The 242,328-nt window shown below is 43.6% G+C and overlaps 18 protein-coding genes, 1 long non-coding RNA gene and 1 pseudogene across 37 annotated transcripts; 9 read left to right on the top strand and 11 right to left on the bottom strand.

The window, feature by feature from the left end:
* Nucleotides 1-29,982: 29,982 nt before the first annotated feature.
* On the bottom strand, nucleotides 29,983-50,811 carry shisa9b (shisa family member 9b). The gene is made up of 4 exons (XM_047039199.1): nucleotides 50,025-50,811; nucleotides 49,100-49,215; nucleotides 36,317-36,472; nucleotides 29,983-33,833 (listed from the first exon to the last, which is right to left on the bottom strand). The coding sequence occupies exons 1-4, from the start codon at nucleotides 50,582-50,584 to the stop codon at nucleotides 33,436-33,438; spliced, it is 1,230 nt and encodes a 409-aa protein (XP_046895155.1). The 5' UTR covers nucleotides 50,585-50,811; the 3' UTR covers nucleotides 29,983-33,435.
* A 15,192-nt stretch (nucleotides 50,812-66,003) lies between these two features.
* mrtfbb (myocardin related transcription factor Bb) lies at nucleotides 66,004-90,044 on the top strand. Of its 4 annotated transcripts, none has more exons than XM_047039166.1 (15): nucleotides 66,004-66,115; nucleotides 74,541-74,763; nucleotides 80,319-80,384; nucleotides 81,689-81,744; nucleotides 81,871-81,946; nucleotides 82,187-82,348; nucleotides 82,582-82,766; nucleotides 83,142-83,282; nucleotides 84,255-84,502; nucleotides 85,282-85,447; nucleotides 85,603-86,520; nucleotides 87,159-87,344; nucleotides 87,438-87,569; nucleotides 87,646-87,706; nucleotides 87,795-90,044. In XM_047039166.1, exons 2-15 carry the CDS (start codon nucleotides 74,622-74,624, stop codon nucleotides 88,292-88,294), a joined length of 3,039 nt encoding a protein of 1,012 aa, XP_046895122.1. In that variant the 5' UTR covers nucleotides 66,004-66,115; nucleotides 74,541-74,621; the 3' UTR covers nucleotides 88,295-90,044. The 4 variants fall into 4 exon arrangements, with proteins under 4 accessions (XP_046895122.1, XP_046895123.1, XP_046895125.1 ...); XM_047039167.1 differs by lacking the exon at nucleotides 66,004-66,115 and adding an exon at nucleotides 69,682-69,703; XM_047039169.1 differs by lacking the exons at nucleotides 66,004-66,115; nucleotides 74,541-74,763 and adding an exon at nucleotides 75,667-77,445.
* Nucleotides 90,045-90,099: 55 nt separating this feature from the next.
* On the bottom strand, nucleotides 90,100-94,154 carry snrnp25 (small nuclear ribonucleoprotein 25). Of its 2 annotated transcripts, XM_047039173.1 has the most exons (10): nucleotides 93,637-94,154; nucleotides 92,725-92,830; nucleotides 92,541-92,615; nucleotides 91,888-92,381; nucleotides 91,581-91,669; nucleotides 91,291-91,446; nucleotides 90,922-91,041; nucleotides 90,745-90,831; nucleotides 90,467-90,614; nucleotides 90,100-90,327 (listed from the first exon to the last, which is right to left on the bottom strand). In XM_047039173.1, exons 6-10 carry the CDS (start codon nucleotides 91,436-91,438, stop codon nucleotides 90,219-90,221), a joined length of 612 nt encoding a protein of 203 aa, XP_046895129.1. In that variant the 5' UTR covers nucleotides 91,439-91,446; nucleotides 91,581-91,669; nucleotides 91,888-92,381; nucleotides 92,541-92,615; nucleotides 92,725-92,830; nucleotides 93,637-94,154; the 3' UTR covers nucleotides 90,100-90,218. The 2 variants fall into 2 exon arrangements, with proteins under 2 accessions (XP_046895129.1, XP_046895130.1); XM_047039174.1 differs by lacking the exons at nucleotides 90,100-90,327; nucleotides 90,467-90,614; nucleotides 90,745-90,831; ... (1 more) ...; nucleotides 91,291-91,446; nucleotides 91,581-91,669 and adding an exon at nucleotides 93,398-93,488 and having other exon boundaries at nucleotides 91,707-92,381; nucleotides 93,637-94,130.
* A 58-nt stretch (nucleotides 94,155-94,212) lies between these two features.
* On the top strand, nucleotides 94,213-95,222 carry polr3k (polymerase (RNA) III (DNA directed) polypeptide K). Its single transcript, XM_047039176.1, has 3 exons — nucleotides 94,213-94,392; nucleotides 94,511-94,598; nucleotides 94,780-95,222. Exons 1-3 carry the CDS (start codon nucleotides 94,282-94,284, stop codon nucleotides 94,905-94,907), a joined length of 327 nt encoding a protein of 108 aa, XP_046895132.1. The 5' UTR covers nucleotides 94,213-94,281; the 3' UTR covers nucleotides 94,908-95,222.
* A 1,442-nt stretch (nucleotides 95,223-96,664) lies between these two features.
* Nucleotides 96,665-104,037, bottom strand: cdip1 (cell death-inducing p53 target 1). Of its 2 annotated transcripts, none has more exons than XM_047039171.1 (5): nucleotides 103,887-104,037; nucleotides 101,097-101,269; nucleotides 100,391-100,543; nucleotides 99,253-99,637; nucleotides 96,665-97,417 (listed from the first exon to the last, which is right to left on the bottom strand). In XM_047039171.1, exons 2-5 carry the CDS (start codon nucleotides 101,191-101,193, stop codon nucleotides 97,306-97,308), a joined length of 747 nt encoding a protein of 248 aa, XP_046895127.1. In that variant the 5' UTR covers nucleotides 101,194-101,269; nucleotides 103,887-104,037; the 3' UTR covers nucleotides 96,665-97,305. The 2 variants fall into 2 exon arrangements, with proteins under 2 accessions (XP_046895127.1, XP_046895128.1); XM_047039172.1 differs by having other exon boundaries at nucleotides 101,097-101,264.
* A 1,354-nt stretch (nucleotides 104,038-105,391) lies between these two features.
* ubald1b (UBA-like domain containing 1b) lies at nucleotides 105,392-108,451 on the bottom strand. Its single transcript, XM_047039175.1, has 3 exons — nucleotides 108,136-108,451; nucleotides 107,751-107,810; nucleotides 105,392-106,320 (listed from the first exon to the last, which is right to left on the bottom strand). The coding sequence occupies exons 1-3, from the start codon at nucleotides 108,241-108,243 to the stop codon at nucleotides 106,042-106,044; spliced, it is 447 nt and encodes a 148-aa protein (XP_046895131.1). The 5' UTR covers nucleotides 108,244-108,451; the 3' UTR covers nucleotides 105,392-106,041.
* A 300-nt stretch (nucleotides 108,452-108,751) lies between these two features.
* Nucleotides 108,752-115,732, top strand: mgrn1b (mahogunin, ring finger 1b). 4 transcript variants are annotated; one of them, XM_047038680.1, is made up of 17 exons: nucleotides 108,752-109,094; nucleotides 109,406-109,524; nucleotides 109,672-109,760; nucleotides 109,874-110,020; nucleotides 110,296-110,413; nucleotides 110,529-110,595; nucleotides 110,740-110,783; nucleotides 110,910-110,957; nucleotides 111,059-111,127; nucleotides 111,336-111,495; nucleotides 111,692-111,801; nucleotides 111,925-112,139; nucleotides 112,756-112,870; nucleotides 112,973-113,018; nucleotides 113,179-113,283; nucleotides 113,558-113,603; nucleotides 113,885-114,013. In XM_047038680.1, the coding sequence occupies exons 1-16, from the start codon at nucleotides 109,007-109,009 to the stop codon at nucleotides 113,596-113,598; spliced, it is 1,581 nt and encodes a 526-aa protein (XP_046894636.1). In that variant the 5' UTR covers nucleotides 108,752-109,006; the 3' UTR covers nucleotides 113,599-113,603; nucleotides 113,885-114,013. The 4 variants fall into 4 exon arrangements, with proteins under 4 accessions (XP_046894636.1, XP_046894637.1, XP_046894635.1 ...); XM_047038681.1 differs by having other exon boundaries at nucleotides 108,753-109,094; nucleotides 112,759-112,870; XM_047038679.1 differs by lacking the exon at nucleotides 113,558-113,603 and having other exon boundaries at nucleotides 108,753-109,094; nucleotides 112,759-112,870; nucleotides 113,885-115,732.
* Nucleotides 115,733-116,282: 550 nt separating this feature from the next.
* On the top strand, nucleotides 116,283-117,740 carry LOC124479452 (annotated as a pseudogene).
* A 3,646-nt stretch (nucleotides 117,741-121,386) lies between these two features.
* aanat2 (arylalkylamine N-acetyltransferase 2) lies at nucleotides 121,387-122,475 on the top strand. The gene is made up of 3 exons (XM_047038694.1): nucleotides 121,387-121,555; nucleotides 121,919-122,073; nucleotides 122,170-122,475. Exons 1-3 carry the CDS (start codon nucleotides 121,390-121,392, stop codon nucleotides 122,473-122,475), a joined length of 627 nt encoding a protein of 208 aa, XP_046894650.1. The 5' UTR covers nucleotides 121,387-121,389.
* Nucleotides 122,476-123,159: 684 nt separating this feature from the next.
* Nucleotides 123,160-150,976, bottom strand: rhbdf1a (rhomboid 5 homolog 1a (Drosophila)). 3 transcript variants are annotated; one of them, XM_047038136.1, is made up of 19 exons: nucleotides 150,595-150,976; nucleotides 133,882-134,026; nucleotides 133,416-133,540; nucleotides 132,609-132,716; nucleotides 130,824-131,037; nucleotides 130,332-130,538; nucleotides 129,234-129,356; nucleotides 128,892-129,055; nucleotides 128,523-128,774; nucleotides 128,253-128,364; nucleotides 128,074-128,148; nucleotides 127,736-127,897; nucleotides 127,252-127,352; nucleotides 127,072-127,135; nucleotides 126,880-126,974; nucleotides 126,627-126,702; nucleotides 125,980-126,080; nucleotides 124,430-124,583; nucleotides 123,160-124,255 (listed from the first exon to the last, which is right to left on the bottom strand). In XM_047038136.1, the coding sequence occupies exons 2-19, from the start codon at nucleotides 133,996-133,998 to the stop codon at nucleotides 123,836-123,838; spliced, it is 2,670 nt and encodes an 889-aa protein (XP_046894092.1). In that variant the 5' UTR covers nucleotides 133,999-134,026; nucleotides 150,595-150,976; the 3' UTR covers nucleotides 123,160-123,835. The 3 variants fall into 3 exon arrangements, with proteins under 3 accessions (XP_046894092.1, XP_046894091.1, XP_046894093.1); XM_047038135.1 differs by having other exon boundaries at nucleotides 133,416-133,549; nucleotides 150,595-150,974; XM_047038137.1 differs by lacking the exon at nucleotides 132,609-132,716 and having other exon boundaries at nucleotides 133,416-133,549; nucleotides 150,595-150,971.
* Nucleotides 150,977-153,240: 2,264 nt separating this feature from the next.
* mpg (N-methylpurine DNA glycosylase) lies at nucleotides 153,241-160,764 on the top strand. Its single transcript, XM_047037488.1, has 3 exons — nucleotides 153,241-158,979; nucleotides 159,571-159,775; nucleotides 160,036-160,764. Exons 1-3 carry the CDS (start codon nucleotides 158,773-158,775, stop codon nucleotides 160,467-160,469), a joined length of 846 nt encoding a protein of 281 aa, XP_046893444.1. The 5' UTR covers nucleotides 153,241-158,772; the 3' UTR covers nucleotides 160,470-160,764.
* A 532-nt stretch (nucleotides 160,765-161,296) lies between these two features.
* On the bottom strand, nucleotides 161,297-171,466 carry nprl3 (NPR3-like, GATOR1 complex subunit). Of its 3 annotated transcripts, none has more exons than XM_047037485.1 (14): nucleotides 170,973-171,466; nucleotides 170,697-170,766; nucleotides 169,382-169,420; nucleotides 168,483-168,615; nucleotides 166,879-166,953; nucleotides 165,503-165,656; nucleotides 165,267-165,348; nucleotides 165,011-165,148; nucleotides 164,419-164,575; nucleotides 163,920-164,026; nucleotides 163,380-163,509; nucleotides 162,564-162,753; nucleotides 162,128-162,320; nucleotides 161,297-161,715 (listed from the first exon to the last, which is right to left on the bottom strand). In XM_047037485.1, the coding sequence occupies exons 1-14, from the start codon at nucleotides 171,169-171,171 to the stop codon at nucleotides 161,550-161,552; spliced, it is 1,833 nt and encodes a 610-aa protein (XP_046893441.1). In that variant the 5' UTR covers nucleotides 171,172-171,466; the 3' UTR covers nucleotides 161,297-161,549. The 3 variants fall into 3 exon arrangements, with proteins under 3 accessions (XP_046893441.1, XP_046893442.1, XP_046893443.1); XM_047037486.1 differs by having other exon boundaries at nucleotides 165,267-165,345; nucleotides 170,973-171,464; XM_047037487.1 differs by lacking the exon at nucleotides 169,382-169,420 and having other exon boundaries at nucleotides 170,973-171,465.
* Nucleotides 171,467-172,147: 681 nt separating this feature from the next.
* Nucleotides 172,148-172,950, bottom strand: LOC124478943 (hemoglobin subunit alpha-2-like). The gene is made up of 3 exons (XM_047037360.1): nucleotides 172,794-172,950; nucleotides 172,451-172,658; nucleotides 172,148-172,369 (listed from the first exon to the last, which is right to left on the bottom strand). Exons 1-3 carry the CDS (start codon nucleotides 172,886-172,888, stop codon nucleotides 172,241-172,243), a joined length of 432 nt encoding a protein of 143 aa, XP_046893316.1. The 5' UTR covers nucleotides 172,889-172,950; the 3' UTR covers nucleotides 172,148-172,240.
* Nucleotides 172,951-175,601: 2,651 nt separating this feature from the next.
* On the top strand, nucleotides 175,602-176,703 carry LOC124478942 (hemoglobin subunit beta-2-like). The gene is made up of 3 exons (XM_047037359.1): nucleotides 175,602-175,786; nucleotides 175,890-176,112; nucleotides 176,454-176,703. Exons 1-3 carry the CDS (start codon nucleotides 175,695-175,697, stop codon nucleotides 176,580-176,582), a joined length of 444 nt encoding a protein of 147 aa, XP_046893315.1. The 5' UTR covers nucleotides 175,602-175,694; the 3' UTR covers nucleotides 176,583-176,703.
* Nucleotides 176,629-186,840, bottom strand: LOC124478945. Its single transcript, XR_006957338.1, has 3 exons — nucleotides 186,345-186,840; nucleotides 186,129-186,223; nucleotides 176,629-177,581 (listed from the first exon to the last, which is right to left on the bottom strand). It is a non-coding gene; the product is annotated as an uncharacterized LOC124478945 (long non-coding RNA).
* LOC124478941 (hemoglobin subunit beta-2-like) lies at nucleotides 184,206-185,516 on the top strand. Its single transcript, XM_047037358.1, has 3 exons — nucleotides 184,206-184,358; nucleotides 184,464-184,686; nucleotides 185,260-185,516. The coding sequence occupies exons 1-3, from the start codon at nucleotides 184,267-184,269 to the stop codon at nucleotides 185,386-185,388; spliced, it is 444 nt and encodes a 147-aa protein (XP_046893314.1). The 5' UTR covers nucleotides 184,206-184,266; the 3' UTR covers nucleotides 185,389-185,516.
* Nucleotides 186,841-189,292: 2,452 nt separating the features above from the next.
* Nucleotides 189,293-190,080, bottom strand: LOC124478944 (hemoglobin subunit alpha-2-like). Its single transcript, XM_047037361.1, has 3 exons — nucleotides 189,934-190,080; nucleotides 189,602-189,809; nucleotides 189,293-189,508 (listed from the first exon to the last, which is right to left on the bottom strand). Exons 1-3 carry the CDS (start codon nucleotides 190,026-190,028, stop codon nucleotides 189,380-189,382), a joined length of 432 nt encoding a protein of 143 aa, XP_046893317.1. The 5' UTR covers nucleotides 190,029-190,080; the 3' UTR covers nucleotides 189,293-189,379.
* Nucleotides 190,081-195,700: 5,620 nt separating this feature from the next.
* On the bottom strand, nucleotides 195,701-213,051 carry kank2 (KN motif and ankyrin repeat domains 2). Of its 2 annotated transcripts, none has more exons than XM_047038770.1 (13): nucleotides 212,953-213,051; nucleotides 207,277-207,380; nucleotides 203,959-204,044; nucleotides 202,218-203,594; nucleotides 201,849-202,061; nucleotides 201,654-201,765; nucleotides 200,872-201,567; nucleotides 200,676-200,763; nucleotides 200,311-200,530; nucleotides 199,989-200,131; nucleotides 199,431-199,631; nucleotides 197,708-197,806; nucleotides 195,701-197,485 (listed from the first exon to the last, which is right to left on the bottom strand). In XM_047038770.1, exons 3-13 carry the CDS (start codon nucleotides 203,993-203,995, stop codon nucleotides 197,429-197,431), a joined length of 3,243 nt encoding a protein of 1,080 aa, XP_046894726.1. In that variant the 5' UTR covers nucleotides 203,996-204,044; nucleotides 207,277-207,380; nucleotides 212,953-213,051; the 3' UTR covers nucleotides 195,701-197,428. The 2 variants fall into 2 exon arrangements, with proteins under 2 accessions (XP_046894726.1, XP_046894727.1); XM_047038771.1 differs by lacking the exon at nucleotides 212,953-213,051 and adding an exon at nucleotides 207,947-208,318.
* Nucleotides 213,052-213,858: 807 nt separating this feature from the next.
* LOC124479839 (dedicator of cytokinesis protein 7-like) lies at nucleotides 213,859-238,986 on the bottom strand. Of its 5 annotated transcripts, none has more exons than XM_047038765.1 (49): nucleotides 238,811-238,986; nucleotides 236,239-236,326; nucleotides 235,471-235,646; nucleotides 235,239-235,307; nucleotides 234,963-235,089; nucleotides 234,478-234,690; nucleotides 234,124-234,209; nucleotides 233,940-234,006; nucleotides 233,518-233,667; nucleotides 232,807-232,887; nucleotides 232,248-232,404; nucleotides 231,775-231,905; nucleotides 231,541-231,634; nucleotides 231,254-231,416; nucleotides 228,102-228,219; nucleotides 227,359-227,429; nucleotides 227,075-227,213; nucleotides 226,864-226,965; nucleotides 226,519-226,605; nucleotides 226,130-226,361; nucleotides 225,873-226,037; nucleotides 225,488-225,663; nucleotides 224,751-224,852; nucleotides 224,310-224,393; nucleotides 223,747-223,842; nucleotides 223,460-223,600; nucleotides 223,074-223,187; nucleotides 222,734-222,904; nucleotides 222,454-222,593; nucleotides 221,883-222,052; nucleotides 221,588-221,739; nucleotides 220,889-221,071; nucleotides 220,570-220,696; nucleotides 220,349-220,433; nucleotides 220,101-220,197; nucleotides 219,803-219,937; nucleotides 219,486-219,638; nucleotides 219,180-219,338; nucleotides 218,759-219,052; nucleotides 218,516-218,659; nucleotides 218,077-218,208; nucleotides 217,885-217,899; nucleotides 217,338-217,463; nucleotides 217,155-217,244; nucleotides 216,820-217,056; nucleotides 216,577-216,720; nucleotides 216,335-216,441; nucleotides 215,852-216,025; nucleotides 213,859-215,298 (listed from the first exon to the last, which is right to left on the bottom strand). In XM_047038765.1, exons 1-49 carry the CDS (start codon nucleotides 238,861-238,863, stop codon nucleotides 215,256-215,258), a joined length of 6,360 nt encoding a protein of 2,119 aa, XP_046894721.1. In that variant the 5' UTR covers nucleotides 238,864-238,986; the 3' UTR covers nucleotides 213,859-215,255. The 5 variants fall into 5 exon arrangements, with proteins under 5 accessions (XP_046894721.1, XP_046894722.1, XP_046894723.1 ...); XM_047038766.1 differs by having other exon boundaries at nucleotides 225,488-225,660; XM_047038767.1 differs by lacking the exon at nucleotides 224,310-224,393.
* On the top strand, nucleotides 228,240-231,240 carry angptl8 (angiopoietin like 8). 2 transcript variants are annotated; one of them, XM_047038773.1, is made up of 4 exons: nucleotides 228,240-229,620; nucleotides 230,383-230,532; nucleotides 230,667-230,789; nucleotides 230,889-231,240. In XM_047038773.1, the coding sequence occupies exons 1-4, from the start codon at nucleotides 229,297-229,299 to the stop codon at nucleotides 230,904-230,906; spliced, it is 615 nt and encodes a 204-aa protein (XP_046894729.1). In that variant the 5' UTR covers nucleotides 228,240-229,296; the 3' UTR covers nucleotides 230,907-231,240. The 2 variants fall into 2 exon arrangements, with proteins under 2 accessions (XP_046894729.1, XP_046894728.1); XM_047038772.1 differs by having other exon boundaries at nucleotides 230,667-231,240.
* Nucleotides 238,987-242,328: the final 3,342 nt, after the last annotated feature.

Raw genomic sequence — 242,328 nt, 5'->3', positions numbered from 1 at the left:
ATCTACACCCATTCTACAATGGAAACCTGTTTTGAAAGTTGTTAGTGTAGCTTATTAGAGCATGTAACTTTTGCTTGTATTAAATCAAAAGTGATATTAACTGGTAATATGTAGCTAGGCCTATATAATCCCTTTGATAGTAATATGCCTGTAATCTTGACCAATGTCAGCAGTCAACTAGCATGGTTAGCGTCGGTCTGTATTCAATTTATGAATTACTGTGCAGGAAAAACAGCACCCTGAAGATACAGATGTAGAGCAGGTTGGTGATGAATCAGCATCAGGGGTTCAGGTGAGAAGTTGAATTGTCCATTTTGGTAAATATTACATTAAATTGCAGTTTTATAAGGGATGTTTAGACAATGTTACCCATGAATGTTATCATTCACACTTATACTTGTAGATAGTAAAAAGGTGCTATAAATTGGTATGCTGTTAAGATAATTTCTTTATCAAGTAATGCACAGAGCCGTCGGATTCAAAGAGAGTACAATGGTTTAATGCTTGCCAGGAAGGAGACAAAGTCTGATCGCAATACAAAGTTTGTCTAACCCCCCAGTCTTCAGGTAAGACCATTTATTGGTGAGAAGTCCCCTTCTCAGCATGTCAGCTGTCAATATGATCGATCCCAGAGTCCGCGTGCACATGGAAACTTACAGAGTTCCCTGACCCTATGCTTGACCATATGATTCACCCAACACAGATAAGGTTAACACATTTATTGCACCTCTAGTATGATAATGATCAACCTAGGTCAGTTTGTCTACTTAAGCCTAGTGTCATCTATAGGTCATGTGAGGAGGGGGTTCTCTGCTGGCAAGGAATTTTAGCACCAGTATTTTCAGAATAAAACATTACATCCTAAATTTCTCCGACAGATGCCCAAATGTATGCATCATATATGATTTCATTGCTCAGAAGTCCAGTACAGATGATGTAGGCATAGTACAGCTCTATAAAACCTGAACCAATTACCTACGTATAAAAAAATTACTTCTGAACAAACAAGTGTCCCTACCAAAGCTGAGACCAAACCTACGCCCTTGCATTACTAGACATATGTTGGTAAGTAAAAGCCGAAATAAGATACTCCGACTCCGTTTACGGATGGGCGGGCGAACGGATACGGACGCAGTAGGAGCTAAATCTTGTTCCCCCTGACGACGGACGTCCCTGCTAATCCATCGCCGTCCAAAATATATGCTCCGTCTATGGACGGCACTCTGAACAGCATCGCCGTCCATATGGACGGCTATGACGTCGTCCAAAGTATATGCTCCCTCTATGGACGGCACTCTGAACAGCATCGCCGTCCATATGGACGGCTATGACGCCGTCCAAAGTATATGCTCCCTCTATGGACGGCACTCTGAACAGCATCGCCGTCCATATGGACGGCTATGACGCCGTCCAAAATATATGCTCCCTCTATGGACGGCACTCTGAACAGCATCGCCGTCCGTCCATCCATGCAAAGATCAGCAGCCATCGCCGTCAGTCTATATGGACGTCCATGACGCAAAAAAAGATTTAGCTGCCTCTCTACGGACGGATACGATAAACTGTTTTTCGTTTATGGTTCTCCGTAGGCTGTGGGTGCTGAAAACAATTCACCGCCAGAAGAGTATTTGGCACTGCACTGCGATGTTAGCTAGCTTATCGAAAAGTCGGAGCAAATTTACAAATGAGCCGTTTCTTCAATAAAATAAGCACATTTTCAGCAACTACACTGCCCATTTCTTGTCACATTTTAATTCAGATACTGATGTACTGTTTAGCTGAAATATGAATGGCCGCTTACAGGTTTAGCATAGTGATGGCGCTCGGGGGCGCATTTATGCAAGTTTATGTAAACAGAAACATTTTTTTAAACGATCTTGTGTGTACAACGTTATTTTTGAAAACGGAGGGGCAGTAAATACCCGGCTATGTGTAAATGTGGCTTAAACGGATAGTTAGGAGGTGCACGTCGACCTCTCCGAGGGCTTAAGGGTCAACATGTGGTGTGGTTGTTCTACAGTTTGGTACAAAGGGAATAGTGCCCTGGCTTCTCCAACTCCTTTTCCTTGCTCACTTCTTACACTTACTCTGATTTACAATAAGCAAGGTCAAGTAGGTAAGATCACTTTAACGTATTTGCCTAATAATCGATTTCATGCATTTGCAATGTTATTAAATATCTATTTAATTTAACCTTACTTTGACCATTATTGCTCTGATTTAACCCATAGAGTCAAATGACTGCAATTCCATTGGTATTGGCATTATTGGTTACTGTCAATACACTTTTCCGTTTAGACTGATGGGCTTCATAGCGGATGTCCAGCCCACCTCTTAATGACTGATGTTCACAGATTCCTGTCCCAAAGCTATGGAAACCTGGTGTCACCCAGATATTTTGAACACAGTGTGACACACGCAAACAGCTCGGGCATCCAAGTTTGAATCCGAAGGGTCGAAGTCCTCTCGTTCGACCTGCATCATGACGACCCCCGTGGTTTGTTTTTATCTTCAGTTTAAACAATTCAAATCAATGCTTTGCAATCACTTTCCATTGATTCCTGAATATTCTTTAAGTTATGTAATTTATCACCAATGTCTTGAAATTCCTATTCCCCACAGACATTATTTAGTCACAATAGAGGAAAGTCAGGAATGTTTTAGATGTGGTTGATGTTTCATTGTTTACATTTTGTAGTCATACTGTAGTGCAGACACATTGGGTACCTAGTAATTGTGAGCCCCATATGGCTCCTTTGGCTTTCTTTTTTTTTCCCCCAACTGTCATCCACATTTCCACACCACACTTTTTGTTGTTCCAGAAATAACCCAGCTGTGAACTATGTCATTTCCTTTTCTTACTTTGACACAATTGTATTGACTTTTATTAACAAGTGTGTTCCTGTGCAGAGGGGGGTTTGCCTTTGTGTTGCCCCTGTCTGTTTTGAACCTGTCGGGAAAAGACAAGCAGTAAAAGGAGAGTAAATGACTCAATGAAAGTAGCTGTATTTTTGGAGTGATAGGTATCAGGTAGTTTGAAGGAAGGAAGTGCTGGGAGGGGACTATTTTGCCCCATGAAGTATGATGTAGTCTGAGCTAGGTAATTGGTCAGAACAAACAAACCTCTCAGATATTCTCAAATACCAGACTGAGGTTGTTAATCAGAACCATGGAGTCTCTGTTCTGCAGCGATCTCTCCTTGCTTTCCTCTGGTTCTGTTCACTGGGGATATCAATGGCCATGTCCTGAAAATGAAAGGGTCATGAAGATCAAACTGTGGTATTTGTGAAGGTTGGGATTTTTACCTGCTTATTTCCCAGAAATTGTTGATGCCTTCCCACACTTTGTTATCTCTACCTCTTCTCTTTTCCACGCTCTAATCTTATTTGCCCTGGGCTCTTTTTACCATCAGTGATGTTGAAATGCATAGGGGAGAGAACCTGTGAAAACGACTCACCTTCAAAGACAGCTTTTTAGAGCATGAAAGTGCTGAAGCAATAATATGGGTGTGGGAGAAATGGTGTGTATGTGGGTATTTGAGTGTATGTGTGTGTCTGTGTATGTCTGTGTGTATAAGTGTGTGTGTATTTGTCCAGAACAGGCCCAAGGGTTTGATGCCACCTGACTTAAGTCTGAACTCTTAGACCATTCATGTGGCTGTTGCAACTGACACATTCGTTTTCACATCATGTGCCAACCACTTCCAGTCCAATCATGTGGTTGCAAGATGATTTAGTATGAGCAGTCAGGAAATTCTTCAGTCAGTAGCAGGCATTGACCATTCATGTGAGATAGAAAAGTGTGAAGCTAAACTGTTAAGTGTTTACTTTTGGCTTGGCTGCTAATACGAGACAATTGGCTGGTTTTGTTACAGCAGGAGATTCCTTCTCTGTGTTTACAGAAGTGTGAACATCTTTTAGAGGTGTGTGAAGACCATGGTGCATGTACTGTAGGTTTACAGTGGGCGGTACGTGTGAGCTGTGTCCTATATAAAGCTCTTTTGGGCTTCACAGATTCATGGGTGTTCTTAACTAGCTGGTGAGTCAGCTCTCTTTCAGGCTTCCACATGATGCAACCGTTCAACACCATCTAAGATTCCAATGTGTCTATTTGTGATCAGTATAGCTCCCTGCTGCTTACAAGGATGATTATATTGACTGAGGAGGAGAGGGCTTACCTACACATCAAGCACTGGATTAAATGGTTGCATGGCTCTTGTTGTTCTTGGCACAGGGCCACAGTCAGTCTTTGTGGTGAGTTTTTGGTTATCAACGGTAAGGATTAGCTTGATGCAGGTTTATTTTAGAAGCACCTAATAAGTATGTGGCCTGAGGCTTAGACATAGCATACTTTGGGTGCTGATGTTGCTGAAAGTAATGACTTTGACATGCAAATGCTTTCAAACATAAAAGCCCTCAGGGCTTGGAAAGAGGAGCATAACGTAGAGAAAAGTGGCTGTGAAGCTCAAACACCTTCAACACAGCTTGGCTGACGACAACAGGTTTCCAACTGATAATGGTTGGGTCTGTAGAGAGTAGCTGTCATGTCACTTTTAATTCTGCTCTCATTCTCTCCCTCACTTTCTCCTTTTTCAAAACTCGTGATGGCCATATCATGGACATAGATCTGACAGCCTTTCCTCAGACAATCTGAAGTCAAGAACGGCACCCCTTTTGCTGTTTGCTCTTGCTTATTTTTATTCTCTCTGAGGAAATGCATTGCCTTTCCGCTAATCACGTACAGTACAATTAAGTATGTGCAGCAACACAATGCACAGGCAGCTCTTAGTTATCTACAGCTTATGTCAGTGTACTTCACATTCACCTTTGCAGTTCAGAAGTTTACTTTCTAGTACTATAGGATCTTGTTGTTATTTTGTGTTTGAAAGGGTTTTATTCTTAGAAGTCGCTTTATGGCGACTGTGTGTTTCCCATAGGTTTTAGCATAACTCATATCACACATTGTCTCAGCTGTTTGACAGGACACTGCTGCTCTGGTTGGCTAGATGAAACTAGAACCAGGATGCCATCGATCCTTGGCCTGCACTCGACTCATTGACATTCCACAGCCACAGCAATTACACACTGAGGACCATATTCATGATCGTTTCAAATGTTGGTCCAGACATCCTGATTATGAATCAAATATTGATTGTGTCACCATACAAAAGTCAGCAGGTCTTTTTTTGTCTCTTGCATTTCTGAGATAGCCAAGAGAATTGCACCTCTTATAAGGTTGAATCCACAGCACATAGCCTTGGCATTGTTGATCATACAAGCATAGGATCCCAGAGTCCCTTTGCAAAAAAAATAATTGTCGCAGCAGTCATACTTTACATTAGAAAATTAGTCATGGATTTCAGCCTCATTCTCTCATCTGTTTTTGTGGTCCACCTGTGAAATCACTGTGACAGCAGCAGGAGGTAGATGAAACTGAAAAACGATCCCACTCAGATGGTCCAACCCCCCCCCCTCTCTTCAGTCACTTTTAATTTCTGTTATATCTGGTGTTTTAAAAATGCATAGATGTGCTACTTGGAACAGGTGTTCTGTGATATAAACAGATTTGCAAAAATGACAAACAAGTAAAAAACAACAAATATTTCATGATATAACTAGTTCTCATCAAGTGAAGTAGGTTGCATGCCGATGGTAATGCTCCGGTTTTTAAATACACCATGGGTTTCGATCAAATGAGGATTAACTTACCACAGTCTACAATAACTTCCCATAAAGTCTAATCATTTTCATGTCCCAGGGTTTGTGTCAGAGCAGCCAGAGATTAGACTGTGAGCAGACTGAGACAAATTTAGTGTATCTAGTGTATTTAGGGTCTTTAAGTTGTTGAGCGGTGTTGGAAGTGAGTGAGCAAAAGAATAGTTGTCAGGTGGTAAAGATGAATGGTAAAGTCATCAAAATTGGTGGTTGGTGGATTGTTTCTGAAGCAAAAGAACATCAGTATGGCTTGTTTTGATTGGCTAGATGAGCACCAATAGGATTAAGTTGCTAACAACGTGGAGTGTTTCTCCACGGTTTAGTTTTATTTCTGGGCCCATGTATAATATCTAAGGTCTGCGTGTTGACCAGTACATTTGTACACCTTAAATGACAGACATAAATTAAGCAACATCTAAATGTGTACCACTTACCCTAAATATGTTTCCATTAAATAGTTTGTAGAAAATAGGCCAACAAGAAAGCAACAGTACTTCATAATAGTGCTAGCTAAAAGATATTACTTTTTATTCTCTCGCTCAAAGATGACTTTTCTGAGTCCTCCATATCAGCTATGTTTTCCCAGAATTCAGGGCATCTTTCCTCTGTCAATGCAGTCTGTCAGTTCCCTGCTTGGTTTTATCCAGGTCAGTTGTGTATCCCCTATCCATTTCACTCAAAGTGCACAGTGAACTCTATCTGATGGAAAAGGACAGTCTTATTTAGTCTACTGACTATAGGGGAAAAGCAATATTTGGATACCTGTATAGCTGAACAGTGACATTGTATTATTTGTCCACATGGCAATCTAAATGTTGTTGTTAAAGTACAATACTGTATGCATTCTAAACAATTCATCATTGGGTTTTCAAGTAAATCTACCACAGTGAGAAGCTGTGACATATTTGAAATTTAAATTGTAAAGACTAAATTCTCCACAGAAATTGAATTTCAGGTATTGCAAAGGATATTAGAGTCTGCAGCTATATTACCAATCTACTAAAGTTTCAAAACAGGAAAAACTATCCACTGAACCTTATTTTACTGGAAAAAAAAACTAATTGGGTTTTCAGTGCATTTTTGCGGTAAATAAACAGATAAAATGCGTGGTAAGGAGAGGTGACGAAAGAGCCTGTGTTATTGCGTTATAGCCTTGGGCTTCAGTTCCATAGATAGGAGAGAAGAGAATCAATGTCAGTAGAAACCTAGGTCAATAAGAAAATAATGATGTGCCATAGGAATGGAAACTGTGGCTGTGAAAAGTTCTCTCTCTTGGACAGATATTTTGGCATCCAGTTACAAGAGTGGTTTTGGGACAATCGTGTCCTCTATCTTTGATGTTTTGTTTGAGGATCTCTCCTGACAGGTCAAGCTCAAATGTGTCCCAGATGTCTGATCGAGCTGTACTACCATAAAGGTCACCAATCCCAAATCCTTCCCAGAGTTGACAATCAATGTACTTTTCTCTCATCTCAGTATAGCATTGGTGTGAATACCCCTGCTGGGCTCCTGCCTGCTTCTCATCCATCTTTGAATTAAATTTATTTTTTCACAGAACTGCACCGCATGAAAATATCAATTCTGACAATCCCTAGGCATAATTAATGTCCGTCCGCTCTAAAGGAAGAAACGTTGGAGTTTTAAGTTGTAACACACGAGACAACACCTACTGTCGGCAGTTGCCCACTCAGCCATAAAAACATGAACTCTCGTCTTCACCTTTCATCCAAGCCTTTTTTTTGGCATAGCTGTCATCATCCCTGACCACACCTTTGGAACATTTTGCACACAATGAATAATTTAGCTCTCCTGCATGTTACGCCAAGCAGGACATTCTGCAATCTAATGCATACGCAATGTAATCTCAAACCTACGGCAAGCAGACTGCATGACTGTTGACACTTGTAGAGTGTGCCCTGTTGGCCTGTCATCTTGATATTAACTCTTCCTTCCATGAATGAAACAGGAGAATAATACGATAATACTGTACATCCGTTGTAGTCAGCCGCTGCGGTAATTCGTTAGTTGTTAACTGTTAGTTGTTAATGGGATTTCAGTCTGCAACATGTCTGATTTGTCTCATATTTTGAAAATGTCTGGTGTGTGTGTGCAGGCTTTTATACACTGGTGTCAGAAACTACAAGTACCAGTATGTGTGTGCAGCATGGGTAGAGAGGGGGATTATATGGTTCCTGTACGCCAAGGAGGTTAATAAGCTTGGCAGTAGCAAAGGCTGGACTGCAGTTTGTGAAATAGACTTGTTAGCAGCAATGAGGAGGGCATGGGAAAGGTAATTCAATCTCACACAGAGTTTAAAGCAAGCCTATTACACCAGGCCTTGCTCCTGGCACTGTGGAAATGACTGGGACACTACCTATGGCCTGTTCACTCTGTACCAGGTGAAAGACCTCGAGGATATAAAAGACCTGTGCTTTGAGTGATATATACATATTTTTTTCTGATGGCAGTCTTTTGAACAAGGCAGTAGATTACGTCCTTATCATCAAGCAGTCCCACTCAGTTTTAGGTCAATCTCAAGGATACTGGCGAGACAAAATGGTTTTGGGTTAGGCATTTTTTGACCTAGTTCTACCTCGGTTGTGTATTCAACAACCACTGAACCCCTAAAGGGTTTTTGAGGGAGTCGTATTTCTAGGCAAGACGCAGATGAATACTCTACCTGTTTTTGATTACATTTGGGTCCAGCTCAGGAGCTTTCTAATGACACTCTGACGCTGGAACACTCGGCCTCCAACCTGGCTTCTCCTACAGTGGGTCCAACTAATGTTTTCATTTTGTTGTTGAAAGTGCACAAAGTACTACTAAAAAAACACTAAAAATAGGAAAGACAATGCAAATATATTATTAAACATTGTTTTTTTAGTCTGAGATTGAGGTGAAATTATCGGTTATGCAAGCCACAGAGCATAACCTCGACAGCTTGGGGAAAGTCTGGGCAGGAGCCCATGATAATGTCATGTTGATAGGGTTGTTAAGTTGCCGGTTGGGTAGACTTAAGAGGAGCAATCAAGTGTTGCCCTGTCACATCCTCAACTGCATGCCAACTGCATGTTGCAAAGAATGTACCGGTAGTCAGGAGTCAAGTTGAGGCCTAAAGACTATCATTACTGACTGCCAGTTTTCAATATGAAAAAGCAACATTTGGGCCTGTCAAATTTGTTTTCCATGGGAGATCAACATGCCATAGCTAATTTAATGGCTTCTATTGACAGCACATTTGAGAACACCAAGTGTGGCAACTGTGCAAATAAGCTTTTAGACTTTGACCCACTCAAACATGATTGCCTCAAAGTAAATGTAAATGTGTGTGCAACTAGTATAACTAGGGCCTACAGTATCTTGATAATAACAGTGATGCTGCATTTGAACAGGGGCCATGGTAAATGAACTAAATTTGTATAGTGGCTTCATCCTGGAGAGAGACAGAAAAAGAGAGAGAAAGACAGAGAGAGAGAGAGAGAGAGTGAGAGAGGGAACAGACACTTATCTCTTCAAATGAAACAATCATTTTGTTCTGCTGCCCTTGTTGCCAAGCCCCAGGCTATCTCCCAGCCTGTAGCTCTAAAATGTGAAGACTAATATTGGTGAGAAAGGCAAAAGCAGGAATGGGGGAGGGTTGGACTTAATAGTGAATGATCTGACTCTCAATTCCTGTCATTGAGTTGGGGATATCAAGCCATAAGAAATGGTCCTTGCTCCCAGGAGTGGGGAGGAGGCTTCATCGCAGATGCTGATATAGTATGTTCACTACCAGACAGAATAACAGAGATTGCAATACAAAAATTAGGATTTATATTATTCTGGGACTACATTCCTATTCATTTTTTGCTGAACACCAAATATTTTTTCATCCCTCAAAGAAGCCTGCTGAAATCCTTTGTCAATTCTCTGGGTGAATGGTAGTGTGCTGCATCACCATTTTATTGTTTGTGTTCAAACTGGAACTCTGTCACCTTTTATTCTCAGAAACGATGCTGCTCTCTTCCAATAGAAAAGAATCCCAGCAGTATTTCTTCAAACCAGACATGTACAACCACAAAATAAGAGAGTGGCTTTACAACCTCAGAACATTGTAAACAATTCTTGGATCTTAAGATTGAACTCTGTGTATGTGCAAGAATAGCTGTGGAGCAAGGCGGAAAAAACATCCACCAGTCTACACTAGTTTTTAGTATTCACCTGTACAGAGCAGCCCCAATATCATTGGCAAATAAACATACAGTACAACTGCACAAAATGTACAGGTAAGAAAACTGAAGTATTTTGAAGTGCCTCTGAGAGCAAACAGATTTTCATGACCTGAAGGAACTGGACCATTTCAAATATTAATCACCCGGACCTTAATTATTTAAAACCATTCTCAACAGAATAGAACATTTTGCAAGAAATGACCACCGTCTGGCCTTCATGTGGGCCTCCAGGTCAAAAGGAGTGGTTTCTCATACATAGAAAATGTGTTTCAGTCTTCAATTGTAAACTTCTGTAGCTGATATTATGAAGAGCAACAGGATATGTAGGCTCTTGATATGGCATGGTAGGCAAACTGTGCACAGTAGCTCAGCTGAGGCTCTATAAACACTGGTCATGAGCCTACTGTCTGAATGTGAATCTATCAAAGAGCCCTTCGTCATCTTTGGATGAAAGCATGTGACATTGTTTAAACACTGTGAGAAATCACCCCATTTGGTGTCCAGAGAGGAACGATTCCACCATTTCAACCTCCCCATGTTTTTTTTTTCAGTGCTGTGACATTTCAAGGAAAATGACAAAGCTGTTCCTCAGCTCCCCAATCAAAGCTAGTTTAGGATTCTTCGTGAGCATTGGCTTGCATCAGTGATCTGTGTCTTCAACCACAGAGACACAGATAGTACCCCCAAAGTCTGCAGGCTTTGTTGTAGCACATGGGGAGGAAGGGCTTGTTAAGGCTGAAAAGACATGTTTACATTGTGAGAGGAACAAATCCATTCTACAAAAGTTTAGAGAACTATGAAACTCAACAACTAAATCCCTCGATCTCTTCATGGTCTATATCTGTATTGGAGGAGTCTAGAGAATGTGCTCTTCTTTGTGATTTTACACTTACATCTCGACACACACCCAAGACAAGCCCTAGAACACAGACAAACACATAGGTACACTCACACTCACATGCTCATGCACATACACAGATACACACACATACACTAGAGATGGAGAAATGAATTATTAAAAAGGCCTACAGTAGTTTTGCTGCAGGAGAAGTCATCCTGGTAAATAAGACTGGGCCCTGTCTCTGCATTTCAAAAGGCCAACTGCAGCCCTGCTCACTGTTGACAATGACTCATTGGTCAGCAGCCTTTGCCTGCCTGCTGTCTCAGGTCACTGTCCATTTACTGAACTCTCAATACTAGTATAAAAAGATGTAATTATCAGATCTTAAGCTCACGCAAATGTAATGTTGTGGTGATAATTAAATGCATGATAATAGTGCATTATTCTGATGTTACAGTATGGCACTTCTGTCCTCGTATTCCCCTGGCATTCAAGATAATCGCACCACTTGAGACTAAACCTCATGCATGGAGCACATCTTCATCACAGTGGAAGCATCCTTCATCAATTAATTGACCAGAAAGGGAAATTACAATCTTCCAATAGAAAGGGAAAATATAACAGAGAAGCTTCCCCAATAGTTGAATCACAGTGTATACAAATTCATTAGTAAATTCCTTTTCTTATGACTGCTGACATGTACTCTTCAGTTGATGTCCTTTAAATGCTCTAGTTTAGCATTGTTTTATGGGCCAGGGGTTAGAGGATGAAGACTTGTCCTAAAAAAACGCTTAATCTGTAATGTAGGTCAGCGTCTGTCTGCTGAAGTGACTTTGGAGAAGAGTGTCCCAGATCCAGGAAGAGGGTGATAGAGGGAAGAAACCACTCAGCCAGGTACTCAAAGTTTCAGGTACTTTAACAAAGCAAAGGTGATAAGCCACTGAATGAGAGAAATTGAAAAAACATCTCCAAAAAAGACCCTCCAACAAGTGTAATAACACAAAGGCATGAAACCTCAAGCTCACTATCCCAGTCCCAGTCTCTTAAATCATTACCGATTAGAAAAAACACACATGGAAATCTAAATGGCATGAAAAATATAGGATGAAGGCATTTTGTCCACATCTTTAATCTGACAAAGTCTTTTTATATTGATATTGATTTGTATTGAAAAGGAAGCTGTGTTACCCTCCAGGCCATGATTAACACGGCAAGGATTAAGTGTATTTTCCCATTCTACTCTAGATAAATAAATGGGTTGGCAATCCTGATACTCCTTCATACAATACATGCTCTCAGAATGGGAAAAAAGGCCATGACTGTGAAAACAAGATATTGGAACACAGACAGGCTGATGGTGTTTGATGATGGTTTAGAATCTGTGCTTAAAAGCAGGATGATTTTTAATTCAATTTGTCAGTCGTTTCAACCAATTGTTTCAAAAACAATTGGTTGCATCTTGTCTGGGTGTTCACCTTGGCTGTAGACTTTCTAGAGGATTCCAATGAAGCTGTCATTGGTAAGACAAATTATAAGTCCAATACACAGTATGCACAGCGTGTGAGCCACTGTTTGTTACATAATTACAGTTATATGTAGAACTAAATTATTTGGTGTCTTTGTCATGATTATTAACATGATTATTTATTACCATGCCACCATGTTTCCACACTTTGGAATGAACAGTGACATAAGTGTTTTCACTCCGACTAGAGTTAACGACTATTTCATTTACCCCCTGTGGATTCCATATTTCACCTTTTGGCCCCCTGCCATCTCACTTGCACTGTCACATTCTGTATGTGCTAGGCCCAACCATATGGCCACTGCAGGTCACAGTTTCTATCTCAAACACCTGTTCTGCATTTGTCTCTCTGACACAATAAATAAATAGACACGATAAATCATCACTACATTCAGTACCAAACCCATTCACAGAAGAGAAAGAATGGTATAACTGGTACTGTCTACAATAGAGCTCTGAGGCTGCATTACACGTAGTATAAACTGTTGATATAAAGTATTGCTTGTCCATTAAGTCAGTTCAAGATGTGCATGAATAAACACCTTTCTATCTCAAACACCTGTTTGGAAGGCCTCCGTACTGCCAGTTCCCTTTGTAAGGTTGGGTTCCTCCCTGTTCAGAGCTTCTGTATATGTGTTGCCAAGTCTCCAAAAGAGCGAGAGACATAAACCAGCTACCAGCTACAGCCTGATTGGGAACTTAATCATGTCTGTTGATAGCTGTTGGTGGGAACCAAAGCCCCACTAGAGGAAAAAATCAGGAAATAAAATGGCCATTCTAGACTGATGGCCTAGATAGCTAATGTATTCTAAGTGCTTTGTAAAATTCCTGCTTATTGTGAAAGGTCAATAGGGGATTTGTGAGATATGTAGGCTATGTCACTCATGCTGATAGGCTAGAATTTGACAAATTAGGCTGACCTAGATGTAAAAAAAGTGTTTTTCACCTTTCGGTTGGTCTGACATGACAATTCCTATTTGTAAAACCATTTTCTTCTTCTTTGTGAATAGAAGTACCGGTAGTACTAATGGTAGGGACTTTTACTGTCTCCAAGGGGATATTGCAGCATTACAGCACTCCAGATCAGAACTTCTTTCATTCAATATAAAATACGGTTCAAAATTATATAAAAAATTAAAATTAACAGGTTACTCAAATTTAAATGAAAAAGTTACCCATACAAGGAGCAAGGTAAAATCCATCAGAACTGTGACCTCACAAAGACTGAAAATACAGTTAACATACCCAAGGCACTGAGCATTGGTTCAGATGTTTCTGAAGACGAAGGGATGCACTGCAACAAAAGCCAATGGAGGGTAAGAGGTAGAACTTCTGGCAGTTTGGGACTCAATAAATCCTCAGTAATGCTGTCAGCTACAGCCAACTTCCTTGCCATCCTTTTCATCTGAGTGCAGAAGGGAGGCTGGCCAGCTGGAGAACACTGGAGCAAGGGCAGCCTTGTACAAGGCTCTCCTTCTTCCAAGGACAATATAAAATTGAAGTTATCAATCTGGACAGATTTAGGTAAACTGTCTTCATCGCTGTTTTTGGAGTACTGCATGCATCATAGATCAGTCACACAGGAGGCTTAGTAGAGGGGCTGCTGGGATGGGGGACAGGAGGCAGAGAGGGATCCTTCTCCTGTCATGCTTTGCGAACTGGCCTCAAAAGAGCCGCTCCACCTCCTCCAGCCTGCACAAACTTTCAGACATTGACATTGAAACCTCCAGTTCCTCCCTACTTATCTCTCTCTAGCTGTCTCTCTCTCTCTCCCTCTCGTATCTGTGTATGTTTAAGAGAGAAAAAAAGCGCTGAAGAAATGGGAGAGGATGGGGTATCCTTCATTCCAGAGCAACTTTTTCTATATAACCAAAGCCTTGGAGCTCGAGGAGAAAGTCCCTGTGGAGCTTTTATATTTTTCTCTGCCCGTGCCAAAAATGTGTCATGTGTTTTCCTCTCTTCTCTGGAGAGATGATAGGGTAAAAAATGTTAAGAAATAGACAAATGATTGAATAGGAGTCTAGCTGGTGAGGTAGGGACTGCGCATATGGTAACAGATTGGCAGGGCAATTAAATATCTCGGTTTAATGTGAAAATAGTATTCCCATAAAGGGTAGTGAAAGCATTGGGGAGTGGAAGTGAACTTTTCTGGACAGTGAAGGGCATTTTGAAGAAACCACATGGGTACAAAAAGAAAATGGCACAGAGCTAAAGTCTTCATTTAATCACCAAGATGACCTTTGCTTGGACTGTGAAGGGCTTTCATGACAGAGAAATAACGTTTGCTCTCTAAATACCCTTGAAAACATGATCTGACCAATTCAACTCACCCATGTCAACAGGTTAATCTGATTATTTTGCCTCTTTCTCATTTGTGTACAGGTGTATATGATAGTAACGGGCTGGGACCTTACTGTATACATGTGTAAATCCACATAAGCTTGTCCGCTCCAAGTATCCTGCAGCTCACTGTTGTTCAGCGGTGTGAGGGACTCTGCAGTTGTAGCCTGTGTTTGTGTTTTCATTTGTTGTTCCCTTCTCGTCAAAAGTGACCTTGGACTCAAAATGTCTCCCTGCCTGGGTAAAGATGAATAGGCTACAGTTTGATTGAGATTTTTACCTCCTCTCAATTGTTTAATTAGCTCTGTGATTCAAGGACAATGGGTTGTACTGGCCCGTTTAAGTGCTTTTGATAACTCTTCCAGAGTGCAAACAGGTCCTAATCCTTATCTGTCTGTTCGTAAAGGGATTTGACCCTCTGAGAGCCTTTGCTGAGAGTAGTGATTACACTGCTATGAAGATCATCATAGAAGAACAGATCGTTAACCAACAAGGCCATCTCCAAAGGACAAAGCAAGACTTGTCTCCCTGCCTCAAGCCTCTTTGATTTTCCGAGCCTTTTTCTGTGTGCTATGATGGGACAATCTGAAGGACTGTGCCGTCATAATCCCTCTGTGCTTCCTCAAAGATCCCTGCAGATTGTGGACCAGGCTGCTGTGCTATCTTTTGTGCCGCTACAATAAGCTGATGTGTGTCTGTGCACTGGGTTGGGGATTTGAAGAATTCAGAGCCTTGGCAGCATCTTCTGGCCCTACCGGTGTTTATATAATGTCAGTTGCTCTCTCTTCCAGTGCATAAGTTGACAGCCATCCACTTGACTGGTCACAGCATGGCCATCTGAAGTCTCTTATGTCGTCTGTCTCAAATGCTAAGCTCTATGCCGACCAAGGAGAAGAAGCCGAGCACCTTGATGACCTAGCAAGTGCATCTTCGCTGCATGCAGCTATGATACGTTGTTACCAAGGCAACCTTTAATCCATAAACTCCACTACAGTATTCAAGTGGTACAATTTTCCTTTCTCCCCCTCAGCTCTTCTCCCAGACATCAAGGATGTATGTTGATAAAACAGCTTCTGTGGATAACTGGATAGGGATTGGGCTTTCTCTTAACCTTTTTCTTTTTACTCGCAAAATGTACATTTATTTATGTCATCCTATAGATCTACATTTTATAACAGATAGAATGTCTGTAAAAAAAAAAAAGCATATTCGGAATCTGTTTTTTAATTACTGCCAACATCAATATCATTAACATCATAAGTTTAGGATTAAAATGATTTCAACATTTCAAAATATAAAGTAGCAAGAAGGTAATTCCCTCTGCCAATACACCATGCATGTTTGAACTTGAGAGAGAAGCAGAGCCCTGGACAGCACCTCTGGAATTTGGAACCACTGCTCTGGTACTTTGTAAAACTACAGCTAGTAACAGTGAAGGTTTTGTTATATGTATGTTGACGTTGAACTGTTGAAGTTACAGTAATAATTCTGGTTGTACAGTAGCTTCTACTATAAGATGTTGGCTATGGCATGTCTGACAAGGTATAATCAGACATAGTGTGATTTATTGCAGCATGGTGCTGACTAAACAACAATTTTGGACTATTCTATAGGGGCTGAAAAGCACAAAATACCAAAATGCTGTGGCTCCACGTGGGAAAACCAATTAACCTTATCTAGCACATGTGTATGTGTGTTCAATCAGAGAAACATTTTTGCGAGCTTATCAGACCAAGACTGAACCTCAACAGAGCTGTGATGTAGCAGATGATAGCAGCTGTATCTGGTTCTATCCTGGTCTGCCCTGTCCACCTCAATGGGATCACTCCTCCAGATTCTACAGCTGAATGATAGGATTGTGCCTCGGCGGCCTCCCTTTCAGATCTCGAGCCAGTAAAATCAGTTCACACAGCTTTAGCCTGGAACTGGGATCCTCTCAAAATGGATGCTGGGAACTCACCAGACAAGGAGAGAGGATTTCACCTGAGGTCACCAGTTCTACAGGGCTTCATGCAACTCAAGTGCTCTAGTATGCATGTGCAGCGAGATAAGTGGAGTACACCTGTACATTAAACCGTACTTTAACTTAAATAAGGGGGATACACAGTAACCAGAAAAAAGAACGTGCCATTAGATATGTGAACAATAGTACAGTGGAAGATATTGTCACCACGACAACATCCATAAGAATGCTCTTAGTGCTGAGTCATTGTAAGTGTTGGGACAGATTGACTAACCCCAGATTGGTGATGGAGGATGTGACAACACAATAAGTATCAGTGGCTGAGAGCGGGAGGACATAATGTTTCAACAGATTATTTCCTCGTCAACTGATTGTTGAAGAGTTGTCTGTTATGCGCTTCAGAAAAAAAAAAATTCCTACTGGATTTTTGCCAGATAGTCCCTTCAGAATCTGAATTCGGTTTATTCGCCATGTATGTCATAGAAACACGGAATTTACTGTGGCAGGGAGGTGCAAAACACTAAACATATACAGATCTTAAATTAAGTGAAAGTACAAAAGTGTAACTATTTCTAAGAACTAAACAATCTAAGAATACAACAATTTAAATATACAATAAAATATATATAAAAATAAGAATAACAATGAGCAGCGTGAGTGTTCAACATAGTGCAATGGGATACTGAGAAGGTGGCTTATGCATACTGTAGTTGCCATTAGATGGATTTATAATAGTTAAATAAGTGAGTGAATGTCAGTGGGACACTGCTTACAACACTGCAGTGAATTTAATAAGGTTAAACTGATTTATCAAGTGTTTGCATAGTTTGTTATAGTTTCTATCCAGTTTATTGTTTTTGCAGCATTGTTATTAACTATTACATTAAAGGAGGATAATTTTATTATTTAATTGTGAAAAGTTTAAGAACTTAACCAGGACCCTGGCCATTCTGCTTTAGAGGGGATCTACCGTAAGTCTGTAGCATACACATTACATTACATTTAGTCATTTAGCAGACGCTCTTATCCAGAGCGACTTACAGTAAGTACAGGGGCATTCTCCCTGAGGCAAGTAGCGTGAAGTGCCTTGCCCAAGGACACAACGTAATTTGTCACGGCCCGAATCAAACCGGCAACCGTCTGATTAATTGCCCGACTCCCCAACCGCTCAGCCATCTCACCCCCCCCATATTACTCACACAGGACATTACACTGCCATATGAATAACTGTTAACACCTGCATGGTATCATCATGCTACCACGGTAAACTGCATGTTACATATATCTTTGGCTGTTATAAGGCATTCTGCGGCCATAGGGTTTTTAAATTAATGCTACTGATATGTAGCAAGTCTGAGAAATACTCTGTCAATAGATACATTAAAAACGATACATGTATTTGTTGTGCAACTAACTAATTAATTTGTTTCCTCACCTGACTTTAGTGCTTTCTACTGTTTGCTGATGCTACATGCTGGCACATGAAAAGACACAATCAAAATACACACATTTGCATTCAGTTAAAATGGTGACAGCTGGGAATTCCCCTTGATGTTTATGCCTTCACACAAGATCTGCACCTTTCATTCCTCAATTACTTTTTCTCCATTGCTTTGGTTCAATTCTTGAAACAGAAATTACATTCTCAAAGCTTTAAGTGCATTTGGCAAAATAGCCTAAAGGGTTCAGCACAACTACATAAATCACCTTCAAAAGGTAATATCTCACCCAAAACAGTTAACTCATCAGTCATAATGTAAACCTTTTCTCATACAAATAGTCAGTGCCCCCAAAATGAAAAGTCCCTTTGGCTTTGTGTAAACACTGCAGGTCAAAATGTTTAGATGTTTTGTCAGTATGGCAGTGGACCTTAGTGGAATATCCCTCATGTGCACTGTGCTACAGTTACTGTAGTAGATGTTTTCTTTCCAGAATACTATGTGTCTTCAATCTATCCAGACGCTCCCATGTTACCCCGCTCCTAGCTCCCCGGACTGCACCCGACTACATCAAGTCTCTCCTCCAGCCTTACACCCCCACCCGCCACCTACAGTCTTTTTCTGACAACCGTCTGGTGGTCCCACCTCTCAAGAGTGCCCGCTCCCAACCCAAGCTCTTCTCCTGTCTGGACCCCCAATGGTGGAATCACCTCCCCACCTCCACCATCAGAGACACTGACTGTCTCCCTACCTTCAAGAAAAGGCTAAAGACGCACTTGTTCCGGGAGTACAACGGTACTTAGGATTGATTTGCTGGACCTGATGTTAGTTTCCTCCAGGAACACAATGACACTTATTGAGGGACTTGTTGCTCTTGTTGGTTAGCTGTAACTGATTTACTGTAACTTATTGTACTCACTGTGAATTCTATTACATATAGTTGCTTGCTTTCCTACTGGTACACTCTTGCACTTGTGAGGTTCATGTTGTTTACATGTAATTGTAACTTGTTTCACTACATGCTCTTATGTTTCTTCCCATTTACACTTATTTGCTTATCACAATGTATGCTTCATGTTTTGACCTGAGCTCTCTCTTGGAAGTCGCTTTGGATAAAAGCATCTGCTAAATAAATAAATATAAAATGTAAATGTGTATCAAACTGAAAAATGATTACAGTAATTCAAGAGTAACCTACAAGGTTTCACATCACACATTGCACTCACAGTGCTATGGAAATTGTTACTGTAATTGCCATACATCGTGGTTACTGTAACAGGAAATGTGTACAGCACAATATACTGTCATACAATAAGCACAACAAAACTAACATTATGTATAACCTACACTAACAACACATACAGTAAGAAAGTAAAGCAAAGCTGGTGTTTCACTAGTTGTCGTCCTCACTCTCCTGCTCATCCTTGCGCTCCTGTCTGTCTGGCCACAGATTTCATCAACATCACATCTGATGTTCTCCCTTGAGATGCAACAGGGGAAGAATCGTTGTGCATGCCGTAACCATCCCCTACGCTGATCTGCTCTGACGTTATCACAAGCAGCATCCATTGCTTGGAGCAGGGACCTCTGGTTTTGAGCCCGATGCTCATAGACCCTCAATCTCCATACAGAAAAAAACTCAATAGGATTGAGGAATGGGGAGTAAGGTGATAAGAGCACCATCAGCATTCTTGGATGGGCAGTGAACCCTGATGAGTGGGCCATGGTGGAAGCTTACATTGTCCCACACAATGACAAATGTAAGCAAGTGAGAGGCCCTACCAAACCCCTCTCATGTAGAGGGTAAGATCAGAGTGCAGGCAGTCCAAGAACTTCTGGGTATTGTATGGGCCAAGACTGGGAATGTGGGTGACTACAGCATTCTCTGACAGCATGGCAGTACACATGGTAAAGTTGCCCCAGGACAAGCTCTATATTTGATGGAAGCATTTATACTCCTGGATAGCTCCTGTCAGCTAACTAAACTTACTGTGTGATTGGTGATCGGATGTGTCCCCTTGTTTAGTTAAGTTCTAGTTGCACCTGACAGTGACAGTATATACAATTATGTTTTTCATGGTACTATGTGCCTGAAAGATTTTGACAGTGGAGTGAACTATTGTGCAGGTGATGATGTACAAGAGGAAATTATGCCAACATGTTTAGCAGAGAATAACCACTTGACTGAGGAGCAACAGTTAGTTTAGAGAGAGAAATTTAGTTTAGAGAGAAATTCCAATCTGTTGTGAACAAATGCCCAGTGGTTTGGAGGTTTGCACGTGTGTTTTGAGAATGTCATTTCTGTTTCGTGAAAAGAGCCAAAGCAATGGATAAAAACTGTAATATAGCCAGTCCCATCATAGAGGACTGTGCTCTCCTCCGTGCCTGAGAGAATGGCTCATCGGAATTCTGTGCTTTTAAACAGCATCAGTCATAAAAACGTTGTTTATTAGCAGACGCTTTTTTTCCACTGCGACATACAAATACAATTTTAAGAAAAAAGTTATGGCTATATTTGGGGCTAACTTTTAGACTAATAGCTTGAGGGCCATTGTGGGAAGTTGGCAACCTCAAATGAAATGATAGATGTCACTCAGGGATGCCAATTACAGGGGAGTGAATCCTCAGAATATGTGCTAAATGGAGCAGAACGTTCATCTTGGTCTGAATCAGACACCGGGGCTGCATGAGTGCACCACAACAGGGGCAATGAGCCGTGTGGGGGCCAGGGTGGCCTGTCACGGGGGGCCCAACCAAAGAGCCTGTATTTTTTCTACCTCTATTCCCCCACACCAATAGTGAGAATAAATGTCAAAATGGTTTTACAGTGCCGCACCACACCAAAACTCAAGCACCTTGAGAATATGACCTGAATCCTGCGAGAGCTTTATCACGGCATCTAAAACAATTTCTCAATCTCAATGTGACACAGGGCTAATGGGTCCCAGGGGCAAACGGTGGTCAGGATGAAACTCTATACTGTACTGAGGCTCTTCACAGGCAAATGCATGTGGAGAGGTTAGGGAGACCAAAGACACATTTTTGGAATGTCCTAGTCATCCAGAGGGATTTGATATGAGCATGACATGAAGTGTTCCCAGCGTCAAATCCCCAGTGGATTCTCAGGGGAGACTTCAAAGAAAACTGAGAAATGTTTCTTCATACATTCTTCAAATGTTTTTTCATCTCTCTAATAATGCCAGGAATCTCTGTCTGTGTACGTATGTGTGTGCAGGGGCGTTTTGGTAAACCTATATGGTCGCCTCGGGCGCCAGACTGCAGGGGGGCGCCAATTAGGCGCACCGTATTTATTTAAATGTTATTGTTGACATTGTGTGAAATGCATGTATTTCTCTGATGAGTTCTTAGTGAAAATTAAATAGTCGCTTTATATGGATTGCTTTATATGACAAAGAGCAGGGGACTCGTGAAAGATTGCAAATGATATGTTCGCCAGGTTAGCAGGGTTTTGTTTTTGAATGAAATGCTGTCTAGCTAATTAAACAACAATATAAAATGGATACTTTATTACTTTAGCTTATAGATCAGTGAATTTTGTTAAATGAATTAATGCATTTACTGATGTCCAAACTCTGCCTCCACATTACAAATGTCCACAAACTCCAATTAAACTGACACCAAATCAACCATGACATTATAATCACCAGCTACATCAGGGGCATGGGCCCCTATATATTTATATTTATAATTATATAATCTATAATTCCAGGAATCTGTGTTTTTGTCTGGGCCACTGAGTCAATGCCCCACAGCACTCCTCATCATGTTGATGTGAATTGTTTAATTTGTAAGAAGAATGCACTATTTTGAATGTGTCATTTCATCAGAAATACTTTTGCACACACAGGGGACATGGCCATGCAATTGAATGATGTTATTGTGCAGGTAGATTTGATTTCCACAGGGTCCCACCCCAATGGTAAGGAACATCATTAGCTAATTATTGACAATCTCTATGGGTGTTTTCAGGAAGATGACAGTAACTTACGGAGGCTTGCTGAGGTTTAATTGAAGCCATGGAGCATGTTCACAATCATGAATAAATTCCATGGAAACAATGGTATGTGCAGCCTAGCGTGCTCATTAGTGTTCCTGTGATTTGTTTGTTTAGCTGTCGGTCTGATGCCGACCTCAGCACTGAGCTCAGGCTTATCAGTGACTGCTGCAATTCTCAATACGTCAGGCATTTAAGAAGAAAAAATAAACAATTTGCTCAAACAAATACAGTTGCTACATGTTTCCTTTGTTATGGTTGTCAACCGAATATTTGTGAAAAAGATGATAAAGATTTTAAACAACTTGCATTATGGGCAATCAGACAGCTCACAGAGTAGCATTAAATCCCAGCAAAAGAGCTCTGCTCTGACAAGTGAAAAAGCAGGATGGTTTCATTTAATCCATGCACGCTTACAAGAAACATCAGTGGTTTCTGTACCACCACCATCAGTAGTGAAATATTAAATATCTGTAGCAATATTAATTATTAAGTACTCAGCATTGTGTTTGCTATTTTGCAATTTAGGGAAACTGATGCCAGATCAATCAGGCAAGCGGAAACTGCCTAATAAAAACGGTTGATAATTACTTTCTAGTTGAAAAAAAACTGCCTAATTGAGGCACTATGCAAAGAGAGTTCATGTTTTTGGGGGATGTCTGCCTCCATTGCAAAGCATTTCATGTTCCCAGCTGTGTGTCAGTGTAGAGTGTCTGCTCTGTTGTACCACTAAGAATTTGGAAATGTAATCTTATTGTGTGTGTATGTGTGTGTTTGTGTGTGTTTGTGCACTGCTGTAAATATTTAGGCTTATGTAGCAGGGATGGTGGTGTTGCACCATGACAATTTGTCAAACCTGCATTTTCACCACATTTACAGGTCTGTACATATGCACACACACACACACACATACGTGCAAACACACACAATAATAACAGATATTATTGTGTGTCTACTAGTTGCATGCAAGTCACTCATTCTCTGTTTCCCAACTTCCTATGTAAGACTAGTCGATAAAAAGCATGCTTAACATATCTTTCAGCAAGTTTACGTTTTCCAATATTTCCTGGCGGTATCACACAAGATTTACACCTGTTATGGCCACAAATTGGTTCACAGGCGTTAATATTTGAACAGCACATTTCAACAAAACAGCAATTACAGATTGTTGTTGATGATTGTATTGCATTGACAAAGGAACTTATTTACATTTAGTCATTTAGCAGACGCTCTTATCCAGAACGACTTACTGTAAGTGCAGGGACATTCCCCGAGGCAAGTAGGGTGAAGTGCCTTGCCCAAGGACACAACGTAATTTGTCACGGCACGGGGAATCGAACCGGCAACCTTCTGATTAATAGCCCGATTCCCTAACCGCTCAACCACCTGACTCCCTATATTATTTTCCTTCTCTGCGAAATTATGTTTACTCTTCTTAATTCCTTCATGTTGGTTATCTTCTTGTCCTTGAGCCATTGAGTTTTTGTCATAGTGGCTGTCAGGAGGCTGAGTGGCTAACAGGTGAGGCCTATATATGTCCCCACTCATTGCAACCTGGCTTTCTCCTTCTGAATTCTAACAACATGACCTGGGGCTGGAGGTCCCCCATGATCCCCTGGGAAATGATCCACACACACTCTGTAGTTGCCCATTTCTGTCACACAATGTATGGAGAAGATATATTTGACATTTGACAGATTTCTCTGACTGGAATGATGATGATGTCATTACATCACTAGTACTGTAACTCTTTCATAGAGTTGTTGGGCAAAGATTTGAGCAAGAAAGTGAACCATGTCCTGAGTGTAAGATTCCTTACAGTTAATTCCCAAACAATCACTTTGTTTCACGGGGCTGCCAAATCTCACGCATTGGATGTGAGACAAACGCATTTCAACCACACCTTGTATTTCTGCTGACTACATGCTGAGAAGGCAACGCCAACCAAGTACCTAGTTCTGCTAAGATTGTAAACAGTAATGGACTACACAATAAGTGTCATTGTTTTCCAAGTGGAAATAAACGAAACTAACATCAGATCCAGCAAATCGTTCTTAAATACCGTTTTAGCCTACTCATGGATTAGGCGCTGGTACACGGAGTGAAGCAACATCACACGCGAGATTCACACCGCGAATCTCGTCTCTGCTTTGTACGCAGCAAAATTTTGGTTGGCTCCACCAAATCTCACTCCAATGTTTTTGGAAAAGTTGGCAGCCCTGGTTTCACTATGTGTTTTGTTTACATTCCGGTGTGCCAGCCTGCAGTGCTCCCATTGGGAAGTCACTGGGATTGGCTCGTAATACATTTACATTTACATTTAGTCATAAACGTTACTCAACAACGTCGTTCCGATGGTCTTTCCTCTACCTGCGCTCTGCTCCGCGCTCAACGAAACTTTTTTTTTAACCCTTGTGCTGCCTTCGGGTCACATGACCTAAAGGTTCATAATGAATCATCGTTGTGTTTACCCAATACAAATACAAATACTAATATTTTTATTTTATCCTTCGCAATGTGGGGGGTCTGAGACAGTCCAACGGTTAAAAGAAAATGCTTCACTTTATTTTTGTAGGCGGTAAAGTTTTCGCAATACACGATGGGTCACAATTAGCCTGGTCCTAACCAGACCCTCGTACATTTCAGTTGTACAGAGGGTCTAGGATCACTCCATTGACAAGCGTTAACTTCCTTGAAGGCGGGTCCTCTGTTGAAGTTTATATAAATATAAAAAAGGAGAAACAATGGTCTTCAGACATGACAGTAATACCAGGCAGTTAAAAAAGATGCCAGTGGGATCAAGTATAGAAATAAAAACAGCCCACATCACTTAATCACACTCTCATTCAAACTATTAAATAGATATAAAGGGGTTAAATTCAAGGAGAGCGCGGCTCTGCCCTATTTACCTCGTGCTGTACATTTGTCAGTCTGTTGTAAGTGAAATGTAGTTCTGCATGGCTAGGTAGTCAGTGGGCCTGAGAAATGAACACGGTTCACACTGATGACGGTATCATTATGAAACTTCCGGGAGACGGATAAAAACATCGTTCTTCATGCTTCCTGTTGCTATATACACTGTTGACATTGTTCTTTGGGGAAAGAGATTTTTTCAAAGAGTGGAAACAATACTTATGTTACTTGAGTGTGATTCAAAGCACAAAGAAAATGGTATTTTACGGTATATGGACCCCATCCATATTAATGGCCCTCAAATCACTGTTAAAATAATAAGTCTGTCAATTTGCAAAGTGATTTAGCACCTCTCTACAGAGTTAGTTATCCCAAAAATTCAAAATATGGAAAGCACAGCAAAATGCTTAACAAAATATTTAGCAATACAAGTTATTTGTATTTATTATTAATGTTGAGGCTTGTTGTATTGTTTAAGACCATTTACATTTAAAGGGCTGTTGTCTTGGTGAAAGAAGAAAATTAACCGATTCAGCATCAAACGCTGCTGCTGTACTTCCATGTGGGGAATCCTGCACGTGTCTCCACTGCAAAACAAAGCAACACACAAGCAGCACAGAATGCACAGTCAACAAGTTTCCAAAATAAATGTAAGCCTAGCAAAACATCGCTAAAGGGCTCCAAGCGCATTTATAATTCATTTAACACAGAAGTAGCAGCTTGTCCTCCCACCCTGCCATCTGCCTGTTGGCCACCAGCCCGCTCTTCAGGCCAGCCAGCAGGACCAGGTCGTCTCATAACCACGTTTTGAATGTTTCATCTCACAGCTCGCTTTTACACTCACGGAGCAGAGAAACACTGCCATTGTGGTGGCACTGCACAAACATAAACAACGCAGTGGTTTTCTCGAAGGATTCCAAAGTATTCCATTAAAATTATTTTGGTTTGCAGTTGAATTTTCAAAATTTAGAAACTGAAGTTTTGAAGAAATACAACTTTTGAGCAATAAAGCTGGAATAGAAACACCTAAGCCAAAAGTGTTGGATTGTAGCTTGAAATTTGTTGTCTTGTGTCTATAATAGCCCATTTTTGCAAATCACGTTCGATCAGAAAAAAAATCTAACAGCTTCAAAATATCTTACCTATGGGAGCATGCTATCCTCAACAATGTAAAACATGTTTCCCTTTCTATGTACTGTACTTTGAATTTATATTCCTTAGTATGATTCTTGCTGCGCTACCATCTTAACCATTCACACGTGGATTCCTATGGTGTAGTTCTCCAGGGAAGTGTTTGTACTTCAATCATTTCCATGCAAGGGAGAGAGACACTTATGTTAGAAATAGCATTAAATAGCTTTTTCTTGACAACCCACTCAGAGACCAGACTGAGACTGTAGCAGTAATGAATGACATTGCCCCATTTAAATGTTCTTTGTGTTGAATCCATCACATGGTCACGTGTTAGAGCGGTTATGGTATCCAAAATAGTCAGTGGCCCACTTCCTGTCTGAAATGTTGTGTTATTCATTGAGAATGACTTCTAGGCTAAAACACATCAGTGACAATGTTTATCTCAAGTGATCACAGCGTCCATGGGTATGATTTGGATCATTAAATGTGGAATGATTACCATAATTAAATAAAGACAGAGTTGCACTCCACTGTAAGAGTACACAAGAAAAGTTAGGGCCAGGTCTTTCTCTACATCAACTCATACCTTTCATCATGCCCTGTGCCCTTGCCTCTCTTCCCCCCTTTGTTGCAAATGTTTTGGAGCGGAGAAAAACAACACATCATGAAGAATCTTTCGTTCCTCCTCTGAAGTGAGGTGTCGTGAGGGTTATCCTGCACCTGCACATCCAGAGATCAGTCAGTGCACTTTGGGGGGTTTTCATGAGCCAAATTATTTTTTAGAATTTGTTATTGAACAGATAGTGCTTTAAGGTTTCTTTTTGACGTAAAATATGAGCAAAATGAGGAATACTCACATGACCTAGCTCAAGGCTGATGAAGTGGTGACATGGGACAGAACCATTGGATAGTGTGCCTGGTAATGCCAATGTCATTGACACAGGGAATTTTAAAAGGGATAGCAGGCTTTCACACTGTTGATATACAATTTCTTTCCTAGGTTTCTGGGTCAATTCTCAAGTGTCTCCAACTGAAAATAGCATTGCTTTGGGACAAAAAGATCCTTTAACAAGTGAAAATTTGAGTCACTTTGTTGAGCTTTAGCCGCAACAAGAGGAGAAAGTCATGCACTTCTGATACATTATTTTAGGTATTTATGATCTGCTTGATGTCGTCCTCAAATAGACTACCTACCCATACCTTTTTGCTTGTACCTTTTAATCACAATGTATGCATGTTTGCGACACCATGATTGGTGCCGCAATTATTAGCTGGGAATTTTTTGCGTCTCAATGTGGGAGGCCAGAAAGTGTAAATTCCTCATTATGACATTGTAAAACTGAATGACAAAATGTCAGGTTCCAGTGTCAACTCTTTGAGTCCACGTGCTTTCATTATACTTAAACCATCTTTGTTCTCTCAATGTTGTTTTAATGATAAAATCATGAAACATGTAGAAACAACCTTGGTAATATGATCCAAACTCACATTAACAGATCCACATAAATATACAAATATAAGTCAAATTGTCAGTTCTCAATTAGAGAGCTCACTATTACTTTACTTAAAGCTCCCGATTTGATCGAACCTTTCTGCCACAGGTTTTGATTAAGGCTGCAACTAACGATTATTTTAGTAATCGATTAATCGGTCTATTCTTTTTTCGATTTATCGATGAATCGGATAAAAAAACAAAAAAGCATTAATTTCCAACCCCTTTATTCAAAAATAGAACTGACAGTGAAAATTCACAATGCAAAAAATCTTCACAATGTGCACAAACAGGCACACAATGTTTTTAAGTTATTAATATTAGAGTGGATTTAATGCTATTTTCAGAGATGAGAAATGTATTTGAGTTCCGTTTAAAAAAAAAAAAAAAATATTGAAAGGTTGTGGAAGTAGGCATATGTAAGATATTTGGACATCATTTTGAAAAAAGTTACGATTTGCAAAGATGACGCTATTTTCAAAGATAAGTGATCTTCTATATTTTTTGGGGAAACTTCATTGAATAAGTGAAGGCTGTGGAAGTATACCAGACATTGTTAAGATACTCTGGTGTGGTCCATTTTTCAAAATGGTATGGGTAGTTTTCACCCGGTCCCTAACGCGACGCTGCAAAGTAGCGTCTTTCGTATGTGAGACAAATGTCGAATATGAAACTGACTTCACTTCGGTCAATTAACACACCTTTTCGACGTATTTAGTGTGGCATGCTCCCACACATTGGATGACTTAAGTGGTACTGATTTCTCTCCCATGTGTTTCAGAACAACGTTACTCAACAACGTCGTTCCGATGGTCTTTCCTCTACCTGCGCTCTGCTCCGCGCTCAACGAAACTTTTTTTTTAACCCTTGTGCTGCCTTCGGGTCACATGACCTAAAGGTTCATAATGAATCATCGTTGTGTTTACCCAATACAAATACTAATATTTTTATTTTAACCTTCGCAATGTGGGGGGTCTGAGACAGTCCAACGGTTAAAAGAAAATGCTTCACTTTATTTTTGTATGCGGTAAAGTTTTCGCAATACACGATGGGTCACAATTAGCCTGGTCCTAACCAGACCCTCGTACATTTCATTTGTACAGAGGGTCTAGGATCACTCCATTGACAAGCGTTAACTTCCTTGAAGGCGGGTCCTCTGTTGAAGTTTAAAACTATTGGATTTGCCCAGAACCACTCTGATCTGCCATAACCAATCGCAAGCGTTCGCCTTAGCCAACTCCTTCACCACTACTATAATGGAGCTAGCTGCCGTAGCTGGAAAATCAAACTTTTCCCGAACCCTGTGGGGAGGAGGGCTACAACATCATGGCCACCAACAAAACTCAGCAAGGAATGTTCTTGCTCCGGCTTTAACTTATGGATATTCGGCAGCGTTGACACAACCGCAGAATCGCTTCGCTCGCATCTTTCTCCGCCGCCATTACTGAACTATTCAAACTAGTGCACAACATTAATGTCATCGTTCTCAGCCACTCCCTCTGTTCGCTGATTGGATCTACAATTTTTTTTTTCTGACAACCGACTTCAAAGTTAAACTCCTAGACCTACTACTGAAGCAAAATCCAAATACTTCAAAGTTAAACTCCTAGACCTACTACTGAAGCAAAATCCAAATTGAGCGGAAGTACGTAGGAGGGCAGGGTCAGGCTAGGTCACAATGACTGATGGGTCACAATAAACCAAAAAGATACTCAAACATCTCTGCGACTTATTGAGTGGCGTAATAATCGCGCGACACAACGAATCGATAATGACATTCGTTGCCAGCACTTTTAATAATCGATTTTAATCGATTCGTTGTTGCATCCCTAGTTTTGATGGAAGATTATATTGCAGGAAGAGAACAGAATCGTTGTTACTGAAAGGTCAGTCGAGTTTCCTGTTAATAAAAGCACTAGGGACATATTGGATTTGAATTAAGAATCCTCCCAACACCAGGACAAAGGCCTCTTCCCCTAAAGATAGATGAGCTGACATGGGTGTTAAATGATTAGTCTGGACAAGCGGATTAACTCCAATAGTAGGAGCAAGGTGTCCAGACAGTGGATTTATTAGCTGTGTGTTGAAACACAATCAGCCTGCAGGCATGTCAGGGACCTGAGATGCTGATCAAAGGGCTATAGAGAAGAAGTTGAAACAATGGTTTCTGTTCTGCAGGCTCAGCACACAGATGGGATCTGTTTCCTGCGTCACGCGGTGGAATGATTGTGAGAGTCTTTTCAGGCTCTTACAATACAGATGTAGGAACAGGGAGTGTTTTCGTTTGGACTATTTGGATTACAGTGTGTTCAATCTAAAACGTTGAAAATGTGTCGAAGTGGAAAACAGAAAGAGAGAAAATAACATATGTTTCGATGCACACATATGTGTTGAAGAGAAATTGATTTATTGGAAATATGTTTGCACTGTAGGTGTGTACTTTACAATGGCGTTTACCTTTTTACAACTTGCACATTTTGACAAGTTTCCATTTATAAAAAATCTGTTTCTGTGTTCAAAATGATCTACTGACCACAGATGTAAATCCTTTCCCATACACATTTATAATCAGGCATCTTCAACCTCAATGTACAGTCCAGGTCACCAGTACAATTGTCCATTTAATAAGAATTGTTGGTGTTACACTCCAACCGTTAAACCCACATGAATACAACAAATGTCAACTACATAGAACTATAGCCTCATACAGGCATATACTAGACACAGTAAAGGGACATTTGAACAGATAATGATTATAACATTTGATTTGAATTTGTCTGGCAGTGAGTCAAACAAATAAACATTAGCATATTGTCATGTATCATGGTGACTAGTCAATAATATTTCCCCCCATTTTTTCCCCCATTTCACAGAGCTTGTACTGCACTTTATTTTACTACATAAAGGACTTTTATTGTTGGGCATCATGGCCTTCATGTTTAACAAAAATACTTGCCTAACAAAACAGTCCATGCAAACTTTTGTCATGTACAAGTGCAATCTACCAGGCACTCCAAAACCCATTTTGCAGCGTTGAATTTGTGCACATAGAATACAGTAACAAAAGGGCCGACTTGTTACAGTTTACATTCTGGTGATTACTGGTTACTGAGTTGATTCCTGTCTCCTGAACAAAAGATGATGATGCTGTCAGTCTGTGTGGCAACTGTGGCTTTTTAAGTAAAAGGTCAGCCCTTGTAGTTCTACTCAACATGACAACCTTGCACTAAACCACAGTTTCAACACAATAACACCTACTGTGTTGTAGAACACTACACTTTTGATACACAATACAAATGTGATACACAGATACTGTATGTATACCTTGTAATATTGTATTTTTGCATCACACAGTTGGTACTCTGACGTGTTTTATTAAATCTTGGGACAATGACGGGTGCAAAAATGTAAAACATATGCCTTGCATATATAGTGAATGAACAATACTGTACATAGTATTATGTACAAATTATTGTTTATAAGACATTTGAATCTGCATTAATAGGTGTGGCAGTTTGTGTGATGGCAACTTACATGCAAAAGTGAAATAAGGTTTTTGACAACTGTATAGTTATATAGAGGCAAGAGCAGGTTATGTGCCTTGGTTACACTGTAGGCATACTGTAGCAATCTATTGTGTAATTACTGTACATCAAACAGAAGAAACAGTATGAATTAAGAGTCAATGCACCCCAAGTATTTTTTTGGTATATGTGTGCCTAATTGATAGTTACTGTATGACTCAAAGTAGGTACTGTACTGTACTCAAATGTAGAGAAACATCTATTAAGTATTTCTAAAGACAATTTTATGTTACATCCACAGGACATTATTGTTTTTATCAAATGTGCCCTGTGATTTATTTGGAGAACTACAGTGTCTTGGCCATATGCATGTACCTTTTACGTTTCTAAAGAAGTGGTGAGTGACGTAGGGTGCTGGACTTCAACGTGGTAAATGTATTTTTAGCAGTCGTCATGTGGAGCAAATGAATGACAAGACGGCTGCCTCTACTTCAGCCATTAGAGCTACTTTGTCACCAGCTGCCTGGCTGAAACGCAGGGAGGAAACCTTTAGAAAGTTGAACCGCAAGTGAAGACATGCAGACAAGGTGTGGGATGTGTCTGCATCACTTGGCAGCAAACGCAACGCAACACATGGCAAATTGCATCAGAAGCCCTTCAGAATGTCTTTTTTTGGTAAGCTAGGCGGGCATCTCAACTGTTAATGCATTATGCTCATGTGGGCTTCCCAGAATGAGGCATTTTATGAAATAGTTTCAGTTTTTATTTGATGACGCACAACTAGCCCACTTAACTCCAAAATGTTCTTCCTAATGAGAGTAAGGGCATTGTTTGTAGAGTGGCAGTCGACTTTGAAGAGATTTGGGACTCAAACATAATCTGACCAATCAGAGACAAGCATGTATCATAAACATTATTCCATTTGTAGTTATCCTTCCTATGTGTAAAAACACAAAAATCATCTTTTCCTTCACTATTATCCGTTAATTTTAACAGTATAATAGTTAACACTTAATATTATTATTTAACACTGAATATTACTAAACTGAATTATATTTAATGATACACCATTTGGGACATTTGTTTCACTATGTATGTTAAAACAAAAGGATTAGAAGGGGACATGAAATGAGATAATTTCTTTCTTCATCCTGAGTTTCATATCATTCTACATCAAATTCTCCTCTCTACGGTTAGCTCTGGTCTCTCAACAGACACAGCTGAATCTCTTGGACATCCTCTACTGTAGGATAATCGAATACTTGATGGCACCGTCAAATGAGAGTCCATTGTACCCTGGTTGAACATTGATCTATGCTACTTTATCTGCTGAAGAATATTTTAAAAAACACATTATTAGCTAAGTTACTGGCAGTGACTTTAGGGAGTTAGGTTTAGTTTCAGGGCAAGGATAATACCAACAATGCATTGCTGAATTAAGAAAAATGCACATTATCCACACCATTACTGATATAAGAAAGTTGAAATTGGACATGCTTGATTAAGATGGAGCATTCATTTATCCTCATGTCCAGAAGGTCTTTTAAGGAATGTTTCTAAGAGCTATTTGATACGAACAGTATTGAATCCTCTTTTAAAAAGGCACAGTCCCTAACTTCAGTGAGAGTGCAGTGTATAAGAACACCACAGAACCAGTTTGGTAAAGACTTGTTTCATTAGCTCTAAATGAACGACTATGCTGTTGGTATAGATATGGAGTTATCACTGTTTTGCAACGTCATCCCTGTCTCTGACATACATGAGCTTGCTTTTAGATGAAGTGCTGAATAACTCTCTCATTACAGTATATACAAAATGTATGAGGAACCTTTCTTCAACAATCGATTAACCCAAAACTCTAAACTGTGTTCAGATATACTGTAGTCCCATTGAATCATTCGATATGGTCAACATAATTCGGACATACAAGCCCGCTGAGATGTCATTAAATAATGACATTTGTAGCCTGAATGGTAATTTGAATGATCAGAGGTTAGACTTCTCTGCTCACTGGTTTAGTCAGACTTGATGTGATTATTGATTGCATTATAATCAGCAGTACAGTGATTATTTAAATAACCCTTTGAGGTGTGAAGCACTGTATGTTTCTGTAGTCACTCTCACCTTTCTGCAGGACTTTCATACATGGCAATCACATGCAGAGTCACGCACAAAGACACAATTGACTCCCTAAAAAGAGGGTCAGAGTCAAACTCTGCAATTCTTCTTCCGCCTCTTGACCAACCCCTCGGTTTTGTGTCTGTTATTTCCCCTGCTCCCTGTCTTGCAGCTGCGATGCTAGTGGTAGGGGTAGTTGGGCCCTATCACACAGTCACTTCTGTCTTGCTGTTGGTGACAAAGTAGGGTTGCGGGGGCAGATAGTGCTGGCTGCGCAGGGTGTGCATCTCGTTCACCTGCTCCACGGTGCAGTGTTTCTTAGGGTCATAGGTCTGCCGCCGCCCCAGGGTCTCTGTGCCGTCCCAGCCCTTAAACATGCCTGAGGCGCCGATGGTGTTGGAGCTGTAGGCCAGGGTGTGGGAGCTGTGGGTCTTGTTGCCTTTGGACTTGTGTCCGTTCTGCTTGAGGGAAGGCTGCGGCGGTGGACTGTAAGGGTTGCTGGGCTCAGGCTCCACTCGGACCGGCTGCATGGGGAGGCTGCCCTTGGCCGTCATCTCCACCATGTGCCGCCGGTTGGTGTAGAAGTTCTCATTTGACTTCTCCGCTGGAAGGCACAAACACCACAAAAGGGAACAGAATGATTAGTAAACCGAGAACGTTAAATATCTTATGCCAGCCTTGCTTTATAGTTAACATATGCAGGTCATGTTGTGGTTATTGTCATGCTGGTGCAGATTAATTCCGCCATGAAAATTGTGGTGGAAATGTTAAAAAAACAAACAATCCCAATATGCCCCCTTTGCAAAATTATTGTCTCAAAATACTTACCTGATAGACATTTTCTCTGATTAGGGACACATAGATTCATCTGACTGGTAAAATGTGGGGTGGCAGTTTTAATGGGTAAAAACAGCCAGGGTTTTGAAATAGTTTGGTGGTGTTAATTATCAAGCACAATAAATGTTGCCAAAACTGTATTGAATGTCATGCCTGAGTATACCCGTAATTATTATTTTTTAAGTTGTATCTACCTATTATCATCTGGGAACATGCTGGTTCTCACTGTCAGAGGATGTGGACAGGCCTGTGTGCACACATCTATTGTATATGCAAATATGGTGTCATTCATGTCTCCAATACAGCCCCGACATGAAAACAAAATAAAGTGCTAATTGGTGGCGAGCACACCATGTTCCAATGTAAATCCCCATAATTTCACTGTGACATTTCCCATTTCTCTTTAATTGAATGTCCAACAGGTGACCTTTGATAGGCTCTGCCCCCAGCTGGTGGGTGCTTGGGTTGCTTTTGTGCACTGGATCAAAGGCCATGATGCAGGAGACACATCTGAGATGAGAGGAGTGGATGAGGGAGCCGTGTCTCCTCAGAACAAGATCCTTTTATACAGCCGATGAAGCAGCCTTACAGACTAAAACACACCAGAGAGACAGGGACATCACAGTGGCTCACCAGGCAGAACCCAAACAGTTTAGTTTAGTTAAGCTTCCTCAGGCTGTCTCCCAGTCCCCAGTCCCACCTCACCTCCATCTCTACCGCTCTCCTTTTCTCTGAGTCTCCATCTCTTAATAGATAAGATTTCCCCTGTCTTTATTTTTGATTTACCCTAATGATCAGTCTACTTGACGTTTCTTGAGTGAATTAGCATCAGCTGCATCTGAATGTCACACAGTGTCTGCTGTTCCACATGCAGAATCCTCTGGTAGATCAGGGCTGCAAATCGCACTCTGACAGCTGTCATCTCTCTGAAGCTTTTTACTGGCTGTGCCTTTAATTGGATGAGACAGAATCCATAAAAGTATATCTGTTTCAGCTCTCTGCTAAAGACTATCAAATGTTTCCATCAATGCTTTTAGACCCATCAAAGACAGTCAGTTTCTGATGCCGCTCTTGAATTCTGTTAATCACACCATATACCATGCCTCTTGAACTATGTTCATGGTGTGTCGGCAAACCAGCTTTGTTTGAAGGTCCATTGGCATCAAACATGGGAATATAAAAAAATGGTATGCTTCTTTTGAAAATGTTATTGAAATATGGACATTTCGGTTTATTATAGGATACTAGGATACTAGTATAGGATACGGCTAGTTCCAGTACAATCTACCATACATCATGCTCAATAACTTCAAGCATTGAATAAAATACCTCACAACCCGTAAGATGGGTCAGAGTGAAGGTAGAACAAAGGTCATAATTTCATTGTACTATTGTCCGTTTTGATTTGATGATACTAAATTGAATTACTTGCTAAAGCGATGTGCCAAATCTGTTGAATATGTCTGTTAAAAATACAGAACAAAGATCTTACTAAATCACCGAGGCACAAAAACATTCATGATGAGATTGTAAGTAGCAATTATAAGATCTAAAAACTTCTTACAGAAATGATTACATAATCACAGTAAAACTACTTCACTAACAGCACCATTATGGATGGCAGTTCATGGCGAATATTTATTTGATGTGAAGGTCCCTGGGTGATAAATTATAAATCAATAGCTATTGTGCAAAAAATGCGAGGTTATTTTCCTTCTTGTCTGACAAGGTAATTTTCCTCTGTTATCAATTCTAATTTTGAATACTTTGTTTACACACAGCTAACATTTCTGTGAAAAGCTCTTTTCCATAGCCATGCTTTAAACAGAAAGTGTCACATAAACACTGTCTTTCAGTAAACAAGCATTTGCATGCTAAGATTGAGATGGAAAGTGGAGATGAGGCAAAATAATAATTATAGCTGGCAGAACATATCTCTAGTGCTTCGTGTGCTTTACTCCAATTCAGATGTGAGAGATGTGCATTGTGTTAATTAGCTCACATTTAATCATGTAATTTGTCTGTGATGACATGGGATTTCCACACTTCAGGAGCACACGTTCTCTCTCCAAACTCTGTTCACAGTACTGTATCACACTACTTGTCTTTGAAATCGTGAGAAAATGGATGCTATTGAATCAGCTATATTCCTCTTCCACAAACCTTTTTTTTTATTTTTCTTTTACATACCGTATCTGGAATAGGACATCTAAACATTCACAAGCCTCAAAATAAGCACCAGTCTCTCACCAACAGCCTTTAGGGAGGCATATTTGTTGATCTCCTTGCCAGGTTGCTGTTGCTCATAGGGGTGGGTGAGCTGTCCAATGGGAGGGTAAGGGTGTGGTGGGGTTAAGCCTGCCATCATAGCTGATCCTGAGCCCATGCTGTTCATCTGGTTGCTCTCTGCAGGAAGACACAAAAAGAAAACATAAGAACCCATGGCCAGCGATACTGTATCGGTATCTCTCGGACAGACTTCATGCACAGCAGTAGAAGCTTGGTACACTTGTACATTCTTTGCAACATTTGCTAGTTTGTGTGCATAAAGTACTGTACCTGTAAGTCATCACCATCATCATGAAACATGTATAGATGTTATACATATATATATATATATATATATATAGATAGATAGATAGATAGATAGATGTAGATATACATATAGATGTAGATCAATCTGATTACAATTACAGACCCAAATCCAACCACCAATGGCAGTGCATATTAGTGAATAAAAACAACAGTTTTTACTCACGCTGTAACAGTACAACACTTTTTGTGAGTCTAGAAAGTCTAGAAACTGGAGAAAGTATCCAATGAAAGCTGGACGAGGTGAGCCCTGACAGTACCCTGTCTGTGTGGGTACTTATTGACCCATCACCCAAACTTTAGTTTTCTCTGCTAAGGGCATCTCTTCATGTCCACCCCAGGATACAAATCATTAACCATGGATCGCTCGGAGTGCTAGCCAGTGCCAACTGCGCTAATCCTTCTCCAATCCAATTTCTTTTGAACTGGTTTCCTCCAAACAAGCTCCTGCTGATATAACGTCCAATATCCCTGATGGAAATTAGCCTGGTGGATGGATGGAAACAGACAATGTTAATTGTTCGAGCTTCTTGGTTGCGTCACTCTCCCAGTGGCTGGATGTCTCTGGGGACCCAGCTGGGGAAAGTCAGGACTGCTCTTTGTAAAACTGTACTAATCCAACAGAAGACATCTGCTTAATTGAGGGGTGCACAGAACCAGGGTAAATTGACTGCCCCCCTGCCTGCTGGCATTACAGAGCAGCCAGATGTCCCAAGCATCATTTTCCACTGCCCTGATAGCACTGGGAGGTCAGAAGAGCACGCCCACACACATGTGGCCATTCGGGGGAAGCTCCGTGCATCGCCACCGTAACAAACAAAGCAGAAATGTCCTTTCCATCATGGCTGTGCTGGTTGGTGAAATCCACACAACCCAAAAGTCACGTTTATGAAGGTAACTCATGTCACAGCACTGACATTTAGCTGACGTTCAGTTTTCTTCACACATAATTACCAGCTTCTGTACCAGCTAAGTGCCTCCAAATGAGAATGGTGACAGATGAGGATATCCCCTCAAGCATGTGATGCTGTACAAGTCAACATCTCTTCCTCCTCTTCTCTCCCTGGTATCCCAAAGCTGCAATGAGCACCAACCATAAGCCCTTAGGAGAGCACATTTGTTATAACACATCATGGGTGCCATAGCTTGGCTTGGCATATTGAGCTGGCATAGTTAACCTCCAAAGTTCCAAATGGTTAGTCGGACAGTGGTATAAATTATCGACTCTGGCAGCAATTGTGTTATACTGGCAGTAAGTTTTGTGAGGATTACTCTTTTTGTAAAAGCAGAGTTTGCTAATGGTAAAACATGATACATGATTGATCTTACGTTATGGTAATTTGTTTAATTGATAACACAGATAATTTCAGAATAATGATGGCAATCATGTGTTTGACAACGAAATGTTTTTGCACATATATTACTCGACAAGCACACTATTTAAAATTCATGTCATAACCACAAGCAGTCTGGGATAATTGTCAACAAGAAGACTAATGAACCACTAATGACTTATTTTTTAAGGCAACAGGTCATCATTTTTTGCAGACACGTTGACTCTTCCACAGCCTAGTAGAGGAGGGGAGAGGGAGAGGAAAAAGGCCCATCCTGTTTACTTCTGCCCCAAATGTTACTGGGCAGTATACCTAATTGGATTGACTCACTTTCAACAAAACTTGTCATCATGCACTTGCTACAGTACAGTTCACACTGACAATACAATGTCAGACAGACAATGCTTTGTCTGTTGACTTACTTCCTAATCTCCATCAAGCGTTACAATTCCAAAATGTTTGGTAACAAAATAAACATCTAATCAGACAGATAGTGTGTGTAGCAGCAAAACCTTAATCATGTCACACTTCACATTGTTAAAGGTCAGTGGAGTGTTTAAAGTTGCAAGTACCTCATCCAGACACTTAGGTATCTAGTCACACAGCTACTGCTGCTGAGGTTGTTTGTTTCGGATTAAGGACAATGGGCTGAGAAGAGAAACAACACTTGATGCATGGGGGGGAGGAACTTTGCATCAAAAACACTCATGCTAAATTGAATGAAACATTCTCAACCTAGTCTAGGTGAGCAGAGACCATGCGTCATGTCATGTCAACTATCAAGGAAATGCCACCTGAGCTTTTAGTTTCCTCATCTTCCCCTGGTAGCCCCCTTTGTGTGGAAGTTAGTCTTCTACTTAATGAATATGTCAGCTCTAGTTATGCCTGTTTCCTGCCAGGTGACACAGCAGGACCTGACTGGTCTCTCCAATCCTGAGGAACATTTTCACCACTGGATCTACCTTTTCCAAAGGCTGGAAAGACTTGTATTGGAAGTCTTATGGACAAATTAAAGACACACATATGGCCCGTATTGCAGCATATTCATTCAAATGGCACCTGGAGGGTTCTACTGTGTCCCAAAACCCCCCACTGATAATGGTTTTCTTGATGTACAAGAAATGGCAATTGGTGTCCCATTCATGCTAATTGAGCAGGGAATCTATGTGAAGAATCATCCATCAGTTTTGGCAGCTATATAGATCATACCAGCAAAAGTGACTGCCATTGCTAATCGGAAAACCCTGCTTCGAAATTCTTGTGAAAAACAGCATTAAAGAAACACATTTCCCAAGGAAACCCACTGGTCCCTGAGGATTCTCTGCTATTGGGAATAATTCAGGATGGAACAAGGGAAGAAGGGAAGCAGAAAGTCAAGCTAGACCCAAAGAGACCCTGACATGAATTAATGATTATTTTTGGACCCTTTATAAAGTTTATTCCTTGAAATTGACAGGGGAAATAGGAGACCATGTCACTGCAACTACAATAGATTTGCCTTTAAAGGGGGGACTGATCTGTTTTGAAAGGGGAAACTGGGCATGTTTATTTTCTTTAGCAGTGTAATTAATGAAAGAGGAGACTATGCACTGAGATGGAAAGTGGGCGGAGGGCAGAGAGAAATCAAGGTCAGGGACAGGAGGTGTGAACCAAACAGAAAACAACTGCCAGAACAACTTCAAAAGGACTCATCTCTTGTGCAGATTTCTTCTATTTTGGGGGGTAAGTTTGCTTTTCTAAAGAATCAACTTTTAGTTGTTGGGAGACCACTATTCCTTGGTGGAGCATCTCCTTGATAAAAACAGATAATTAATACAGAAATTAGGCTAATTAGGACCTCTTTTCCCACTGGTCAAAAGGGAACTTTCAGTTCTGTGCTAATTACTTAAAAAAGGACCATGCAATTTTCTATGTTGTCCCATGAAAAAGGATAGAGGGATTGATGTGGAGGGGCAGAGTGAAAGTTGTAAGGGCCTTTTCATTCCATTGTTCACCTGAATTACCACCTTCCTGGGAATAATGGCCTATCATGGTGAAGTATAATCATGCGGACAGAAAAAGATTAAACAAAAGTCATTCATTCTTGTTCTCTTAGCATGAATACCTTGTTGTGATGAATCAAATCATGTATGTTGCAACCAGGATCAAAAGCTACTTCTGCGATGTATTTCATAAGAACAGAAGCACCGTTCTATCTCTCTCTCATTGAAGGGGTACAGTTTACTAATTTGTGTTTCGTTATCTGCATTTTTCATGTCTGAATATAATGCATTAAACCTGACTCTTAACCTTCACAATAGTGTTTCAAGAATTAGATATATCCCTAATTTTAACCTTCTCAGATTTGCTGGTGAAGAGATATTGTGAAAACTTGTTGTAAGGTTAAATACTTAAAGGTTGTTGCAGAGTATGCAAGTCAACACTACAGACATAGATACCTCCCCAGGACTCATAAAAAATTAACAGGTGTATTTTGGGAGCAGGCTGCCCCAAAGGAACAGTACTATGAGAAGGACACTCTTGTTTACAGGTTACTTTTCAAACGGGGAATGATAATGATCACTTAACTCCTATTCTCCTAGATGCCTGTTAAAATGAAGTTGCTATAGATGCTGATTTTATGTCAAAGTTTTTTGGGATGGTTTTTTTCAGTTGCTCCCACTCTGGGATAGATCCTTTGAGCACAGGTCGGTCAAATAGATGTCATCATCATGTCTGAATGTTAAAGCAAGTGAAAGACATCTAGACACCTTCTTTAGATGTCATACTGACATCCTTAGAGTGTCAGTTCTGGTCTGGTGAAATCCAGTAAAATCCTAAACTCTTAATTCCCACTTGGGTACCAGAATTGTATATCAGGTTATGTGAAATGTTTGATGAGAACAAAGATAATATGTACATAATAGTTACAGGACGCAGTGACCAAAATTGAACCTTAATACATAATCTGAATGACACTGTGTGCCATTTTGGGAGTAGATTAGAATACAGGCGCCTCCATCACCAATATCTCCAATTGTGAATGTAGTTTAATTTGCCAAAGATTGAGTAATCATCCGTAGTTCGCTTTTCAAATCCAATGTTTGATGGCAGGGGTGTCTAAACATACTGTATATGCGTTGAACAGAGCAATGCAGAGGAACAGATCTAGGCCACAGACAGTGGGATCCAATCAGAGAAGTTAAGCTCTTGCTGTGCGATAATAACTCTGATGATATAGCGTGATTTCTGCCTTTGTCCCTCACCTGTGCTCATTACCTCACTCTTTAATGCCCATGTAAATTTATGAGCTTCCCCAAGTGTTATTGAGGACAGCATTTTATTTAGTAAATGCTTATGCTAGTAGCTTGATTGACTAAATGGGTGAGTGGGTTTGACTACAAATGTATTTTCACATCTATTACCTTGTGCTCGGAAAAACGTTGCATGACATCTAGCAAATGTACATCCCAGCACTGCATACTTTATGAATGCATTTACGCTATTACATTTGGTCCTTTGTGATTAGTAATTAACGTTGACATTCACCTATGCTAAGTGTACATTAACAGGATGATACTGCTTTTATGATTTATTCATGGTGACCTCATAGTGTGCACTTTAGGAACTGATAATTTAACATTAGGGGGAAAAGGGAATGCACCACATAACGATTTGCAACAACATTTTAAATATGCATAAAACCATTTACCATTCAATGCATTAAGATCTGTGGACTTTGCGTTGGTGGGAGCTACTTACTGTAATTCCACACAAGTTGGTGGGGTTGTGTAATCAAATGGTGCTCTTAATGTGTCTAGTTGTGTCAGAGGTGCCAGAGCTTGGAGATTCCATGTATTCCATGCATTTTCGGAAGCAAATGTTGCTTGCTCTCTGCAGAAAACGGTGTCTAGGATTATTAAAGCAAACTGCTAATATACTGTATATTTAAGTGTTTTCAAAGTGCTTGAGCTACTTATTAAAGACAAATGCAATTACTTGAGGCAGTGCTTTATTTGTTTCCATGCTGTGGGAGTAATCAATTATAATTTGTTATAAATAGTGCTAATCAGCATCTGATAGAGTTTGACCAATTCATTCACATTGAATATTTTCAGCAAACTGATTTTAGACAACTTGACCCGAGGAGAAGGTGTAACTCAAATATGTTATAGGTAAAAGTATTATAATAATAACTATAATAGGTATCCAAACATATGCATTGATACAATAGACATAAAACAATATACTCCTTCACAGAAATGTGTATAATAATAGTGTTTTTGTGGACTATGTGATATCTTTAGCTTTGTTTCAACATAGTAGGTCACACATATATAGCTCCCCTTGTCACCCAGGGATTGCACGGCTAGCCGTAGCGAGTTGGCAGCCAGTGCAGACTTTGTTCTCGCCCCGGCTGACTGCCTGGAGAGTAAAAGAGCCCAGGCTGCCACAGGTGCCCTTTGCTCAAACAGGGAGGCCTGAAGGAAAGGAACATGACAGTGTGGGTGGCCAAGATAGCCTTGCAGCACACAAGCTTCCCACCACCCTAAGGAGATAGGGAAGCAGAACGCAACCATGTCTGAGGGGAATGTGTCATCTGTGATGGGTAACATGTCAGAGAGAGAGAGAGAGAGAGAGAGAGAGAGAGAGAGAGAGAGAGAGAGAGAGAGAGAGAGAGAGAGAGAGAGAGCTCCGTCTGGACCCTCTCACTCAGTGTCAGCTAGACACCACAACCCCTAGCTCACAGCACCCAGTTCAGCTCTGGCACCTCTCTCTGTTACACCTGATGGTGCCAGAAATGACAAACAGCCACAGCATTGTGCCCTGTGGCCGTGTCCGTCCATCCAAATTCACCCCTGCCAACCTATCCCCGAACCTTGCCACCGAGCCAGCAACATAAAAAACAAGGAAAACCTGCCACAGCGAGAAATGCTGCTTTTGAAGAGTGAATTTCGGAGAATCCCTGCGAACACTACAGTATGAAGGAAATACAAAGCATTGCCTCAAGTACATCTATTCCCAAGGCTTTCTTCTGAAAGGTCCAAACTCTGTACTGTACACCGGTGCATTGCGTACTGTAGGCAGTATAGTTTACTGTACAGACTGCACATCATAATTCAAGCCTGAGAAAATGCCGTTTTTCATTGACAAGCAAAAGAGAGAGACCAAGCCCCAAGCCCACATGTTTCAGTTTGTACTATTTTACCATTTTTACAAACTATTACAAAGCCACCTTTTACCATCTGTTCAAAACCACTGATGTGACCCTCAGAACTACAGCAGCAGGGAATTCATTTTCAGACAGCTCACTAAGACAAGGATGAGTAACATTTGTGCCATTTCTTTAACGTATTGCAACATCTGTTATGTATGGTTAACAGGAATAATGTTACTTAATTGGATGTCTTGTCTCCCTTACCTACATTAGCATGATTAGAGTCAAGTCCATACCATGATGTCTTACAATACAAAAAGGACAGCAACAATGTTAGACCTAATGTGGGCGAAAGCATATGTCAAGCTATTCTGTCGCAACCCAATGCAACACTTGCATGTATAATGTAATAACGGGGAAAGTTCAGTGTTTAAAAGTATCCTCAAACCAGTTTTTTTGTGTTTTGTGTCTTTGATATTGCAGATAATGAACATCACAATACCAATGAAAAAGACATTATGCCACAGTCAACAGTGTACCACCAGTGGTCACTTCTGAAACAAAAACATTGCCACATCCAATGCAACCCAAAACCTCAAAGCTTTCTTAGAAGGTTCTGACCTAGTGGCCAAATACCTTCTTTTGAAGCATGAGTGAAGAAAGCTTCTCTTTCTCTCACTGGTATTATTATGATATTGACAAATCTTCCATGTAACCATTCAATCAATGGCAGTTAGTCTGCCATTGATTTCATTCTTATTCTTACTGTACGGCAATGGAAATTTCATAAGGGATTATTAAGATCTCCTTAATGAGATCTTCAGACATAACCAAACATTTCAACTGGGGAGGTTGAACATGTCATGTTTTCATATTGCACAAGATTGCAGTGGATTTGGAATTCATGACCATGTGGTTAAGCTTCGTATATCACGTGTCAATATATCCGTGGTCAAGAGGGTTGTGCAATATGTCCCCCTTGTACTGTGAAGATGTTGATATGTGATTTTATCTTCTGTGGAACTTCAGGATGGGGTCCAGAACAGATTTCCCTACGGGGACATTAAATGATATCTAATCTTTTCTTATGTGATGATCCAGGGATTCAAGCTCTTACTTTCACCAAGTTAAAGTTTGCTTTGAGTATTGCTTTCTAATAACCAGTATATATGGAGTGGAGGAGGTGCTCTGTAGACAACAGTGCTAGGGCTGCAGAGGCTCAGAGACTCGATTTACACAACCACCTACCTGTCAACATGTCGGCTCAGCTAGTAATGAACTGATAATTATTCCAGGAGGGGGCGCGGTAGAAAAGAGAGGTCTCCGTTTAAAGAATGATTAATTATTCGCCTGTCATGGCAGCGCCAAGACATCACCTAAATTCATTAAACAGAATGATAATTTCAGCAGAAGGAGAAATATTCTAGTCATGAGAGGTGCACTGACAGGGTAACGTAATCATCTGGAATGAACCAAGACAGGCACAGCGTGACACAGCCGTGACCAAAGTTCTTTAAAGATTCACGAGTTCTTCATAGTCTCTACTGCTTTCACACCAGAAAACAGGGTTTGGCTATCTTAATTTAATGTTTAATATGTTTTGTATCTGTATTATGTATGCATTGTATGATGTCTGTGGGTTTTGATGTTGGGTGTTTTTTCAATTTCAACCAATCTGCCAATAAACCTGAACTGGAGCCTTCCCGGTACCATGTAGGCTAAAGCCTTACTGTAGCCAGGCACTTTGCTGCATATCCTCCCCTCTCTCTCCTTGCTTTTCTTGTCATAATTCACCACTAGCTTTCCATTAAAGCATGAAAAATGGCCCAAAATAAGGCTGAACTGAATATTTGGAACCTTAATTTCTTTATACTGAGTCTTCAACACAGTGTTACTTTGTTGTTGGTGTTCCTACAACATGTTGTTCATGTTGTGGTAGAATGTTTATTTGCTTATTTAGCAAGCTAGTGCTGTTGATTAGTGAAAGTCTACTTTAGAATAGATCTTTAGGTTTTTTACCGAGCATCTGGCTTTTCACTCAAGTCTTCTTCACATTGTGTACAAATACATTGCCACTAATAACCAAGAAAGGCATGCGTTTTTGTCAGACTGTAATATCATTACGGAGTATGGTAAATAGACCTGTGTGGTGTTACATTTCATGTATAGAAGCTGAGCAGTGTCTGACCCAAGTTTAATCAACATATGGACCTGCACCGCCTCCACAGGTCAGTTAGGAATTCACTGAAGCAAGCCATTTCATTTGTAACATACAGTAGTTTCCTATGTTGATTCGACAAGAATCATTGCAGGGTTGAAGTTCCTTTTAAAGTAGACATTCCCTCTGTAAAGTGCAATCTAAAGTTGAAGAGGGCTGTGGGGGGAGAACAATTGTCAGCACAATTGTGTGAGATCTCCATGGAAACAGCCATGCAAAGAACACATCCTATAGAGACAGTGTTAGAACTGCAAAATTATGCAGGGTCTTAACTGCCTCAGTTGGGAAATTAATACAGAGTCAAATGTCATGCATTCTGCCACAGCATGTTTAAGAGCCAGTCTGTATCCTACAACCTGGATTGATTACCAGTACCTGTCTTGCCAAGGAGATACCATGCGAATAGGTATTGATCAGTGTAAATTGTATTTAAATGTGCCTTCTCTGAAGCACTAGGGGACTATCAATGTTACAGAGCTCTCAGTGAAAAGTAATGTGAGCTTTGATACAACTTGCTAGTCCTAGATGGTAGAAACAGTTCTTATGTATTTAAAATGGATATCTTGATGTTATTCATGTAATTATGACCATCCTGTGAGCCTCTAAAAACATTTTCTGACTAGATAATGCCATGTTTTCTGTATGTTAAAATGATGAGAACGTGGCAATAAATTAACACAACGCTGTCTCATGTGTAAGTCTTAGTGTATGCGAGGCCATTTACATAATGTACCATTGGAAAGACTGGTCTACCAGAAGCTGAGGAGTTAATGTGCTTGTTTACGTCTTGTTTACGTAATGAGATTTATTTTACAGGTGTAATCGAATAGCCTGACGTTGTCATACTCATAATTCTAGTCGGGAGTCAGATGGCTGAGCGGTGAGGGAGTCGGGCTAGTAATCAGAAGGTTGCTGGATCGTTTCCCCGCCGTGCCACATGATGTTGTGTCCTTGGGCAAGGCACTTCACCCTACTTACCTCGGGGGGAATGTCCCTGTACTTACTGTAAGTCGCTCTGGATAAGAGCATCTGCTAAATGACTAAATGTAATGTAAATGTAAAATGTAATGTAGTCAGAATATGAGTCTGAAAACTCTCCGTTGGGCTGTGACTACGGGGCGTGTTTCAACCGAACTCGTAAAACAAATGCCTCTTCGCCCAATTGGATAGACCTACAACCAATCAGAGCAACGTAACATGTTGTTTGTTGAAAACGGATTCAACCCAAGCGCTCTTTCGTGACGTTGATGATTACGTTACAGTTGATCATCTGTCCATCATCGTATAAAGCCCGCCCTGGCAATTTCATTGGTCCGTCCCGATTCTGGTTTTCTGTGGTTGTCCCCAATACGAGACCCTCCAGACCCGACTTCCCGACCACATTTTTTTGTGGGCGGGGAGAAGTTGGGCTGGCAGCCAGGCTAGTAATCGACTAGCAGAAGACTACTTTTGAGAATCTTTACTGGAGGGCAGAAATTCATTTCTGTTTTATGTAGCATTTTAGGGGTTCAGATGGCTGAGCGGTTAGGGAATCGGGCTACCAATCAGAAGGTTGCCGGTACGATTCTGGCCGTTTAAAATTATGTTGTGTCCCTGGGCAAGGCACTTCACCCACTTGCCTCGGGGGAATGTCCCTGTAATTACTGTAAGTCTCTCTGGATAAGAGCGTCTGCTAAGTGACTAAATGTAAATGTTAAGAACAGCAGTGCTGTTGTTTTTTAAACCTATTTCAATGGCTAATAGGGCACAGAAGTCTGGCTGATGGTGTGCCTCACAACCTCGTGCCAAGCAGCTTCAGTATCGCGTTGACCCTGTGTAAGGGGGTCAGATGGCTGAGCGGTTAGGGAGTTGGGATATTAATCAGAAGGTTGCCGGTTCGATTATGGCCGTGCAAAATGACGTTGTGTCCTTGGGCAAGGTACTTCACCCTACCTGCCTTGGGGAGAATGTCCCTGTATTTACTGTAAGTCGCTCTGGGTAAGGGCGTCTGCTAAATGACTAAATGTAAAATGTGTAACCTGACTCAAAACAATAACACACTACCACACTGTGTTTTACGTAGCTGCCTGTAGTCAGATTTCACTCGCAAAGCACTTTAACTCCTGTGAGGTCAATGCATCCCCCCCCCCCACACACACACACACCATTTTCCATTAAATGGCCCAGCTCCCTACCGTCTCACACTGCACTCTCCCTGTTATTTTTCCTTGGCGTGCAAGGAGACAGCTCTTTAGCAGCCCAACACCTGTGTGTCAACGGCACCCTCTCAAAAACAGTGACTGCACTATCTGTCGCTGTAAACAAAGATTAACCATTCCCTCTCATCTCACCTATTTCTAACTCAACAGTGGGAAATGGCATAACAAAAAATCTGTTCACGCACCATGTAAAAAAATTGTTTTTCCTGTTAAGGTTAACAAACCCTTATTCATCAAGCAGATCAATAGACATGCATTACTTCTCTGACTGGGATTCTGATGCTCAAAGTCTTTACACAATTCTCAGCACAAGCTATATAATTATTGTATGCAAACACTTATGAAGACATCAAGCTTTGATCACGACCAGCGTGGGCATCTGTATAGATCTACTGTGTGTAGTAGCAAACACACACAATCCCAAAAAAGTGAATGCCACAATGGACAATTAAAAAACCTTCAGCACACTGAATAACACATCATTTTGTACACTGGCACATGGGCACATTATGTGTGAAAAGTAGACCACTGACAAGGGCTGAGATTACCTGAAAACTAGCTCCTTGTGCACTCACCCACTGTAATCCACAGGGCTCTTTTGTGCTCAAGTGTGGAAGTTTCCCACCTTTGTGTGGAAACAATAGCCAGTGCGCTCATGCCAACAGCCTTGTAACAGAGGGGGTCAGTCGCCTTTTTAAACACAAAGGTCTTGAGTCGAGCAATTCTCTAACAGTTATATAAAATCTCAATTAAACATGTCACCTTGCAATGCAGAAATATCAATGTCAAACTAGGACAGAGGAAAAAGACCAGTCCTTTGTTTACTGTATATCAACACATGTTGGTAACAAGCAGACATGCAATCCGTTGGAAAACCAACCTCATCAATGTGTGTAGCATGTGGATTTTTTGAGCAGGAAAAAAGAGGGGGGAGAGTCTCAGAGCAAGACAAAGAGATGGGTGAAGCAGAGAGATACTGTAGAAAAAGAGACATAGAGCGGGTGGAGGGGGGATAGTGAAAAATGTTGTAGTGGGAGATAGGGAATGGTGAAATTGTTATGTTAGTATATAGTATGTTAGTCAGAAGCAGTCGATGAGGATAATTATCACAGTATGTTAAGTTATTACTGAGGACATGAGTAATTGCTTCACCAACCCACAGGACTTTTCTTTCACAAGTTTCTCGCTTATCTGAAACACCTAAATCAGGCTAGCAAAGTGATGTTGTGAATTTCAAATCTGCTTTGCTCTAATGACAAAAGCTGATCTGATACAGTGGCGCGTTCTATCGACTGTATGAAAATAAATACAGAGATGTGCCTTACAAGACATGAATTAAAAGGACTGGATACGATTTGATGATGATTTTTTTATTGTGATATGGGACTGTAGACAAGGTTGGGTTGGTTATTCTGATTCACAATGTCAAAACCTTACTTTGGCATTAGATTCCAGTCCTCAACAGATACAAGCTCCCAAACAATTGTATTTTTTTAAATATAGAATTGAATGTTATTCAATATGAATGAAGATAAGAGATAGTTGCACACTTACGTTGATTAGTGATTTGTGGTCTGCTGACTTGCATGGTGTCATAGTGCTGGCCATGTACTCCAATGCCTTCTGAGTGTTCTCCTGGGGCAGGCTGGCGCATCACCTGGGCAAGAGCTCTGAGGAAACATTGCTTTCTCAGTGACATCCTCTCCACACCATGGTCCTCTCCACTACTCCCAATATAAGAACTCAATTAATACTGTATCCATGGGAAGACTGTACTGTGGTTCAAGGATTGTGTTTCCACAAACTCCAGTTCTGATCATTAATGCTTACTCCAAAGAGTAAACCAGAGTGTTTTAAACGTACACTACAGTAACAAATATATGAGCTGCATAAAGTCAGTAGGCTCACCAACTGAAATTCAAACTGCATCAAAATAAATGGAGAAGCAGGGCAAGCTGGGTGTGAGACTGAAAAGAAATGTTGACAAATGTAGACAGCTAATTTCAATGACCAGTTTATAATGAAAACAGGGAAATGTAGGTCAACGAGTTATCAAACACCCAACCTATTTCTTTAAGGAAATGTGGCTGTTACTCGCACTAGTTGGTTGCAACATGGTCGAGAGAGAGTACCAAGACACAATACAACTAGGTTACACTTAATTAAAAACATAAGTAGGCCTACTAATTAAAATAAATAACCTACTGCTTTAAATGTAGAGGGGTGGTCTAGGATTAATCTTATTATTGAATTTAATCTTGGAATTGATTTATTTAAATGATCAAATGAACTCAAATCGGGAAACATATTTAATTGAAAGGCGTTTTGTCATTTTTCTACGTATTTTCAGTGCTGCACCGCATGGTCTTTTTGACTTTACACTAAATATTATTACACTTTTGCATTCCATGTCTTCTGACTGCATCAGCAGTGTGCTCAGAGCTTCTTTGTAATTACTTGTCGCCTAAATGTATAGTACCTGGACATGTTTTCTCTGTGTGGTCGGTGCGCCTTCTCTAGTCCTAATTTCGTGAAGATCCCAACGAGTGCCATAATAGCCACGACACCACACACTATATACACAATCAAATTAGTCTTATCCTTAGTGGGGTCGTGTGTAAGGTCGTTCCTTTTGGACGGGGGTTTGCCGGTCTTCAGCCACTGTGGAGTGTCGTAATTTTTGCAGGTTGTTTGGTCTAGCCGCGAGATTTTGTATTCGCAGCAGAATCTAAAACCACAGGTCCCGCAGCAGTACAGGTAACTGCCCGTGGTGCAGTTGAAGGGAGGGTCCCACTGACCCATAACGTCGTAGTAACCGCTGCACCTGCCTTCTTTGTGTGGGACTTCAGCGATGCTATTCTCGCCATCTTTCGAGTCGTTGACCATAGTAAAGCCGTCAAGTTTCTGCCCTGGCTCCCCCTCCGCGTTGCACACAAGAACTTTCACCAAAAAGTAACCGAGTAACAACCCCGCGCTTTTCATCATGTGCCTCCCTTTTTCTCCACTGTAGTCAAAGGACAGAAGACTACCAAGTCTCATAAAAAGCCTGAGTACATAATCCAAAGAGGTGAGAAACAGCCATCCACAAAACAATCATGACTGTTTAACACAAATTGCGTTATTTCTTCTAAAACAGTCAATTAAGACCTTGAACCTATATCTACAATAGTTTTGATCTCATGGTTCTACGCTGCGCCACTAACATTCTCCGTTGAAAATCGGAACCTATATATTGGTCGTTCACTCAAGGCAGTGGGGAAAGAACCTTACGAGTAGAGTGAGTGAGAGAGTGGGAAAGAGGACGAATAAGACACTTGTGTGGGAGAGAGCGTGTGTGTGTGTGTGTGTGTGTGTGTGCGTGTGTGTGAGAGAGAGAGAGAGAGAGAGAGAGAGAGAGGGGGGGGGGGGGGGGGAGAGACACTGAGAGAAGCCGATTGCCTGGGGACACGTTTTCAAAACATTATTCTCAATTATCCTAGTGAATATTTGCAAGGAATAATGCAATGTAAAAATTGATGTGGCATAGATTGCACTTTTTGATCAAGAACAGATCGCCCATTTCATAGTTTATAGGACTGAGTTACATTAATAATGAGAAACCTCTGAGCCAAATAACAGTTGCTCTGGCAGTCTTAATTGCAATGGTAATCTTGATGTAGCCAGCAGCATATGAATGCAGTGGTTTCTAGGCTATATAGCATACATGTAGCCTATTTTAGGAATATTGTAATTGTACCTAGATGTTACCGCTGATGTGATCTTCAATTATGTTACAACAGTGTTATTTCTCAGGATTTCTGTATGTGGTTATTAAATTACTGGCCTATTTAGTATTTCATTATCAATAAATGATAAAGAAGGTGATTTAAGTCATCATCTCTCAACAAGTACAGATTGCGTAATTCTATTTTTAGAAATACAACGCTTTCATCTTGAGTTATGATGAGCCTTGTTTGAAAGTACCATCTGCCACCTGAGATATCTTACTCATTTGTGTGTGAAGATGGCTCGTCCGAGCCACGGAAAACCTCTTTTATTTACAATTGGCTGCCATGGGAGTTGTGGTTCATCCTGTCAATTGAGGTACCTAAAAGTTCCTGTAAATAGTCTACACACTCTAGAGACATAAATCTTGTTTTATAGGGACAAACTTCAGCTTGTTAAGACCCTGACTTGTTGGCTCCATCAAAACTGCAAAAGAGTCTGTGACTACAAGGTTATCACTAACAAAAAAAAACGTGTTATCTAAACCCATGTCAATTGGTGTCACTTTTTTCAAGCTGTAGTTGACCGATTCCCCCAGTGCACGATCTTCTTGGGAACCATTGGATGATGCAGCCTAGCGCACTAGTGTAGGTATGTAAGGCTCTACTCGACAATTTATTTCATTTACATAAAGCAAATACATGTATTTGGAATTCACAGTTTCCAAATCAAGCTCTCGCTTTGACCTTTCCCTCTGTCTTTCTGTCTGGATTATCATCGTGGTCTTTGTTTGAGTTCACCAAATTCAATTCAATGTGGGGAAGTTGTTTTGCAGAGACATGACAAAAGCTTTCCCTGCGAAGGACAAAGGCCTTGACATAGAATTGAATGTCTATTTCTGTGAGCTTTTACTGCTGTATAAATCATTGGGTGCTTATCAGAACTGATTCTATACAAGCAAATTCAAATCTGAAGCCAATGCAGGCACTGTATTCAAAACACAATTGAGCCTTCCATCTGTAGTCCTATATTAAAGTGCTACTTTCTGTACGGTTCGTTTTCACATGACAGGTTACTATGAGAAATGGCAGAGTAGTCTGTGTTATTCATGGTAGCCACCCATGCCCCCCCCCCCACCCCCACCACACACACACACACCAACACATCTTTCCCACCCTCTGTTGAGTACCATCTTTCCTTTCCATCTCCCAGACATCACCATAACATTTGGGAAGCCATTCAAATGTTTCATCTGGCATGTAACCAGAGTTCCTGTGCTCCCACCGGACTGTGAGTGAGCTGCCAAACCACATCATCAGAGCTGCCCTCCACTCAACAGGCCGGGCCCACCGTCTGCCAGGCTCTTGGTAATTGAAAAAGGAAAGTAAATGTGATTCCTTGTCTGCATGAGTCAACCTGAGAAATTCTATATTGAATAGTTTAAACGGATCAATTTATCTGCCCCCCCCCCCCCCCCTTAGATGCTACATGAGAGAGAACCGTGTGACTCACAATCAAGGGAGACTGAGGTTCTCGTTGGACAACAGGTTCAAGACAGTTAAATGTGTGGCATTTTGTGTGTGTGGGGGGGGGGGGATTTGTAATCATGTTCTAATGTTAATACTTACTTTTACATTCTCCAACATTCTGGAACAGTGACATCTGTCATCGCTTCAAACACACTGGCCTCAAAGCAGGATACACACAAACGTGACCTGCTGATTGGAGTTTGTGCTGAGAAGTGAGATTGTGATTGTAAACGCTTAGGCCAATGGGATCACATCTCCGAGATTAGTTGAAATGAGGTTAATGTTGATCTGAATCTCCTCACTTCAAAGACTATTACTTTTATAGAAGATATAATGGATGCACATTTCTTTGCATGGGTGTTGTGTTTAACACTTTAATAATGCCCACTTCATTAGAGCCTTAGGCATAGGAGCATAGACTGATGGTACCATCATCTTATGACAGAATCAAATATTACGATTTGAATAATAAATAAGGTAATGAGGTCAACTCATGATTGATATTAAACACAAATAATATTTGTTTTTATTAATCTTGCGGTGTGGGTCGGATCGTGTGTGGGGGGGGGGTCAGATGGGGAGTCAGGCTATTAATAAGAAGGATGTTGGTTTGATTCCTGGTCGTGCCAAAAAGACGTTGTGTCCTTGGGCAAGGCACTTCACCATACTTGCCTCGGGGAGAATGTCCCTGTACTTACTGTAAGTCGCTCTGGATAAGAGCGTCTGCTAAATGACTAAATGTAAACGTGTGCGTCATGTGTGTGTACGTTTCATCTGTGTGTGAGTCCATGGCAAATTCATTTTACGGGGTGTGGTCCACTCTATGTAATGAGCATCTGTTTAATTGCGGTAGAAATGGTATAGCCTCATCCCCGTATTTGATATGCACTATGCTGTTCTGTGTTTAACACAAAAATGTTCACATTTATATAAATGTTTTTTTTATTTGCCTCCCAAATTCAAGAATCTCAAGTGGACATTATGGTACATATCTGTGTGGGGGGATTTCTCAGACTCTAAATGACTTCCTATCATGACAGGCACAGGTGCAGCTTAAATTAAGATACATTTGTTGAGTGGTTTAGACAAGGCAATGTCTTTTCTTAGTCAAATGCGGAAATGTAGCCACTCGAGTCTTATATGTTGCCTCAATGGCCCCCTGATGTTTCCCTGCTGAAGAAAAATGTGTCAATTAGCTGTTTTTCTAGGCTGCAAACGCTCAGTGTTGTGGATACCCTTTTTCAGCTAGCAAAAAAGAATGTTGTAGCACTTGTAAAACTGGGCAGGAGTTCAATCCAGCGTAAATTACTTTTTCTTTCTATTGCTTGAAATCCACCTAGACTGCCTTCCCCTCTGTCATGCTTGCTGCCTTTAAGAGGCATGGTATCGGAGTCTGGATATGGCCAATGGTACCTGATCTTCCGTGGAGTCCATGGTGTCACAGCTCCTCATTATCTTACTACAAACAACCGGGCCAACCGCTCCACTCAATCCTCTTTGATCTGATGAGTCAGGTGGCTGAGCAGTTAGGGAATCGGGCAAGTAATCTGAAGGTTGCCAGTTTGATTCCCGGCCGTGCCAAATGACGTTGTGTCCTTGGGCAAGGCGCTTCACCCTACTTGCCTCGGGGGAATGTCCCTGTACTTACTGTAAGTCGCTCTGGATAAGAGCGTCTGCTAAATGACTACATGTAAATGTCTAAATGTGATGAATCGTCCTCGCTCTTCTATTTCTCCTGAGCAGGGGTGAAGAGCTGAGCGTGGAGTGATGGGAGCTTCTGTCCAATTCTGTGTGCTGTTGTTTCATTAACACCTTACAAAGGACTTGATATCCATCAAAGAAGTCATTCAATTAAAGGAAGGAAAGAGAGAAGAGAGGAACACCACAAGGAAAGGGTAGGCACTGAGAGCAGTGAGAGGCCTTGTTTGATGCCTGGGAAAACAAGGCACATCTTCTGAATGCTTTAAGTGAGTTTGCAACCATGATGAGTAAAGATTTAACAAATGACCCTACTTTCAGATGTGACATAGGGGAGAAGTAGGCTGGAACTGCCAACCATCTGTGCAAAGCCACATCTGCCATTTTGGCAAGCACATACTGTACTCAGTACTGCTATTGCCAACGATGCGAACAGAAAAGATGCCTTATTGTACAAATTAAGCTATGTTAGATAAAATGGATTATCAGTATACTGCACTAGTATATAGAAATCACAATCGTCAACCTTGTAAGAGTTCTCTATAAGGAACCTTTACAGCCATTTCACAATGCAGCATTACTGGACAGTGAAGAATATACAGTATATCTGCATAAAAACCCCACATTGCTTTTGAATAAGCTAGGTATTAAACATAAACATTCACTGCATCTAAACACAACCAGTATTATATAAGGTGGTATGCTGGTTTGTATGGTGCAGTCACTTACTAAAACCAAACAGGATATACACACAGCAAAGCACTGTCAGGATATACTGTATAATGTGCCTTAATGATAAGCCTCTCTCAAATATGTCTGTTCACCACTGTGTTGTGTTTCAAGTATCACAACTTGGTCAGTCACAGCCTTCCTCCACATAGAAACTAGAAGACAGGAAATCTTAGGAATTCATGTAACATCTTGTTCAATATTAAATATTCTGCTCCACATGTGAAAACCTGACATTCATCCCAAGGGATTGACCACTCTCCTTTTCTTCTTTTTAGACCTGTCTTGCCAATCTTTGGGGACAGTCCCTGGATGAGGATAGAGTTTAAGATCCCTGGTGCTCATAACTTGTTGCAAAATGAAGTAAGTTGAGCTTCAATTTCCCTGACATTAACTGTCAGGGAAATCTGCTTAACCTTAATTCTCCTTTCAATTATAGTATTCTCATGGAATATCAGAAAGTAATATCAGATAGAACACCTTAGTAGAGGTTGTTCATTGAGATGTTTCATGTCATTTACAGTCACACACTCCAAGGTCTGTCGAGTTAAGTCAAGATTCAATTCAAAGGTGTTACCATATTATGTATGATTTGGCATGTAAAACATGTCCTTTTCTGCGTCCGTGGTTGCATAATTGATGACTCATCATGCATTTACCATCAAAAACTTTCCCCCAAGGACCTCTGATCACAGATCAGATGTGCACCATGAAAGCCAAATGTATTCAGCACCTTTATAGTATGTCCAACATTTCGGCAATGGTATAATGTTGACACAATTATTTAGAATGCACATTTGTTTAGGTTGACATTCTGCCTTTCACTGTTCCTCCTAGTCTCATTCTATCAAATCACTTCAGCACTTCAGCTTGCGGTCAGGTCTTAAAACGTGCACCATATTCTCATTCATCATGAATGTGTGCCAGTAATTTTGACGGATGACTTGTTTTTACAAGCAGGATAGACATTGTCGCACTGTTGATTTATTGTCATGTCAAAAGGTGAAATCTAAACATGATGGAAAGGAGAAGAGCTCCCAGACCCGCACACAGCAGTCAGTGTCTTTGTCACTCTGTATGTGAAGTTATGGCTTCATCCTCCTCTAGTTTGCCAATCTGTCACTTGGTATTACCTAAAGACAACAGACACACCACCTCTCCTACCTGCCCGGCTGCCACCTGCTGCAGCTCGGCTTTGCAAAACAGGACTCGCCAACAGGACTTTGACAGGACTCGCCGATGTAATTACGAATCAACACAGTCCATCAATTGTGAATTTGAATTGTGCCTCCACAGCCACATTGGAGTTGCCTCGGATTCAGAGCTTGAAAGTGTTCCTGTTTTATGACTTGCCACCTCACTGTTGGAGATAAGGTTGACTGAAAATCAATAGCAGTAATCTTATCATTCTAATTAATACTTTGAAGTAATGTATCCATTCCAGATTACACCAACGTAGTCTCAGAATGTCAAATCTATACAACTCCAGCCGCTTAGCTATCAGCTATATTTGTTTATTATGATAGATTAATGGTTATGTTCCCAGACCAGCCAAGTCATCACACCTCTTAATAAATCAAAATGTTCTTACATTATTCTGTTTCACAAGATGAAATCATTGAACAATATATTTTCTAATGACATGTTTATTTATTTGTAAAACAAATGTATCATATGGAAACATAAAACGGTATTGACCTGAATCCAATGATTGGTCTTAGTCGGAATTCATTCCAGCGTTGGTATGACATGATGAAATTGTTTTTGTCAGAAATTAGCGTTGAAGTAATCAGAGTGGCCAGAGAGAACTGAAAAATGTACTGTGTGTTTGTTCATGCATTGCATTCATCACAGCATGCCTCAACACTGTGGGCATCCAGTAGGAGCTACTGAAGGCCTTGAGAGCTAATCCTACCTTATCCTGAGGACACTGCTTCCCAGGTGCCGGGACACCACCCTGACAGGCACATCAATCAAGGATTCTCTTTCTCTCACTTGCTCCCTCGCTCCCTCCCTCATCCCTTCTCTCTCTCTCTCTCTCTCTCTCTCTCTCTCTCTCTCTCTCTCTCTCTCTCTCTCTCTCTCTCTCTCTTTCTCTCTCTCTCGTTCTCCCTGTTTTTCTTTCTCAATAAATTTTTCTCTCTCCTTCTGTCTCGTTCTCTCATCTTCTTCCTTGTTTCCTTTTTCTTTAGCGATAGTACCTTTTTTTCAAAGATTCCCACGGAGTGTCAGGTTGCATGGTCACATGCTGATTTCCTGTCCCGTTCCCCAATGCAGTTCACTGAATGCCTGAAAGAAGGGTGGAGACATGAAATACTCCCATTTCTTCTCTTTGGCTTATGTCCATGGTATTTTCACTTTGAATATTTTTTTTACACAATCTAAAGCTATATGACTTTTTCCTCCTGCTGTTTGCATTAGCTGACCTTTCAGGCTTGGAACACTGGTACAATGGGCCTGTCTTGTCAAGCAGTGTGCTGTATTCAGGAGATGGGACAGGTTGCTGCCTTTACAATTCAGCTTCTGAGACCAGGCTTGGAATTGAAGCTTAGTGACAGATTGTAGTAATGTAGGAGGACATTGATGGATTTGCTTTCCTTTGAGGTAAAGGGGCATTCTTTTTAATAACAGACTAGATGCCAGATAATATGATACATTAATATTCCTAGTGCATATTGTACATAAATGTTACTCTAGTCTTGGTAAGGATAAACATATTTTACTGTAGACAGGAGAGACCATGTCAAAAATACTGTGAGAAATGTACATATATTTTACATTTCTCATCAGGCCATCCAGAATCAGAGTGGTTAGAATGACAACTTTGGGAGTCATTATTCAGATTTTGTGACAAACTGTAAAGAGAATGTACAACACTGGATGTTTTTCATGCTCAATTTGCTGTGATGATTTGAAACTCCTTTTACATGCACACAGAGATACCGGCACCATTGATGCCTTACTTTTTCAAGACTTTCAAGTGGCATTTAAGAAGATTGACCATAAGATGACACAATACATTTCACATAGAACCAAAAGCTTAGTCTCAAACCTGTTTCATTTAATGGATAATAAACATCACATGATCACCAATGACCAGTCATATTCATCCATCACATGCGAAAAGCTACTGCTAAATGACTAAATGCTTATGATTGCTTTACTACCTTAGAAATAATCTGAACTTTTGTGCTTTGAAGTAGTTGACTTTTCACATCCTTTCTGGTTCATTAAATGCCAAAAGATTGCTTAAGATTTCCTCCTCATATTTCTGTCACAAGTGTGTATGAGTGGCAGAATTGATGTTTTAATTAAAAACCATTAAGCAATGAGGCAAACTTGATTGGTGGGAAAATGATTACATTTCGAAACCAACATCCATGCATGTATATGCCAGGAAGGTGTTCATTGTACCCACAGTTCAAACATGGCTCCTGTATGGTCATTGACTTAGTCACTGATCTGCAAATTTGCACTATTGTACTGTACTCCACTTAGGTTAGAATAGGTTATAGGTTTGAAACAGGTTTTATGTGCATTTAGGGTTAGTATAGTGTACTATTTATTGTTATCTGTAAATTAGGAAGTTTTAGTATTAGGGTTAGTATAGTCGATTATTTATTGCTATCTGTATATTTAGGAAGTTTCACTTATTTAAGCTCAGCATAGTTGTAAATTATGTTCCGTGTACTTATATGTTATGTTATGCCAGGTGCTTGCGTTGTCTTGTCTTAAGAATTTCAGTGTCCAGTCTAACCTTGTGTTGTTCTGCGTAGCTGACAAATAAAAGACTTGAACTTGAACTTGAAAATCCTTTGTGATTTTCTTTTTATACAACAAACAGTACTGTAACATCAAACAATGACACATATCTTGACAATGACAATGACATTGACAAAATGTAAGACAATGTCTGACAGTAAGACCACAAAATAGCCGGAACATCATGTGTTCGATGGAACGACATTGTAAGTTGCCAATTACAAGGCTAAGCTTTCCAGCAGCATTACTGTTTGCACCAGGGGTTGTGATTCAACTGTCTACCAGAAACGGAGCACATCCTGTGAATATAAATATGATGAGTGTCCTTTCCTAAAACTTAATAATTTGGCAGAACATTTTACATTGAGAGATGGCTGACAAAGCTGACAAACCAATGTTGTATTTGACATATTTGTTGACACGTTTAACAGGTATTATTTACAGTAATAGCTATACATCTTAATGTATCTGTTATCACATGTATATAAGCCCTCCCCTTGTGATAAGGACTGATGAGCCTGAATACTGTTTCTCACCTCTAGTTTGGGTTATTCAGTGCAAGCAACATCAAGCAACACAACAAATGTAATGTCCATAGTTGTGTTTTGTATGAAATAGCTGCTCACACTTAAACAACCACGACACTGGCATTCACTCTGTAACAGTTGGCTGTTGTGGGGGTAAGGGCTGTGCAGTTCTCCACATGACGCAGGGAGGGCTTGAGTAGGTGTCAGCACTACCCACATTAACAATCAAATTAACAACTCTGTTTCTGTAACAAGGCTCTGTTGCTTTAGTATTGTGTCGCCTGAGTGTTAATGGTAAGCTTCTTGCATCTCTCTTTCCAAATGATTGCTCTGGCAGATTGATTATGAACGAGAACATTTTAATCAGAGTGTGTGTGACAAATGTTAACCTTGGTGATGTAAACATCTGTGCTGGCAAAAGTTTGTATATTTGTTCCATTTATGCTGGCTGACTGTCTGACACATTTTGCCTGCATATACTTGTTCATATTCTGCGCATTCAGGAGTGTAGAGGGGTGTTATCATGGTAACAGATGAAAAACAGCCTGGTTGACCATGAGTGAAGGAGGCCTTGACAGGATGATGTATTGTACAAGATACTTCATGACCTGATTTTACATTGCAGTGTATTATTTTAATAATCTCCACACTCAAACAAAAAGAGTGAGAGAGAGAAAGACATAGAGAGAGAGAGAGAGAGAGAGAGAGAGAGAGAGAGAGAGAGAGAGAGAGAGAGAGAGAGAGAGAGAGAAAGAGAGAGTAATTAAAAGACAGAGACGAATATGTGAGAGAGAAAGTGTGCACTGTACATGTGTGTGCACGGTGTGTGTGTGGGTGTGTACAAAATCAAATTATATTTTATGAAATGTTATTTAATTTGTTAAAGATACGATAGTGAGAAAACCGGCCACCGTTAGTAATGTTTTTCTGTTCCGTTTGTAAACACTGCGTGGGCAAACTGTAAGCACGTTTGTCTTCATAGAGCCGAATTTGCTTGTGACAGAGCACATGTGAACAAGTTCCTTGTCCAAACCCATCTCACAATACTTTCAAATTGAATTACCATGAGAAATGCTCAAGTAAAACATTCTGAACTTAATCACTGCTCACAATGCAAACAGACATTTCAGACTCCGTGCCGCTGGACTTTGTAAGAAAACATCAGAAACCTTGGGATTTCGTGTCATTTGAAGCTTTACAAAATCTCAGGAGTGAAGATTTAAGCCAAATACTCAGCCCCATTGTCTACTCAACAGTTGAGAGGGCTGGGAATATGTGGTGTCTGTCTTGGGTTTGTACAGATCTTATATGACAAAAGAGAATTGGAGAATGCTTTGGGTATACTATACATGTATATGTTAGAACTCCATTCAGGAAAGTACTAACAAGCATGTTGTCTTCAGAGCATGCAAATCCCCTATGTTTCCATTCATCTGGCTCACCATATCAATTCAGCAGCAACAGTACCCTTACATTGCGATTGTTAAGCTGGTGTTACACAGCCTTGAGTGTCAAATGAGGCTGTCGCTCACAGCCTCTACAAGGTAACAAGAGGCTACTCTGTGTGCAACAAAGGGTTGTCTTTAAACTGACTCCAGAGAGCAAGACTGTAAAGGAAGCAAGCCCACAGCCATTGGGCCACCCCACATCAAGCAGGCATAACATACTTTAGTTGTTAAATGTTGAATATATCTAGTATATATGCAGTTTGAAACAGCCAGATTGAGCATCATTTTAGGGGATGTTTGCAAAGTAGATATTAAACTGAACAAATACATAGCAGGGGTCTTTTAGTACAAAGCACCTAACATATGTCGCAGACCGTCAGTTCGTTTGTGAAATACATCAGTCAGCTGACAAAATGAGCAACACCAAAAGAAATGCTGTTGGAATGGCAAGGGGCTTTCTTAAAATTATAGTTTTACTCTCCTGAAGACATTAATGTCAATGTCATCATTATTACATGAATATGCCTCTAGAGAGCAGTGAGGCAATGGCACAGTATACTGTGTAGAAGCAGTCTCTCACCACGGCCCATTCAGAAAGTCACCATGGAACTGGTTCACAGGCTCAGTAAGCTTTTTAACAGCAGGGAGACTCTGACATCCTCTGGGTCGGCCTGCTATGTGCTACTGAGCATATTGCTTTATGGTTGGCTAGCAGGCTGATTTGGATAGGATGAGAGTTCACTTTCGCTTTAATGGTGTGAGCTGTGGAGCAGCTAATGAACCACCTCTGTCAGAGGGAAACAGTTGTCAAGCCAGTTTATCTAGTTGTGAATGTGGCTACCGTGGATCCAATCTGCCTTGTCCCCTGTCTCAACCCCTCAACCCCTTTCACACGTCTACTCTTATTTCTTTCCTCACTCTGTCTCTCTCGTTCTCTGTTAAGATAATTTCTCAAGTAATGCACAGAGTCGTCGGATTCAAAGAAAGTACAATAGTTTAATTCTTGCCAGCAACGAGACAAAGTCTGATCGCAATACAAAGTATGTCTGCTAGCATGTTGTGCTAGCTAGCTATTTAAGCAGCCCCACTCTTTACAGTCATTGGTTAAGACAAAGGCATGCAAATGTTCCATGGTTATTCTTCATCAGCTCCTTGCGTAGACCTGGTGCGCGTGTTGGCGTGCGTGTTCGAGTGTGTGCGTGTGTGTGCCTTTTGACCCCTGTAAGCTTGACCACATGATTCACCCAACACAGATAAGGCCAGACATCTTTTATGGCCTCTCCAGTAAGAGAGAGTGGTCAGCCCAGGTCACCTTGTTTACATATGCCTCGTGTTACCCAAAGTTCAGATTTGGGGGTAGGCTTCTCTATACACACAAGGAATGCTGAACAAAGAATCATTCTTTTACAGGATAAATGTGTTACATCTTCAATTTTTCAAACATTCTCTCTCACTTTTGGTTTATTTCTCTTCTGTCTAATCCTCTGTCTGTGTCTATCTTACTTTGTGGAGGTCTACTGAAGGCTGGGCCAAAATAATTATTTCAGACTTTCTTAACTTAGGCACCTAATTTGTACAATTTCATTTCATTTAGCAAGCCCCCCATCCCCCATGATGTCTTATCTTAGAACAGCTATTTAAGATGTTAATTTTGATTTGATGGTTAGTCTTGGGTTGATACTGTGCAATGACAGACTTCTCCAGACTCTCAGCAAGACTAATAATTGATCTGTACTGTTATTATTTCTCAAACCAGAATATTGGAAATGAATGACACAGACCAGTGTGGCGACATACTATAATCAATACAATTACAGCTCGCAAAATGGCAAAAGTTTTATCTGATTAAAACTCAACTCTCTCAGAAAACCTGACTGTACACCCAAGAAACTTAAGCATGTTTAAATAAAATGTGCCAATCCTTTACATCCCCAAGACGTTTTCAGCTAAGAAGCCCATTTACGGTTCTGATTTATGTGCTTGTTTCTGTCGATAGGCTTTTCCCTTAACAAGAATGACAGCTACAGGTGCTTACTTTGCAAAGCCGTCATTCACGTCTCACCTCAGTTTTAGAAAAACAATCTTTTTGTTGGCAGTGCATTTGCATAACATTACTTTGTGCGAGACCAGGAGATGAGGACAGGTTTAGAGAGTAGAGTTGGGATCTGGGAGTTTTGGCTTCTCTAAGGGAAAGAGAACACCTGACAGAACAGAGATATAAGAAACTGTGCAGCAAACCTTGGCAGGTATCCCAGTCAAATGTGACTCGCCGTGGCAGCAATGTGTGAATGTCCGTCCACTATGCATCCAGGTGAGTCAGCCTGTCGAGGTCTGCTATGCTTATCGGTGATGGTTTTGCCTTTATTTTGTTTGGACCAAAAAGCACTTGCGGTTTTAGACTTTGTTCTCCTCTATTTATCGTCTCTTTTCATGAAAGAAAGAAAAAGGAAGATTGTCAGAACAGCTTCACCACTCAGTAGCTGTTCATGAGTTCAAGATGAGAGAATACTGGAATTTCATTATTTTGGTTTGGTTCTGCACACATCATGTCCATGCTTCACTGAACACTTTAGACAATAAAACCAATAATGACACCTGTGGTGAAATTGGGGCTTTGTTGTAAGCCATGGATTTGACGTTTCCATGGCAGTGAATCTGCCATCAGTAGTGTATACAGAGAGGCAAAAAGACCATTCTGAACAAATCCCACAGAGAAAGGGAAATGTTACCATGAATGTGACATCACACCTATCATGTTAGGTCCTTTTCTTATCCTGAATCAAAATTCAAATCTATCAAAAATATCTACAGTTTATCAGGAATTTTCTCATTTGAACACATCCACTTGATTTGAACAGTTTCTGTTCAAATGATCTTGTGCGGTATGTTAGGAGGAAAAGGTTCCACCCAAGTCTTCATTGTACTGAAGCCATTCAAAATAACCTATTCAGTGGTGGCAATAATATTGTGTACTGTATGTCCTACAAGAAACTATTGCATGTTACTGAGGATGAGACCCTAGATTTCCTAACGAGGGCAACAGCAAAAGCTATGGCTTTATGGCAAGGCTTGGGCCTTTTGTGCAATGTAATACGAAACACAAACTCTTCGATTAGGCCTATTTACGGCCCACACATTTTATTGGAGCAAAACTGATCCCTCTAGTCTGCACTCTGGGAGAATTTGGCAACAGTGCATGCAGACAAACAGCAGACACAGGCTAATTTCTCAGACAGGAAAACCAGGGCTAGATAGATCATTTTTATTTTATTTTAACAGCTGCCTCTGAATGTATGTCACTCATGAGCAGAGGCATAATGGAGCCAAAACTCCTTCAGCTGGAAGAACCAGGACAGGACTACCTACATGTAAAACTGCTTGATCTGGGATGGTTTGGCTGTTGCTCAAGTCTATTAATGTTTTAGTCTTCTCTGTTAACGTGTTGATATAAGACTACATTTTGTTTGTCAGGAATCATCAGAGAAAAGTTTGCTCTCTCTTTAAAAAGTCTACAACCATAAAACACGTATTTATTTTATCTTGTTGGATATGCTAGATTTATTTAATGAGCCGCTGACACTACTACCACATTTCAAAGCACTGCTCCTGTCACTGTTTTGACAGCATGCTTGAACATCCCCCATCTGTCTCAAGATTGGCAGACCTTCCCGTTTACATATCCAACACACTTTTTTCCACCTGCGCGTCATAGCAGTTTGTCACCACAGCAAAGATGTCTATTTGTATACTTTCTCTCTGGACATTTATTTTCCTAAAGTCATATATCTCCTTGCCTAATACTCTACACATTGTTTTTCAGGCTTTATTGCTCAAGTTTTGTTGGTCTGAATTGAATGTGACAACCTTGTTATATTTGCAGCAGCATCAGAAAGTATCACAGCCATAAATTGTGTCTACAAGTACATTTTTTTGTGATGTTATTTTCTTAAGCTTTCTTCAATCATTTTGTGGATAGCCACAAATGTGTCTGGGCTGGTTAACAGACATGTAAAGGCTGTAAGGCTATGAGATGGTTATAAGGCTAAGTGGATGGTCTTATGTTTAGATGCTGTTTGCAATATCTGTTTTCATGATATGTCAAAACATTTCTGTGTATTTCAAAGAAAATATAATAAAATACAATCATCTTGCCTCGTCATTGACCCACTTCTCAAGATGGAAAAAATAGAAATAATGTGGACTAAATAAGGCATTTTTATAGTACCACTGATTATATGGAGCAAACATGTAAAATCTAATTTGGTCATGGCCCACATACATTTTAGCCTTGAAAACGGATAGTCTCACTCATGTACTTTAACAATGCTATACTGCCCCCTTGTGATCTACCTCTGGTCCAGTAGGCTACTATTCATCGGTCCAATTATACCCATTAAGATTTGAATAAAATGTTTTGTGTGTGTAGACAGTTTCAAGATGACAACATAAACAAACGTACTGAGGCCTACTGAATAGGTTGGTGGACGCTAGTGTCTACTAGTTGCACCCAATTGTCTGATGATGGTCCTGTCCTGAAGATGGCTGAAACATTTCCAACGTATTTGAATTTAATATAGGATAATACAATAATATTCATATTTGATCATGGTTCATTTCTCGTCAAAATCTGTGACACGTTGTATTGTAACTGTAGCCTATATCGCAACATTCTTGTTCAGAATCGGAAGACTGAAGTCTCCTAACATTCATGGTCAAAATCTAGAAGGAAACATCACTAGATGGCAGTATAATCTACAATTGACGCTCAGAATTAGAGCGCAGTTGTTTAGCTGACATCAAAAACCTAATTTTCTGACCTAAATTACCTCAAATATGGTCCTGATCTTTCGAGCCAGTGTAATCTTTGTCAAATGTCAGGCTACATTGCCGTCAGTCATTTCTCATTTTTATGTAAAGATAAAAAAGTCGACAATTATTTCACCTCGCAACTGAACCAACATCTTACAGTAGCCTACTGTAGGCTTTATTTCTGTAGCTAGGCTACTCATTAAAGTTGGCTTTTGCTCCATGTTTACATCAAAGGGTTAAGATTATCATTACATCATGAGTCCAGTCCAGTAGGGATCGGCCATCTTTTTCGGAGACCGACAACTTCACTTACAAAGGAGAAAAACAAAACACTTGTTTATCAATTCTTCTCTCCAAACAGACGTGAGTAATTTTGTGTACATTCATAACCAAAGGACGTTAAGGGGTAGCGGTAAGATTTGCTGTTTGTCTCTCTCACTCTTTAAATGCAGCTTTTTCCTACAGTACAAAAGCTTCGAGAAAGATGTAGCAACTTTAATACTAAGTTAGCTGACAAATAGTAACAGTAGCCTTGAAAGTGACATGCCATAAAGACGGTGTCTTGGAGACAGTTCGGCAAATTAAAATAAAACCTTGTCAGGTCATTTGTTTGCTTATGTTCTGAAAAAGTTTAAACATTCTTTGTGAAAATGTATACTTTTTATTAGTATATACTCGTTTGCATGTATTATCAAAATATCAGACAACATGACTGTAAAAAAAAAAAAAAAAATCTAAATTCAAGTCTCATTGAATAGAATGTTACAGAAACCAGTTATGTACTTGCCTTTTTAAATTAATGACTGGTATAGTATCTTGCAATTCAGTAAACAATGAGACAGTAAAAAGATGTAAACATAGATATAAACATATACCTGCCTAAAAATGACCAGTTCTGTTTAATAAAAATGGCACTGTACAGAAACAAATACATTTTGTTCATGAATACCATCAACACTATGATGTGTCTCATTGGGGAAACATAACTGCACAAGATTGCTAACAACCTTTGACACCAGCAGGGTGTACATGCATCCAGCTGTTGGTGGGAACCCATGTCCTGCTAGTGTTCTCTGCTGCAGGCCTGAGTAAATACTGCATCCATCTAAGCCATCCCTGTGAATGATGAAGAAAGGAAATGTCTGTAATCAGGGCATTTTAACTGTTTCCCAGAGTTGAGACAGGAAGTAAATCAGCTCCTAAGGGATGACAGCCATTGAATGGAGCAAAAATATTTTTTTTAATCTCAAGAGACTCAGGGAGTGAGATAAAACAGCTTTTTGATTGGGAGTTGCAAAGTTTTGCTCGTTAGATATTTTGGTTGTTTTTGAAGAGATGGTTTTGCCTGTGTCTACTGTTACTAACAATGATGTATGATGCATCATTTTGAGGGATTCAGTTCTTTTACTTACACATACAAAAAAAAAGTTTGACCCCTATCTTTTTCACACCTCCAAAATGGCCAACACCTCCAACACAAACTGTCACTGTTGAGTTTAAAGGGGTCTGTTTAATGTATGACAACTGTGTTGAGTTTAAAAGGTGTTTAGCGGTTGTGTATCCTAGAATGTTTATTTGCCACCCTGTGTATAGCCTACTTGTCACTGCAACTCAAAGAAACACAATGTTATTACAGTAACGGCAGTGACCATGTATTGTTACATTTTTACACAAAGGTCTGAATGGACAGTTATGATCAAAAGTCCTGTGGAACTTAACTTACTTAACTTACATTCACTATAGTTTCACTTGACTTATTTATGTCCATCAGTGAGTCAACTGTGGGTGTTCTACAGTGAGGGAACGCAGGCCAGCTGTGCTTTGACATAGCAGGGCTTGGAACCCAGAATGTTGCCTGGATATATATATATAGTGAGTGTGAGACTGCATAGGTCCCTGGGGATCTGGACTCTGTGTTCTCAGCCCACTGTGCTGTCTGAAGTTGGGGGCTGTGCTTACACTGTTATTGTTACCTATTATTTCTGTGAACAAATGTTATTCCTAATCTTTTCTGGAGACATTGAAGTGTACACAGCAGAAAAGTATAGCTACTCCATAGGAGTTGAATTAGAGACATGTTTTTTGTGTAAGTATGATTCAGATAGTCATGACATAAACATTTGTCCCCTGTAACTCCTGGCCCAGTGAATTCTGTAAACAACGTTCACACACCTTCTGAGCTGTAATTCTTTTGACACAATTCTTGGAACACCAGGCCTGTGTTTCCATTCAGTGGAATTGCTTGAATGTATTATTACAATTTAGGGTGTGTTGTGACGAACAAAAAGTCCATGCTCTCTCCTGAGACATCAGGACTAGAAGCCTGTGACTGAGTTAAACCACGGAGCAGATCCTCCATTAACTACTTCTTACTGGAGTTAGCCCTGATGTTACTCCATGAGCATTGGTATACTAGATTACAGAGAGGGTGTTTCACTGTTTTTATATTGCCTTCTTGTTACCACCTTGAGTTGATGGTACCATGAAAGCTATTGATTTATAATTGGTGTTCTGGGAAGTAGTCTACTGATATTGTTTGTGTTTCTAAGGTCGTGCTAACATCGCTGCACAATACAGCTGTCCCATGTTTTTCATGGAAAACAGCCACCTGGTGAACAGAGGTCTCGCACTGTCCACCGTGATAGTAGACCAAAACAGATCCTCCCCTGCCCTCAGACCCACACAATGAGTTCCAGCATGCCAGTTGGCCGGCTGGGAGGCTATTTCTGTCTGCGGTCAGGTTGCCCCCTCCTCCATTGACCCCTGATGAGTTCAACGCGGCGAGGCCCAGACCCATAGGGGAAGTGGGAGGGTCACACACCATGTGTGAAGTTGTTAGGAATGGCCACTGGAGAATGTATTAGACTTATGGGAAAGTTACAGTGGTTGGAATTAGGGAATTTGGTGGGGGGAAGTGTAGAGGAATTATCCCTCCCCCTCTCAGCTACAACACTCGGTGTGTTTTCTTTCTTTTTTCTGGGCATTGTGATATGATGAGACATGCTCTGAGACACATATGAAAAGGTCACGTTTTCTTTTTCCCTGGCTGCTTATTCTGGCTAGTACTGTCAGCTATTTTTAGCTCTTCAGCTGACCTCCACTGGCTTACCAGGGATATGTTTAGTTATCCTTTATGGCATCTCTACATCTTATATATTTGTATGATTTCATTTTGTTTCACGATTTCTTTTTTTCTAATACTTTCTCATTTGTTATTGTTGTGTCCTGTGCAACAGAAAGGAAGCGTTGCTTGGTGTGTAGTCTAACCATCAAATATAAACAAAAATATACTGTATGGTGCAGTCAGTGTTGCTTGACTTGTCCGAAATTCAGTTGGGAGCTGCAAGCTGGTTCCTCTGTTCTCTCTCCACTTTCAATTTTAGGCTTATAGGATGAGGCAGAGAGCATTCTATAGGTAATATTTGTGGCTCACTTTATCTCACAAGTGATACATGATACCATTGGATCTCTGTTCACACCTTCAAGATCCAAATGAGCCTGTCTTGTGTCCTGTTTCCTTGGACAGATCTGACAGGTTATAAACAAGGTACCTTTGTCTGTTCAAGATGCGGCATGAAATTGCTCAGGCAAGTTAAAAAAAAGGTTTTGGAAAATCTGATCTTTACTAAGACCCTATTCTCCACCTTTTGTATCCATATCTGAAACTAGGCTGCTGTTGTCATACTGGCAGCTCCAAACATGTTTTGTCTGTCATCTATCATTTGTTGTTCTCCGAGGGGAAATGTAATCACTATGCCATCTGACTCATTCCATCTGCTTGGGGGAGATATGAATATTGCGTTTGCCTGTAAATGATGTCATGCCTAAAGTTCCAGTTAAAGGGTGTGAGAGGGGTACTGGCATCCAGAACATTCTGAGGTGATAGAGGCTATAACAGGTTTTATACCGCCACAGGGCCAGGAGTGGAAGTAGATCATTATTCTCCGACAGGTGAGACTAATCTGGGTCAGGGGAACTGATCCGTACGGTAAAAGACAAGAATTCAGCTACATTGTACACATTAATTCCATAGTGTTTGCTGTTTAATCGCTGGGAAAATTATCTTCACTGGGTAACACGATGTTCCTACTATATTGCTGCCAAATGGGCAATTTTGGGTAATTAATTAGAAGGATGCAGTGTGCCTGTTTTCCATATCTCAGGATGGCCTCTTCAGTGAAGAGACCCTCATCTATAAATACCTGGCCTAGCTAAAGCTGTGCAGGCCAATTACTGTTTCCAGAGCAACCATGATTTGCAATGAGCTTGTCAAGTTTGTAATTTCTTAGCCTGGAACATATTTACATTTAACAAGACATGCGCTATACAGTATGCTGTAAAGGTTACATGTGGATATATGTAATAGTGAATACTTAATTTGTGTTTGTTGCACTTTACTCTCCTCTTAATATCCTTCCGGGGAGCAAATAATATACATCGTTTAGTAGTACAAACATTTAGAGTTGTATTTTGCGTTGGTTCTCTTTTATTTTTTATCCAAGCACATCATGACCTAGTTAGTCCTTACATGGATCCCTCTCCACCAGGTAAGCCCAGATCCAGTACCTGAGGTTAGGCTACAGGCATGGGGCTAAGCTGGTATTGAAATTTGTAAGTTACTTTAAGAAAGTTACGGGTATAAATTGATTTAATGGGCAATATATTTCACTTATTACCCTCCATTCCAATCCAAATATATAAAAGCTGTGTTACAAATAGCTACCCTACATTACGGGAATGGCAATGGTGACACAAGCTCTCTTTTTCTACCATCAGACTTTCTGGAGAAAGTATAGAAAGACCCAGAGGAAGGACAACAACATTCTTGAAAACAAGATAATGGTTTCCAACAGCATCATCAGTGAGGAAGTGACTCCCTTTTGTAAATGCACTGGAGCGCCATCTACTGATGTTGTTCTATTCCCTTAATGAGGTTTTGAAAGAAAACAAAAGAAACAAAAAAACAACAGAAACGGTTATGTTTCATGCAGCTCCATAGTCAATCTTTCTTGAACCTACATTTAATTTAAATGATTCAATAGTCTACACGATTATCCAAATTGGCCATCTCACTTGAAGTTGCATCAAGACACCAGAAACATTAACTCAAGTTTAACATCTGTTTTGGAGTGTTTCGAAGATTGCTGTCAATAATGATATGGCCGACACTACCATAGCCAGGCTTTTTCATTGACTAGTCTTGGCAGCTGGACTGTATGTAGCACTGCTTCAAAGTGAGCTGTGAGTCCTCCAGGGATTTCATCCTGGCTTTCCCACCATCTGCACTGGACTGTGGAGAGCCTAGCAGGGCTCCTTATGAGATGGCTAGCGATGGGAGCTTGGTGGGTGTCAGGGAGACCCTGGGAGTCACTGTTAGCTCCCCTTGGTCATAAGCATCAATAGTTTTACATTTTGAGTGTACCGTTATTCATGATTGTCGTGATTTGCGTCTGTCTTTGTGTCAAATCTACAGAAAGGACTTTCATGTTGTTTTCTTCTACCAGAGCCCTGGCCTGGCTGGATCGTATATCCTTGCGAAAGGTGACACTTTGTCTGCTGGTTGGGTCAAACTGTGCCAAGAAAGCAAACTTCTCAATAATGAAAATAGCACTATAAGCCAGGAGTTTGTAATCTGAAAGTTTTATAACTCTGGAATCAATCACCCAAAACCTCAACACTGACACTCTGACTCTCACTAGTGCCAAATTGAAAATCATCAGTCTTGAGCAGTCAACATTGAATCCAACTTGACATTTATCTTGTTTAGTCCCGTTTGCCAGATAGTTTAATAGCCAAGCTTGTGTCATTTTAGTTCAGTTCAAAATTTTAGGTGAGATCAGACCATAAATGGGTTTAGTGCTGTTGAAGGACCTAACTATATTCACATGTGGGTACAGATTAAATGTAATGTCTGAGCCAGACCTCCCCTGGGATTCATCCAGAATCAGCTCCTATTCAAATCCTCTAGGGATCAAAAAACACCACAGTGAGGTAAAGGTATCTCCCACAGTGCACCTGAATCTGGTTAAAGAGACCAGTACAATTCCAACATGAGGACTCTCAATTGTTTGTTCTCAGTATGAGAGAGAGGGTATCTTCTGCAAGATGTGGTCTTAAAACAGCCCGAGTGGCTCATAACAATTTTCTGCTATGTTATTGCTGGCTACCTGCTCTGTTGATCTTCTTATGACGAAGGAGTTAAACTGATCATATTAGTTACAAAACTGAGTTTGATCTTGATATCGTGCTTTGTGCAAAGTAACCTGAGAAGAGTTCTGTAGTATTCCAGTTCCACTTTTTTTTACAAGCCACACATGCTTTTTAATACTGGAGAGACTTTGATGTGAAAATGGATTCTCTTTGGAACGAAAGTCGGGAAGTTGCCTTGTGAAAGATCAGTTTAGTAGGAGCATAGCACGACAGGAACAACTTGTTACAGTGTGCAAGATGAAAAATACTCTGCTTAAAGGAACATCAACACCAATCAGGATGTAATCGTAGGCAAAACAATGTGCAGAATGGTGTTTGAATGCCAACATCAGCATGTGTGCTTTTTTTGGTCACATAGAAGCTGTAAAAGGATGTACTACAGTGCTAATAATGGAACTGGAGTCTGGAGAACCTGGAGACTTTTATCTCTATACATGCGTCTCTGATAAGACTGGTGTGTTTGGGAGCAGCTCCAGTGATGGGCAGGACTGTATGGTCTGCAGGGCTGTGGTTGTAAACATCCTTAATGCAGTGTACTGGAATTGACGAAGAGTGTAAACTAAGGAACCATCAGATCGCCATTGATTGAAGATAAACAGGACGCTGAGAGTGGACATTAGTCTTGGCTGATATTCAAGGGATCATGTTCGGACTCCCTTTTAACTGCAAAGAACCCTCTGAGTTACCACATAAAGTACACCACGTGGCAGATCAGAGTGTTTTAGTCATGTGCCTTGTGGGTCCGGAATCCCAGCCATGGGCTGTGTTTTACATTGTGTTGCATTCTTATCGGGCACTCCTAATGACTGCAACACAACTATGGGTACTCATAGATAATTTCGGCGATATCATCAGTTCCCATATTGCGCTTTTACTTGGCCCAGAACCATGCAACACAGCTGGTTCTTTGGTGCAGCACAGCTAATGGTCCCATACCACTCTGGTGGGGGGTGGAGCCCATGAGAGAGACTCTGAATGTGGGCTTGGAGGAGGGATAGTCCCTAGTCTGAGAGATGGTTAGCACTGTGACACCAAAGTTATATTTGAGACCGAGATTCAGTTGCCCACTCTAGGTTACTTAAGAACAGACAATTCATTGATTAGTATTACATGAGATGACACAATAATTCGAAGGTGTATAAACATCCAACCTCCCCTGCTCTACAGACTGCACCCCCGTGCCACAGGATTTACGTCGGAAAGATATTTCGTGCCGTGTGGTGAATTAGGGATCAAATAAATCAGCCTGTGTATGTTTAGAAAGGGCTAGAATAAACCAAGGTGATGCGTTTAACAGCTGACTTTGTGCTGACTCATGAGGAGTTGTGCACACGCTGTGAGGACAGGATGATGCTCAGAATATCATTATTGTCTGTGTCCAGCCAAGTCTGCCAGTCCTCCACAGGACGCCCGCCAGTTCAGCAGAAGCAGAAGCAGGAAACAAAGACGGCCTTTTAACACGTTGCTTGGAAATCAGGAGTGTCCTAAGCCTTGTCTCTGGCTCCAAACAACAGGTTTCCGAAGTGATGACTTTAAAGGAGTAAAGCAACAGCCTGAAATCCATTTATTGGGATTTAGACCTCTCTGCTCCCATACTCTCTGTCTATTGGATGTGCAATAGCTAGACTCTGTGCTCTGTCTACACTGCCACCTCAAGCCTGGGATGAGAACCATATAAAGACATGTATACACAATGTACTGTAAGGTTTCACAGTCTGGTTTATGAGATGGGATGTATGGAGGTTTGGTAAACAGCCAGTGTGATTGTGTCATAACTCGCCAGGAAAAACACTGAGGTATTTCAGCTTTTTCCTCCAATGAAATGGAGGAAACAGAGGTGCTTGAACATTATACTTACTTGAGTTAGATGGCGTGCCTTGGAATTCTTGGGTTAGGGTTAAGGTTGAGAGTGGACTGCAGCATGAGGAAAGAACTATAATTTACTGTACAGTGACTGCACCACAGGGTGATTCTAATGAGAAGTCTGACTGCATCAAACAAGAACTGTCTCTGCCAAGACCTTGAGCAGATGGTAGATAGGAAATGTCAGCTCTATGGATAGAAACCTGTCTGTCAATGCACAGATGATTCCTCCTGTTCTCTGAGGAGACTACTGAGGTTCATCTGAGGTAACAAAGCTGCAACCAAAATAGCTGTTTGGTTTTGAAACAGCTACCAGATTTGCTTTGTGTAAATCACATTTTTGGTTTATAGAGAGATTTGGAATATGACTGAAAAAAAAACAAATGGCTCCAACTGAAAACATTGAAGACTGTGCTGGTTTAATCTTTAAACTGTACTGATACTGTATGCCTCAGATTAACTGTTAAAAAGGAAAGTGAATATTAAGCCATATTGTTCAGCTCATCACACTAGTCTCCATGATAATAAGACTTTAATAATAAGACTTTATTTATATAGCACATTTCATACAAGAAATGCAGCTCAATGTACTTTACATACAATCAATAAAAACAATAATACAAGTGATAAAAGTAATAATAAAAATAAGCAGTGTTTGCGGGACTCCAAAACATGATGATGTGTAATAATAAATGCATTTCCCCCCTTTTTGCAGAATCCACGCCAAGTCCTCTGCAAATCAACTATTGTCCCTCGCTGGTTTCCAGGAGACCCTAGCTCCTCCTCCCGAGGACACATGGAGCCCCATGGGATTCTGGGAAGGGATGGGTGTCCCGGCGCCCCTAGTCCACGCAGCGAGGCCGTCACCCACGAGCTGGAGGTGCTGTCGCTGCAGCCCAGCAGCCAGACCCTGCCGCCCCTGGTGGAGCGCAAGAACGGTGAGCAGGACCCACCAGACCGTTGCAGTCCCCTTCATGAACCAGCGTCCAAGAACACTCTGCTCATAGCAGTGTGGCATCTTTTCAACAGCAGGCCTGCCTTGACACTGAGAAAACAAACTCTCTCCAAAGAATTGTTTGTGGAGAGAAGAGGGGAATTACACTGGAATTGCATTTGGGAGCCAGCACATAATCGCTGCTTTAACCGTCCCTAAAGATCCAAAGTCTTGCTCTTGGGCACTAAGTATTTCGTTTGTTGTCTCAGCAGCTGTCGATAAACAGCTTTTACGAGTCCACTTTGAAGCATATCATTAGGATAGGATCCTATGTCATTTGATTTAGGAGACGTCACATATGATGTGATGCCTGCTGTTCAACTTTCAGCCACCATTCATAAAAAGGTATTGTGCGAAATGTTATCTGTGGCATTTAGCCATTCTCTTCCTGATCCTCATCTGCTACCTCAATCACAGAGCCTTTTGGATGTCCCATGCTCACCCCAAAAAACCCAGTCTGGAAATGTCTCCCTGGAATGTGAACTAAGGTGAGGGGGTGTGCCAGGGCATGTCTGGTGGGCATAGCTGGCATTCACCCACATTGAGTGGCACAAGTACATTTTTCCCAGAGTCTCATGAAGTGGCCAGAGAGATGGGGAATGCAGTACTGTTTGTTCCCATAGGTCATCCCTGCCCAAGAGACCGCCATTTACAGCTTGTTAATGTCACGTTTGAGGTTTTATGTTGTATTATCCCAGTCCCAGTCTCTGTGTGATCACATGACATGCCCCTCACAATCCCAACCCACCCTGCTTCCTCCCTGCTACTATTCAGCCCATGACTCAGTCTGCTTTATCATCACAGCCAAACAGGAATCCGGTGTTTGTGTTCTCAGGTTAATGTTTAATAAATCATTTCCAAATTGCTTACATTAGCTAGATGCGATATGCATATTTCAAACATTGTTTACATCGAAGGAGAGCCACTATGGACTTTTTCATTGTTCTTAGGTTGACTCTGTACACGATGTCCGTACGAAGAGACACTTGACGTTTGGAGAACCAGCGAGCCACAGTGGAAAAGATCTGTTGCAGAAGAGTGACCCGAGCACCCTTTTACCACTCGATTGATTGCTTCTTTCTTCCTGCCCTGGTCTGCAGACACATCAATACTCAGCCCCGCTCTCCCATCAGCCCCTCCCGGTGGAGCCTGTCTTTCTCTGCAGTAGTTGACACTCTCAGGCACGTGCACTGCAGCGTCTGGAAGACACGCTACTTCCTGTCTCTCTTAGAGGAAGACCCCTGTGGCTTCACCCTCACAACAGTGGCTAGGCTAGGATCAGTTGTGCTTTTTAAAGCTGCTTGCTCGCCTTGAAGCAGAAGTCCTAATCTATTTGAAAACATGGGTTCTTTTCACTTGTCAACTTTACCCCAGCAGATGGATTGCATGTTGGTGGCCAACCACAGATATTTGTTTTGTTTTATAAAGTTCTTGTGATTTTATTGTGTTTGGATGTTTGGTTAACATGGACGTCGGTTTAGCATGCCAGCAGGATCTGGTTGATCTCTAACCCTGTATTGAGCAGATCTAGACTACTGCTTCTGTTTCTATTTTGACCAGCTGGAAAACTCACATATTTTAGTTCTTAAGTTTGTGTCCTCTGGAAAAGGTTTCTTACCGGTTTGGTTTATTTTGTCAGTGGAACATGATTGTCTAGAAAATACAGTTGACAAGGGTGATTGGGTTAGATACAACCTTATCTTGTATTGAATAGTGATCTAATTTCTTTAGTTTGCACCTCGACTTGTTTGTTATTTCCCCCTAAATCAATATAGGACACAACTGGAAACTCTGACAGCAAAGCTTGCAGCAAACCTGGATAGCTCTATAGATAAAATAATGTTTGCATAATGTTTCTCTGAAAAACATAACTTTTAAATAATAACAAACATAAAATTGCTGAAATGTCAGAAATACATACTTTAAAACTGGAAATAGTGACAGATATAAACATTTACACCCCAGTGGACCCTAGAGTTTGTTTTGGATCATTTTTATCCAGTGACAAAATGTTTTGAAAAACTAAACATGGACTGTTTTCAGACTTAATGTTAGCTATTGTTTGTTTTGGTGGACTTGGTGATAGGAATTTTTACAGTACGTTTTTCGGTGGTCTGTAGACATTTTTGCAAGGCTTAAAAAGAGGTGTTTTAATGAATAGCTATTGTTGTTTGTTTGGGTTGCTCTGGCTGGTTAATGGTACTGTGAAGGGCAAACACCTTATAAAAAGGTTGTGTGTTGTGTGTGTGCGAAAATGATTGCCTGGATCATTGTACGCTGCCTAAAGTGCAGAGAGCAGAGTGGCCCAGCGAGGGTTAACAATAGCAGCCTGTGTTCCCTCCTCCTGACTCTCACTGGCTGAGAAGCAGCGTGAGGAGAACACACACTCTCACTCCACGGAGACCAACTGAGAGACGGACAGAGTGAGCGATTGGAGGGACTGTGGACGCCTGGGAGAATCAGATCTCGTATGCTTCTCGCTGGGGCTTTACCCACCAAACCTCCCTGCTCCTCCTCATTCCTCACTGCCCTCATCAATCCATGGGACTCCAGACTCGGCCGCTCAGCGACCCGTCTCTCACTTCCATGGCCTGCCTTGATGTGGAGACCCCCGTTGTGTGCAGGGGTAAATTCAAATTCAGTTCTCTCTTTCTCTCTCTGTCCTGCTGATAGCTTGTCGAAATATGTTTTGCCACCTTGGTGTAAAGTCTGAATCCGTCAGTCTCTTCGACTGTCTTTTGTGTAGAAATGTGCTGTGCTCTAATGCAGTACTGTTGCCGGTTGAAGCAAAGTGGAGCACAGATCTGCGTGAGGTCAAATATGTTGGTCAGTCCTCACTGAGAAGATTTGCTGCAGGGATGTACTTTTTAGAATAGCATTTTACCAGCCAGAGGGATGTAGGAGTGAACCGAATGAACTGAAGTGTGAAGGGCCGGCACCTTAACAATGGGGCTGTGGTCACTGTGGTGAGATATCAGCAGCTTCCTATACTCTTAATGGTCCACAGTGTCCAAGGAGACCAAAGCAGCGGAAACGGTAGTACTAGTTTGAAAGCTTGTTGTTATCTGATGGATGGAAGTCCCCCTGAGTCTAGCTGCCGGAGGAGTTGTGTGTCACCCAGGATTGTGCTGATTGACGTCTGATAATAAGGTACTGCCATGTCACTTTTTTGCCCTCAGGCTGCCAATCCAAACAGATGTCACCTATGAAGGCTGTCATTGACAAATAGTCTTGGCCATGATTAAATGACGCATAGAGCCAGGCAATGTTGTAGGTTAAGATTCTCTTCATGATCTTCATCTGCGTTTTTTCCCCCCGTCATATCTTGACATCACAGTTCTTGACAGTGCCATGGATTATCAACGATGTGTTGTTCAACAACGAAGGAGAGTTGTCAACTTTATTATGACTGGTGAAGTGATCCGTTCCTCCCAGTCATGTGATGTTTTTAGATGGGCTGAGAAGTGTTTGATGCCGTGCCTCTGCATAATTCCCCACCTGTGTGGAATGTGAATGAAAGCAGACTCAAACAAGTATGTTGGCTTTAGCAGCTCTGCTGCAGAAAAGGAAATCTCATTCTCCTCAATCATGTCGAGCAGAACCTATGTTACAGTCAGACTGTTTATCAAAGAGTGTCCGTTTTGTCGGCACAATCAGGGATCAGGAGGAATAGCAAAACCAACGATTTGTTCTGAGAGAAAGGTCAGAAAGGTTGAGAGAAGAGTTTTATTGGGAGGAGCACGGGTAGGGGATTAGAGGTTGGATCAGGAGACAAGGATTTGAGAAAAACATGCGCTTGGCGTTTCAGAAAGACTTCTGTTTATGCTCTGCTGGAGAGCTGGGGAGTTGGAGTGGGCTTGCATCACGCAAAGGTTAGCCAGGGTTCACCTAGAACAGCAGGATCGACATTGGCTGAATAAATGCGAGGAGGGCCTCAGGAATGGGCTTCCCTGCCACCTGGATGTCTAGGTAAACCCTGGTGTTGTCCCACAGTGGTAGAGCATATGGCATGACGCTGGGCTGTATTCATCTCATAAATCTCCTTGCCTGTAGCATTCTTACGAATGTCAGACTGCATATGAGTATCAAAACCAACCGACAGTCATTCTTCACAATCTTACCGAAGGATCTCTGAGAAGCTCGTCATATCCCTGTGGCACAAATATGTGATGGGAAACATAGCAGTCAAGAACACAGTGTTCTGTTCTGAGCCCTAGAGCAGAGGGCCTGTTAAAGTTTTTGGGATCTTTGAGTGCGGACTCAGCCCCACCCCCCACCCCCTCAGCTTTCTGACTCTGTGTTCGTCTGCCCCGGCAGTGGGACCGAGACCCCTCACCATGCTGTGGATCCCCCCCCCCCTTTCCTCCCCCACAAATACACACCACCCCCAGACTCCATGGTTCCCAGGCCTTGTTCTCACAGCTCCCTCGTTTATTTTTGCTGGAGTGAGTCACAGAGGCCTGGTCAGTCGCAATGCCTGTCCCAAGGGACTGTAGTCAGCCTTGGCGTGTTATTGTGTGTGTGTGTGTGTGTGTGTGCGTGTGTGTGTGTATGTGTGTGTGTGGAGTCCCTCTAGCTGGAGCCAGGGAGCAGGCCTCCCCAAGTAAATTTCAGCAGAAACTCAGCACGTGACAGCACGTCGTTCGTCACGTCACCCATCACCCGTCACCTTTCTCTTCAAATATTTTCTCTGAGGAGCAATGTTATTCTGCTGAAATAACATGTCCACGCTCGCATGTTTATCAATGTTTAAACTGGGCTCGTACTGCCGTGTATTATTATGGAAGAATAACACATAGTGTAGTCCAAGGATTTGAAGCTTGTGCGCAAGACCAAACATCATTTTACTTTTTGACCAAGGCATTTTTGTCTTTTGAAGTTGCAGGGGCTTAATGGATCAGCGCTTTACCCATCCAAAGCAAGACTAAGCATCTCTGTTTTTATGGGGCGGCACTTAGAAGAGACACACGGTTCATCCACTTCTTGGATGACATCATTCCTCCTCTGCGCTGAGCTGACTTGCGCATAAACTTTGGACTACAGCTTTCACAGCCATACGTCAAAGAGACACATCTTCCTTATCCATGTTAGCTCACCAAGTTGAAGTAGCTTTCTGTTATGACCTTTCATATTTGCATTCAGATAAGTCCTGTGCGCTGTCCCAATCCTAACTCGCTCAGCATGTGCACTGGATGTAAAACATCTTGCGAAATGTTCGTGTTCGTTTAGCAAAAGACGGGCCCTATCAGTAAATGGAGAGGTTGTAATCCTGTCATTCGTCAATTTTACAGGAAGCATGTGGGATGTCTGTGGCAGAGACACGGGACTTCCTGGAGGGGGTTCGGCTGTAGTTAGTTGATAGATTCATTAACGGGCCTGTGTGCAGTAATGACAGTTTGGTGGGTTGAAGCAAATTTACAGGCCCTGATGGCAGCACCGTCGTCAGTGGAGGTTATAGCGTGTTTGACCTCTGACCTCTTGTTCTCTGCTCCCTCACAGTCCTCCAGCTCCGCCTGCAGCAGAGACGCACCCGGGAGCAGCTGGTGGAGCAGGGCATCATGCCACGTGAGTACGCTCGCTGTGTTCCTCCAACCACTCAGGGTAGAGCTCTACCCTCTAGTTAAGGGAAGTTTAACTGTCTGACGTATAATCATTAACTTCTAACATGTTACGAAAGCCACTCTTGGAGGAAGGAAGCTGCCTTTCGATTCGAACCGTGATGACAAAAACATTGTTTCAAGGATGCCAAATCTGTCTGGTTTGATTTGCTGTTATTGTAATAACCATGTAGGAGCAGAATTCTTGTGTCACTGACGTCTTAACCGCCCTCTACCACAACCGGCGTACGATGTTTGGAGAATGAATTCTGAGAGTGCCGGAAAACCTAAACTCACAGTGAGGTATAGATCAGTGGTCAGGTTCACGACGAAAGGAATGGCTCTCGTCGAATAACCTTGTGAAAGTCTGAAAGTCGAGTCAAGTAGAGCAGCCTCATTTAACCGTCTTCTGCTGGGTTTGCCTCCAGGGGGTAGGGTGATACTAGAGGCACTTCTAATAAAAGAGAGCTAAACCTGCAGAGGATTCACACTGGGCACAACCAGGACAGGCAAAGAAACAGTGGTTCTCAGTGCCGTGAGGAGAGGCTGGAGCCTAAGGGCTCTCCCGGGACTGGGACTTTCAGGCCTCCGAGATCTCCTCCACTTGGGCTCTTTGCTCTCGTCAGGCTCCTCTGAGCTGCATGACTCAGCGACTGGGCCTTCGCTTGGAGGTCAGTCACCCCGACTGTGAGCTGTCCCAACACGGCCAATGTAGGAACCTACCGAGCCACTCAGAGTGAAGCGTTCCGCTCTCCCACACAGAGGGCTTACGGGGAGGTATGTTGGGTTTGGGTGACGAGCAGGAATGTTTAGCTTTGCTCTTCTGACACACTCCTTAGAGTCACCCCCCCCCCCCACCCTCCTGGTTAGCGTGTGTGTGTGCAAAGCAAACACTGCCTGTGTTGTTAGCAGAGGTGAATAATCGGAGTAAGCAGACCTTGGCAAAGGCAGGATGAATGTGTCACAGCCAAAGTCTCTGTCTGTGTCTCACGACTCACAAAGGGACAACAGCATTTCTGTTCTCTTCATAAGCTGTTGCAGTGTCAAAGAAATCACCCATTCTTCCATATCACACACTCTACCATGTTCTTTCTAGATTTTTCAACCCTTTTTAGTTGATTTGATTATGAAAGATATTTGGTTTTATTCTGCTTCCTAAACTGTACAAAAGGCAACGATAATAATAATAATCAATAATTACCAGTAATCTGTAATCAATTGTCAAGTTGGGTGGGGTCGTTCACTGGGTGACGTTGGTTTTCTTTTCCACAGCCCTGAAAACTCCTGCCGTCTTTCATGAGCAGATCCGCAGCCTGGAGAGGGCAAGGGTGAGACTCTCTCAACTCCTCTCATCTACTGGGCTGTCCACTGGGCTTTACTCAGCTACAGACCCGGCCTGTGGTTATCTGTCATGCAAATACCCGTGAAAACATGAGCGTTTTTCTTTCTTACAGACTGAGAACTTCTTGAAGCACAAAATCCGCAGCAGGCCTCAACGCTCTGAACTGGTCCGCATGCACATCCTGCAAGGTAAGCACACGGCCTGGTGAGCTTTGCGATAAGGGTGCAGATGATACCGGTACTTTCCACAGGGAGATGAGTAAACTCCTTATCTCACCATACGAAAAGGCATTTCAAATGGTTTGTAGTTCGCACAGCTCGGCAGGACTCTCCGCATTGAGTCACCGGGGTGGTAGAGCAGAGAAGCCGCCTGACCACTGTGGCTGGTTAGAGCGCTGAAGATCCCCTGTCTCCCCGCCTGTCCCTCAGAGACCCACGCAGAGCCCTCCCTGCAGGCCACCCAGATGATGCTGAAGAGGGCCAGGTTGGCCGACGACCTGAACGAGAAGATCGCCCAGCGGCCTGGACCCATGGAGCTGGTGGAGAAGAACATCCTGCCCGTTGACTCCAGTGCCAAGGAGGTCATCATCGGTAGAGAACACTCTTAGAACATCCTTTATCTCCAGGGATAGAACCGATTGGCTCCCTTTGACCCACAAAGGTCAACCCGAACCCTTTCAGGATGTTGTAGCCCGGAAAACCGAAACAAAATAAAATGTCTTTGACATGGCGTGAGAAAAAAGAAGAAGAAGCCATTGCTTCCCTATTGTCTTCATCGAACTAATAAGTCATGCTGTGTTGATTTGTCGGTGTCGACCCCACAGATGGTGATGGTGAGGAGAAACACCCCAAGACACCAGATGTGTACAACTTTGAAGAGGACAGCAGTGACACCCTGTCCCCCGAGCAACCTGCCAGTCAGGAGTCCCAGAGCTCCTCCGCCTCCCCCAGGGAGCCCAGGGGGACAGAGGCCCCCTCTACCTCCCCTCCCACCAGCTGCGCTCTGCAGGTGGGTCCCCCTGCCCACGCCTAATCGCCCGGAATATCCTGCTTGCTGAAACAAACCAGTATTTCCACGATCTGTCTTCCGCTTGTACAACACATGGCATGCGTTCTATGATTTTGTGGGGTTCAATGATTTTTTCCCCCAATCCTGTTATATGGCTTTGGATGGATTGACTTGCTGATTTGTTGTTGATGATAGCTCGCCAAAACATGTTTCTTTCATTTGAGGTTTTCTTTTGTGTAAAGAGCCATCCGTCTTTTGTTGTCTGAATGAAGTATTTTTTTCCAGTTGACGGCCCCCTGGATTTGTGTGGGAGGGGGTTTTCTTCCCTCCTCCCCTAACTGAAGTGGCCATGTGGTTTCTATCTTTCTATCTCAGTACTGTCCACCTACATCCCAGTCCACACCAGATGTCCTCAATTTTGCCTCGACCAATGAGCAGCAAAACTATCGACTGACAACTGTGCCTCAACCAATCCCTTCTGTCGCTCCTGCTAAAGCAGGGCCTACCCTCATAAAGGTGAGCTACAATTGTAATGACAAACATTTGGTAAGCCAAGTCAATATGTTGAGGACTGAACGACAGCATTCAAGTCTGGGGAAAGGCTTCTAACAGAATGTGTGTGAAGCTATAAAGATTATATAACACCCGTTCAGTGAGGTGCTTAAGCAAATACTTTTTGAAGTTTATTATCACTAGAGGTTATGACCGAGCAATTTCCAAAGGTTAACGAAAGTCATTATCATTTGAGACGCACATTTTTTAAACAGTAAAGATGCTTTGCCTTTCTGATCCACACTTGCTGAACAAGCTTTCTCTAAAGACTATTTATACCCTGCAAACATGAAAGTCACCCCTGATATTTGACTCTCTCAGATCTGCTGTGGGTTTTAGGCAGCTTCCTTTAGGAATATAATCAGACACACCATGTCAGTAGAGGACACTAGAGCTTTGTTTTGTCATACTGAAAGACTCAGTTCAGGAGTGAGTTAAAAGGCAATGTTCAGCCAAGTCCGACACAGTTCAAAGAACAGCAAGGCCTAAAGGATACAGAGACTTTACTGAACTTGCACCCATCAATTCAGGTCAAATGACGCACTTGTACACTCTCCCCACCATTTCTCAGATGCCGAGCCATTTTCATGTGTATCCTGTCATTTCCAGGTAGTGAAACAATAAGGGTCACATCACATCCCTTTCCACTCTCTATTTCCTCATCCTGTCTTTTTCACTGAGCCTCACAATTCCTCACAATAAAAAGAAAACAAGACTCCACCTCTTTAATTCAAACTGTGAAATGGTTCCACTTCACCGAGTAGTGACACGATACTGGCAAACGGTTACATGTTCATCTTTACTATAGAACCTGACATTAAATTCTTTAAAAAATGGCCCCATTTCCTCCACAATGTCTCCGCTGAGGTCTGAACTGCCCCCTCTGTATCTAACAGATATTATTTATTTTTTTACAATTGTTTTGATTGTGTACAGCAAAGCCAGCCTAAGACTTCGAGCGAAAAGAGCCGCAGCAAAAAGAGCAAAGAGCCCAAGCCTCGCGTGAAGAAGCTCAAGTACCACCAGTACATCCCCCCCGACCAGAAGCAGGAGCCCAGCGAGGCGCCCATGGACTCGGCCTACGCCCGCCTCCTTCACCAGCAGCAGCAGTTCCTCCAGCTGCAGATCCTCAGCCAACAGCAGCAGCACTACAACTACCAAGCCATCCTACCTGCTCTGCTCAAGTAGGCTGCCCCTCCCCCCCCCCCCCCCCCCCCCCCCCCCCCCCCACACACACACACACACACACACAGACTCCTTTCATACCGTACACCCAGAGATAGGAAAGTGTCAGGGCCACATAAAGTACTCAGCCTTTATCTTTATAGACTGATAACTTTGTGCCTGGGCTTAGTTTGTGAAGCGATTGTGTATCGGCCATACCGTGAATGCAAACATCGGCTTTTTCTGAATGATGCAAATGTTTCAACCAACAGCTAACGCCTGTCGCCCGGAGAGATAATCCTCAGAATCCGTTTTCGGTAACACTTTAGATGAGCTTACCAAATTCATAATTTATTAATTAACTTGTTACCTATTAGTTAACGGTTTGTTCACCATTAGTTATTTATTGTTTATACAAAATGTATCATTAGCAAAGCATTTGTTCACACAGTTAGGGTTAGGGTTCGGGTTTAGGGCTAGGGTTTAGGTTTAGGGTTTAAGTTTTGGTTAGGGTTTAGCTTTACTAATGCTTTACTAACGATACATTTTGTATGAACAACAAATAACTAGTGGTGAACAAACCGTTAACTAATAAGTAACAAATTGGTTAATAAATTATGAATTTGGTGAGCTCATCTAAAGTGTTACCCCGTTTTCCTCTGAGCCTCTAATTGTTCAAAGTTATACTTTTGTCTGCATTGTCCTGCACAGAAGCTGTTGATGGTGACAGACCATTATACAGGAAACTGTTTCTAACACATCAAAATACTTCCTTCTTTCCCTTGTCTTGCTGCCACAGGCCCGGAGATGAGGGCCAGAGCAGCTGCTCTAGTGTGGCCCTGAATGATAGTGGTCTGTCCTCTCCCATTGTGGTGTCTGTTCCCAGTGGCGCCACTGTACGGCCAAACCAGACCCTGACCGACCGCAAGCCTGGCCAATTACCTGCCAACCTGGATGAAATGAAGGTAATGCCCCTTTGCCATCCATCACCATCACTGTGTCACACTCATATGCAACACATTTGTATAACAGACCACAAAATATAGAAGTATGGATAGACACGGGTGATAATACTGTGTCACGATATGACTGCGAATATTCATTATTCCGTGACCTTTAGGTTGCAGAGCTGAAAATGGAGCTGAAACTGAGAGGGCTGCCGGTATCTGGCACCAAGACTGATCTGATCGAGAGGCTAAAGCCTTATCAGGAGAACTGGAGCGCCCAGCCAGCCTCTACCATGGAGGTGACAGCCCTCGCAGAGACACCCCAGCCTGCCAACATGAGCTCCACCCCGCCTGTGTCCCCTGTGCCCTCAGAGGTGTCCAGCCTGAGCATGGAGGAGGCCGGGACAGTGGACGGTCGGTTTAGGATGCCAGGGACTCTCTCCCCAGCCTGCCCTGCTTCCTCCGGAACCTCCCCTCACAGAGCCCCTCTGGAGGACAGCTTCATGGAGACCAGGACTTCCGAGAAGGACCAGCGGCTGCACGAGAAGGAGCGCCAGATCGAGGAGCTGATCAGGAAGCTGGAGCGCGAGCAGAAATTGGTGGAGGAGCTGAAGATGCAGCTGGAGGTGGAGAAGAAGATCCAAGGGGCCTTGCAGCCAGAACCTAGCCCACCAGCCCGGGTTAAAGAGGAGAGCAGAGCTTCCCCAAACTGCTCTGCCGTGTGCAGCCTTCCAGCCCTGCCAGCTGTGGTCAAACAAGAGGAGCCTAGAACTCAGCTCCACACGGCTCCAATGCCCCAGTTCTTCCTCAGTCAGCAGCAGGTACCTCAGACAGCCCCCAGACAGCATCAAACCAAGCTGCCGGCCCAGCCTGGAACTCAGGTCCTGCTGCCTGTCTCGCTCCCGGCCTCCTCCACCAACATCCATCTCCCAAACAATGGTATCAAATTGCCAGTCAGACAACCAGCCCTCAAGACCACTATGAGCACTGCATCTCCAGGCCTCATCCAGACTCAGGTGCTTCAGAAAACCGAGGCATCAGTACCTCAACAAAGCACCTCTCAACAGCCTCAGACACAGCCCATGGAGCAGGTGAGAACCTTGAGAAGATTGACTGCATTTCTACACCTGCTGTATTATGTCTCTGTGTCCCATGGCTCTGTTTTCTCCTGAGGATAACTCAGTTATGAAATGATTTCACTTCGTAATACCACAATTTCATGGAATGGTCATGGACTGAATCAAATATCCCCCCCCCCACACTTCTTTCTTATTAACCTTTCTGTCATAATACTCTACGCTTTTTCTTTAAAGTAATAACAGCCAAGGGCTGGGTGATGAATTCCTCCCAATATTCACATCCAAAGCCGGCCTCCCTTAGCTCGGGTTACTAAAGCAGGTGCTGAGTGACGGCTAGGCAGACAGCTCTCTGGCTGCTTTCTCCAAAAGACTTGTCTGCACTCACCATCCATCCAGCCAGCCTGAATTACAACACACGAGTGTGCACTGTGTTGCACACACATGCCACTACGACAACCCACGCCTTTCGTTTAGTCCCTGGAGAGAATGTGCCGTCCACTAAGATACCCTGTTTATTCCTCCCAGAGAGAAGGCAACTAACCACTTCCTAGGCCTTCGGGCAGGAATGTTCCTCAGTGCCACCCGTTGTTGAGTCCTCCCAGAGGGAATGTGAACCACTGCAGCGCTGACCGCTACTCATTTCTTCACAGACAGTCCCACTCTGTACCACCTCAGGCTCAGGTTTCCAGATCAGACCAACACATGGCCAGGGCCAGAACCAGCGTCAATGTCAGGCCATGACGGACATGGCCCAAGGTTTCCTCAATTCCTCTCCAGGGAGCAGGTCCCCTGCCAGGGCCTCGACCAACCAAGCGATCGCTAACGTGCCCACAAAGGTAGTGACGTGATGTTCAGGTATTCATGTCACTTGGCATCATCGTTTTTGATGTGAGCCAGAATATGTTGACAATGCTGTTTCTGTCTTCCAGAGTCCTTCTCCTTGCCAGCCAACCTATATCCTGCAGCAGCCGACCTTCATGAACCATGTTCCAAAGAGTAAGGACCCACCCCGCTATGAGGAGGCGGTCAAACAGACCCGCAGCATGCAGACTGCTGTTCAGGTGGGAAATGAAATCATTTACAAAACTCAGTGACCCACACAGTCTGGTAGTCCCTAACTGGTCTTTGTTCTTCCAGGTTCCCACTGCAACCAGCCAGCACATGGACGACCTGTTTGATGTGTTGATAGAAAGTGGAGGTTAGAAAATAAACCTTATCTTTTTCGTTGCTGACTGGCAGATGATTTTCTGGTTTCTTAACCCTTCTTGTCTACTTCTCTTTGACAGAGATATCCCCCTATAGCAGACAGGATCATCCCTTCCAGGACAAGCTGCTTCCTGTGACAGCCAGTGTCACCACCCTACCCATTAACACAGTGCTGTCCCGTCCCCCACCCCAGATCCATGTGGCCCGGCCACCTGGCCCCACCCGATCCCCCCCACCCAGCCTGGTGGCCCTGGCCACGGACAACCAGCTTGAGGCCTTTTTGGACTGCACACTGGCCGGGGGCGCAGAGCCACGGACTCTGAGGTTGATGGAGGAACTGCATAGCCAGCTGCTCAACAATCCACAGTCCCCCATGGACACCAACGAGCTGGGCTTCAATGACGCCACACCTCCCTCCTCCTACCACCTGCAAGACACCAACCTGGACAACATGGAGTGGCTGGACCTTACCATGCCCGGACCAGCAGGGGGGCTCAACCCTCTGGGCATCTCAACTTCCTCAGGGGTCTTCTCCTCGGATTTTCTGGACTCCCATGACTTGCAGCTGCACTGGGACTGAGAGACACTGGGACTGGTCCCCTTGTGAGATCACCTATGAGCTTTATGTTGCATGAGGTTCTCCATACCTTTTCCCTGTGAAGGTATGGAGACTTCACTTTGCTGTCTTACTGCTAAAGCCAGCTGTTCTCATTCCTCATTAGACTGAGTTTACTTGCCCTCTGACCTTAATACCGCCATTTCCAACAAAAATTACAGTATGTACCTAACAAAGACTCACTCACTTTGAAGATGGGCTCTCAGATGATTACTCTGTAGTGAGGCAGTTAGACCACTGAATTTCCTCAGTTCATCTTTAGGAATAATCAGTCAAAGACAGTCAAATGGTTCTACCACTGTCACTCCAACTACTGTTTCTTTGTGCTAATTAGTCATTCTTTCCATAATCATAACGAGGAATGTAAATACCTGTGTGGACCTGTTTCGCAAAAAAAATCTTTGGAGGGGGAGTAGTCAGAAGTGGCATTAGAGACCACCTTCTGCACACATCCCTATACGGCAGCTGTATAACAATCATTCTTGACATATTTGAATGTGGAATTAGCCAGCATTACTTGAGGATGTGACTGCACCTACACTGTTGCCTTCATAGGGGGCAAGGCAGTACAAATATGGATGAACTGTATGTTTTATTATGCTTTTAACTACAAATTTAACATCATACCTCACTACGGACGACAACCTTAAGTTTAGTTCCAGCACACGTGATCAAACAAGGTTTACTTAGGTTAACCTAGTAACCTACTTACTTTGACCGTCTGCCAGATAGGAAGTCTAATGTTAGGTAAACTTCAAGATGGGGCCAAACTGATTACTTATTAGATTTAGATGAGAATTGAGAATCCGAATGAGACTTTTAAGAGGCGTCAAACCCCTTGAAATGAGTGTAGTCTTCAATTGATGTCCTAGAACACCACATCACTGTTCTGAGCTAACCAGCCATTGTGTTTATGACAATGGGGCTTCTTGACCGTGTCCTATCAGTCCAGAGGATGAATCCCAATGTACAAATTCACTAGATTTTTTTGCGGTGTGAGAGGCGTTTATGTGCATCTCCATGTGGCTCCCAGCCCGCATTGATGTCGAGAAATAGAGGGACCTAATGTCAAAACATTGGATGACCAAATTCAAAATGTCAGTGCTTGAACAGTCCATTTAACTGAACTTAGACCGAGATTATACTGGTAACAGTTCGTTTCAATTATGTTCGCGACTCAAGTTCATGTTGTAAAAATGTGATCATAGTGACATCTACTGGCCAAATGACTTACTTTGCCAAAGACTTCATTTACTGTGTATTGAGACATTTTACACATTGATTGCTAAACTCAAAGTATTTTTTAGAAACCCCAAAGGATAGAAAACATATGTCAATAAATATGACAATCCAAGCACTTAAATATAAATGCAAATAATACTGTGAGTGGATAACCAACAATGTTTTGAAAATGACCTGCTCCTGTCACTGTATTTCTAGCTGAGCGTCAATGCCTAATTTCCCCATTCAAATTATTTTCCATCTGAATGAGACTTTCTCAGTATAGGAAGCATGTGCTGCATTGTAAGTATGTTATATGTTTTGCACATTGTGTAGATATTATGTATATAAAGTATGTTATACATTTTATACAAATGTAGTAGATGTGAGATCCCCTTGTAAATAGCCATCATGTTTGGGTAATGTTTTTTTTTTCCATATTGAAATGTGTATATATCCTTATTGTGTCAATTAAAATGTACCATAGACTGTTGATCTGTTGAATTTCATATATTGACATTTTACATTAAAGTAGCTTAAAGTACAAACAGTATAATACAATGGCACTGTATGGGTATATGGACTGTTACATTCAAGAATGGGTTCTGTGTTCTGGTAGAGCCTGAAAAAGACTTATCTTTCTGAGTTCCAGCACATAACCTATCCATCAAAGCTTTGTGATTTTGTGGATGCAGGTTCGACACTTAGGGCATTTGTGGGTGACGTCCTTAAAGTAATTAGTGCAGAAAGGAAGCAAGCAGCAGCCAGCTAAGCAGCTGTGAACAAAAAACAAATACATATCAAATATTAGCGAGACAAATATTCCATAACATCTTCATAGATGGCTGTATTTCCTGGACATTTCCTGTCCTCTGAAGAACTACAAAGACATGGTAGAACAGGAGGGAAACATACCCTATCATAGCCAACATCATGCACACCAAGCAGCTCACACTTCCAATTGAAGTGACAGTTTCTGTGGTGATGAATTGTCGACACTCTGGGCATTGTGTTTGGCTCGGCCACGGGGGGAGTTTTGTCACGTCCAGGATCACAATGGGAGCTATAGAAAATATAAAAATATTATTCGAAACATTTAAATGTCTGCTTCCTCTGTGTTTAAGGTAACATTCAAATACATTTTAACTGAGATAACATTTCATGTCAAGTCATGCACACTCCATCTGACTAACCTGGTGTCATGGGTGGGGCTTCAATTAGAATAATGTAGGGATCAGGGCTATGAGGTAAAACAGACAAGCCACTCTGATGAATAACGCCTTCAAAAGAAAGGGAAAAATCATTGTTAGAATAAAGATGGAAATTATGCTCTGGTGACAGTACAATACTTTTAAGAAATGTAGATCCACCTTTCTTTCGTTTTTGGCTAAGCTCATCATACAAGTTCTGCATCTCTTTCATCTTTTCAGCCACCTCCCTCAGCTCCGCATCGATGCAATCAATCTCATGCTGCTGCGCTGAGCTGTTTCCTAGCCAACAAAAACAGGACTTTCGTTAGAAAAAACTACTATACTGGGTCACTAGAAACTTCATTACATACCCACTTAACAAATAATCAATACAAAATGATACACTTTCTATAAGCTATTAAGCCAAACAAGGGTCAGAACACTGAAAAATCTACAGAAAGGACATTTATATTAAACTTATGATGATATGTTTTCATCCCCCATCACAACTTCCATAAACAGAACAATGAAAGCATGCTGCCTTTATACCTGCATTGGTATAGTTCACATGGCTCTTGTAATCCTGCAGCACAATAAGCATGTTACGGCGGTCATTAAGCTGATTCTTCTTGAATGACAGGCTGTTTAACTTCATTGATATCTTGTCCAGCTCCTGTTGCTCAGACCGGTCTGCCATTGTGCTGGCTGAAGAGAACCAGGAGTAGCACCAAGTAAACCACTTAAGTGCAGAATTTTTACTATAACAGGATGCTGTGTAGACTGTCACGTCAGGCACATGTTAAAGGCAACTCAAATATTTATTAGGAAATTCAGCTCACCCTTATAACGCAACCAGGCTGCAAGATAACCGTAAAAATGGTGACTTGTTGGTCGTATTCTGGCTGCTCCCCCTTCTAATGTTGTTGTGCTGTAGAAGGAAGATACAAAAGGAAGTAAAACTGCCACAGGGAAATTATAATTTATTCAAACCAAGCTTGTGGGATTACAAAAAAAGATACGATTCATAGACAGTATGATGTAACTCAAATGTATTCAAATTTAAGGGCAACTGTACAGATTTTTACAAAGGAAACACAAACACAGAAAATAGTACTAAAAAGACAAATATCAAAAAATATATATTACATTCGGTGACATTTCCACCTGGCCTTAAAATGTAATCTTTGATTTTCAAGAACTCCAATAGGGCAAAGACAAGCTGACACGGTAAAGGTCTGAAATAAAACACACAAAAGTGTGTTTACACTATTAAGTGTAATTAAAAGTAATAACTTTTTAATAAAAGAGACAAATGGAGGGTGCCACAACTAGCATAAATTCTACTGTAGGTATAGTTTGCATATTATGTAACAGCCAAAAGGCCTTTGAAAACAGATGATTTGCATTGCAAATCAGAAAACTGACATACAATTACCAAGCTTGACAAGTTAACTATGATAAAACATTCTATTTTCAAAAAGATGCTATTGGTTTAGCAATATTTGACATATATCAATTACAGATTACTAATTTGATCAAGAAAATTTGGTTGAAAATAGCAGAAAATGACTGTCCGTCAATGTCATTTCTTCCTCAGCCTCTTCATGAATGTCACTTCATCTCTGTTCCTGATTCCATAGCTAAACAAGTAAAAAACATGTTTTGAGTATATTAGAAAATACATTCCAACATGACAATAATGTCAATAAAACATTTTATCCATTGAAGATATTAATAGTGGTAGTGGTGGTGGTGATGGTCCTCATACACATTGAAATTCATGTTCTATAAATTCTTACTCTTTTAGTTTTGTTTTGTCATCCTCAAGCTTCTCCCCTTGGAACATTAAATGAAATGTTCTCCAAACATACCTCCTACACAAAACAATACAATTGAAATGTTATTTTTTGACAACTTTCTTGTTTTTATTGTTGGAAATTTCCAGTGATTGGCTTGTATGTAACTGGTGTGTGTAAGAAATACCAGCTAATGTATTTCACTCCTCCCTCCCTCTGCTGTTTGAGCTCCATGAATCTGCAGATGGCCTTCTTCAAATCCAGTACTGTTGCATTTTGCACCACAACTATGGCTGAAAAAAGATTACATCAGGTACTTTTTATACATATTGGTTACAACAAGTCTACATCAAAAAGTGTAAGAGACTGAAAAAACTTCAGACCAATTTACAAATGCGTATTAGTTTGGAACCTCTGAGTTAATTATTTTCAGGGCGTTATAAAGGGGCAAAGACCAAAATGCCTCTGGACACAATTGTATGAAATGTGATACAAAACCTCATTTTCGTAGTTTACAAAAATGCCTCAATGTCACTCCTCTGTATAGTTATCGTATTAGTAATCATATTAAACCTGCCCCCAATCAGATAAACAGTTGTGATTGGCCTTGCACTTTTGAATGAGAACTCTGTTTGAAAGGGAGGGTGGCCATGGTTCAAATGGAACAAAGCTTGAACGTGGATTTTATTTCCATAAATATGATTTTGCTGCAAGATGTTTTTTTCCCCAACTACATTTAAGTTCCAAATAATAGGCTAACCTCCAATTCAGTCCCATCTGCCAGGGAAAATAAACCAAGATCTCACATTTTGGTCTGGTTCCCAGGCTACAATACTGATTAAAAGAAGATGTTAACTCACGCATCACTTCACCATCAGCTTTTAATATTCGGACAGTCATGGCCTGACCATACTCCAAAGCTATTTGGGAATTGATCTCTTCTAGTGTTACCTATAAAAAAATGCTATTGGTAAACATTGATACTGGTGATTACTGCAACATAACTGTACCCAAGCAGAGTGGAGACATAGTAGGACATAAGCTACTATCAAATAAGAAATATAAAAATAATCTTTGCCCAATAATTAGCGCAATCAACCTGAATTGGCAGGTCACAAAGCAGAGGGTCCTGCACAAGCCGTGCCAGCCCCTCTTCAAAGATGTCCAGTATTTCCGAGTGTGGCAGTGCCTCTTCATCCTCCTCTTCTGACGGTGTATCCTCTACTATTTGACTGATCTTTTCATCTACCTGTTCAGAATCTTCATTTTCAACAGACGGTCTCTCATCTAGCTGGGAGCACGGGATGTTATCTCCCATAATTACCTGATAATGGTGTGATATATCATGAAAAAAAGTTGTCCTATGGATTTCTTTCTGTTCGACTACAGCATTGCTCTACTACAAAGCATTGTGTACGTCGGCATTTTAGTACCGGGGAGAAAATAAACTTCACAATCACTGTTCCGTGATGAGGTCCAATGGATAAATAAAAATAGCATACATAATGACCAGCAGATATCCCATATAAGTATAAAAATGTATATCAGATGAAAAATATGCTATAAATATCGGGACTGCGGTGCAAGAACGAAGTATAGGAACGAACTCCTTTTCAGACTGGTGTCGAGGCCACACAGGAAGTTGGCTGGCGTCGTGTCTACACTACAGCCAATCGTTTTGCTTGTTCTTTCATAGCCGTAACTACTGAAACTTCCGTACGTGGTTGATGCCCAATACATTAACATGCTGCTGTTTTGTCCGACATGTGGAAATGTGTTGATTGTCGAAGAAGGTCAGAAGTGTTACCGATTCGCCTGTAATACATGTCCCTATGTTCATAACATCACCAGGAAGGTAAATCAACCTAGGTTGCTTAAAACCAAATTGGACAAGTACCTAAGCTAACTACAAAGCTAGTTAACATTGTCGCAGCAATATACATTATACATTGATGTCTCCTTCTCATCCACAGGTAAACAACAGAAAATATCCCAAACTAAAAGAGGTTGACGATGTGCTTGGTGGTGCTAAAGCCTGGGAAAACGTTGACTCCACACCAGGTAAACAAGTTGCTTGCTATATCGTTGATGTCTGCTGGAATTCTTTTTTTTTTTTTTTTTACTTATCCTTAGCATTTTCTATTCAATAGTATTTGGTTTTGATATAAAGTTGTAGTTTTCTTGCTGTTTTGATTCTATATTTGTGTAATCTAGTCCCCTATTTTGTATTTGTGTTACATAGAAAAATGTCCGAAGTGTGAACACCCCCGAGCCTACTTCATGCAAATCCAGACCAGATCAGCTGATGAACCAATGACAACCTTTTATAAATGCTGCAATATCCAGTGTGGACATCGATGGAGAGATTAAACATTTTGATATTCTGGCAATGTATTTTGAGGACACTGACAACACAGTGAAACAACATGTACCTATGGCTAGTCTACAGAATCATCCACATTATACAAACATAACTGGTTTTGTTTTGCCAAATTCACAAACATTTGGACTATGTTGTGAAAAGGTTTCTGTGTTGGTGATGCATTTTGTTTCTGGAAAGTGCTCTAAGCAGACAATACATATTATTTAACCCATTTACTTTAAAAAATTGTTAATTTTATATAGTAATATTGGTTTGATTAATCAATTATCATACTCATTGTTTGAAATAAAAGATCAACTTAATGTACTATTATTTTATTATTAAAGTAGTAACATCACTAGTCACAATGCTGCATGTAGTATTTTCAAATAGCAAGACAGGCGATCAACCTTCTATGCAAACCTTTCATTCTTGGTTTATTATACATCTTGCATGTCAAGCCAGTTTGAATTGTGTGTACTGTCACATTGGATGCATCTCATGTTTTCAGAAAACAACCAGTTAACTGGCTAAATGCATATACATGCAATTGTATTTCACATTTTCTGTATTAATGAAATTTATCATTTGGAATACATTTCATTTTGAATGCAGTTGGAAATCATTCATTTAAGCATCATTAAGCTTTCAAGATGTCAGATCATACATCAGAAGATTGTCAATTAAATCTGTTGAAATTACAGCATCTCAGATAATACAATTAGATAAGTAGCAAACATGCATAAGTTAAATGCAAGCAATCTTAGACATGGAACTCACCAAGAACAGTTGGTAAGTCCAACATCAAGCTTGGACAGATAGTATGACGTGGTACACATTAAAAAAAGACATTATTTCGTTTGAATATAAAATAGTGCATAATTAGAGGACTTAACATCCTATTCTCTCTGTACTGTTTTCCCAGGACAATCAACCTACTGAGTAGCGAGTCTGAACAGTAACAATAACCAGGAAGCCAAACAATAATATTTTTTAAAAGGACAGTGCTAATAATTCTAAATGTAATGTCTTCCAGTGAAAGGATAATATGTTCTGGATTGAGGTGGGAATCACAGCTTGACATACATTGCACTCAGCAAGTTGGACATACAGCACACAATTACTGTGTTGTCATGCAGAGTATCTCATTACTCTAATGAACCTCTCTAGCAGAGCACTCTGACAGTTAGCCTTTGCACTGCTCAGATATCTGAAAATAATTGTTGCAAACCGTAATCCTTGGTGTTGGTTGTATTATCCTTATATAATCCCTATCTATAGACCAAAATATTTAAAAAAAGAATCACTCACTCTCATTCATATTTCCACAAAAAAATTAATCCAGCATTAATTAACCAATTACAAACGCAAAGCAGTTGGGAAAAAAACAATAGGGAAGCAATATAATGGCAACTGTTGTTTTATGGACGTATGAAATTTCACATGGGAACTGGGCATTTGCAATAACATGTTACACACAAACAATCACTTCATTATCAAAACTACGTACATTAATACTAATAAAGGGCATTACTAACAGTTCTGGCAAATTCACTATACAATGACAATCTAAAGCACCGAAAACATAATAAAAGATAGATCTATTTCTATTCTGACCATTCTCAAGCGGGAAAACAAGCAGCCTAAAGTAAATGTAAAATCTGCCATCAACAGTTTGTTAGGACCAATGTCATGAAGTTACTGACTATAGTGACTTTTAGAACACATTATCCAGGACACAGGACAAAGTGAATTGCCACATAAATAATTCTCTGAAAATAATTTGACATAAACGAAACCTTTAGATTCTTCAATATTAACATGATGTTATATATAATATATATATATATATATATATATATACATATATGGATAGTGTTAAAATAAGATAAAATAATTACACTAAAAACTTAAGTACTGACCCTGCAAGTGCTGTCTTAACAAATTTGCCTCAGCAAGATTCACAGCTGATTTTTAGTAAACAACAATTTTCACAGCTTTGCACAATTGCCTTCTCCCATTTTAAAGGACTAAAATCCCACACCTTTTTCCAATAGCACGCATAAAACATGCAACACGTACCATTTTGTCCCCTGGTCCTTCATTTGGAATTCATAAGTGTGCAATATTTACCACGTCTGTCAGTTCTCTCTGTATGTTTCTCCTTTAACCACTAATAAACCGTGTTTGAGGTCTCTACATTGTAACTGGATGCATGTACATAGCAAAGGACGTTAATCTGAAAGTTAGGAACAAGTGCAGGGTAATCAATAAAGGGTAATTCATAAAATGAGACTGTTAAGAGGACAGCTAAATGAAGCACAAAATACTGAGCAAAAAAAGGCTGTCTGAGCTGTGAGCTTCTAAGTGTGCATATCCATGTTTTTATAGTATGTCTGTCGGGGGTTAGCATATACGCTTGTATGTGTAGATGTGGCCTTTGCAGTTGGGGCAGGTGTGCGTCACATCCTTGAGGTCATCAATCAGACAGGGAATCAAGCAGCATCCCAGATCACACCTGTAGTTGAGTGGGAGGAAATGGGAGAAACGTGAATAACCATATCAAAACAACTCCTTTACTACTTTTTTCTTCATGTCTTACAGTGCCCTCCAAAAGTATTGGAACAGTGAGGCGAATTCCTTTATTTTTGCTGTAGACTGAAAACATTTGGGCTTGACATCAAATAATGAACGTGAGACCAGAGATCAACGTTTCAGCTTTTATTTCCAGGTATTTACATCAGGATCTGATGCACAACTAAGAAAATATCACATTTTGTTTGAATCCACCCATTTGTCATGTGAGCAAAAGTATTGGAACAGATATACTTAAAACATATTTAAGTGAATAAGACTTAATATTTAGTTGCAAATCCTTTGCTTTCAATAACTGCAGCAAGTCTGTGACCCATTGACGTCACCAAACTTTTGCATTCTTCCTTTTTGATGCTTTCCCAGGCTTTCACTGCAGCCTCTTTCAGTTGTTGTTTGTTTTGTGGGGTTCCTCCCTTCAGTCTCCTCTTAAGCAGGTAAAATGCATGCTCTATAGGGTTTAAGTCTGGAGATTGACTTGGCCAGTCTAATACCTTCCATTTCTTGCCCCTGAAGAACTCCTTTGTTGTTTTGGCAGTGTGTTTTGGGTCGTTATCTTGCTGCATGATGAAGGCTCTGCCAATCAGTTTGGTTGCATCTTTCCTTAAATTGGCAGACAAAATGTTTCTGTAGACTTCCGAGTTCATTTTGCTGCTGCCATCATGTGTTACATCCTCAATGAAGATTAATGAGCCCGTCCTAGAAGAAGCCATGCAAGCCCAAGCCATGACATTACCTCCACCGTGTTTCACAGATGAGCTTGTGTGTTTGGGATCATGAGCAGTTCCTTTCTTTCTCCAAACTTTAGCCTTTCCATCACTTTGGTAAAAGTTAATCTTTGTCTCATCAGTCCATAAAACTTTGTCCCAGAATTTTTGAGGTTCATCTCTGTACTTTTTGGCAAATTCCAGCCTGGCCTTCCTATTCTTCTTGCTAATGAGTGGTTTGCATCTTCTGGTGTAGCCCTTGTACTTTTGTTCATGAAGTCTTCTGCGAACAGTAGATAGTGATACCTTCACTCCTGCCATCTGGAGGTTGTTGCTGATCTCACTAACAGTTGTTTTAGGGTCTTTCTTTACAGCTCTCACAATGTTTCTGTCATCAACTGCTGATGTTTTCCTTGGTCTACCTGTTCGACGTCTGTTACTTAGTACACCAGTAGTTTTCTTCTTCTTCAGGACATTCCAAATGGTTGTACTGGCTATGGCCAATGTTTCTGCAATGGCTCTGATTGATTTTCCATCTTCTCTAAGACTCACAATTGCTTGTTTTTCACCCAAAGACAGCGCTCCGGTTTTCATGTTGTTTTCACCTCTGAATACAGTCTGCATAGACAAAACCTATCTTACCCAATCTGAACCTGAGTGTAGACATTCAGTGGTATTTATTGATTGAATAATGTATGTAATAGGACACACCTGGGCAACAAAACACACCTGTCAGTCATATGTTCCAATACTTTTGCTCACGTGACAAATGGGTGGGTTCGAACAAAAAGGTGATATTTTCTAATTTGTGCATCAGATCCTGATGTAAATACCTGGAAATAAAAGCTGAAACGTTGATCTCTGGTTTCACATTCATTGTTTGATGTCAAGCCCAAATGTTTTCAGTCTACAGCAAAAATAAAGGAATTGGCCTCACTGTTCCAATACTTTTGGAGGGCACTGTATTCCTAGAGACACCAGTGTGTGTGTGTGTGTGTGTGTGTGTGTGTGTGTGTGTGTGTGTGTGTGTGTATCTTGGCAGTATCCTTCTTACCCCACACAGAAGCAGAAGAGGCAGAAGAGTGTATTCATCAAGCCGACGTCGTAAGAGATGCGGGTGACAATAGCCTGATGGCAGTGTGAACACACAGTCTGCACCGGCAAGGACTGGAAAATCTCCCCATGCAGGACGGTGACTCTGGCGCCTGCAGCCTGAGGTGACAGGACGGTGGTGGCATGTCCTTCATAAAAGTGGCCAGGCCCAGGGCCAAACCCAGGGCCAAACTGACCAGGCCCAGGGCCAAACTGAACCGGCCCAGGGCCAAACTGAACCGGCCCAGGGCCAAACTGACCAGGCCCAGGGCCAAACTGAACCGGCCCAGGGCCAAAATGACCTGGTGGTGGATGGATAAAGTGACCAGGAGGAGCAGGGAAGCCACCTGTAGACAGAGATGACATTTGAATGTTACAAAACTATGCACACAGTAGTCACAGAATGTCATTAATTGTGTCAAATTATGTAAAACTGTACACAGAGAATACTGTTTATAATTGTTTAACTCTGTAGGTGTAATACGTTCACATGCTGAGTAACCTTAATAGCACAAATATTAAAACTTTCCTTTTACAGCATTTACAATACAGGATTTGTCCCTGTTTGCACAACTAAGTTCCTCCATTAAGGCTGGGATACACCAACGCATCTTTTTAGTGTGTGCAGGTTGCTGCCAGCTGGCACCATCTATGGTACTTAGCCAGCAGATTCATCATGTAGAATCTTCCACAGTCTTCCAAAGAGAAAACAGCTTCTAGCTTGGTTAATCTACTTCAATTGTTTCCTAAACTAACTGACATGTTACGTTTAAAGTGACCTATTCTAACTTCAATTTTGAATGTAGGTGATGAAAACAATTAAATGTTCAGTAATATAAACATTTATCAAATTCCAGCTAAGAAAGAATTGTGTCACTTTATATCACTTTTCTAGTGCATTGTACCCAGTTCAACTTGAACAGGCAAACCGGGTTCCTAGTACTATTGGTTTCACCTCAAACCGAGGTTTCAAACACCAAAAGGTGACGTAAAAAAACACAGCAGACCACTGATTGGTCAAACAGAATCAGGCCACTTTTAAAGAGCCAATCTACCATAGCAGTAGCATTGTTTTGGCATTTCCACTTCAGTATACATACCGTGTGGTGACAACATGGGCATTGGCATGGGCCCATCACCTGGGACGTGTGGGGGCAGGAAGCCTGGCTGTAGACTGGCCTCATAGGGTGGAGGACCATAGTCTGGTGGTAGTGGCTGTCCCTGGGGAGGGCCCACAGTTAAAGGAGCTTCGGCTGAAAGACACCAAGCATAAAAACACACAAGTTAAGACCACCCTCACATCACTTTTCCTTATGGACTATGCTACACTCAGGCATGAGTATACAGGTAACCATTTTTCACTGAGAGAAACCTACAAAAGTACAGAAAGAAGCATCAATGCAGCATATGTGAGACATCACCCACATTTGAACCGTTTACAATATTCATTTAATCATTGTAAATTACAAGGATGTTTTATTAATCATCGATATAATTAGGCAAGTACCTATGCGGTTAAACAGTATTTTATTCATGGGAGGAGAGGAGGAAAGGGTCTTGTTTACACATATATAAACTGCTTTAAAAGGTTGCCTTGGTGACATTTCCTTTTAGACTTTCCTTGCATTAGCCCAAAGGCAGAAAGAGGGGGAGGATTTTTTTGACTGCACATATCTTGTAAAACAACATCCAAAAATTACTGATACTTTAATTAGGTAAACGTAGCCTAATGTAATAGACAGCTAACAACAACAAACTAAAAACTAAAGTCCACAGAACAAACATGCAGTTAATCTGTAGATGTACCCGAGGCTGCAGGCTGTCCGACAGGTTGTCCATTCTTCTCCTCCACGAGAGGGGCACTGGGGCCCCCAGAGTAGGGGGGAGGGGGGTCACTTGACATTCTGGCCGGAATTCAGGGGGGGGGAGCCTGGGGAAGGAGCTCCACTCACAACTGGCCTTAGGTGCGCTCTGCTACTCTGGGAGAAAAGCACACACCAGCATGACAGTTGAATACCACACAATGACACATTGGTGTTGAAGTTAGGATGCATGTAGACTACGCTGTAATCATGCTTCAGTTTCTTTCCTTCTTTAAATTAGAATTCTGATCAATAATGGCAGCAAAAAATAACCAGTGATGTGTAGCATTATAAATAAATATCCGTGTCCAGCCTTTATTTTAAAGCTAAACTGCCCCAACCACTCAACAGTGAATCGACTTCACCTGAGGGTTAATGTTTAATATTGATTGTACAGCTGCAAAGTTAAACTCTGAAACTGCTCGTCTGACTGCTCGCCTGGTTCAACTCACTGTAACAAGAAGATGCCAGGCTATCCCTCCCAACTTCATAGCACAACCCCTTCAATCCTACTTGCTGCTAGCTAAAACCTGAAGAGCTAAATTTACACAGATTATCCACTAAACCCTTGTTTCAAATATAGGTAACTTTACGTAATAGCCGTGGCTAATTTAAGTTATTCACAAGTGAAGAACACTGTGGCTTGTTCAATCAATATGCCGAACACGTTTTGGAGGACGGGTTGACCTGTCCTGTTACTCTGCTTAATAAAAGGAAGGCCACTTCAGGGAGAATGCTACATAATCAAGTCAATAAAAATCCTTGTCTCTTGAAGGAAGACAAAAACATTAAACTTCCACGCTTTCCTTTCAAACTGGGCAAAACGGTAATGTTGGCCATTTAGTAAGAGCTACTTTAGCCTGGCAGTCGAAAATTGGTGCCAAGCACGTGAATCATTCCCTTATGACTTTATCTGGAGATTGAACTTTCACTGTTTTTGTCTTGTCTTTCCAATTCATCCCCATCTTTTACCATCCACTTAAGCAATGTTGCCATCAAGCTGTCACAACTATACATTTAGTCATGTCTCTCATATCTCCCACTTCACATCATCTTACATGCATCAACCTCTTTCACTCTTAAATCTGGGAATCCATTTACTCCCATAGGCTACTTAACATTCCATACAATTTAGCTTAGTGCTTTCACCTCTTCTACTAGCACGTCATTTACAGCCCTTTCTCACCATCATTTCTTTCTTTTTCTAACTTTCAATCCATCTGATCAGCTCAAGACTTTTAAACTACACAGCAATTTGACTATTGATATTTAAAATGAGTGAAGTCAATATAATTGTTGATTTTTCCATCTTCATATATTTTTTTTCCTTCACATATTCTAAATTGAAATAGTAACACTAAGATCGTAAGTCAAAGCTAGTCATGAACATGAATGTTGGTATGATTCAAGCCAAGAAGTTTCCATCCCTGCCCAACTCACGATTAACGTTGAATGGTCAAATTCCATGTGGAACTGGTTAAACTGGCAAGTGTTCTCAGCAAAAACCCATGATCCCAATGGCAATAAAACTATAGTATTGTACAGTAGACAATCCTCAAATTTAAGAAAACTAAGCTAATCAAGGATGGATTGTCAGCTGCCTTTAGAGAAATCTAAATGTCTCTTTTTTTTTTAGTTGATTGCATTATGGGATGCTATAGGACTACAGTACATCAGATTTTATTAGAACGGATACCACCCTTTTTCACCAGCAATCTTTTATTTTCTAGCATTTCACAAGGTCCCTAACAGCATTGAACAGAACTATCTCCAATAAATGCTATTGTAACCCAAGTTAAGGAAGACACCCTTAAAATAAATATGAATTGTAATCAACTACATTTCCAAACAATAGATAATAATTTCCACATATTTAATAAGGGCATTCCAGTGTCGTCTTCACCACTGGTGAAGCTGTGTAGTGGAATTAACAATCCTAGTAAAACGTTGTCTTGTGGTTGCAAAGTTTGATATACTTGCTCAATTAACTATTATCAGGACGTCAGAATTTCAAGATAATTGAAGTCAATAATTGTTTATTTAAATTGTCAAAATGCAGGCGTATCAAGGTACATAAAATAGCAAGCCAAGTGTTCAAAATGACTACATGTAGTACTGTACAGTACACTGCATCCATAATAGTTTCAAAGCCAAATTATTTTGACAAGCTTAATTGGATTCTGAAAATGTGGGTCCACGACGCGTTCTCCAACATATGTTATAGGTTTTTTCTTATTCAAAACAGGTTGAATATATGGCATCATAATTACGGTTACTAGGCATCATAAATCCCATTGGTCTCAATGGAAAGGATTCAGCTAGCCACCTAATCGTTTTTATGCTATGTCGCGTTACCAAGATGGCGTCCAGTTGACAATCTGACGTTAAACACTTTCTGCCACACTCCACACACAAACCTGAGCTTGACCCAACAATGTTTCCTGCTGGTGTCAGCAGGCTGCCTTACCCCCCGGTTAGGGACATGCGTGACACACTATCAACAGTTATGTTAACAGCCATGTAGCTTAATTGTTTGCTAGCTACCTGAATAAAAGCCCAGCCAGTGTTTTGCGGCTTCACTGAGTTTATCCAGGCTACAGTAGCTAGCTAGCATGTCTAACATAAGTGCTAACTAGCTAGCATAGGCTAACAACAACAACAACAACCCTTATCTATTTAAAAGCTGACGTGAAGTAGATACACTTTTAGTGTCTACCTTACTAAATGTATTTACCTGATGTGGTGGTATTCCCCTTATTAAAGGAGAGTATTCCGCTCATATCCCAAGCTTACTCGGATGAGGGATGTTGTAATGATGGATCCTAGTAAGTTTCTGGAACGTTAAGCTTCTCTTCTCTCTGGATCAATCTTTGGTTCACAGTGCATACCAGATCGGGAGTTTTCAGTAGTGCTTAGAAATGCCAAAACTCCACCCGTCTGTCTTACCCCGGCTGATGCGTATGTAATAATTTTAAGGGAACCAAATAACCAACATTAACTTCTGCCCAAAAACAAGATGTTTCCTATTTTATTTCTTATATAAAGCAACTGAAATTATGAACGACTTGAAACATTCGTGTTTGCGCCCACCATATATTGCTTCATACACCCATATGCAACATATTTAGTTTATGACTGCTGTGAATAATTTGATATCGTTTAAATAATGTAGGCCTACACAACAATAATCCCCATGACAGTTAGGCTACTATATACGATAAATAATGAAATATGAAATGCAATAACTAGATAGACGTGTTAATGTCTCAGGTCTATTGTTATTAATGTATTGCTGTTATTATAATGTATTTGTATATATTATTATATCAGTAATCGTAATCATGTCAGTAATGTTTATGTAGAATCACACACCAATTTCAGTAAAAAATCTGGTTTTAGAACTGGCAATTAATCAAGCCTCGAAAAAGCCTCTTAATCAAAATGTGATATGAATATTTGTTTTCAAATAATCACTGGAGTGCGCTGTTCTCCAAACAACTATTGTCATGCCCTTTACAAACCACAACATTATAGAATGTAATACTGGTCACTTAATTGCAAGTTTTACAATAATTCAGTAAACTAATAAGTAGATCAATAAGTTTGATGTTAGCACTTCATTATGCTTCATGATGTTTTTTTTTTTTTTCAAGAATAGGTTGAACATGTGAGTTACCAGAACAGCAATAATTGCTAAAGGCAGATAAGTGCACAGTCCACTTTTGCTTTGGTTAATATTTGAACCAGTGTTACTGGCTGTTGGAATTTTACCACTGCAGAAAAACTGATGTTGACGTTGAAATGGTGCTTTTGAAAGAGAGATAGAAACATATATTTCTAATATATAGAAAACATGAACCGTTCACAAGCACAGACAGGGAAGCTTATGAAGGAAAACATAAATGGTATATTATCCAAGATAAGTGATTTCCTAAACAGACAGATGATACAGTGGGTGAAAAGATTTGTCCTAACAAAACAAATCTTTACCCGATGAGAAAAGAAGTGACCATAATACTGTTTCGGTTTGAACCATGGAGATCAATCATACATACGGTAAATAGTATGGGGGTTAATAATTCTCTAAGTGCCATCGCTTTAGTGTTTTCCTAACTCAATGTCCAAAACATCTTTTAGACATAAACTACCATCTGGTAATGCATGTAATATAGGAATAATATGAAATAATATTCAAGTAATATGTCAACAACATGTGTTAGAATTTGTATACACACAAAATAAGATGTAGAATATTTATTTAAATTGAGAAAATACAATGAATTAAAGCCTTTTTGGGCAATCCTTGCCAATAGAAGGAAAAGGAAAGAATGAGTAAACAGATGCTCACTTTGTACTGTTTGTATATTCAAACACATATTGCTGTTCATTCTACCAAAGTGAAACAAATTTCTAAAAACCTGAAGCTGCTGTATAAAAGAATTAATGGTTATTAATCATGATTTAGTAAAACATATTTTTCTGTATTAATTAGAATGATACCACAATAGTACAGCTTAAAATATGAAATAACAGATTCATTCTTGGTTTCATAATTTGGTTAAACCATGTCATTCATGCAGTGCAACCTTAGAAGCAAAGGCATCCAGTCCGTTGACAGATTTGAGACACATATAAAAAGACAAAGGTATGGTAATATTGATGACATACGTAAACCGGTTTGTTGAAGAGGAATTCTAAATACAGGTCTATCATGATATAATAAAAATACATTTGAAAAAGATACGTTTAAATAAATTGGTTGCTTGTGGATTCAAAAAGCACTTTTCAGTGCATGTTCACTTTGATAGTTTGCTTGACATAGCAGTCCATTACTACCAATGTCAAGTAGACTGCCTTTTTCGGTCTCTTGTTAACCTGAGACCCCACTCTCATCTCTCTGCCTCCATGGTAACACTGGCCTGTTGCCTGGTGGCTTGTTGAGTGACGGCTACAGGCCACCCAGGGGGAGGCACCTGAGAAGGCAGCTGAGCAGCAGTCCACATGCCCTGTTGACTCGGACCCCAGTTGACCTGAGGAGGGGGAGATGTTGCCATGGAGGCCAGGGGACTAGTGCTATTGAAGCTTTCTGAAGCCTTCAGATGAAAGAACATTGTAAGTGCATCTGGGAAGTTTGGGGGTGTTGATGGTGTGTTGGCTGGAGTGCACATCTGTGGAGTGCAGAGAAACATGGAAATGGTTAACTTCATATCAGCGTTCAGCTGAGACTACAGAGGATCCCCCAAAGGGGAGCACAGCCAAACACTGGGCTGGTTCAAAACCAACCAACGCTATCTCAGAAAGGATGCGCAAGAGTAAAAAAAAATCCTTTAAAGGCACCGGCAACTAATGTTACCAGTCATCTACCCAGCAAGAGCTTCCAATACTTCTCTTTAATGTAAGAACGGGTTATTCACCACAGATGATAGTTTACGCACTTTGAGCGTCATGTATTAGCTATGTGATGTGTAGTGTAACAGGGAGAAACAGCACAAGCTTGCATTCAGAGGGTAGTAGTTGAGAAGTCAATGTGCCAGTAACATTTTAAAGAGGGACATGCATCTGCAACTTAGTAAGAACCATGAAAAAAAGTTTGAAGGCCTTAGTGTATTTACCACAAACGGTTCCCCAAAATCCAAACTTTTGACAATCGTGGGGGGAGGAATAGTCTGATCGTGCTTCAGCAAGAATTTAAAGAGAGGTTTCACATTAGAAATATATCTGTGGGTATAAATAGCTCAGTCCAGATGCTGCTTTAGAGTTGACCTGCTTCATATGGATTGGGTAGCCTTTATGCATTATATAATTCTCATTAATGATGCACAATTAACCTAAAGCACAAACACTGCCAAGTTCAGCACAAGCTGTCTTTGTTTAAAATGGGTCAGTGGCCATTGTGGCAAATGGCTGACAGCTTTAACAATGACATATTTCATCTTACATGGACAATCACTTCTTGTATGTTTATACTTTATAAATACATACACTTTTACAAAAGTTTCTGATACGGAGCAATACATTAAGAGGGGTTCATTACAGACATGGACAGCTGAAGCATTTGTCTAAAGTCTAAAGCTGCAAATATGCTGCAGAAACAATACTGTTTAATATGGCGTACAAAATAATAGCTAATGTAAACAAGTTAACTGCGCATATAGGGAATCTGTTTTTAGCATAAATGGTATCAATGGTGTCTTGTTTTTGGTGTTCTGATGCAAGTGTAACCATTGTGTATTCCCACATTTGAACAAATGCTCTATTGTACATCAAACATCAGCCATTAATTGGCCAAATGGCACGTTCATGGCAAAGTTTCCTGTCTACCTGTTTTATCCAGAAAGAAATTAAGACATGCAAATACACTCACTGAAATAGGACAGCCAGTATTATCTATTGCAGTCTGTGATTTCTTTCTTTTGTAAAAAATAATAGCCTTGATGTTTTTGTCTAAGCTAAATATATCACGTTGCAGGTTGAGTTATGGCAATAACTGCATAGGACGACAACGTAGCCACTGTTATTATTTTTGTTCTGATCAGGGTGGTGTAAAAGAGGTTTGCACACTAACAGCACCTATAACGATGTATTTAGTACTACTTACCATTTGCTGATGGTGACCATATGGAATATTGGTTTCTTGAAAGAAGGCACTAAGTGCAGTCTTAAAGGTTGACAGCAAAATAAAGAGTTTCAGAGAAACAGCCATTTTACTTGGGTGAAATCAGCACACTGTTTACTATGTTAACAACAAAGCTCTTTGGGCTTCAATAATTTACTGCAAACAACAAAAATACTTGCCTATCCCACCGGACATATTCACATTTAGCAATAGGGACTGAAGAGCTCTAGTGACTGAATTACTGTAGTGAAATTTTCTGTAGCATTCTGTAGCGAAGGCTACTGTCCCAGACAGCCTATATATACTTAATATGTGTGATTAAATTGTTGTGATGTCGTTGTAGTATGTCGGGGACTAGCATGCCTACCTCAAAATGCCAATGTGCCGCTTGCAACAGTTGTTTTGCCTGGTCAGCTGCGCATCCTGCAGTCAGGACAAATTGATTTATCATAACTTGATGCTTTAGATCCTCCATTTTCAGCCGCAGCGAACAGCGAGTGTTTTCTAGGCTCAGTCCTTTAAATATTCATTTTCTTTTACAATTACATAGTTTGTCAGATGTACAAAAAGGCACACCTTTTTGGGTGTCTGCGCTGGATACAGTGCAAACTCCAGCGTTCTAGCACTCCTTGATTGGCAACTTACAATAGCAAATCGTAAACGTAAGATATTATGGGAGGGGGGATGGGGGTTCTATAGATGGTTCCACCCAATCACAATTAATATCAATAAACGTCACCTAGACAAGCAGGGGAACCATCTTCCTACTCATGTCTACGGTTTCAAAATAAAGTGTTCTAGAAAACGTGATTGTAAAGTGTTCCTTACGAGACATTTTCTTTCTATGTGCGACTATTTTGTTCAGCTATGTTAATACTATATAACAGTTAGTTAACTTTCGATCTGAATGGATTGGTATCTAATGCAAATTAAAGCATATTGTGTTTTGTTTTATTGTAAGGACATTTATTGTGAAATACATAATTTGTTGCAATGGTTTCTGCCTCAAAAGCTTCCTGGCTTAGTGTACATTATTTCCTGTTTTCCAGTAAGAGATTGTCCAAAATGTATGACTACACCATTTAATTGAACTTGACAGTAACTGTTTTTGTTTGACAGTTATTTATTTTTCGATAGCCTAGTTTTGCTGTCGCAAGTAGCTCCGTTGCCACTTGCTAGCAAACATTTGTTGTTGAAACTACTCCGGGTGGCTATCGAGCTAGCTAGTCGACGACAAGATGGGCTCCATACTTAGTCGAAGAATCGCTGGTGTTGAGGATATTGATATCCAGGCCAACTCGGCGTATAGATTCCCTCCTAAATCAGGTAAGTGGAAAATGTTTCCTGGCTTGGTGGTTTCGCAGCTATCTAAAAACTGCTACCTTACCATTAGCTGTAGTATCGACTGATGCAGCTATCTTAACACTAGCTAGCTAGACTAGCAATTGTACTAGTTGAGTGGCAAACCAAAAACAACAACAAAAGCTATCGGCCACAATGCAACCCATTACTGTAAATGATCTTTAATCTTTGTTATCCTCCTCCGATAGGAAACGATTATAGTCGTTACTTTTTGGAATTTAGAGAAAATACAATTATTGTCGTACTACATATACCTTCGTAACATTGCCTTTCAGGAAACTATTTTGCCAGCCATTTCTTCATGGGAGGGGAGAAATTTGACACTCCACATCCAGAAGGATACCTGTTTGGAGAGAATATGGATCTCAATTTCCTTGGAAACAGACCAGTACAAGTAAGGACACTCGTTCGCGATCTTTATCACGTTTTGTAAGCATGAATACAACAATTACATGCAGCATTCACTGAGGCAATCCAGCAGTAACTTTGATTGACCCCGTGTATACTGTGCAGCATGGTTGTAATCTCTGTCTTGTCTTAGTTTCCATATGTGACCCCAGCACCCCACGAACCTGTCAAGACCCTCCGTAGTCTGGTCAACATCAGGAAGGACTCGCTCCGCTTGGTCAGGTGAGAAGGGTTCATTTCATTCTATATCATAAAGCAATATGCCTACTTTAGCTTTCTCACGTTGTTTTAGTGTCAACTACTTTATGATTTCAATGGATCTGCTTGCCAAATAGGTACAAAGATGATTCTGACACTCCAACCGAAGAGGGTGGGAAGGCCAAGGTTCTGTATGGTGTGGAGTTCACCTTTGATGCTGATGCTCGTGTGGCTTTCACCCTGTACTGTCAAGCCTTTGAGGAATTCTCCAATGGGATGGCAGTGTAAGAGACACATTTCACACCTCAAGGTCGTTTCATTGAGTTAGCATTAGAATCATTGCTGCCAGATCATTTCACCTAATTGTACTTTTACAGTTTTTTACTCTTGTATTCTTGTTGCACCTCAATCCACCCTAGTATGTAACAGTATTTGTTTCCAATGAGTAATTAAAGTTCATGCAAAAAAACAACTCTTAATATGTTGTTATATAAATAATATCATAATAATATATGAGACTCTTTCTGATCTTGAGTGGTTTGACTCTGTCTGTCTGTAGTTATAACCCAAAAGGCCCAGGGACTGTCTCTGAAACTGTACACTATAAAAGAGGTGTAAGCCAGCAGTTCTCCATGCCATCTTTCAAAATTGATTTCTCAGAGTGGAAAGAGGAAGATGTAAGTGATTTCATATCATATCAATGCTGTTAAAACTAGACTTAACCATACAGATCCATTACATGTGGTCAATTCTGACTATTTTTTTTTATTTTTTTTTTTACATCCTCTATAGCTAAACTTTGACTTAGACAGAGGCGTGTTTCCTATGGTAATCCAAGCTGTGGTTGACGAAGGGGATGGTTGGTTGGCCCAATCTTATAACACTTGCTTCCCATGATTTAATACAATCAAACCACCACACTTAATTAGCAGGTGCCAGATTTGGCATTTTAAATTCAATGTGGGGTATCTTGCTATTCATAAACCTTTTTTTGTTTCTCCAGATTGCCTGGGACATGCTCATGTGCTGTTGGCAGCGTTTGAGAGAGTAAGTAAAAGTTACAATGCCCATGTTATCTTGGGTTATTCAGGATATTGACATAGGTAAAAAGAATTGTAAAAGTTGTAATGGTTTGATGATGAAATATTAAAAACTCGTCTTGTTCTTTTCCAGCATGTCGATGGCAGTTTCTCAGTCAAGCCTCTGAAGCAGAAGCAAATTGTAGGTTCAATATGATTTTGTCAATTGTTGTGCACAGGGTACATAACGTGTTCATGTTATTCAAATTGTAATATTAATCAGCATGTTCCATCATGTTAAAGGTGGACCGTGTCAGCTACCTGCTGCAGGAGATCTATGGGATTGAAAACAAAAACAATCAAGAGACAAAGGTTTGCTACCAAATCCTTACTTAGGAAAGGTTTCCCAACTCATTTGCCACAGGTTTGAAGTCTTCAGCATGAACAATCAAAGTGGCTCCCATCCTAGCAAAGCCTTGTAAAGACTTCCACAACAAAGTCTAGGTGCTTTTATCGGAAGAAAACCTGTATGAATTTAGTGCGGTACATATTTTTCACTTCACGTCTTTCTTCCCTGTAGCCATCTGAGGACGAGAACAGTGACAACAGCAACGAGTGTGTCGTTTGTCTGTCTGACCTCCGAGACACGCTCATCCTGCCGTGTCGACACCTTTGTCTCTGTAACTCCTGTGCTGACACTCTGCGTTACCAAGCCAACAACTGTCCAATCTGCAGACTGCGTAAGGCCCCAGGGGATTTCCAGTCCAGATGCTGGGCGTACAACCAAAGAGGAGTCTTGTCCCCCATGCCTCAGACCTATGGCAGTGCACTACTTAACGAATGCACTTCAAGCAGATCGGAGAGAAATAGTGTGCTTATGATGGTTCCTTCACTTGAACATGGTCATAGATCTCTGCCTGGTTTGTCTGCCCTCAGCCTTCCGAGCTCTGCTGCAGATCCGAGCCGTGAGGAAGAAGCCCGGTGCGCTGTCCCCCGTGTCCTTCAGCCCCGTGCTGGCCCAGAGCATGGACCATGATGAACACTCGGTACGTCCTTAACCGTCGCTTCGGACGTCCACGATCTCCTGGTCATGTCATCCCTTTGGAACTGAACAAGGTCGTTTTTCGCTGTAAAACGTGTGCGATGATGTTTGGTCTTTGTCACTGCAGAGCTCAGACTCCGTCCCTCCAGGTTTCGAGCCCATCTCCCTGCTGGAGGCGCTGAATGGCCTGAGCTCCGTGTCTCCCACCATCCCCTCAGTCCCCCTCTATGATGACATCAACTTCTCAGGGGTGATGGGAGGGGACGGCAGGCAGCCGGGCTCCCCTGAGCACTCCGGGGATGGAGGCCTGCAGAAGGGCAAAGTCAGCAAGTCACCTGACAGGTAATCCTGGGCGAGCATGTAGCCATGGCGACTCCTCCTGTGACTCAAGGTGATTTTGACTCCGCCCCCCCCCGCCCCCCCCCCCCCCCCGCAGATTCAATACTTTTAAGTGTCAGCAAAATTGAGTACACGTAAAAGGTTGAATTCAAGGTTGATGTTTGTTTAGGTTTTGTCATGTCGCTGTGCAGTGTATTCCCCCCTTTTGTTGTAACTTCCTGGGATTGCATCAGTCAAGGAAACTGAGGCTACTAGATTATCAGTGTAAGGAGAGGGTTGGATTCTCAATTTGACATTGCTTCACCTTCAGTGATTTGTTATCACTTTGTATAATGGCTGGCAGGACTCCTCATCTTGGAGAATCTGTGAGCTGCTACATCTGCAGGCCCACCCCCCATGTGTGTATATCACCCTGCTTGTGAGTGATGAGTCAGCCCGTCCTTGGCAATCCGTCTACTTCACTTTGCAAAGCCTGCAGGAGAGACACTCTCCCAGGTCCAACGAGTGAACACCTTCCCCATCCCAAGTTCCGCAGGGAAAGAGAGCACTTTCAGTCCCGGGCTTTGTGCCCAACCTATATGCTTCTGACCCCCACGCCTCGTGCGTTTTGTTCACCCAGCAGCACCCTGAGGTCTCCGTCCTCGCCCATCCAGGAGGAGGACGAGGAGAAGCTGTCGGAGATGTCCGACGGCCAGCCTCACGCCCTGCGCTCCGGCAGCCCCGCTCCCACGGAGGTGAGTCGGCTCTGCGGCCCCTCTGGGGCCGAGCTCCCGTCCGCTGTCCCCCGCCGTCGCCACAGGTCTCACATTGCGCTCTCTCTCCCTCTCCCGCCCCAGGCCACAGCAGCTGAGGACGTAGCAGACTCCCTCTCCCCAGATGACGGTGAGTTCCGGGCTCCGCGTCGACGCACATATGCTACGACTACCAGGCCACGAGTTAGCGTTCACTCCTCACGGTTAGGATTCTCTGGATTAGATAGTGTTGTAAACATACTCTGTCTAATTCTATCGCCCCTCTCCCCGCATCCTCCTGGTTTGTGCAGAGGACAGGCTGCACTCTGGAGGAGAGATCCTGCAGGACAGCATCAGTGAGCACAGCAGCCTGACCAAAACAGAGAGTGACCCCCCAGGTGACCTCTCTCTGCCAGGTAAGAGACATCGCTCAAGGACAGTGTGTGTGTGTGTGTTGTGTGTGTTAGTCTGAACCTATGCATAATTCCCGAATGCGAAATAAACAATGCACAAATGACTTGTCAGTGATTCATCATTTGCGGCAAACAAATTCTTCAGGCTTTACTCTGGTATTCTCACAGGTTTTAACGCTCCCTAGCTTCGCATCTAACCTGTGTGCTGTTGTTCTTCCTTGTTTCCTCACTCCATTCCCTACCATCCTGTCCCCTCCTCTGCCCTTGCTTCGGCCAGCTCTAGGTCCTGATTCCTGCTCTATTGGTATGGAGGAATAACTGTGGTATGTAGGCTGCCCTGTCTGGCCTGCTTCTCTATGTTCTACTACCTAAAACCCATTCCTCAGTAACATACTCGACCCGTCTATCGAAACGACTGTCGGTTTCTATGTTCATATAGTCATTAGGTCTGGATGTTTGGTAAGCTGTCATGCAAAATACAGAAACGCGCAATTCATCTTTTTTTGAAAAAGCGCCAATCCCCCTGATACGTGCGCACCGCCCCAGGGCCGATCGGTCCGTGGAGTCCTCTTAAACCCCCCCCCCCCCCCCCGTGTTTCCACAGGGTCTTCCGAGTCCACAGACAGTCTGAAGAGTCAAAGCACCAACTGCTCCAGTCAGCCTCTCCTGTGTCCCCCCAGCAGTCTCCACATGGAGGATGAGCAGCTCGACCCCTAAGTCATTCCGCCCCCCCCCCCCCCCCCGCCCCTCCTCCCCGTTGAGCCCCTCTACTCAGCCCAGGATCATGTCCTCTCACACTCAAGCATTGCCCTCCTCCCTTGGTCTGCTATGCTATCGGCTAGCACCGTCTGGGTCTTTCACCCCATCGCGATCTCTGTCACAGTCACTGCATTTGGGATAGGAAAGCCAGGTTTTTACTGTGTCCCACTGTACTTTGTGATTTGGGGAAACCCAAATTGGCCTTGGTGGATGTGTGTGAAATGTTTTTTTTTTGTGTTTCTGGCACGAGTTGGGGCTGGCTTTTTTGTGGGAAGTTGCGGTTGGGTTTCAGAGACTATCACTACCCTGATATGGTGGTGCTTCAAGCACACTTACTTTCAATACTTTAACCTGGCTTCATTGTATTCTTATTGCTTGACACTAATATTATAAGAGTTAATGGATAGCATTCCGACTTAACTATATTAATCGATGAAAATGAGCGAGTCCTTGTTAAAATGTAATTGTTTTTAGGCAGTTTAATAGTAAGGAATCGTACCTGGTGTTAACCCTGGTTAACGTCAGACCTTTTCAAAACAGATGACACTATTTGAAGTGATTTCATGCTGTCTTTTTTTAAACACTTTGTCTGTGATCCATTTCATCTGATCATTTTGAACTTTACAATTCCTCGAGAAGTCAATGGGATCAATTTAAGTTGCCTCTAATCTCAAACATCTACACGTATGCTTTTTATACTGAATAGTGTGATATCTATGTATTATACCTGTACTAGAATCCTGTGTAGTCAAACCTGTATATTTGTGTACAATGCAGTAGAAACTCAAGTTATAGATCAAAGGCACAGACACATGTACATCACCATTGACTGATTGATTGAATACTACTGGGCCCATGGAGTATTGACATCCCTACAGCTGAACACAAAGATATTCCCTGCAACAAGTGATTATGCTATGCTAACTTTATTGCCCAGTGTGTTTGTCTTAGATGTGGACGATCTCTGTGCAGTCTTTCAGTGGCTTCAAGTCAATGCCAGCATCTGCTTAATGATGTGCAGTAGCTACAGGATGGGTTAACAGTTGCCTGGCTAAATCTATGCTTGCTAGGAGTTTTTAACTCTTGCACTGTTAGACTTTGGTCCTGTCAGTATCATCCTGTATGCATAGATCCATGTGCCTTGAATAGCTAACTGATTTGGCTGTGTTGCACTGGGCTGTTATTGTGATAACTAGTAGAGGATACACTGCAATGACACCTGTTTTTTTTTTACATTGGCTGAAAAAGTAAATGTAGGATTTTAATCTGTGTAGTTCTTGCCAGAGCTTTATTGGTTCCCTACTATTTTGGATACATGTACCAATAATATGTCAAAACTGAACGGTCTTATGTTGTCAGTGAATATTGTTGAAATTATTTTGGGGTTATGTATATTGTCCAATGCAACATGAAGTAAAACTGTATATTAATAATCAAGACAGCTTTTGCATGTGTTCCTGAATGGAGTGGCGTCTGCATTGGATAGCCTACTGTTAATTTGTCTCTTGCTCTACTCTGACTATGTGCCATTTCAACTTTGATACAGTGTGCCTTGTCCCTGTTCTAACCATTATTGACCTGGTATCCAGGATAACACCAGACTGGGTGATTCATGGCTCTCAGTAAATTCAATCTTTGTCTGTCCCTGTGTGTATATCTGCATGTGTTAAACAATAAAACAAATTAATGTTCACAAAATTGGCATTTCAATGTGCACTTGTTCTTGCCGGATCAAGTGAGCATCTGACGAGACAGTTTGTTATTCGTTTATTCTGATACATGTTTTGCTTGTGCTCCTTGTGCTAAGAGACACTTACCAGTAGGTGATGCTAAAAAGCTGTACTTGCCGTTCAGTCGGGCAATTCAAGAGTGTCAGGAGAGAGGGGCCGAATGGGTTGAGAATTTCATAACCAATCAGCGTGCAGCACATTTGTTCAGACTCAACTGCTGCCTTTCATGTACATCATCCATCAAGTAAAGTCATAGTGGAATTAGCAGAAAACGGCAAGTTTTGAATGCGGATCGCCTCTGTATCAAACCCTGTCCCGGAGCGACACATCGGCTTTTCTTTGACCAAGATAAAGAACAAATGTAATGTAGCCTACGCCTTTTATATTACATTATAAAGTGCAGTTACAAGAAATGTTGAACAACTTAGAAATCTAATGTCAACAAATTCATTTTGACTGTGTTAAAATGACAGTTCTACGACTTCAGACCAATTTTCTCAAAAGCGATGAGAAATGGACGAAGCTCTACCCGACGACAAAGATTACACGTATGGCTCAGCGCATCTTGATGTCAGCCTAACCAGCCTTCATTGGCTTCCAGATTATTCCATACACAATGCAGGCTTAGAAGGCCTCCCAGGCTCCAGATGCTACCAGCAGTGCCACTAACACCTCTGGGCTACAGAGTCTCCCTCCAGCCAGCTTGCTGGAGATACTGCTGCCACATTCATGCCAAGAAGCTTTAGCAGACTCATTACTTGTAGTGCCTCAGCTAACAGGAAGGACAGCAGTGACCTGCCTCAGCAGAAAGGGACTAAACCTACAGCACATGTAGACTACACTGCCAACCCTCAGGTGAAGCCCCCCTATTCAGACGCCACGTTGATTTGCATGGCCATGCAGGCCAGCAAGAAAAACAAGATCACTCTCGGCTATTTATAACTGGATCACAGAAACGTTTGTTTACTACAGACATGCTGAGGCCAGCTGGCAGGTAAGTAGTGCACTGTAATTAGATTGTTCATTAGAGCTCAGAGTTTACCTGACACAGGATGAGAGAGCAGTAGGGGATGTTGCATGAGACCAATTTAGAAACTCATTATTCTCTCTGCAAGTGCACTCACATATTAAAATATTCTGCAACTTGTCATGTCTCTTCATAGAATTCTGTCCGCCACAACCTGTCACTCAACTGGTGTTTTAACAAACATGTCAGAAGGTGCCCGGGTAGAAGGATGAGCCAGGAAAAGGGGGATACTGGCAAATTGATCCCGAGTATGCTGACATGTTTGTTAAGGGAGTGTTCAAGCGCAGACGTACAAAACAGCATCTCGTTTCAGCACACAGAGACAAAGTAAAGCTCTTGCCACTTCCGGATCCCAACATAACCCAGATCCCCAAGCGTACTTGTCTAGTCGTCAGGCCTCCTACAGAATGACCCACCGAGGAAACAAACCGAAGCAGCTGAAAGTCAGATGTGAAACGACGTGGTCACAATCGCCTGTGTTGACAGCCGATCCCGGGGAACCTGAGGCACTGAGGGGAGAGTTAAACCGGGCCTTGGTGTTTGACGATGTGCTGAGTGGCAGTAACTTTAAGGGTCTGGACTTCAACCAAGCTCTGAACTCCCTGGGCTGTGACATGGAGCTGTCTCTGCTGGGATGCTACCTGACAGGAATGGGGCAAGTGTCAGGGCACAGCAGGCTTTAAGGTACATGGAGGTGAGTGACACTGGCTGCAGCGTAGAGAGGATGTTATGTCCTCCGGCGCTCCCACTGGGCCACCCTGAGCACTGTGGGGAGTTTCCTCTGGGGAGGTTCTCAGACCGGCAGAGGCCCCCTTGGAGGAGCTGAAGGAAGGAGGTCCAGGCAGTCCCTACCACTCCGGACGACTGCCTCAGCTTCTGTGAAGGCTATTTCCACGAGATGCAGCTGTAGGAGAGAACAGCCACTTAGATAGGACAGCCTCCCATGTAACAGACTCACGATTTAGCAAGCACTTTAAGTGGAGGTTATCATGTCCGATTTTTGCAACGTTAGCATCATTAATCACTCAGAGAATGCATTTTAGTCTAATTTTAAGGTACAAAGAAATACAGTCCTAGCCTAGGTTGCCTATGCAGAGAAACACCCCTGTACAGATGCTATTATGAACTGTTAGAAGCAGGCCCACATTCAAATGTTTCTTATTTTGCAAATGACAAAGAATTTCAAGAATATCAAACTTCATATTTATTTGTTGTTGTGAATAGAAAATGTATTGACTGAGTTGGTTTGTGTTAGAAAGCCACCGCCATAGAGGTGTTGAGGTGACATAGTGTTTTACATTTAAAGGCAGGAAAGTGTCGGACAATATGCATTCAGACCATTGTATGTACTGTATATTTACTCAATAAATACAATGAATTGCAAAGTACCTCAACTGTGTTTATTTGACAAAAATGTACTTCTGATCAGGAGACACAGGCTCAGTTTCCTAACCATGGATTAAGCCTAGTCATAGACTAAAAACGTTTACCAATGGAGATCTTTATAACAATTTTCTCGTACTTTAGGACTATGTTTAGTCCTAAAGGCTCTCATTAATAGTCCCCAAGGTGCAGGCATTGAGAGGGGTGGTGATAATTCTTCTTTTTTTTTTACTCGGCAGTATTCTACTCATAAAACCGTTCTGAAAGGTTGAAGTGATTTTTTAAAACAGAATTGATTCAGACCTGATTTATCTCCAGATAATGCGTTGCTAAATGAATTTAATACTATGGTTAACAAAGCTTACAATGTTCTTCCTAATGACAAAACATGGCTTTCACAGGGGACCTTTAACCCTAAACAAACGTAACTAACTACAGTTATGTATCTACTGGCAGAGGGTCTTATGTGTGTCTGTAATGACGAGCACTTATCCTGTCTGCTAGGGTCAGGACCTTTCCACTCTCATACCCCCCCCCCCTTGCTTTATACTTATGTCACTGACCAATTAGGCCCACCCCACAGGATCCACTGTTAGTCAGTTGCTACAAAACACCAGGAGACGACTACCAAATACTGGGGAGGCCCTTAAGATGAAGTCAGATTCTTTCTTACTTTGAACTGTTAGTGAGCCATGATTGGTACCTTTACATTGTGCTTTATCAGCTTCAAACAAACGCTGTACTGGGTTGTTGCTGTCTTCTAGCTTCAGTGACCCAATAATTTCAGCAGGGGGTGCCATTCCATTACCTGGTTCCAAAGGCACGGTCAAGTTCATAATATAGCTGGTATAGTGTCACTGTCTTACAGGGTTATATTAAAGAAGAAAGAGAATAAACTGTACTGCTGCTATTACTAGTAGTATTCATATGTGGAATTAGAATAATGCAGGCTTTTTAGAATATTATGTCTGAATTACAAATGAATATCAGTATATTAGCGTAAGGCATATGACATTTCACAGGAAATTTCCCTCATAAAATGCATTCTTATAACAAGCTACATCAGGTGATATTTTCTGTTGAACCTTTTTGCCTCAGAGCATGACTAAATGTTGAATCAAGTCAAGCATGCAGCACAAAGCAAGTTGCACTCTGAATATGTGGATGCTTCACCATCCATTCACTTGCACATATTTTACTTGTATCTCTATTCTTACTAACTTACTTGAGTACACCTCTATGGGCATCTGTGAAGCCCTCTGTGACATTGCTTGTAAAAAGGGCTGACCAAATCAAATCAAATTTGATTTGATAAAGCATGTCACATCCACAGTCATCCTGCCTCAACCTACCTCAACCCCCTACCTCGAATGTGCTCAGTTGGGGAATCATCAGCAATATAGACAATAAGATAAGTTAATGTAGTTTGCTCAGTTCTCATAACAATCCAACTCTCTGTAACCAGAAACCAGCAATGGGTGTGTGTGTGTGTATGTGTGTGTGTATTTCTGAGGTTGTTCAGTTAGTTTGGTGGATGGCACATGGACCCAGACCGTTTAATCTTCTGGCTGCTCTGCTGCCACAAAAACATACTGTGGAGTCACAGTTTCACAATACAAAGCCTCTTAACAGGACACGGGCAGAAGGAAGGCTGTGGGAGTTAATAAAATACATTTTCAACACACTACCTAGCACTGTTGATGTTTGATAAAGCAAAAAGGACATAGGACAAGACGGCACATGATGTTTCTCTCTCTTTGCTTCTGCTGTAATACAATAAACACATTTTGCTCAGAGTGCACCTGAGCTAATCAGCTGTAAACAAGTAAACACCTTCCTGTCTCTCCTGGGTGTTAAAAGCCAGATGGAGCCATTACTGTAAGGTGACAGGTTCTTGCGGAGGTCAAGCCATCACTGAAAACCAATACCCCAGCTTTATCATACAATGGGTACTGTCACAAATTAAGCTTTGTTTTCCTTCTCTGATTGGCCAGTTCTTTAGATAATGCAGCAATCTGCTGGAATTGGAGGAATCACCACCCATTACTTGATTGTGAGCCAAAAAATGAAGAAGTTGTAGTCTTAAAAAACCTAAAGACAAATGCTTGGTTATGACCATTGTCAGTGCCGTTGAGGCTAGTATTATAAATCAAATCATTCACACAGTGTAACTGTTTAATCCCTCTTTACTTGAACTATGGATAGGTGAGCATAAAACAGGTTTAGAAGAAGCCATGGCAAGGTGGTCTTCTCATTAAATTAGCAGTTGAGCTAAACCTCTTTGAGCCATTAAGTCAGTCTGACAGCAATCCACACAAATCTCCCTCTCAGTGGGTTTGGTTCCTTCAAAGCCCACGTGCCCTTGGTGTTCCACAACAGAAGCATGTCACGTCAGCCCCCCAAAAGCACTTCCTTGGGCACGCACATGTCGGGTTGGGTGAGCAGATTGAAGTTGGGCTAATCACGGGATGGATGAGGTCATGCATTCATGTGAGCATGCAGGCAGCCAAGCCTCCAGACTTTACAATCATCCAGTCATCCATTCACCGCACGAGACAAGATTTCTTGATTTTGTTCAGATATAAAACTAATTTCAACAGAAAGAGGGAAATGTGAGGATTCCTTCCTTCCTCTAAGTGCATGTCATCACTTACCTAAACATAACATACAGAGGTTGCAAGCTTGTCAAATATATGAGTAATTGTATTTCTCAGTGTTCCAATGCCCAATAATGACCAATGACATTCAGCAGACAGTGCTTACCTACGCTCATAAGCTCCAGACACAGTCGTGTGACTGGGGGGGTCAAAAAAGAAAGAGGAGGGGTTCGAAATCCAGAAATAGACAAAGAGAGAGGGAGAGACAGAGAGAGAGAGAGAGAGAGAGAGAGAGAGAGAGAGAGAGAGAGAGACAGAGAGAGGAGGGGCGTGAGACAGATCAGGAGCAGAGGAGGAGGTGAGACAAGAGGGCCGGGGCTTATCTACAACACAGAAGAGGAGCCTTCTAGTGAGCGGAGAAGTCAGAGAGAGGTCTACCTTCAGCAGGGCTGGTTCCTTTTGATCACAGGCTATCGCTACCGTCATCTTGCAAAGAAGCTGGCCTCGGTCACTCAAGATCCAACAGGACAAAGCAGTGCGTAAATCAGTGGAAAGTCAGAGGGCAAAGATCTAGGGTCAGTTTTTGCTATCTCCACTGTTCGAGGTAGCCGCAATGACGCAGCAGGTCAGTAGCTCGCCATCCCTAAAGCCCTTCTTTCTGAGGACCCCTGTCCGGGTGGTCAACCCCCGGCATCAACGACGACACACACTTCCTGCCAGTGAGTTCAGGAACCTGACCCCAGAGGATGCCATCAGCGTGTTTGAGATTGAGAGAGAAGGTAAGAGGGAGTCTACAGGTTTTCCACTGATTGTGAAACTGCTTGGGGTAGGCAGTATAAAAGTGTGTCAAGTTTTAAAAGGGTTTAAAAGATGAAACATGAATTAAAATTATTTTCTGAATAAAACTCAAGGAAAGCTTTATGCTTCCATAAATGTTCAAAAGAGAACAAGTGAGCAAATCAGTTTCTGTGCGCCAGATATAGTAGCTCTCAGTCTTTTGCCAGATGTGAACAGCAAAAATATGACACTTTTTTTTTGTTGCCATCTGTTACCTTGCCTGTAATCTGCTTACATGATCTTCAGGATGCATCTTCTGCAGCGCTGTCCATCTTCAGGTCCTAATCTGTCTTTTTGAACCCTAGCGTTTGTCTCTGTGTCGGGTGAGTGTCCACTCACTCTTGACGAGGTGCTGAACTTCCTCAGCCAGTGTCCGGAGCTGTCCCTGGGCTGGTTCGAGGAGGGCCAGCTGGTGGCTTTCATCATTGGCTCGGGATGGGACAAAGAGAGACTGGCACAGGTGAGCTCCCCACTATACCATTCATTCAGTTCTGTGGCACAGTACCTGAGAGAAAACAAACGGGCCCTAACCCTACCCTGTGCTTGCTCTCCACAGGAGGCCATGACCCAGCACGTACCAGAGCCCCATACGGTTCACCTCCACGTGCTGTCAGTACACCGTCACTGTCGACAGCAGGGCAAGGGCTCCATCCTGCTGTGGCGCTACCTGCAGTACCTGCGTTGCGTGCCGGGTCTGCGCCGAGCGCTGCTCGTTTGCGAGGAGTTCCTCGTGCCCTTCTACGGCAAGGCTGGCTTCAAGGAGAAGGGCCCCTCGGCCATCTCCGTGGGCAACCTCTGTTTCCGGGAGATGGAGTATCTGCTGGGGGGGGTGGCCTTCGCGCGGCGAAACAGCGGCTGCTAATCCCTCCCCACCCTCGGCCAACCTCCACACTCCTACCACCCCTGGCACTGGAACCAATACAACCAAGAAACATAGACTGTGGGGAGCATTGATGATCTACCTGACCTGACCAGAGCAGACAGACAGGCAAGATTCAGGCAGGTAGGCAGATAGACAGATACACCCGTAGGGTCTGTGTGCTCCAGTTGCTCCAGTACGGTAAGCCTCACCAGTCTGGGCAGCAGAGGCCTCTGACCCCTAACGTCAGAAGCTCACCGCATTCCTGACCCATGCAGCAATGAGCAAAGTGTATCATATGTGTGTTTGCATAAAAGAGCAGAAAATGACTACCCCTTTACACAAGCAGACAGATCTTGAGATAGGTTGTCTATAAAAGTTGGTTTGTTCCTGTTTCAGCCATTTGTCATTTTCACTCTATATACCAACTGTTCCCTCTGTAATAATAACATCTGTGTTGGAGTAGAATTTGCAATTTAGAAACTCACTGTGACTGCTTTAAATCTAATGCAAATACTACTCTATTTTTGTAAACAATTGAATCATCTGATGAGATGGCTTCTTAAGCTTTGTCTCATCCTTTTGTATGTAACTTGTTGTTTTCTTATAACCACTATAACAATATATCAATAGCTCTGATCATACTCCCTAAACACACACATCTAAAATAAAATCAGACAGACTGGATGGAGTTTAGTATTTTTTACTGTTGTATTCAATTACATGTGAGTGAACAGGTAGCTAAAACGCGACCTTTTTAATTAATCATCACTTCTTAAGAAGCAATAAACAAATAAAAGGATAACTTTCGAGTGCTCAACATGTAACAAAAATATGGCAGTAGTTGGTACATTTATCAACAAGGCACCAAAGGCATTCATGTTTGATTGGTATCCCTGGTTTTCTGAGAGTTGCCTGAATAATAACAAAAACCTTCTCCTGGATGGTGAGTGTTAAAAAGTATGTAAATAAAAAAGAATGACTAATAAAAAAAAATACTGAGTATATTCCTTCTTTATGTTGTACCAGTGCTGGCCCTTCCAATCCCTGACACACAGAAGGATAGAATGAAGGCTTGAAAAGTCAGTACAAGTACCCTTGTTGTCTTAGTCAGATGATGTGGTGTCAAAAGGAAGGTGATTAAAAGAAGAAGTCTTTGTGGTGGGTGAAGTGGCCGTCTACAAAGGAGTATAAAAATACAAGCATAGTTCACAGAGAAATAGAAGGAGAACAAGCCCCTTCTCACACACAGCCACACTAACGTTGGGCCTAACAAAGACGTGGATGAGGTGACACATATCATATTATATCATTACTCTTGACCTGGTGTGCTCCAAATAGGGCTCCGCCGAGGCCACCGGGTTCAGTGGAGGTGTGCGTTGAGGTCGTACTTCTCGCAGAACTTGTCCGTGAAGGGGATGCAGGTGAGCAGTTCGCACCACTCGCACTTGATGGGGTAGACGTAGAATAGCACCACGAGGCCTGCAAACAGCCCCACGAAAACCAGCAAGAACACCATGATCTGGCAGCGCTTGCGGTACATGTCCATGCGGCCGAAACTGATGTAGGGGAGGAAGGCGAAGGACAGGAAGAAACCCGAGACGAAGCCACAGATGTGGGCAAAGTTGTCGATCCAGGGCAGGAGGCCGAAGGCAAAGAGGAAGAGCACCACGCAGAGGAGCTTGGTGAAAGCCCTCCAGGGCTGGGCCAGGATCTGCCAGCTCTGGATGAGCTCCACAAACAGGCAGGCCAGGATCCCAAACTGAGACCCCGCTGGACCCACCTGGCCAGGGAGGATGACCATGGGAACATGTCAGCTTGGTGTTTACTTACAACTGAACCAGTACAAAACATTATTTCTGTCACTAAATGTTCTCAGTAACCATGAATAGCTGTATGACACGGTGTGTGTGTGTGTCAGTTTGTGTGCCTATAAGACAAGATTGGCAGGCATCACCTCTGCCCTGTAGGGCAAGAAGATGGCACTGGCCAGGTTGCCCGTGATGCCACTGAGAATGTAGATGATGGATATGCGCAGCCAGCCGGCCAGTTTCTCCAGGTCCCTCAGAATAGTCATCTGGAAACATACTGACACCATGCAGTGCAAGATCCTGAAACATAACATGAAATACGGGATCACACATTTGTAAGTAATCCCCCAGGTCAATAGTGGCTAACGGAAGTGTGTCCGTGTGCGTGAGTGTGTCAAGGCAAATCTGCGACCGCCCGTGTGGCCTCTGCACGTGCTCCAAGATAATCCCCCTGATTAGAAAAGCAAACATCTCAACAGCCAGCCAAGGATGGATTTCATCCATCCAACATCAATGCTCTCTCAAAGAAGGCACTTTCTTTAATTACCCTTGAGACAGATGAGAGGCAGAACAGACAAGTGCTGCGCCTGATAAATGATCCACTCAGCTCTTTCTGAAAAGAGATAGACTGATCACGGTGGCACAATGTTTTGCACGGCAGCCTCGCAGCCTTAAGGTCCTGAGTTTGATTCCCGCGTGGGGCACTGTTCAAACTGGGGGCATGTTGTCCCAAGGCCTGTTTGTGAGAACGACAGCCAAGTGAACATATTGTGTACCGGTACACACCACAACATCCTGGCGGTCTGTCTATCATAGTTTAGGGGTCATGGGGTCTTAGGGCTCTTAAATGTCATACAGCTATAAAGTCAGGTCATTTGAAAATCCCCCCAAACCATTTGAACCAGTTATCACCCGGGCCTTTCTGTGTGGAGCGCATTCTCCCTGGCCTTGGTTTCCTCCACAAAAATACAACCCCAATGCAGAACCATGCAGAGCAAGAACAGATGGCTCTCCTGCCCTGTCCCCGACCAAGACATGGGCGTGTGCTTTTGGAACTGGTCCTTGGGTGCGGCTGACATAGCTGCCCACTGCTCCTGGTTGTCCTTAGAGGAGGGACAGGGTGGGTGGGGAAAAAGCAGAGAACAGGGGGTTTTTTGTTGGACACTCCGGCCAGGGCCGGCTCTAGGATTTTGGGGGCCCTAAACCAAAATAGTGTAGGGGGCCCATTTGATTGGCAAACTTTTTTATTTTTTCAATTCCTTTTGGGGGGGGGGGGGGGGGGGGGGGGGGGGGCGAACCAATCGCGGAGCCATAAGAAAAAAGGTTACGTTTGTTTATTGGGTGGGGCCGACCATGACTCCGGTATGCGTGCTTGTGTTCTCAGTGTGGTTGCTTTCTGGATGTGGTGTGTGCTGCCATATGTGAGACAAATAAACGTTTCTTCTTCTTCTTACACAGTTAGAATTCTATTCTATGAGTAACACTCTGGCTTTGGTGAACAATTTAAAGTGCAGTGCAGTATTAGATTAGTGAGATAATAGGGATAGTACAATTATATATGCATACATCGTACATCTCCATCCGTTTGACATTTATGTAGTTAATAAAAAGGCACCAAAAGTACAATTCACAACGAAATTGTGTGCAGAAACCCTCGTTTCTGGGGCTTGGTTTGAGTAGAAGGCCCCTAACTCACCCAGCATGGAGGAACAGTGAGAGCCACAGCCTATAGAACTGGTCTGGTATTTCTGGGTTGAGAAAAGGGAGTAGGCCACACACGTCATCCATGCAGTGCACCTGACAGAAAGAGAAGCACGACACACACCACGTATGAAGCAGGAAGTCATGCGTTCCTGCGTCTTTCTGTAGAAGCGCCATGTAAATATGCGTGGACAAGTACACTGAGGATGTCGGTGCTATATAATAGAACGCCAACAAGAATGTAACACGTTCAGTCTGGGCACTCAGATTACATACAGTCTGTGCCCTCTGTTCAGGTCAGAACTGTGCAAAGGGGATTACTGAAAGCAACATGTGCCCAGTCAGTTTAGAATAGCCACGTTGGCACCCTCTATTTTGATTAAACACTTAGTAATCTCCACAGCAGACTCCACAACAGTCAGACTTATTAACCTACTTGGAATAGGTGCTTTTAGGTGAACTGTCTGGACCATGTCAAAGTCTGGACTGGCCAGGTCTGGTTGTTGTGCAGAGGGACTTTGACCAAATTGACATGCATCTGTATTAGTAACCTACTGTTACACAGGTACAATGCAGGTAGTGTTGGTACAATGTTCACCTCATCTGTTGAGGGACATGGGATGGGTAGAGAAAGATGCTTACTTGGGAGCAAAGAGTAGCTTCCTCGTGAAAGTAGCCCTTCATGAAATCACAATATTCCCGGGACGTGATCTCACACCTGAGGAGCAGTGAAACCAGAGTCAGTTCAACCTGGCGATGGTGACACCTTTGCTGTCTGGGTTCAGGGCCACTGCATTGTGGACACCAGTGTGCAAATGAAGAGACCGGTATGGCCTTGAGGGTTTGGTCTTGGTGTTTTTTAGAAGTTCTGGGTTCAGGTGTGGGTTTCTCTCACCTTCCTTTAGTGCCGATGCAGCAGGGCCGGCCTGTGATAGTACAGTCTATGTGAGGCAAGTTGGTGTGGTTCCCTGTGTTGTACCGGGTGCAAATCTGAAGGCACAAAACACAGGCAAAGTAAGATACTTCCGAGCTCCTTTGAACTCTCATCCTCGGGCGAAGAGAGCATGGCGCTTCTGCCAATACTTACTGGCCACTTGGTGATGTCATCGGGCCATTCGTGAGGCGACACGGAGGCCGGCTCGAGACAAATCCTGGGATGAGAACATACGTCATGGAATACAATCCACTGGCTGGAAGTCAGATCTCAATGCTTGACAGTCAGCATGCGAGTGCAGCAGGCTTTGTGCACAGAGTGCCGGTGTCTCACCTGGGATCCTGGTGGCACACAGAGCCATACTGTCTGTTCTTGCCCTCCAGCTGAGGGGTGCTGGAATGCCCGGGCCACTTGACCCACACGGCCAGCGTACTCTGCAGACAAGTAAGTAAGTAAGTAAGACTTTATTTACATAGCACTTTTCAGACAAGAATTGCAGCTCAAGGTGCTTTACATAAAATCAACATAAACAATAATACAAGTGAATAGATCTAAAACACATCACAAACAAGCACAGAGGGGATGTATACACTGCCTCCGATTATCACGAGGGTAGAGAGATGTTAGTAGACCGAGGTGGTGAGATGGTACGTAATGAGGGATCTGAGTTTGAGTGTGTGTGTGTAAGTGTCTGTGTGTGTCTTTGTGTGTCTGTCTGTGTTTGTGTGTGTGTGTGTGTAAGTGCCTGCGTTTCTTTGTGTGTGTGTGTGTGTGTGCGTGTCTGTCTGTGTCTGTGTGTGTGTGGTGAGGGACTCACAGAGCACTCCTCCTCTGAGGTTTGGACACAGCCTGAGCGGTCATTGCGCACGCAGCATGCAGAGTTGCGTTCGATGGCTCTCTTTTCCCTGATCAAGCTGTGCACCTGTTGGTCCTGGCGCATGCAGGGAGAGAACTTGGCCCCCAGGTGGATGAGAGACTCCTGATGGAGATACGACAGCCAAGTGAACATATTGTGTACGGGTACACGACAGAACACAGCATTCTGGCGGTCTGTCTGTCATAGTTTAGGGGCTCTTAAATGACATGCAGCTATACAGTAAGGTCTTTTGAAAATACCCAAAAACCATTTGACAGCCAACGGAGACCTATTCTTACCGAGCTGGGCCCGATCCAGAAGTTCTCTTGTTGAACAAACTTGACATTTTCATATACGCCTTTGTTTCTTAAAACCTGAGGAGCACACGGGAGAAGTATTTTCACTCCACCCCATTTCAACACACACGTCAGTGAAAGTGTCCTGGAGGAGCGCTTCCATGGAGCACGCTACTACTCACAGAATCAACCGTCTCGTGTTGGGAGAACCCCACTGGTGCGATCCCATAGATGCACACGGCCAGGATCGTGATTAACAAGTGGACAAAAGTGATCCAGTATGTAAAAAAAGGCCTGGTGGAGATCGAAAACAAGCCCTTAAATTAGTACAATACAACAGTCAAGATCCTCAACAACAAAAAAGCTTCCTAGTACTGTAACTGATAGATGGGGGAGGGGTGTGTGTGTGGGGGGTGGGGGGGCACTAGAGATGATGTACGGCATGAACACACCTATGGTCGTCCATGTCCTCTATCTGCCTCTTGACGTAGCTGTCGATGCGCTTGCGGTACGTGCGGTTCGTAAGCTTGCCCACCATGCCCAGGCCGTAGGGCCTCTTCTCCCGGGCGAAGAGCTTCTTGACGGGCACAACGATGCGCTGACCCCGCCTCTGGCCGTTCACGCTCACCACCTCCTGCCGCAGGGGCACCTTGGGGGGCCCTGGCGTGCCCTCCTTCGCCTTCCTCCACCCTCGCTCCAGGGGTCTGAGAGAGGAGAGGGAGACGCATCGCTGTCAGTCCGAGTAAGCGGTGGCCTGTGACTGCATGTCTGCCGGGAGGGAAGCTAACAGTGGCCGGTGTTTCCCCTTGAGGGGCACCTACAGCATGAGGTGGCTCCTCTCCAGCTCGGTCTTGTCCAGGGCGCTGCCCGTCAGCTCGGTCTCCTCCAGCTTACTGCTGGGCTCCGCATCCTTGATGGACGCCTCTGACAGCGACTCAAATACCTCGTCGGCGTATGTGGACAACTCCTCATGCATCATACAGTCCTGGAGGGGCCGGGCAGGTCAGTTAGGAGAACAACACTGAACTAATAGGTCCCTCAGAGATCTTTTGTTTCTCTGGCAAATCTGTAAGAGTCCACTAGGTTGTGCTGTGGTTCCATTCTGCGGGCATGATTTAAGAGGTCACACATGCCAAACGTGTGCAGTGTGGAAGTTGCATTACCCTGGCGAAGAACGAGGTGTCCAGCTCATCAGGGAAGTCGACCACATCCTCCTCCATGAAGCTGGCAGGGGTGAAACTTCGCCTCTGTGCCCGCCGCAGGGTATTGTCCCGTAAGGAGCGCCCCTAAAACCACATATGCACACACACACACACACACAGGCACAGGCACATGTACAATACAGGCACACACATAGACACACACACACACAATACAGGTTGTAAAGTTATGTAGGTACATAAAGTACAGTTGGGTTTTTCTCATGCCATGACGATGACAAATACTGTAGTCTACAGTTCCACATTGCTGTACTTTAACAACACAACATGCATATCCACAAATGATCACAAGTCAGGCAGACATGATTGTTATGGAGAACTTTCCTCAATTCACACGCACACACACACACACACACACGCACGCGCACACACACACACACATCTTGTCCATGTCAGGGGGGCTTTCCACTGAACAACATGGCACAGCATGGCACACTAAGAGAGGTCTCCACCACTGGCACCCCACAACACTGTGAGGTTAACCCTTTGTCCGAACAAATATGAAACACGGCGTTGTTCTAGAGGGCGGGGGGGGGGGAGGGGGGGACTGACATCTAATGCTCCACTAGGAGACACGACGGAGCGAGCACGGCTGCTTGCCCAACTCACATGCACCTCACCTGAAGTGTTTGATCATAGGGGCACTGGATGGGAATGGTTTGGATCTGTATGCAACAGACAAGCAATGGTCTAACAACAACACACGCACAGAAAAACCTATGAGTGACAACCAAACCTGGCACAAAGACTAGAGAATGCCTTCCAACATTTGAGAGGGAAGGCAGAGAGGCAGAGAGACAGAGAGGCAGACAGACAGAGAGGCAGAGAGACAGAGAGGCAGAGAGACAGAGAGGCAGACAGAGAGGCAGACAGAGAGGCAGACAGAGAGGCAGAGAGGCAGAGAGGCAGAGAGGCAGAGAGGCAGACAGACAGAGAGGCAGAGAGACAGAGAGACATACAGAGAGGCAAAGAGGCAGAGAGACAGAGAGGCAGTGAGGCAGCCTCCCGTCTCTGGAACTCCCTGAGGCCCTAAAAGCTCACCTTGACAAGCGCTGCCGCGGCCCTGAAGCTCATCTTGGCCACCGACTCCCTCTTGCGTCGCCGTGGCAGCCTGTTGAGGCCCGAGCGGGAGCTGGTGAAGGAGCAGAGCGAGGCGGCGCCGGGGGTGATGGGCGTCTGGGGGACGCTGTAGCCGTCCACCTCCTCCACCATGCGGAAGGCCCGGCCACGCGCCAGCGGGTCCACGATCTGGAGAGACACGGGAGGAGCAGGAGGTCAGGGTTGCAGGGATTCACAAATGAAGGTTTCAAAGGGAGTGGTAGTGGAAAGGTTTCGGTGTTTGTGAGGCTCTGTCAAAACGGGTATATGTGACTGTACTGACGGTGGCAACACATTTCCTGAAAAGGGCAATAAATAATCGAATCGAAAATGCAGAAATCTGAATCGTAAACTGTCCCTTTAGGGTGATGGGTGAAGGTAGGAGGGAGAAACTCAAACATCTTCAAGGTGCTGGCGAGGATGATGATACTGTACCTTCTGCATGCCATATTGGGAGGAGGGGACGTAGAGGGGGGGTGGGGTCTCAGTGCTGGTCAAGGAGATGTTGTCCTGGCTGGGTAGGTCCATCTCTCGGATCACCTGTGGCTTCAGCTTCCCGTAGCGCATGCTGCAGTGACGCAGGCTCTTCCTCTGCCATTTCTGTGTGGCGTCGCCGTCCTTACTGACCCCGAACCAGTCCGCTGTACCCCTGACACCACAAACACTGACCACTCAGACTGGGGGCAGACATCTCACAGACCCACACACACAAGCTCTCACTAATCACCACGACCCCAGCCCTGTCCGCACAGAGAGATTCCCTAACCCAGATAGCTAGCAGGTGAGAAAAGGCTTCTGAGACAGAGAGCCGCAGATATGCTCCACTCTTCAAAGCTGTCTCTGGAAGAGTGGGGTGGGCAAGCATGAAATCAACTGATAGGGTGACACTGTCCAGGGAGTGAAAAAAAAACTAACGGGCGGAGAGAAAGCGAATAAGCCCAGACATGTTCCAGCCCAGACACACACACTCAGACTCACACACATACACAAATCCAGCTCAGATAAGACCTTCAGACTGGCATACTCTCTCAGGCATATGGAATCTAACTTGGCCAGCCACTAATACCACTGACTTCACAGTAAATACCATCCTGTAAAATAGAGATGTGCTACAGATCAGCTGTACGTCTTAAAAGTTGCCAAATTCAAAATTCTCCTGCATTTCAAATGCAGTTTTGTGCTACCAAAGTATACTTTCTACCAAAGCTCTGACATGAAATGTCAAGAGTAGATAAGTAACTGAGCCAGGCGTTATCCACATACCCTGAGGGCAGGAAGAGGAAGTGGAAAGATTTCAGAGGAAGCACTCAAGATCAGGCTCTGTTTAAATAGTTCAATCCTTGCAACAGGGTGTGTTTGTAATTGTCTAACAATCTTACGCCCCTAACAAAAATGATGATCTCTGACCTGCCTATTGTTCTGGGCAGATACGGGACCTAGATATGATGAGTGAACCATGTGGGTGATTAAATAGCGGTCCTGTCAGCTGCTGTGTCATGGTCCACCATGTCACCAGGGTAGCCCTGGCCTGCCCTTCTGGCCTCTGCTGCTATAAATAGAGGCCAGCCTGCCTGAACACCTGGTCTGCCTCTGCATGAGCCAGTCGAATCTAATCTGCGTCCAGCGCGGCCCACGCCTGCCCTTCCGCCGTCAAACCACCACTGCGGAGGATTTCAGCGTCCGCTCGCACCCAGTCTCAATCAATAACGGTCCTCAAACCAATCGTTTGGAAACGCTGTTTGACAGATGTGCTCGAGTTGTGCGCTCTGTCGCATGCCACACAGGCTCCCAGCTGGCTGGCCACAGCTCTAACCACAGTGGAATGCGGTGTAGCTTGTTCATTCCAGGAAAATGGCAGATCTGGGTTTGGCCCTGTGTTCATGACTAATCTAGAATGAATCAGTAGTGATGAGTCATAGCAATACCAGTCATGCCAGTAAGAAACAAATGAACAGTGTGCTGTCAAAGCATCCCTATTTTCGATGCATCCTCCTCACACATAATGCAATAAGTGATGCATGCCTGTGCTTCTGTGAAGGCCATGTACTCAGATAGACAACGACCCGGGCCCAGGCCCAGACCCAGACCCAGACCCAGGCCCAGACCCAGGCCCAGACCCGGACGCGGGCCCAGACCCAGACGCAGGCCCAGACCCAGGCCCAGACCTAGATCCAGACCCAGACCCAGACCCCTTCCTGGGGACCCCTGCACTAGCAGTACCTGAGCAAGGTTCTGGAGAGGGAGTGATGTTTCCTGGGAGCGTGACGCGCAGCCCGCTGGCCCTTAACGGGCACTGTGTTAATCCTTTCAAAGTGCACCCTCCTGCTGCTGTAGACGGCCAGAGCAGGGAGGCAGGAGGAAAGGGAAGACAGGGCAGGAAACAGAAGGAAAGAGAGAAGAAAAGAACAGGAAGTCAGAAGAAAAGAACAGGAAGTCAGAAGAAAAAGCAGCCATAGAGTGTTACAGCCAACGTGCCATTAAGAGTTCAGACGAAATTGTTAGGAAAGACCAGTGTAGGTCATGCTTTTGTTCAAAGTCCCCCAAAACAATACAAATTCCCTCACTAGGGAGAAGTGAAATGAGGGTGTCATACTGAGATAACATTTAGACAGAGGGTCTGATTCGCATGGAAAAGGCAATTATCCCAGCTAATAATATACTGTTAATGCACAGCCACAAACACATGTTCATGGTAAAAGTATATCCAGTTAAATCAATACATGATGAGCAAACAAACTGTGAAGAGTATGTCAGGATCCATGACACACACTCACACTAACACACACCACAGCATCATGCCTGGGGGCCTAGTTTTGCCTTGTAATGTACAGTTCAGTAATGTCACACATAAGGCCACACTGACCATGATCGAACCATACTGACTTACAAATAGAGGTGGTGAACAAAAATATTATGAAACAAATCCATGAATTGAACAAACATTTATGCATGCTCTCAATTGGGCTTACTCATGAGTACAGGCCTTCAAGAGTGGTCACGTGAGTTCACGTGAATGTGTTCCCTCACCTCTTGATGGTCTGAGTGATGGAAGACTGGCGCTGCAGGGCCGGCCGTCTGGAGTCAAAGAGGGGCGGGGACTGGAGGTGGGTGGTCTCCACTGGCATGCTGATGCTGCGGAGGAAACCCTGGCGCTTCACCGGCTGGTCAGACATACAAAGAAACAGACAGACAAACAGACAGACAAAGGAACAGACAGGCAGGCAGGCATGGAGAGACCACCATTAGAACCACAAAATAATGAGACATCTAAAAACAGCAACATGGAGCCTTTGAGAACAAAACCAAAAGATTTTGTCTAGACAAACTGGCATGATTTTTCAAAGAGACATGGAGTTTGAGAGAGAGAGATAGAAAGAGAGAGAGAGATAGAGAGAGAGAGAGAGAGAGAGAGAGAGAGAGAGAGAGAGAGAGAGAGAGAGAGAGAGAGAGAGAGAGAGAGAGAGAGAGAGAGAGAGAGAGAGAGATGAGGTACCTGAACAAAGGTGGCTGGCTCATCTAGGGACACCTGAACCGTGGGAATGTCCAGTTTGAGCCATGGAGGCTTCTTCCTCTGCAAGCTGCTGGTGCTCTCACGCCGAGGTTCAGCCATGCTCCCTGCCCCGCCCCAGACCTGCCAGCTACAGGAGAGAGAGAGAGAGAGAGAGAGAGAGAGAGAGAGAGAGAGAGAGAGAGAGAGAGAGAGAGAGAGAGAGAGAGAGAGAGAGCGAGAGAGAGACAGAGACAGAGACAGAGACAGAGACAGAGGACAAATAAACAGTCCAGTACAGACAGAGAGAAAGGGAGAGGCAGGAGAGAGAGGGAGATGGAGGAGAGAGAGGGAGAGGGAGGAGATGGAGAAAGACTCATTTGTAAATCCAGCAATGTGTAATTGCTTTCACTCTTTCTTGGAGGAATGTAATTTTCCAGGATAATTAACATTCAAATGTTCAATCAGCTGATGATGGCCTCGGGCGCCACAATGACAGCGGGAGTTGCAGACTTCTCTCACAAGAGGGAGCTGATCGTCTCTCCTCGCAGGCAAAGTCTGCCGTCACAGAACCAACTCCTACAGAAGCGACAGCTAAACATAAAGAGACTACACCACATATGTTTACTCTCACCCCCCAATCCACACTGAACCATTTAACAAAGCAATAAATATTTGTGCTGTAGGAGTGGGAATGTTTATAGCCTGAGGACTAATCCTTTAAAGATTAAACCTTAAATGTAATCCCGTTGTGTTGTTTAAACAGCTCTCCCTCCCTGCCAAGAGTCTGTGGGAGTGTCTGAAAGACTGTGTTTTAACCACATTCCCATAAAACGGCGTGGAGACCACAGGTGGTGACTAGGTCACATCCACATCCGCCTCATAATCACCAGCAGGCCCTCATTTCAACTGGTGGCCCCAAATTGTCTCGAAACCTCATCTCGCTTTGTGTCTGTTTAGTAAGACCCTGTCATTTTCTTTATGGTGCTTATATAGTGCTACCCTGCCAGGCAAAGCTAAATGTGTATTGAACTGTATATTTGTTAGGGTGGCACTCATAAAATGCCATTCCCTTCACATGAACCATTCTACTTTAGTGGTGGTAAATGTAAAAATGTGAATAAGAAACTGCCTTCCACTGTGGAACAACCGCCTTCACAAGTTGGTTACTCACTCTTGTCCCTGTAATAGAATCCCTGTGAATGTGAAAAAACTTCACACCCTTGTCACATGTTGTCTTTCTCCTCACAGATTCTCCTTTTGCTAAAACGCTTCCCAGGACAAAGGCCTCATGTGTTCGGTTCTTTCATGAGACAGTGAGCGTGGCAGCCATGCAGGGTCACTCATCTCCCTTCTTCTCTGGTTTCAACCTGGGGTCCCTGGAAGGGCCATGGCAATGGCCAACATCTGCTTCATGTTGCTTCTAAACCACTGCAGACTCCTGTTTTATCTCAAGTGATGGGAGCATTCAAATGAAACATAAATACCGCCACACAGCCAATGGTGGCTGACAATGGAGGTCAGGGGAGGCCAAGCTGAAGCTTCACTAACATGAAGGTCAACAGGACTGTGTTAACGTTTAGCCCGACCGTGACCCCACTGACAGCTGATGCACAATCCATCAGTTCACAGACAGACACTAGAGCAATCCGGCCTGAATCATAGGCTGAAGGAAAGTGGTTTTCAGAATTTGCTCCCAAAATACTTTCACAGACACACACACGCACGCACGCACACCACACACACACAAGAGAGCAGAGGGCACTGAGGGCACGGGCCGGCTACAAACCTCTAGTGCAGTGCGTCGTGTGCTTCTATGAAAGGGGAGTAGGGCAGGTCCGTCATCCATGCCACGCTTGAGGGTTCTGCCCCGCTGCACAGACTAAAGGGGGGCTCTGCTGTGGAATGCTGCCTGACCTCCACAACCTCTCTGTCTGTCTGGACTATGATGACTGGGGTGGATTAGGCTAGGCAGGCAAGAACAAAGCAGATGGTGCACCGTGTGGACAGGGAGAGGGAGACCCCTCGAGGCTCCTTTAGGGAAATGGACTGAGAGCAAATAAGGTGACACATTTTTATAACACATTCAACTCAGTCACAACTTTGGGTGGCAGCTCTGGCCTTCTCTCTTGATTTTCCTTCCAGGGGGAGTCAGGACTCGTGAAAGCATCCCTGCTCTACCACTAAGATGAGTCATAATGGCCCCATCGCAAGCCCCGCTAAACGAGCTAGCAATGCCTGCAGGAGGTAATGTGAACCTGTCTGCGTTGTTGGAAAGCTTGCAGCAACCACCCACGAAACAAACCCACAACCACACAGTGGCTTGGGGGTTTGGGCTCCCGTTATTTGATCAGTAAAGCCAGCAGCTCAAACAGCAGGGCTGCTAATGCTCTCTGATCCAGTCCAGAAGGAGCTCCACATCCCAGGTTTGCAGACGGGATGACTGGATGATGGGGCACTAAGTGCGCTCCGCACTGATCATCATCTGCTTCCTGGAGCCAGCAGCGGACGGAGGGAACCCTGCCTCTCTCTGTGTGTGGGTGGGTGCTGCCGAGGCCATGATCCAGATGCTCCAGGGTTTCTAACCAGCAGACTGGAAAGGGTCCACAGCTAGCTTCTGATCACCTCTGCTAGCCCTCTCACCCTCACTACCTACCTCTCTATTAGGATATCCAGGTCACAACCAACCTCATAGCCTCCCTGCTCTGCTATCTCATTATCTGCTTGCGTACTGGGTGATGTATGTACTGTGTTTATAGTATGTATGTAGACGTGCACTTCAAATGTCAAAATTGTGAGATTTAAGTGAGCTTGGCTGACATGTTTGACTGGTTTCACGTCACACTGAAAACACGGTGAGTCATCAGCCTTCGACAGGTGCCCATGTACATTGAAAGCTAGGGCTTCTTGTCCTCTTCCAAAGTCAACATGGCAGCTGACTTGGCTAAAGGCTGAGACCTGACTAGCTGGCAGACGAAAGCAAGACGCAAAGGTAACCACGGAGACAGAATCCCGGGCTCTTGGCAGAGACCACACACTGCTCTATGCTGGAGTCTGAAAAATGGCAGTCATCTCCTGTCACCAGGATAATTAGAGTCTAGTGGGCCTGGACCAAGGACACGGCTATGCTTGACTTTACAAAGAGGAAGTTGTTGAGTGCAGGAGGTACCCTTGAGAAGAGTTGAGTTGATTGGTTTCTGGTCTTGGATAAAATCCCAAAGTTCTGGATTGTCCTTCTCCTAGGATCGTTTTTCTGCAATGTTTGCAAACCAAGAAAATGTAAGCTAACTTGTTTAATCTTGTTCTTTAAAAATATTTGTTTTTACTTCCAGATTCAGATCTGAGTCATGCTCCAGTACCTGCGATGTTCAAGATACTATAGGCTTCATGAAATTGCTTCTCATCAAGAAACTGTTTCTTTCAACACAATCGCAAGGCACACTTACAACCCTACAAGCCTGTTTGTTCATTCTAGCTTGGAGCTGTTCTGACAAGGCTCCACACAGCAATTTCTCTCTATTATCTGTTAGAAGACAGACAGGCAAACCAAACAGACAGGACAGGTAGTGTTCTCTCTCCAGGTGCAGGCCTAAAGAGGTCCAGGCAATAAACTGACCCTCAAATCACAGCTCTGTCTGACACTGAGTAACTACAGCCTATTGTGGTATATGTGCTCTTTACACTCTTGCTCAATGAGGTTCAGGCCATCTATTCATATTAGGACTTGAGAAAGCCACTGAGTCGTGAGAGGTGATGTTCAAAGGTAGACTTGATGGCTGTCTGTAAGTTTGACTTTCAGCTAGGATCTGCTCCAACTTCCTGTCAGACTGCCTGTGTACAGAGGGTGTTGGGCTTTTTTGGTGTTCATTGTGCAGATTTCAACATCACCCCTTTCTCACATTTCTGACACCCAGCCCATGTCACATGAGAACGGAGAGTCATAAAGCGCATTTCCTTAATTGACACTTCTCGTTTCGCAATCGTCTTACATGAAACTATAAATATAGCCCTTTTCTATTGAAGAAACTAGGTTCGGTAGAAGATAAAACATGATCTGCAACTGTTTTCATATGGGCTTGTAAGATGCAAAACAATAGACGTTGTTAAAAGTGACACCTTGATACATTGTCACAGTAAGGTAATACGCTGTTGCCAGTATGGCTGATCTCATGCTGAATCTCATTAATTGAATTAGGAAAACTGTTGAGGGGAAATAATTTAGATTATTCAAAATACTTTGCATTTCAAACATTCCATACCAATCATCCATGAGATCTCTTACTGAAAAGTAAAGTGAAACTGCTGTACAGGAAACCACATCAAGTCAAACAAGTATGGACAAGGGGCAGCCGATTTCTCAGAAGTGTGTGTACACGCGCGCGTGTGTGTGTGTGTGAACATGCGGTTGTGTATGCTTCTGTGGACAGCGCCCTGTGTCCTTCAGGGTGACACATTCAAAGTCATGTGAAATGGAATGTATTACTCCTGCCATCACTGCTCCTCCTGCCCCTGCTCCTCCACCTGCTTCTCTTCCTCCTCCTCGTGCCTTGCTCTGGTCCCAGCTCATACCCCTGCTCCTCCTTTTCCTCATCCCCCTGCCTCTCCTCCGGCTCCTGCCCCTGCCCCGGGCCCTGCTCCCACCCCTGCCCCTGGTCCTTTCTAGGGGGAAAGATGGGTCTGAGGAGACTGGCAGATCCAGCCTGATGTGCAGGGGCAGTCGCCATGATGGATGACCTCATTAATCTGTTTACTAAGGCGGCCGGACACTTCCTTCCTGAGAACAGCACTTCCTAGCCCCAGGCTCCTGGTCTCTCTCTCCCCTTTCTCTCTCTCTTTCTTAGACTCTTCTTTCTACTTCTCCGTTTCAACAGCACACTGCTTACCATAGCCCTGAATTGTATAAACCTCTTCATTTGTATCTATTTTCTTTAATGTCTCTGCTCAGTTCTTCACTAAGTGTCTCAGTGGAAACTATGTGTATGCATACTATTAAACTACAGTGTTCAAGGTCAACACATTTACCCAGTGTACTATGCACTCAGAACTGAAATGCTGACAGAAAGACTCTGTAACATTGACCTTCATGTTACTAGAGCAGTCATCTGCCATACTGTCCTTCCCCACGGTTGGAATCAAAGGTTGACATACAGTTAAAGAAACAATGGAAGGGAAAAATGCTGTTCAGCAGCTGGCTTGCTTATCCAAACACTGATCTCTCTTTCTCTCTTCTCCTCTCCACCTATAGCAGAGAGCGTACAGTATGTTTGTAAGCAGAGAGTTAATGTTTAACTAAATTCCTACCATGAAATGCAACTCACTTGGGGAATTCCCCAAAGTTGCATGAACCGAGTGTCCCAACAGAAGAGTTTTTATGTAGGCTATTATAAGTAGGTTCAAAACGAAAATTTCACAATAGCCCTCCAAACCCCACCCACAGTAAAAATGCGAAGGAGCTTCAATAGACCCCATTATCATTGAAGTGGATGAAGGCCAGGGGGAATGTTCTAAGCAGTTTGCAGAAGCATCTGATCTGGCAATCGACCCAGTTCGAGGATCTAGAAGTAAATCAATTGCATCTCATAGTCCTTCTCCCTCTGTTGTATAACTCTTACCCATCTGAGGCCCATCTGGGCTTTGACTGTAGCGCTGTGCTTTTGATCTTTATATAGCAAAGCTCACTACCAATGAAGAATCAATTAAGAAGCTGACAAAACCTGCCAAGCCGTTATTGCTTAGTTTGGGACCCATGGAAGGCTTCTGAAACAGAAACAGATTACGAGGCTATAAATAAACTCATCACGTTGGAGCGGAGACAGAAACACCAGGTGACAGCGCTGATTGTGGGAGCTGAGTTGGATGCAGAGTTGCCCTGTGACATAACCATGGGGTGCATTGCAATGACAATTGTCTAACAGGGCGGAGCAGGGTGGTAGCTTCTCTCTATCTCTCTCCTTCGCTGCCTCTCCCTCTCCTTCTCTCTTTGTCCAAACGCCCCTTTGTTCGTCTCTGACGATGTGCAGAGCCGTGTTACTCAGACCCATGGCTTCCACCCACATGGCCCCGACATGAGGCATTTTTTCGCTGGGTTTGAAAGGAAATAAAAGGACGGTCCAAATCTAGGCGAACTTACTGGCAATTTTCTCTACTCACAGGGAAGGAAATACTCCTCATACTGCAGCTGTAGGCCATAGGAGGCCTGGCCTACTAAAGCAGCGTTGGCATTCTGTGTGCCACCGCTTTTAACTGAACTGACACAGTGACATGTGACAGGTTGTCACCCCAAACCAGTCCGTCTGACATTAAAAAGCAAACAGACACAACAGGAATACCCACTGCAGCTGACCCGAGGATCGAGTGTCGGGGCATGGGAGGGAACGGTTGGCAGGTTGGGGAGGAATGGAGGGGAGGGCTGGAGCTGGGCTGGGCTGAGCTTGCGTGGCTGTCACACCAACGAAAACTGTACATCCAACTGAGTGTGATCATCTTGTATTTCGATTTGATCTAATTGGACTTGTTGGATATATGGCTTATCTAGTGACTTAAACAAGCACACAGGTGCCAGAGGCAAAGTCACACATTTGAAGAAACATTTCCAACTAAAATTCTCCTTACTGCACTGGCAGCCAAATGTACCTGTTTTAAGCATAAACAAGCACATATCAAATATGTTTCCACTTGAAACTGATAGGGTATTTTTGCCGTGTAGGATGAGAGAGATAGGGTAGGTTTTTGCAGAAGGACCAGTCTGGCAGAGAGAGTAGGCTCATGACATTCTTTGAGTTTGCTCAGACAGAGCTTTGCCAGCGCACCAGAGAGACTGGTGCAAAGTTAAGACTTACAGTGCTAAGTAAAAACTCAAGACAACAATGGGTGGGAAAGTGAAACTACCCTGCTGTTAATGGTCAAACTCTGCTACTGTCTAAACAGTGTTTGCAAAATGATTTGGTCTTGTGCCAGAGGTATGAATTGTACACAGGAGCACAAATGGCTTTCCAAGAGTGTGGTGTTGTGAGCACCAGGCTATTTATAGACCTGAATGGCAAAAGAAGTTGCTGTGGATGAAACTGTAGACCGTCATGAAAAGGATCCTGAGAGATTTAAAGACAGTATGGTGCACAGTATACAGCGTATACAAATATTTTGTATATTTTACAAATGGCTTTGTATATTTTACGTAATGTGCATTTATCTCACAAATGAGAAATCCACAATGTTAGACAAAACTTCACTAATGGGGAGGAACATTCGGAAATACGGTAAAGCAAACATTTTTAGTAAATCACCAGGGGCAAAAACCAATTAAGACTACCCTCTAAGAATCAACAGGGACAAAAGTTTACAAAAACTTTTTTCTATGTGGATAAAACATTGCTGGGGTGGATAATTCAGTAGTTCAATTATTTAGCCGTTCTATACTACTGAATTATTCAGTGTATTTCCCATTGGTGCTGGTTTGCACACACAGGGATGGGGCGATCCACTTGGCCCACTTCACTGACTGTCTCCTCTCTCTCTCTCTCTCTCTCAGCTCCACTCTGACCCCACAGCACTTAAAATAGTTCATCCCAAATATACAGTATCTTCACTCTCATGGACAAACATGCATGCAGGATATGAGGAGACTCTATGCCATCAAACTTCAGACCAGGCCCCTCTTCCCTGGGAAGACCATCTTATTTAGGCCTGCATAGTACTGACTGTGGTCAAAAGGGGCTAGTTGCACCTTGCCAGATAGTTGAAACTTACAAACTTAGCTGAGCTGATGAACACACACTGTCCCAATGTAACCAGGGGTTAATGACTGGGCTCAGTGTGCTGGCATTGAACACCCTGGGTTCTATCATAGTGGCGTAGAGGAGTAACAACCAGGAGTGGATCTTAAGGAATTCGACATGAGGATGATATTCCTAAGGATATGACCTGACCACGTTTCAGAGGGCAGCAGGGAAATAGGTCAAAGGTTAACCAAATGGGGGTGTCCCGGTGGCTCACCAGGTAAAGTGCAAACTGCACAGCCCAGGGCCCCGGGTTCGATTCCAACCCGGGCCATTTCCTGTATCCCCTTCTCTCTCCCCCTGCCTTTCCTGTTTGTCTCTCTGACTGCCTGACAAATATTTGAAGCAGAAAACGTCAAAAGAATATTAAAAAAGGGTTAACAAGACACTCCACAAGACAGAGCGACAAGTTGAGACAACTACATTTTTGAGTGGATGCCTTAAATAAAGAAATGTTCAAACTAACAATAGAGCTGCTCTAATAACCTGTAATTAATCTGAGAAGGGCAGGTTCACATGAAAGACAAACCACAGTACCACAGAGTGCCATTGTAGGACTTTAGATTGTGGTATACTGTCGGTAGACAGACGACTGATAGACAGACAGATAACACATCTATGACTATGAAAATTATTTGGTTTACATAACCAATTCACAATTCATCCCTGTATTTAATCCAGACCGTCAAACCAGTTTAACAAGATATATTCACAGAGGGCTACGCAACATCTTGAAAACGTCCTCTGCTATTTGACAATCAATAACCTGAGTATTGAACTTTGCTGCAGCATTTCACTGCGAGTCTTTGACCTCTCGAGTCCCTACCTCTATTGTCTTGACACAGAATTTGTTAGGCTTTACAGCTTCTAAAGTGTCTCAGCTTATAAACCAAAAGAGAAATCTTTCTTTCCACTAGCAGAGTGGCTCCCAGATGCATCTCCAAAATTACAGACAAGCACAGTATTGTCTGTAGGAAGTCAGACGCTTTCCTGTTAAGTGAACTAAGGAGGGGACTCTGAGCAGCAGCATGCCCAAACAACATGTGATCCCCATCGAAATAGTTTCCAGCATGATATCAGCCTGAATCAGGCCTACAGAAGGAGGCATTGTCTCTTCCGCATCAGGCTGATACACATAGGCCTGAACGAGGGTCATTGTCTGGGGCCCAATCCAACTCTCCAACATGAGAGAGGGAACCGCGCTGGACGACTCATTCCTTTATTGATTCAAATGGCGGCATCAGCAAATTCTCAGTTTAGCCAATTACTTCCTGCAGGCATAGGTTAACCCTGTGATGCCATAGGATAGCTGTTACTGACCAGGCAACAAAACAATCTATTTATTAAGTCCAAGAAACAGAGTGTTCTAGAACTGTTCTAGGTCTGCGCTACCTTACTCACCGGACTCTTAAAGTAAATACCCACAACTAATCATCACAAGTAAAAATATATTTCACAAAGGGACCCCTGTCACCGCTATAAGTTCACATCCTCCCTGGGAGACCACCAGCACTGAGAGGTCACATTACAGCTTATTTAGGAACGGCTGGAAGGAAGAAGACAACAGAGAGCTCGAATGGAGGCAGGAAATACACTGCTGACTGGGAATCTTGTCACGTCCGCCGTCACGGAAACCACATGCACAAGTATACACTTTCATCCCGTGAGTGGACATGACGAACCCCTCTTCCTCACACGCACCACACGGAGAATAACACCCCTCTTCTTCCTCGGCGTGACACCGCCTCTGGCACTTGTGTGCTGGCAGAATGTGAGTTCCCAATGCGGTGTGAAATCAAAGCTTCTGTCCCTATTGAAGAGAACAGACGAAGCATAGCCTGTTGCACTGGGACAAAGGGAATTAGCCCGATTAAACATGAATTCAGGCGTTGAAGAGAATGGGAGCAGTCAATCCAGCCTCTAATCTCTGATAGAAGCCAATAAGGTCAAACTGCTGACAAAACAATGGCACGGTACAGTAGGACAGTCACGATTGCTCTGTTGAGGGGTGGGATCTAACACCACCATGACTGGTGACCACAGACACACTGCCAGAGAAAACACGAATGCCTCACTGTTTGAGAAATAGTTATACTGTAGCAGCTGAAATCTTAATTTAATCATATGCATAATACCTGAACACATTAATCTCCTAATTTAAGATTAAACATTTCTGTAGTATATTTTAAAACTTAAACTTCTCTATAATTTATTTTATTCTGAGGGGAATTATCCTCTGTGTGAAATATGATTTAAAATGTTTTTAATCCTTTAATACAGATTGGTCTGCCCTTTGTGGTTAATTAGCCAGAGGATTTATCTTGGCTCATCTTCCATGCACTGTAGCAAGGCTTGAGCAATACCACGCTATGTTCTGTTCCCCCACCTACTACATGTATGACAGAAAACCCCACCATCTACGGAATCCTTTTTTTTCAAACAATAAAAAAAATCTTCCTGATTCATTGTGACACCTATTCACCATTGCAGAGGATGAGCCAGTATGCCCTTGAAAGGTCTATACGTGAATGACTCAAAGAATACACAGAGCACCTGCGTGTTTGGAAAGATGGCGGTCTTGGAACCATTTATGAAGGATTGATTGTCATGGAGGTTGTGTGATCGATCGTAATCTCATGACTTCAAGGCTGGTTTTTACCACAAAATGATTCACAACATATTGATAGCATGTGTCACAGATGTACTGAACATAATCTTCCATAGCTACAGCTGCAGGGCTACAGTAGAGACACAACAATTCAATAACGGTGCAATCATTGGATATATATCGTACACACAAGCCACAGACACGGTAGCTCCTGACATACAATGCAGAGGGGGGATTTAATCAGCTGGAAAGACCTATTTAAATTCACAGTAGATCACTCTGGAATTCTGGGAGGGAAAATGATTCAATCACAGACAATATTCAGGGAGATGAGAGGATAAAACATGTTAGGCATATCATGAGAGCCGATGCTGAAGCCACAAATAGGCAGGTATTTTCTTGCTGTGGTTGAGTCGGGCAGAGTCTCACCCAGGATGAAAAACAGCAGGTGCTTACTCACACCTTGAACATCTTCCCCATTTCCCACAGACACTCCTTCTTAACACATTCCCACATGCGTCAACTTCACCAAGCTCACAGTCTGAACCATTACATGTGGAAGAGCACTCTCAAAATTGTTTCACAAAGTGACTGTTCTTGATCGGATCTCTTTATGTTTCCAATCCAAGTAGGGATATATCTGGGTCTGAAGTTCGTAGAAGTTTCTTTTCACAGATCGTGAGGAAACAGGGTGTATTTTGAGATGAATGTGCAAAAACAGAAATGGATTTACAGTAACTAGAATATAAACAAAGTCTTAGGTCACCATTCTACGGAGGGTTTTTGCACGATTCATACAGCAGTAAGAGTGTACAAAAGACTACCTATTAAAATACAGAGGAAGTTTCAATAACCATGAATTTCACCTGGATAAGTCTGCATTTGACATCACTTTGAATTCCATCTGAACACCCTATCAGGATGTTCATAGAAGGCCTAATAGACCTGGAAGGTAACAAAACTATCTTCCCCTCCCACACACATCAACTTTAACACAACAGTATCAAACAAGTCCATCCTGTGTATTTACCTGTGCCTGATAAGAAGACTTTCATCAAGTTATCTGGAAGTAAGTGTGATCCGGTGGAACCCTCAGACATGAGGCCAAGGTCAGCCATGTCGTGGCCCAGCTGTGCAGAAAGAGCAGGGGAACTCCTAAAGCACAAGCACAGGAAGGCTGGGAGGTCTGGGGGGGGCTGGGGGGGGCTGGGGGGGCTGGGGGCAGATCCCCTGGGGCTGCCTCTGGCCCAGTGTGGAGGCCACTCTGCTGCATCCTACAAAGGACAAACACTCCTCCAAAGAGACGAGCTAAGTGTTTTCCACTCTTGTCAAACAGGCAAAAGACCCAGGAAGTCCCAGGACCCCAGTTCTCACACTGTGAAACAATTGACATGAATTATGAATGCAACGTATGGAGTGTGAGGATGAACATGCACTTGTAAACAACTGCCACAGAAATGAATCCTTATTCTCCCCACAGCTGACAATACAAACTGTCTCTTTGAATTAAACTATTATTGTTTGGGGATCCCTCTTTAACATTGAATGTGTTTCCATAAGGGTCAAATTAAAATGTGCTTCAACGATGGCTTTCACCCTGGTGTGGAATGCTGTTGCTGGGCACATTTAACTGGGTGGCATCACTGATAGCATTTACATCATCTTCTCTGGCATAGAGTAACGCCAAGTTCTGAGAACTGGCAAGTGGAAAGGAAAGTTGGAATGAAGATGCAGAGTGGCAGACAAGAACAGGAGGGCAGACTACCGGCAGAGCAAAACAGAAGTATGGGATCAGGTGCTTACTCAAATACAACTACAGTAAAGTAAAGCCATTAGTCCCTCCAACGTATAGAGCTTCAAACCAAATTCAATGGATTGATTGAACTATGTATGTGTACAGCGTTCGTACAACTTTATGACCACAGAACACTCCAGAAGTGAGAGGCTACGTCAACACACTTTAAAATTAAGTCTACGCTACAGTGGTCCGTTCATGCTGGTATTTCAAACCCTCAGTCAAATTTCTGGTGACAGTGTGCTGAGGCCTCCGTAGAATGAGATGTGCACTCTCATTGACCTGCCAAGACCCACTGTCAGATATCATTACACGGTTCTAGATCCCCCCTCTTCCCAACAGGATTGTGAAGGCCAAGGCAGGGACTCATGAGCACACCCTCATTTCTTGGAAAGACCAGTAGAGTGACTGGGGCCCACGGTATGTGATGTCGGTGGCACTGTTAAGACTGTTCAAATATAACTCTTTATGTGCTTCCATTAAGTGAACAGTCGACTTGAGTTTACAACTGATTCACAATGAGGACTCGCAGGCCCAAGGGTCCAACGACTCGCGGCGCCAAAGATAGCATCAGAGAGACAGGCCGCCCTATTTAAAACTGCACCCTCATCCCTACTGTTACAGTACCAGGATATTATATCAGCCAGGACGTTTCTAGACTTGGTGCTATTCTCTTGCTTCACCATTCACTCTTTCAAAGGTCAGAGCAATAAATAACTGTAGAAGTCAGGTTCTCAACACTAATCTAGATGTTTGCTGTGGTCCATAGTGTCAAGTCTTTTTCAGAACACTCTTGCAGTTATATGTTCTGTGGTCTCACAGGAAAACTGTCACTTCCTTACAAATAAGGAGCAGAGAGAATAACAAAAATGTATGTCCTCGCACTGTTAAAGAAAACCCCTATATATCCCGAGTTAAGACAAAGATGTACTCAAAGAAGTACTCATAAACTGCACTGCTTAAATATTGCCAAGTTTTTGAAAATGATGTCAATGATGTGATCTGGGCAGTGTCTAGGATATTCAGAGGTATGCTGTGAACTGTGTGTACTCTATAAGTAAATTCTGGACAGATGTGGACCAAAACACATGAAAATCCTCCTCCCATTTCGTTGCTGAAAAAGACAAGAGTTTATTGGGATATACCTGTGGGGAAAAACATGCTCTCTGAGAGAATCTACAGGCACAAGGAAAAAGATCAAAGCACAAGGAGCGCTTCCTGCTCCTCAAAGTTCCTGTCTGCTGGGAACTCCCACCACCTTCCCACGTTACGGAAAGTTAAGTGAGCCCCAGGCTCAGATGCCATCCCAGCGAGAACACAACCAGGGATTCACACAAACCCAGGCAAAGGCTCAAGCCCCATCTCACATACATTCATCTTCTTTTCAAACGGAAGCCCCCCCCCCCCCCCACCAAACATATTTACAGCTCAAAACCAACAACAATGTGATGGTTTTACTCATCTCTGAGCACGCTACTAAGAAACTCCAATCTGCAGTCATAACAGGAAACGCAGGCATCTGAGTTTCCTGGGGGTCTTGATGATCCCAGTTGAAGTGGGTCTGCATGGGGCCTGATGGATGAGGTGTTGACGGAGAGAGGGGCAGAATGGCTTGCTGGCAGATAGAGCCGTGGAGACCAGAGATAGACCTGAAATAGCCCTGCTGCTGCATTATGGCATTACATCATATCTCAGTTTTCAGTCCTGCTGGCTCCTGCAACGTGCCACCTCCAAGATGTTATGGGAGGGGCAGCATGAGCTGCACAGCCGGGGCTCATATAATCAAGCAGCAAACACTGACAGGAAACACTCAGAGACCCAGCAATGGTGCTTTTCTTTCTACAGCACACAACCAAGCTTGTGAACACCCAGGGGAGGATGATGCAAAGGAACAAACAAATGCCCATTATGATAGAACCTACTCTTCAAATGAAACAAAATGGCAGGGGATAAACATTGAAGAGGCTTATTCCTAACTTCACATTATGTTGCAAAGATTTTGCATTTTGTGGTACGTTACTTGTGATTTTTTTTGTTTTGTTTGCTGATGGTGTAAGAGCATTGCCTGTCATGGCCTTGTACTTGAACTGATAGCCAGAGGGGTGGCCTTGTGGCAACACCTCAAAAGAAAGCATACTGTTGCTGTCTTGAAGCACAGACTGATACCACATCACAGCTAAAGAAGTGACCAGTTAAACAAACCACAGAGAAGCCTTGATCACATGGGGCTTTTTGGCACCTGTGAGTTTCGTTTTTTGTAAAAAAAAATGTTTTATGGTGGGGACAGTCTTAACTTACGTACTGAGCAAGAATAGCTCAACGATTGTTTATAATGCTGTAAAACAAGTTGGTTTACATACGTAACAGCTAGAGGTAGACAAGGGTTGCTTGAATTGTAACATTGCTCGTAAAGAGGGCTATGCAAATACATTTGATTTGAATGGTGACAGATTAATAGCTCTACAGGTTAGAATTTTTTTGATGAAATACCAATGATTTATGACCACTTATTATTATTATGTAATAATGTAAATACTGATGGACTACTTGATTTTAAAGAGAAGCCAAGTTGTGAAGACAATGTTACTGTAAATGAATGGGGATAGCACTGGCATGCTGTGAGCACAGAGATAGTTATTCACGTGGCCAATTGGGAGGTATCATGTGATGCAGATGCTTTTGATGCTGAGACTGCCTTCGTGATTTAGAGGAGTACACACATGGAAGTGTTCAACCCAATGAACTCACCTCAGGGTACAGAGAGAGAAAGAGAGAGAGAGAGAGAGAGAGAGAGAGAGAGAGAGAGAGAGAGAGAGAGAGAGAGAGAGAGAGAGAGAGAGATCATTCTGTACATTTTGGGAAAAACCCAAGGGATGATTCCACAAACACAACATGGTTAGGCACATTTCTGTAGACATTTCAAGGAAATGCACAAAAGTATTGTGCTGGGAAAAGCATCATCATCTCATGGCCTAAGCATAAGGAGGAGGAGTCTTACTATTACTATCAGGATGTGACTTATGTGTCACGCAGGGTCAGAGCAACATCTGAATCCTGAGTCCAGGATTTAAGAAATGAACATGCTCATTACAAGTCACCTTCGAAACATTAGTTTGTATTTCAAGTTCATGTTTTAATGGTTCTATGGTTGTGTTATTATGGATGGAATCTGCCTGTGGGAAACGTTAGTGATTGCATTCATACATTTGAAGACTGCACTCTGGAGGTGTGTTTCATCCTAATTCCAAATTCCAGATGTGGCCTGTGAAGTCATAACATTCACATACAACAAGTAATACTAACTCTAGTGTATATTTATGTTTCCACATTTAACAACAATAACAATACCAATTTAATTCTCAACCAATACATCATATGACAATAAACCTGTCAAAATGAGATGTCTTGCCAACAGGACCAAGGTGGTTCAACACACGCACCCTGGTAGATACAACACCTGTAACAGAGACAGTGATGCACACTTGGCTGGACTGACAGCTAGACAGATACTGCACCATGACTCACCCAGGCATGACTTCAGTGTGCCCCTCAGCAGCCCCCTGCCCCGTAACACACACATACCAGCCCACCAACACATGCCAGCCTGGCTATTCCCTCGGCCTCCTTCAACGCCAGCACCCTCTCTGTTTTTCCAAGAGATCACTGCCCCCCCCCCCCCCATCCCTCTCTCTCGTTCTCTCTTACTCACTCTTTCTCTACCTCACAGATTGACACTTTAAGGGTGGAAATATTCTCTCTCCAGTTTAGTCGAAACCGAGCCAGAGGATGAGTGTGGCTATCGGCATCACACATCATGTCCCTTCTTTAACTGTATGGTTACATCACCCCCCACGATGACACCTCGATATAATGTTTCAGAAAACACTGGGCACACATATTAGAGAGGGCCACGTGCTGCTCCCTTCGGCCAAAATAATATAGCAGATTGAATTTCATAATCTCACAGTGATGAATCGGATTAGCCAATTCAGCAACCTCTATATGGCCAGGTAATGCATTTAAATTTGGAATGTAAGGTAGGCATTTGACTCCTACTTTATGACAGCTTGGACATGGAGCCTAAGACAAGGAGAAATAGCAAGAGAGGGAAGTTGTAAATTCAGCACCTGCGAAAACACCCAAATAAATATGTAGCTGTAAGGGTCTGAACGTTGTGGGTAACTACTGTAGTCTGTAGAAGACTGTGGTTAAGCGATGTGATAAAAAATACCGGTATACGTTATCTTTGTATCCAGTGTTTCAGAAAGGTAAGTGTTCTAAAATTACATTAAGTATGTTGCCTCTGTTTCCAGCTGGGCTGAATGGATTGCAATTGTTACTATTCCAAATAGCGACCGTGCGCGGGTGTCTCTAAACAGTCAGTGGTCTTGGCAAAAGCAACGCGACCGAGGGTTGTTTTGTGAGCGGTCTCCTGTCCTGTTAGGCTTTATTCTCTACCCGGCACGGACGTATAATCATTTCATTGCCGTAGTCTACTACCAGTCTAACCTAAAGACAGTCTACAGTATAAACCAACTCACCCTTATGAAAATGAAGTCAGATGTTTTCCAGTGAGAAACAAAATCCGGATGTAAAGATTTCAGTCCCAAGGTATTTGATGTATGTCACTTCATTCTCAGCAGGGACAGATAATGTGTTAAGGTTGCTGCTGTTTCTGTCTGAGTGGCTACTCTATTCTTGGATAACAACAACAGCTACGACATTCCCAAATTGTGCAATAGAGGTCCGTTTTTCTTATTCCCACGCAGTGTCCAGCGCATTCCCACACTCCATGGATCAGCCGGGGTAAGTTTCTTCTGCCGGTGGTAATTCAGTTTCACCGACTGCGAGCCCCGCCCTTGAGCATGGAGAGACGCTCTCCGACCGCAAAGCCTGTCAAACTCAACAGCCAATCCGTTTACCTAGGGAGGTGCTGCCTCACTCGGCGCTTAACGGGTGTGACTAAGCAATATGATCTTCGGTTTAAAAAAATAAATTAAAGAGGTAGGATTATAACAACAGTGCCATCGTTGGACAGTTAGCAGACGTAGCCTACGGTAGTTTACCGTTTTAAGTCTACAAGTCATTCCTATCGGTGTAACATTGCTTACTTATAAAGTGAATTGACTGAATGTTACCAATGCATCATTATGAATAAAAAATCAAAGCATAACATTATATCCCAGCATTATATATGCCTATCTTGTTAAATCTGCTCTTTGGCCTTTCATTGGGGCACGTTAGTCAGTTCATTTTTAAGGTGCCTGGTCAAAGTTGTGGAAAAGGTTGGGTAAAATGTCAACTAACAGTGTTAAAGCTATTTGTATTGTTATGTCTGCACTATTTAATTGCATACACATAATCCCATGAATCGTTCGTTTTTACAATATGTTACTGCTAAATGAGCTGGTGGTAGGCCTGTAGGTTTATGTTTTTCCACCATCATAAACTGGGAAAGGAAATGATTTATTCTACCAGTTGTGATTGAAAACAAGGAGATATTGACATGTGTGACATTCCAATTTCCTTACAGTGCATAGCAGAAATTCTTCTCATATTAACCTCAGATGCTCCTTGCCATACTTTAATCATTACACACACAAACCTCAGCAGTTGGCCTGTCTAACCTTGACAGGCATTTTTCCTTGACTCCTGATACACCATGAAAAGGGCCATTATCAAGTGTGTCTGTCAAAAGAGGTTGCTATGTTACAGTATCTAGGTATGAAGCACAGTATAGTAACCTCATTTTCAATTTGATCCTATAGTATAGTATATTTGAAATGATTTCACACATGTCAATCCTTCTGTCATGCGCAGACAGTCAAGTTAACAAATTAATATGCAAAGTACACTCTGTTTTCGTCCATGCTGTTTTGTCTAAGAATAGTAGTCTACGGATAAGTACGCCTCAGAGAATAAAATGCTCCTTCTAATGAATAGACCATTCCGGTTCTTTCCATCATGTTTTCAGTGAAAGCCCATATCCACCTGGGAGCTCCAGAGTGGGGAGACTTGGATGCTGAAGGGCAGGGGCTTTCAGAGGTGATGACAGGGCCACAGTCTAGGCAGACATCTGTAGATGAGACTGCTGGGCACCACAGTCCCAGGATCTTCTTCAAGCAGGGCTCTGGGCTGCAGTGTCCTCCCTCATGGCTACATGTCTACGTCCAAGTACATTTCTGGCAGCCAGGGCCCGTAAAATGTAAATGTTCATGCCATGTGCTTGTGGGTTTTTTCCTAAACAGTGAGTAGAGTCAACTGGCAGTGCAACGGAAATAGCAGGGTAACGCAGTTTATGTTTGTTGTGTTACCCAACCATTATAACATCTGAGGGAGGGAGGCAATGTGAGATGTGTATTGGTTTAGATCCACAGCTGAAGCTACAGTACCACTGGCTGAAGGCAACAGTTATTCATGACTAGCAACAGATTGCTAGCGTTACCTCCATTGTACAACAGTGACTCACTGGTCCTCAGGCTTGACTGTAGGACACAGATGGTAGGAGTCGAGTGGGCTTAAAACTGTGTAAAATCTGTAGTAGAGTATACATTTTTTTGTGGAACAAACTTCCCAAGAACTGCAATGAGAACAGTGTCAGGTATTTACTAAAGACATGTAATGTTGAGATGTCTACAGGGAGTTTTTGATTGATATACCATGAGCATGAAGCAGTAGTAATTAACGGTGAGGTCTCCCTCTGGTTTGAAGAGGGAGGAAGAAGGAGGGGTGAAGTCAGGGCGAAAGCAACGATTAGGCCTAAGCTGCGACGCCAGACCTGTAAGAGGACTCAAGCTCCCCTGAAGCCCCATCAATCAGACACAGATAAAAGGGTTGAGCGCAAGGGCCATGTTTGACTAAAGGAGCACCTTAACATGGCCCATAAACTGCTTCCTCTTCTGTCAGCCAACTAGGGAGGTGGTGGGGGTTGGGCGGAGTGAAGGGGTGCATAATTTCTGGGTTAAGCTCAGTGAGAATGATGTTTATGCTTGGGTTGAAAGGATTCTCATTCAAACGGTAGACAGGACTCTAGCCTCTGTGAGAAGGTCTGACTCTATAAAGGTGCACTCTGCATTGAGATTTCATTAGGGCCTAGAAATCAAACGGATATTTCGATCTAAGCTTTACAAATAGGAATGCATAGGGAATGTAACACCATGACAACAGTTCTGAGCATGGGAAGATGTTTTAACAGGTGATTAGAAAAACATTCACACGTTTCACATAAGACATTCACAATAACTACGTGAGTGTGCAAATAATTATTTTACTTTCAGTACAGTAAACACAGAAATATGTGAAGGGAAAGACATAAAGATCGTTTCACGATTTCATGAATTAGGACATGTTACTTTTGTATCAGCAACAAAACAGGAGGTAGGTAAGCCATATCCATAATGTGCAGACAGCTAACCCCAAGAGGAAGGCTGCAAAGTAACTTATTGAGAAACATTTTTGGTTGTGGGGGTCACAGTGTGTGTTTGGTGAGTAGACCTCTTTTCCCTGGATGATAAGACCAACTACAGACTGTAGACAGCCTTGTCTCCCTTTTCTCCTTCTCTCTCCCTGGCTGGCTTAATGGCTGCAGGTGTGACTTTAGACAAGGAAGCTGTTATCAGGGTACACCATGACTCAAAGGGGTTAGGAGGGAGGAGACACAAGAAAACAAAAAAGAATGCCTTCAGCTGTTACTAGGCCAACATCTGTTGGTAGATCACTGCTGAAGTTTCAGCTACTATTTCAAATATTTCCACTATTATTACTTTTGAACCCCTCTTGTTACCATTTTACAGTCTACTAATTTGTGGGTGCATGTATTCAACATTTTAACATTGGTTCAACTACTTTATTTAGAACCTGATGTTTTTGCTAAAGCCCTATGAACAGGTTGGACAGCTGTTTCTCCCCATCTGTGTCTCTGACAGCGAAGTGGAGGCAGGGGCCTGTGAAGTCAGTCCCGGTGGATATAGAATAATCCTGCCTCTGTCTCATGACAAGGAGCCAGCCCACCTGCAGTGCACCTGCCACTTGGCCTCCAAACAAGAAAGGAGTCACGTAAAACATTTATGATCATCCATTAAAAATGAATCCCATCAAACAGTTTAGAGAGAAAGCAGATGGAGATTATACTCTGCCATCCAGAGGCATGCTGTATGGCTCCTCTAATGTCACATGACCACATGACCTCAGTTGACCTTGACCTTTCTCCTCACCAATGGAGAAACCACCAATAAAGATATCAACTCTGATGGATTCATAGAAAGCGGGACTAACCAATAATAAAAGACATTCAAAGCTAATGAGAAAGCATTTTAGGCTGCATTCTGAAGTATAAAATAGAGAGTGAGCTGAAGGGGCTGAGAGAAGAAAGGAAAGAGGAACAGATTGCAGAAGTCAAAGGCTGTGGAGCATCAGACACAAAGCGAGTATCTGTTTGTCAGCTGACAAAGATGTCAGTTAAATATAGCTGAAGTTCAGTTGGGCAAACAGAAGATGCAATATTATACTCTTGGTATTGCATGGCATGAAAATAATATTGGTCTTTATTCCCTGAAAACATTTTAAATATTTTTTTTATTTATGCTCGTGAGTGCTTATTTTCCTTCATCAAAGGCAAACTATTGATATCGATTTCGATCTTCAGATTCCTTTCCCATTTGTTTAATTAACTTAATTAATTGCTAATGTTATTGCATTGACACAAACACATTCAAGCAAATGTTGGGTCCAGCTACCAGAGGGAGATAGAAGCACTGTGTATGTAATGTAGTATGTAAGATGACTTGGCATTAAAAGGGCACATTGAAAATAATGTGTGTTGGATGCTAAGATAGATTAGCAGGTGCTATGTTGACATATGAGCAGGATGCCACCTGTCTGTTTAAACATTTAGTACATAAATCATTACATATCACACCATGTGGAAGTCGTGTTAATGAGGTATTTTCTCCAAATACTGCCTTGGAAACCTTTTCAAACCAGTAATTCTGATACTCCTAATTACAATAAATAGGTTAACCCCAAAAGCTCTCTCAAGGTGTGATGGATTCTTGTTCCTGTTCGGGCATGAACAATAAACACAATAATGTGTGTGTGTGTAAATGACAAAGCAGAACAGCGGTTTGTAAATCATTATACAAACACCTAATTTGCACTGCTCTGCAAGATATGAAGGTGTTCAGATTCCAGACGGAGCGTTTCAACAGCAAATCAAAGTCCCACCACTTTAATTAGGCTTCTGTGAGTCATGGTGTTCAAAGATGTTTTCTAAAGTCTGTGCTTCTAAAGCATTCCGGTTGTGGTATGGGGAACATTCGTCTGTGTTACAAATGAGTCCTTGGCACATTTGCAGAGAAGCATTGTCATTGCTGCATCTGCCAGAGATAAAAAAGAGGCCAGAACACAACAGTACAGCCAGGCTCAGTCGCTCTGAAAGCAGCTGGACCCAGACATCACCAGCACTTCTGACAGACACAGGGAGCATAAGCCAAAGCCTGGCAACAATAGCTTCAACCTGTCTATCACATAGATGTCAGACGCTAAATGAGTCATCCAACCATCTCATTGGCTATTCAAATAATTACCAGACAGCCAGGACCCAGTCACTGACAGAAACTATGGATCACCTGGTTTCACCTTTATGAAAAGAAAGCAACACTATAAGGACCACTTCTTGATTAAAATACTATTATATAAATGAGATAGTATGGCAAAGTCTACCTATGTGTGAGAAGAGGATAGTTTGTAACACAAAACCAATTTGATTCCGAACTGTGTGGCCTAATTCTAGATTGTTATGTAATTTGGTCACGCAAGAGCAAGTGATAAAAGTTACTACAGGACAGCTGCCATGACATCATAAAAATGAGCCATGCAAATATTAGATCTGGGAATGTTTATGCCATTCTTAAGTTACTGAAGCATCTCCGTTTACCCACTGGCCAACTCATGAGTGCCCTTCACCTATTTCTGCTATGTTCACACACACGACCCCCACCCCCCATGGTGCCCTCACTGGCTCTCCTCCAGAGAATACAGCAAGAGTGCAGCTCTCATCTTTTGAATGTTGATTCGGTCATTCTGTCACACTTTTCTATAGATTGATGTATTTTCAGGTCAGATACTAAAGCAGTATAAAAGGTTTGGTTCCTAAATGGACAGTCCGTATGTAAGGCTACGACATGTTCATTCAGTCCATTGGAACACATCAGACCGGGTCTCACAGGAGAGGACAGGTCTGACAGTTGACTGATGATTTAGAAAACAGAGTTGTTTTCTATGAGGTGACAGCTAAGGGATGTCTTCAATGTACTTTAGTCTGGACTTGGTAGGTTGTTGCTTGGTAACAGACTGCAACCACTTCAAAGTCCCTTGTCGGTGCATGAAAAGCTGCTTTGGAGAAGCTTCAGAGGAGACAGCCATTGGACCCTGGGACATGGCTTGCAACATGTTCCCCTCTGTTCCTGTAGGTTCAGAGCCTCCCCTCTGAGGGGATAGTCTCTGGGGAGCAGAAGGCGGTAGGTCTGGCGTCTGGAAACACGTCTGTCTGACTCTGATGGCAGAACCGTACAGAAGGGAAAGGCTGTGCGAGGCAGAGTCATGAGAGGCCAAGTTAGAAACTAAAATCTGTCAACTCCATCAGAGCCACCAACGATCATACTGTCAAGCTGGCCAACATGGAGCCCGGACCCCAGCTAATCAAGCCTGCAAGTACATTTCCAGAGGAAAAAAGACAGTTGAGTGTCCCTGTGTCATAGCGTTTATAAGTTGATGTTTTTAATGTCCGCCATGCTTTTCCTATTCCATTCATTTTAAAATAAAGCTCTTACTTATAACCTAAAAAATCAAGTGTACTTGTATACCAAAAAATAGCCCACAAGGCAGCTAATAATATAAGGACATTTGCATTCTTTTATTTTTAAGAGGCCAAATATTTCGTATACGGAAGTACTTGTACATACACATGGCACCGGTACTAGGATATCGGGAATGCATTTTATGGAAGAGAGTACCTCATACAAAAGTACTTCTTTGTTCCCTGTAGTTGGGCCTACTTAGTGGAATAATACTTTTTCCATTCCCCAAGTCCATTCAGGGAAAGATTATTATAAAATTAAAATACAAAAGAGTATGCCTATAGGAAAGGTCAATTTAAATAAATAATGTTTTTATTGATTCAAATTTTGTGAAATATTTGGTATGCCCATCACACTACTATGTGCATATACAAGGTCCACCACAGGAATAATATTGTATTGTGTGTACTGTCGAGCTGACTGTTTATGTATTTGTAAGATGTCCAATAAATTCGATCAATCAGTCAACAGACTGCTATCCCCACTGTGTGCTATAAAGCACGAACATGTCCCATTCTGTTACTCAGCCAGGCTGGCACATGGGTCATCACTGCCCCCCAGGACAAGTTGGCGGATGCCACTTCCTGGGCATGGGCAAACACAAGGACTTATGCACTATTTATAACCACTTATTAGAGAAGACTGTTTTCTTAACGAAGCTGAGAGAAATGATAAGGCAGGATAAGGAAAAGAGAACATATAGCCTACCAATAACATAACGAAATTAATTTGCTTATTTCAATCCCATGTGATAATGCATCTTTAATTACTCAAATATCTTATGCTACTTGAATAGGCTACATGATCCAAATGTGTGAAACAGGAACTGCATATGAATGCTTATGAAAGCGATGTTGAGAAAATTCTCAGAGCAAGGTCATCCCTAATCAGTTCAAAACAACAGATATGTTCTTATTCAAACAAGGCCAAGACAAACTATTAATAAACAACAGGAAACTGATCTAATCTGATGTCACTGTGACTCCAATACCACTGAGTTACCTTTGCCTGTGACAATAGTCTCTAAATTATCAAAGCTAACACAGACAAAGCTTTGCTAAATGAAAATAGGCTGTGTCACCTATTTAATCAAGTCCATGTTTCAAAGCTTAGCATGTGCAAAATACTTAAATGTATCATACTTTCACTACCATCTCCACATTATACCAATGTTAATGTATGCAAAAGACTACAATTAAAATATGGTGTGACAGCAGCTGTTTAGAAACCATTATTGATTGGCAGGATTATGTCAGCCCATCTGTTATTGATCATACCAAGTCAGTGGAACATAATAGGGTTTTAGTAATGTTTAGGCAGTGGCGGCTGGTGACTCAAAAAATGGGGAAGAAATTAGGAAACGCAGGTTGGTACAGTAACATGCTCAGATTAGTTCTTGTTCAAATGTAACAATTATGCGACTAGCAACATAATGCAAATCTACAACCAAGGAAATGTAATGCACCTGACGATTATCTGTCTTTTCCCACAATTTACTAATATCAAATTATAATCATACTGTCAAATCATACTGTTGGCCTATCGATCGCATTACTTCAAAAAAGTATACAAAAAAATACTGTGGATATGGGTACACTAACCCTGTAACACATTACTATACTGTGCCTTTAAGATGAGCTAGCTGATTTGGAGGCCAATGTCAAACGCCGATTCTATTCATTAACTATTGTAAACCCAAACGTAAAATAAATAAATAACACTTGATCGTATAGCACCTAATCTGTTGATCGTTGCACAGGCTGAAGTTCGAAAACCAGCTCAGACGGGAGTTAATGTTTTTAGCTAGCTAGCTAGCCTGGAGCAGAACACAGGCGAAGTGGATTCCCTTTCGTATGCAGAACTATGTCAGCACGAAAGAGAAAATTGCCTTCAGCACTAGAGTCAGCAGATCAAACAAAACGAGTAAGGCCAGTGCCCCATTGTGAGAGTGGCGATGTCCACGTGAAGGATGTTAGTCCTTATTTTCACAATGAAGGGGATCCCTGCAGACTTGGAGAAGACTTTTTCAACCAGCCATGTGTTTGTTTGGCTAAAGACTTTCTCGGCAAGGTACAGTCTTTTGACTAACGTATTGTACCCACGTCATTCATTGTAGTACCGACCAGGGGTGCTGGTGCTTAAGGTTGATCTATTTCGCAAACGCTTTGATCAAAGCAACGTACAGGGCCCCTTTTTGGATCTTTGGGTATCTTGATCAGCAGTCAAATGCTTTTCCACTGAGCTACTTCCTGCTTTTGTCGGAAACATTAGTAGACATAGTCATTGTTTCCTAGCTCATAAACCTATATAATAATGCATACCTGGACCACTTTCCTGAAGCCTGTAATCAAGTCTGCAGCCCATATTCTGTCAGGCTGCATACAGACAGGGTATACAGGCTGTGGTCTTCATGCTTCTCTACAGTTCATATAATGTTCTCTACATCACTGATTTTACCTACTAAAGTAAGCAAGCAACAACAATCTATTAAATGCAGCTTTCCCTTCTGTGGTTACCTAATCTGCACACCTACGCCGTCTTCCGGGTTTATAAGAACCCCTCCCATGTCGCTTTGTATCCCCCCCATCCCCAATACACTCATACATTTTAAATGGTTGAGGATAGTGTAACACCAGTAGTTAACTGTTGTCTTGGTGCCAGGTATTGGTGCGCCGATGTGCAGACGGTACTGAGCTGAGAGGCATGGTGGTGGAGACTGAGGCCTACCTTGGAGGGGAGGACAAAGCGTCTCACTCAGCTGGGGGGAAGCGCACAGAGAGAAACACGGCAATGTTTATGAAGCCGGGCACAATCTATGTGTATTCAATCTATGGCATTTATCTCTGTATGAATGTATCCAGTCAAGGTAAGAGTACTGTACTAAAGGTGGTCTTAAAAACCCCACCTCATAAAACCGCATGAAGCAGTTGTAATGATGTTACATAGAAAATGAAGTCTTATCTGTTGGAAAACCACCTCGTTAAAGACTGAAATGTTTCTCATTAATGGACTATATGAGGCCTAGCCTAAATGCTGTTGTTTTTTCAGTCAACATTAAGGAAAGGGCAAGAGGAAGGAGACAGAGTGGAGCCTGCTGACTGGTTGTGCATTGTTTTGTTGTTGCAGGGGAGGGGGCTGCAGTTCTACTACGCTCTCTGGAACCCCTTCAGGGCATGCCCTTCATGAGGCAGCTGCGAGTGGCCAGACGGAAGGAAGGAGCGCGACCTCTCAAGGACAAAGAGCTTTGCAACGGGCCCTCCAAACTGTGCCAAGCTCTGGACATACCCCGCTGCTTTGACCGCAGAGACCTGGCCTCTGACCCAGACGTGTGGCTGGAGAGGACCTCCCAGGCAGGGCCCCTGGACGTGGTGACAGCATCCCGCATTGGCATAGAGTCCCATGGAGAGTGGGCCACCAAACCCCTGCGCTTCTATCTGCGAGGACACCCATGTGTGAGCGTGGTGGACCGACAGGCCGAGAGGATGGCTGTGGTCTGCAGCGCTGCTCATGACCTGGTTCCGTCAGTGGAGGAATGCAACGCTGACACAGGACAGAACTGAAACTGTCAAACGTGTGGACGTGAGATTGTCTTGAATTAAGGCCCATGCTTCTGCTACACTGTGTGAGCATACAACTGACAGCATTTAGTTGTTTTTTTCTTAACTCCGATTTGTTTTTCACTTATTCAACACATGGGCATGTTTATCAATTTTCCACAATACTCAGTGATGGAATAGAACCAAGGTACACCCATAACCAGATGTTTTGATAAGCAAATACCACAATTCAAGATGTGCTAAATGAAACATTAACTATGCAGAAATCCTTGCTATGGTTCCATTTTCATGGTTTCCATTATTTTCTGTCTCAACCCCACAGATTAGAATCTATAAATGTAGTCATTTGTTGCACCTTTCTTTACATGGTTCAAAAAAAATTGGGGGTATAAAACTGTACTGTGTTCTTTTCCTTGATCCATAATCCTTGCAATCAATCCAACTGAACTAACTAAATGGCCAACCGACAATTCACATTCTTTACCTTGAAGCATGCACTGGAACGAATGTCCTTCACTTCAAAACTCCCAAATCCTCTTATCAATTTCACAGATGTTTAGAATGTTCCCCTCCTCTCAAAGCAAAAACAGCTTGTCTGATGTTTGGCATCTTTTCATTCTTAGTTTTTCTCTGGCACTCCAGAGACTCAGGAGGGGGAGGAAGGGGGGCTATTCAGGGCAGCCTGTGGTCTGGAATGATCGTTACAGCATGTGCCCACCTCTGCTGTGTTTACTACAACTGACGAGAGTGAACCAACCTCAGTAATTGGAAAGGTTCATCATGCACAGTCGTCAACCTAGACAGTTCCTTGGTATCAGCACAGCAGATTTCTGTAATAATTTAATAACAACACAAAGAGATCTCAAATAGCAAGAAAAAAAATACAGAGCATTTGCTAACACAGGCAAGCACAATCAGTTATCTTAAAGAGCGGTAGATGATTTTTCTGTACAATCGCATACATACACAATCACCCTCCCAGTGATAATGAAAAAACTAACAGTCAGTCAAAGCAGCGTCATTGTCAAATTGTTCACGTGCTCAGGAGCAGGGTAACCGAGACGGTGTCTCCTCCTAGACTCCCTATTCAAGAGGTGACTGGAAGAGGGAGATGACTGGGTCCTCATGGTTGGTGACCACCAGCACGCTGCGGAACTTATCGAAGAGCGTCTTGAGGTGCGAGCGCCTCATGTTCTCGTTGTACATGATCTCCTCCAGGTGGTGGTGGCCTCGGAAGTAGTGCAGCAGCCTGGAGGGGGGAGGGAGGAGGGGAGGGGGTTGTAGTCCAACCAGCACAGAGGAGGAAGTTAATCAGGTTCTCCCACAACCATGAACTAAGCAAACCTACCACGAGGCAGGACTGTAAATGAGTGAATACCGTACAGTTTACTTTGCAGCACATAACTGAATAACTGCTTCCACTTCCTCATGAAAAAAAATTCAGTTAACCCCTTTGCTTTTCAGTCAAAAAACATCTTAATTCCCCAAAACACAAAGCAAACTGATTTATGTTTCCTCTCTTTTCTAGACTTGGTCCATCTGTTAGGCTGGCTGACACACAGCAGAGGGCGACAGAGAGAGAATCTGAGCTCTAGCACACACACCATCATTGTCCCAAACCCATAGGGTTCCCATCAGCGCCAAGGATCAGAGGGGCTTACCTGGCGAACATGCGCAGGTCCTCCGGGTTCTGGGCGGCAGGGATGCTGAGGATGACTTGGCGCTCTTGTTCCGTCAGGCTGGCCAGCAAGGTCTCCGTCATCCTCTTGTTGAGGGGAGAGTCTCCACCAGGCATCAGCTCAGCACTCGAGTTCTCCATGCTGGGGCTGGTCAGGGTCATGTCGTCGCTGCTGGCTACAGACAGGAGACAGCTGATGATCAACCGGGACGAGGAACCCGGGACGGAGTCGATGATTAGCGGCGGCGAATCGGAGATAAAAGTTTCCCTCGGGCTGCCACTACACTGACGCAGCCTGGCACAGAGCTCAGAGGCTCACTGACCACCGTGGGTGTAGCAGCTGGACGAGGGGGGGGGGGGGACTTACTTGGAGATTCGAAGCTCGTGGGTGTAGCAGCTGGACGAGGGGGGGAACTTACTTGGGGATCCGAAGCTGAGGGCACTGGGAGTGCTGAGGCTGCGGCCCCCCACCCTGGCCGTCAGGGGGAACTCCTCCTCCCGCAGTCCCGGCTCCTCCTCACCGGGAGGCACCAGTAGGCACGCGTAGGTGTGCAGCTGGATGAGCAGGCGGTGCTGTAGCATCCACACCACCATCTGGATGAGCTGGGCCTGGACACACAGGGCAGGGGAGAGTAGGGCAGGGGGGAGAGCAGGGCAGGGCAGGGGGGAGAGCAGGGCAGGGCAGGGGGGAGAGCAGGGCAGGGGAGAGAGCAGGGCAGGGCAGGGGGGAGAGCAGGGCAGGGCAGGGGGGAGAGCAGAGCAGGGCAGGGGGGAGAATAGGGCAGGGCAGGGGGGAGAGTAGGGCAGGGCAGGGGGGAGAGCAGGGCAGGGTAGGGCAGGGGAGAGGGCAGGGCAGGGCAGGGGAGAGCAAACCAGGTCACAGGCATCCTTACAGAAAGACAGGGCCAGTGAAAAATATGTTGTGGAACTCAGCTCATCCTTTTGACCACAGGCAGTTTTGGTATGTTTCCAGCCTCCGGAGAGTTCCACCTGAACCCAAAATAGGGCCATAATGTAGCCTGTGTTCTGATCTTGCTTTCATAAATAATGGACATTTTAAAGGATGAAGCCGATGTGACTGACTGCTTTATATAATTGATGACCTACACTTAGGCAATGTCCGACCAGGGCGGAGCAGGAACATCTCTGTATCTGCCTCTCAGACCCCCTCACTTCACTTCTGACGTAAATAACCATACGTTTCAGTTTTATATAGCATTCTTTTGGACACTTACCTCCTGCACAGGAGCATCCAGTGGGTTTCTAAACTCTGCCAGGGAAACAGGCAGGGAGAATTTGGCCAACATAGAGGGCAGCTCGTGACCTGGAAACTGCTGGGCAAACTGCTCAGCCAACAGCGAGTACCTATGAGAGAGGATATTCGCCATAATAAAGACCTGCACTTCAAGTTTGCTCCACACAATTCGTACGCAGCATTTTTGCCAGCTTCATTCAAACTATATTGGGTTTACCAGACGCACGATCTGGATAATATCATTTATCATTACGAGTAATCTTCCTGACAGCTATGATGTGATTTCCAAACAGACAGGCTGTCTAGTACGGTATATCCCTCGTTGGTTGGGCTCCTGTCATCCTTGAGCTCTCCCTGGGTGATGAGGCATGGTAACGCTGCAAGCAGAAATGGAGCAGAATGGAAGAGCGAGGGAGGGAGGGAGGGACAGAGAGAGAGAGAGAGAGAGAGAGAGATAGAGAGAGAGGGAGAGAGAGAGAGGGTGGGGTGGAAGGAGGAAGGACGATGGGACAAGACTCACAGGCTGATGTTGGCGTGTGGGGACAGCATGTAGACGTTGTTCTCACAGAGAGGGTAGACAATGATGGCCTTGCCCCAGTATACCAGGTGAGCTGCAATCTGAAAGATCTGCACGGAAAAATAGCAAGGTGATTCTTCAGTTTAGCTGACTTCAGTTCAGCAAACAAAAAGGACAGCTCCTTATGTGCTTACTGTTAAGTGCCTCAAGACCAGTAAATGGCAGTATGCCATCAGTTGTGCATCATTTAGTACCACTCTGTTTTATATGCTTTTCCGCATTGAGACATTAAATGCCCACATCATTGTTTGCATTGATGCGAATGTTGATTTAAGTCGGTGGCAAACTGCTCGCACCTATTCTACATGGTAACTCGACCCAAATAACATGTTGTAACGCATGTGTTACTGTTCATGACATACAGTTCTCGAAATGAGACTAAGTGACGTGACCGCAGCGTTAGTGTTAGCGTGACTGAAGTTGGATGCTAGCGTCACTGGACCTGTAGTAGGGCCAGATCTGCGTCCTGGGCCAGCTGCTGGAGGTTCTTGACTGCAGAGCAGGTCTTGATGAGGCGCACCAGGGCAGGGGAGCAGTCCAGAGGAAGCTGGGCCAGCAAGGCCTTCTCACTGTCCAGTAGCAGAAGAGCATGGTAGGGCCTGCGGAACAACACAAGTCATTGCCTTTCTCTATGAGAGAGAGAGAGAATCTATTATTTAATATCTGGCGGCAATAAGTGACTACGGTGTGTGGGTCATCCGACAACACACTGACGAAATGACATTCGACTAGTAACATCATCGCATATATTTTCAACCTGTTATTGCACAGAACATGTGCAATATCATTGAAGAGAGCAGGGAATTTGCAATTACGAGACATATGTTGGATGGTGTTTTTTGGGGGGGACACCACTAGGTGGCCCTGTATCACAGCACAGCCACTGTACATATCACATCAACCTGCAGACCACGAGAACCCACAGTAAGACCTTCAACAGCGTTAAGAGGTGGCCGGTGGATCAAGAGAGTAATCCAGCTATACACCCAAACGACAAGCCTCCCTCCCACAGACAAAAACCATCATACACACACCTTATGGCCTTCAGGCTGCGCTCCAGTGCCTCAAGGGGAATGTGGTTGCCCCCCACCCTGTGGATCTTGTGGGGCAGACAGAAGCTCACCTCCAGCCAGTTGTTGATGTGAACTCGAACCACCCCAGTTGTGCAAAGGCTGCAAACCAAGCAGAGACACGGGTCCAGCTGTGTAACGTAAGAGCTTCCATTAAGCAAGAAGGGCACTGAGGAGCAAGGGAATGTGCTGTGATGATGCGTGGTGTGTTGTTACAGACCTATCGTATGCCTCTTTCAGGTCCCTGGCAAGTTTGCATTTGGGAAGGATTTGTCTGAATGGGGACTGGGGGCTGCCATCTGCTAACATGACAAACCCAGAAAACACCATCACAAACCTGCCATTGAGCACACCACCTCACAGGGATTGTTGCGGCACGCAGTCAAGAGTCGTGAGGGCCGGATGGCTCGACTAGGATGAGGTGTGGTTGTGTACATGACAGGGTGGGATACTCACTTTCTGTCAGGGTGGTGACCTCATCCTGAACTGCCAACATGAGCTTGGCCTCTCTGGTGAGGTACTGGCAGCGCCTCTCCTCATGCTGCAGGGCGATGGCGATGCGCCGGGATAGGTTGTGCATGCAGCTGATGACGGAGGGGTCTGCATTGGCCTGGGGGGGTGCCAAGACGAGTTAGGGAGGTGCAGACACAGTAGGGATGGAAGTCGACTGTCACTTGGGCTCGTTCGATCGAAAATAACGGCGTAGTGCTTACACTTGATCATTCATCAGTATTCGACTCGTGAGCAGCCAAATTATGATCAGTGCACTGGTATGACACATATACCGTATATACCGAGAAACCCCAAATATACAACACTCACTTCGAAATCGATAAATTATTCAGTCCCCCATGCTCTTTCTATCCCTTGAGACGTACTCCCTACTATAGTCTATCAAAATTACTACGATAGCCTAACAAAATGCATTCAATATTAGTTACAAATGTTTTCTAACTAATATTACACGTTGTGTAATGTAGAACAAGTTTTGGAATGGGAGGGTTCAAACTCTCTATTTTGTCAAGAGAGCTAAGCATATTGACTGAATAATGTCAGTAATAAGGTGGTTGGAACGTAACGCTGTGCACTATTACACCCATCTCAGCTGTTGGAGGACACAGTGAGTCAGCAGTCAACCAAGCTGAGTCATCCAGCCCCAGATGATCAGGGCAGGATTATGCCATCCTGGAACCCCTGATTACACCCCCCACCCTCTTTCTGTGCCTTTCTGGAATTCATGTGGGTGATAACATTCTTGTCATTCCGGAAAGTTATCACACATATACACCCCACCCTTCCTAAGAACACAGTCCTGACCTTGTCTCAACCCAACACAGCTCATCCAAGTCCCTATCAAACTGCATGCAGAATAGTATTGCCCATATCCCAGAACCTAGTCAAATACTGTACATAGCTATTTATCGATTTGAAATAACAAAAAGATTGCATTTCAGAGAGAAGACACCCTGAAATATCATTTAGGCGTCATAGAACTCGTATACCCTCAAAGCAAACACCACACTGAACTTGTATACCCTCAAAGCAAACACCACACTGAACTTGTATACCCTCAAAGCAAACACCACACTGAACTTGTATACCCTCAAAGCAAACACCACACTGAACTTGTATACCCTGAAAGCAAACACCACACTGAACTTGTATACCCTCAAAGCAAACACCACACTGAACTTGTATACCCTCAAAGCAAACACCACACTGAACTTGTATACCCTCAAAGTAAACACCACACTGAACTCGTATACCCTCAAAGTAAACACCACACTGAACTTGTATACCCTCAAAGCAAACACAACACTGAACTTGTATACCCTCAAAGCAAAGACAACACTGAACAGGATCATCGTCGGCGTCTCCCTCTTGGGTGATGGATCTGTTTTGGACACCTGTAACAAATATATACAAAATGTTTAGCATACATGTCATTGAATCATAAAAGTATGGTCACATGTATGTCTCAAGTGACAATCATTTCAACAAACGGTGGTCACATGATATGATCATGAGGGTCTGTAATATGAATAATCATTCAAATACAATTACAAAATACATGAATCCCAAGGACTAAGTCTATTTATATTTCGATTTCCAAAGGACCAAAGAAACATTGAGGATCATATTTACATAAATGAATACAAGTTGATTGCATCTAAGAACACAGCCATAATGCTGGGGGACTTTTATATAATATACAACAAGGATCTCCAACCCGGTTCATGGACAGCTACCTGCCTGTTGGCTTTTGATCCAGCCAACCTTATTTGAAACTAGTTACCAGATCAACCTACTAATTATTAGAATCTGGTGTGCTATATTGGAGCTGGAGCGAAAACCTACTGGACGTTAGCGTTCTAGGAACAGGGTTTGACACCCCTGATATACAGTATATATTCATACTAAACTAAATTAGATATTCATTTAGATATTCATTCCAACTAAATTAGATGACCACGTGGAATTAGAGTCAACACTTTACATTATAATAATGTAGTAGACCCTTTTTATCGATAAAAGTTTTGTCTTGACTACTCAACATTCGCTGTCTTTCTCAGTTTAACATGCACAAAGTTGTAAATACACTACTATAAATATTCTACAAGACAAGTGTGAAAGCCCTGAAGGGCAAGCAAATGGAAAAAAAGATTGTAAAGAGACAAAACAATTAATTTAGTGCTGCATGTCATACAAACTACATTTAAATAGTTGTTTTAATATAATACTTCAAAGGGTTTCAAATTCGCTTCATGGTTTCAGGAACACTATTTGAATTCCATAAATAGTTACCATTAGTCACAGACTCACCCTAATCTAGCTCCACCACCTGGCCCTGCATATTATATTTTACTTAGAAAATTGATTTGGCATGTCAAAACATCAACTTCTTTTGACGACAAAGTTAAGGCGGCAGGCTTGGGTTGTTTAGGCGGCCGCCTTAACTGAAAAGTGCTGCGGGAAACCCTGCAGAGTGGTCATCAATACTGCCTAGAAAACACAGAAACTAGAAAGGTACTAACGGCACTGGTCCTCTATTAACAGTGGTTAGCTTCAGTAATTAGCTTACTATAGGAAGCCATTCCCTGTTAAAAGGGTACAGCAGCAGGTGTTTAGTACACTGGCATTGGAGGAAGGGGATGCGTGTGATAGTTGGAAAGCTAGCTTTCATTGGTGAATTTCCTTGGTTATTAAAATTCAATTGTTTGTTGCTTGCCTTCCAGCGCTTACGTAGATAAGTGGCTTAAATACCAAAGCGTGTTAAAGGATATTCCTAAAAAACAAGATCCTTGTTTGCCTGTAGGATGTAGTAGTGACAGCCAAAAGTAGTAGCCAAAAGTAGTGACAGCCATTTAGTCTTCTCTTCCACCGCACGCATGGACAAAATGGACAGAGTAAATAAACGTACTCAGTGATTTCTTACCTGGATGGTGTGAGGATGCTGTAGAAGAGTTGGGTGCCCAACGAAACGTACATTGTCTATCTTCAACTCAAACTTCTTTCCACACATGTCAGATTTGGTGGCCAGGATGGTTGCAAGAATGATGTCTGAGAACCTGATTTAAACACAGGAAATACATTTGTGAGAACGCCAGTTAGTCCAAGTAGAGGTGGAAAGGAGGCGGAGGAGAGACAAAGGACGAGTCAGAGGGATCCAATTATTGTTTATTTTATCTTGATTATTTTGGGTTTAAACATGTCTACACATAGCCTTAGATGGATTGGCCTGCAAGGTATTTTACTGATCAGCGTTTGATAGCAGCTTGTGTAAATCTTTGACAGAGAGTAGAAACAGAGAACAGACCCTCTCTGGAAAAGAGGTGAGGGCTTTGTAAAGGGGAGGTGATGTACTCATGCTGGTTTACATAGCTCATGCAGCAGGCCAGATCTACCATCAAAACAAAGGGATGACAACTAATTTCTTATGTTTGCGGCAGCAATATTCTGACTGTATCCTTAAACATGGTAAGCTTACGTACATACAGTATAAGTACGCTAATTATTATGAATTAGATATAAGAATTAGAGAGATAGAAACTGAACACATACTATAATTGCAATTGATACACAACCGTTTCAGACTGCAAAATGAACAGATGTATTTCCGGTTTCACAGGAACAAAACAAGTGATGGTTGAAATGCAGGATATACCTGGACGAGTGGATCATTGAATATTCAGTCATTCAGGTGATTGAGGCATATGCAAAATTGCGAACATAAAGGATAAGCTATAGACACAAAACAGGAAGTAAGAGGAGGGGTAAATAAAGACAGGTGTTTTCTAAACAAAAGGAACGTGGTTTAGAATGGTTTGGTCTTACCCTGCTACCAACTGTTCATCAGTTAGTGGAGATAGTTCTCTGAAATGGGAATGGGGCCATAAAAAGAAAAAAGCAAACAAAAGAAAAAATGCAGCAGACAATTGGACAGTATGCACAACAGAGGGACATGAAACAAAAACAAACATCGAACTAACTCATATTGAATTGAAAGCAGTGATTGATATTGCCTTTTCAGCAAATGAGTGTTTTCATCATTTTGGAATGATGGGTCTGTAAAACTGACATTTTTGATGCTTTGGGAACAGTATTTCTTATTAGACTATTATCAGTAATCCTATGTCCACCTATCCTGACCAGAGGCCTGTTTCATAAAGCAAGTTAACTGAATAAGTCAGGTTTATGCCAGTTAGTCTGAGTCATTTCCAGTTTATACAATTCCATAAAGCCTGCTAAATTTTGTTCAAGCTCAGTTACTAGGACAACGTATGCTGCCGAACTAACTTGGTCATGGGTTTAAGTCAGGCTTAAACCGTGCTGTTGCTCAACCACACGTTCCTGTAACATTGACCTGACGGGGAAGCAATGATTTACCACAGACCTTCTGGGGTGATGCCATATCCGACATTGCTTTTTGCAAGGGTGGATCGATAGGATCCACATTTTACCTCTCTGGCTGCTTAAGAATAGGGTGCACCCGCAAATATCTTGACTACTTGAACTTGACTCAAATTAGTCGGATTGCATGAACTAGAATTGGCCATTATGGAACCGCTTAAGCCTCGATTGAGTTGTTAGGTTAATTCAAGTCAGGTTTTGGACTTTAATCACATCTCTTTTGAGCAGGCTTTATGGAACAGGCCCCAGATGGTATGCTATTTTTTCTATTTTATCTTAGTCAGTGTTTTCTAACTCCCCAACACACTAAGAATCAAACAAAACATTTTAAAAGCACACAAACAAAACATTGAAGCACTGATATGTGCATACACTCATCCTAGGACTAAGTAGCCTTACAGAATATGATAGGTAGAAGAACACCTATCAAGTAATATACTGTCTGAAATTAAGCTCTCTTCAGTTCCTGAAGAAGACAGGATCTATTCATATTAATCTGAAAAGGTGGAATGTCCAATCTATGTTACAGGCATGGTGTGGTAGTATGGTGTACAATATAATATTCTGGCTTCTGAATTGATTTACAGAACACATTTAAGTCATTCATACCACTGCTTCTTGGCATTAGTGTAGTCTAAAATACTGTAAAAGAGGGGGTGCCAACAGACGGTATTGATGAGCCTGGTTAGCTTACAGTACACAGACAACGAACATTTTTACTCGGAAGTCGGAACATTACCTTGAATCCCCATCTTGGTCCTCAAGAACATCTCCTGTTGTGTTCAATGCATATGGACTTCTCTGTTTTGCTTGAGGACAGAAAGCCATCATGTTCAAACACAACGAGTACGGTAAAGCTGTGGTATTGCAAAGTATGATCTGATTATCTCAGTAGGCTACAGCTATATCGTTATAATAATGTTAGCCGGGATTTGGTAAACAAGTGTCCACTGGTTCGTAAGTTGAGTAACATGTTACCTTATAATAATGTTAGACAGTACTGTAGCCTACTTACTCGCAAGAGACGATGGACACTCGGCCACTCTTTGGAATGGGTATCGAAATAGCAATTTGTTACCTCGACTACCCGAACTGACCAGAATAACGCTGATGGGACTTGTCTTTTCACCACTTTTGTTAATATTATTTTGTGAGTGTTTGTACATCGAGTTTCTATCAGCAAATACCTCAACAGAACAAGACTGATTGTACATATTATAGAAATGTCGAACACTGCCTGTGTTGTGTGTTACGTCTATTATCGCTACAGAGAAACTTCGGCTTCAACTATAGTTCCGTTTCTGATTGTACATGAGGCCCCGTCCACATAGACATAATACATTATTATTTATTATGTTTATGCCGGTACACGCTAGCCCGAGTAAATTTAGAAACGCATACATATGTCTGCGTTTGCACCTCCCGTTGATGAAAACGGAGCTTTTCGAATCCGCTCCCCTAGCAGGAGACATTTGAAAACGCCGGGTTTGCGTAGTAGTGGTCCACGGAGCTTTTCAGATACGATGACGTTCAGTTGCCATGGCACTGGGGGTAGCTTGCGCTCTATATACATTTACATTTAGTCATTTAGCAGACGCTCTTATCCAGAGCGACTTACAGTAAGTACAGGGACATTCCCCGAGGCAAGTAGGGTGAAGTACCATGCACAAGGACACAACATCATTTGGCACAGCTGGGAATCGACCCGGCAACCTTCTGATTGACTGAATCCCGATTCCCTAACCGCACAGCCACCTGACTCCCTTCTGCGTAGAAGTAACGCGCACATATTAAGTGATAATAGCCTCCTTGTATCTGAAGTAGGCCCACACAAACTGGTAAATAAATTATAGAGATAGAGCAGCATATTTCTTTCAACTTCATGGTCATCTTGACATGTCAAGTGAGCGTTGTGGTGTGCCTGACAGAGGCGGCCATACGTTTCAATTGAAAGTAATTAGTGAAATAGTGTAGGCTACTACACAACAGCATTGGTTCAACGATGTTTTTTGAAATGTAGCGTTTTTATAAATGTTTCGTTTTTGTTAATGTCGTTGTGTTGTGTGTTAATGTTGTTGTGTTTTCAATTTTGTTTGCTTCGCTAATGTTGCTGTGGTGTGATCCGTGGGGCACCGTAGGCCACTGACTTAAAACAAATGAAAACCTCAAACGAATGAAAACTCAAGTTCATTTGTTTCAACATTTATTTAGTTTTGAACTACAGAGTAGGCCTACCCCTGAGCAATGTTGTCTCTGAAATATCTCTGAAAGATGTTCAGCAGTTTATCGGTACTTCTCTTGCAGAGCCAAAGACACGGCAGCGAGGAACTTGTCAATAGACACATGAGCCTCTGGGGTGAACTCATCGGGGAACATGATGGCCAGAACCACAATGATGTTGTGGCAGAAGATCTGGGGTAAAAAAGCAAAGGATGCGTCAACGTAACAAGTCACAACATAACACTAAAACCAAACTATAGCTACTTTGCAAACCTTGAAGTTAGCAGGATCCACTCGCAGTTGGAAGGCGTGCAGCTCACTGAGGTTGATGAGACCTCCGGTAAGGTCTTCGATTTTGGAGACGGCTTCACCAACACCTTCAATGATGGTCTTTCCATGACTCCTCACAGGAGCAGAGCCGGGGCTCAGGTCTGGCCAGTGAGAGAAGTAGGTCTTGGTCTGCGGGTACACCACCAGCATTCTATAAGAAAATAAAATGAATACATTTTAAAAGGGCACCCATAGCTATATAGCCCATATTACTTTATAGTCTATATGCCTACGTCTATACTTTAACTTTGGTTCAAAGACCTATTCAAAAACAAGTTTTCAATACCTGGACAGAGCGTCGGATCCGACTTCTTCAGTTTTAGGTGCTACCTTTGCCCAGAAGGCCTTGACGGTTGCCTTGTCCTTAGAACTGAGACTCATCTTGTTTGTTGTATATGACAGATTGAATCAAGTGAAGTTTAGTGACCAGCTCTCAACTCCGTGCGTTTTATATGAGCTCGTTAAGAGGGCACACCCAACCTTTCTACGTGTGAAACTTTGGAAGCCTTCCACATTTTTTTAAGATTAGCGCTTTCCACTTGCATGTGATATAAAATAGGAGTTTCTAATGATTTAAACTACATGTTTATACCTAGTTTAGTTGATATGGACTTTTTAGCCTAATTCACTATTCTGTTTTAATGGCATGGTGACCAATTTTGCGCAGGTGCCATTGTGCAATAATTTAACGGGATTCCTAAATCGTTAAAATATTACAATATTTACAATAGTTCGGCCTATTAACTTATCGTAGGGCCTACTTTTATTTGGATTATTTAATTGCAAAAGGGCTGTAGTATTGTAGGCTGTGTAAATAAAAGTTTACCTCATGACTGCATGACAGAATATCCACTACAGAAACTAGGCTAGGTGTAGTTTGGCTTTAATGTAGCCTAATCACAATTAATAATTGATAATAATCTGTGATATTACCAATAACATGGGTGTCATAGACCTGGTTATCAATGATGAACGGCAAGACCACCACTCAGAAAGTCAAGATGGTGTGCATAAAAGCCAACGGAATCTAGTCTACTGATCATACTGATGTCCAATCCATCAACCATTCAAACAGGCTTATGTTGGCCATATTTGTATGCTAAAAAATATTTTAGAATTTTTCAATAATGTAACATGAAGCCGATCAACAAAGGAGTTTAATGTTATGCAGATAACAGCAAACTGCTCATGGTCATTTTCATTACAAAGTCTGATAAATAAACATCAAAAATAAGCAGTTAGTATGCAGATTTTGATTAGGAAATGCCTTCGAAATGCTTATCCAAAATTAAATAAGCAATACAAATGTATGTGTGGTCAAAGACCACCCAACCCTAAATAAATTGCTGCACAAACAGGGTGTTCTCATGTTGGCTCTTTAAAAAACAGGTGACCACAAGGGGGAATCGCTTTGTAGAATAAACCTTGTTCGTGCATCGATATAGGAGTATTAGAACCAATTTGAGCAATTCATTAGGTATTTATGGGGTTGGACTTTAACTACGAAAGCTGGTTCTTTTGTCTGCATTTGGTTGAATTTGGGTAATCTGGGACATTGTGACATACCAACATTGTTTTGTGATTTCTGTCACATAACATCCATGCAAAACCTAGAGTCAAAGTTATGTGGACTAGACATTGTCATAGCAGGGAAGAGAACGTTTTGTAGTTTAGGTGTCCCACAATGCGCAGATTACCCGACTTCACCCTAAATCATTAGAAAATATGTCGAACTTTCCCTTTGTTGCAAACAAATGTTCTGTTTTAACTACAGTGTTGAAACTATATTAATCTTTTGGGTTAACAGTCCTCTCATATTGGCCTAATAGGAAATTAGGCCAAATAAACAGCCTTGTATTAGTGTGTCGGTGTGTTCAAACAAAAAAAGTGTGGGCGATTTACACCCTTGATTGGTAATCTAAAGGCTTTGTACACTTGTACACTTTATCACAAGATTATGTGTGGTACCACCCTTTCCCTCAATGTGCATGGCATGAATTTAGATTACAAAGAATTTCTCGAGACAGAAGTGGCCTACAAGTTTATACAAAAGGTTAAATTTAAGGTTAAAGTAGCCTACATAATTAAATGATACACAGAGATGACAAGTTTGCCTATCTGGCATTAGCCATTGTATTTCTCCCTCTCAGTTAAGTGAAAGGTAGGCTAGGCTATCCTAGGCTATATCTGAACATCTTTTTTAATGAAGGCTTTACCAACGCTTCACCATAACAGTTTGCTAGGCTATGTAACAAATCAAATCAGGACCCCTCCTTCCAATGGAAACGGGTGCTGTTCAGGAATGGGTCCCACCGAACAATGCGTTTAAGTGCGTTTCCCATATGCTCTTAACAAGAACGTTATACCTGTCTCTTAGGCCTACTTAAGACGCTTCCTGAATGCGGAAATGTGATCAACTTTACCAAAATAATTGAGTAGCTTAATGAGAAAAATGATTGAGTATTGAGAATTGAGTAAAACACAAAAATGATTATTTACTGTCAGTACAGAAAACGTTTTACATAGGATATATCATAATTATTATGATGGTTTTAATTTATATCGTATGTGGTTAAAATACTTCACATGATGTAGCATCTTCAAAAAGCAGAGTAGGTTTCATGACTTGACAATCAGCGTGAGGCATTCATGAAATTCTAACGTAATTCGCCGACCATTTGATTAACTGTGCTCCAAAACTTGTTTTCTGGTTTTAGAAAAGGCCTAAAGACTGTGCAATTCTCCCCAAATCTTTACGCATGAGTGATATAGTTTCATTAGTAGCCTTTCAAGTGTATTTTAGGAGTAGCCTAGGACCTGCATAGGCAATATATAATATATATCCCATATAGCCTATATCCCAATATAAATAATATCTATCCCAACATGAATAGATTTTCATCTTAATGTTGTTCATTTAGGCAAGCTCTTTGAACCGTATTTGCTATATAGTCACTCAAACTAAACTTTACCTTTTCACTTGTTTTAGTCCAATTACATTTAAAACGCAACAGTGCTTATCAAGATTTTGCTAGGCTACCCTTATCGTACTTTCTCTGTCGTAGTCCAGCCCGTTTGGATTCATCGAATCGCCAGCTGTTGTGGGAGGTGTATTTAAACGCTCCGCACTGGTGCCAAAAAATCATCATTCTGCAAAGAACCCTTAGACACAATCAAAGGCAGCAAGATGGTTGAGTGGACGGATTTCGAGCGCACTACAATCACAAGCATTTTCGCTAAAATTGACTATGATAAAGTGGGCCCTAAGGCTCTTTCAAGGTAACTATAATGTAGCTTCACACTTTTTGAATGCGTAAAACAAATACATCTTTATAAACCGAGATTATAAACTGAAATTAAAGTTAAATGTGTACTTTTTCAGATGCCTGGTTGTGTACCCATGGACACAGAGGTACTTTGGTAACTTTGGAAACCTGTATAACGCCGCCGCCATTGTCGGTAATAAGATGGTAGCTGCTCATGGAATTGTTGTCCTTCACGGATTGGAACGGGGTTTCAAGAACTTGGACAACATTAGAGAAACGTATGCTGAACTGAGCCACCTCCATTCTGAGAAACTGCACGTGGACCCCGACAACTTCAGGGTAGGCTATATCAGAATAATAATTGTGTTTAATTGCCAAGTAAGTGGTCATAAACCAGGAATTTACTTTGGTGGGCAGGTGCATACAGTGAACAATTAAACAGAATGAACAAAAAGAAAAGGTAGAAAATGTAAAATAAAATAAACTACTGGCAGAGCTATACAATATAATATAAAATAAAATACGATAAATACAATAATATAGAATATTATTCGTCACAAAAAAAATTGACTTGGCTGTAATTTTGCGCAAGATGAAACTTGTTTAGTCTACATCCGTCAGTCTCTCACGATTTGTTTCTGTGTATCACACATCTGAAGTGTCTATCTGTTTTGCTCTAGCTGTTCGCTGACTGCCTGATCATCGTCCTTGCTGCGGAGCTGGGCCCTGCTTTCAACGCCGAAGTCCAGTGCGCGTGCCAAAAGTTCCTGAATGTTGTGATGTCCGCCCTGGGCCGACAGTACCACTAAGCCTATGAACTAAGTAAACGGAGCGAAAAGATCATCCAGAAATCACTAATTGCTGATCATTTGTTTAAATGCATTTGTAAAGTGAATCTGTAAATCATCATAAAATAGGCATAATCAGCAAGTGTGAATTGATTTTTTTATTCGTACACATCAACACTTTTGGTAGCCTAATAAGACATTTACAGCACATAACCAATTATAACGTGTCCAATTATTCCCGGATGCCCCCACAGTAGAGGGTTTAGCTACCCCATTTTACAGACACGTTTTAACGTGGATGTTCAATTATCCTATAGGCTATTTTCCTAAATAAAAATACGAGTCTGTTCTGTGAATTATGTATTTTCCAAAAGCATTAGGCTATTACAGTTTTTCTCGATTGGTTACACACATTTTCTGAAAGCATGCACTCGTACTCTCAGAACTCTACAAACAAATAAAACACACAAACACAATGGGCAAAACCCATAATTTCTCCTGCAAAATGAAACTGTACATTCAAAATGTTCTTCTCTACATTTTATTTTGTTTTCAAATGACAAACACAAACCATCATATTAATATACATATAAGAACCAGTTGAACACTGATGTGTCAATGTAAACATACGATGACTGGAAAACACTTCTCCATTCATCATAATGATTTACGCCTTTTTTTGTTCAGTATTACACTTACTACAGACAGTACATTCTTAAGTGAGTTGTAAATTATTTGGGAATATTGTTTTTATACCCAGAACACACAAATACACGGTAACAAATATATAAAATTTTTCCCACAAAAACAATGTTCACAGTGTACATCCCAACCAACACAAAGTTGCACAGTGGTCTGCATACAAAACAGAAGAATTTACTGTATACAGTTACATAATTATTTTTTTTCTTTGTATTTGCCGTAATGTTATGGCGTTATTTTCTGGGACCATGTTCATGGTTTCAGTTTCCTGTTCAGGAGACAGAAGACATTCCGACCATCTGGTGTTGGTAATCAATTCTGCCAAACAAATAGTAAAATACTGTAAATACTGTGTAGGAATTAGTGGTGTAACTGCTGCGTTAACATGAGACTTATCGGGCGATAAAAAAAATATCGCCGTTAATCTATTCTCAAAGTTGGGTTGGGAGCTGGGTCTATACGTAAGCTATGATGGAAACCTCGACAAGACTAAGGTTGTTTGCACCTTGTACAATGCAGAATTAGTTTACTGTAGTTCTTCCAGTCTCAAATACCCAGGGGCGGATCTAGAGATTTTAATTCGGGGTGGCAATGGGGTGGCAGAAGGAAGTTGTTGGGTGGCCTCCTGGAGGCAAATCAAGAGTAGGGGGGTACAGTACTTCCTATGGTAAATGACTAGGCTAGAATATTGTTTCAATTAAACAGTAACATTAATATTATTTATAAATGTTCTGTAATGTACAAATTATATTTTTCCATGGGAAGATTGAGGTTCATGTTGTTTAATTGTAACTTGTTTCACTTACATGCTCTTATGGTTCCTTCCTTTGGGACTGTTTTTTCACAATGTATGCTTCATGTTTTGGCTACCCGCAATGTTCGGGGCTATCCTGTTTTTATGATCAGTGACCTATGCACTTTTGTAAAGCTCTCTCTTGCATAAAAAAAAAAAATAAATAAAACTTGGGGTGGCAGCTGCCACCCCTTGCCACCCCTTAGATCCGCCACTAATACCACCTAAACGCAATGCATCCCTTAGCTAATGCGAAAGATGCCAGGCCAAGCACTGATGTAGCGCAGGGGGGGGGGGGGGGGGGGGAGTCGTCAAACTTCAAATGAGCCATTTTAATCTAGATTAATTCCAAGATTACAGTGAGATTAATCTAGATTAAAAAAATAAAAAAATCTATGCCCACCACTAAATAATAATAATAATACATTTTACTTTCCAAGGCGCCTCTCTCGGCACTCAAGGACACCGTACAGAGGTAGCCTATATAAAAAACATTAAAAGCAGCAGAAAAAATGGAAATACAACAACATTAAAAACAACAGAAGGAAGCTGTGCAAATGACACTAGGTGGAATAGGCAGAAGTAAAGAGATGTGTTGTGATTTGAAATGGGGGAATGAATCTATGGCTGTTTATCAATCCGAAGAACGCTGAGAACGCAAGTACATTCTTTTGAAGAACGTTCTGGCAAGCCTCCTTGCGAGAATGGTCTTGCAAGGACGCAAAGACGGAGAATGAATTGAGATGGTTAGGGTTTTCCTGGACTCGCAGCATTATGATAACACTGACTAACTACAAAAACTAGATAACAAAGCAAAAAAATTGTCTGTCTACCTGTAATTTTACGTTTTCTGTAGCCCTTGCTAACTTACAGTACCTGTTAACTGGTGTCTGCACTGCACTGAGATGATACTAGCTAGGTTATCGACAAGTCGGAGCAAATTTACAAATTAGCCGTTTCATCAATAAAATAAGAACATTTTCAGCGACTGAACTGCCTATTTCTCATCACATTTTAATTCAGATGCTGATTTACACGTACCGTTTAGCTGAAATATGAAAAATTACAGTTGTGAGGTTTGTCCGCCTCGCTTGACATCTTGCAATCACTTCTGGGAAATCAGAAGCGTTCTCGCTGGTCAAGTCACCATCCGATGCATCCTCGATAAAAGGGGCGGATCAGGAACATTTCCGGGTATTTTTGGCGTTCTTGGTGACTTGTGTTCTTTGGATTGGAACCGTACTTGGGCAATAAAAGATGACGTCAAACGAGTTCACAAGAACGGAAAAAACGTGGATTGATAAACAGCCTATATTTCTGAGTTGGGGTGGCAATGAGTTCCAGAGATGGGGAGCAGAGCGGCTGAAGGCTCTACTCCCCATGGTGGTGAGACGGGCAGAGGGGACAGACAGGTGTATGGAGGAAGAGGATCTGAGAGAGCGGGAGGTAGTGGGACTCTGGAGGAGATCAGAAAAATATGGGGGGGGGGGGTGAGGTGGTGGATGGCCTTAAATGTAAACAGGAGAATCTTGTATGCGAAACTGGACCGGGAGCCAGTGGAGCTGTTAAGGACAGGAGTGATGTGGTGGATAGAGGGGGTGCAAGTTATAATGCGGGCAGCTGAATTCTGGACCAGTTGAAGTTTATGGAGGGATTTGTGAGGGAGACCAAAAAGGAGGGAGTTGCAATAATCTAAACGGGAGGTGACGAGACTGTGTACAAGAATGACCGCAGTGTGGGGGGTGAGGGAGGGGCGGAGTCGGAGACAGTTGATATTTTGCAGATGAAAGAATAACCAGACTGGGTAATGTTATTGATGTGGGGCTGAAAGGATAGTGTGCTGTCAAGGATGACCAGGGCCTCATTTACTAACAGGATTGCGCCCATTTCAGGCGTAAAATATCGGGTAAAGACATAAAACCGTATTTACAAAGGCAGCGCACTTGAGTAAAAACTCAGATTACCGCTGCTGGGAGGGTCTACGGGAAAGTGGGTGTGTGCTGCAAAGAGATGGGAGGAGAGTCTGGAAACTTCCAAGCGATGTGGCAGCAGTTATAAGAGCAAGGCGAAGACGACATCGAACCTCCCACCCGGCGATCACATTCCATTCCATCAGTTGTTAAACTCCTGGCAACATTGCAAATATTGGCATCAGGATAATTTCAAACAGTTGTGGCATCAGCAGTTGGTATATCACAGCCTTCACTCAGCCAAATATTCAGTAGGGGCTAAATCCCTCAGAGCGTCATGGACGTCCATATGGACGTCCTCGCTAGGGGGAGTTTTCGCATGGAAAAACATATGGACTGCTTGATCTTTGCATGGATGGACGGACGGTGATGCTGTTCAGAGTGCCTTTCCTGATTAGCATGGACGGCCGTCGCTGGGGGGAGCATAGAGCATGGACGGCGATGGACGGCGATGCTTTTGGACGGCCGTCGCTGGGGGGACCATAGAGCATGGACGGCAATGGACGGCGATGCTGTTCAGAGAGCCGTCCTGTCCCTGATTAGCATGGACGGCCGTCGATAGCACCTGAATGGTTGAGAGGGACTGCCATATTTAGCAGGCTGTTGAGCTAAACCAGGGCCGTCGAAGGCTACCATAGAATGTAGCTACAGCAACCTTGCATGACTCAACGTTTGTCACGTTATTTTGTTATAAATGTTATATTCATTACCATACTAACAACACCAAATTCAATGACATTGTTAAAGTTGTGTGTGTTTTTGTTAGGTGTTTCTTTGGACACAACCTTAATTATCTTTTTTCTGTTTTCTCCCTTTTTGCTTTTCTTAAACCAACAATGCATCACTGCAAACAGTGTGCCCATGAGAATACAACTATAATAGGTTTTACTCAACATATGACACTTCACAGTAATGCACTAAACTGCCTTTTTACCTGTGGTGTACCGGATTGTACCCGTGCAAAAAAAGGGGAAGCTGATCCTTCAGTTTTTCGAACAGACGCAAGCAGGGACTAATGCATATGAGGTCAAGCACATCTTAGGGATGTACAACCAAGAAGAAAAGTGTGATCCATGGCCAGTCTTAATCCTGATGATTATGGCGCACTTCAAAGAAACACCCGAGGCACTCCTTCTGCAGGCAGATGTAAGTGTGAAATTATATGACGTTTTCAAAAATTATATTGCAATGACGTTGTTACCAACAACAGTCTGTAGTTGAGTTTAGGAAAATTACTCTACATTTAGAATTTTGAACTGTACATTTTTGTCTTTTAGGTGTTAGCAACAGCAGCTGACGTTGAACAAACACTGACTCCAAGACTAATTGTCTTAGGTAGTGTGTTTTTTTTTTAATCCGTTGTAAAGCATTGCAAAAACAGAGACTATGAAGGACACACATCAGTTTAACGTGGATATGTTTATGTGGAAGGCCAAAGAAAAAAACAACCATTTGTTTTTTTTTATGTTTAGGTGAATTGCTCACAGCAACCGTTTGGATGCTGAGCATCGAGGGTCAGGTGGTTGTGCCTCCACATCCCAACTTTGTGGCTGGAATGGCAGCTTTGTTTTCTAGCTACTACAACTTCAATCTGGTGTACCAGGAGAAAGCATCTTGCACACTGGAATTCATTCAAAGGTAACTATTTGCTTGAAGTAGAAAACGGTTGATCATTATTTTGTAAAGTTTGCTATTATGAGTAACATATTTTATTTTGCTTTAAGTGTACTTAAAACTATAACATTTTGAGTTTAAAAAAGTGTAAGTTAGCAGTTATTGTAAAGCAGTTAAGGCACTTTTTAATTAAGTTTATTTTCATTTGATTTTGTGATTTCAGATGCTTCATCGGACTTAGTCCCTCCAGTGGGACCAAGACAACCAAGATGGTGAGCCAAAAAAGTGGGAAGGTACAGGAGAAGAAAGAAACTGCATTAACCCTCACGTCTCTTCTTTACTTAAGCGGCTAATGGATTTTGAATGGCTTACATTGTAGTATACAAACGACTTCCTCACTATGTGAATAGTTTTAATGTTTTATTTTTGCCTGTAGTCGAGTTGATGTTTTGAACAGTTGTTGTAATCCAGGTCCTGATTTAAAATTGGGTCTTCAAGCAATGTATATGGTGAATTTAAATATAGCTGGACCTCGTTGCATCTCTTAATTTGAATTGAATGTTTATTGTTTAATGAGTTGTTGTTAAAACGTACAGTATTGTAATACTGTACTGCGTTTTAATAATAAAATGTCATGATTTTGTATCTCGGACTCTGGTTTTATTTAACAGTCGAAGAAAATGTTTTGAAATGATTTGTGGATTAAAAGCAAACCTGTTCTTATTCAAAACACTTTACAACAGGCATCAGCAATGCTGCAAATGTAAAAAAATTTTTTTTACTGTAATTGTTAAATATTTACAGCTTTTTAACATCTGTAATTTGAAAAGAATACAAGATAATGTTGTAAACTAATTTACAATAAAGCTATGTTTTCTGGAACAAAAAACAATACATTGCTGTAATATATGTACACCAATAACCTGTCAAAAAATCCTTTATTATTTAACAGGGGGAATAGCTTTGTAGAGAGCTATCGATAAGACTCGTTCACTCGATAAGAGTGATAGAACCATTTTGAACAATTCATTTGGTATTTATGGGGTTGGACTTTAACTACGAAAGCTGATCCTTTTGTCTGCATTTAGATAAATCATTAGAGAATATGTCTAACCTTTCCTGTGTCGCATGTAACTTTCAAATGTTCTGTTTTAACTACAGTGTTGAAACTATATTAATCTTTTGGGTTTACAGTCCTTTCATATTGGCCTAATAGGAAATTAGGCCAAATAATAGTGTGTCGGTGTGTTCCAACAAAAAAAGTGTGGGCATTTTACACCCTTGATTGGTTATCTAAAGGCTTTGTACACTTGTACGCTGTATCACAAGATTATGTGTGGTACCACCCTTTCCCTCAATGTGCATGGCATGAATTTAGATTACAAAGAATTTCTCGAGACAGAAGTGGCCTACAAGTTTATACAAAAGGTTAAAGTTAAGGTAAAAGTAGCCTACATAATTAAATGATACACAGGGATGACAAGTTTGCCTATCTGGCATTAGCCATTGTATTTCTTCCTCTCAGTTAAGTGAAAGCTAGAATAAGCTATCCTAGGCTATATGTGAACATCTTTTTTAATGAAGGCTTTACCAATGCTTCACCATAACGGTTTGCTAGGCTATATAACAAATCAAATCAGGACCCCTCCTTCCAGTGGAAACGGGTGCTGTTCATGAATGGGTCCCTAATGTTGCCCTTTCAACAAATGTGTATGCTTTCCCAAAGAGTCGACACTCGTGGTGCAACCAAACAATGCGTTTAAGTGCGTTTCCCAAACATGCTCTTAACAAGAACGTTATACCTGTCTCAGCCTACTTAAGACGCTTCCTGGATGCAGAAATGTGATAAATGTTACCAAAATAATTGAGTAGCCTAATGCGCAAAATGATTGAGTATTGAGAATTGAGTAAAACACTAATTGATTATTTACTGTCGGTACAGAAAACGTTTTAGGATATATCATAATTATTAGGATGGTTTTAATTTACATCGTATGTGGTTAAAATAGTTCACATGATGTAGCCTATGCATTTGCATTAAGCACAATAGGTTTCATGACTTGACAATCAGCGTGATGCATTCATGAAATTCTAATGTAATTCGCAGACCATTTGATTAACTATGCTCCAAAACTTGTTTGCTGGTTTCAAAAAAGGCCTAAAGACTGCATTTCTCCCAAAATCTTTACGCATGAGTCATGTAGTTTCATTTGTAGCCTTTCAAGTGTGTTTTAGGAGTAACCTATAGGACCTGCATAGGCAATATATAATCCCATATATATCCCGATATAAATAATATACATCCCAACATGAATAGATTTTCATTTTAATGTTGTTCATTTAGGCAAGCTCTTTGAACCGTATTTGCTATTGTCACTCAAACTAAAATTTACCTTTTCACTTGTTTTTGTCCAATTACATTTAAAACGCAACAGTGCTTATCAAGATTCTGCCAGCCTACTCTCATCGTACTTTTTGTTGTCTTTTTCTGTCGTAGTCCAGCCCATAGTTTGGATTCATCGAATCGCAAGCTGTTGTGGGAGGTGTATTTAAACACTGCGCGCTCTGGTGCCAAAAAATCATATCATTCTGCAAAGTACCCTTAGACACAATCAAAGGCAGCAAGATGGTTGAGTGGACGGATTTCGAGCGCACTACAATCACAAGCATTTTCGCCAAAATTGACTATGATAAAGTGGGCCCTAAGGCTCTTTCAAGGTGACTATGTAGCTTCACACTTTTTGAATGCGTAAAAAAAACAAAAAACATCTTTATTAACCGAGATTGTAAACTGAAATTAAAGTTAAATGTGTACTTTTTCAGATGCCTGGTTGTGTACCCATGGACACAGAGGTACTTTGGTAACTTTGGAAACCTGTATAACGCCGCCGCCATTGTCGGTAATAAGATGGTAGCTGCTCATGGAATTGTTGTCCTTCACGGATTGGAACGGGGTTTCAATAACTTGGACAACATTAGAGAAACGTATGCTGAACTGAGCCACCTCCATTCTGAGAAACTGCACGTGGACCCCGACAACTTCAGGGTAGGCTATATCAGAATCATAATTGTTTTTAATTGCTAAGTAACTGGTCACAAACAAGGAATTTACTTTGGTGGGCAGGTGCATACAGTGAACATTTAAACAACAACAAAAAGAAAAGGTTAAAAACAAAATAAAATAAACTACTGGCAGAGCTATACAATATAATATGAAATAAAATACGATAAATACAATAATATAGACTATTGTTCGTCACAAAAACTAGACTTTGCTGTATTTTTGCGCATGATGAAACTTGGTTAGTCTACATCCGCCAGTCTCTCTAGATTTAGTAAAAATTACAAATGATCATTTGATGCTGGTAATTCTTGAAGAAAGGGACATCTTTTGTTTTTTCATTCATTCAATATTTTGCATAATAATACATACATGAATTAATTGTTATCCAGTGAAAATAGGGATTTATTAGCAAGGGGATTTAGCACTTTTGCAAGGCATTGTACTGTATTCATGTCACATTCTCATTGGGGGCTGAGCACCCCTAAAAGTCTGATCCTAGAATCGCCCCTGTTTCTGTGAATCACACATCTGAAGTGTCTATCTGTTTTGCTCTAGCTGTTCGCTGACTGCCTGATCATCGTCCTTGCTGCGGAGCTGGGCCCTGCTTTCAACGCCGAAGTCCAGTGCGCGTGCCAAAAGTTCCTGAATGTTGTGATGTCCGCCCTGGGCCAACAGTACCACTAAGCCTATGCCCAAGCAATAAGATCATCCAGAAATCACTAATTGCTAAACCTTTGTTTGGAGCTATTTTGGCCGTTTTTGAGTACCTTTGATTTGGCCTTGATATACTAAATAAAGAAATGCTTATCATACCAATGTTTGGTATCTTTTTTTCGGCACAATCTCACCTACATGACCTGTTAATTAAGTTTTTCACTTTGGCATACATAGACAAAAAACACAAGCCCAGTATGGGAAAATTATGTTTTTTTGACTATAAAACACACACACATGCTCGACCAAGCATTTCAAAAGTTTGAAATTGAAGCACAAGTTACATATGTGAACATATAAAGGTAAAGTTGAGATATAATCAAGCTATATACAACCATTTACAAAGAAAGCAGGTCTAGTCCTGCACTTTTTGTGGTTCATGTTGTTTTAATTTGTAACTTGTATAACTGCATGCTGTTATGGGTCTTCCCTTTTGGCACTTGTTTAGTTTTTTCACAATGTATGCTTCATGTTTTGGCTGCTTGCAATGATTGGGACTACCTCGTTGTTATGATCAGTGACCTATGCTCTTTTGTAAAGCTCTCTCTTGGAAGTCTTTGGATAAAAGCGTCTGCTAAATGCATAAATGTAAACGTAAATGTAAATGTATAGCCATATGCGCTTTTATTTATTTGTATTTGTACCACTCCTCAAAACAGTTTCTGTCCACAATATGAGACAGAGAGCTACATCACAGGCCTTAAACTTACTTTTTTGGGGTGAGGTAACTTTTTTTCTCCACTTGATGTCATCCTTGGCTCATATAGGAATCTCTCTTTGACCTCCGTGGCAATGGCTCTTTATTCTTTGTATGTCAATAAAACATGTAAAAGATTCAAAAATCAAGATGTTCTAAGGCATTTGTACTACAGTCAGGTAGTATAGAATAATATGAGATAAACGAAAGCAATAAATGTTTTTCTCACCTCTCGTTGTCAACAACTAAATCTGGGTAGTCGAGGGCGCATTCTTTATTCGTCTCTATGTTGAAATAACAAGTCGACGGCATGTTGGACATCGTGTCGGCCTCATTTTCCTCCACATAAGTCCAAATGTATTGCTAAAATAATCAAAATATCCCCAAAACTACTCAAAATACTCCAAGAACTAGTAATAATTACCCTAATCCACTTTGTTTTAGACGGCTTTTTCTCGTCTCATTAAATTCTGCATCCTAGATGAGTCCGCAGAATCACCCGTTTTATTCCGTTCCGTTTTATGACCAAAGACGACAAGGATATTATAATAAATGCAAAGCCCGCATAAAAGAGCGCATTTTTTTAAGCACTTTTTTCATGAAATTGAAATTATCATATCTTAGGTTTTATTTGGTGTATTGACATGAATCAAACACTCAAATGTAGCTTCAGGTCTGCACTTCCGCATGACGGCAGCCCTCTGCTTCACTTGGTTTTCTTGCTGCGCGGGCCTAAAACCGACCTGCGATTTGATCACGCCGGTGTGATCGCCGACTCGATGGATTGTAAATCTGTTAATCATCATAAAATAGGCATAATCAGCAAATGTGAGTGGATTTTTTTATTTGTACACATCAACACTCTTTGTAGCCTAATAAGACATTTACAGCACATAACCAATTATAACGTGTCCAATTATTCCCAGATGCCCCCACAGTACAGGGTTTAGTTACACAATTTTACAGACACGTTTTAACAATAGAAATGGCATGGACGTTCAATTATCCTAGAAACAGCCAACCTAGTCTGTTAGCCTAACAAGCCGTTATGGTGAAACGTTGGTAAAGCCTTCATTAAAAAAGATGTTCCAATAGCCTAGGCTTAGCCTATTTCACTTTACTGAAATGGAGACACCGTGGTAACAAACAACGGCTATTGCCAGATAGGTAAATTTGTCATCACTGGGTATAATTTAATTAGGCTTTAACCTACACCTAAGGGTAACGTGTATAAACTGGTAGGCCACTTCTATCTCGAGAAATTCTACTCTACTTCTTCTCTACTTCTTCTCTATTCTACTCTACTTCTTTTAATCTACATTCATGCCACGCACATTGAGGGAAAGGGCGGTACCACACATAATCTTGTGATACAGCGTACAAGTACTAGTTAAAGTCCAACCCCATAAATACCTAATGAAATGCTCAAAATGGTTCATACTAACTGCTTATTTGTATGTTTATTTATCAGACTTTATAATGAAAATTACCTTAAGCAGTTAGCTGCAATATGCATAACATAAAACACCTTTGTTGATCTCCTTCATGTTACATTATTGAAAAATTCAACAACAACAAAAATTTGCATTCAAACAAATATGGCTAACATAAGCCTGTTTGAATGGTTGAAGGATTGATCATACTGATTGATCAGTATGATCAAAAAAGCACAAAGTCCAATGTGTACGATTTTTACTTGGATGTTGACTTAGTCCAAAAATTAGATTCCGTTGGCTCTTTAGCACACCATCTTGACTTTCTGAGTGGTGGTCCCGCCCTTCATCATTGATAACATGTGCAGTGGCGGATCTTAGGGTGGCAAAGGGTGGCATCTGCCACCCCAATAAAAAATACTGCCACCCCAATTTTTCCTTTTTTTTTAATGCATTTAGCAGACGCTTTTATCCAAAGTGACCTCCAAGAGAAAGCTTTACGAAAGTGCATAGGTCTCTGATCATAACAATGAGATAGCCCCAAACATTGCGGGTAGCCTAAACATGAAGCATACATTGTGAAAAAAACTGTCCCAAAGGGAAGACCCATGAGAGCATGTAGTGAAACAAGTTACAATTAAACAACATGAACCTCAATCTTCCCGTGGAAAAATATTATTTGTACATTACAGAACATTTCAATAAATAATATTAATGTTACTGTTTAATTTAAACTACAAATATCTTGCCTAATCATTTACCATAGGGAGTACTGTACCCCCCTACTTTGGGTTTGATTCGCCTCCAGGAGGCCACCCAACAACTTCCTTCTGCCACCCCATTGCCACCCCAAATGAAAATCTCTAGATCCGCCCCTGAACATGTGGCCATTTGTTCAATTTTTTTATCTGGATCGGAATGTATCATGTAATTAATTACATGATACAAATACAGTTGTATTTGACCAATTTCAAGTTATATTAGGCTATACATTTTGTTCCTGAAATCCACCTTGAATCCACCCTTTTGCTGGGATCAGAATGATATTGATTTTTTTTATCAAAGGTAACCCAATCCTACTAAAAAGTTTTGAACAACACATATTGAAGGTTTGATCCAAATCAAAACTAATCCATTAAGTTTGGAGTAATCCACTAATCAAATCCAAATCGAATCCAATTTCAGAATCCTTTTTATATTCTGAACAACCCATTTTCAAGACTTGATCCAATCAAAAGCCTAAATCCGATCAGATCACTTCTAAACACTGGCCCAGGGTCTATGACACCCATTTTATTGGTAATATCAGAGATTATTATCAATTATTAATTGTGATTAAGATATTGGCACCGCTGTTATAACGCGTCATAGAAAATGAACGTTAAATAGTTTGTTAATTAATTAACTAAAGACTAGAGATAAAGACTAGTTTACTACGTTGTTATCATGAAAGCTATTGATAAATGCTTCTGAATAGGCTACAGTGTGTGTATGACAAAATATTTTATGTCAGTGAAACAGACTATTGTAGAATTGAACTGTGGGCTATTTGTACATCAACATCTTAACCATTATTTTCGCTATGACCGCATACACAAAGCTAAAATCAAAATTATGTTATAATTCGATTGGTCTGCATGTTATGTAGGCCTAAGGTATGCTTTGTATGCCTTGAAGTTTTGTGAATAATTAGGCCACTGACTAAAACGAATGAAAACCTCAAACGAATGAAAACACAAGTTCATTTGTTTCAACATTTATTTAGTTTTGAACTACAGAGTGCCCCTGAGCAATGTTGTCTCTGAAATATCTTTGAAAGATGTTCAGTAGTTTATCGGTACTTCTCTTGCAGAGCCAAAGACACGGCAGCGAGGAACTTGTCAATAGACACATGAGCCTCTGGGGTGAACTCATCGGGGAACATGATGGCCAGAACCACAATGATGTTGTGGCAGAAGATCTGGGGTAAAAAAGCAAAGGATGCGTCAACGTGCTGGTTTCGTCAACAAGTCACAACATAGCGCTAAAACCCAACTACGTCTACTTTGCTAACCTTGAAGTTAGCAGGATCCACTCGCAGTTGGAAAGCGTGCAGCTCACTGAGGTTGATGAGACCCTTGGTAAGGTCTTCGATTTTGGAGACGGCTTCACCAACACCTTCAATGATGGTCTTTCCATGACTCCTCACAGGAGCAGAGCCGGGGCTCAGGTCTGGCCAGTGAGAGAAGTAGGTCTTGGTCTGCGGGTACACCACCAGCATTCTAGAAAATAATATGAATGCATTTTAAAAGGGCACCCATAGCCCATATTACCTTATAAGTTATAGGCCTACGCCTATATTTTAACTTTGTTCCAAACAACTATTCCAGAACAAGTTTTCAATACCTGGACAGAGCGTCGGATCCGACTTCTTCAGTTCTAGGTGCCACCTTTGCCCAGAAGGCCTTGACGGTTGCCTTGTCCTTAGAACTGAGACTCATCTTGTTTGTTGTCTTTGACAGATTAAATCTAGTGAAGTTTAGTGACCAGCTCTCAACTCCGTGCGTTTTATATGAGCTCGTTAAGAGGGCACACCCAACCTCTACGTGTGAAACTTTGGAAGCCTTCCAAATGTTTTAAAGATTAGCGCTTCCCACTTGCATGCGATAGAAAATAAGTAGATTTGCTCTCTTTTGAGTTTCTAACATAGCTGATATTGAGTTTTTAGCCTACTTCACTAGGCCTATACTGTTTTCGGTTCACGTTGACCAATTTTGCACAGATGCCATGTTGCAATTATTTAACGGGATTCCTACATCGTTAAAATATTACAATATTTAAAATGGTCGGCTTACTTATGAAACTATCGAACTTTTACTAGGATTATTTAATGGCAAGATTGCTGTCGTATATTGTAGGCTACAGTGTAAATAAGTAAAAGTTTACCTACTGCATGACAGAATGTATTTTATTTTATAAAAAATGTGGTGTTTATGTTAAGCAGATAACAGCAAACTGCTCATGGTCATTTGCATTATAAAGTCTGATAAATAAACATAAAAGTTTAACAGTTAGTATGAACTGAATTTGATTAGGCATTCAAATTAAACAAAATCCTTCTCCTAAATTAAATAAACAAAAAATAATTATGTGTGATAAATTGGTTTGGAAAAAGCCAACATTAAACCATTCAAATGACCACCCAACCCTAAATCAATTGATGCACAAACAGGGTGTTTTCAGATGTTGGCTATTTAAAAAACAGTTCACCACAGTATTTAACAGGGGTAATACAGTGCCCTCCAAAAGTATTGGAACAGTGAGGCCAATTCCTTTATTTTTGCTGTAGACTGAAAACATTTGGGTTTGACATCAAACGATGAATGTGAAACCAGAGATCAACGTTTCAGCTTTTATTTCCAGGTATTTACATCAGGATCTGATGCACAAATTAGAAAATATCACCTTTTTGTTCGAACCCACCCATTTGTCACGTGAGCAAAAGTATTGGAACATGTGACTGACAGGTGTGTTTTGTTGCCCAGGTGTGTCCTATTACATACATTATTCAATCAATAAATACCACTGAATGTCTACACTCAGGTTCAGATTGGGTAAGATAGGTTTTGTCTATGCAGACTGTATTCAGAGGTGAAAACAACATGAAAACCAGAGCGCTGTCTTTGGGTGAAAAACAAGCAATTGTGAGTCTTAGAAAAGATGGAAAATCAATCAGAGCCATTGCAGAAACATTGGCCATAGCCAGTACAACCATTTGGAATGTCCTGAAGAAGAAGAAAACTACTGGTGTACTAAGTAACAGACGTCGAACAGGTAGACCAAGGAAAACATCAGCAGTTGATGACAGAAACATTGTGAGAGCTGTAAAGAAAGACCCTAAAACAACTGTTAGTGAGATCAGCAACAACCTCCAGATGGCAGGAGTGAAGGTATCACTATCTACTGTTCGCAGAAGACTTCATGAACAAAAGTACAAGGGCTACACCAGAAGATGCAAACCACTCATTAGCAAGAAGAATAGGAAGGCCAGGCTGGAATTTGCCAAAAAGTACAGAGATGAACCTCAAAAATTCTGGGACAAAGTTTTATGGACTGATGAGACAAAGATTAACTTTTACCAAAGTGATGGAAAGGCTAAAGTTTGGAGAAAGAAAGGAACTGCTCATGATCCCAAACACACAAGCTCATCTGTGAAACACGGTGGAGGTAATGTCATGGCTTGGGCTTGCATGGCTTCTTCTGGGACGGGCTCATTAATCTTCATTGAGGGTGTAACACATGATGGCAGCAGCAAAATGAACTCGGAAGTCTACAGAAACATTTTGTCTGCCAATTTAAGGAAAGATGCAACCAAACTGATTGGCAGAGCCTTCATCATGCAGCAAGATAACGACCCAAAACACACTGCCAAAACAACAAAGGAGTTCATCAGGGGCAAGAAATGGAAGGTATTAGACTGGCCAAGTCAATCTCCAGACTTAAACCCTATAGAGCATGCATTTTACCTGCTTAAGAGGAGACTGAAGGGAGGAACCCCACAAAACAAACAACAACTGAAAGAGGCTGCAGTGAAAGCCTGGGAAAGCATCAAAAAGGAAGAATGCAAAAGTTTGGTGACGTCAATGGGTCACAGACTTGCTGCAGTTATTGAAAGCAAAGGATTTGCAACTAAATATTAAGTCTTATTCACTTAAATATGTTTTAAGTATATCTGTTCCAATACTTTTGATCACATGACAAATGGGTGGATTCAAACAAAATGTGATATTTTCTTAGTTGTGCATCAGATCCTGATGTAAATACCTGGAAATAAAAGCTGAAACGTTGATCTCTGGTCTCACGTTCATTATTTGATGTTAAGCCCAAATGTTTTCAGTCTACAGCAAAAATAAAGGAATTCGCCTCACTGTTCCAATACTTTTGGAGGGCACTGTAGCTTTGTAGAATAAACCTTGTTCGTGCATCGATAGGAGTATTAGAACCATTTTGGGCAATTCATTATGCATTTATTGGGTTTGACTTTAACTAGGGAGCCAGGTGGCTGAGTTGTTAGGGAGTCTGGTCATAGTGGTAATACTAGTAATCTGAAGGTTGCCAGTTCGATTCCCGGCCGTGTCAAAATGACGATGTTTCCGTGGGCAAGGCACTTCGCCCTACTTGCCTCGGGGGAATGTCCCTGTACTTACTGTAAGTTGCTCTGGATAAGAGCGTCTGCTAAATGACTAAATGTTAACTAGGCTATGGAAGCTGGTTCTTTTGTCTGCATTTAAATTATTAACCTAACCTTCCCCTTGTCGCATTTAACTTTCAAATGTTCTGTAGGCTATAAACTACGGTGTTGAAACTATATTTCTCTTTTTGAATTTACAGTCCTCTTATATTGGCCTAATAGGACATTAGGCCAAATAAACAGCCTGCATTAGTGTGTTGGTGTGTTGGTTTCTGTTACAAAATAATATGTGAATATAGGCCTTCCAACAAGACAGTATGGGCATTTGACACCCTTTATTGGTTATCTAAAGGCCTTGTACACTTTTAAACTTTTCACAAGATGTGTGGTAACGCCCTCTCCCTCAATGTGTGTGGCATGAATTTAGATTACAAAGAATTTCTCGAGACAGAAGTGGCCTACCAGTTTAAGGTTAAAGTTAAGGTTAAAGTAGCGTAATTAAATGATACCCAGGAATGACAAGTTTGCTGATCTGGCAATAGCCATTGTGTTTTTCCGTTTCAATTCAGTGAAAGGTATACTATAGGCCTACTTAAGACGCTTCTTGCATGCGAAATGTAGTAAACCTTAGCCAAAATAATTGAGTAGCCTTGCTTAATGTGCAAAAGAATTGAGTATTGAGTAAAACTCTTTTTTTTTTACTGTCGGTACATAAAACGTTTTACATATATATTATGATTGTTTTAATATTTCCCATGATGAAGCTTATGCATTTGCATAACTCACGGTAGGTTTCATGACTTGACAATCGCGTGATGCATTCATGAAATGCTTACGTAATTCACACATATCAACTGTGCTCCAAAACATGTTTGCTGGTTTCAGCAAAGGCCTAAAGACTGTGTCTTTTTCCTGAAATCTTTACGCACGACCAAAATGTTGTTTCATTAGTAGCCTAGTAGTGTTTCAATTAAGTTTGTTTTAGGAGTAGGACCTGCATAGGCCTATATATTTCCCAACGTGAACAGGTTTCCCAACCCAACAGTGCTTATCAAAATAATGTTGTGGCCTCTTATCTACTTTTTATCGTTCTCTGCCGTAGTACAGCCCATAGTTTGGACTCATCGAATTGCAAGCTTTTACATTTACATTTACATTTACATTTATTCATTTAGCAGACGCTTTTGTCCAAAGCGACTTCCAAGAGAGAGCTTCACAAAGTGCATAGGTCACTGATAATAACAACAAGATAGCCCCACAGCATTGCGGGTAGTCAAAAACAAGAAGTACATATTGTGGACAACCAAAAAATAGTGCTAAAGGGAAGAAACCATAAGAGCATGTAGTTAAACAAGTTAAAATTACACAACATTGATCTCTAAGTGCAGGTGTACCTGTAGGAAAGCAATAAAAATAGGATTAACTAAAAAAAGAAGAATACAACAGTTTAAATCAGCTACCACTAACCAACAAGAGCAACAGTCTAAGCAAGAGTCATTGTGAACCTTGAGGAAACTAGCGTTGGATTCAGCAAACCATTCCTAAGTACCATTGTACTCCCGGAACAAGTGCGTCTTGAGCCTTCTCTTGAAGGTGGAGAGACAGTCCGTGTCTCTGATGGAGGTGGGGAGTTGATTCCACCACTGGGGTGCCAGGCAGGAGAAGAGCTTGTGCTGGGACCGGGCGGTCTTGAGAGGTGGGACCACCAGGCGGTTGTCTGAAGAAGACCGTAGGTGGCGGGTGGGGGTGTAAGGCTGCAGGAGAGACTTGATGTAGTCGGGCGCAGTTCCATTCACTGCTCGGAAGGTCAGTACCAGGGTCTTGAATCTGATGCGGGCCGTTATGGGTAGCCAGTGGAGGGAGATGAGAGGGATTTTGTGGGAGGTCTATTTAAGTCCAGGTGTAACAAATTCAGTATCTTTCTGCAAAGTACCCTTAGACACAATCAAAGGCAGCAAGATTGAGTGGACGGATTTCGAGCTGGGTATTCTTCTCCGCCTTTTAGAAAATGAGAGCTCAAACGCTCGGTTTTGAAAATCCCTTATTGTGATGTCACAATAGGGAAGGTTACCTCCCCTTTCTCTGCTTTGCCCGCACAGATAATTTGGCCCACCAATGAAAAAAAGAGTTGCGACTGTGCGAGCGCGACATTGGTTTTTCCTCAACGTCATGGCTTGCAAACGACCGAAGCATAGTAGTTAGCCCCACCTCTTTCATCCTCACAGCACTCGAAGCTACTGAAACAGCGTATCCTGAGGAAAGCTCATTGTGGGACTGCTCGTAGTGCCTGTAATTCTGCACTAAGGCTGAATTTGGGGAAAGAGACTTCAGATACAGTATTAGGGTACCACTAAGGCCTATATAAAAGCATCCAAAAACAGCATGTCATGGGATCTTTAAAGCCACAATGGTAAAGACTTAAACTTTTTTTCTGCAAGATGACGTTCCTTAATACCTCCAATCAGAGCAAATTAGCCACAGCTTTCCCAGATTGTACAAAAAGGTGTCTGTTACTGCGTCAATCTCCTAATGTTTTGGGGGAAAAGCCTTCAAACAGTCTTGTACTTGCATGTGATTTATCACAATATTATTTGTGGTTCTACCCCTGTGCATATCATAAATATTCCCATTACATCCTCAATGTGCTTGACATGATCGTAGATAAGATAATTTCTTGAGACAGAGGGTACCACCTTACTTATTATCCTTAGTTTAGGGTTATTGTCTGTAGATAGAAAATATGCCCATGGAAGAACATCTTGTCTATCTGAAATATTGTTTTGATAAACAAGGCTTTATCTAATTCAAGTTACATTCGACCGTAAATGGATGTAATACACATTTCTTTAATTTACTGATAGTTGTTGATAAGACAACAGACAAAATAATCAGTTTTCTCTGGTAAATGGTGAGTATAACAGCACGCTTGATAATGTCTCCCTGAAGCCTGAGATGTCTTACAGTGAAGGTACACAAAACCCCTTATGGTCCATTTGTTTATTTTCATAAACAAAAAAAAATACAAAATGAGCATATTACATATAGCAAAAGAACATTTAAAATACAAATGATAATAAAATACACCATGTGCAAGTGAGTAAACTTAGATGTGAACAGAGTATACAATTGTAAAATTTAAAATGGAGAGTTAAATAAACAAATATAAAAGTTTATAAAATTCCAACTACTCAGACATCTGTAGATATGAAAAGACAAGGAAATTAGTAATTGCTAAAAAGGAATACAAATTCACCTTCATTGTAATTTTTAGTATGGGTTATAAAAAGTAATAATCTTAGCATGTAACATAATCTTAGCAAATTACATATATTATTGTTGTTTTGGTAAATCACTTTACACCGAATACTTCCATAGATGATATTATCTGACACCTTCCAGTGACCATACACATTCAAAGCAGACCAAGTACCTCCACTTAACCTAATTTTCACTTACCATCAAATTCACATTTCCTCAAGTTATAAAAACCTTTCACATGACCCTGAACAACATTTCAGTACCTTTACTGGATCATGACTGTCAGTAGGTGAAAGTAATTACTATTAACAGTTGCCTCATCAGGAACAGGTTTGATCCCACAGTAATAATGCTTAGCCATTTACTGATCAATATATGATCATAACACCAGAATACAATCCTATAAATCATTGGTGGCAGTGAAATATCTTTGGAACTCATCCAAATGTATAAATGTCAATGGTCAGCTTACATTAAAATCAGGTTTCCTCTCCTTTTCAGTAAAACATTACAGTATGCATTATTAGTGGTATATGGCCTCTAAAGTGGCAGTGCTGTCAGTCTACCACCTACTAGGGAACACTTGCATCTCTAAATGAACATCTCATCCAGCCAACTATGAAGGCAGGAATCTCTGTCAGTCTATCTTTGTCACCATCAAATAAAGCAGAAAAAGCCAAAAAATATACAAGTATCTTTAAAAATACTCCAGAGAACATCATTTCTGTGTACAAATATGGGTATAGGCTATTGTTTTTGAATGGGTGTACTGTATCTGAATATGTTTAGCATTAATCGGTTTAATGGCTAAAGGACACTTTTGAGATTATTGAAAAATATGTTGGTGGCTTTCAGTATTCCATAGATGATTGTGACGGCATATTTAATACCTGTAACTGTAATGTAATTGATACATTTTCATTGATATACTTACGTAAATCTGAAAAATATTTCTTGCAACAAGTCAAATATGCAGATGAAATAAAACAGGATTGATTATAATAAACTTAGAATGTCTAGTTGTCTACTGTAACAGTAGAGCTTATGTCTAGTTCTCAATTTATACTGACTGTTTAGGCTCTAAAACACAACATGAAGGAAAGCGGGATTATTACTACTCAAAACTGTTTTACTTGTCATGTGAACAGTTAACACCAGGAATAAGTAAGCAACAACACCAAACAAGTAATGTCAGAATGTAGTGTACAAAGAACTGTGAGGATAATAACACAAAGTATGGCCATACTGTAAAAGAATGCATTACATTATTTGAATGCAAGTGTCAAGTGCTAAAATATCTATGTGCTGTACAAAGAAAAAAAGGTGAATGGGAACAGGACGATGATAAACAAACTCTCACACACATACACACACTCACACAATTGTAAAGGCATTTTTGGTTGCAGACATGGAGCCGGGGGGAGTGGGGCCAAGTTCGACTTTGCAGGGTGGTCACTTTGCTTCACCAGAGGGAGGAGAGGAGCCCAAAATAGGAGACTTGGGAGAAACCTGGAGATAAAATGCACACATCAAAATCTAAAACACATAAAAAACAACAACAACCTTTATTTATAAAGCACATTTAACACAATACAAATTGATCCAAAGTGCTGTAGATAGTGCATAAAACGATATGAATTGTCTCTATGTTTAGTATTTTTACAGTGTGGATGCACAAACAGAAAGAGAGACACTTTTAATGGGATGTGAGGTTTGCTCTATTTGACTCACAGGGGAAGGAGGCTTGGCAAAGTTAAGGTGGGCGTAGAGAAGAACAGCAATGTCATTCTGGCTGGCTTCCAAGGCAATCGACAGGGCTGTGCTGCCATCCTGGTGGAGCAATAACAAGAGGCTCGTCACAAAGCAGGCGGGTGAGAAAGGTAAGAAAGGTAGGTAGGTAAAAAAAACAAAAGACAAGAGAGATGAGACACCAGATATGTTGGGGCACACAGTTGGACAGACCAGGCTTAACTTTGACCACAAACACATAGAACTTCAGAATTATGTCACATGTTTAACGAAAAACAAATAATCAGTATCATGACAGGCTAAAAGGCTGGATTCCGACCTGTGACCATGCACATTGTCCATGACCCACAATGGATGCATTATGGGTCATAAAGTCTCTTCTACCTCTCAGCCCATTAATCTATTCTCAGTGTTGAGAAATAGTGTGGTGAGTTACTATTGAAAAAGTAATCTGTTTCTTCTGTGACAAGCATTGTTAGATTTAGCCAAAGTTTAAACAGCTGCTATTCAATTACATTTTGATATATACATGTAAAATTGTTTATGGTACTTCAGAGTGATGTCATCTTGGACCCTATTAGGTTTGAAAAACAGTCAAAATGATATTTGATTTATTGACACAAAGATATTGAGGCAATGTGCACATTTTCATAAATACACCCCTTTCAGACATTTTGTATTGCGTTTTTTCCTCCACTTTAACCCTATATAAAGACATGTATTCTACACATCTGTAACAAATCAAGTCGATTGGATCTATGGTTTATGAGGAGAAAGGTTTTGAAGGTTGTACCAAATTTGGACAGTTCAAAAAAGCCATAATTCTGACGTTATGGGTCCGAAGGCTTTTCTGTTCCCCATAACGAATAAGGTATGTACCCCAAGTTCCAGAAGAATTGAAGCAATGGAGTTGAAATGCCATTCCTTTGAAAATGTGACTTTTGGGCGTTGCCTGTGGCGCCCCCTAAGGTCCAATATGGCCCATTATTGGTATGGTGGTACCCACTTAGCCTGGTCCTATCCAGACTCTCGTACATTTCATTTGTACAGAGAGTCTGGGCTCACTCCATTGACAAGGATTAACTTCCTTGAAGGCAGGTACTCTGTTGAAGTTTAAACTATTGGATCTGCCTAGAGCCATTCTGGGTCTGCCATAACCAATTGCTAGCGTTCGCCTTAGCCAACTCCTTCACGACTAACGGAGCTAGATGGAAAATCAAACGAACTCCGTGGGGATCAACGATTGTTCTTGCTCTGGCTTCAACTTCTGGATATTTGGCAGCGTTGCCACAACGGACCGAATGGCTTTGCTCGCATCTTTCTCCGCCGCCATTACGGAAGTACAACACAAACTAGCGCACAAAATCAACGTCATTGTTCTCAGCCACTCCCTCTGTTCGCTGATTGGACATGTAGAAAGTTAACCGGAGACATCTGACTTACGTACCTCAAGCCCAGACGCAGTACAGAAGCAAAATCTAAATTGAGCGGAAGTACGTAGGAGGGCAGAGCCAGACTAGTACCCACTGGCTTGTAGTATTAATGTGCCAAAATAGAAAACGTGTGGCCAATAACATTTTCAGTTACTGTGGCGCAAGGAGAAGAGGATTAATAATAATAATACAAACAACAAATACAATAGGGTCCCCCTACCGGAGGAACTGTAAAAAGGTTAGGAAAAAGAGGGCGGGCTCTATTCACTCACGTTATCCGTCAGGGTTGCATCGCAGCCTGGCACCGACAGCAGCTGGCGTACAATGTCTACGTGGCCATGTTCACAGGCACACATGAGGGCGGTGGAGCCGTCGTCGTCACGGATGTTGACCTGCGCCCCGCAGGAGATCAGCGCTCGCACCATGTCCCCTCGTCCATGGCTCACGGCCAACATCAATGCCGTCTGACCGGCCTGTGGCGACGCAAAACGCAGAAGCTCAAAATCAAAGGGTCCATGATCAAATTGCTATGACTCTGCCTAATGCGCTTTCTAGGCCACAGTTACATGGCGCCTTTTGATAGCTGCATAAAGAGCCAGGATCGCCGCACTCCTAGATGTTTCCAAACTGAAGGAGTTGGGGTTGCTATGCTGTGGAGCTTTGAGAACCATACGTACAAAGTTGGATTTTTTTTTTTTTCAAACTTTCAAATGGATACTTTTCGTGGGGATCATACGCACTGTTTTCTAAATGAGGCACTAGTCAGGGGGTTTTCCAGCTTGGCTGAACCAGGGGCTGCAGGAGAGCCTGTTGGCCAGCAGGGGGCGTACCTGGCTGGCTTTGGCGTTGACGTCCCCGGTGCGCAGCAGCTGCAGGACAGTGTGAAGGTCACTGTCAGAGTGGAAGGCAGCCAGAGCAGTCAGCATAATGGCTGTGTAGCCTGCCTTATTCTGCTTGTCAGCATTACACAAACCTGGGTAGGGATGTGGGGCAAACCGTTACGCCAGGTCATCACAGTGAAGACTAACTACAGCGTATGTAGCTCACATGTAATTCATGCATGCATATATACACAGTATATATATCTGGGATAAGCCACTAACATGATGGGCCATCTAAAATGACAAACGCACACCCACATCCCAGGCTCACCCGTGTCCAGCAGCAGTTTGACCACAGGGAAGTTGGAGTGGGACACAGTGTAGTGCAGGGCTGTGTTGCCGTTGCCGTCGGCCATGTTGACCACAAACTCCAGCAGCTGTGGGGAAATGGAGGCAAAGGTGTCCATGTGGGCTCGGACCACGGCTGTGTCTGCCGCCTTGTGGCAGGACACACGGAGCCACTCCTGCAGCACCGTGGTGTAGGCTGTCCTCTGAGAAAGAGACACACGAGGCAGGCCTTAGACACACGCTCACACGGATCAAAACAAAGGAGAGATGTTCACTGAGAGTCCCACAGTCAGGTCCACACACAAGTAGGCTGACTGTAAATGAGTGCAGAGATAGAATAGAGCGTACCGCATCCTGTTGGCTGAAGGCGTTGGGTTCACCAAGAGCTTTCTGAAGGGCATTGAGAGCTGCCATCAGGCTGTCACCCAGTGTTAGTCTGTGGGAATCAAGAGAAACAATGCCACTCAATTAGGTAAAGATACAGATAACAGATAACAGATTTCATGATAAGATCATTTGTGTGATGGTATTTATTTATGCCAACCTGCTGTCTTGATTGGCTGAAACACTGTTACTTGGGCTGCTGTCAGGTGATGGTTTTGAGGCTGACGCCTGAATAGTGCACTGCTGGGAGCTTTGTTTAGAGGCTGTTGATTGGTTGGCCCCATGCTGAGGAGCGAGGTTAGTCGTATGTGCCTCTTGTTGCTGGGTGACTTCAGTGGTCTCTGATTGAGTGGTATTCTGCTGTGGTGTGCTGCAGGTAGGAGGTGATTGGAGGCTGTCTCGTTCAGGTGCTGGTTCAGTGCTTGAAGTTTCAGAGGTACTCTCCTGAGGGACTGTGCTGTCTGGTAATTGGTTGATACTCTCCTGAGGGGCACAGTCACTGACTGAGGACTGGAATGTGAGTGTAGAGTCAAAGGCTGGTTGTGGAGAAGTATATTGCTCTACGACTGTGTCCATGGCTGGTGATTGGGTAGGTTTGTGTTGAAGTCGTGTGTTTGTGACTGCTAACAGGTGGGTGCTCAGCTCAGTGGCAGGCTGAGAGGCTGGTGGTTGGCTGGCCGTCTGCAGAGGTGTGAGGTCTGTAGCTGGGGCCTGGGGGGAGTCAGGGACACCTGTTGGCTGGTTGGGCTGAGCTGCAGTATCCGGCAGTTTGTCCTTGGCTTCATGATATTCACTAGAATCACTCTCCTCCTCCGAGCTCTCACTGCTGCTGTCTTCTGAAGACGTCGACTCATACCTGGAGGACAAGAACAAGCGTTACTTTCCGTAACACCTTATGCACCTTAGGAAAACAAACCTTTCGTCGGAGTTACACAAACGTACCCGCCATTGACTCCAATGAACTGCAAGTTCTTCTTCGTCGAGGGAGAGCCAGATTCAACTTCTGCCTTCCGCTTCATAATGGACCTCAGAGCGGACTGGGGAGAGGCCGAAGCTGAAGACGAGAGCAACAGTCAACGCTACGTCCCGTGGTTTAGATTCATATTTACAAGTTGGACAACATTAAGCTCCAATTACCAGACTTTGAGAGGTCCTCTTGAGACTGGATGGCTTCTATGACTGTATGCTGGTGTGCCTCTCCTTCCTTCAAATTTAATGAAGCCATCTGTTTGTCAATGATTTCCATGGTGACTGCGGGATTAGTCACTGGCACAGAAGTGGATACCTCGCTTCTCAGGATGTCTCGTACCTGCCTGGAGCTGATGGCGATGGGTAGCTCAACAGGTGGCTCTGGGAAATTATGGAAAATAAAACAGAGGTCAAGACCATTTAAATAATACTCATGTATGCATGACAAAATGACCTGTTCAAAAAATTCGAAAAGTCATCAAGTCCTTCAGTCAGTTACAGTTAACACATATAATTCCCTGTGGATACTGTGCCTACCTTCTGAGCCCGGGGTTTGAGCATGTCCTCCCTGGATTGCACCAACTGGAAGAAGGGCGATGGAACTGCACCCCTCTGCTCGGAGCAAGGTGCCCACCCCCACCACAGTGGGCTGCTCCAGGGTGTACACCTGGATACCCACAGTCCTCTGCTGTCTGTGCTGGGGCTGCTGGGTGAAGCTGACCACAGTCTGCAGCCCCTGTTGCTCCTGCCAGCCCAGACTGGTGGCTCTGGCAAAGTGCTCAGCCTGGGGGGCCTGTGCCTGGGACTGCATCTCTCTCTGGGCCTTTTCCACCTGCTGCTGGGAAACCTGCAGCTCATCCATGGTCCTCTTAAGTTGTCCCTCCAGCTGGCCTACCTGGTTCCTCAGGGCCTGTGTCTCTGGAGGCAGGCCCAGATCCTGCTCCTGTACTCCTACGCCCACCTGACAGCTGCCCCTCTGCTCCTCTGGACCAACACCAATGGTGCGCACCTCCCTTTTGCCGCCCGGACGCACGCCACCAACGATCACCGTGTCCTCTATCTCACAGCCCGAGTCCTGCTTGATGCTGTCTGTGGAGGTGGGGGACTGCACCCCTGCTGGCATGGAGGTCCTGCCCGCCCCAGCGCTGACCTCCTCCTCAGGGATGTCGATGTAGAGCTCCCCCCGGGGCCGGCCCCTGCCGAACCCCAGCGTGTGGCCCAGGAACTTCTGGCTCTTCAGCTGGACGCTGAGCTGCCGTTTCTCCTCCTGCAGCACGGAGATCTTCACCTGGAGCACGGGGATGGTCTTTACCTGCTCCTCCAGCTCGCGGATCTTTCTGAGGGCCACGGCCATCTGCTCCCTGACGTGCTGCAGGTGGGCGGGAGTGGGGGACACGGGCGTGGACAAGCCGGAGCTTATGGGGGTGAAGGAGCCTCCTCCCTGGGCTCGGTTGAAGCTGTGGGCGCTGCTGAGGGAGGTGGTGGAGCCGGCCACGCTGCTGTGCATGCTGCCCAGGTTGGAGAACCGACGGCTGTCTTTCTCCTCCTCCAGCTTCCTCCGAGCGTCCAGCAGGGTCTTCTCCACCCGTGCTGTGCTGAAGCTAGGCCTCTGGGAGGTGTGGTAGCCCGGGGCGCAGTAGGAGAAGGAGGAGTGTCTGCTGTCCATGCTGGTGTTGGAGCACAGGGACTCTGTGGAGGTCCACCAGGAGCCCGTGTAGCCGTAGCCACGGGGAAGAGAGCCGTACCGAGGCCGACGCTGCATGGGCACCCTCTTGATGGTGTTGCCTTTCTCAATATCGTTGACATATTTGAGGAAGTCCAGGTCCAGACGGTAGCCGTAGGGGGTCTCCACTGAGTACGGCGCCTCCTGTTCCTTCCCGTGAAGGGAGGGGGGAGCTGGCGGGTTAAGCTTCCCTAGGGAGGAAGGAAATCAACTTTAAACAGGCGGAAATCTGCGTCTAATCTCAGACTCAGACTTCAGAAAATAGCATTATCTCTTGGCTACTGCGTGTTTATGTATGTGCTCTAAAAGGATCTCTAAATGAGGTACAAACTAAATGAAGGACAATTGAAATGAAGTACAAACACTGTTAAATACTTGGGTTACAACCTGACCTCGACAGATTTCTGGTATCATAAGCCTTTATGGTTATGGTTGTTATGGTATGCTTTTGGTTATAATTTTATGTTAATGTTAAACCCTCATGATAGATACAAATATTACATGCAGATTTTCTGAAAAGATTTAAATAACACAACAAAATATATGAGGGTATACCTGGGAAGCTGGGGTCCATATGGAGCACCTGAGCCATGATGATTCACCTGTGGCTGCCTGTCACACGTTTGCCCACAAATCCTCACCTGAAAAGATACAAACACACAATGAACACTTAGGGTTAATGTTTCTGGTAAAAGAGCAGATGCCATGCCAATCTACAGACATGGGTCCCAAAACCTCAGAAGTGCCAGTATTGGTTGGTAGCCCCTAACATGTACATGTACAGTCAATGTCAGTGAAGATGTGTTGTGAGACAAAATCTATTCCAGTCACTGCTCCCTTTCCTACTTTCTTTCTCAGTTTCTTCTGTGTATTGTCTTTTAATATATCTTGTATATATTGATGTTCCTGATATTCAGCAAAGGGGAGAAGCAGAATAGTTTCCTGGCAGCTTGTTCCAAGGGTGAACGTGGAGGCTGCCAGTTACGACCTTATTAGGAATCATTTGCGCACTCTAAGAGGTTCTGGATTTAGGGGTTAGAGACACACACTCTCTCTCTCTCCGACTCTTTTTCCACAACTTCCCCCCATGCCTAGTTTTCTCCGTCCTCTCTTTCCCTCCCCTCCCTGTCTCCCTCTCTTTACCCTTGAACGTGTCAGCTGATGATCAGGAGATATCAGCTGTCCCCTTCCTCTCGCTCCCATGCACTCATCCCAAGCAAATACATTCATCCAATTAGCAAATGACCAGTTGGAAGCACAGAGAGTGTTAATACATTATTCATGTCTTCCTAAGATGCGGCCCGTTAGCTTGATATAGTTGGGTGTTGTCAGAAATGACAAGACAATTTTCCTGACAGCAGTTCGTGTCAGCTTGCCCCACTGGGAATGACGTTCTGCCAGCTATGACATACTGCCCACAAGGATCTGCCTCTCAGTCTGTGTGTCTCCCCTGCTAAACATTAACTTTCTAGGTCACTGGTTTGTGGGAACCTGGGATGTAATGTTTGAACTATCTGTATTGTAACATTAGTAACGTGAGCGTCATTACATAAGTCAAAGAAAGTCAGGAAGGAATCAAAAGTTTGGACTTGACCACTTTATTCTCTCCACATGCTTCGTTCCATGACCATGTTTCTTTTTGATCAGCACGAATGGAGTCTCTCAGCTTCATTCAATTTGGTCTTTCTCTTCTCATTCTCTCTCTCTCTTCCCTGACTCTCGCTCTCACACACACTAACCTCTCTCTGTCTCTCCCTCTCATCTCGTGACCCTCGTCACTGCCTGTTTATGCTCTTGCCCGTTTGAGGAAAAGTAGGGCACTTGGAAACACTGACTGAGTTGACTTGGTATTTTGGAGCCCTTTTAGTCAGTCGAATGTCGCTGTATAATTCCTCCTTATCTCTGTCCCTTCATCAGACTCCCCCACCGTGACGTGGAACACAGTCAAACACAAACTGTTTGACTGCACACACAAAAAGTGAGGAGAATGTAGGCATTTTGATACAATCTCTCACACTTTGATATATTCACATTTAATCTCTAAGAATTGTTAGCAGAACATGCTGTCCTACTGATTTAAATTGTAGAAATTGTGGATTTAATAACTTTCAAAAAGAGTCAGTTTAGGAAGGTACAGACTAGCGTTCACGGTGAGACATTTGATAAGATTTGATGTAATTGGCCTAACAAACATCCCCGCCTATAGCAAGGATGTCCAAAACGGTCCTCTCCTCACTAAACTCTCACCCTCTATCCTGCTCTCGCAAGCTTTCCATTTCAATACATCCCCTCCTTTCTTCCCTCATTCAAATCAAGTGGACACATAATTTGCTGCTCTCTGCTTCAAATTTCCCTGTCCCCTTTCTCTTCTGTTCTCTCCTTCTCTCTCAAATGCCTCGCCTGGTGCGCCCATACCTCCCCTCCCCCCAACCCTCCGCATCTGCCAGCACTAGCAACAGCACCTCGCTGGGTGTTTGTGATGTGTGCTGCGCTCCCATGTGTGTGTTGGTGACCTTACTCCCTCTCTCCCGGCTCTTAAACAGTGTTCCATTGACATGACAGTGAACAGAGACCAGTGTGCCCACTCCTCACCCTCAGCCCACCATTCTTCAGCCCTGCTCGACCCTCCTCTACCCTCCTTGATCTACCCTCCTCTACACCGCTCTACCCTCCCTGATCTACCCGCCTCTACACTGCACTACCCTCTTCTACCCTGCTCTACCCTCCCTGATCTACCCGCCTCTACCCTGCTCTACCCTCCCTGATCTACCCTCCTCTACGCCGCTATACCTTCCCTGCTCCACCCTCCTCTACACTGCTCTACCCTCCTTGATCTACCTTCCCTGATCTACCCTCCTCTACCCTGCTCTACCCTCCCTGATCTACCCTCCTATACACTGCTCTACCCTCCCTGATCTACCCTCCTCTACACTGCTCTACCCCTCCTCTACCCTGCTCTACCCTCCCTGATCTACCCTCCTCTACACTGCTCTACCCTCCCTGATCTACCCTCCTCTACACTGCTCTACCCTCCCTGATCTACCCTCCTCTACACTGCTCTACCTATCTTCCAGCCCTCCTCCAGCTCTGCTTTACCCTCCTCTAGCTCTGCTCTACACTCCTACAGCCCTGCTCTACCCTCATCAGGGAGGAATGCCTCCCTTGCCCGAGACAAATGCCCCCTCCCTCCTTCCCCCCAACATTCCACAATAACGGAAGTTCACATTGCCCCCTCCAGGGTCCCCCCACCCATTCCAACTATTAAGATTAGGAATTGGAAGGGGAGGGGGGAGAGTCAGGAGGTATGACCCCACCTCAGGTTCCTGGGACAAATTAATTATGTTTGACTGAAACATCATGTAGGACAAGTATGACCGCATGCAAGCTATGTTGCTTGCTTTGAAATTCTATAACATAATACAGGGCATGCACTTTTGCTACAGGAGAGTGAGTTATAATGGTTTCTCATAGTTACAAAGGTTACAGTGAGTAAACACGACTCCCCTGGGCCAACAGATTAATAAAATAGTTGATGGCAACAATACAAGAAACCAAGTCTGTAGTGTCTAGGAGTGGGATTACCAACCCCAGTGGCAAAGATGTGGGTTTTTAACTCTCAGAGCCAGTTCCTTACGGGTGTCAACCAAACAGTCTTCATTCACTGTATCACCTCATTTTCATTGCCATGACAAGGGATTATTTCTGACGACATAACCAAGTTAGACATTCCTTAGTTCTCTCTACCCAGAGTAAGTCCTGATGGATCTTTCCATTGACTCTTTTTAAGTCTTAGACTTTGGTGATTCCTATTCTGCACAAGGTTGGGAATGGTTTAGGCATTAGGAAGCAAGGGATTTAGTTTCTGCTCCGTACCAGCTGCTCAGCTCCGGGTGCAGCAGGGATGGTCTCTCCTCCCCAGTCTCCTTGCAATGGCTCCTCTCCCCCGGTCTCCTTGTCTCTCCCTGATTTTACGGCACCTAAACACAGAAATACGGCATGCGAAAGACATTTTAAATGACATAATAACAGCTGTGAGGTAGTGGTTTCATCCACGTTTCAGTATGTTTTTTGTTACATGTTACATGTTATTTTTTTTTTACACATGAAGTACATTAAAGATAGAACCAGAGCAGGCTGCGCCCGCGTCTACAGGAATTGCCAGGGATCTAAATGACATGCAATCGCGTCCCATCTGTTCCATCGACGCCGTCATCGAGGAATGTCGAGGATAATAATAAGAAAACCTTTGCATTGTGAACTAAAACCAGAGGCGCATTCCGCTGCTTCGCACTGACACCACACACCATGAGAATCAGACCCTCGTCTTCCCCACAACATGTCAATCAAGCTCGCCTCCTTACAAAGCCCACTCGATGACCCTCCGAGCTGCCGCTCTCACCCCGTTCTCTCCTGCCTCGCAATCATCGTCTCCCTCCTCTCCTCCACCACAACAACACGCTGTGTGGCTAATCAATCCAAGCCTGGGAACCACCCTACCATGACATTGAGCAATGCTCTCTGTTTCCATGTCTCCATGACTCACCCTCCTCCAGCCGGTGCCATGAACACCCACTCTGGCGCTAGGCAGGAACACCCCAAAGTCCCCTGCCTGTGTGCGTTAGGGGGCCGACATTTTGTTGGAGGTTTCCATGGCCCGGCAACGTTGATGACTGCCATTAAACAGACATACGAAGGGGGATGGTATTAGGGAGCCCATTGTTTAGTACTTTTGTCATAGCAGAAGGACAGATGCAGGGAAAGATGGAAAGAGAGAGTGAGAGAGAAAGAGAGAGAGAAACAGACCCTTACACAGGAACGACAGCCAAATCACAAAGAGCCATTCATTCAGCCCCTAGTTCCACAGCTGGTTCTAATATAGGGCTAGGAGGGGCTGAGAGAGAGAGAGAAAAAAGAGAGAGACAGAGAGACAGACAGAGATTTAGATAGAGAGAGAGAGTGAGAAGTGAGACAAAACACAAGAGAGCTTGAAACCTCTAAACAAACATAATAGTGGTTATGGATCCAGACACTGTCAGAAATAAGAAACATCTGAAATGACCAAGGTTTATGTCTACTTAACATGTCTGCATCAGTACAAACTATCTGATTGCTCTCAAATGTTCTGTCAATATATCCTAACATTGACAGCTGCTTACAAACCTGATGCAAGTGTATAACTGTGAGGCAGTCCATTAACGCACAGCATTCCCCTGGTGCAGAGGAGAGGTGCGTGATAGTGTGTACATTCCTTGGTCCGTATGACAGACAAATACTCCTGAAGAGATTCAGTCGTTGTATCTCTCCCCTTTCCTAGGACACAAACTCCTACCTCACAGCTGAGAACACACACTCTCACACACACACACACACACACACACGCACACAAACTCCCCCAAGACCCTTTGCACCCCTTCAGTGTGTCTCCCACACAGCTGTATAACTTCTGTTTATTTCCTCAGACGAGGTCTTTGATGAGACAGGCCAGGAGAGACCTAGCCGTTTCAGTCATCAACACACAACTACTCAAACTGCAGGCCGGGATGGAGGGCCTGAAAACCACCGTAAAAAATAATGTGGCCGCCTCTCAACAGCAACCATGTGATGACGACATGCGCCCACTCAAAAGATCAAATCGCCATGGCCAAGTCACTCGACACCCCATCCGGCAGCGAGCCCTGAGGCTGTGCACGAGGGAGCCCCGTCCCACCAAACAGACTTTAACTGGGCCTCTCCCATGTGAATAGACTGGTGGGGCACAGTGATCTCCACGCATCTGCACTGTCTGAGGGCTGATCAAGAAAGGGTTACAGGAAAGGCAGCTCCATCCCTCTATTCCCCCAGGATCCAGAAACAACCCAGTCACTTCCTCCGAAACTCAGGAGAAAGAGTAAGAAGGAGAAGAGAGGGTAACGAGGCGGAGAGAGAAACTGGGAATGAAGGAGTGTGTGGAAAGAGAGAGAGTAACAGTTGGGGGGAAAGGGAGGGAATGTGAGAAAATAAGGGTGAGACTGAAAAGGGAAAGAAAAGAGAAGGAGAGGCATTCTTTTTAAGATGGAAAATTCTAGAAGGATAGTCCCGTGATTATTTGGAGGTTCAGTATCCACCAATATGAATCACTGGATAGTCCATCAGCTGCACCAGAAGAGAGCCTATTCTTGCCAAAGCAGAGCAGATATAGGTAAGGGGTGATTAGACCAGGCTTTAGTGAAGCTCCTTACCAACAGTAAGGAAGGATCCTCGGGACCACTCTATACAATCCAATCAATTGTGCGTGTAACATTTCCATTGCTTTTTGTGCAGACTCCCACTTAGATTGGCCTTTTAGGGTCTAGAAACACAAACAGCTAAATTCTCATAACTAAAAACAGCCCATTGTTATTTTGTCAACACCCAATGTAACAGAATTTCGAAAACAAAGACATTCAATGACTAGAATAACTGAAAAACTATAACAAGATATAAACACTAGTGAATGTTAGTGGAGCATAACCCACATATGAATTTCATTAATATTTATGTATGGCTGAGGACTCCTGCATGTGGCCCTACTCTGCATCCCAGATAGCTCCATCTAGTCATATGGCCAGTAATGAATAATAACCAACGAACAACAAGACCGCCCCAGATCCCAACCACCCCAGACATCAACTTGGCAGACTGAAGTACAGATAGCAGGCCTGTCTGTCAGCAGCACTGTGTTTACATCTGCAACTGTGCTTTCATTTATATCCCTACTTGACAGGCAAGGCATTTACATTTGTGAGAGAGACACATGAAGTCATATCACCAGAGTAAAACAAACAAACCTCTCTTCTGTGGAGAAGGTCCTCTGGTGTCTGACTAATGTGGGGTTTGGAGTGGGAACACTCAAGTCATTACTCAATCATGAGGCATCCATCTCTAAGAAGTTGGAGGCCAAAAATGAGTGCCCGGTGCAAGCGGGCCTGTTTTTGCGATGGAGGAGTGGCGCGGGGAAAAAGACGACATACTGCTGCAAGCGTCAGGCCCAGACTAAACCAGCCCAGGTGGGGCCAGGCCGAGCCAAGCCAGGCCAGAAGGGAACCGGGCCCCGCCCAGGGAGGGGCCTCCCTCCTCACATTACAGTTGGAACAGGAGCAGAATAAACATCATCCCAGCTGCTATTGGTCATTGTGCTGACCTTCAACAGGAAACGAGGCAAGGGTGGGGCTGAGACACAGGAATGACCAGGGAAACAAAAAAAGAGCAAGGCATTAAACAGGGAAAGGGAGAGAGAATTCCTGAGCAGTGCTGGAGGTGGGGATCAGGAGTGATGAAGGCCAGAGAGACAGTGTGTTGTAATGATTTGGGGAAGTGGAGGGGTGCTGGTGTGTGAAGGAGAGGCAGACGAAGACCAGAGCTGCAGTTAGGACAGCACGGTGGAGAGGTGGTCAGGGCAGTGTTGGGGTTAAACCCATGGGGTCAATCAGTTGGAGTTGAGCCTGGGGCAGCACATGGGACTGGGAGGGGGTGGAAGAAAAGTTGATGTCTTCTAGTAGTGGTCCCCTCACAAGGGTCCTGACCAATTACTACCTGATTCTATTAAAGCTGTAAATGAAATGGCCACTAGACCACAGACATGGCAAATTGGCACACACTCACATTCCAAGGGGAGTTTTGGGGAGTTTATGAACAGAGCAGTCCATCTTTTTTTCTGAAGGTTTAATGTTTTAAGGAGGATTACTGAAGATTAGACAATCCGATAATGATTTTCTGCCTTATCGGGACATATGGTCACTAATGTTATTAAATTGGCGTCTTCCTCTTAGCCTACCCCAGATATTCTGACCAAATGCCCATTCTGCATTCATTGTTACATTGTTTACAAAAGTCAGCTTTCTGTCTGCAACTATAAGGTCACTTTAATGAGACAATAAATGGATCTGAGAAACAGTGTTACACTGTCTCCTTATGTACATATCATGTACCATTAGGAGAACTAGACTATACAGTGTCAGCCATAACTGTTTACAAATGTGATGGACTGTGGCCCAGAGTACATGTCGCAGTTTACATCCAAACAATCTATAGGGGCCTACTTATTGTCAAATCCTTAGATAATTCATATATATCGTTCTATTGCCCCACAAAACGTTTCTCAATAGAAAAACAGACTGCATCTGCAAAGGGACAGTTTGACATGTTGTGAACTGCCACTTCATGTGAATAAATCCAGACAATTACAGGCAGCCTCATACAGGTTCAGGGCGTAATACCACCAGTCTTGCTAAACCATTTAAACGCCCAGCGTGTCGCCAACCGTACAAATGGGGTTTATAACCTGCATTCCTCCGTTTGAAATTCCACTACAGCGCCCCTTGTTCAAAACGTTGTAATTTGGAATTTGAGTCCGTGAGACGGACACATTCCATCCTTACAGAGGCTGGCGAAACATGGGGGCAACTCCAGCTGGGCACTATCCATGACAACCCAATGGGACCATCATCATCATGCGACATGGTGATTCAAATCATATTCAGCTCAACTTGAGGAACGTTTGACATTACGCTAGATTGCTTCACTCAAGATAATAATTATTTAGACACGTTTTCGTCAAGACAGTCTTAGCTCCCGAGATTGGACAATTTACGCCTCTTGGCGAACAAACGTCCCATTTAATCAGAGGTCAAAACGTAAAAAGGCAAAAGAGAAAACAATTCGAAAATATGCATAATCAATACAATCCAGTGAGGCAACTTATTCTGAAACTTTCTTTCAGCATTGGTCCTACGTGCAGTCACCCATTCAATTTGACCAATGAGTGGCTATACCATCTAACAGTGATTAGGCAAAGCGGCAATAAGAAACTGATGAACATCTGGAAGTAATGAAACCTACAAAATGCACGGACCCACCCACTCCATTAAGTCAAAACATTCACGGGTTTGTTTTTAGTCAATAATCTTCAAACCTTAGTGAGGAGCTTAAGTTCAAAGAGAATTATATCACATGTATTAGGCTAGTTTCAGTAAGAATTGGAAAGGTTTCCTTGAAGTTTGACAATATATGAGTCAACAAGCCTAACATGTGAAAATAAATGTTAACCACTTCAGTAACAGTAGAAGGAAACATTGAAATCTACAAGGTGTATTACTTATAGGTTGAATTGAAAATACATTATTTTGACTGTCTCGAGACAACTGCTCTTGGACAACACGCGCTACAATAGGCTACTCAATGCATTGTGTGCGCTCATCGACGGACTATACGAGCGCATGCATAAGATGATGCTCTGACCAAAAACCAAGAACGAATGCAAATCCACGAACAACTGGTGTCTAATGCGAAAGGTTATGAGAATACAATGTGCCAGACAGTCGCAATTTAGCTATAACTAAATTGTGTGCTAGTATGTGGATAAGAGACCCGTTACTTTAGTTAGTAGGCTACGACCGAGATATGGGTAGGACCCGTACTAGACAAAAGAAGCATTTTTCAAGACACATTTCTAAACTCGTTAACTAAGCAAATATACTTACGGTAACAATAGAAAGATAAAGCTCAGTTAAATATTTTCGTTGTAGTCCTTACCTATCCCCAAGAAATCCTTTTAGACGTCTCGGTCCGGGAGCGCTCACTGACAGCGAGACAAAAAAACACCGCAACCAAGACAAGACCCCCTCCCTCTTCCATCTTAAAGGGCCAGCAGCGCAAATTTGACGCGACTGGTTGGGGGTCCCAAACTGTATGTGGCATGTATGTTTTTCGGTTTTGAATAATCAACTAGCATATTATGTTAGGGGTCACTAAGATATAGCGCATTTAAAATATCACCATAGTCTACGTGAAAAACATATTTAAGTTTAAAAGGACCGGGTGCCCTCACAATATGCAGTCCATTCACATTTTATCAGTGGCTGTAATAAAGGGGAATATGGTTCGCGTAAAATTACGTCATACATTTCAGTACTTTCCTGTGTCTAACAATATAGACTACACTGCAGACAAAAGCCTGCTAGTTTGTCTACACTTAAGGTTACAGCACAATGTGAGTGTTTCGTAAAAAATAACGAAAAAGGGCGCGCTTGTGTCAAAGAAGACATCTGGATCTCATAGTATACTGTAGCCTACCTACAAGTGCCTTAACTGGGCAGCAAACTGGGGTGAAAGCACAATGGCTGTTATCGAAGCAACAAGTCCAGTCGTTCAATATATTATCTAGGTTCAATATTGTGTTTACTAATTAGGGAACATTTGGGATTACGTGTAGGCTAGGCTATGTATTGTTTAGCATTTTGCACTTTTTTACCTATCACATAAAGTATAGGCCTAACAGATCAAAGTTTTGAAAATCAGTCAAATGGTGCTAATCAAAAACCGTGACACTCCGTTGTAAAATCCATTACAAATAAGCAACCTTATCAGAATATATAGCTTAGGCAAGGAAGGTTAAATGTATTTGACTGGTACTGCGATCTGAATAACTTAACAGTGCAACATATAATTATTTTACAAGGAATTTTTATATAAAGCAGTAAAAAACACAACATATGAAAAAAGGAATACATACATTTTTTTTTCTTCCTGATAGGTAAAATTCAGATTTAGATTTCAGATTTAGAAGAGTACAAAAGCAGAGAAAATACAACAGTTATAACAGTGGTCTGGTGCTGCAGTTTAAAGTAGTGCAATATAATAGATACAGTAGTTCCCATACAGTAGTTAGAGTAATAGTAATAGTTACACTACTTATTTAAGTCCCACAACCACAGGGCCGGGGTTAAATGCAAAAGCATATGGAGTGCTTCTGTCTCTAATTTAGACACAACTAGACGAGAAAAAACCTTTATTGACAGGAAACATAGGACTATCTGTCATATTTTTGTAATTCTTAGAAGGTTCTTGCGCCAGTACGTGTGTCTTGGTGAAAGAGTGAGATATATAGAGATTTTCTGGGGTAATGTTTATGAAGTGAACATTAGTGTACAGTGACACGACTGTTTTTGGTCAGTGCATTGAAAAACAAATATTTTCACAGTTTTTAAACAAAGACCATTTCAACCCTCTAACCCCCCCCCCCCCCCCCCCCCCGCTGTGCACGTCTTATCTTCTTTACCGTACCCCCTTTATCTGTGCTCAAAAGAAACTGACGCCACTTACACTGTGTAAGAAAGAATGTCACTTATTTGGTATGAGGACACATCCACATAGAAAACTCCCCGGGACAAATAAATGACTATGTCTGGCAGCAACTGGTCCCAAAGAATCACACACAAATTCACCAAAGACCACCAATCACAGTGAACAGACCATCTAACCACAACATGTGACCCAGCCTCTTCCACAGCAAACACTATTACAAGCTAAGGGAAAGATGCCTGGTTTCAGCAACCGCATACTAAAACCCAAACACAAACTCACCCAAAACAAACAGACAATTACGGAAGTGCTGGGGAGGGTTGGATTCTCCAGTTCTGTAAAATCTAAAATAACCCAGGACATCAACACAGGGGGGGCTCAGTCCTTGTCCAGAATGAAGAGACTTCTCTTGAAAGAGGCTCAGAATGCCCGAGAACCAGAACCATGCTTGCAATGACTGTTTACTGTGCTGATAAACTTCCAGTATAAACAGTGGGAGTATTTTCTGTAGTGTGAGAGACAGGGCAGACAGAGTAATGGGGGAAGGTGGTGCAGAGTGGGAAGCAAATGAATAGGAAGGGTTAGAGGTTGGATAGCATGACATGTGGTGTGTGTGTGTGTGTGGGGAGTGTAAGCTAGAGACGGGACAGGATGGCAAGTGTGTTTTAGTTGGTTGGTGTGTGAGGGTGGGGAAAAACAGACTAGAATTCAGCTCTCAAGGCCTTAATTTCTTGTCTTCGGACGTCTGCCTTACTTCAACAGTCCACTCTGCGAAGACTGGACCTGCTGTAAGAATTCCTGTTCCCCAAAAAACCAAAACCAAAACTCTTACTTTTCTGCAGAAGCATTTCAAATGTTACAGATGAAGAGAGAGAGGTTTCAGCAAGGGTAAGACCTGCGCTCTGGCAACAGGTGATACAAAAGCTCTGGTTTCAATAAAAATAAAATTAGCAGCTTTCCAACAATCACATAAGTCATGCAGCTGGCTCCAAGAAATATGTAATAAAACAACAAACTATGTGCTGATACTTTCCATAACAAATCAGGCAGTTTTTTTCCCCCCCAGTAGCTTCATTGCAAGCGTTAAGTGATGACATTTTGGGGTTTTCCATCAATTTAGTTTGGATGTATGTGGGCATTTGGTGGAGTTCTTGTCGTGTTTGTGAGTGATGTTGTTCGCAGAGATGTGCTAAGTTGAAGCAGCTTGAAATGTGTGACTTCAGGCAGTAAAGTACAGAGTCCAGTTACCATTGTGTGTTGACTAAGCCTCGGTGCTGGGTTAAATTGGATGAGCTTATACCGAGTGTGCGAGTGTGCCTCTGTGTGTGTGTGAGAGAGAGGCTTGTGTTACCGTTGGGTTTGCGTGGTCTGAGCTGGCAGTGTTCTGTAGAGTTGGGGGATCTTGCGGTTGATGAGGGGGCCGAGAGACTCTTTCAGTTTATGGTAGTTCCTCTCTAGCTCCCTGTGGTATTCCTTCTGATCCGGTCCAATCAGAGCCTTGTTCTTCCTCAAGGCATCCTCACACCTGTGTGAGGAGAGCAGACCCAGAGAGTCAAGGCTATTTTTACCCCCCCCCCGGGCAGACTACTTGCAGCCCTACTTACAGTAGGGAGACGGATGGTTGAGCGGTTAGGGAATCAGGCTAGTAATCAGAAGGTCGCTGGTTCGATTCCTGGCTGTGCCAAATGACGTTGTGTCCTTGGGCAAGGCACTTCCCCCTACTTGCCTCGGGGGGGAATGTCCCTGTACTTACTGTAAGTCGCTCTGGATAAGAGCGTCTGCTAAATGACTAAATGTAAATGTCCACTGTCTGGAGTCTGGAACACGTCATTACCTCTTAGTGAAGTCTTTAAAGCAGAGGCGCAGTTTGTTGTGATGGCGAAACAACTTCGGGTCGTCGGGAATGTCGGAGAGAAAGACCTGCGCCACCTCCAGAGGGCCCTGCCAAGGAGAAGAGCCGCGACGGGCACGCTCAGACATGTTTACACACACCCACACTTCCACTCAGACACATAAACACAGGCTGCAAACGCCCCGCGTGTGCCGGGCCGGGGGACGGCTAAGTGCTAGCTGTACCTGGTTGACCGTGGTGCCCACGCATCCCTGCAGCACCATCTGAAGCATCTTGGCATCGGCAGGGTCCTGGTGGGTGGCGAAGGCCAGCTCCTGGGTCTTCTTCTGCATGTCCTCTATGGCCACCTCCATGGGCACCAGAATGATCTGAAGAGAAGGGACCACAACTGGACAATTATTCTCGGCCCCTCGAGGATGGATTGACGGGTCGGGACCCGAGACGCGCATACGGAAGGGGCCGCGCACCTCCTCTTTGTGGATGACGTTGATGCGGGTCTTGATGTAGGGGAAGGCGTGCGAGGTGGTGAGGATGGTCTTGCGCTTGTACTGCTCGTGCAGGTCCCCGTGCGCGCGGCCGTCCAGGGTGAAGGGGGTGCAGTACATGAAGGTGCGCAGGTTGTAGTTCTTGTCGAAGTACGTGATTCTCTCCTTCAGCTCGTAGGTGTCGAAGTAGGGCTCCACATACGTGATTTGCAGGTAGGCCTGGAAGACCGACACACGCACTCAGGTTAGCAATGAGGACTGTCGGAGGATTGCGAGTTTCGACGTGGCCCTCTCAGCTACGCGTCTGTTGGTCTGACCTTGTTGGGGTCCATCTTATTCTTGTCCACATGGTTCGAGTCCTTGATGATCTCCACCAACTCATCCCCGAATCGCTCAGAGTAGAATTCCTAAACGCCAGATCAACGAGGAACCAGTCAGCTCCACCCATACATGGCACCACTCCACCATTTAGACACACACACACCACAACGTTGACGTGCCTCCAGTCTGTAGGAGATCTCAGCCAGCTTGGTTATAGACGGCTCTTTGTACACAAACTCCTGCTCGTCCAGGTCTCCGAACCTGCAGCCGTAGAAGCCCACCCGGAAGTAGGTTCCAAACATCCTCTGCGACCTGCGGGAACCGAGGGGGTGTGGGAGGATGAAGAGACGAGAAAAAAACAACAACAAACAACAACAACCCCAGATCCTTTTCAGAGCTGGTGCTGAGCTGGCCTAAATTGACATGTTACAACATTTAAAACCAGCTGCAACCGCAGCCACCATTAAGGAGGCCCATGGGAATTGAGTCTGAGTTGAGAAATGGTTCTACACTGTGTGCTTGTAAGTGAGGGAAAGTTTGAGGGCACAACTGAGGTCTGAATTAGGTTTGGGGTTTTATATTGTTTCACTCACCGGTTAAGCACCATCCAGAGAGGACAAGAAAGGCAGGATGTAGGAATAATCGAGAAAGAGAGGAAAGAAAATGTTATCGGCTGAACGAAAATGGCCAAAGTAGTCACAATCACACACACAAATAGTTTCTTACCTCCCATCCAGAACTCTGAGGGGGAAAAACAAACAAAATCTCTCGGTTAAACGGTACGTATTGTCGGTTCCTTTCTAGCAGAAGTGAATGTAGCGGTGCCATATCAATCCCTAATGTCACGGTAATACAGTGCAGCTTGTGGGGGGGGAGGGGAGGGGGGGGGCATGTCACTGCCAGAGGCCGACAGCACACCTGGTTGTAGACTTTATTAAAGGCGTCCTGCAGCTTGCCGTGGACCGTGGCCAGCTTCTTGAAGTCCCGGTTGGCTTCGTGGACGGGCAGCAGGATCTTATAGACCTCGTTGATGGCCTCGTACATGGCAGCCTATGAAACACACACCACATGGGGGGGTCAGATGGCTGAGCGGTTAAGGAGTCGGGCTATTAATCAGAAGGTTGCTGGTTTGATTCCCGGCCGTGCCAAATGACACTGTGTCCTTGGGCAAGGCACTTCACCTTGCCTCGGGGGGAATGTCCCTGTTCTTACTTTAAGTCACTCTGGATAAGAGCGTCTGCTAAATGACTAAATGCACATGGCCATGTTATGATCTTGCGGTGAGTTTAACTACAGACAGGCCTTGTTTACTAGGAGTGTGTGTGGAGGGAGGGAGGGAGGGGGGGGTAAACTGTACCATGTTGAAGGAAGCAGCCGCTTGCTCCAGGAGGCCCACCAGGCCAGACTCGCTGAAGTACTTCCCCGCGCAGATGCCCTCCTCCTCTGGGGACAGGATGTCATCCGACACGGCGGATTCCTCCAGTACGTTCGACGAGATGTTCTAACGTGTGACACGCGTTGTCAGGAAAACTCGCATCAGGGACAAGCACGCAAGTCCGTTCTCGATGACATCACACACACGCACACACACACGACCGACCTGGAAGGTGACGCAACCGATGGGCAGGTAGCGGCAGTCCTCCAGCATGTTGAGGTACTCCGCCACCAGGGCGGCGCTGTGTACCAGGCAGTGGGCTGCCTCGGCGTGGTTGGACCTCTCCGAGTGCTTCCCCGCCATGTTCTGCAGCCAGGTGAGACGCAGGTCCGGAGAGTTCTGGTAGCCCTTGGCGATGCGGTACATGAGGTCGATGAGCATCTCCGGGTCCTGCTGGTGTTCCTTCATCTTGACGGTGTCGGTGAGGATCATGTGGAGGTTGAACACGAGGTCCTGGACCTGGAGTGACGACACACAACCGGAAGGAGAGACGTTTGACGCCGTAAAGAAAAGAAAACGAACGACGAAAGCGCTAGTCAGCGTTCCTTCTCCAGGTGGAGGGAGGAAAGGGGGGGGGGGTTCCTACCTGTTCCGGGAAGGGCGTGTCGCGGAGCTCCAGGTCGTCCTCGGCGTACGTCAGGATGGTCTTCAGGGAGTGCCGGAGGTGCTCCTCGTTGAAGTTCTGAGACGTCCCCACCAGGGAGGACAGAGACATGGTCACCTGCATCTTCACCCTGGCAAAGTTCTGCCCCAAACACAGGACAGATCGAAAGGCTCTGAATTTCACATTCGTCTCATGGCGCGTTCACACATGGGAATGGTGACTTTGGCATGCCGTTTTGGGTTACTGTATCGTATATTCAGGAATGGGTAAGGAAAGGTAGGGGCTCACATTGCCAATCTCAAAGTTCTGCCTCATGAGGAGGTAGAGGGAGGCGGACGCGTGGCTCCTGACGGCGCCCACGCTGCTGCCGCAGTGACGCAGCAGACGCAGACACAGGTCTGCACACAGCTCGGTGTCCTCCTCAAACAGCATCTCTGGAAACTGCACACACACACAGACACACACAGAATGAATCAGCTTTGTATAGCCTCGAAGCATCTGCCGACAAGTGACGCGCCCCCAAAAATCGAAAGGAATTCTCCACGTGACTTGGAGCCAACCGCGTGCACGCATATGGGCAGCCACACACACACACGCGGGCGCACCTTGAAGACGAGAGCCCTCTGCGTAGTGAAGCAGTGTTGCAGGAAGAGGGCGCTCTGGCTTCCTGCCATGCTGTGCAGGAGGACGCGGAGCACCCCGCCCAGCACGCTCTCCTTCAGCTCCGACACCAGCACCGTCTGAAACACACACACACACACAGGGGGAGGGGGGTGAGAAGATACTTACGGGGGGGGGGCGAGAAGAACAAAGGGAGGTTTGATACCACTGCTGTCATGAACCAGGAAGCAGAAAGAATGACTGGCGCATGGGGGGGGGGGGGGGGGAGGGGTCTCCTCGTACCTTGACTACGATCTCCAGCGTGTCCAATACTACCAGAGACGCTTCAGTTGCCAGGTTACCATCCACCACCGACTCCTGTTCCACCTCAGACTTGGTCCTGTCAGAACACAGCTCGTCACTCGCGCACATGGGAACCTACGAGTGCACCCTCTCAAACGGATACAGCCAGCAGAGCGCAGCAATGCAGAGCAAACTTGCAATCTGGGCTGAGCTGCTTGCTTGGCACCCGTGTGAACGAGCAGACCTACTTATCGACTCGGTCTGTGTTCTGTTTCCAGTGAGTGACGTTCTTCCTCCATCGGACGTTCTCCTGGCTGCCGTAGGGACTCCTCTCTGGAGACAAACACACTGCAACTTCAGTCGCCACACACACACACACTCGCCTCACTCTCCCAACATTCCTCTGCATGAAAACATCAAACACGAAACAGATAGTCTTTTGTTTCTCCGCGTGTTCCCTGGCTGGCACCTCGGCTGCGTCGGACCATCTCCTGGCGGGCTCCGATGGTGCCCAGGATGGCCTCCTCCAGACGGGCCTTCATGTCCTGGGACTTCTTGAACGTCAGACTGTTGATCCTCTCCAGGGCCTTCTTCCCCTAAATCCCCACCAATCACAGAGCAGGAGCACAACGGCCACGCCAATCAGAAAGCGGCCAGTAAAACAAAACAACAACGAAAAACGACGTTGATAAATACGGCGCCGTCAGTGTGGGTCGGCCGCGCTGCGCGACAGGGGGGGCGTGTGAGGGGGGGGGGGGCTAGAGCGAGGGAGGGGGGGAGGGGGTTACCTTGTACTCGAAGCAGGACACGGAGAGGTGCAGCAGGTCCAGGAGCCGGTTGATCTGGATGACGGACAGGTCGGACACCCAGCGCTCCAGGAGGGCCGCGTCGGCGTTCTTCAGCACCCACAGGAAACACACCAGCAGGGTTCTGCTGCACTCGGCGGACAGGGTGCTGCCCTGGCGGCCGGCCTGACAGGGGAACACACGCACGCACACACGCACAGCCAGGCTTATGTCAAGATCCACTCCCACAGCCTTTTGCACGCAGTGGCGAGCGAGCGTTTGTGAAAACAGGGACGTGGCACCTCCAGAGCCACCTGCAGGCACTGAGGTGTAGTGGAATGGAAGGTTCGTTCCTCGGAAAAAGAACACGCTGTTCTAATGTTTGGGTCCCTGTGATGTGACAACGGAATGACTCCTGCATGTACACCAGGACGTTTTTCATTCAGCATACAACTAGGGGTGTTAAATTTGAATCGCTTAAAAATAATAATATTTTGCTTACATTTCAATTATTATTTTTCTTGACCCCCCAGTTACCATCTGACTGGAAGATGGGAAGGCGTTTAGACATCGACCAGTGTGTGAGCAGCGCAGAGGGAGAGCGTGTTTTGACATCTGACGTACGTGTGTGTGTGTGTGTGCAGCGCAGAGGGAGGGTGTTTGTGTGTGTGTGCAGCACAGAGGGAGCGTGTTTCGACTTACCACCGTGGGCAGGGCGAACGGGTTGACTTTGGCATGAGGCAACGGGGATCCGGCGATCGCCATGGCAACAGACTGACTGATGGTGTTGCCGTTGTCTGGGTCGCCGTCGTCGGCCAGGGTGGGGGCGTGGCGCGTACGGACGGGCGAGGTGTCTGCACGTGCACAGACGCCGTGGCGAGACACACACACAGAAAAGCGTTGCTACCTCAGACTTTGGAGTCGATCAGAACACACAAGGAAATTCCATGACCCGATATTTCAACCTCGATGGCGTCGGACCGGCGGTCGCCCTGACCTGTGAAGTCGTAGAGCTGGGGCAGAGTCTCCATGATGATGGGGATGAGGGGCAGGTAGAGCTGGGCCACGTGGCCGCGCACCTGGGGGTCGACGTAGCGGAGGTCTGCGTCGTGGCTGCACAGCAGGGAGTGGACCGCACTGATGGCTTTCTTGTGCAGGAAAAACACCCTGAGGGGACACGGGCCGCGTCAACGCCCGGGGGTTAGGGGCTAGTGTGGGTGGGTGGGTTAGGGGCTAGTGTGGGTGGGTGGGTTAGGGGCTAGTGTGGGTGGGTGGGTTAGGGGCTAGTGTGGGTGGGTGGGTTAGGGGCTAGTGTGGGTGGGTGGGTTAGGGGCTAGTGTGGGCGGGTGGGTGGGTTAGGGGCTAGTGTGGGTGGGTGGGTTAGGGGCTAGTGTGGGTGGGTGGGTTAGGGGCTAGTGTGGGTGGGTGGGTGGGTGTTGGTTTGGGGCGAGTGTGGGTGGGTGGGTTAGGGGCTAGTGTGGGTGGGTGTGGGTTAGGGGCTAGTGTGGGTGGGTGTGGGTTAGGGGCTAGTGTGGGCGTGTGGGCGTGCGTGCACGGTCAAGGCTCACCCCTCTCCGTCGGGCTCCAGGATGAGGGACAGCTCGCTGAGCAGCAGGCCCGACAGGAAGTGCTGCTGGCGGAAGGGGACGGAGAGCTCAAACATGCTGGCCACACCCTGGTCCTGCACCATGTTGGAGAACGCTGAACTCTGGGGAGGGAACAGGCAGGGGGAGAGGAGGACAGGAGGGGCGGGGTCAATGACATCCCAAATCAAGAGGAAATCTCCAATCCGTTGGATTCGCCGCTGGCCAACGCTTGTGAAGTGAGCGGAGGGTGCAGTTCCAGCACCTGGGAGGTGGTGGAGGAGGTGGAGGGGGAGGGCGAGGCGGGGGGGCTGACGGTGGAGCAGGGCAGGTTCAGGGTGACGTAGTGCTCGTGGCTGCACACGATGCGGCAGAAGTCCATCCTTAGCGCGGTCAGCGTGCTGGGGTTCTGGGCTGTGTGGAGCTTGTTGGCAATCTGGGAGACACACACACACACACATATATTGGCACATAAACACAGACACAATTGTTTGAGAAAGGACAAAACAGAGATCTACATCAGAGAATGGTTTCATGGGGGAGAGCAGATTGTTATTGCTGGAACCTGTTTGTAGTGGGAGCGGATGAGGTTGTTAGTACTGTACCTGTTTGTAGTACGTGCGGATGAGGTTGAAGACAAAGCCTCGGTCCATGAGAGACAACAGGTCATTGAGGAAGAAGGCCAGACTGCAGTTTAACCTCTCTACAAGCTCCACATCCTGTTGTAGAGAAAGAGGATGGGGGGGGGGGGGGGGGTAACGTGAGAAATTGACATCACGTGAAAAAAACCAGGAAACACACAGAGGAGAGTCAGACACACAGTTAGACAATAAAAACGATGATCATAATAAAACACATGTGCTTCATTCAAAGTCATATCTGTCGTACGTACTATCAAAACGACGTACATGTGTGAAATGAACTAACCACACCAAGGCAAAGGGGGTCGGTGAGTAAAAAAGGGTTCGAGATGGGTGGGCGCGTTCCGTACCTTGTGGTACCGGCCGGCGATATCTGCACTGATGGCACACACGAGTGCGGCGATGTCGTCCACAAAGCGGTCGGGGAAGCGCTGCCTCCTGGGCAGGTCCATGCGAGAGGACAGGAACAGGTGGTGACTCATGCTCTTCACCTGGGAGGAGAGGTGGAGGAGGGGGGGAGAGCAGTGCCGTCACCACGCTGTCACACTGAACGCAGGGGCCGAACACAGGCACACCCCGACAGGCGCCCGGGACTCCTGGCTTCCTCCAGGGGCCCCCCGCGGGAGGAGAGACGTACCATGAGCTGGAAGAAGAACCAGGCCTGCTGCAGGGCCGCCTCCCTCACGGTGCTGGTGCTCACCACCCACTGCAGGGCCAGCTCCTCGTGGAGCAGCTGGAGCACGGACCAGGCCAGGCCAGGACAGGACAGGAGCCCCAGGCAGAGGACCACCCAGGTCAGAGAGGGGGGAAAAACCAACGAGTCAGCAAAGAGGACCGAATATGTCGCGAATGCACATAAAGGTGTGTCGGGGGGACCAAGCTGAGCCTGCGAGATCTACGGAGATATGTGTGGCGAGGGAGGGCGAGCTCCTTAAGGCTAACTCCTGATACAGGGATCTCACTGTGGGCATGACTCATGCGCTTCAGATAAGCGACATAACCTCGCACTTCCGATGACTGCGTCAACGCTCACACGCACAGCACAAACACATCTGTTAAGTACGGCGGCTCAACTGGGACCCGCGCAGACTCAGCTTAGTGGGTGAGGATGGGCATGATCGGGGGGAAAAAAGAGTTTGCGTATGGACATGAGTGAAGTGGTCGAACGGTCGGTTTCGTTCTCATGTCGGACGGTTTTACCTTCTTGGCGATCTGCCTAGTGGGGGCGGAGCAGAAGGAGGAGCTGTCCAGATAGGCCGACATGCGACAGCCTCGCTCGCTCGCCTGAGATGGGAGTGACGGTGACATGGCGACACGCAGATGAGACGGTGGGGGTGATAAGACAGGATGGGAGCAATGAGAAGTCGGGTTCTGACAGCTCCCCGAGCTGAACTCAACCCGTGACAGAGTGAACCCCCCCCCCCCCCCACCACCCGGATGAATGAGACCCGTGTGCATGGAAAGAAAAAAGGTCGAGCTGAAGGAAGGGGGGGAAAGCGAGGCGAGTCTGATTGGACAGCAGAATGGATGGACACACACGCACACACAAACGGATGCGGTCCCCCTGTGAGCGGAGGGAGACGGGGGTGAGTTGGGGGTGGGGACGGGGTGGTTGGAGGGAAGGAGGGAGGGCGTTGGCACCTGCTTGAGCTCACAGCTGGAGTTGGGGTTCCGACGGAGCACGGCTCTGGAGCCCCCGGGGGCGTAAGCAGAGTTTACCCAGGAGTGGGAGCGGTCTATCCCCTGGCGTCCCCACACAGGCAGGCAAGAGGCAGGGACCGCGGGGGGGGAGGGGGGAGGGAGGTGGGTGAGGGAGAGAGGAAGGGGTTAAGAAGGGAGGTTTAGGAGGGGAAGATTAGGGAGGATACAAGGGCAGATTAGACAGGAGTGAGGGGAAGGGGGAGAGGAAGGAGGGGAGGGGGGGGGGGGGGTGTCGAGGGACAGAAGACAAGGGGACAGAGGCACAGCATAATTGCATAATTGACGTCGGCAGTTGGAATCAACAGAGTTCCCCTGCAAACCACAGGCATGCACACCAACATCGAGTACAGCACGCAGGAGCTTCACTGGAGACCACAAGGAGGGGGGGGGGGGGGAAAGGGGGAGGGGGGGAGGGGAGGGGACACACGCTAATAGCGCCTTCATTAGCACGACAGGAAACGCCCCCAACAGTAATTGTCCACGGGAAGAGACTGCGGTTTCCGCCCCCAAACTACAGCCGAAGCACAGGAACCACTTATAGCCGTTGAATGAGCTACACATAAACATAATGCGGCGTATACTATAAAAAAACAACAACACAGAAATAGTATTCAAAAATAGTATTCATCGCTGCGAAGGAAACGCAGGACGTCTTGGGTCCCTGTGTAGGGGCTGACCTTGCTGCCGATGATCCTCTGGACCTCCTCGTCGGGGGAGGCGGGCGAGGAGGCCAGGTCCGGGTTGGAGTTGCTGATGCTCTTGGAGCGGGACAGGTGCAGGCTGCTGGGGCGCGCCGTCGCCCTCGACAACGTGGCGTAGTGGATCGGCAGCTCGTAGGCCGGCGATCCCGCTGCTGAGGAGAACGAAGGCGCGGCCATCGGTTAAAAACGGGGGTCCCGCGAGAGTCACCGCGGCGACGGACGCCGACGCCCTCATCGACGAGAATAAATGCAGGGCAGTGATGATGGATCGAGTGCATGCCAAACTGGGGAGCCATCTCCCAAGCCCTGTGTGGGGGACTGACTAGCCAGGGTCTGGCTGTGGGGCCCAGGGATCACTCACCGGCAGGGGGCATGGCTGGCTCGTTGCTGGGCAGGTGGAAGCAGTAGTGGATGTAGGACATCAGCAGGTTGTTGCGCCCGTGCTGGTCCTGGTTCCCCTCCAGGTTCTTATGGATCTGGTTCACCAGCAGGGCCATGGCCTCGAAGGCCGCCCGGCCCAGGTTCACTGAGACGCAACGGGGGAGAGCGGAGCGTGAGGAGGGTTGTGGGGGGGGTTAGGTCAACAAAACGGCCGCCTGGAAGCCAGGGGCCGCTCACCTATCTGGCCGGCGATGACGGGCGGGTGCACGATGAGCAGGATGAGCTTGCTGAGCAGCTGGTGCAGGAAGCGCACGCAGGTGTCCAGGAGCGCCCCCCGCAGGGCCGAGATGCTGGCCTTCAGCTCGCCCTCCATGTTGGCCTCGCTGATGATGACGTCCTTCAGGCGGAAGGGGAACGAGTACTCCTCCAGGACGTACGCCAGCGTGAAGAACTTGTCCAGGTGAGGGTCCTGCCGACACACACACACAGACGGGCGCCCGTGTTTAGGAGGTGTGAAAGAAAATTCTAGCATATGACCAAAATTTCGACCACAGAGGTGTGACGAGAGGCTGAATGAGCGAGGAAGAAAGTGCATGTGTGTGTGTGTGTGTGTGTGGTGCTCGGACCTGGGTATGAACTGACGATGCAGCCGTCACCTCCACGTTAAACACCCCTTTGTGGTTGTCCACCCACTTCATGCCTGGAAGCTGCACCTGGAACCACAGACATGGGGTACGTCAACGACGCTGACCACGACACAGACACACGCAGTCACAGACACACACAGTCACACATAGTCACAGACACACACACAGTTACAGACACAGACAAACCCAGTAACAGACACACACATACAGTTACAGACACACAGTCACACACACACGTGGTTACAGACACACACAAACCCAGTCACAGACACCCACATACAGTTACTGACACACACACACACACAGAGTCACAGACACACTTACATCCGGTGTGAGGACAGAGTAGCTGGGGGGCGGCTTCTCCACAGACACCGGAAGGCTGAAGGAGCCGGTGCGAAGGCGGCCATGTTGCATGAGAGGGATCCACTGTGGAGAGCAGATGGCAGCAGGACCTCAGATCTGTGGCCACACACACGAGCCATCACGGCGTGGCAGCGCGGCTGCGATCGTGGCCGTCCTAGCATGCTGTACTCACGGTGTGTCCCACCGGGGTCTCCAGCGGCGTGTTCTGCTTGGGCTGGCAGCTGATGTGGTAGAAGGTGAAGAGCAGGTGGTGGTTATCCGTCAGGTTGGCGGGAATCTTCATCTTGACCTCCTCGTAGAACTCTGGAGACCTTGGGAGGGGCGAGGAGGGAGAGAGAGAGAGAGAGAGAGGTAGACATAGAAAGAGAGAGAGAGAGAGAGAGAGGGAGGTGAGAGGCGGTGGAAAGAGGATGAAGAGGAGCTGAGTGTAACGAAAGAATGAGGTGGGGGTTCTACTTGTTATGGTAGATGACCGGAGTGTAGGCCTCTTTTATGAACTCCGCACAGCTGGACTTCCCGAAGATGACCTGTTGCGAGGGAGAAAAGCTTTCATGACGTCCAATTTCAGTGCACCTGAAATCACACTGGGTTTCTCCGCATAACAAGCAGATCTGATCTCAAGGATAAGTTAGTCAAAACATGAGTCAAGCATGAGGTAATCTACTGACAAAACATGTGTACGCATTTTATGCATTGAGATGCATTTTGTGCCAAGTAATTACACTAAGCAACTGTCCTTGTGTATTTGATGGATGAATATGTTTTATTTTATTATTGTTTTTTAAATTATTATTATTATTATTATTTGGTGATCCACCTCCCTGTTAGGAATTGGAGGCTAGTGACACTGGAACAGATTATAATTAGGTCAGTTTCTACCTCAATCTGATTAAGAAATGTCACCCCCCTTTGTCTGAAGTGCACTCAAAAACATTGCGCAGGTAAAACATATATCAACTTATCAGAGATACTGTAGGTTTCCAAGAAACTAAGACCACAATTATCCTAATGTAACACAGCTGTGCGCACAATGGACGTTCTTGTGGGGAGGGGAAGGGGGGGGGAACCTTGTCAAACAACGAGGCCTCAGCTTTCATAGCCCGAGGCCAGTCTTTGTGGGGGGGGGGGGGGGGGGGGGGAGATGCCATTGTCATGAGGACACTGCAGTCTCCTGGCGTGCGATTGGTGGAGCCACTCACCGCCATGGCCTGGCTGGGGTCCTCTCCTGCCATGAACTGGACCTTCACGGCGATGTTCCGGACAGAGCCCTGCCGACTGCTGAAGTTCAGACTCTGGGGGTACACGTACAGCAGGTTCCTGGAGACGACAAAGGGGTGGAGGAAGATGGGGGGGGGGGAGGGAGGACACGGAGAAGGAAAGGAGGAAGGGAGGAGGCGGTGAATTTCGATGCAATGACAGAATAGCGATGGGATGGAAGGTCAAGGCGTTCTATTTTCGGCTCGTCTACAGTGTGCCTGCCCACGTGTTTACAGCCAAACACAATTCCCAGCCTGGCCTGTGAAATATCAACAGAGGGTTGCTGAGGGTTTAAAACAGTTAGGCAGTCCAAAAAAAAAAAAAAAAACGTAATGAGAGCCAACTTTACGCAAAGGAAATCATACGAGTGAAGCGAGGAAAGACAGGTGGTGAGAGTCCATGTGTGTTCAGTGTAAACATGAGTGTAAGGGACACAGCAACCCCACTGTCGGTCGTGTACAGATATATGCAGTGTATATAGACTGTGAGAGAACAGGCAGACCCAACAGTCTGACCAAAACAGCAGGGGACTATGGAATGAATCTGTCTGTGTTGTGTGAACAGGCCATCTGTCAATCTGCTGGACCGTCCTTGACGCAGCCTGGAGAGTTTGACCCATGCATGCGGTCACTCGCATAGGTGTGAGTGACCTGGACCACGCGCCCAAGTCAAACACAGGAAGAGTCGCCGACGTGCACATTTTACAACCTCCGATTTGATTCAGTTTCTGATAATCCACCATCAAGAATCTCTCAACACAAAGAATTGATCCTCGGACTTGCTATAATGGATGGTGACATATAGATGGTAGAACAGCGTGAGAAGAAAACTTAGTTGGGAAAAAGGTATTTAGAGCCCAAGGATTGAACTATTTCAGGGGTTGAGCAAAACGTCAAGGTCGTTCGGACTGAGGCTGCTCTCTGATTGGCCCACTGCTGAGCAAATATTTCACAGCGACGTTGCACACCGACTCTATAATCCAATATAAACGACAGTCCCACAAACACGCAAACGTCACTTCTGAGAAAGAGGCTCCACCATAAACGATTAGGGGGACTGAGGGGGGAACTGAGAATTGGATTTTGGACACATTGATTCTCAGACACAACCTCGGTCGGCCTGCGTCATATTTCCAGGATGAGGGCGACCCTGTGCCTGCTGTGCGTGTCGGCGTGCCTGACCGGCCCCCTCGCCGCCGGCCCCCTCGCCGCCAGCCCCCTCGCCGCGCCCGGCAAGGCAGAGGAGAAGGCGGCCCCGCAGGACGAGGTGAGCGTGCTGATGTACGGCGTGCTCCAGTTCGGCCAGTCCTTCCACGAAATCTACCAGAGCACCGAGGCCAAGATCGCCCGCATCGGCGAGTCCCTGCGGAGCCACGAGCTGGCGCTGGAGGGCCTGAACCGGGATGCCGTGCAGGCGGCCGGGCAGGAGGTCCAGATCAGAGGGGCTCTCGGGCAGCTGGAGGTGAGGAAAAACACCCCCTCGACACTCTCCTCCCCGTTATCTGACAGCCTGTCCGGAGACGAATGGTTGACTTGTTTTAATAGCAATATTCGGGCCTCACTGTCAAGTCATGGATGTGGGTGGATTTGCTGTGCTGAAGCCGAGAGATAACGATGGTATGCCAGGTAGCTGAAATCCCAATCAGATAAGCTTCCGTCGTTGTGGCCAGGTGACGAGCAGAGAGGCGAAACAGACATAACAAAGCTGCAGCCCTTTCTTCCTTTGCCAAATGTGAAGGAAACAGCCGACGCTTTAGAAAACCCATGACATACAGTGCGTGGGAGTAAAATATACCTGTTTAAGCATACTTATGGGGCAAAGTTACTGTTGAAACGCTCTGGGATAGATACTATTTTAAAAATATAGGAAGGTGTGTGAAATGCCATTGAACAGCAAGTATGTGTTGAGGTGCGGTCGTCAGCTACCAGCTGGTCGGAGCCCAGTACGTGGGGGTGGGATGGGGTGAGGGAGAGAGAGAGAGAGAGAGAGAGAGAGAGAGAGAGAGAGAGAGAGAGAGAGAGAGAGAGAGAGAGAGAGAGCGAGAGCGAGAGCGAGAGAGCGAGAGAGAGCGAGCGAGATAGAGAGAGCGAGATAGAGAGAGCGAGAGCGACGAGAGAGTGACGAGAGAGCGAGCGAGAGAGCGAGCGAGAGAGCGAGCGAGAGAGCGAGAGAGAGAGAGAGAGAGAGAGAGAGGAAGGAGCTGACAGATGCTCTCTTTGACAGGCCCAGATGGCTGAGCTGCACACTCAAGCTGAGCAGACCAAGGGCAAGTTGGCCCACGTGGAACAGGAGGAAGAGGAGCTGAAGAAGAAGGTGGCCAACCTCGAGGCCAACTTGAAGAACTCCGCCCTGACCCGGCTTCAGGAACTACAGGTACCGCCACGGTGGCGTCTCCCTCGACCGCGGCACCCGCGGACCTGCCGCCTTGCAACTCGGGTGTCGTTCCGGAACGTACGGTATTGGTTTCAAACTGTTTTTTAAAGAGACACGTTTCACGTTTCGTTTAGGAGAGGGCTGTCAAACACTCGGCTCTTCTGAAGACCTTGGAGAAGTGGAACAGGAAACAGAGACAGAACCTGGAGCTTCAGAACAGGAAGCTGACCAAGCTGCAGAGGGCCGGGGCGGCTCAGGTTCGTGTACGCCCAACGCTCGGCTTTGTGCATGAACGATCCACAGCGGCTGAGCCCATTTGCTCGAGTGAATCAATCGTGTTGTCGTTCTCGTTGCAGAGCGGGGCCAGGATTTAGCCCTTCCGGAGTCTACATCACCTGGGGGATCGTTCGACGGACACTCAGGTCTTCCTGCCTGAGTAGAGCACCGCGGTCTCCCTTTCGCACGAACAGAAACAGTGCGCAACACTCCCTAGCCGACACATCCCGTCAACTCAAACAGCCATGCTGAGAGCAAGAAACAAAAACTCACAAGAACGAATAACTCATTGTATTTATATATCGTTTGTAGTTGATGACGCAAATAAAGTTTGATGCTTGTGTTACTTTGGAGTCGAGTGCGTGGCTTCGTCGCGACCGCCCCTTTTTTGGGGGGGGGGGGAATGTCTGCCGGTAGGTGTGTGTGAGTGCGTGTGTGTGCTGACCTGTACGTGGTGTGGGGGGTGTAGACATAGCGAGCGGGGAACTCCAGCACCTCCTTGGTGGGGCGCACGCGGGGGTCCGGGTAGGGCTTGACGTGGAGCAGCTCAGGGGACAGACAGTAGTGAGGCGAGTCGGGGGCCGGGGAGATGTCGATCTTCAACTGGGCTGCGGACACACAGCGGGGGGCACGACGCAGGGACTGGAGTTACACTCGTGAGGGTGAACGTCATGGCGACGCATTTAAGGCGTGTCCTCAATATACGTGTGTGTGAATGCGCGTTACTCTAACCTGTAACGGGCCTCAGTCTACGGAGAACGGACGACGGTCTGCGCATGTCTGCCAGGAACTTGTAGAGATCCTCGTCACTCAGCCTATCTCCTTCCTTCACACACACACACACACACACAGCAGATTATCACAAAAACGGAGAAACGTACACAAACCCTGTGACATAGCAAACATCCCCATTTACACAGAAAACACACTGTGTTTGTGACAAAGAGAGACCCTACTGTAACCAACCTGCTTAAAGAAGTTTGTGACTGTGAGGGTGGCTGGACGGAAGGTGGCAAAGTTGCACATATCATCCCCCACGCTCATCCGCTCGAATCCCTTCTTTTTTCTCTCGTTCCACGTGCCATGGCCTTTGCGTTCTGACAGGGAGGGAAGAGAGCACATTGCCTTTCAGAGCCTTGGGGAACACACCAGCCACAAAGCTGAATTGGACTCAATGCAGGATTTATAGGGCGTCAGGTGGCTGAGCGGTGAGGGAATCGGGCTAGTAATCAGAAGGTTGCCAGTTCGACTGTGCCAAATATTACGTTATGTCCTTGGGCAAGGCACTTCACCCTACTTGCCTCGGGGGGAATGTCCCTGTACTTACTGTAAGTCGCTCTGGATAAGAGCGTCTGCTAAAATGACTAAATGTAAATGTAAATTTGACTCCATCCTTCATGGTGATACGATGGCCGGGAGTGTCAGGGGTGGATGAGTACCCGAGTCGGAGTCCGGGTCCGAGCGGTCCAGCCCGCCCACGCTGCTGACGATGTTCAGGAGGTGGATGGCGGTCCAGGCGAAGGGCATGTGGAAGCATCCCAGACGGCCGCAGAACTGCTCCGCCTGCAAACGCAGCTTCTCCAGCTTCTCCTTGTGCTGGAGAGACAGAGAGAGAGAGAGACATAGAAAAAGAGAGAGAGGTAGACAGAGACACACAGAGAGAGAGAGAGAGAGAGAGAGAGAGAGAGAGAGAGAGGTAGACATAGAAAGAGAGAGAGAGGTAGACATAGAGACACACAGAGAGAGAGAGAGAGAGAAAGAGAGAGAGAAGACAAGGTTAGAAAAGCGGAGAAGCCACCTTCAGGGATTTCAACCTAGGCCCTGACGGAGCTGAATTGTAGATTAGAAGTGACACTGCCAGGTTGCTGGATGTTGATCTATCAAATAAAGAATTGCAAATATTGCAGTTGTCGAGACAGAATTGAGAAATGCTTATGATTGCACAGCAGCACGTGTATTCTACCACTTTACTCACATCCAGGCAGTTAGGAACTTTACCTTGGATGAATCCGACTCTTTCATGACCATATAGGGCTCACAGCATTCCCCAATGTCTCCCTGCTGAAGGACTTTCTCCAGCTGAAACATACAAGAAAAGCAATACAAACATATACATGTACTGTATTATAAGTATACTGCATCATTTGATGATAGTTATGATGACTAGAAATAAATAGTTGATACAGATATTGATACCCAAGCATGCACATGGCTATTAGAGTTGTTTTTTTTACATAATTACATATTGTCAACTAATGTCTCATTGAACTTTACTATTTGGTCGGACAAGATTAACTTCATAGAAAGTTAACAACTGATCAATTTGTTTTTGGCCATGTTAAACGATTCAGTATTGCAAATGAGCTTGGCATCATTCTGTTGGTGTTACAGTCAAGCCAGGATTCACAGTTCAAGGTTAAAGCCAATGTCTGCATGAGATAATAAGATAAAATATTTACCAGAACTGTTTAATAAGAAAAGGTAAGAGCTGTGAAAACTTGATGGATACAAAACAATTGTGGGGAACCTCATAAGAGTGTTAGAGTGAGTAATATTGTGATTGGTTGTTCCTGAAATCACAGGAACAGAGGGTGTATCAAAAGTCTGTTTTGATGCAGGTAACATATGGGGGGAGGGATCCTGAGAGAATCATTTCTCAGGTTGCATCTGGACTTCAGTCAGGAGTCAGGTGTTTAGTGCTGATTGTACCTTGATGACCAGGAAGATGTCTGCGGAGGGGTAGGTGATGGAGAAGATGGCGGAGCGGGCCAGGGTTGAGATGGCTGTGTGGGGCGTGTGCGGCTTCAGCAGGGTCTTCATCTGGTCTGAGTTCAGGTCAAAGTGGAAGTCCTCCGAGATCTGGGGAAGACGGGTGCATCATGATACGGGAGCGAGTTGGTCAGTGGAAATGGAAGGCAAGGGATTTGAATTCTGCTTTGAGGGAGGGGGGGGGGGGGGGGGGAGATTCAAACCACAAGACACTCAAGAGTGGAGTAATATAATCAGTCAGCCATGAGCAAAGCTTCACCGTGGCAACATGACCGGTCATGTGTATTAGATAAACACAGTCCCTACATTCAGTCTGCCGTGCGCTGGAAGATAACATTGCTTATAAAATCAGGATTGGCTACCTTTTTCTTCTCCTTGACATCATACAGAGCAAGGCTCCCAAATATCGGCTCGATTTCGATTTCAAATCTGAAAGCAAGTAGCAGGACACACAATGTTTATTGGGTGATTGAGGCATGTGTGACTGGGATCACTGAGGGCACTAGATGAAGGACACTTCGGGGGCGAGTGAGGGCGGGTACTCACTTGAGGGACAGACACTTGACCATGATTCGCTGCCCACAGTGTTCCTTGGGCACCTCGGGAACAGAGCATCGCTCCACGGCCTCGTCCTGCCTCCCAGACACGGCCGTGAGAACACAAACACCCGTGTTTGAACAGGCGCCATGGCAACAGGGACACAGACACGGCGTGTGTGCGTGTAGAGACATAAAAGAAGAGCGGGAGAGAAGGGGGGGCAGAGAGAGGAAGTGAGAAAGACGTCGAGGCAGGCTATAACATTCAGGCCCGTTCCTGAGTCCGGACTTCTACAGCTCCTTCACAAGGAGTCCTTGTGAAACACGAGCGCTCAGAAATCTCTCTTCTTCTCTGTCGCCTGACCTCGTCCGGAGGGGGGTAGAGCCCCAGCAGGTCGGGATGGCGCCCCTGCAGGCGAGCCTCGGCGTTGCGGCGGTCCATGTCCTCGGCGGCCGTCCGCTCCAGCACGGAGGGCAGCAGGGCGTCAGGAGAGGAGTTCTTCAGGTCGAAGATGCTAGAGGCCCAGCTCCCCCGAGGGGTGTCGTCCAGGGAGACGGACCGCCTCTTCGCGTCATCCTGACACACACACACACAGGCACACAAAACGAGAGAGAGAGAGTGTTTGACCTTTGCAAGAACAAGGTACCATTTCAGAGTTCCCAAGCTACGAATTGTGAGAAGAACACATCTCCTGTCGTAAGCTTAACCGACTGAAGGGGACAGTGACTAGCCCCGTTTACTGCACATTCCATATGATTAGTCCAGCAACCACAACACATTCCACCGAGGCGGACTTTCCCCCACGAGGTTTCTCTGGGCCCTCCGCCGGAGAGAGTCCAGGCAGCTACCTGGTCATCCTGACGCTCTGCGGCCGCCGTCTGGTCCAGCTCGAAGGTCTGCTTGACCAGGCCTCTCTGCCTCTCTCTCTGTCGTTCAGAGTTGTGGGGCGAGTGTGCCGTGCTGTAGCGCTGATACCTGCAAGCGCGAAAGCAGACACAACGCTCAGGGGGTCAATCTCGACCGACGGAACTTCTCCGAGACCGCCGTGGAACAAACACGGGGGGGGGGGGACCCCCTAAGCGTGACAAGAGAGGCACATTGGACAGCGTGGTGACATTGCTCACTTTCTCTGGATAATCAGCCAGTCATCCGTGTAGACTGCCAAGGCGTCTCTCACTCTGGGGTCCAGCGTGCTGTGCAGAAAAGCACATCTATTATGTAGCGTGTCATCCATATTGATAGAGGCAGAGAACTTCTTTAAGTATGGTAAGTGGCCTGTAATGCTGTTTATCTAGTGCGCAGAGATGTGCTTTGGCGAGTGTGTGTGTGTGTGTGGTGTGTGTGCGAGCATCTCACTCATCCTCGAGCAGAGGGGGCTCCAGTGTAGTACACTCTCTCTCCTGCAGGAGGAGCTCCAGGTCGTCTTGGGGGAACTCCATCAGCTGCCTCAGGGGCCCAGACTCCGCCCCTGGGGCGTGGCTGCTCACATACTCCTCAAAGTCCAAAGGCTCCACCACCTCGGTCAGGGGCACCTGCCGAGAGTCACCAAGCTACTATGAGACGTGTTTCAACAGGACACCGGCAACATGGAAGGAGAATGGGCTGGAGAGACATTTACATTTAGTCATTTAGCAGACGCTCTTATCCAGAGCGACTTACAGTAACTACAGGGACATTCCCCTTGAGGCAAGGAGGGTGAAGTGCCTCGCCCAAGGACACAACGTTATGTGGCACGGCCGGACCTTCTGATTAATAGCCCGATTCCCTAACCGCTCAGCCATCTGACCCCAGGGAAGGGGAATGATTGGCCTTTGATTGCTCCTTGTCCTCCTCTCTACTGTTATACTCTGGAGTGAGGATAGTGATTCTTATTGCACTTCACCATGAGCAGCAGACAATCGCACCTTTGTATGATTTGTAATGGGCTTTTTATTGCATATTTAAATCGCTATGCTTGGAATACATGTCTGATATTACTGATGTGGTCGATTCTTCAGGAGTGACTTGCGACTTCTCCTTGATGGGGGAGAAAGAAAAAACTCCCTTCCACCCTCATCTGTGCCACAGTGTGACACCAGTGCAGATGTGTATGGTTCACATTGACCAGCACACAGTCAAACTCACAGGCTGATGGGCTCCAGGTCGCTTTTTGGACAGCTGAGGGGAGCCATAATCTCTGGACACCTGCTTCCTCACCTCCGCCGCCACGGTCCTGAGGGACAAAACGAAATTTGGACATATGTGTCATCGAGTACATTAAGAGATGGGGACAGATGACTGGAGGCTGTGAACGTAGGCAGTTTTAGACACACTTAGTCAGGCAGGAGATATTAACAAGAAAACTGACAAGACTGAAGTTGGGTCGGTGTTCTTCATAGAATCCAATGCAGGAAAATACAACCTCTCCACCACTTACGTAAAACCGGTACTGTATGAGCGCGCGTGTGTGTGTGTGTGTCCATGTGTGGGCACACATGTGCTCGTATACAATTAGAGATGATCATGTTCTTTTCCAAAATGTGAATCAAATAAATAACTCCAGCAATGTCCCAAAAAACTAATTGCCTCTTCACCATCATACATATTCAAATTGTGAGGCTTTATTTGGATTCTGTGCAGATATGCTAACCCAGAAGTCAGACGGCATAGATGAATGAATTAATCATACCCTGAAAACAAACTCCAAGACATTATGCTGAAAAGGTTTTCAAACTGAGAGAGGCCATTTGTGTTCCGAACCATTAATAAAGGACTTTCTTAAGCCTCCGAAAAACGATATTTCCATTAACTCTCATCCACTGTCTCCAGCAGCTGGTACCAGTAGCAGTGCTGAAAGCCAGCAGCTGTTGTGAATAGCATTCAAGCCAGATTTCTCAGAGAAGTGGCAGACCAGCAGACTGCAGAGCCAGGCACAGAGCCATAACTCGAACCGTGGCCTTTACGGAGCAACAGTTAGGAAGGCTTACAGAGGGACAAAGACACATACACGCAGAATCCTCTCAGAGAGAACATGCAGCTGCTCTTCCAGAAACTCTAACGGGCCATTTCTTAATTTTTCTTTCGCGTCCACACAGCCTTCCCCTACCCCTTGTCACGGTCCCAATATTGTTATTTTGGTATGCATAGCTAGCATTCAACCCACACATTTATACAAAAGAAAATCAAAACCAAACAACTAAAAGGCTCCCTACAACACTTCCCATATCTCTCATATTTCAAGTCACAGAATCTTTCTGGCAGGAAACATGTGGCTGGAGGTTTCACAAATAATATACCGTCGCATCGTGGGTCAGCATATCAGTACAAGCCTACAAGTCAGCCTCCCCACATCCAACTCGTATTCAACACAGGAAAAGGGGAAGCTTGCTACTCCAAGGGCCATAACCGGAACACCAGCTCACGCCCTTTTCCTGTATCCTGAGCAGAAACAATAGTCTGGGTCCCAGTGAGGAGAAGGTTGAACTGACGACTGAGGCAGAAGTGAGTGTGGAGGGGAAAACAAATGTAAAGGGATCCTGCAACCTATGCACGTTTGCAAACGAAACATATTTGTTTAGTCCTGACTGCTAAGCCAAACAAAAAATGATATCACAGCGCTGTTCCCCATTTATAAACTTGTTACAGAGGAGCCATTCCGGAGATAGTGCCTACTGATGTCTATAAGATCCTGGTACGGGCATGTCCTGTTGTTTACGGCATGCGTGCGAGCCTGCCTGCCTGCTTGGATCACAAGACGTCGGTTAGATTTGCAGTGTGTTAGTTCACCTGCATGTTGTGATGCTGATACAGTTTATCTCGAATGCTGTCACGTTCTCAGTGCCTTCTTGGAGGTAAACACTGCACAAATGAATGCAGGAGCCTCTGGGGTGACTGGGATTGTATGAAGGCAAGGCACTGATTAGCCAGGATATAAACACATGTTGACTGGAGGTCCTAAGCATTTAGCATTAAGTAGAATTAAATAGCTTTAGTCTTGCTGGCGTCTACTTTTCTTGCAAGTTTGACACTGGATGATTTGTATGCAATCACTTAGCTACTTTATGTATTCAGTCAGCCACTTTATGGAGTCTGATGCATTAGCACCGGAAATGAGGAAATGATTCTTCCCATTTCTCAGAAACATTTCAAATATGAGTAGATTGACATTACACACGGGGGGGATCGATATGGGACTTAAGCGAGCGGAGCTGACAACAATGGCATGCGTTGTGTAGATAGCGGGCACTGCAAGTGCAAGAATGTGACAACCACCACCTAACGTCTGCATTTCAACTTCCAGTTTGGTTGAAAGTGGTTTGGGATGCAATATGTTGTCATTTATCTAAATTGTATAAGTGCACCGATAATTAGGGTTTGTGGCCCTAAATCCCATTTAGTAAAGCTAGCTAGAAAGCTAATCTGGTTGGCTAGCTATTTAGCAACTGCAAAGGCAAAGGCTCATTACACTAAGATTGGGAAGAAATCATTTTGTTTTATTAAACAAATTTAATGTTATCGTTATCATAGCTTCATTTGAATTGCACGCTGAACAATTAAATAGATTAATCTTTCGGTCTGAGTCTGTCGCGGTTTATAGTCAGTGATATCCCTAATCCTAAAATGTACTGTATGCTGCCGAATCTGTCTCCCAGATACTCGAATTCAAATCATCCGATATGCGGCACACATGAGACGAAGTTAAAAAGAGGTTTCTCACCTATTAATTTTGTGTGCAAATGCCCTCCTTTCGTTGGTTGAACTTGATGCCATTTTGAATGTCCATATAAGAGAACTCTTCTGAGCTCTCCTTTCTGTTATCTGCTGCAGTAGCCTACTTCGATACTGTTGTCTTATCCCAGCTTCCTTGTCCCACAATTGGGTTGCCTGTTCCTCCTAGTGGCTGGGAGCAGAAGGGAAGGGTGTAGTAGGATTGGTCGGCAGTTACAGTTCTGCATTCATACTTCTCAACGGACCGGTTTCGGTAACACAGCCCATATCTGTGTTTAGGTTTAGGGTTGCACAACTTTCAATTCTGTATGAAATCGGAAGCTATTTGAAAACTCTTTGGCCATGCCAATCTACTTCACATAGCCTAACTTCGATATACGGTATATTTACTAAACAAAGGTTTAGGCCAAACCCTATGATTTTGCAGGATTTAAGCTAATTAAGACACCAGATTTAGGCAGTAGGCCCAAAACAGAAATCATTGTTCGTAGCCAACGTCTTGCTGTTCCTGCGCCCATACGATTTGCAATATTTTAGGCAGTGAGTTCTTGGAACTGGAAAAAATAAACGTGCGGAAAATGTAAAAAATAAAATCGTGTTAGTGTATACAACAATCTATATATTGCGGTACGGGGCCCTTCATCTCTCAGTTTTGCAACCTTGGATATTTTGTTTGTTTCATTTGTATTTATTTACACAATGTTCAGACGTGACTAACTTTGACCAGCAGATGGAAGTGTTGGCCATGATTATGTGGAGTAGGGCAGGGCACGGGCCTTTGAATGTTATTTATCTTCTTGGTTCTACCAGTGATGAAGGTGATGGTTTCTTTACTTTTTTTCATAAAATAAATCTGTGCCTTTGGGTTAATGTCAAATAAAATAAGATACACAAAAACCGTGATTTTTCAAAGACTCAACATTAGTTTCGTAATAGTGATGATGCACCAAAGCTCATGTCATTTACCAGAATTGTGTTTTGTATTTTTTTACTTGATTACCATACTTAAATTTATGATGTATATTTTGAAAGTTAATCAGTTAATAGAAGTAAAAGATAAGCTCGACATATTTGTTCTCTCTCTCTCAAAAGGCCAATGAAAGAGCAGGATTTTTTTTCTTCAACCCCTCCCAGTTAGGAAACATATGTCAATTTACAGTAAATCTACCACTCCCTTCTTCCTGCCTTCTTTCCCTACCCCCATGGCCTCCATCAGGATACCCTAGACATACAGGGCTGCTGCTGCTGCTGCTGTTGCTGCAGCCCCACCCCCACCCCTGCTCCCTCCATCTCTCCCTCTCTCCTTTTCTCCCTCCCTCCCTCTGCCCCGTGGTCCTCCAATTCAGCACCCTGGAGAGCTGCTGCAGGTACTCAGCCCTGCCAGACAGCGTCCGCAAGATGGCTGATGGATGGCATGTATATGGGGGTTATGAAAAATGGAGAGGGGGAGACTGAGGAGAAATTAACCTTGTGTGACAGAGGCTGGGCAGGGCTGTAGCTGCGCAAGGACAGACATCTTGGGGATATATGTTTATGCATGGAGCTGCTCAGAGAGCAGCCTCAGCTCTCACAGCAGGCAGAAGTCTGGCCCAGAGACCGAGATAATGAAGATAAATGAATCCGACTCCCTCTATCTCCTCTATGTAGGTCCACTGCATGCACAGAGCCAGAACTCATCCTTCTTCACCTTCTGTCTATAGCGAAACACAACGAGTGTGTTGCCAGCCCTTGTTTAAACAGGAGACCCAAAAGGAGGCTTGTGTGCATCAGAGATGGTAAAATGTTCTGTGGATGTGGATGCATGAATGTGAATGCAAAACAAAAATATTGTGTCTGAGATGTTCCAAGTCCATTACTAAATTAAACAACATTAACACATTTTCCTGCCCTGGTAATTTTCTTGATAATCTAATTGACATGTACATGGATGCTCTATGTGAGCCATCTATAAACCTATTCCCACTAGGACATATTGTACATTATTGGATGAAGAAAGGTCAGTTGTTGCTGGTCGGGTTGTATATACTGAACGCTTGCCATGACCTTGTGTTGTCCTTGCATTGTCGTGAAGCATAAGACTCAGCGTGCTTCACATGAACAGTACAACTGCCCTATTCCTCTGTCCCCACCTCCACCAGCCTTCCTCTTTTCTCCAGTCCCTTTCCTGTCTGTTCATCGAAGGTTTTTGATTCCTAGACCAGCACTATTGTTCGACCGCCCCTCCCCCACGGCTGCGAGCGAGTCCCCCCCACCATCCCTGCTGCATTACCAAAGAACAAAAGAGAGAGTGTCAGACACCACCCACTAGATCTCTTTCACATAAAAGCCCCCTCCCCACTTCCAGATGGGGTTGCTGCTTTTTTTTTTTCAGGATTTCTGTCAGCCCCAAGAGTCCTCCAAAATGGATGACCCCTCCCCCCAAGCCCACTCCTCAGCTGCCCGTCATCCACCTGCTCGCCCGCCACGCGCCCGTGCCCAGAGCACGCCCCCTCTCCACCCCACCACGCCAGGGAGTCCCATTAAAATCATTAACCACTTGCTCACTGTGGCCTGACTCCAGAACATTACCTCAGCAATCATGAATATTTTTTACAACCTTCACTCCAGAGAAAGGAAAAAAAGACACTCTCAGTTTAGAAAATATAGATACAAACATGAAAAAACATACAATGAGTAAACCTAATGGTTGAATTGTTTGTTCAAAAGACTGACAGACAGCCTGTGTAAGTAACACAGCAAACGAGACAAAGAAAAAGCTTGAACACACCATAAAGTAAGCAATGTATCACCAAGGAAAATGATTCTTCTCAAAATCCCGAGCCTTCAGCTGCTGTTCACAGCTCATTACCCTAACAATAATCAAACCAAAGTGATCAATAATGTAAATAGTAATCTGCACGGCATCTCTCCATGGCCCTGCTTGAGGAGCAGGCAGATGTTCTTTTGCGAGTGTTGCTCCTAAAGCATCAACACGTAGCATCTTCAGGACGGTGTTTGCTTTACCCTCCACCCCTGGACCGACCTTTCGCCTCCAGGGACCGACAGTGAGGTGTAGCTTGAAGCGCATCTGCTGCCGGCCAGCTGTGAGCCCTTTAATGGAATTTGTCTTACTGTTGAAAGGGTAGGGGGGTTGGGGATAATCACTGAAACTGAAACGACTTAAATCTGTTCCGTTTCTCATGACTGCATGATCCAAGACCTCTCGCTTTCCCGCCTCACTACTCAACTCTACTCTGCACTTCCCACACTGCAGATTGAGATACCAAATACAGGGCTTTAACAAAGACAACCAAACATCAAACTCTGGGCTCAAATGAGGATCAATGTAGTCACAGTTCTTGGATTGTAGAGAGTACCACATTGGTGTAAACGGAGGTGTCCCTGCAGACTTATTTGTATGCAGATAGTATACAGAGCAGGCATAGCAAATACCAATCTGAGCAGCTCTCTCCCCTCTCTGCCTTCATTACATGCATGGATGCATGCAATGCTTGTCTCACACTAACC

The sequence above is a fragment of the Hypomesus transpacificus genome, chromosome 17 (assembly GCF_021917145.1).
Source record: "Hypomesus transpacificus isolate Combined female chromosome 17, fHypTra1, whole genome shotgun sequence".
In the NCBI taxonomy this organism is placed as follows: Eukaryota; Metazoa; Chordata; class Actinopteri; order Osmeriformes; family Osmeridae; genus Hypomesus; species Hypomesus transpacificus.
Note: the sequence above shows the minus strand (reverse complement) of the source record. Positions and strands in the feature narration are given on the sequence as shown.

Bases quoted from the DNA above. Each gene is read 5' to 3' on its own strand.
- shisa9b (XM_047039199.1), bottom strand. From the start codon at position 50,584: ATGAGACTTGGTAGTCTTCTGTCCTTTGACTACAGTGGAGAAAAAGGG. The intron at 49,216-50,024 runs GTACTATACATT...ATGTTTCCTCAG, and splicing joins CACAGAGAAAACATGTCCAG to AGCTCTTGCCCAGGTGATGC. The intron at 33,834-36,316 runs GTGAGAGACTGG...TGTGCCTTCCAG, and splicing joins TGCCTCCCTAAAGGCTGTTG to CGGAGAAGTCAAATGAGAAC.
- mrtfbb (XM_047039166.1), top strand. From the start codon at position 74,622: ATGGAGCCCCATGGGATTCTGGGAAGGGATGGGTGTCCCGGCGCCCCT. The intron at 82,767-83,141 runs GTGGGTCCCCCT...TTTCTATCTCAG, and splicing joins CCACCAGCTGCGCTCTGCAG to TACTGTCCACCTACATCCCA. The intron at 83,283-84,254 runs GTGAGCTACAAT...GATTGTGTACAG, and splicing joins CAGGGCCTACCCTCATAAAG to CAAAGCCAGCCTAAGACTTC.
- snrnp25 (XM_047039173.1), bottom strand. From the start codon at position 91,438: ATGGCAGACCGGTCTGAGCAACAGGAGCTGGACAAGATATCAATGAAG. The intron at 91,042-91,290 runs GTATAAAGGCAG...TTTGTTGGCTAG, and splicing joins TGTGAACTATACCAATGCAG to GAAACAGCTCAGCGCAGCAG. The intron at 90,615-90,744 runs GTTAGTCAGATG...TATTTTCTATAG, and splicing joins AGCCCCACCCATGACACCAG to CTCCCATTGTGATCCTGGAC.
- polr3k (XM_047039176.1), top strand. From the start codon at position 94,282: ATGCTGCTGTTTTGTCCGACATGTGGAAATGTGTTGATTGTCGAAGAA. The intron at 94,393-94,510 runs GTAAATCAACCT...TCTCATCCACAG, and splicing joins TTCATAACATCACCAGGAAG to GTAAACAACAGAAAATATCC. The intron at 94,599-94,779 runs GTAAACAAGTTG...TGTGTTACATAG, and splicing joins AAACGTTGACTCCACACCAG to AAAAATGTCCGAAGTGTGAA.
- cdip1 (XM_047039171.1), bottom strand. From the start codon at position 101,193: ATGTCAAGTGACCCCCCTCCCCCCTACTCTGGGGGCCCCAGTGCCCCT. The intron at 99,638-100,390 runs GTATGTATACTG...CTCTGTCTACAG, and splicing joins GCCCATGTTGTCACCACACG to GTGGCTTCCCTGCTCCTCCT. The intron at 97,418-99,252 runs GTAAGAAGGATA...ACTCAACTACAG, and splicing joins CTCTTCTGCTTCTGTGTGGG to GTGTGATCTGGGATGCTGCT.
- ubald1b (XM_047039175.1), bottom strand. From the start codon at position 108,243: ATGGAGGATCTAAAGCATCAAGTTATGATAAATCAATTTGTCCTGACT. The intron at 107,811-108,135 runs GTAGGCATGCTA...TCAACCTTTAAG, and splicing joins CGGCACATTGGCATTTTGAG to ACTGCACTTAGTGCCTTCTT. The intron at 106,321-107,750 runs GTAAGTAGTACT...TGCACTCCACAG, and splicing joins ATGGTCACCATCAGCAAATG to ATGTGCACTCCAGCCAACAC.
- mgrn1b (XM_047038678.1), top strand. From the start codon at position 109,007: ATGGGCTCCATACTTAGTCGAAGAATCGCTGGTGTTGAGGATATTGAT. The intron at 110,021-110,295 runs GTAAGAGACACA...GTCTGTCTGTAG, and splicing joins TTCTCCAATGGGATGGCAGT to TTATAACCCAAAAGGCCCAG. The intron at 110,414-110,528 runs GTAAGTGATTTC...CATCCTCTATAG, and splicing joins CAGAGTGGAAAGAGGAAGAT to CTAAACTTTGACTTAGACAG.
- aanat2 (XM_047038694.1), top strand. From the start codon at position 121,390: ATGACGCAGCAGGTCAGTAGCTCGCCATCCCTAAAGCCCTTCTTTCTG. The intron at 121,556-121,918 runs GTAAGAGGGAGT...TTTGAACCCTAG, and splicing joins GTTTGAGATTGAGAGAGAAG to CGTTTGTCTCTGTGTCGGGT. The intron at 122,074-122,169 runs GTGAGCTCCCCA...TGCTCTCCACAG, and splicing joins ACAAAGAGAGACTGGCACAG to GAGGCCATGACCCAGCACGT.
- rhbdf1a (XM_047038135.1), bottom strand. From the start codon at position 133,998: ATGGCTGAACCTCGGCGTGAGAGCACCAGCAGCTTGCAGAGGAAGAAG. The intron at 128,365-128,522 runs GTGTGTTCATGC...GATCTCCACCAG, and splicing joins GAGGACATGGACGACCATAG to GCCTTTTTTTACATACTGGA. The intron at 124,584-125,979 runs GTGAGTTAGGGG...GTTATGTTTCAG, and splicing joins TCACTGTTCCTCCATGCTGG to GATCTTGCACTGCATGGTGT.
- mpg (XM_047037488.1), top strand. From the start codon at position 158,773: ATGTCAGCACGAAAGAGAAAATTGCCTTCAGCACTAGAGTCAGCAGAT. The intron at 158,980-159,570 runs GTACAGTCTTTT...TCTTGGTGCCAG, and splicing joins CTAAAGACTTTCTCGGCAAG to GTATTGGTGCGCCGATGTGC. The intron at 159,776-160,035 runs GTAAGAGTACTG...TTGTTGTTGCAG, and splicing joins TATGAATGTATCCAGTCAAG to GGGAGGGGGCTGCAGTTCTA.
- nprl3 (XM_047037485.1), bottom strand. From the start codon at position 171,171: ATGTACAATCAGTCTTGTTCTGTTGAGGTATTTGCTGATAGAAACTCG. The intron at 166,954-168,482 runs GTAAGAAATCAC...TATTTGTTACAG, and splicing joins AGCATCCTCACACCATCCAG to GTGTCCAAAACAGATCCATC. The intron at 164,576-165,010 runs GTGTGTGTATGA...GTTGTTCCGCAG, and splicing joins CGCAGCCTGAAGGCCATAAG to GCCCTACCATGCTCTTCTGC.
- LOC124478943 (XM_047037360.1), bottom strand. From the start codon at position 172,888: ATGAGTCTCAGTTCTAAGGACAAGGCAACCGTCAAGGCCTTCTGGGCA. The intron at 172,659-172,793 runs GTATTGAAAACT...ATTTTCTTATAG, and splicing joins GGATCCGACGCTCTGTCCAG to AATGCTGGTGGTGTACCCGC. The intron at 172,370-172,450 runs GTTTGCAAAGTA...TTTTTACCCCAG, and splicing joins TGGATCCTGCTAACTTCAAG to ATCTTCTGCCACAACATCAT.
- LOC124478942 (XM_047037359.1), top strand. From the start codon at position 175,695: ATGGTTGAGTGGACGGATTTCGAGCGCACTACAATCACAAGCATTTTC. The intron at 175,787-175,889 runs GTAACTATAATG...GTACTTTTTCAG, and splicing joins GGCCCTAAGGCTCTTTCAAG to ATGCCTGGTTGTGTACCCAT. The intron at 176,113-176,453 runs GTAGGCTATATC...GTTTTGCTCTAG, and splicing joins TGGACCCCGACAACTTCAGG to CTGTTCGCTGACTGCCTGAT.
- LOC124478941 (XM_047037358.1), top strand. From the start codon at position 184,267: ATGGTTGAGTGGACGGATTTCGAGCGCACTACAATCACAAGCATTTTC. The intron at 184,359-184,463 runs GTGACTATGTAG...GTACTTTTTCAG, and splicing joins GGCCCTAAGGCTCTTTCAAG to ATGCCTGGTTGTGTACCCAT. The intron at 184,687-185,259 runs GTAGGCTATATC...GTTTTGCTCTAG, and splicing joins TGGACCCCGACAACTTCAGG to CTGTTCGCTGACTGCCTGAT.
- LOC124478944 (XM_047037361.1), bottom strand. From the start codon at position 190,028: ATGAGTCTCAGTTCTAAGGACAAGGCAACCGTCAAGGCCTTCTGGGCA. The intron at 189,810-189,933 runs GTATTGAAAACT...ATTATTTTCTAG, and splicing joins GGATCCGACGCTCTGTCCAG to AATGCTGGTGGTGTACCCGC. The intron at 189,509-189,601 runs GTTAGCAAAGTA...TTTTTACCCCAG, and splicing joins TGGATCCTGCTAACTTCAAG to ATCTTCTGCCACAACATCAT.
- kank2 (XM_047038770.1), bottom strand. From the start codon at position 203,995: ATGGCTCAGGTGCTCCATATGGACCCCAGCTTCCCAG. The intron at 201,766-201,848 runs GTAATTGGAGCT...TCTCGTCTTCAG, and splicing joins AGAGGACCTCTCAAAGTCTG to CTTCGGCCTCTCCCCAGTCC. The intron at 197,807-199,430 runs GTGAGTGAATAG...TTGCTCCACCAG, and splicing joins ATGCAACCCTGACGGATAAC to GATGGCAGCACAGCCCTGTC.
- angptl8 (XM_047038772.1), top strand. From the start codon at position 229,297: ATGAGGGCGACCCTGTGCCTGCTGTGCGTGTCGGCGTGCCTGACCGGC. The intron at 229,621-230,382 runs GTGAGGAAAAAC...TCTCTTTGACAG, and splicing joins GGGCTCTCGGGCAGCTGGAG to GCCCAGATGGCTGAGCTGCA. The intron at 230,533-230,666 runs GTACCGCCACGG...CGTTTCGTTTAG, and splicing joins CCCGGCTTCAGGAACTACAG to GAGAGGGCTGTCAAACACTC.
- LOC124479839 (XM_047038765.1), bottom strand. From the start codon at position 238,863: ATGGCATCAAGTTCAACCAACGAAAGGAGGGCATTTGCACACAAAATT. The intron at 218,209-218,515 runs GTACAGTTTACC...TGTGTTTCATAG, and splicing joins CGGCTGCTTCCTTCAACATG to GCTGCCATGTACGAGGCCAT. The intron at 217,057-217,154 runs GTCAGACCAACA...TCGGTCTTCCAG, and splicing joins ATAAGATGGACCCCAACAAG to GCCTACCTGCAAATCACGTA.